Source organism: Desmodus rotundus, chromosome 7 (genome assembly GCF_022682495.2).
Source record: "Desmodus rotundus isolate HL8 chromosome 7, HLdesRot8A.1, whole genome shotgun sequence".
Lineage (NCBI taxonomy): Eukaryota > Metazoa > Chordata > Mammalia > Chiroptera > Phyllostomidae > Desmodus > Desmodus rotundus.
In genome coordinates, this window is record NC_071393.1 from 15,947,121 (window position 1) to 16,195,724 (window position 248,604).

The following is a 248,604-nucleotide window of genomic DNA, read 5'->3' on the forward strand; positions in this document are numbered from 1 at the left end:
GGTGCTGGTGTCCAAGACATCCAGACAGAGGCATCCCTCGAGAACAGTGGAAAGGTGGCAGCAGCCTTGCCTGTCAACGCATCCTTCGTCGTCGTAATTTCCCGAAGACACTGGCAGCACTCAGAGGGGAAGGGGTCTTTCCTGGGGGACCACGCACAAGTGAGGACACCAATGTACCAAACCCTGTGTCTGTGTCCATGCATATGTGCAACCGAGGGCCGCTTCCCCTGCCCCAGACCTCAGTGTCTGCCCCTGTAAAATGGGCACTCGTCCAGCACAGTCCCGCAACTGCAAAAGTTAGGATTTTGCTGGCATTTTCAGAAATTCCGTTCCCCAAGCAGACACTGAGAAATCAGAGCTATTCTGTCCCTTGCTGCATTGGCACTTCCGAGACTGGAGAGTCCTGGAGGTTGGGGACCAGCCCCTTCCTGGTGAACCAGGTGCCTTACAGCCTGTGATGGGGACAGATAAGAGACGTGGCCACAGAAGTAACAGGTGACAGTAGTAGCTAAGATTTACTGAGCACTTGCTATGTACCTGGCTTTGCACGAAGCCCATCACATGTGTTACTTCCACTTCACCCCAGGTAGGTACTACTCTTGCATCCCCTTTACTGAGCAGGCATCGGAGGCTCAGAGTCACAGAGCAGTTACCAATCCAAGGTCACCCAGCAACCAAGTGGCCAAAGCTGTGGTTCGCAATCTTACCCACACGTCCGTATTGAGAAACGTTTGACCTGGAAGGCGGATGGCAGAGAGGAAAAGGGACAAGGGTCTACCGGCATTTACCATATAGACCGTGAATTCAGCGCTCAGTATGTGTTGGGTGCTGACTTAAGGGCCCTGCTTCATTTATACTCTTGACAGTGACCCTATGCTTTAGGTTTTGTTATTTCCACTTCACAGATGAGGCTCAGAGGTCACCTCGTATGTCCCAGGACACACTCCAGCTAACAGCAAGCTGGAACTTTGGGGTCCATGGAGGGTGCACTCTGCCTGCCTGTATTCCACTCTTAGGAAAACGCCACTCTTCGTGAATCTCAGCTTCCCCTTCTGTAAAAGGAGAGGCTTGAGCTGGGAGGCCCTGCACATTGTTTCCTAAGCTCACATTCTTTGACTTTGGGGAATATTGACATAATGTCCTGAGTCCTGGGTTTGTTCTTAATCATCTGTGACTTGGGCACATCTTGACCAAACGCCCTGCATCTCTGGGACTAAGCCCCGCCCCCCAGTAAGATGTGGAGATTAGACAATATCAATCGCCAGGGCACCTTCCAACTTTAATATTTTATGACCACAGACAAAGAAACAAGCTGAGGTTCAGCAAAATGTGCATCCCTGAGAATTTGGCATGACTGTGATTCTCCCGTCTCACTCAGAATGTCCCCAATATGAGGCTTCCAAGGAGCAGCCACCTTCAAATAGTAGGCAGTAACTACCGGGGTAGGCTACTCTCCTACTGGTTCAGAGCCCACCTCTGAGGTCAAACTGACCCAAGGCCGAATGCTAGCGTGCCAGCAGGGCACCTCGGGCAAGGGGCCTTTCCTTTTTGTGCCCCAGTTTCTCCATCTGTAAATGGGGTGCTGTGGTACCAACTTCATTTGAGATTTGTTGGGAAAACTTAGGCAAGAAATCTAAAGTTATTTTTGGTCTAGAAAACCCTCAGTAACCCAGCTGTTGGCAGTTGTGTCTGTGGCACCATCCTGAGTGCTAGGAGAGTCCCTGAGCCTTGGATGCTGCCAACCTTCTGCCCCCTGGGATCAAGATGGCTTCAGGGGTGGGGAGGAGAGGAAGGCTCCTGCTGAGTCAGCAGCAAGAGCCAGATGTGGGATGCATCACCCACCCCTGAGGGTACTGGCAGAGACTGCCGGACTGGATGGCATTAACAGGCATTCCAGCACACCCCTGTCTGGTGTCAGCCGCCAGAGAGGGGCAGCAGCCATGTGAGGACGGAGGAGGCAGAGGACTGGCATCTGGACTGCAGTGTTAGGTGCCAAGGGCCATAGCTTGGTGTGGCCTCGTGATTCGGGATGAGACAACTGAGGTGCGCGCTGGGCTTCAGTCTTTCACGAAGTGCGTTTACATCAGCTGTGTCCCTGGGACAGGGCTGTGCGGCTCTGTACTTACTCCCCGGGGCCTGTGGCTGAGCTGCAAGGGGGCCAGGAGCCCCCAGAACTGTGTGCAGGATCGGGTGGGTAATTCTCCAAGAGGCATAAGAACCCAAAATGTCAAAAGAGCTCTAGATTTAGGAGTCGGAAGCACTGGTACAAGGCCCTGCAATGCTATCGGGTGGCAGTGCAGGATGCTGGGCAGGTGGTTGAACTTCCCACCCCGCCCAGCCCTCATTTCTCTCTGCCCTCCCTTCTTTCACCATCCATTCAGCAAACACTTCCTGGGACCTGTTCTAGGCCCGGGCCTGCAGTGGAAATACAGTGATGGAGAAGATAGGGTCCCCTGCTGTCCTCGTCACCAATAAGTAAGGAGCCAACTTTATAAGGGCTGATTGAGGGACAAGTCCAGGGGCTGTGGGAGCTGCAAATTGGAGGGAAAGCTGGGGAGTCAGCAAGTCAGTCCTGGCTCATTGTGCCTGGCCTTGGAAAGATCACTGGCCTTGCCGAGCCTCAGTTTCCCTTTTTTCCCCATAGGCCTAATGGCACCACTTTCAGGATGGGATGGGATGGAGGCAATGAGGGCTTCCTTTTTGGAATAAGCCAGGGGCACTCATGTGACAGTCAGGTATCTGGCCCTACTCCCCACTCTGCTTGGTCTTAACTCGGTGACTCCAGACACCTCCCCAGGGCCTCAGTTTCCCACCCGTACAGAGAGGGCGCCAGGCTGCCTGGGCCCCGATGGGCAAATGCTCATGGGCAGTGGAAGTGCCAAGACAGGTGAGCAATCAAGGAGAGCTTCCCAAAGAAGGTCGCAGAGCTGAGGCCTGAAGGATTGAGAACAGAGAACTGGGTGGGGCCCTCAGCCTGCGGTTTCCTTGGTAGGACCCCTAGGTGTGATGGAGGAATTTGGGGGTGGGGCCCTGGGTTCAGGTAAAAGGGATGGGGTGGGGTGGGGTAGTTACTGAGTTCCGAGGCCCACCAACTTATGGAATTAACAACAAAGAGCAGAGCTTCTGCGGTTAGGCAGGCCTGGGTTTCAATCCTACCCATCCCTGCCTCATAGAGGGCCCTTGCTGAGGTTTTTACCTGTGTAAGCCTCAGTTACTTCTATCTGGGAAGTGGAAGTAATAGTGACACCCTATTCAAAAGGTTGTTGGATAGTAAATAGATGACTCCATTTATGTGACATACCCAGAATAGCAGAATCTATAGAGAAGGTCAATCAGTCGTTGCCTAGAGGCAGAGAGAGGAGCGGACTAAGGGAGGAGAGTTATGGAGTACAGATTTCTTTTGGAGGGGGCATGAAAATGTTCCAAAATTGATTGTGGTGATGGTTGCACAACTGCGGATACACTAAAACAACCATTGAATCATACGCTTTAAATGGTTGAATTGTGTGGTGTGCGAATTTACCTTAATGAACTGTTAAGAAAAAGGGTTGTTGGGAGAATTGGATGGGATGCTGCATGCTGGGCACATTGTAAGTGCTCCTGAAATATTAGCTATCACAGGCACTGTCTATTCCTGACAGTGAGCCCAGCCCAGCCTGCCCCCGGAGAGGGCCAGTAGGCTCTGGGAGGACGGGAAGAGGCCTGGCCCATCACTGGCTGTGGGGCCCCAAACAAGGGACATAACCTCCCTGAGCCTCAGTTTCCTCATCTGTGAAATGGGATCATTTTCCAGGCCTTGGCCACCTCTTGGGACACCCTGAGGCTCAGATCACACCATGGGTTTTGCCAGATACAGACACAGGTTGGATGTCTGTCTCCACTTATGTGGTGAAGGGTGAGGGATTGAGTGTTCCCCACTCTCTGTCCCCAGGGGGCTGGCCTCACACATTCCCTCATCATGTGTACTGAGTGCGCAGGTTTCCGAGCAGAGGACAGAGCAGGGGGTACTGTCCAGAGGGCAGAGCCCCGCCCACCTGGAGCTCAGAGTCCACAGGAGGGGCACCCAGGGTTTCCAGGGCTAGTCTGGAGCAAGCCAGCTGTGCGGGCTGTCACGCTGTCACTCTGGGCTCTAGTTACCTTGTCTGTACAATAGGGGGAGCAGTGCCTCCCTTGTTGGGCTGAGCTGAGCCCCACAGTGAGCGGCCAGTGTCGACATGTTGGCCTTGTTGTCGTTATTGCTCTCATTAATATCACGAGTATCATGCGTCACGTGACTCCTCAGCTGCCTTGTCACATGGTGAATTGGGTCCATGCTCCATCTCTCCTATCCCTACCCCAGATCATCGACTCCCCCAGGGCTGGATGCCTCCTCCTGGCACTGACCTTTTCAGGCCCAGCCCCAGGGCCTGACAAAATTTCTCCTCCAGGGAGTCAGGCCCCCTTCTGCCCCTTTCTCCAGGCCCAGCCACTCAAAGCATGACCCCCACCCTGGGCCTGTAGGCCTGACCAGGCAGGGAACTGAAGGAAGCCTCCTCCTGCCCTCTCCTTCCACCCAGCTGCAGGGTAAGGCCACCAGGCCACCCCCAGCAGGCCTTTCTGGGCTTTCTGCTCTCACTGCGGCTGGAGCTGGAGCACTCTGAGCCCAGCTCAGCATTTCCTCCCGCGTTCCTCCCCCTGCAGAGCTGCAAGCCCGGCCAGGGCCTCCGCCAGGGCAGCAGCAGCCTCTGTAGTATGCCCTGTCGCTGTGGTGGGCCCACTGTGGGGGGTGCTTCTCCTGTTGAGCGCTAGTCCCTGCTCCTCCGTTCCTGCAGCTGCAGTGCCTGTGTTGTGGCTCCCTCAGGTCTCTCCAGCAAAACTGCCTGCAAACCACTCCCTCTTGCTCCCTTTTTCCCAGTTTCCATTTGCAGACAGGTTGTCTCAGACCAGCCCGGCTGGGCACCCGAGATAATGGGACAAGATCCCATCCCAGGGGTGGACTGGGCAGCCTGGAGGGGCATATGGAATCTCTTTGGGCCTCAGTTTCCCCATTTGTGATTGATCCTGAAGGTATCATCACTGAATTCCATGCTTCTGATTTCCCTTACCACCCCCACCTTGACCCTGAATCTTTCACATCGGAGCTGAGTCTCCCTGGAGGTGGTGGAGAAGCCAGCTTTGCAGCTCTGCGGCATTGGGCAGGATTCTCCACTCTAGCCTGCCCTACCCCCAACCCCCGCCAGTCCGCACCTCCCCGAGCCTCAGTCTCCTCCTCTATAAAATTGGGAGAATCGGACCTGAGTTATTGGAAGTAGATCTGAATGCCACACTAGCAGGTGACAATAAACAGGAGCTTCCTTCCCCTTCAAAGCCCAGTCCAGCTGTCAAGTCCAGGCCCCTGCAGAAAGTGTCCAATGGGGGTGGCTCTGCAATGGGCGTTTTGTGGTCGGGCTGGTTTGTGGGGTGGGGGTGGGGAATCACTGTGTCTCCAGCTAATTAATCTTTGGGATCCCAGCTCAGTGGTGAGCAGGAAGTGGGGAGGCCAGAGCAGGCCCTAGCCCTGCGGGTCAGCAAGGGGGCACGGGATTGTCCAAGATTTGGTGGCACATGTGCTCCTCTATTCATCCACTCGGCAAATACTTAGTTGGCATTATCTCCTGAACGGCCGCTGCACGCATGGGCCTGCGGACGGCAGCACAGAGCAGGGCTGTGTGACAGCCCCTGTTCTAAGTGCCTCACCTGCGTTAACTCTCTTTTATTCTAACAACAGTATGGGGTAAGCACTATTGGCCTCACTTGGCACAGAGAAGCTAAGTAACTTGCCAGAGGTCACACAGCTGAGAAGTGGTAGAGCTGGAGTTTGAAACCAGGCAGTCTTCTAAGGTCCATGATGAAAACATTTTCTCAGCTTCCCACCGCCCTCAGCACCGAGCCTCCTTCCTGCTTATCCTGGAAGAACCCAGGGGGTCTTACACCTGCAGCCTTTGCTCTTACTGCCTCCCCTGCCTGCGGCACCTCTTCTGACTCCCATTCCCCTCCGGGATTGACCAATCCCTTGTTATCTTGCAATGCTCAGCTGTGGCAACACCTCCTCCAGGAAGGTCTGTTTGCTGCCCTCCCCATCTCAGGCTGGGCGAGGCTTCTCTGCTGGCCTCTCTTAGCTCGTCTCCTCCATCCACCTCTTATTGCTTGTTGCAAGCATCTGCTAATGTGTCTGCTTCCCCCAGACTTCGAGCCCTGGCCCTCACCTGGGCATTCCTTATACTGGGCACCATATGTGGTTGGTACAGAGATCACTGGGAAATGTTTAGAGACTAAATCTTGATTGTGAGTAATCTTGTAGAGAACGGGCAAGTCTTAGTGTCACTGTTTCACAGGAGAGGAACCCAAGGCACGGTGAGATGTCATCATCCCCCAGAGTCACAGAGCTAGTGGTAACAGCTGGCATTTGATGGAATGGCCTCCATCTCAAGGATAAGATGATCCTGGAAGGTGACAGAGGGCTGTGACCTCTGTCAGGCAAATGGCTAATAATAATAATAATAGCAATCTCATTTTAGGAACTCTTGCCATGTCAGACCCTGTGCTAAACACTTCCCATGCATGCTTTCATTTATGCCTCACCCCTTCACTGTGAAGTAAGTGCTATGATTAGCCCTATTTGGCAGCTGGGGAAAAAGAGGCTCAGAGAGGTTAAGTGACTTGTTCAAGGTCACACAGCAATGATTTACCAAATCAGAGTTTTTAATTTTTTAATTATTTACTGATGGTTCAAAAGTCCAAAGGCCCAAAGGGTAGACAGTGGAGTCTCCCTGCCCCTCCTTGTCCCCAGTCACCCAGGCTCTACCTTGGAAGTAACGAGGGTGATTCTTTTTTATTTTTTTAGTTTTAATTTTTTTTAGTTTCTCAATCACAGTTGACATTAAATATTATTATATTAGTTTCAATAGGTGCATAGCATAGGTTAGACATTTACATGACTCAGGAAGTGATCCCTCCGATAAGTCTAGTGCCCACCTGACACCACACATAGTCATTACGATATTATTGACTCCATACCCAGGGATGTTCTTAAGCATCCTTCGGAGCAGGTTTGAGTGTTCACAGACAAACGTGGTGTGTGTTATTCACATCCAGGTTTAAACCCAGGCCTGTGAGATGCTCTGTCACCCATGGAGGCTCAGAGCTTGACACCGAGTACCCACCGTGCCCTGGCAGAGATGCAGAACCGACAAAAGCCTTCATACTCCCACCCTAGGTCCCCTTTCCACCGCCATTGTGCCACCTCAGCAGTTGGCGGAGCTGCCTGTCTGGCTGCAGCAGAGCCTGGGCTCTGGTCCAGGGCCCTGCCTTGTGATAGGGAAGTGCTGCGGCAGGCTGTAGGGGACCCCTTCAGCTCAGGCTAACGCCCACTTTATTACCCCTCAAAGAGGCAGCCCAGTGCGGGGGAACAGCCCGTGCAAAGGCAGGAGGCTGGAGTGAGCACAGAGGGCATGTGGGTGCAGGTCAGGGCGACTGTGGTCTCTGGGGCCAAGAGACCGGTGTGTAAGTCCTGGCTCCACCCCTTCCTGCTGTAACACCAGGTGAGTCACCTTCCTAAGGAGCCTCCCTTTTTCTCAGGATGATCGTGAGGACTGAGACCAAGTTCCTGAACTGCTTGGGGAACGTAGTAGGCCCCAGGTGAGTGGTAGTTTGACTGTTGTAATTAGAGAGGCTCCTGCTCTGGGCTTTTCCAAGCTTCCTTCTGACCCCTAAGAAGCAGGGCAAAAAGCCCCCCCAGCTCTGACTTCCCCTCCGCATGGGAAAGGAGTTGAGTGTTAACAAACATTGGGTGGTAGTGTTATTGCTGCTGTTACCATTATCGCTCTTATTTGGTGCCCTGTTCTGTGGTGTTCTTGGGATCTTTCCACCCCCACTCCACTCCCAGGGGAGACACTCCCTGGGGAAGCCCAGCTGCAGGAGTTTACCCATAGTGGGGGGCAGGACAACAGGGGATGTGTGCACAGGTTTGAAGAGTGGGGGAGGGGGACCAACGGGAAGCTGGGTGGGGTACCAGACAGGGCACAGGGCTGGGAATCAGGTGTCTTCATCAGTAGCCTTGGCCTGCCTGAGCCCCAGTTTCCTCCTCTGTGAAAAGGAGTCATCTTCCCTCTCCCATTAACCTCCTGGGATTTGAGGTGCTCGGGTTGGGGGTACATGAAAGCGCTTGCTGCCTGCAAAGCCAAAGTCACAGGCAGGCAGCCCGCAGGCCAGGCGGACGTGGCCAGCATCCCAGCTGGGCGCCGCCCCTCAGGGGTTGTAACAGCGTCTCATGTAGAAATGGGTGGTGGCCGTGGCTGCACAGCATTGTGGATGTAACTAATGCACTGAATGGCACGCTAGAAAATGCTTATGTTACATATATGTTTACCACAATAAACAAATATGGGGGAAAAAGAGGATTTGAATTCGTTGCTATATCAGTCACAAAAACAGAGCCTAGTTTTAAGGGGATCAATAGGGGCAATTTTGAAAGGCTGAACAGGAAGTAGTAGGGGAGTGGTTACCCAAACTCATGACCTGGAACCACGGAGGGGGCTGCCTGGAGGGCACTGGTCTTCATAGGAAGGGGAGAAATACCGGGCCTCTTCCCATGCCAGTCTTCATTGCCTCCCATTGGCTGAACTGCCAGTTGGCAAAGAGCTTGGGAAGCGTAGTTGATAGCAGTCAGCCCCCCTCCCTCCCGTCCAGCACCCCCCACCCCCCAATGCCAAGCAGAACAGAATGGCAGAGAATGGGTCTGAAATTACACAGCGAATGACCAGTACAGCTGTCAACATTTAACAACTGGGTGATTTAGCATAAAACTCTGGATTCATAGCTTTTTCTGAAATGCCCTTGGGCCTGCTGTCCTGGCCCTGAACCTGAAGACTGGGAAAGGAAAGCAAGACCAAGGCTCTGGGGTGGAGGGGCCCACCTCTGCCTGGTCATGTTGGGACACTGGCCTTGAGGGGCCCTGCTAAGGAGTCCTGATAGGCCGACAGGACCCCCAGCATTCTGACCTGCCCTGGGCAAGGCGTGAGGGGACCCAAGGTCCTCCTGAGCAGGGATCAGAGGAGGAGAAGCCATGGAAACCCCGAGCCAGGCAGACTGAGCAGGCAGGGCCAGGGGAGCTGGGGGCCGGGGTTAGCCCCTAGAAGGAACGCACTGGGCACACAGGACTGAGAGAACCTTCCTGACACGGCTCCTGGAGACTGTCTGGTCCCATGGGACAGGCTGTTTGTTTGTTCTTTTGTTTTGTTTTAATTTTCTTTCTGAGGCCGACAGGACTGTGTTCAGACCGAGTCTTTCAGGAAAGCCCCACACATACACTCACGGAAGAGCTATCCTGGAGCAGGAGGTTGGGTGGTCTGGAGTTTTCCTCTACAAATCTCTGGGGCCGGGGGCACTGAAGCACCCAGGAGGGGTCTCAGACACACCCGAGGCTGCACACAGTGATTGAGGGGAGCTATGCTTAGGCCACGGGCCCCCTGGCTCCCTGGAAGCCGAGGACACCAGCTCTGTAGTCCATCAGAGTGGGGACAAATCCTCGAGTCAGCTCTCGTTAGGAGATGTCAGTGCCTCCCTCACAGGGTGTGAGGAGGGGTTGAGGGGCTTGCTTGTCAGGTGCCCACATAATAATGGCCTGGAGTGCGGCTGTCGTGGTTACCAAGGTGACAGTCCCAGGGCTGTTGTGATAAACTGGGCTGCCTGCCCTCTGATCCCCAAGATTGGGAGAACTCCCCATATTCCCTTCTCTGCTCTTCCTGCTCCTCCCTGGGCCACACAGCCCGTAGGAGTCTGCCCTCTGCAGGAGTGTGCAGGGAGAAGGTCTCCCTTTCTGATGAGACAGCAGTGAGGTGATGTCTGGGTTTTTTATATCCCCACTGCTGAACGGGTGCCAGACACAGAGTCCAGACTGGATCCCATTAGCTACCTTCGTCCTTTGGGCTCCCGGGCCTTCCAGGGGTCCAGCTGGAGCCCAGTAACTGGGAAGAAGTTGTCCAGGGCTAATGAGAGCAGCTCTGAGGCCTAGCACTTCCATGGGGTCCCCAAGAACCTATCTCATTCAAGAATCTTTTCTTTAAAAAAACAAATTAAAAAAAACCCTCATATTATTGTCATTGTTTTCTTCTTATCAAAGTAAGGAATGCTTTGAGGAATTACCACTCACCCCCTTTTGGAGGGGAAACTGGGGCCGACCCGGGTCGCTGACCTTGCCCACAGGAAACAGTCACATCAAGTCATGGTCTTAATCCTGTTAATTCATTGTTGAGTGCCCTTCGGAAGCCCGAGTCCTCATTACCATTCTGACCAATGGTCTGGAGACAGTGGTTAGTGGTAATATTATGGGATAATATTTTAAATTGGAAAAGAATCCCTAAAAGCACACGCTTATTGCAAAAATATTTGGTCGCAAAAATGTCTGAGGTTCACATGGCAGCCCCTGAAACCTTGCTCCACAGAGATAGGCTCTAAAACCAGCAGAATTCCTCCTGATTTTTTTTTTTTATCGTTCTATTACAGTTGTCCCAATTTTCCCATTGCTCTCCCCTGCTCCGCCCACCCCCACCTACCCACAGTCAAGCCCCACCCTGTTGTCCATGTCCTCGAATCATTTATACTTGTTCTTTAACCTCCTGATTTTTCTATATATTTAAAAGTAAATGTTAATATTTATATTTTAATAAGACTATCCTATATGTTCTGGAATAACAGAACATGAATATGTTCTGCAATGTTTTGCAACTTGCTTTTTGCAAATAACAGTAGCTCTTCAAATGCAGAGGCTACTAACCAGGCAGATTCACGGCAGATCTGGTAGGGGAAGCAGCTGGTAAAGTTTTGTGCAAACTCCTGTTGGGGGTGTGTGTTGAGGGATAATGAGGAGGAATGTTATCAGACTCTGTAAAAAGATTCAGATGCCAGCCTCTTGTTTTTCAGATGGAGAAAGTGAGGCTGAGAAGGGAAGGGCCAGGTGAGTGCGGAGCCCCGCCCCTCAGGATGGCCTTGAAGGATGAGGGCAAGAATGCTGCAGTCGCCTGGCCCTGGGCCTCCAGCCCTGGACCCGAAGAGGAGCGGCACCCTGCAGAGCCAGAAGGAGGGTGAGGGAGCCAGCCCCACCCAAGCTACCAGGAGGGGCCTCTGCAGCTCCTGCAGGGAGAAGATTTACAGCCACCAGGAGACTGGGGAGGTTACAGAGAAAAAGTCCAATGCAGCACTTGGAGACGACAGTGCCTGCAGCACCCACTATGGGCTGGCTCCTGGTCAGGCCCGGCTCCTTCAGGTTCAGAAAAGCCTTCCAAGGGACAGGCTTAGAGTATGGGGGTGGGCAGGGGTCAGAGGAGCCTCTGAGGATCAGGACCCTCATGGTCCCCTAGAGCTAAGTCCCAGACCCTGGGGAGAGTGCTGAGCACAGAACCTGCCCAGGCTCTTGTTACTGCGCTGGGAGTATTAGCGCAGCCAGCAGGCTTCCCGGAGCCTAGACTGCTCAGGACTTTTCCAGCTGCAGCAGGAGGGTCTGATATCACTAACAATGGCCATCACGCCTCAAGCACATCTCCTGGGCCGGCCCTGTGCCAAACTTTGTGCAGGCACACACATCAGCCTGCAGCCTACCTGACGACCCCTGGGGGTGGTGGGGGGGGAGCCCTCTATTCTCTCCATTTACAGTGACTCACCAACACCAAGGCCACTGGGGTCAGCAGTGGCACCGTGCGGTTTGGAGCCTGGTGCTGGAGCCCCATCTTCCACTGCAGCCACTCCCCACTGTCCTCCCAGGGAGGGGCCGCACCCTGGTGCAGGACCAACCCAGTGAGGTGAGGATGGAGGCGTTTTTGTTCTGTTTGAACTCTTTTACCACAAGCATGTGTCACTTTTATAGTTAAGGGGAAACATTTTTTTAAAAAGGATCTTACTTATTTTTAGAGAGAGGGGAAGGGAAGGAGAAAGAGAAGGAGAGAAACATCAATGTGTGAAAGAAACATTGATTGGTTGCCTCTCGAATTGGCCCCAACCAGGGACCCGGTCGCAACCCAGGCATGTGCCCTGACTGGGAATTGAACCAGTGACCTTTCACTTTGCAGATGATACTTAACCAACTGAGCCATGCTGGTCAGGGCAGGGGGAACATTTTTTAAGAATCTGTGTTTCCAATATGATTAGCAAACAGCCCAGCTTAGTGCCTTACGAGTAGGGACTGATAAAGGCCCACTGAGGCTGGGATGCTGCAGTCATCTGTTCTTGGGCACCCCTCCCCGGCAACATCTTCCTGAGACCCAGCCTCGGGGCTGGGAGAAGCTCCTTCCACAACATTCCTGGCCTCAAAGCAGCGTGGGCTTCCCAGATGAGGAGGCTCGTGGGCTGGTGGAAGTAGAGTGGAGTGAAGGGTGGCAGGAAGGCGTTCCAGACCGGGTATATATCTTAGACAAAGGCTCAGAAGTGTTAATGAGTACAGGCTGTTCTTGGAATAAGAAGATTGGCCCAGGAGGACTTCTGGAAGACTACCAAGAGCAGAAAGTGCTATGTTTTAGCCTGGAGGGCCACATGGCCTACTTACTCTTGGTGAAACAGCCAGGGGCAGAGGGCCAGGGTGGCACAGGAGACAAGGTGTCCAGACCATTCTAAGCTGCTGCTTATGTCGTTTCCTTCTTCGGCCCATCAGTCTTTATTTATTGAGCCCTACTCAGCACTAGACCCTGAGCTTCCAGCTGCTCAGGCAGGAGCATGCAGTGACTGGGGAGGGAAAGCACGCAGCTCAGGGGAGTGATTAAAGGGCAGGCTCTGCAAAGAGCATGACAGCTGAGAGTTCAAGATTCCCTACTCCACTCCTTACTAACGCTGTCATCTAAATGTTTACTGAGCCCTGACTGGTGTGGCTCCGTGGGTTGGATGTCATCCTGCAAACCAAAAGGTCACTGGTTCGACGCCTGGGTTGTGGGCCAGGGTAGGGGGTGTGCAAGAGGCAATTGATCTCACACATGGATGTTTTTCTCCCTCTCTGTCTCCCTCCCTTCCTCTCTCTAAAAATAAATAAATAAAATATTTTTAAAAATGTTTATTGAGCCCTGGCTGGTGTGGCTTAGTGGATTGAGAGCCTGACTGTTAAGCAAAGGGTCACTGGTTCTATTCCCAGTCAGGGCATGTGCCTGGGTTGCAGGCCAGGTCCCCAGTAGGAGGCATGCTAGAGGCAACCACACATTGATGTTTCTCTCCCTTTCTTTCTCCCTCCCTTCCCCTCTCTCTAAAAATGACTAAATAAAAAAATTTTTTAAATGTTTATTGTGAGCTCTGGCTGTAGCTCAGTTGGTGGAGTGCCATCCCAATATGCCAAGGTTGTGGGTTCGATCCCCTGTTGGGGTGCCTACTGGGGACAGCTGATCAATGTTTCTCGCTCACCCTGATGTCTGTGTGTGTGTGTGTGTGTGTCTCTCTCTCTCTCTCTCACACACACACACACAATACCCTTGGGTAAAGGTTAAAATAAAAAGTCCTGGCTGGTGTGACTCGGTTGGAGCATTGTCTCATAACCAAAAGATTGCGGGTTCAATTCTGGTCAGGGCACATACCTAAGCTGAGGGTTCAAAACCTGGTCTGGGTGCATATGATCCCTGGTCCAGGTGCCTATAGGAGGGAACCAATCGATTCTTCTCTCTCGTCGATGTTTCTCTATCTCCCTTCCTCTCTCTCTAAAAGCAATGGGGAAAAAATGCCCTGGGGTGAGGATTATAAAAAAAGAAAAAGAAAAGAATCAACCAATGAATGCATAAATAAGTGGAACAACAAATCAATGTTTCTCTCTCTCGTTTCCTCTCTCTAAAATTAATAAATAATTTTTTTTACAAATGTTTACTGAGAAACTGTTATACACCAGGCCCTGGTGGGACAGTTAGGAGCACATAGACACACGCTCTGCCACACAAAGGTCAAAGCCCAAGGGTCTCTCTGAGCCTCAGTTTCCTCATTTATACAATAGAGATCATAGTAGTGCCCCTCACCCTGGGTCTGCGCATGTATGCAGACTGAGTCAATGCCAGGCGCCCTGCATAGTCAGTGTTAAATCTACAGGGCTATTATAATGGGTGAATTTAGGTAGTGCAGGCCTTCCTGGGTGAATCCTGCCTCAGCTCTCTGCTTCAGCCAGCCTTTACTGAGCACTTACTATGTACCAGGTACTAAGCCAAGCAGTTTGACCCCCATCACCTCGTTTCATCTTCTGGCAACTTTATGAGATGGATACAGCTCCCCCTGTTTGACAGCTGAGGAAACTGAGGCTCAGGGAGATAAGTCAACCAGTCCAAGGTCACACCCAGAATTCTTGCAGCCAAAAATCTACTGCACTTACCAGGACACAGCCTAGGGACCTATTGGGATTGTTCCATAAAACAAGAGGTTTGATGTCCTCTGTTGACACTGGGTCCTTTTCCCTGTGAAGTGGGAATAACAAACCTCTTCTACTACTAGGTCAGCTGGACTTGGTAGCTATGCATGTGGGCTCTGGAGTCAGAGCCTGGATTCGAGTCCCAGCTCAGTCACTGCTTTGCTGTGTGACTTGGGTTGATTACTCAACTTCTCTGAGCTATGATTTTCTCACCTGTGAAATGGGCTGATAATATTGACCCTGCAGAGCAGTTGTAAGGTTAAACATGTGATGATTGATCACGTACATTTAGCACAGTGCCTGTCACTTGGAAGAGCACAGTAAATATATGGGGTGGTCCCATTGTCATTGTCATTGTTTTGGGCCCCAGCTGCCCCTTCCTGTGTCATGTTTTAACCTCAGCTTCCCCACCAGACATTAATATAACTGGGGCCCAGCCCCAGGCCTGTGGGGACCTGGAAGCCACTCCTGCCATCCACATGGCCAGTGGGCCCTGGCTGACCCACACTGCCCTGGCCTCTGAGTCACCCCCATGGCCAGAGACAGCGAGAGCTTTGCTGGGCAGACTCCCAAGGTGTGTTCCCGGTGACCTGATGAGGCCTCCTCACATTCTTGCCCTCAATATCCAAGCCTTCATTCTCTAGAAGGGCCCAGGTCCTCTGCAAGGTGCTGGGGAGCGTGGAGAACGAGACAGACATGGGGCCTGCACTCTGTCCGTTTCTGGCCCAAGAGTGAAACGGACACCCACACAAACCAGAAGTGTGCTGTCTCACGAACATATCTAACAACAGAGTTCAGCCCAGAGTTGAAGGTCAGGGTGGACACAGCCCCACTGGAGCCAGGTGGGGTCAGCGGCTTTACTTCCCAAGGCTTCTTGTCATACCTGCTTAGCTGCCATCTCCTCTTAGCCAGTCTTGGGTGTGTCCAGGCTGATTCCTGAGAAAGCGTTGCAGATGGGTCTGCCCGACCGGGTGTCCCTTTGGGAGGCTCCATCAGGATTCTGGGCCATGGCTGAGGCTGAGAGAGTAGGCATATTCCATGACATTGACCCTCTCGTGTCAGAATTTCCTCTCTGACCTCGCCTTCCCTACCTCCCACCTCCTCAGCTACCAAAGTTGCCCCCCACCACCACTACCACCGACCTTGTACATCTCATCTTCTCTCCTGCACCCACCTGTCACCTTCCTGCTCCTTAGTCCTGGCCTTTGGGAAGTTTCAGGTTGGCCTTTCCATCAGGGATACCCACAACGCTGCTGCTGAGGGGCCCATCACAGACTCCATGAATGTCCTCCTCAAAAACAGTGTCTGCGTGGTGCCAAGGCGAGCCAGGTTGGGGGCAAAGGGATCATCTGGCTTAGGGCTTCCTGGGTGAAGGATCAAGTAGAAGGCCAGGGTTGGGGGGACACCCGTGGGAGGTTACGAGGGGTTCCATTATCTAATGGATTTGGGAAGCTGGAAACAAGTCCCAGCAGGTAAGTGCCTTCCCACCTGAGATACCCAAGTGGTACTGTGGGTACTCCCACCCTGACCCAAGTTCAGGTTACTCCGTCGCCCCGGTGAGGCCTGGAATGTGGCTTCCACCCTGCCCTCCAGGCCTCTGGAGCATCTGCAGTATGTCCCTCGTGCTTCACATCCACATGCCATCCCCCCACCTGGACCCCGTGGCCTGGAGCTCTGCCCGCAGAACCAGCGCCTATGGGTGGGGAAGAACGAAGCTGAGGTTGGGCAGGTAAGCATATGATAGGGGGAGTGGGCTCCAGATACGGGGTCACCCCATGCGGGTGGAAGCCTATTTTTCCCCTCTTGGAGTTCACAGTCACAGCCACAACTATTTTCAGCATAGACATCCATGAATCACTTGACATTTTCACACTTTGGTTTTTGTCCACTTCTTCCAATGTGGCAGGTCAGGGGCAGGGGACTACTAGTACCTTCCCCTGTGTGCAGATGAGCAGAGGCTCAGGGAAGGCAAGCGGCCTGCCTGAAATCACACAGCCAGGCCGGGTCTTCTAGCTTCCGGGCCCAGCGGCAGTGAGCTGTAAGGCGTTCTCCTCCCACACCCCGGTGGCTTGGCTGGTGCCAGGGCGGGCAGCATCCTGGGGCTTTACCACCACCACGATGGCCCCGTCGGTTACTGGGGGCCCACCGCTAGGGAGGCACTGTGCCAATCACTCCACATTTGTCTACACAATAAATTCCTCCCAGCAACCGCCAAAGGGAGACGCTGCTCCCCTTTTACAGGAGGTGGAAAGGAGGCACCAGTAGGTGAGGACACTTGCCCAAGGTCACACAGCTAGAGCCAGCACGGCACCCCAAGTCCGCTTTCTCTTTTTAAAATTGAGCTGTAATTCATATGCCATAACATGCGCCAATGTAAAATGTAAAATTCAGCGGTTGGACTCAAGGTGGAAGAATAAGGAGGCTCCTCAGAGATGGCCCACTCGTCTCCTCCTTAGTGGTAGTGATGGTGTAGCTTTAACAGGAATGACAGCGGTGGTACTATCAATTGTGAAAGCTGAGAACAGGGCCAGTGGGGGGGGGGGAGGGCTTCACACACCAGGTAGGTGACTCACTCTTGCCAGCATCTACAGTAAACCTGTCCCTCCCTGTGAGGGAGGACCCTCTGTGAGGGTGGGGAGGAGGGGGCTGGGCAGGGGGTCAGCTTACATAATAAGAATCACACCTCGTTCACATTTGATAGTTATCTCATAGCAGCCTCAAAATAGCACCTTCCATGTAGCTCTCCTGTTTATTGTACAAATGAATAAAAGGAGGCCCAGAGAAGTGAAGTGACTTGCTCAGGGTCACGTAGCTACTAACTGAAACCTGGGTCTGCCCAGGGAGCCCTCTCTGCCTTCTTCAGGGAGCCTCCCCTGCCCCTGCTCCAGGCCCTCATCCCTGCCCTGTGCTTGGAGCTCCCAGATGGGGACTGGCATTCTCCCAGGAGGGCAGGTCTGGCACAGGGCCTGGCGTAGAGTCCACAAATGTTTGTCCAAAATAATGAGCAAATGAATGAAAAGTCCCCGGTTTGTTTTAAGCAGAGAGCACTGAGGCACCTCGTCTCCTCCTACGTCCTCTGATCCTCACACAAGATGCAGCAGATCACAGATCTTGTACATCCAGCTCCTTCGCTCGCTCATTCGTTCATCCAGCAGCCAGCATGTGAATGGGGCGATAGAGCCCTAATATGAATGCGGTTCCAGTTCGAGATGTGGGGGAGACTCGGAGCGGACCAGGCTGGCACAGGCCAGCTCAGGCCCTTCCTTGGAGGAAGTCAGAGGACGGAGGGGTGTTCCCTGGGGGCGAGCAAGGGGAGCTAAAGGCTGGTTAAGCGTGGACCTGGGGCTAGACAGTCCTGGGTTCAATCCTGCCTCTGTCACCTACCAGCTGAGAGGCTCCAGGGAGATGGTGTGTGGGAATCATGTGGCATGCATGGGGCATGGGGCACCCTCCTGTGGCTGAGGGCAAAGGAAGGAGGGCCACCATGGCTGATTCCAGAACAGCAAACACGGAGGGAAGTTGGTGACAAGGGCTCGGTCCTGTGGGGAACTCAGGGAAGATGGCAGCTCTGGAAGCCCTGAGGATAGGGCTGCCACTGGGGAGCTGGTCGTAGGGCTCTCCCTGGATTTAATGGAGAAGTGGGGTGTGAGCTGGGCCTTGCAGAGGGGCCTGAGGGAGTTTAGTGAGGAGCGAACAGGAAGCTCCTAGGGGCAGAGGCTGTCTGTGGGCCCACCAGGCAGGTCGCAGGGCAGGCATGGCAGAGGTTACTGGGCAGGTGAGGCTAGAATGTCTGTGAAGCCCCCCACCCCACCCCACATCCGCCCTGGCTGGGGGGCTGGGCAGGTACACGGCAGGTCCAATTGGGCAGCTGTGATGACCTGGCTCCTCTAGGGGAAACCTGAGCTGGTTGTGAAATTGGAGTTTTACACCCAAACAGCATTTCACTTCCGCTTCAGCAGGGATTTACCCGGAGGGTGGATAGCCGGGACTAGAGTTCAAATCCCAGCCACAGATAATAACACATTTAGTCTGGAACAAGGATTGATGTCTGCAGCGTGCTCCCTGCACACCAGGCATTGGGCACGACATCCCTTGGTCCTTGTGGCTGCCCTGTGGAGTAGACATCAGAGGAAACAGGCACAGAGAGGGCAAGTGACTCACTCAGAGTCACATAGAAGAAACGGCAAAACCTGAGTTCAAGCCCAGGGACCTGTGATTCTGGACTGTGCTCTTCCCAGCTGAACTAGCTCCCCCCAGCTCAGCTCTTTTCCAGCTGAATGAGCCTCTATAGCCTCACCTATGAAATGAGGATGACAACTGTACCACCCCCATGGGGATATCATGCAGATTAAGAGAGACAGTCCAATTAATTAAATGATTTGTGTGTGGAGACTGTCCCATGATGACTTTTTGGCAAATGGCACTGCCCTCCTCATTGCCACGCCGTCATCACCATTATTACTGGGAGGCAGCAAAGCCAGAGGGAGGCGGCAGAATTTTGTTCCAGTAAGACTGGTAATGGGTCCGTGAGAGCATTTGCAGCAGGGGGACATGGGGGCAGAGGAGGGGTCCCAGGCAGCCTCTAGGCCCCTCTGCCCTGGGGGCTGTGCCAGGCCGACCCTGGGTGGAAGGACTTGGAGCTGCCCAACCTCAGCAGGTGGGGAGCTGGTGTTGTTAGTGAGGCTGCCGAGAAAAGCAAACAAACATGGAGGGAAGTTGGTGACAATAGCTCAGTCCTGCCTCCTTCCAAAAAGGATCTGAGGCAACTTTTATGCAACATTTGTAACATCAAAACAACAAAAACGGCAAGCAAACAGAAACTGAAGGCGAGGAATAGAAATCACAGAAAAAGAAAAGTCACATAGAAGGGAGGTCGGGATGCTGTGGGGCTGCCGGTGTGACATTACATGCAAAGGGCAGAGTAGCAGTTAACGTCTCCAGTGGGCCCTCTAGTGGGCTGAGATGGAAAGAATTCTCATTTCAACATACATTTATTAAGCACCAGTGTGGACGGAGGGTGAGGATGGGCTCTGAGATTCTGTGTGTCAGAAAGAAAGCTGGCTTCCTGAAGGTTGCACAGTGCCAGCAGTAAGTTCTGGGTCCTTTCGTGACATCACAAATACTCCCAACAGTCCTCTGATTGCATGAAACCTCGTGAGGCAGGTCAGGGAGTGCAGGAAAAGCATGAGCCCTGCAGTTTCAGCCCTGGTCGTGACTCCCAGCTTGGCCCCTCGTCACCTTGTGAAGGTGGGAAAGTTCCTCAGCTTCTCAGAACCTCAGTGTGAGCATCTGTAAAGTATGGGTTATCGTAGTGCCCACCTTCTTGAGAATAGTGATAGATGTCAGGGGCATGCAATGGTGCTTGGTCCATGATGGGTTCAGAGTTCTTAGAAAGGAGAAACTGAAGCCTAAAGAGGTGGATGGGCCTGTCCAACATCAGCCAGCTCAATAGGGCAGGGTAGAAAATGAATAGGACTTGGGGGAAAGTTTGAAAACTTCCTCCTCCAACCAGGAGGTGAAATTATTCTTAGCAATGATAGGTTTGTTGGGAGAGAGGACTCTCCAGGTGGGTGTGGCCATCACTGGCTCTGTTCCACCCATCCTGGAGCAAGGTGCTCCTCCTGATTGTACCGCACACGCCCCAGGTATGACGGTTCTAGACACAGCTCTCAGGATTTAATGGTGACAGTGACTCAGGCAGTGCAGCCAACTAGGTTTGGTAGTGGGAATGGAGAGGAAAGTCCCCAAGAAGCCCCACTTCCCCTCTTCTGTCTCCTACTTTTGCAAGCTATAATTATCCAGCCTTTGGCAACTGTGCCTCCTCTTATTAGCATGATATTTTTAGCTTTCCTACCAGGCTGAGCTGTGAGAGAGGAGGCCCAGACCCACAGGGAAATCGGGGAGAAATCAGCTCTGCCCACTGGCCTAAGTTTTTTTTTTTATTTTTTTATCTTTACTTGGGGTCAGTTGTGGAATCAAATTGTTGGGAGACTTCAGTAAGCTAATATGTAGACAAGCCTAGCACAGTGCCTGGTTCAAAACTATTAGTAATAGTAACGTCATCCTTGACAGTTCAGGCTGAATGGCATCTCCTCCAGGAAGCCATCCCTGACTTTCCCAGGCTGCATTTGGTACCCAAGTCTCCTATGCATTCCTGGTCCTTCTGAGCTGTGTTATAATTGTCTCTTTATTGTCTCTCTCCCACACTCAACAGTGGCCTCAAGGAGAGATTGTACTACATCTTGATCCCTGCTGTACCCCCAATATGACTGGCTCAGGTAGGAGTGACAAATATGTATTTTAGGTGAATGAGTAGGACTTATGACAGTGTGTATCTTGGAGCTTGGAAACAGTCCCTCAGCTCTGCCACTCAGACACTCATTGACTTAAGCTCCTGGGGTTGCAGTTCGCCCCTACCCAGATAACATGGGGATGATGGGAAGAAGAAATGAGACCCCTCTACACACTGCCAGGCACACCCTGGGTGCTCCAGAAACATCCACTATTGTTCTGCAATTTCAGATTAAATGACCCCCACCCCCATACTTGTCCAGGCCTCCCCTGCTCCCTCCAACCCTGGGGGAGCTTTCGTTCCTTCTCTGGACTCCCATATCCTCAGTGCGTCCCCTATTACAGCAGCAATCCCATTTGTGTCTGCCGCTCTAGACGAACTATAGGTTCAGCAAGGGAAGGGTCTTTGCCTCACACAATACCCAGCCCAGGGCCTGGTTCAGAGTAGGGACTTAGGAAATGCTTTCTGAAGGACCCCGATGCCTGCTCCCTTGCCTTCCTGTCTCTGCAGTGTTGTCCCTGGACTACCTTTTCCTTTTGTCTCAGCCTATACAACTCTGTTCTCGTTGGGCAAGGCCTAGCACAAATGCCACCTTCCCCAGGATGTCCTTCCTGAGCAAACTGACACTGTGACTTCCGTCTTCCTGGCAGTCTTAAAGCCCTGACCTCTTCACTGGGCTTGCACCTTCAGGTTTGTTGATTTGTGTTGTTGAGTAATTCTTCTCTTTGCGTATTACATTCCCAGTGAAATTTTATTTTCCAGTGAAGCTGACGGTATTTGCCAACATTTATCATTAGAGAAACGTAGTTCCTCCAGAGAGCTGTGTTTAGCACATACATATAATGTTGATTTGTTTCTTGCCTACTTCAGAAAAGGATTTTAAAATGGAATAAAGCCTGTTAATTTAGTTAATAGTGTTGGACCAGTGGTAACTTCCTGTGTTTTTTTTTTTAAGAAAGGTTTTATTTATTTATTTTTAGAGAATGGGGAAAGGAGAGAGGAGAACACCAATGACTTTGAACCTGTAACCCAGGCCTGTGTCCTGACTTGGAATCAACTGGTGACCTTTTGCTTTGCAGGAGGACGCTCAACCAACTGAGCCACGCCAGTCAGGGCCCCAGTAAAACATTTTTAAAGAGTAGCAATGAAATAATGTTTTAAAGGGGATGATCGGAAATTATCTATAAGGAGAAAGTTAATAGTCCCAGAGTCAGGAGTGAGGTAACTTTAGGAATTGAGGTCCTGGCAGACCCAATCAAAGGGGAAATGGGACATTATGAAGTTCTCCTTAGATAAAAGTTACTCGGGAGGTCCGATATTAGCTCCTACTACGTGGAATTCCCAAAGGTCTGCAGTTCAAGGCAGTGAGCACTGGACTAGACTTGCAGCTCTAGTTTTGACTTTCATTCATAAGGTAAGTGGTCTTGAGAAAACCCTGACCCTCTCAGAGACTCAGTTTTTCCGTCTGTAAAAGAGAAGGAAGAGATGGACCTCAAAGCATCCACGACCTTTTCCACCCACGTTAATTACTTAGCGGCTAGCTGGTTAATTTTTCTAAACACTCTACGGGACACAGCGGCGAAGCAGAGCTGCGGCTTAGAAGGAGTTAATCCCCGCTGGCCCCGCCCTCCTGGCTCTGCCCTCTCTTAGCCCCGCCCCGCGGGCACCACCGCCCTCCCGGGTTGCACCTTTGACCCCGCCCCCAGGCCGTGCGTCCACCGGAAGTGCCCACGCGCAGGCAGCTCACTTCCGCCTGGCAGGTGACAGCCGCGGGTCTCCGAGCTAGCCGGCGGCACTGTCGCACCGGGAGAGCGGGAGGACGAGGCGGACATTTTGGTGCCCAGCCGAGCCGCGCCGTGGCGCCAGGAGCCGTTCGGACCTACGGGTGAGGAAGCAGGGAGTCCGGCGAGGCTGGAGAAGACGTAGGGCAGGGAGCGGGGGTCTGTCTGAGATGAGGGGTTTGCAGGGTCAAAGGTCATGGAGAGGACGGGGCGCGAGAGGGCGGAGAGTGTCTTCCCGGACCCCGAAGAGGCGGCGGGACCACACGTTCATTCATTCACGCCCACTTGCCCGCGGGCTTACGCCCCGGCTTCCCCAGTCCTGCAGCCCCTCCTGGGGCGCCCTCTGGGACAGACTCCTAGCCTTAGGCCTCGAGGAGCTTGCGCTTGGCCAAAGGGGAGACTCCTCTTCGCATGGTTTTCCCCCTCAGACTCACCCCTGCGGACATCCTGGGGCCTCCTGGTCGTTCAGGACCTTATCTCTTTGCCAAGGTTGGAAAGAATTTTTAAAAAATTCAAGAAACGGCCACCTGCTCCGAGGTAGATTTGGATTCTGTCTATCCCTTGTGTGCATCAGGACCAAGTTAACTGGGGACACCTGTAATAATGCTGAAACTACTGATACAAATACTCAGTCGTGGTTATTGAGCCCCTGCTGTGTACCAGGTACAGTGCTAAACGCTTTACTTACAGTGCTGCATTGAAACTTCACAACAACCCTGTGAGGTAGCTCCTGCTGTTATCCCCGTTTTGTCAGTGAGTAAACTGAGGCACAGAGAGGTTGAATCACAACGTGTAAGGGCAATCGGGTAGTATAGACAGAGCCAGGGCTCCTGCCCCGGCTTTCAGGGACCTGCAGAGTGCAGAGACACAAGAGAAGCTGGAGGAAGGTTGGCGTGTAGGTGCTATGTCATATCTTTAGCTGCCGTTACGTTTATTTGCATCTAGGCAAACATGTAGCCCTGTTGCTTCTCATCTAACCTTCTCAAGGGGCGTTTGATTCACTTTCATTAGGACGAAACAATTTTGCAGGCTATTCCTGTAAGCGATTACCTTTCGGGGCAGAGGGGAAGTTTTTCCTGACTGTTGGGAAGTGTGAGACACACAACAGGCCATCCATGAAACTAATTTAAGGCTACTCAGAACCTTTCTTGAGATTGATTGTGCTGCATTCCTTTTGGAATAAAGAGGAAGGACATGACCCTTGGGGATCCTTTGGCCCTCGTTCTGGAAGAGCATTCGCAAAGGAAGGGTCTGCGTCTCTCTGAGAAAAGTGCGGGCCCTGTGACTTCCTGGCTGGGAGAGCACGTCTTGCCTGGGAGCGGTGAGGTGGCCCAGAACTAGGGTTCGCGAGCCTGAGCCTTATTCCTGTGCAGGCATTCGCTTGCTGCAGTTCTACCTCAGTTTCCCTGAGCAGCACGAGAATGACCTGCGGCTTTCCTACCCACTCCCCGGGGGGTTACGAGACTTAATGAACCCATGAAGGTTTCCACATGCTTCTGAAGTAAGTTGTGATATAGGTATTAATGGAGTACCTTTTTTTTAACTCTGTGATCTGTTTTCCTAGTTCCACTGAATTCACGGAAACTTAATGTTGTCATCTTTAAAATTTTTTTTTTATTTATCGATTGATTGTAGACCGAGAGGAAAGGAGAAAGAGAGAGAAACATCGACCTGCCGTTCCCCCCATTCATGCATTCAGTGGTTGATTCTTTTATGTGCCCTGGCCAGGGATCGAACCCCCAACCTTGGCGTATCGGGACAACGCTCCGACCAGTGAGCTATCCTGCCAGGGCTTAATATTGTCACCTTAGCCCCTTCCTTGCAAGAGAGGATTTGAGAAGAAGTGACTTGTCACAGATGGTAGGAACATGAGCAGAGTTCAGAGTATCTGACTCCCTGTCCTGAGTTGAGCCCACTGGGCTCCTCTTACCTCTTAAAAACTGTCGTGAAGAGCAGCTTCACTAGTTCTCAAAGAATCAAATCCCTTAGAGGTTACGCAGAGATTATCTGTTGAGTGTGGGTTGAGCAGAGGCTTCATCGTGAGAGGCTTGAAAGGCTCATGGGTATAATGGAAAAAGCACTCCTGACTCCCCATCAGTCAGCCCTGGACAACTCATTTAGGCTGGGCCTCCTTTACCTGAGCCCTAAAATAATACCGGTCACTACCCTTCTTCCCTGCCCCCAGCACTGGTGTGCGCCGGGGGTTAGAGGAGGCAGTGCGTCCAGAGCCTGTTATTATTGTGGTGGGTGCCTTCGCCCTAGGCAGTTGGTGCCAGCTGGGAGCCTGTGTCTGAGGAAAGCTGTCACCCCTGGTTTGTGGGGTATCGCTTCCTTCTGCAAACAGACCTCTCTATACACAGGACTTCTCCCACCCTTCTGGTTTCACTTCCTAAAAGTGTTCCAGAACAAGCTCAGTTCATTGGTCCAGCTGCCTTTGGGCTTGGACTTCCATCTTTTTCTAGTCATCTTCTGAAACCGTTGGATGTCTTGACCTCTCACATCCTGGAAAATGCCCTGCCTGGCACCAGAGAGGGTAATCCAGGCAGATGATCAGCAAGCGCAGAGGCGGGGAAGAGCTTGGCAGTTAGAGGAACAGAGAAGAAGGCCTGCGGGCCAGGAGGGGTATAGGCAAGGGAAGGGCCTAACCGTGCTCACATCACACCCTGTGTCAGAGACCCCTCCGCAGACCTCCCGCAGCACCTGTCGCCCCACCTCCCTTAGCTCCGGTCACTCTGAGCTGGTGCTGTGGGAGCAACGGATGGGAGTCTGGCCTCACGGAAGGAGGTGGCCTAAGCATTTCTCCCACTGGAAATGTTGCCACCTCATCATCTACACTTTGCCCTCTCTTTTCTCTCTTATCATTTATGTACTTATCTTACATTTATTGGCTGTAAATGTAAGACGGAGTCTGGCATTTTCAATTTTGATTTTGTCAAAATAGCTTGATAGCCAGAGCAGAGGTAGCTCTGACCCCAGCAGACACTGTGGAGGGACACTGGGAAGCTGCTCCCTAACTCAGGCCAGTTTACAAAGCATGAAATGTCCCCAACAGGGGAGTTGCGCCCCAGTCATGCAAATATTTATTGAGTACCTACTCTTTGCCAGGTACCAATCTAGGAGCTAGGAATGCAGTCGTAAACAAAATGGACAAAATCCTTGTCCTCGTGGAATTTATATTATGGAGGGAGAAAAAAATAGACAATGTAAGTACATTTTATCGTATGTTAGTGATACAGACTTTGAAGAAAAGCAAAAGGAGGAAAAAGGATAGGAAAGTGGGGTGGATTGGCAGGGAATGTGTACAATTTTATTTTTTAATTATATTTTATTGACTATGCTATTATAATTGTCCCAATTTTTCCCCCTTGGCCCTCCTTCCCCCAGCACCCCCCACTCCTTCAGGCCATCCCCACGTCATTGTTCATGTCCATGGGTCCTGCATAAAGTTCTCCGGCTGCTCCATTTCCTGTACTGTACTGTACATCCTGGCAATTCTGTAACTACCTGTTTGCACTACTTAATCCCCTCACCTCTTCACCCATTTCCCTACACTCCCCTCCCATCTGGCAACCACCAAAACACTCTCTGTATCCATGATTCTGTCTCTCTTCCTATTTGCTTAGTTCGTTTTTTAGATTCAATTGTTGGGAATGTGTATAATTTTAAATGAAGTGGTCAGAGAGGCCTCAGTGGAAAGATGACATTTGAGCCAAGACTTAAAAGAAGTGAGGGACTAAGCCATGAGGCTATTTGGAGAAAGAGTCTCCCTCCTAACCTGAACCATGCACGCAAAGGCCCTGAGGTAGAAACATGCCTGTTTTGTACAAGGGTCAGCAAAGGGGCCAGTGTGGCTGGAACTGAGGGAGTGATGGGGAGGACAGGGGAGAAGAGTTCAAAGATGGGAGGGTGTGTGTGAGAGAGACAGAAGGGGGTGTACGTCTCATACAGGGCCTTATAAGCCGTGAGGCCATGTAGGGACTTTGGCTCTTACTCGGAGTGAGATGGGGAGGGTTTCTAGCAGAGGGGTGCCACTGTCTGACTTAGACTATAACAGGGTCGTTCTGCCTGTCGCTGAGGTGGGTTGTAGGGGGCAGTGCACAGGCAGCTTTGTAGCAGTGCCAATGGGAGATGGTAGTGACCTGTGGCCTGGTGGGAGTGAGGGAGCTGGCGAGAAGCTGTTTCATGGATTCTGGACTCATTCTGAAAGTACCTGATAGGATTTGCTGATAGACTAGATATGGGATGTGAAAGAGAGGGAGTGTGTTGTCGAGGGCCACTGAGGTTTTTGGCCTGAGAACCTGTTAAAGATGATGTTGGCAGTGACTAGGTAATGCAGACTGCAGGATGAGCCCTGTGCGGGGAGGGAGGAAGCGGGAGGTCACTTTCTATCATGTTAAGTTTGAGCTGCCTATCAGCCATGTAGACATTCAGGTTCAAATATTAATTAGGCAGTCTGGCTGTGTGAGCTGCTAGCTCAGGGAGAGGTTGGGCCTGGGGATGTAAAGCTGTGAATGTCAGCACGTAGAAGATACGCACAGCCCTGCCACTGGCTGAGTCACCAAAGAGGTGGTGTAGACGGAGAAGGGAAGAGGTGCCAGGCCAGAGCCCTGGAGTACTCCAAAGTTGAAGGAGACAGAGAGGAGGAGGAGCAGACATTGGGGTAGGAGGTAAAGCAGAGAGCATGGGGTCTGAGAGCAGAAAGTTTATCAAGGAGGAGGGAGCTATCTGCAGTGTCAAACGCTAGTCACTGTGAGACTTACTAAACAGGACCGCTGCATCTGCTGCTGGCAGGTCCGACGAAGTCTGGCATCAAAGACCATCGTTGAATCTCATCCTTCCTTGCCTTCAGCCAAGCGGGGGCTTTCACAGACCCCTGAACCTGCGTGCTTGTTTTGGCCTTGGATAAGGCACTCCTCTCTGTCTCTCTAATTCCTCCTTTTTAAATGGGCTCTCTTTTAAAGGAAGGAGCTATAAATCGCTTAGCACAGAGCCTGCACCCCAGCCAGTGTTGCTGGTGGTTTAGTTTTTCTCCCCGTTAGGCTGGCATCTTGTGGGTCTTCTCCATGTCAGCCTCACCCCCCTCTTTCCAAATCTGACCCATCTTTTCATATTTAGGCAAGCCCTTCATCTAAGGTGGCTTCTGTTGATGCTGCACCAGCTTCAGACACCTCCTCCTCTGAGCATTGGTGACAAATACCAGGGAGGCATGAACACTGTGCTCTTCACCTGCATTTTTTTGCCTGGCCTCTGGATCTCAGAACTAGGCTGAAAGGACTGTTCTCTGTCTGCTGTGTGCATTCGCCTGTGTGGAGCACAGCTTCCATCTCAGAGCTGATGGTGCTCCCTATACACCATTACACATGCTGGACGGATGGCTGCAGACCCTGGCAGGTCTTCAGAAAGCGTTTCTGTGTATAGGTGGGAACTGAGATGTTCAGCTCTGTTCTGTCGTCTTTGGCCTCCTTGTCTTGATTAGCTTTGTTGTTCAGAAGAAGCCCTTGTTACTTTTTTTCTCAAGTCCAGAGGAACTTTTCTTTTTCCTTTTTTTTTTCCCCTTCAAATTATAAGAGAAAGTTTACTTAGAAAGCTACAGAGGTAGTGGAAGTGAGCCAGCTGCTGCGTAGGCTCAGGAAACAAGGTACAGAGGCAAAAGAAGGGCCCTTGGAGTTTAGGAGAGAGAAGGGTGAAGGTGATGCGCCTGGGGGCAAGAAGAGGGGATGGAGAAGGGGCGGGCGTGCTCCAGAGAGGGAGAGGACCGGCTTCTCCTTTTCTTGACAGCAGATCTTTCCACCATTACTGCTCGTGGATAGTTGAGAACTGGCGCCGATTCTAAAATTAGGTTCTAGAGACTCAGCGCTGATACAGAAACATTTACATGTGGCATTTGTCTGCCTCCAGTTCCCTTATCATTTGAGGCTTTAATTGCCAGCGGGTCTCAGGAGACTGATTTTGACCAGTCAATTTTCATCCAAATCCCAGGAGGCCCATGCCTTGGCAAGCTCATCCAGACAGACTTTCTCTAGGCACGTTACCAAACTTGACGTTTCTACTGGCCAAACTGGACGGACTGGTCCTAAAATAACCTGTCATTCAACATTTAAGGGACTCTGCAGGGATGTGTGGCAACATATTTTACATACCTTATAGCCTGGAGTGTGTGAGTTTCTGCCAGGGCTTCATTCAGAGAGGAGGAATGGGCCATGTGGGACCTCATTATGGGGAAAGGGTAGAGAGTGTTGGCACTACCATTTTCTAGCTGTGTGACTCCAGAAGGATGCCATGACCTCTCTGGGCTTCAGTTTCCTCATCTGTAAACTTGTGGTTTTATCAATACTCTTTACATAGCGTCCAGCCCATGATGCTCGTCTGTTTGCCGTTACTACTACCACTGCACCTTTGCTCTGAGTTTTATGCCACGCCTGAAGAAGAACAGCTTATGTTCTCATAGTTATTGAGCCAACTTGAAAGAGCCTGTCTGTCTGAGTTTGGTGACTACATTGTCTCCGAGAATAAGCCTGAAATCTGGTTTCTTTACTGCTGGCTCACCTTTTAATTTTCAAGGTGGCCTTACCTGTTTTCCCGTCCGTAAAGTGACCTTGAGTACTTACCTGTGAGGACCTTTTTCTGTTTAAAAGGGAACTATCAAACCAGCGGGAAGTGGTGAGTAGAATCATCTTCTCTATTGAAATCGCAGCTTCACAGGGGCCGGGGCAGAATCCAGAGCATGACACAGAACAGGGAAGTATTTGTGGAGTCAGTCAACCTCTGCACTTGAAACAGAACTGAAATGGCCAAACATGGGGCATAATCAAAGTTTGCCTTTTCTGTTCCAAATGAGGAAACAGTGGCCACACCCTAGCCCATTTTATTCTCTCTTCCTAGTTTAGTCTCGACTGTCTTTGAGCTAACACGTGCCTTGGAACAGGTTTCTGAACAGGTATTCATCAGGCAAGGGTTTAACTGTGACAGTCGTCAACACTGAAGTTGGAAGCCACCAACACAGACTTTCAGGGATCTGTTTTCCCTGCCTGAATATCCTTGAATTCAAAGATGGTCTTGGCCGCTGGATCAGACCTTGCCAAATACCTCTTTCCCCTTTCCCTTTCCTAACAATCTCCCGCTGATCTCACGGTACCAGGTGTCTCCCTTGTGAATTTGCTGCCCACTCCCCGAGCATGCAGTGTGCCATGCTCCTGCTGCCAGCCTCACGGCTCTCGTCCGATCGCAGAGCATGGACTGTCCCACCGTGAATCCCTGCTGGGAGACTGGGCTAGCCCTTGTCCTAGTCGCTGGTTGGCCATTTGGGGAATTGCTTGGCTTGTTACTGTTTTCCTTCCTGCTGGAGACCTAGTAAGGTTTGCTGGCCCTGGCTGCATTCTGAAATTTTCTCTTTTGTCCTCTTGGAAACCTCTTTTGTCATGCTTCGAACATGATCATGCTTCATTTCCGGGAGGAACACTCATCGGTGAGGAAGTGGGTTTGTCATAGACTGTGAGGTGTGGAAGGAACTTTATCTGTCATGGAACTGACTGGATTTCAAACTCTGTCCCATGGAACCATGGTTTGTCTGAAGGGTCCCCAGTGAGGAAGGGGAGAGTGGAATGAGCCAGGCTAACAGTTTAAAAGTGAGGAGGGGCTTGACAAACCATTAGTCTTGTTGAATTCTCTTGCTTGATAATTGGTAGAGGTAAGGCCCAGGATGGAGGGATTTGCCCAGGATCACACAGCTATTGGTAGCAAAGCCAGATTTCCTGGCAGCCATGTTAGCCCTGGGCCAGCCTTGCCATGTTTGTTGAAAGTCAACTGCAAAACCTTATGCTCCTGGTCTGCCCAGTCATCGCTGTCTGACGCTCATCAGGGAGTCCTCTTGTCTTGATCTATTGTGGGCCCTTCGTTTTACATCTTCTCTGAGAACCTGTGTTTTCATTCATTTTGGTGAGCTCCTGGAATGTGCCAGCATAGTGCCAGTCCCTGGGTTGACAGCATTAGACAGGACAGACCTCAAGTTAGAGTCACAGGGGGAGGGCTGTGGAGAAGTCCACAGTGATTGAGTCGAGTGCTGGGGAGGAGGCCTCTGCCCTCTGGGTCCAGAGAAGGCTCCTCTGGTGCAGCAGCGTTTGAGCTGAGACTGCAGGGGGAGCACAGGGAGCAGTGTTGTGGGTAGACGTACCCTTGTTTTCTAAACTGGATTGTGCTTAGGAGAGGTGATACAGGCACAGGATCTAAAACTCCCAAGATAGAAAAAAGTGAATGTGGAATGGTCAGTCTCTCAGCCATCCCTTGGTAATCCAGCTTCCTTTCTGGAGGAAACCACTGTTAACTTTTTTTTGTTTAGCCTTTTAAGGAAGCCGATGCATTTGCAAACACAGTATTTATGTTTTACTAATATTCATATTTTTCTTTTTTTAATAGAAATGGTAGTATCTACCTATACTTTTGCATCTTGCTTTTTTCCACTTACTATCTGGGAGAGTGCTGTATGCAACCACAAGCAGAACTGCCTTGTTCTTTTTGTTGGTTGCATAGTATTCCATATGTGTATAGGCTGTGCCATAATTTTTAAACCCGTCCTCTATGGAAGGATATTTAAGGTGTTTACAAGATTTTGCTCTTACAAAGGACAGTACACAAATGACTGTGTCTGCATAGTTTTGTACCTATAGCATAAATTGCTAGAAGCAGAATTGCGGGGTCAAAGGCTTTGCAATGGTGATAGCTATTGCCAAATTGCGCTAGGGATTGTAGCAATTTAGACTCTCACTAGCATCATAGGAAGGTTTCTATTTCCCCACATCATCACCAACATGGAGTGTTATCAGGCTTTTGGGTCTTTACCCATCCCGTAGCAGAAGGATGGTATTTCATTATAGTTTCCATGTCCATTTCTCTTATTATAAGTAAGCATAATTGTACTTCATTTCTGTGAACAAGCCACATTCTTTGCCATTCTTCTGTTTGTAGTCACTTTATGTACATTAAGGAAAATAGACTTTTGTCTGTGATGTGATGCAATTTTTGTGTGTGTTTATCATGTCTTTTTTTTAATTATGTTTTTGGCCATGCAGGAAAGCGTGATTTTTTATGTAATTGAATTCATAGATCTTTTAAGACTTCTTGATTTTATGTCATACTCAGAAAGCCTTTACTTCCTCTGGGTTTTACAGTGTTTTGCTTTTCTTCTCCAGCATTGGGTTTTTTTGTGGGGTTTTTTTTTTTTAATTAAAAAACAATTAATGTCTGGCCCTGGCTGGTGTGGCTCAGTGGATTGAGTGCTGGCCCGTGACCCAAAGGGTCTCCAGTTCAATTCCCAGTCAGGGCACATGCCTGGGTTGCAGGCCAGGTCCCCAGTGGGGGGCGTATGAGAGGCAACCAATCAATGTCTCTCACATGTTGATGTTTCTCTCCCTCTCTTTGCTTTCCCTTCCTCTCTCTAAAAATGAATAAATAAAATCACTAAAAAAATTAATGTCTGTATAATTTACATTAAGTGAAATGTTCATCTCTTAAGTGTACAGTTTGGTCAGTATCTGCGTCCAGATACACACAGTGTCTGTCACCCCTAGAGTTTGTTAAAATTAATTAATGTATTTTTAATCCTCACCTGAGGACATTTTTTCATTACTTATTTTTAGAGAGAGAGGAAGGGAGAAAGGAAAGGAGAGAGAGAAACATTGATATGAGAGAGAAGCCTCGGTTGGTTGCCTTCCATACGTGCCTATGTATGTGCCCTAACTGGGAGTTGAACCTGTGACCTTTTGGTTATGGGATGACACTCCTACTAACTGAGCCACACTGGCCAGGGCACCACTAGAATCCTTTAGGGCCCCCTTCAAGTCAGTCTTTTCCGTCTAGAAGCATCCACCGATCCAACTTCTACCACCGAAGATTAGTTTTGCCTCTACTTCGTATTTGAGAATTTCATGTAAATGGAACCCCACAGTATTTACAGTGTTTGTGATTAGATTCTTTATGTTCCTATGCTTTCATTCTCACGGTACCCCACCAGGAGAGCAGCAGGTGGTGATGTCCGTATTTTCCAGAGGGGAAGTTGAATTATGGAAAAGTCAGTTGTAACTTAAGTTCGGTACTCTCTTTAAAAATTATTAATTGTTATTATTAGCAATTTTGAGACCTGGAGAAAAGTTGAAATATATTTAGTACTCATTTTCTTAATGCACTTTTTATAGATTTAAATTCATTTCATTAGCTTCAAACACAGAAAAGATATTCTTTATCTCTGGCTCATAAACTTACATTTAGATATGCAAAAACTTCCTTTTTTATTAAATTTAACCCTAACTCCAGTGACTGAAATCCAAAAACAATCCAAAGTCTTTAACTGGGAATGTTTTTATGAGTTTTCCCCCCTCTCCTTTTCTTCCTTAGGACCTCATCTTTTACACTCAGATCCCATTACATGGGTCCGTGACTGCTGTGTCAGTGATTCTCAGCAAGGCCTTCTTTATAACTCCAGAAAACATAAAACTCCTCTATTTCAGATTTATTTCTCATTTCCTGTTTTTTTAAGCCTAGTGGCAGGAGGAAGCAGGCATGTCAAAATGATTATTTTTCAAAAGTGAGATTAACGGGAACTGGTCCGCAACTGTAGCATCAAAGTCGCCTTCCAAGGATGGCTGTGGGAAGGCAGACTTAAGGCCAGGGCAGCAGCAGTGGCTCCTGAGAGGCAAAACCAGGCCTTCCAGGTGTGCTCCTCTTTTAATTTGGACCGTGCCATCCCTTGAGCCATTCCTTGGCCTGTGCGTGCAGCAGAGAGGGGTATTCCGTCCCAGAATGCTGTCTTCTTAGCCAAAGTGATACATTACACTGGCCAGAGCAGTTTCCCAACCAAATATTCCTTCCAGTCACTGTTTTTGAATGCACCCTGCCAGTTTCAAAGATGGAATCCAAACCCTCAGCTTTTTCTTGCCCCAGTGGTCTGCCTACTCTCAACTGTGGCTCAAGTACCCAGTCACATTCATCCAAGAACAAGGTCTTAGCCCCTTTGGCCTCCATTGGTAGGGGTGTGCTGTATGGCCACAGCTGAGCAGTGCCCGCACAGTCCTTCCTGTGGCATCTGCAAGTCTGAGCTCCTGTGGACTGAATCGTAGGGTTTTCCGTGTTCCTGCAGAGAGAATGAAATTCTCTCTTGCACTGACATCCAGGAGGCAACTGCGGGGACAGGACACAAGGAGACGGTCACCCTGGGTAGATGGACAGCGGCAGGTGATCTTTTCCAGTGAGGTGAGGGTTTGAAGTCTGTGTGGAGTGGCTTTGCAGAAGCGTTTCCCTTCTCCCCACCTCCTCATTCTCCTCTACTTTAATTTCCTGTATATAACACAAATTCAGAGGGATACAGTTTCTGCATCACCAGTCCCACTGGGCCCTCTGCAGAGGGATATGCGAAATAGATGCTGCAGAGAAGAGGCAGCCAGCGCACTGCGTGGCAGTTTAGGCTCGTGCGGACATAGTTGCTCCGCGCTCGTGCCAGGAAGAGCATCATCAAAGGCTCAACATATAGGGGTATCAGCAGCTGTGGTGGTTTGACTTGACAGACCACAGTTCTTTTGCTTTTTTTTAATCCCTCAATTTCTCACTCTTTTCCGCACCTGGGTGGTGACCTACAACGTAGATTCGGCACCAGCAGGTTATGTTCTGGGAACTTAGTACCCCCGGGTTTTGTGTTGTGCCTGCAGGTCAGGGGCAGGTCCCCAGCAGCCTCCTCTGCTGGAGAAGGAAGAATTTCTGGGCAGTGCCGAAATAAACATCTGAGGTAGTTTTTGCTTTGTTCACTTTGATTTCCTTCTAGATTTAATGTTTGGAGGGGTTTGTATGTTACTTTCTGTGATTTCTTTGGCCTGTGGTTTTTAGCCCCTTTTGCCTGCATTGGTTCCTCTTTTTAAACTAAAGTGAACCCTGAGAAACAGGGTATGCTTCTGTTTTGGATGCCTCTGCTGGTTCTGCTCGCAAGTCTGGGACTTCTGAAGCCACGCAGCCCTTTAGTTGAAGATAATCTCATTATCTTGTTTACCTGCTCATTCTCAGAGCTCCAGAAGGAATCTCTAGGTTGATGAGGTTTCTCTGAGAAAATGACTTTAGGGGTGCTCAAAAGAAAGTTGTTTTTAATGTAAGTAAACTCCTGTAAGAAACAAATGCCAAATAGTTGCATAACAGAGCTGTCAGAAGCAGTCTGAGGCTTTCTGGGGTTCCCAGTGGTCCTTTTCACTTCTTTCAACAGCTGTCAACTGAACACTGGCCACATGCAGAGCCCTGGGCCAGGCCGAAGGAGGAGGATGAGTGCAGCTGGGGACCAGATCAGTGTGTGTCCTCCCTTTGTGCATCTGCCTACAGCCCCGCCTCTTGCTGCCAGGACTGGCGGTTAGAGTCCCGCTGCGGGACTGGCAGCCTCAGACGCAGTGGTCTTTTCTCTTACCCGCAGCTCCCATGGAAAAGTGCTGTCATCCTTTTTCAGCCTTGCAAAGCAAAAGGAAAGAGAATTCTGTCTTTTTCTATATATCATGTTGTCAGCCAAGCCTCTATTTCTTTATCTTAATGGGATCCACAAAGGATTTAAGGCAGCCCCAAGGCAGTACATATTTGTTTCCCACTGATTACTGAGACAGAACTCTAGGGGGCTTCATTCGGGGAGCAGCCCTGTTGCCACCCTGCCGTAAGAATAAGCTTAGCCTGGAAAAATACAGTTGGGCTGAAAAGGAGCTTCGTTGGCCTTGTTTCCAGAGACTTTGAAGCAATCCTTGACCCCTCACACCCATCTGACCAGTGACTCTCTCTCCCCCACATAGTAATGAAAGATGTTAATGGGTTACATATTTGAGCCTCTTCCCTGGAGGCAACAGAAGGGACAAAGTGAGTGAGGTTCCTGCGTTCAAACATCTGTTTTGGGAGGGGAGGTTGTGTGGGGTTTTGCCATGTGAAACGACAGGTGGGACCGGAAGGCTGCACTCGGAAGTCCCGTGGTGTTGTGAGCTAAGGCCTCAGCCACTCTCAGGGCTCTGGCCTCCCGCTCAGGTCGGGGAAGCAGAGTTCATCAGTAGAGCACAGGTGTGGAGCTCAGATGGACCTCATGTGGCCTTCTAGTCCAGCCGCTTACCAGCCATGTGATCTTGGGCAAGGTTTTAACATCTCCGAGCCTCGGTTTCCTCATCTGTAAAAATGAGGTTAAAGGCAGTTACCTTTTGGGTAGGATTAAATGAGATAATGTGTGTAAAGCCCCGAGCTTTCACAGGGCCTCAGTTAATGAGAGCTTCTTAATACATGTTAGAACAATCTCGGAAGCCTCTGCCATATGTCCAGTTCACCTGGGTCCTTCCCATGTAGCTTCTTTCATCCGTTGACCAAGAGGAACTAGGGAGGTTAGGTGCCCGGTAAATGTTTGCTGAGTGAAGGACTGGGTACTTTCTTTGTCCTATTGCCTTTGAACAGCACTCTACACCGTAAGTTTTACAGTAGGAGACACCCCGAGAGATGCTTTGAGAAAACGCCATCCTCACTGGACAATGCTATAGAGCCTGCAGTGCATAGATTCTAACCCTCTCCACAGGCGAATAATGCATATCACTGTTAGAGAAACTTGGAAAAGTTGGGGAGAGAGTAAATCTCCTTAGCTTTTTAAATGTGGTATGTTCCAAGCTCATTGACTTGATAGGGCAATGATAGTGCTTCTGTGAGGCTTGGTGAGGCTTTAATGAGTTAACACAGGCGGAGCACTGAGAACCCTGCTGGGCAGAGTGAGCACCCAAGGGGCTGCTAAGCCATAATTGTTAGGTGCTTTTGTAATCTGTGGACTCTTTCAGAGCCTTTACCCGGTCCCTTAGTGATGGGCATTTAAGTTGCTTCCAGCAGTGAATTATTATGGACAGTGCTGCAGTAAAACCCGTACACCCTGTGCAGATACTTCCGTGGGAGAGATTCCCAGTAGGAGAATAGGGTCAAAGGATGTGCACGTTCCGAAATGTGATGGAGGATGTGAGGGCGATCTGGCTGTGACATCTGTCACCCCGTTGATCTCCAGGGTTCATTCAGCTGATCTGGCTGGCTAGGCGGGTGTCCCCTTCCTCCCTCACTGATCCATGTGCATCCCTCCTGAAGCTGTGCACTCAGTCCAAGAGCACGACCTTCCCAACTAGAGGAGGGGACTGGTCTTTGGGCAGAGGTATACGGATAGCTGAGCTCCCCTGTGAGAACCTCCAAACAAGCTCTCAAAAATGTGATGGATCTGCCCTGGCTGGTGTGGCTCAGTGGATTGACCGCCAGCCTGCAAACCAAAGGGTCACCAGTTCAATTCCCAGTCGGGGCACATGCCTGGATTGCAGGCCAGGTCCCCAGTAGGAGGCGTGTGAGAGGCAACCACACAATGATGTTTCTCTCCCTCTCTTTCTCCCTCCCTCCCCCTCTCTAAAAATAAATTTAAAAGAATTTTTTTAATGTGATAGATCCTTCAGAATAACCCTCCAAAATCTGATCAGCCATTATCTAACCGTTCATTTGCCCAGTAAAGAGATAAGAAGCTGTATTCAGGGGGGTAAGGGGAGGTAGAAGACATTCTAAGGGGATAAATAATCGTGGAAGGAGACCTGACTTGGGTGGTGCACCCACAGTACAACATACAGATGATGTATTGTAGCATTATACACCTGAAACCTACATAATTTTATTAACCAGTGTCACCCCAGTAAGTTCCATTAAAAAACAGGAACTATCTTCCCACACCACATGTTTGTCGGATCCTCCTCTCCTCTTCCTCCTGTGCTCTGCAGTTGAAAATGGAATGGAACACAATGGAAAGTCACCCCTCTCTCCTGTCTTGCAGAGTCTGGCCACAGATAAGGGACCAAGATGACGGACTCAAAATATTTCACCACAACCAAGAAAGGTACAGTTTGTTTCATTGTGGGGTCTTGTCCTACTCTTTCCCTGCCCAGCCCTTCTGCTTGCTCCCTGCAGGGATGGGGAGTGGTGGAGGTGGTGTGCAGGCCTGGAATCAAGTGGTGGGAACTACCCAGAGCATCTTTTAACCCTGTGAATCCAGAAGATTAAACTGTTGATGGTGTAAGAAATTAACCACTTCTTTTAGAATTTAAGAAGGGAAAACCATTAGCTCAAAGTATAGAAAAAAAGCCCTGTTTTGTTCCCCATGGCTTAAAATGGTTAAATGTGATATTTTTTTTCCTGGAAGAAAGAAGGCACAGAGTGCTATCAGTAGCCCCATAACAGTATGTGTGTGTCTGGTCCTTATCCTTAGGCACATGTTTTATGTGGTTGAAGTCACAGTTTATATCCTGTTTTTCATTCTGCATCATCGTAAGCACTTCCCCACAATTCTGACGACTCTGACTTAGCCTGTTGAGTTGCTGCGCTGGAATTTGCCCAGCTTGTCTTACTTACATTGTTGCACATCGTGGTGGTTTCTGCTTTTCGGGAAGTGGAGGGGATATAGCAGCTGACAAATATGCTTTGACCCTGTAAGCATCCACAGACTGGCCCTTCCTTCCAAGTGCTGACCAGATGAAAAGAGCTGAGCCAGGACATGAAGGCCGCCGCTCCTCGGGCATTTCATTTATGGGCTCAGCTAGTTTTTATTAAACACCCTCCATGTGCGTTAGAGGAGACAGACAGACTGAACTGGCTTTGCCAGTGGTTGAGCAGAGAGGACAGTTTGTTAAGTAGTAATGACTCTAAAGGACTGGGGATGCTCTGATAAGGGAAGTGTTGGAGGCTGTGGGAGGGCCCTGAGTGGACCTAGCTAGATAAAGGGGGTGTGGGGAAGGGGAGCGGAGCTGATCAAGTGCTCTGCCCATGGCGCACTCAGGGAGAGGAAGCAGCCGGGCACAAGTCACTGACAAGTGCGATGAAAGGCTGGAAGGGTGTGCAGGGTTCAGTGCTGCAGGGCCTGCTGAGCCAGGCCCGAGGGGGTGGCCTCAGTGCCGAGTGTGTTGGGGTGTCAGTGATGGGGTTTTTTGTGGGTTTTCTTTTGAGGACAATGTCTATAGAGAGATATCTGGATCCAGATTTGACATTAGTGATGGTTTTAAGCAAGGGAAGGTCCAAGCCAGATTCTAATACAGGATTGAAGAGAGTGAAGCTGGGAGGAGGCAGGGAGACCAGTACCACAGCTCTAACAAGAGATGGGGATGATGGTGCCTGAGCTGGGGGGTGGCAATGGGCTAGAGGGAATCAGATGCCTCAAATGTGATTGAGGAGGAAAGCCTGGTGACTGAGGAAGGAGACATTCAGGTCTCAAGTTCACCTCATCAGCCTTCTTAGGGCCGAGGTGACTCGGGCCTAGACCCATCAATTGATGGCCAGTTGTACTGTAACTGGACAAAGGTTTCAAGCAAAACAGGGTCAGCCATGCAGCAGGGCCCAGGGTCAAAGTCATCACAGTGTGTTGGATTCCACAGCTTGGAGACAGGGCCCCCACAGTCTCTCGGAGGAGGGTTCCTTCAGCCCTGCAGAGCCATGAATTTGAACTGCAAGGTCTGCAGATTCTTCCTGACTCTGTTGAGCAATATCCTCAGTGTTGGCCTTGCCCTTGACTGTGCTGTGCGTTTGTTCTTAATTAACCTTGTTTGCGAGTTCTTTGATGAACACGACATTGTTCAGTCATGATAAAAACCTGCTAAGTTTTCTTTTTCTCACTGCAAATCCGTCTACAGCTTCCTTAGCGCTTTAGCCCCACACGATAATCTGCTTCACTCCCATCCCAAATAATTCGAGAGGGAAGCCTGGGACTCTTATTCCTTCAAAAGAAATAGCTAAGACAGAGGGTCATGTGGCAAATTAATAATAATAGTGGCCCCCCTTAATGCAGACCACTGAGTGCCAGGCATGGAAATGAGTGGTTCACATCTGAGTGTTAAATGAGAGAATTCAGTGCCCCTGTCCGGGTAGAGAGTAGAGACGAGAAAACAGGCCCAGAGAAGCAAAGTGAGTGCCCTGGGTCAGTCTGAGCATATGAGCTTTGGGGCTAGCCAAGCTGGTTTTGAATCTTGGCCCCACCTCTTACTACCTGTGTGTCCTTGGGCAAGTTACTGAACTTCCTACAGCCTCCATTTGCTCATTGGTAACATGGGGGGATACAGTTGTAGGGATGAAATGAGGGAAAGTGTGGGAAGAAGTTAGTGTGGCACTTGGCTTAGAGAAAAGCTCAGGAAATGCTGGCAGCTTCAGCGTTGAGAGCCAGAGGCCTATCACTCCGAAGTCTGCCCTTTTAACCTTTACGAGGGTTATCGGGGTCCTGACTCCCTCTCCATGGCAGGGCCCCGAACAACCCTACTTCCTCACTTGCTTTTTCCAGGTCATCAAGTTCTGAGGAACAGTTTATTGCGTGTTAGATAGAGCCCCTGCGGGGCCGCTGAATTCCTATTTTCAGAGCTGAGCAACCACTTGTGGCTCAGGAAGTGAAACTCTGAGTGAGCTGTTTTAACTGGAGGTTCTAGGAAAACAGGAAAGGCCAAGTGTGGGAATTGGGGAAATGCCTGCCCTCTCCCCTCAAACCTCAAGTCCCCAGATTCCATGGTAGACTATCTAGGTTTGGGGTAAGGGTGCTGAGGAGGACTTTGCTTCCCTCTATATGTTTTTATCCATCTGGCTGATTTGTCTACCTCGATACCCTTGTAACTTCCACATCTCCTCCCTCGATCCAGTGGGAGCTCTAAGCTCTCGTCCTGATCATTCCTAGCAGTTGTTTCTCTCTGCTGCCTTCCCCACCCGAGGCCAGGGGTCTACAACTGCCCTCGGCTAGCAGCGTGGAGTGTCTTACCCGCCTCCCCCCCATTCTTTTGGAAGTCGGGGACTGGGAATCACCCTTTGGCAGGAGGGATTGGATCGCTCAAGCCTGCCTCCTTTTTCAGGGGAGATCTTCGAGCTGAAGGCAGAGCTCAACAGCGACAAGAAGGAGAAGAAGAAGGAGGCGGTGAAGAAAGTGATTGCGTCAATGACAGTGGGCAAAGATGTCAGGTGTGTAGGAGCAGGCCGAGTGGCCGCGGAGTCCAGTTCAGATCTCTGCTTTAGGGCATCCCTAGGGACCCGTGTCTTCCCTCATCCAGCTCCCTTCACGAACCTCCTTTCCAAACAGGAGACTTTATCTTTAAAGGGGTGACGAGCTCAAATGTTGATGGGGTCAAGCAGTAATGGAATGAGTGAAGTGGACTAGGTTGAAAAGGCAACAAGTGATGAAGCGGATGCGGCCTGAGCCCTGTCAGAAACTCCAGCTGGGGGCGAGAATGAACCCAGGGTGGCCAGGTCGCCTGGTTTTCCAAAAGAATGCAAAGTTGGCATTTTCATTTTAAATCTCCCTGCTTTTGATTGCCAGGTGATAGTAAACAAAGAAATGAACACTGCCCACATAAAACACTTGCAGATTGAATTTGTCAAATTTGGTGCAGTTTGTAGCCTCTGGTTTGTATCTGATTGAGCAGAGCATGTAGACCAGCTGCTGAAGCTTTGTTCATGCTTTTCTCCTGCCTGGAAGGCCTCTTCCCCTTCTCCATGTGCCCAGCTCATCTTTCCATCTTTTGAAATCCATTCAAGGTCTCCCTGTGGCTTTCTCATCAGCCCAGCCCTCTGCCCTGCACACAGAGCATCTTCTCTATGTTCCTGTCACCATCACTAATTCTTGACTATTCTCTGTGTGAACTTGTGTTTACGTGCCCACCACACTGTAAAGTCTCCAAGGACAGGGACTGGATTTTGTGACACTTTAACACTTGCACAGCATTTGAGAGTCTGCAGAACACTTTCAGATATTTTTCCAGCAGTTCCTTACAATTCCTGTATTCTAGGTAACGATATTTTTACTGCCGAATAAAGCAGATAAAGAAGGAGTACAGTGACTGCCCAACGATCACATGGTTAATGACAGAACTAGGACTCGTGCCTAGCCCTTCTGAAATCCAAATCCAGGTGTCCTTCGCCCATTCCTTGTCCTCTGTGCCCTCATGGTGCCCAGCCCCGTGCTTCATAGGCCTGAGTGCTGACATGGAGCAGCTGCCCCCTTCGGGTCCCGCAGCAGATCACACTGCTCCAGACTTCTCCATGGTCTGCCTTACCCCACTGCCACCCTCAGCACGCCCTGCCTGACAGCGCCACAGGAGAAACAGTTCTCCTGAGGGACCTGCTGCACTGAAGACAGGGTGGCAAAGGGATCAGGCGTCTGCTGGAAAACTGGCCTCCTTCCAAATCAGATTCCTTCCAGGACAAAACCACTCTCCTTCAACTAGAACTCCACTGTCATCTCCACACAGAGGAAGCCTCTTTGTTCTGCATCTCAAGTGATCTTGTGCTGCTGTGATGGGTCCAAAAGAGCAAGTGGGCTCATCAGCTGTTCCGCCTTCCCTTCCCCCCTTTCTTCCTGGTGTGTTGTCTTCCAAGGTGATTGATCATCTTCCAAGGCAATCAGTCCGTTTCAGCACTTACTGGTCTCCTCCTGCCTATTGGGCTCAGGAAATTCATTTTGACCCCTTAAGTCTCTATGTTATACCATGTCCTTACCCATAAAAATCACAGCACTTGAGAAGGGAAGTGATGATTCCAGAAACAGAAAAATTGATCTCTAACCATATTTCACATCTCAAGGGGCCTGAGACTCTGGGCCTGTGGGTACCATGTTGGGAGGGGTTCACCCAGAATAACAGCAGTCTTACACATGAGTGTTGGAGTCCTCAGGCAAGACTTTTTTTTTTTTTTTGACACTTATGAGCTTCATGTTGTCTTCTATAAAGTGGGGGCAATCCCCTGGCTTCTCGGGGCTGTTAAATGAGATCAAGTACACATGTAAAGCTCTTAGTGGTAAGACTTGTATATAGCATATGCTCTGTACAGGCTGAGCTGGTTTTTATTTTAATTTATTTTATTTTTAAGATTTTATCTATTTATCCCCGGCTGGTGTGGCTCAGTGGACCAAGTGCCAACCAAAGGGTTGCCGGTTTGATTCCCAGTCAGGGCATGTGCCTGGGTTGTGGGCCAGGTCCCCAGTAGCGGGTGTGTGAGAGACAACCACACATCGATGTTTCCCTCTGTCTCCCACCTTTCCCCTCTCTCTAAAAACAATAAATATTTTATTTATTTATTCTTAGAGGGAAAGGGACGGAGAGAAACATCAATGTGAACGAGAAACATTGATTGGTTGCCTCTCGCATGCCCTCAACCAGGGACCTGGGCTGCAACCCAGACACGTGTCCTGAACAGGAATCAAACTGGTGACCTTTTAGTTTGTGAGACGACACGCAACCCACGGAGCCACACCAGTCAGGGCCTGAGCTGGTTTTTAGTGGGCACCTGAGCTGGCACCTTGTGGTGAAAACAACCTGGCCCATCTCTGCTTCCCTACGACCCTCTGAACCGGTAGCCCGCCGGAGGGGCCATGTTAAGTGTCAGAGGAAGGAAAGACAGTCATTTTCATTTATTTAGCACCAGCCAGATGTCAAGGAGCAGATGGGTACCTTAAGTATGTTGTCTTCTGTCATTATCACAAGGGCCCTGTGAAACAGGGTTTTGTTGAACCTTTCTTGCAAATGAGGAAACTGAGACTCAGGGTCAGCACAGGGGATGAAGGAGTTTTCCCAACTTCAGACAGCGAACAAGAGGCAGAGCTGGGTTTTAGCCAGGTCCGATGGACTCCAGAGCTCTTGTTCAAACCCTGGGAAGAGAACAGAGGACAGGACATTTTTTGCTTTTAAAATCTCCCTTTGAAATTCCGATTCTACCAATAGGTGTTCATGGTAACAAAGCATAGTTGATGTTCTGTCTCCCTTTTCCTAGGAGGTTCTATTATCTTTCTCCTTCCCTCCTATTCACTGTTTCCCCGCAGCCCCCTCCCCCACTAGCTGCCGAAAAATCTTCCTCTTCCTTTCTTGGCCTGCCCCACACTGACACCATTTTGATCTTCTAGTGCCCTCTTCCCCGATGTGGTGAACTGTATGCAGACGGACAACCTGGAGCTGAAGAAGCTGGTGTACTTGTACTTGATGAACTATGCCAAGAGCCAGCCTGACATGGCCATCATGGCTGTTAACACCTTTGTGAAGGTCAGTAGGAGCTTGGTGTGAGGCGGGGTATAGGTGCTCACGGCTCCATCTCCCCTCCATCTCCTGGGGTGAGGCGCTGCGGCCCCGGGTGGAAATACTCAGGCTCCTTTTCAGGCTCTCTGACTCCCAGCTGGAGGGCTTCCTCTTCCAGCAGAGGGCTCCCGCTCTCCAGAAAATCTGATGGTGCAGACCCTGCTAACACATTCCATGTGAAGTTGCACCAGGCCTGTCGCTCCCTGAGTGCCATGAGGGTGAGCCAACGTCTGCACCGTCTACCAGGGCAGGATTCACAAGTGTCGGAGAGCTCCTGTGTTTCCCTTCTAGACTTTGCTCCCTTCTGCATTTTCTGTCCTCCAGAGTGAGGAGCAAGTAGATGCTTGAATGTCAGCCTGTGCACCTTTAGAGCCTTGGCTCCCCTACCCCCATCGATGCCCAGAAGTGGTTAGATGAGGCGTTCTGTGTCCCAGGGGAAAGATCGAAGGTTGTGGTGTTGGATGCATGTGGGTTTGAATCACAGCTCCGCCCTGTGACTGGGTGAGCTCCCAACCCTCCTGCAAGCCTCAGCCCCCTCACCTGTGAAACAGGAAAAGCATTGAGTGCCTGCTCTGCAGATCAGAGCAGCACAGCGCAAAGGCCCAGCACAGTGTCTGGCATGTGCTTGGTGCCCATACGTGGCACTTTTGATGCTGTAGGCCACAGTTGGTGGGAGGTCCCATGGAAACCATCTGATGTTGCTCAGCCCACCCCTGCCCCCGGCCAATGGCTGGTTCCCCTCAGGACTGTGAGGACCCCAATCCCCTGATCCGGGCCCTGGCCGTGAGGACCATGGGCTGCATCCGCGTTGACAAGATCACAGAGTACCTATGCGAGCCACTCCGGAAGTGCCTGAAGGATGAGGACCCATACGTTCGCAAGACAGCGGCTGTATGCGTGGCCAAGCTTCATGACATCAATGCCCAGCTCGTAGAGGACCAGGGCTTCCTGGACACGCTTAAAGACCTCATCTCCGACTCTAACCCCATGGTAAGCTGCTGCCACTCACTGTGCCACCTCTACCACCTCCTGGGTTGCTTGGGAAAGCTTAGCTTGACCCTCCACCAGACAGGCCCCAGGTCCTGGAAGTCAGAGCCTTGCTGGGTGGGATCACTGTTCTTGTGCCTGCAGTGGTTTGGGCACCACCTTTGGAGACAGCTAGACCTGGACTCCCTTCTTCATGCCCTCTGTAACAAGCCGTGTGACTTTGGGCAAACTGCCTAGCCTTCTGGATCCCTCTTCATCAGTAAGACCAATATAATTCTGCATGATTAGCAGGAGCTCTGTGAGGCTTAAGCTATGAAGGTAATGTGTTTGGCACGGCCAGGCACACAGTGGGTGTGCAACCAAGACTAGTGCCCTCCTTCCAGTCACTGTCATTGTCACTGTCTTCTCACCAAGATTGTCTGTGAGCTCTGAACATGGGGTACTTTTCCCTTTACCCACATAGAGGTCACCCTGGCAGTAGGGTAGCCTGGATGACAGGCACCAGGGTGTGGCTGGGAGCAGAACTCATCGTCCCCCACAGCGTGGCAGCAGTTCGGAGGGTGGCTTGGCAGGCCCTGTTTGATATGAAATGTGCAAAGCCCTCAGCCCAGCCGACCCACTCTGTGTCCTGCAGAAACAGATTACAGCCAGGCACTGAGCGGCCAGTACAGGGGTGGCCGCTGGAACACCGTTTGTCATAGGGAAAAGTTGAAAACCATGCGAAACACATGAAAACAGCTACTCTGGTGAAAATGGGTTGAGAGTCCAGAGCCTCACCCAGCAAGCCCCTCTGTACTCTAGCCCCCAGGTGCTTGAGGCAGCCCCCAGGGCTCCGCAGGGGTCGCCTAGCTCTGAGAAGCGCTGCTGGCCTAGAGGTCACCCTGTTGGAAGCTGTTGCAGCTGGTGGATGGGGGCTGTGTGTGAGGCAGCTGGTAGTGCTTTCTCTGGCCAGGCGCCTGGAGCAATCTTTCGTTTCCCCTCTTCTCTTTTCTTGAATGGCAAGTGCACTAATTTTAGTTCCAGTTTACAGAGGAGTTGGTAGAGTGAGTGTGTAGAGTGGGTCTTTGTGCTGCGCGCCCTGCCCGTCGGGTCATTTTCCTCAGGATACTCAACCTCTGACCAGCCAGCATCACTGCCCCACAGCCCCCTAGCCTGTGAGCAGTGCCCCAGCCTCTGCCCCTCTCACCCTCTCAACCAGGTGGTGGCAAATGCAGTGGCTGCCCTCTCAGAGATTGCTGAGTCTCACCCCAGCAGCAACCTCCTTGACCTGAACCCTCAGTCCATTAACAAGCTGCTGACAGCCCTGAACGAGTGCACCGAATGGGGCCAGATCTTTATCCTGGACTGCCTGGCCAACTACACGCCCAAGGATGACCGGGAGGCCCAGAGGTGAGCAAGCTGCCCCTTGCTTGCCGGCCTAGCCAGGGCTGGTCCCCAGTGGGGCTCTAACCATGAGCTTGGCCTCAAGCCTGTCACGGGCTCCTTTCCAGGGCCTTGTCCCACAGACCATCCTCAAACACACCTCAGGGGAGTCTGGGGCCAGGCTGTCAGTGGTGTCCTTCAGGCAGTCGGCTCATGGATCATCGTGGGCAAAGACAGGAGCCAGGGAGCCTGACAGGAGCCTAACCTGGGAGCTGACAGAGACCCTGGGCACCTTGGGCTGAGTGAAGGAGGTGGATAGCATCAGAGCTACCACTCACTGAATTCTCCCTGGGTACCTGGGGCTCTGCTGGTGCTTCCTGTGCATTTGATAACCTTAAAGCAACTCTGTAAAGACCGTCCCATCACTGTCCCCTTTTTACAGGTAAGGAAACCACCCTTAGAGAGATGGAAGAAGTCATGCAGGTCACCAAGCTTGGGCTCCTCTGACCCTTAGTGCTAACCAGCATGATATTCTGCCACTGCTGCATGCCCTCACACAGGGGAAGGGAGGGAGTTGACATCTGTCAAGTATTTGCTACGTGCCGGGCACTGTGCTGGCGCTTTACGTGCGTGGTCTCACTTAAGCCCCAGCAACTCTGTGAAGTCGGCACCGTCATCTCCATTTTCTACGTGAGGAAACTGAGGCGTAGTGTTTTTCACATACTTAGGGCCAGTTTACAAGCAGCAGAATGAGCATCTAGATTTCCCACTACAAAAAACATGCTATTTTAATAACTAAAAGCAGGGTGTTCCCCCTTGTCTGTTTCTCCTCTTTATCCCCTTGGAATGGACTTCAGCATCTGTGAGCGGGTCACCCCCAGGCTCTCCCACGCCAACTCCGCTGTGGTGCTGTCCGCTGTGAAGGTGCTGATGAAGTTCATGGAGATGTTGTCCAAGGACCTGGACTACTACGGCACGCTGCTCAAGAAGCTGGCCCCGCCCCTGGTCACGCTGCTGTCGGCCGAGCCTGAGCTGCAGTACGTGGCCCTGCGCAACATCAACCTCATCGTGCAGAAAAGGTACCAGGACCGCCGCACACATGCAGTGTGTGCTCCTGGGGGTTCTGCTGCTGGGAACGGGGCTCTGAAGGGAAGCTGGCATGTCCCCATGCAGGGAGTCTCAATAGCTTACACAGGTTCTCAGCCAAGGACAACTTTGTCCTCCAGGGGACATTTGGCTGTCAGAGCTGGCGGTCCTACTGGGGTCCAGTGGGTAGAGGCCCGGGATGCCGCTTAACATCCTGCAGCACGTGGAACAGAGAACTGTTCTGTCCGTAATGGTGGTGCTGAAGCTGAGAAACCCGGGCTTAGCTTAACCAGCTAGCAGGCCAGGTAAAGGCTAACATGGATCCTCTTAACCACAGGCAACAGATGGTTCTACAGCCCACAGAGCCCTCTGGAAATGGGGGGTAAGATTTTATGTGTGGACATGCATTTTTCCTGGGGACAGGGTCTGTTGCTCTAGTCAGATTCCCTGAGGTTAGAGACTAGGTCATTTTCACCAGGGGCCACACCAGCCTCACGGTTGCCTCCAAAGGGCCGAAGTAATTTTAGGACTGTATAGATGTAACTACTCCCTAACTGTTAAAGAGTTGAAATTACATTCGGTCCTTTGAAGGCAACGGCAAGGCTAAGGTGGCCCCCAGTGAAAATGAGTTTGACACCCCTGCTCTAGGTGGCGAGGTGCTATGGGCCAGGGGAGGGGTGTGTCACAGTCACTCAGAATGCCATGCAATGTGGTTCATCCTCCCTGTGGAAACGATTGCGGCAGGAAGTTCCTAAGGGAAGGCACCTGATGCCGATGGTGGGTGGGGCTGAAGGGCAATTAGGAGTGCCAGTTCAAGGGGCCCAAAGCAGAAGGGGCTTTCTGGAAATGTCCATCGAGGGAGCCTAGCAGCTCTGTAGAGTAGAGCTCTGCTCTGGAGTTCTACCAGCCTTTTCAGTCAAACAGCTTCCTGAGCTGTGTGGGACAGCCGCCCCGTTGGTGAGAGTGCAGCTACGTGGAGAACAGGGGCCTCGCAGGCGTTCCCTCTTGGAAGACAGCATGAGCTCCTTGTCATCGTAGCATCAGTCTGGCTCTTAGGGCACTCTTGGGGGCCCAGAGATATCAGTGGAATTGGGAAACGGGTGCAGGGTTGGGAGTTAAATACATGACAGCTCTCAGAGTGCCTAGACAAAGGGCGAGACAGGGAGTCGCAGCCGCAGGGTGGGATTAACAAGGCGTAGTGACCACTGGATCCTGATCAGCACGGAGAACCCACTGGCTATATTTAACGTGGCAAATCTCTTAAGAAGTTGACTGTGTTGCCAAGACACCACCTGGCTTGGTTCTGACAAGCAGTTGGGCAGCTTTGCGGAGTCCTGACTGCAGAAATCACTTCTTCTGCTGCCCCCCAGCTCAGGATCCTGCCTCCCCACGGGCACAATGGAGGCTCTTTGCTTTGCCAGGACCTCCCTGCAGCTTGCACAGCAGCATGGAGTGCCCAGGGTCCCTCCTTTCTCCTGTGCTGTGTCTTCTCCCTCCTTCACTGTCTGTCCTCACCCCTTTGCCTTTCTCCTTCCTGTTCTGGAAAGGGCGTAGGAGTGGGAGTAGGGGGTGGTGACTCTCATCTTGCTCCCATCCTTCACTAAGGATGTCACCTTAGTGAAGTGTCACCTGGCACAAGTCTCTCCACCTCAGTGACCTCTCAACTTTCCGCATCTAAGAAAAATGTGGATGGTTCCAGAGGAGCAGTGACACTTGCTGGTGATAGCAGTGACACCGGTGGTAGCCAGTGCCTTCTCTGAGGCAGGCATCGATCAGGCCAGCTGCTTCACAGCAGCCCTGGTATGTGGAGGTCTGTGTCAAGGTCCCAGGATCACCCCATGTTCAGAGATTCACTTGGGACTCATGGGAGTCAGTGTGTAGTTGTGTTTACGGCTAAGATTTATTATCAATGTAGTGAGGATGCATAGCTGGGTCCTAAGGGAGAAAGACACAGATGGAGTCTGCAGGAATCCTTCCTTCCACAGGGGCGGGGTCACACAGAGCACACTCCCCCCTGAGCTACAGAAAGCAGCCACGTGGGTGTAGTGTTTCTGCCTGGGGGCACCCTTTCGAGACTTGTAGGTAGCCTTTGCCTGGCACCTCCTAAAATTCCAGACTCCCAGAAGGAAAGCAGGTGTTCAGCATAGACCGTATTGTTTATACAAACAGCCTAGGCACAGTGAATCACCTGTATCGGAACGGTAAGAACACTCCCAAAGGCCGAGTTCCAGGACTCCAGGTCTTTCTAAAACTAGAGACTCATGTCTGCAGTGGTAACACTTTCCGGCACAGTGTCATGCCCGTTTCATGGCGAGGAAGCAGGGCCTGAGTTACAAGCTGGGATTGGAACCAGGCCTGATCCCCGAGCCCATCACCAGATGCCTGCTGCCTCTCAAATACGAACTGCCTCTTGCTTGTATTCCTTCCTCCCTCCCTGGGATGTGGTTTGACACACGATGGCCAGTCAGGACTTTGCTCGAGCCAGTCAGCGGGCCCTCTGCTCAGGAGCGTGCAGCCCCGATGGTGACCGCCTTCCTAGATGGCAGGCTCCACCTCACACCCCAGAAATGGCCCAGCAAATGGGGAAGAGGTTTTCTCACAGGGCTCATGACTTGCTTTTCGCTCTTTGGGCACCCCTGCCCCCCACCAGGCCTGAGATCCTGAAGCACGAGATGAAAGTCTTCTTCGTGAAATACAATGACCCCATCTATGTGAAGCTGGAGAAGCTGGACATCATGATCCGCCTGGCCTCCCAGGCCAACATCGCCCAGGTCAGCAAAGGGTGGGGGCTTGGGGTGGGGGCTCTGATGTTCGACAGCAACACCACCAATGAGTTATGGTCCCTGGACAAGCTGCCTGGTCTCACTGTTAACAGTTCATCCGCGAAGAGTGCTTGGCACAGGACATGGGGCTCTGTCAGCAAGCACACACCAAACATTAAGTGATAAAGAATCTGTTCTCCCTGTTACCACTTACCCGTCCATTGAAAAGTGGCAGTCAGGTGGATATGTCAGCTAACCTAAACAAGGGCTGCCCCGCCCTGCCAGTTAGTCCTTCCCTGCTTTCCTCTTGGGGCCCTGACAGTTTTCTCTCTCCTTTGGGCCTCTCACCTCTAGCAAGAGGCAGAACCTCATCCTTCTAGGGGTCTGTGCATCCCCACTGCCCAGCGGTATTCCAGTGGTTGCCCCGCTAGATCCCCTCCAATCCCACCTTCTCTTTTTGGGCCACAGGTCTTGGCAGAACTTAAAGAGTATGCCACAGAGGTGGATGTAGACTTTGTGCGGAAGGCTGTACGAGCTATTGGCCGCTGTGCCATCAAAGTGGAGGTAAGGCTGGGACTCTGCCCTCAGCTGGGGGAGGGGCAGGGGGAGAGGAAGGCAGCTGAAACCAGAAGAAAACCAGTCTGATTCTAGCAGAATCTGCCAGCTTCTCATGGTCCAGGAAGGCCTGAGGGTCACTGCTAGAGTCCCCAAGGCACTCATTGTGTAGATTAGGTTGGGCTGATTCTCCCTCTGTGATCTCCCTTAGGCCTTTGAGTTGTTGCAGATGAAATGAACCCGTTATAATCATGGGTTCTCCTGCAGCGTTAGTTAAGGGAATGGGGCACCCCCAGCTGTGGTGGCCCTGGTAGACTTAGCTTTCAGTTAATGGAGCTTTGGGTCCAGACCTGTGCCTGTCAAAGGTTTTGGCAAGTGTCATGATTCAGCTGTCCACGTGTCCCTTTTTCCAAGCTTCCGAGGGCTCTACAGAATATGTCCTGACATTTCATCTGTCCCATTCTCTGCCTATGGAGATGCGCCTTAACCACTGAGCTGACTTTCCTTAAATGGGCCCACTGGAGGCTAGGAGATCCTGGGACAGCTGGTCACCCCAACCCATTACGGCGTTCTTCCCTTGGCGCCTGTGATGGCATCCTGAGAAATCCCTCCCGTGAGGGGGCGGCGGGGTAGGTCCAGCCAGGCTTTCCTAAGCATTTTGGTCACAGGAGACCTTTGGGAGCCAAGTAGAAGTGAGGCAAGGTCAGGCTGGAGCATGGTCACTCTGGCCTCGGGGCTTGGCCTGGAGGAGCTGTAAGGACTCTTCCCCATTCTCAGAAGCTCTACTGGCCTTCTCCTCAGTCTAATTCTGTCTCCCTGTGTCCCTGCTGTCCTGAGGCCATCATTGTGTACTCATTCTTTGTACCTCTTGTCTGGGGTCAGTGTTCTGTTCTCCCACTGTGACAAGGAAGGTAGGCAAGGTGTGACTGAGCCCTTGGCCAAGGCACAGTTACTAGAAGTTCTTTCAGAAATGGGCACAGGGGCCTTGCCCACACTCTCCTCTTCCCACATAGCAATCTGCAGAGCGCTGTGTGAGCACGCTGCTCGACCTCATCCAGACCAAGGTGAACTACGTGGTCCAGGAAGCCATCGTGGTCATTAAGGACATCTTCCGCAAGTACCCCAACAAGTACGTGCCCGTCTCTCCCAGTGAGGCTGATGTGACTCTCTGGGGACAGGGCTGGTGGGAGGTAAAAGCAAAGAGGAGCCTCTCCTCTCTTCCTTTCTTCTCTGCCACAAATAGCATTCTCAAAAGAAACCCTTGGTTTTTTCTTACTTCTCCTGAGCTGTCCCTCCTCTGCTCGCAGACCAAAATAAGTAACAGATAAACCTCAAATCCCTTTACTTACCACCCTCATGGGGTCTCCAGAGGCATCTGCTTGTCTCTTTTGGCCCCCACTGGCCTCCCTGAGCTGCCGGGGCTCCTTCAGTGCTCACTGGCTGGCTCCGTGCTGGTCTCCAGGTACGAGAGCGTGATCGCCACGCTGTGTGAGAACCTGGACTCCTTGGATGAACCCGAGGCCCGGGCTGCCATGATCTGGATTGTGGGCGAGTATGCCGAGCGGATCGACAATGCGGACGAGCTGCTGGAGAGTTTCCTTGAGGGCTTCCACGACGAGAGCACGCAGGTGAGCCGTCAGGCCAGGGTGCGGGCCCTGGCCAGCAGCTCGGCACCACTGCGGCCCATCCTGCTCTCAAACCCTCCCCAGCCAGCAGGCTCAGGGCCGTGCCCCTGCTAAGACCGCACTGATGGCGTGACAGACGAGTGCCGTGTGGGTGACAGGTGTGGCCCTTTCCTCCCCCACTGTGGTCCCTCGGGGCGCGGGGGGGGGGGGGGGGGCGTGAGGGTGGCCTGTGATGGTGAGCGCTGAAAGCAGGCAAAGCTTTCTCGTTTTGTTTTTGTATTTCTCTTCAGATAGATAATACATTGACTTGGTTCCAAATTTAACGGAGATGAAAGAATTTATATAGTGAAAATTCTCTTTCCCACCACTTTCCTGGCCACCAGTTCTCCCAGAAATCACTCATGTTATTTATTGGTTTCCTGGGGATATTTCCAGAGAGAGTTTAGGAGCACACCAACAGGTATACATGCACCTCTGTACATGTAAACATACATACATACAATCAGTTTCTCTTATTCGTGGTTCTCATGTTCTGTGAAGTCACCACAAACTCCGAACAAACCAGAACTAAACCATTGCTCCTGGAAGAAACACAGAGTTGGGTTTCTATGTACCTCTGGTCCTAGCACTTCCATCTACTGGTCAATGCATAACCTGTTCTACTTGTATTTCTGTTTAAAGCACCTTATTTAATACACATTGTTGACTCATTCACATTGAAATCATGGCCAACAGCACTATAACTCACGCCTCAACAAAGCTCATCTAACATATGTATTTTCTCCAGAAGACACATCACCACCTTCTTGCACGTAGGAACACCAGACAGCCCATCAGCACTACCTATGGGGGTCATTTTTAAACAGAGAAAATACCCACAAAAAGCACCGAAATGTGGAAGACATGGCACCGAATAGACCGCGAAAAGGACACCTGTTTGCAGTGTAAGAACTCAGGCAGAAGGCAGAGCGTTGCCTCGTTGGACCACAGCTGGGGGCGCGTATGTCAGACAGCTCGGGGTTTGTGCTGCTTTGCACGTGTCTGCGAGTGACCGCGACAGTGCCGTGAGCGTTGGTTTGGGCGTTACAGGTATATTTTAGCAAGTAGGCAAGTTTGCAAATATGGACTCTGAATGAGCATCAACTGAATATTTATATTTCTTTCTCATTTATTTTTAAACACTAATGGTAACATATTATACAAATTCAAATTGTTCAGCACCTGGCCTTTTTCCCGTAAAAATACATGTGTAGGCCCTGCCATTAATTTACGAGAACCTTTTACAGCTGCCTAGGGGTCCTTCATGCAGAACTCCTACGTTTATTTAACCAGCATCCTCTGATGAATATGTGTCAGTCTTCTGCTATTTTAATCAGTCACGCTGTGAATAACCTGTGTGAGGCACATCTGCAAGTATAGCTGGGGTATAATAAATTCTTAGAAGCAGAATGCCTGGTCGAAGGGCCTGTGCATTGGAGATTTCCCTTAGTGCAGAGACTGTTCTGGTTTACGCTCCTAGCTCAGAGGTGGGTGGCCCTCTCCTTACCTCCTTCCCAGTCTAGGGCACCCTCAAACTGTCCTCGCCAGTTTGATGACAAATGGTACGGTGATGTAGCTTTGTTTGCATTTCTGTTCTGAATAGGGTTGAGCATATTTTAATTTGTACTCCCTTTTCTGGGAACTCTCTGGTCACGCATGGGGGCCTTTAAAACATCTGTTTGTACGCACAGAAAATCTTCGCTGTCCCAGCTGGGGCAGTGTAACCCAGTGGGTCAGGGCACGGGACTCGGGATTGGAGATCCCAGTGTCCAAACCCCTCTTCTGCCCCTTCCTGACCCCTTGGCTTTACCCCAGTTCTTCACCTCTCTGAGCATGTTTCCTGTTTATAAAATGGGGATCATAAGACTGTCCCTCATCCCGTTGCCGTGGAAGTTGAATGGGATGCTTTGTGTAAAGTCCTTACCACATGCTCAGCCCATGGTAAGTGTTCATTAATGGTAGTATTGGTGTTGGCAGGTCCAGGCAGGAAAGGGGACCAACTGACTTCTGTAGCTGGTAATTCCAGGAATGTGCCCTCCAGCACCTATGGGTGAGGGTACTCAGATGGTGGCATCGTGGCTGTCTCTGCCTTTCAGGGGTGGCTTCTCCCTTGGGCAGGCCCCCATGGTGGAGCCCACAAGGAATCACCACTTTCAGGCTCTAGCTTAGAGACTCCTGTAGTTACTTTCGCCTCAATAGTTCCAGCAACAGTCCAGGCCCATTCACATTGTCCTGAGCTAGTCGCTGACTCTGGCCAGGTCTGTCAGACGCATGTCCCTGGATTGCAAGAAGCAAGGAGGAGCACAGGTTTTTTTTTTTTTTTTTTTTAAGGAAAGCCAGTGTTTCTATTACTAGAAGACAGAGTAGATGCTGGGCAGGCAAAAACAACAGATGCCCATGACAAAATAATAGCAGTAATTACCACCGACACCCACTGCCACCTGCCAAGTCCGGCTGCCAGCATGCCCCAAGGCTACCTTCGCTTCCACCACATGACACGCTTCCTCGTCTCCAAGAAGCAAAGCCTGGCCCGGGATGGTTTCTGCCCCTACAGGCAAGTTCTGCCCTGTGAGGGGCATTTCTACCCGCATGTAAGAGTAAATCTTTCGCAGCCTCTTCCCCCTTAGGGAAGCCCACTACAGAGACAGGATTAGGGAAGTCAGACAGGGTACTTGGGTAATGTGTGTGAACGGCCCACTCCGGTGCTCTGCAAATAGTAGCCATGTGGTGGTGGTGTTTTATTTAACTGGCTTGTACCCTCTGCCTTCTGGGTTCATGACAGAGTTCAAAGCTTTTATAAGAATACTTGTTTAACCCTGGCTGGTATGGCTCAGTCGTTGAGTACCAGCCTGTGAGTCAAAAGGTCACTGGTTCGATTCCCAGTCTAGGGCACATGCTTGGGTCGTGGGCCAGGTCCCCAGTAGGGGGCGCATGCGAGGCAACCACACATTGATGTTTCCCTGTCTTTCTCCCTCCCTTCCTCTCTGTCTAAAAATAAATAAATAAATCTTTTTTAAAAAAGAATACTTGTTAACTGCTTTGCAGTTTGGAAACTTATTTTAGGTTATCTCTTTGAGCCTCCTTGCCCTAGGCTCCTTGGCCTCTCCAGCCATGGATGAGAGGCTCAGGAAGTGTTGGCCATGGTGTTACGTCAGTCCAGCCTGCCTTTGGCCCCAGTCTGGATGGCAGGGGCAGCGGCATCATTGCTGGAGGGTTGCTGGTCGGGGGTAGGAGGAGTTGGGCTTGTGGCCAGATCTGCCAGGCAGCGTGGCACACTAGGCAGTGAAGAATGATTCCAGGCAGGCAACTGACCTGGGTTGGGGAGAACTTGGTAAAGAGTCCCTGTGTGGTGGCCATGCTGATACTGATGATGATGGAGACACCTGTTATGTATTAAACAGAAGACACAATTTGTTGTCTTCACATCTGTTGTCTTATTGCCTCTTCCATTAACCCTGTGAGGTATTACACCCATTTTATAGATAAGGAAACACACTAAGAGAAGTTAAATGACTTGTGCAGGGTCATCCAGCTGGGAAGTGATAGACCCAGAGTTCAAATTGAGGTGTGATCTAACTCGCTCCAAGTCAGCTGCCATAAGTTGCTATGTGCAAAGCTCACAAGAACCCCCTGAAGTAGCCACGTCTCCCTCATTGACTGAGGGTAAGTGGCTTTCGCTGCACTGCCTAGCCGGGAAGCATTTCCAGGACTTTGGGACGGTGCAGATGAGCGGGTGCAGGAGGCTGCAGCACCATAGGGTTGGGGGCTGGGGTAAGCATGAGATCAAGGGAGTGAGGAGGTGCCGGCCAGGCTGAGGGCGGAAAGTTCAGAGGGCGGCAGCAGCCAGGTAAGAGGCAGAGGCTGAGAGAGGGCTGGGTAGGGAAGGTTCCCACCCTCTGGTAGAAGCACAGCTCCTCAACGAAAGACCGGCTCTGTGCGCCCTACTGGCCCAGTCCTCCGGGCCTCACTGGCACCATCTCTGCTTAGTCCCTTTGACAGATAGTCCCTTTAAGAAGCATACCGGCTACACATGTTGCCTTTTTAAGCTGTGAGCTCCTTGAGGAACTATGAGGCCTGGAGCCCTGATAGGTTTCTGAGACCCTAGGTCAGGGCAGCATCCCCTGGCCGCACATGGTCACCAAATAGTACAGTGGCCAGCTCCTTCCTAAGTGGCCTAGGCTACTCAGCACTACCAACACCCCTGCTGGCCTTAGTCTGTGTTCTCTGGCCATCCCAAACCTAGGAAAGCTGTTCTCACCTTCCAGGACGTCTGAACACCCTTTTCCCTCTTCAAGGCCCTCGATTGCTGTCCTGCTGCTCCCACATGAAGCCCATACTTCTTCGTTGTCTCTCTGTCTTCCTGCAGGTCCAGCTACAGCTGCTGACAGCCATAGTGAAACTCTTTCTGAAGAAGCCAACGGAGACCCAGGAGCTGGTGCAGCAGGTCCTCAGCTTGGCCACTCAGGTGGGTGCCCAGCCTCCCTGCTGTGCCCAGCACAATTCTCACTCCATAAGGGGGCATTTTGGTCCAAGAGCCAGACCTGGGTGGTTCTGCTCCTAAGACTGGCACCATTGTGGGTTTGGCCCCAGAGTAATCCGGGATCCCTGCTCACAGCGCTCAGTCACTAACAAATCAAGATGGAATGGGGTCAGGTGGTAAAGTTGGGACAGACTGAGCAAGGAGAGGAAAACCATGAGAACCAGAGGGCAGACTGTCCATGGAGATTGGAATGGGCATGGCCCACTGGAGTAGGCTGGAGTGGGAAATTGTCAGGGGAGGGGTGCTGGGTCATGTGTGTTTAAACCTCCCATCCCCCTCACCCAATTGCTCTGCTCTGAGTTTCATGAGCTTCTCATTACTCCCCAAGGACTCAGACAACCCGGACCTGCGGGACCGTGGCTACATCTACTGGCGCCTGCTCTCCACGGACCCAGTGGCTGCCAAGGAGGTGGTCTTGGCTGAGAAGCCACTCATCTCAGAAGAAACAGACCTCATTGAGCCGACACTGCTGGATGAGCTCATCTGCTACATCGGCACGCTGGCCTCCGTCTACCACAAGCCACCCAGTGCCTTCGTGGAGGGAGGCCGGGGCGTGGTGCATAAGAGCCTGCCGCCCCGCACGGCCTCGTGAGTGAAGTGGGCCAGCTGCCGGGCTGAGCCTTACCGCCGGGTCTCTCAGTTCAGTAGCACGGGTGCCCAGGCTCTGTGCGATTTCCCCTGGCAGGGCCTGAGTCTGAGGGCATTATAATTCTGGCAACCTTTACTGAATGCTTACTGCTCCCCAGTCATTGGCTGGGTGATCTCATTTGATCCTGACAACAAATCTGAGAGGTGTCCCAACCTAACAGATGAGGACAGTAGGCACAGAGAGTCGAGTGCCTGGTGCAGCATCCCACAGCCGGCAGAATCGGGCTCCGACCCAATTCTGGCTGATTCCAGAGCACTTTTCTCACCTTCCTCCTCTACCACTCCCAGGTGGCTGCTTTGGCCTGGTTGCCCAGCCCTCTGGGCACTGGCGTCCAGTCTTCTCTGAAGAGTGGACCAAGTAGTGGAAATACAGACGTCCTCTTCCTTAATTCATCCCTGTGAAGCTGTATCTTCTGAAGGGCAGAAAAATGCATGAGGCAGGGGGATGGGGAGGAAGGGGAGGCATGTAGACAGTCCCTGTGAGACAGTGAGGAAGCCCAGTGCCTGTCCTGAGAAGGTCCTGGACACTGGGGAATCAGACCTCCCTGAGACAGTCTGCCCCCAGCCCTTCTGATCCTCTCTCTCCCTCCTTTGTCCTCAAAGGAACGAGAGCACAGAGAGCCCTGAGACTGCCCCTGCTGGGCCACCCTCTGGTGAGCAGCCAGATGTCATTCCTGCCCAGGGTGACCTGCTGGGTGACCTCCTCAACCTGGACCTTGGCCCCCCAGTGAGTGGCCCAACCCTGGCTACCTCCTCGGTGCAGATGGGAGCTGTGGACCTTCTTGGCGGTGGCCTTGACAGCCTGGTATGTCCTGGGAGCCCCTCTGGATGACATTGGCAATGATCTTCAGAGAAGCAATCATTGAACGCCCTCTCTGTGCCAGGCACCAATCAGGTACCTTTGCCTGTGAAGGTGATCCTGTAGCTCTCTGCTTGTAGGTGAGCAAACTGACGCTTACAGAGGTCAGGAGACTTTCCCTCCAAGAGAGCATAGTTTTTAAATGGCAGGCACAGAACTTAGCCCTTTGTCAGGCTGCTGAGCCCCAAGAGACCTCAGGCAGCATAGGGCCAGTCCTAGCCCCTTCCCCTGAGTCCGACCCTGCAGGTGCCTTGGCCCCGTGGGGCTGGAGGAGCCAGACCTGTGTCCATTAATCTCCCAACCCTGCAGCAGTTGGGGACAGCAGCCTGGCAGGCCTGAGAGAGGCCGTTATAGGGCAGGGACAGTGCCCCCCTATAGAAATGGGGTGGTGAGACTGTCCTCGGTATCTCCCAGGAACTTTGTCAGGCAGCTGGGACAACCAGGTAGAGGGGGCAGCAGAGCCCCTGTCACGTAGCCATGCCCAGCTCAGGTCCCCAAGCCTGTGGCACAGGGGACTAAGGGGACGGACGGGCTGTGGCCTAGGATGTGGGCGGCGGGATAACCACGGGGGTGGTGCTCATTATAGAAACAGTCTGGGCCCCTTCTAGGCCCAGCACAGCCTTGCACCAGACTCATCTCGGATGGGGCAGCAGTAACTAATCTTTTCTCTTTCCCTCTCCCCCTTCCCCCCATCTCTCTCTGTGTCTTCCCTCTTGGCTTTTCTCTCTGCATGTGGCTGCCTCTTCTCTTCACCCTGCCTGCTTCTGCTTGGAGATGGGGGATGAGCCTGAAGGGGTACGGTTCAACCCTCGCGTCACCAAGCCTTCGTCCCTGCTCCTCCTGAGAGCACTGGTCTAACATCCCAAGGGTCAGATGATGTCAAAGCAGTCCCTCCCTGCTGAGCCCTGGCCTTCATTCCAGTGTCCTGGCAGCCTCTGCTTTGACCGCCTGGCATCCAGCTGCCACCAGGCCCCCCAGTCCATGAATTCCTCATCCCGTTCTCACTACTGTATGACAAAGTTGCCTTGTCATCCTGAGGATCGCTGGCCCTCTCTGTCCCCATGGCCACTCGCCAATATCCTGGAGGGCACACTCCTATCTCCTTAGCACAACCCCCTCACAAAAGTGTGCCTCTGGTACCCCTTTTATCCATGGACTGAGTGTTAGTTTGCAGATGTCCCCAGCTTTCCCAGAGGTCACCTCCAAGGCTCGAGATTTGCAGGGCATAGGATGGCTCAGACTCTCTTCACCCACCTCACTCTGTCTTATTCCTGCAACTTAAGAGTTGGTTGACAGCAGCCTTGTGGGATCCCCTCCTGTCCCGCCCCCTTGTTTTCTAAAGAGCCAGGTGGCTACACTCATCCCAGGCCCCTGATGACCCCGTCTGCCTCTGACGCCTTCCATTGCCTTTCCAGATCGGGGGCCCCAACTTCGTGACACCCCCAGCAGCAGCAGTACCAGCCAACCTAGGTGCGCCCATGGGCAGTGGCCTGAGCGACCTCTTTGACCTGACCAGTGGCGTGGGCACCCTGTCAGGATCATATGTGGCCCCCAAAGCAGTGAGTACCATGCCCCTTCTTGTGGCAAGAGCAGAGAGAAGGTGGAGACTGGTGCGCGGGCTCCTTACATGGCCCATTCCCCAGACTCTGCTCAGGCCAGCAGGGATGGCTCCAGGAGCAGCGGTTTCCCAGCACAATGCCAAGGGCCGCTGGGGGCTGTGGGAGCACAGGGAAGAGATTCTAGGTCAGGGAAAGGCATCCCAGCAGGGAGCTGGAGCTTAGGCCTGCAGATCCAGACAGAATTAGCCAGGCCGAAGTGGGCAGAGCCTGTGGGAAAGCCTGGAGGTGAGGGAGAGCCTAGCACCTTCCAGGGAACTGGCAAAAGTCCTGTCTGGTTGGAGGGTGCTTCTCAGTGCTGTCTGACCCAAGGCCTCTCATTGATAATAGACATTTTATAACGCCCCTTCCTCTCCTACCCTTAAATGAGATCTGTGGGCTGGGCACCTACCTACACATAGAACTTTTAAAGTAATAAGATGCTACCACTGCGTGGAGAAAAGTGGAGAAAATAAAGTAGTGTAATTCAATGTCAGAAGAGCTTGCGGTGCCCACCCCAGAAGACCCGGCGAAGTGTGGGGTGCTGGCAGCAGTGCAGATTCACCGTGAGGCCGCACGGTGCCGTGAGTGGTGCAGCTGCAGTGGTGGCTGACTCCCAGTCAAGTTCCAGCAAAACAAAGAACAGGCTCCCCTTGATTTTTACCATAGTTCAGTTCTGGCAATTTTAGGGCATGTTGAACCCACACAGAACAATTGCTCATTGTGGGAACTGCTGACCCCTGGCAGCATGTCCAGCATCCCCGACCCCGGCCCACTGAAAATAGTGCCTCCCTGCCATTGTGCTACCTAAAGATCCCCCACAAATGCTGCCTGTGCTGCCAAGGGGCAGTACCCTCCGGAGACTCCTGGCTAGACAGAGATGGGGAGATTAGGGAGGGAGGAAGCTGGTGAGGTTGGCATCGCCAGACTCTGAGGGGTTGCTCTTGATCCTGGTGCAACGGGAGCCATCGGAAGATTGGCACTTGAGAGAGGGCTCTGGCTGCAGCATGGAGGCCAGGTTGGCAGGGGAAAGCAGCAACAAGAAGCCCGGTGAGGACACTGGCAGGAGGTGATGCGCGCTGATGGCAGCCTGGACAAGGAAGGCATCTCTGGGGGTGGAGGCAAGAGGCTGGACTGGAGAGCTCCCTGAGAAGTAGGGCTGGCAGGATGTGGGGGCCGCTGAGGAGGGCTGATTCTGGCTCAGGCAGGAGGGTGAATGGAGGTGTTACTTTCTGAGATGGGGAGGGCAAGGGAAGGAGAGTTGAGCTTAGGACATACAAATATGCCGGCCAGACACTAAGGAAGGCACGGTGTGGGTCGCACCCTGGCCAACTAGGAAGCTTCCAGTGGAGACAGACCTGACCTGATGCCCTCATAACACTCAAGTTAGACACTGTGTCTGCCACTTTGTTCCCAGCTAGGGCCCCTCGTTCTCTTCCAAGTTCCCCTCCCCAGAGTTGGTCTTCAAGGGCGCAGTAACCTCTTCATCGTGACTAGGGAGCTGCGAGGCAGCACCTGCCCTGGCCTCACCAGGTATGCCAGCCGTACCTGCAGCAATGGTGGCTGGAGCCCCCAGGCAAGATCTGGACCTGAGGGGCCACAGCAAACAGCAGGTGCAGTGCTGGTAGCTGCACACGTCTGTGCCAGGGACTGCACGAGTATGGCACAGACCCATCCCACTGGGTCCTCCCTTAGCCTTATGGTGCTGTTATTCCCATTTGCAGTTGAGAAATCTGAGTGCTTTTGCCTGAGGTCACATAGCTGGTAAGGGACTGAGTCAAACTGAATGCAGGGAGTGGGAGGTAGCACCAAAGTCTGTGCTCCTAACTCCTATGTGATCACATCCCAAGGTGTTTAAGAACCTCCTGAGTGCTCGCCTTAATGTCGTGGGTTGTCAGAATTAGTAGGAGTGACAAGAACACACATGTACATGGAACGATGTAAAAAATGTTCAGTTGACTAATTACTACACAGATTGGCCTCATTGATGCACGAGACCGACACATATGTGTCAGAAGCCCAGTAGTACAGGCAGAAGGCACACCAAGTGACAGAAGAGCAGCAAAGACTCCTGCAGCCCTGCAGGTGCCAGCCCTTACCCGGCATTGCAGAGCTGCCAGGAATGTAAAGCCTAGAGCTGGCCCTCAGGGAGCTGACCCTCAGGGAGCTCTGTGTTCACTTTATCAGATGTTATCACTGCTTTGTCTTAGTGGAGGGCCAGGTGGGTGTACCAACAATGATTCTGGAAATGAAGATGAGGGGATCATGAGGTCAGAAGGAATCAAGGCAGGCTGCCTGGAAGAGGATTCCTTACAACGTGAGTGGGACTTTCTCCACTATCTTAGGCACAGGAGGTTCTTGGATGTGGGTGCTCTTTCTTCAGAAGGAGTAGGTATGTCGTCTACATTTTCCTAACAGCGCTGTGACTACCTAGAATTGTTTGTCCCATGTGCATTTCCCCTCCCCACCTGTAGGGATAAACACATTCTCCAGCCTTCCTGGTTAAGGGGATGAGGTTCCCTGTGTACAAGAATTTGAAATTCCTCAAGCATCTGGACTAGTGGGTGGTGACAGTTCATTGGTTCCTCAAGTAAATGTCGAGGGTTAGTGCTAGACTCCATGAACCCACAGTGACCAAGAGATGAAGTCCCCACCCTCAGCAGTTAGGCACAGTGACAGAAGGGGAGCCAGTTCTGTGAGAACCTGGGAAAGGAGGCCTGGTGAAGGGCCAGGGCACTGGGAAGTCACCATACTTGAGCCCTCCGAGTGCTGTTTGCCAGGTCACAGTGGAGAACTAAAGCCACGTGATGCCACCGTCAGATTTGTCCAGGGAATGTGAAGGGTGAGCAGGATTAGCAGTACGGTGGGGGTAGGCCCTGGGAAGCACTTAGCAAACGGAATGGCGAACATGTACTCTAACGGGGCAGGTGCCAGCCGAGCCCAGGATGGCAGGCACCAGACTGTGGCAGCTGTGGACAGTGGAAGTGATTGCAGGATTGGAGGGATTTTTAAGGGTGCCACGATCAGCCTCACCTTTTGAAGGAGGACTTTAGCTGCTCTGGGAATTGGGCCGGCCACAAGGTGGCTGCCATCTTACCTGGTGAACTCTGATGGGAGCTCAGACACAGGTGATGCCTGGAGAGAGGGAAGAAGCTGGGGACCTGGCAGCAGTTTGGAGGTGGTGGCACTGAGAGGACTTGGGCTGCTCGATGGTGGCCTAGGGGTCAGGGCATGCTGAGGGCTGCTGTGCAGGTGGTTCGGAGGTCCCTGGTGCTGGCAACTTGAGAGATGGTGGCACGTTTGCTGTCGTAGGACATGCTGGGGAAGCTGTCGAGGGGGCCGGAGCCTTTCACCCTTGCTGTGAGCCACCTGAGTGAGAATAAGGACCTGAGAGGCATTTGCACGTCCACAGGATGACTCCAGCAGATATCCTTCGAGGGCAGGGCTTGAATTCAGGCTCTTTGCTCAGCAAACATGCCCTGAATACCACTAGGGAAGCAGCCTGGGGGCGGCTTCCCTGAGGAGGCAGCTCTGAAGCTGAGACTCAGATGACAAAGGCAGCCAAACTGCAGACTGCCAGGCAAGGGGCCCTCTCAGGTACTGTCCTTGGTCCGACCAGTTTCAACAGCTAAAGGCCAGCCCTGCCTTCTGCGGGAGAGGACAGGCTGTGACGGCCAGGGAAGCCTAAGTCCCTGGCCGAGGCCCAGGATGGCCTTGAGCTCTCTGCTCTCCTTGGCTCATCAGGAGGCTGGCTTGAGTCCTCACCTTCCTCAGCCCTGCTTCCTGAATGTCTCATCTTTGACCTCTGAAGACTTGGTCAGCCTTGGGCATACTAAGCACCTCCCTGCCCAGAGCGCCTCTCGTGGTGGTGGCCCTGGGTGGACCATACAGGATGGTTCTCCTGAGATACACGTGGTCTTTCCCTGGTGCTAAAGGCCAGGGTGTTCAATCTGGGAGGCACCTTCAGGGCACAGAGGAGATTGAGGAAGGACCCTCAGGTGAGCTGTTGAGTGTTGGGGGTGGCAGACCCCAGCTCCGTCCCCACCATCTTCCCTGCAGGTCTGGCTCCCAGCCATGAAAGCTAAGGGGTTGGAGATCTCGGGCACCTTCACCCGCCAGGTGGGCTCCATCTCCATGGACCTGCAGCTGACCAACAAGGCGCTGCAGGTCATGACCGACTTTGCCATCCAGTTCAACCGCAACAGGTGAGCTCCCCACAGCTGGCCTTCCAAGAGCCCACGCTGGAGACTACAGGGCAGGGCCAAAGGCTGCCAGGGGCCTGGCCCCTTTTCTCTGGTGAAGGTGGGCATTCCTTACAGCCCTACCTCAGGCCAAAATTCTCTAGTTTCTCCCCTTAATGTGGACTCCAAGGTACTGGCCAGAGGGGTAGGATTTCTCTCCTATTACTGCCTTCCTCCCCTGCCCAAAATCCTCAGCTCCAGCTGCGGAACCTGCCTTTGGCGATCACTCCACATGACAGGAGCTTGGAGCCTCCTTTCCAGGCCTGAGAAGGCTGATGGGGAGGAGGCCTGCCTACCAGCCTCCCCCATGTGGCAAAATTAAACTGTCAGGGCCTCTGGGAGCAGTGGCTGCTCCAGGTTCCTCACCCTGACCTGGTACCCCGGACTGGGAATCGTTGGGGAAGCTCTTCTGTCTGGCTCAGTCAAGGTCTTCGTGGACCAGGCCAGCTAGGCCCGAGCTCTCTGGGGAGCCCAGGCAGCCTCTCCTGATGATCCTTCTTCCTGAGCGGCTCCAGTGATGAGCAAACTGAGCCTCTAAGAAGTTGACTGAAGGGGCTGCTTCCTCAGGGAGAGCCTGCGGGCCAGTGGGTCCTGACCCTCTGTCAGACCAGAAGGGAGCGGGTGGCTGCTCTGCCACTTAGCCTCACACGACCCTAGAGGCCACGGAAACACTCCAGGCTCCAAGGGGTGGTCCCAGTGATCGCTCATAACAAACTTACTGTGTGTTGAAAACTTCCTAGGTTCTAGGCCCTGTGCCCAGGGCTTTCAGAGTATTATCTCACGTGAGCCACCTGCCAGCCCAGTGAGGTTGATGCCATTACTCCCCTCTCAGGATGTAATGACGCCTGGGCTCAGAGGTCATGTCACACAGCAGCCCTGGTGGAGCTCCCGGGAAAGCCTGGAGTGCTGGGCCACCCCAAGGGTCTGAGCGTCCCCGTGTCGTCTCCTGCTGTGTCTCAGGCAGGCCCGATTGCCGTTGTGGGCAGAACGCAGGTTGGGGTCAGACAGCTTAAGCTCTGGGTCTCCGCAGTGCCATTCACCCGAGCGGTCTGGGCATGGGCCTGCCCACCCCCCCGAGTCTCTGTCTGGAAGCTGGGGGGCTGTACACCTGTCGCTCTTTGTATGAGGATAGGAGTTGGCATAATACCAAACGCTCAGTTCACGGTCCCAGTCAACACTGGTGACACACTATCCCAGAGCCTGTGGCTGGGCACCTCTCGCACCATGGGGCTCCTGATTTGTCCCCGTACTGCTTTCCCGAGAAGCAGGGCTTTCCCGAGTGTCTCTGGCCATTGTGGGATGGTCAGCTCCCTCCTGGGAGGTGGGAATTGGCAACAGCAACTTGGGCAGTCTCAGAGTTTTCGGGTTCAAAGAAGCTTACAGGCCCCTGGTATTAGATGGCGCTCTCTGAAGGATGGGCCAAGTCCGCGCTCACCTGGGTCTGCCCAAAGCCTCGCCCACTGGAGACAGAGGCTGCAGCCAGCCTGGGACTCTGTCCTCCTGTCCACATGGCCATTGAGGGGTGGAGGGTGGGGGTAGGGGTCTGCCTTTCTGGCTTGGGCATGGGCCTGGGCTGAGGCAGGCTTACTGGAGAGGCTTCTTGCCAACCACTGCCCCAGCTCTGGGACCCAAGGGCCCTGCTCCCCTCACCGTCCCCACGGAGACTTCTCTCTCCCCAGCTTTGGCCTGGCCCCCGCAGCCCCACTCCAGGTCCACGCACCGCTCAGCCCCAACCAGACCGTGGAGATCTCCCTGCCTCTCAACACGGTGGGCTCAGTCATGAAGATGGAGCCTCTGAACAACCTCCAGGTGTGTTCTGCGCAGGACCCAGCACCTCGGTCTTTGCGCGCATGCCCACCCCAGAGGAGGAGCCCAGTGGGAGGGTCTGGGGCCTGCCCTGTGCTGGCAAAGTGCTGTCTGTGGAGTCGTGCTCTTGGCCACAAATGTGCCTGGGGGCCTGATCTGAGGGGACGAAAGGGCTTGGCCCCCAGGGAAGGTGTGTGAGGGAGTCTGCTGAGGTATGGGCACAGGGAGCCAACCCTGCCCGGGGCCTCAGAGGTGCAGCCAAGCCGCAGGGACTGACTCGCACCCCTGTTTCTAGGTGGCTGTGAAGAACAACATTGACGTCTTCTACTTCAGCACCTTGTACCCACTGCACATCCTCTTTGTGGAGGACGGGAAGATGGGTGAGTTGGGAGGTCACCCCTGGGGTCCCTGGGATGGATGGGTTGCTTGGATTGGCTTTGTCCCATAGCAAAGTCCATGAGTCAGCCGGCTTCTCTGCAGAGCCCTGAGTGAGGGCAGCTGTGGGGTCTCGTCAGGTCAGCTGTGGCCACCCAGGGGGCATGCCACGCACTCTTGGTCCTCTATCTCTGCCCCTTGGCCTCGCCTTCGTTCAGCCTCTAAACAGCTGTTCCCTGAGCCCTCTGAGGCAGGGAGCCCAGGCCATGCCTCACACCGGATGCCCAGCTCCTGTGCTCTGGCTAGAACCCCTGAGAAGACTCTCTTAGGGCCCAGAGGGCTCACTTCCAGCCTGGGGCTACATGGAGCACTTTGCTCCCTTGCTTCTCAGTCCACCCTGTAACATGGACTGACTAAGGAGCAGGCTGCTGGGGTAAGCGCAGGAGGAAAGCAGATGTGGGTGCTGGGGAGGAGAGAGTTAAGGCCCCGAGGCAGGAAGCCGGTGTCTTTCAGGTGTGGCATGGGTGGCCACCTTCCCAGAGCTGCTGTGGTGGAGCTCATGCCTGTCCTCCGCATCACAGCAGGCCCATTTCCTGCTCAGTGTTACTGAGCACACTATGAGTTTATCAGGGTCCCATCTTTTCTCTCCACCCCCATCCCTAGAGCGGCAGATGTTCCTGGCCACATGGAAGGACATTCCCAATGAGAACGAAGCCCAGTTCCAGATCAGAGACTGCCCCCTCAATGCCGGTAGGACTCCTGAGCACCCCCCCACCCCATCCACTCTGCCCTTCGCCTGTACCCAATCCCTCCCCTGTCACTAACGGAGGGGCCTTTCTACCCCAGAGGCCACAAGCAGCAGGCTGCAGAGCAGCAACATCTTCACAGTTGCCAAGAGGAACGTGGAGGGTCAGGACATGCTCTACCAGTCCCTGAAGCTGACCAATGGCATCTGGGTGCTGGCGGAGCTGCGCATCCAGCCAGGCAACCCCAACTTCATGGTGAGGCCCCCGCCACCTCCCGGCCTGGGGGCAGCTCTGATGGGGAACACTCTAGCCCAACTAGGCTGGAGTTCCTTTGAGCCTGGTGCCAACAAGCATCAGAATTCTGTCCCTATAAAGGACCTTAGAAAGCTCTCAACTCTGTCCCATCATGTTGCCCAGATAAAACACCAAACTAGGTCTCAAAACAGTAAATTGAACTAGAAGGTTCTGTAAACATGGACCCTGTGAGGCGGCACAGTTGGCCTAACTGGGAGGAAGCCCTGGCCCTCCCGCTCCTGCCTGCGTGCCACGCCCCCCCCCCCCCCCGCCCCCCGCCCATGACGGTGATTCCGAGCAGCTTGTCCTTCCGGGCCTTTGAGTCTGAGCCCAGTCAGGACATGGCTTCTGTGTGGTTTGTCATTGTCCTGGAGGCCAAGGTGCTGGGCCAGGCCCCAGAGAGCACCAGGCTTTGCTCCTTCCCCGGTGCCCGCATATCTGGCAGGCATGGCCCTCCAGTCACTGCTCCCCGGGCCCTGCTGGTGGTGTTGGCTCTGGGGGTGGGTGGGGGCTTGGCGGTGGCTGCGGTGATGGTAATTTCGGTCTCCCTGTGTTTGGTTGCTGCATGTCCACCTTCCCTGCTGGTGCCCGTGGTACAGGACTTGGAGGTTAGCGGATTGCTCTTCTCTTCCTCTTTCCCCTCCGTCCTCCCCAGCCACACCTTGCGCACCCGTCTCCTGGCTTGGCTCTGATGCACTCCTGGCTCTCCTGGCCTCTCCTCACCCTGATGCCCCCCAAACCCAGGCAGACACACATGCAGCCTGCAGGCAGGAGGGCACATTACCCTCAGCCGACACCCTGGTGCTTCCCAACCTGGTGGCCCCGGTGAGGACCTGGTACCCCAACTTCCAACACACGTGGTGTGCACAGAGCCCTTCAGAGGAGACTGGGGCCCCCAGGGCCACTGCTGCTGGTTTCTGGAGCTCCATCTGCCCCTCTCCTTCCCAAGTGCACCTTCAGAAGCAGCGATTCTGGCAGAAGGGTGGTGGCACTTGTCTCTCCTCTGCCTGTGCTCTCCAGGCTCATGTTGCAGTTAACGCTGAGACGAAGTATCTGACGTACCCGCTTCCTGTGCAGGAAAGCGGGAGGAACCCGCGGGCCCCCCCTACCTCCCAGAGCAGAAACCTGCTCCCGCCCAGGCCCCGTGCCTCCTCAGGGACCTTAGTCCCCCACAGATTGCAGGGGACCAGGCAGCTCTGCCGGGTGGGGGCCAGGCACTCCCTCACAGCTCCGCCTGCTGATTCACGTTGCTTGCCAGAGGGCTGTGGTGGCTGGCTGACAGCAGGTGTGTGGGCTGCAAGTATATTTGGTCCACACCCAGCTGGCTGTGTCGGCCGCCCCCTCTCCTTCACCACACATCTGCCCCAGCTGCGCTGCTGCCACCAGGCCACGTGTGTGCACCACACTTCCATCTGGTCTCCACCCTCTGTGTCCTCCCCACGTGTTCCTTCCTAGCCTGGTAAACGACCGCCCCAGCGAGGAGCCCCGGGAATGAGGCAGCCCTTTTCTCCCCCTACAGCTCTCCCTGAAGTGTCGAGCGCCAGAGGTGTCCCAGCACGTGTACCAGGCCTACGAGACCATCCTCAAGAACTGAGGCCCCGGCCAGAGCCCGCCCCAGCCTTCTGCCAGCCCACTGAGGAGCTCCCTGCGGGGCAACAGCACCTCCTCCTAGGAGGGGCTTGGCAAGGCTCCTAGCCACCCATGGGGCTCCCTGCTCCCAAGGGCAGGGCAGCCCCCTCCTGGAACGAAACCTCAGCGTGCTCTGCTCTCGAGCTGGGAGGCTCCCCTCTTCCGTTGCTGCTGACATTTAGGGTCAGTGAGGAGGGGACTGAAGGAAACAGAGACAGCAGTCGCAGAAGCTGGACAGGGTTACCCAGAGTTCTCTTTCTTTTTCTGATACCTGAGGGCAGGTACAAGGGTTCCCTTCTTAGGCTCCCAGCCCGGGAAGCACCCTGCCCCTCAGTCTCTCTTGGGTTGGTGTTAACAGCCCTCCCCCTCAGCCCGTCCTAATGGGATGGACCCTTCCAGGCTGTCCCAGTGCATGGGGAGGGTCCCCTTGGTACCAGGAGAGTCTGGGGTTCCCAGGACCCGCAACCCTACCCTCTCCCTGCATCCACCCAGCCTGGGCCCCAGCAGTCAGGCCAGTTGAGCCACAGCCTCCCGAGAGCCGACCTGCATGGGGAAGACCCGGCAGAAGCTCCTAGAGGCTCTGCCCAGGCTCCTGCTCCCCTGGCAGTTGCACACACACCCCCACCCTCACCCACTTGCCCCTCTTGCCCCTGAGGACCGTCACTGCCTATGATACATTCCTCGGTGTCCCCTGGGCTCCCAGCAGAGACAGGGCTGAGGGATGGGGAATGCAGGCAAGCGGGGTGCACCCTGTCCAGGGTTTCTTTGGGATTTCTCCTTAGTGTCTGCTACCCTCCTCCTGGCCTTCCAGATGTCAGTGCTGGCTGACAGAGCATTAGGTTCTCCTGTTACCGCTGTTTAATAATAAAGATTCTGCTTTTGGCAATCATGGCCACTTTTTTCCCTTTCCACCAGATGTCAGAATTGAAAGCTGCCTCCAAGTGGTCGAGGTTGGTTTTCTGAGTCCTGCTATCTAATATATATATATATATATATATATATAAATAGAGATTATATATTGTATGTTTACTCTTATTTTCAAAAAGAGAAAGTGAATAAAAATGATGACATTAAGCCTGTCCCTGGCCAGTGTGTCAGGTCCTGCCTGAGGCTCTTCTGGTGGGGTCTGGGGTCCCCTGGAGTCCAGGGTCAAGCCCTTGAGCTATGTGCCCAGCCCCTCCCCTGGCACTCTGAGGACAGCGTGTTTCCCTCTACCCTGCCCTTAAATACTGGTCTCCCTGGCACCTCTCCCACCCTTGATCCCAGCTCTACCAAGCAGACGCTGTCTGGCCTTTTGATGTTCCTTTTGGTTTTCCTCAGCTCCCTGCCATCAGGGAGACTGCTGGGAGTGGCTTTGGGGGAGAGGGCCCTGGCAGGCAGGCTGCGCACCAGGCCTGTCTGGGCAGGCAGCTCCCCACCCTGCAATTGCAGCTGGCTGAGTGTGGCACTAAGCTGACAGCCACCCAGCTGCCACCAAGAACTCCCCATGTGGCCCTAGTCCTGGCATTGGCCTGGCTGTCAGGGGAGGGCAGCCAGCCCTGGGCAGGGCTTCAGTGGCAGAGCTGCCCATGGGTTCTCAGTGCCTCATGGCTGGTAGGCCTTCAGCCTGCTTCTGAGAAAGGAGCAGCCCAGGTGCCTCTAACCTGTTTCAGCCCCAGCCACTCCCTGCACCCTGCCCACCCTGCCCACCCTGACGCGGGGCTGCCTTCCCTGCTGCCTGGGGACCAGGCGTTGGCAGGGGCACCTGGCCCTCCACTGTCCTGCCCCTGACCCCTGAGTATTGCCATGCCATCCTGGGGACCACAGAGCCTAAGCCCTTGATTGCAGAGCCCTAGTTCCCATATCACCTGAAAGCCCCAGGCTCCGAAGGCCCTGCACAAATGCAGCTGGGGTTCCCTCCGGCTGTGGGCTAGAGGAGCAGCGTTTTGAGCCCTTGAGGAGAGAGACTCTTACCCTGGCCTGCCGCGTGGCCTGCTGCCTCAGACACGCGGGAGGTCCGCTTCCACCCAGACACCCTGTGAGCGCACTGCTGGCTCAGCCACCCAGGGACTGCACCCTCCTGCACTGAGGGCAGAGGGGTGGAGTTACAAGATAGCTGTTCCTAGTGGGTTGATGATGGGCGACTTCAGGCCCCGGAAGAAGCCCCTGAGGTGAGGTGAAAAGCTGGTGAGAAAGGCTGGCTTGGTCGGACAGAGCACCTGGGACAATCACCGAACATCTTGGGTTTACCCTCCTAATTCAAGCTGAGGCTGGGCCTGGGCAGTATTGGGCAGGACCGTACCACGATTTTGCCCTCTCCCATCCACGCAGTGCCCAGCACGATGGGACCCAGCAGTCAATATACTTGGGGAGAAGCCGAGGCAGAAAGAGCATGCTCACTGCCAGGACCTGAAGCCTGGGCTTTACCACTTCACCGCATCAGGAAAACATGCACCCAGGGCCGCCATTGGAGGCCCAGGGCTGTAGAAGTGCTTCAGGGAGTCTCCAGTCTGTGTCCTTCAGCTTCCTGCCCCTCACCTCAGTGAGAATCCATCACTCTTCCTCCTCCCCTCTCCTGGCTCAACCTGGTCCTGATGTGCTCAGGCCTCCGCACACTCAGGGCCTGACACTTCTCAGGGGCCTTGGCATCTGCAGATTCTCCAGCATTATGGACCTTCCCAGCCACGTGCGGAATGCAACAGCAGCCAGTTACTTCTGGAACGTCCAACATAAACCCAGGGGCCTGATGGGGTACCCCTGTGTGCCAGCCACAGTACTAAGTGGCTTCCTTTGCTTACTTTTTTTTTACATGGCTTCACTTCACATTTTTTAAATCTTTAGTTAGTGGTTTGCTGTTTTTGTTATCTTAAAGGAGTGATTCTGGGCCATGGTTAAGGTGAGCCACACAAAGGATTGAGTTCTCTCTCCCACCCTTCCCTAGTTCTTTTATTTATTTTATTTCTTATTTATTGATTTTAGAGAGAGAGAGAGAAATATCGATTTGTTGTTTTGCTTATTTAGACATCCATTGGTTGATTCTGGTATGTGCCCTGACTGGGGATGGAACTGGCAGCCTTGGCGTATAGGGACGACCCTTGAACGAAATGAGCTCCCTGGCCAGAGCCCACCCTTCTCTACTTCATAGTTCCCCTCCCTAGAGACAAACTTTGTTGCTAGATTTTGGTTCTCTTCCGGGAATATTTTGTACATGTATGTAAGCAAATCCACAGAGATACTTACTAAACAAGTGGTAGCACACTCGAGACACGACCAGCTTTGCTTTTCTCACCTCTCTGTACAAATAGGCCCACTTCCGCCCTCCTCGTCCTTCAGCCAGTGCCGGCTGGATGGAGACACTTGGGGCTGTTTCCATCTGCTGCCATTCTACGAACCGGTGCAATAAATACCTTCCCACACACGTCCTTGTTCGAGGGCACAAATGTAGCTGTAGGATCTAGCCCCAGAGTTACCAGAGTGTGTACACATTTTACATTTTATATTTTAATTCCTGTTTTGAAAAGGAAGTGCATTCACACCATTCAAAACCCAAAAGGATAGAAGTGAGAGCTTTTTTCTCACCCCAAAGGGAACCAATGTTACCTCCTAAAGAGACTCAATGAGGTCTAACATGTTTTTTTTTTCTTTTTATATGCAAATGGTAGTGTGGAATACACACCATTCTGCACCTTACATCTTGGAGACTTTTCCATTATCAGTGGCTTTTCATGGCAGCTGTATGGTTTTCCAGTGAATGGAGACACCACCCTGAACCAGGACCCCCGAGATGTCCCTTGAGTGGTGTCTAGTGTTGCTGGTACAAGTGATACTGCAAAGAACATTCATTTTCATAGATCAATAAGTTCCTGAGATGGAAATTGCTGGGTCAGCCCTGACTGGTGTAGCTCAATGGATTGAGCACGGGCTGCAAACCAAAGGGTCGCTGGTTCAATTCCCAGTCAGGGCACATGCCTGGGTTGCAGGCCAATCCCCAGTGGGGGCCGCGTGAGAGGCAACCACACATTGATGTTTCTTTCCCTCTCTCTCTCCCTCCCTTCCCCTCTCTAAAAATAAATTAAATCTTTAAAAAAGGAAAGAAAGAAATTGCTGGGTCAAAGGTAGGCTCATCCGTTATTTTAATAGCTGTTGCTAAAACTTCTCCATCCGACATGCCCACCAGCCAGGACTGAGATTCTTCGCCTGTGCCTGCACAGACTCAGCGTACGGATGTGCGCCAAGCGGGCGGGCGAGGCGCTGTATCTTACCGTGTTTTGAGCATGCCTCTGTTCATGTGTTTCTGAGCCATTTATATATCCTTTTCCACAAGCTGTCTTCATCCTTTTTGCCCACTTTTCTTCATCGTTATTGGTCCCTTTCTATTTCTCCCCATTTTGTTACTGCTGTTTACTTTTCCTTGCTGAAGTTGTTTTTTATGTAGTCTTCTTTCAATCTCTTCTTCCTAGTACTTACCTGATCCGAGTGTTTGCGTTTCGATCCTGTTCCATCTGGGCTTTATGTTGGAGACAAGGTCGGGATCCGACTTCCTCTTTTCCCAGATGGTTACCCAGTTGTCTCCACACCCTGTACTGAATAATTCATCTTCTCCCACAGATCGAAATGTCATTTCATCATACACTAAATATATATGAGTGCTTTGGTGGATCTGCTGTGCCCAGAGAGTTTGTCTATTCATGAGCCACTGCATTTTTTGGAAATGTATTGCATCTTTATATTTTCATAATTTATGGTACCCTCTTATTTGCCTTCTTTGTTCCATTTGTACCTTAAAACTAGTTTGTTTAAAAAAACGGATGGTAATATTTTTTATTTAGATTACATCAAATATTTATGTTACCTGATGGAGAATTGACATCCTTATAATGATGTCAATAATAATACTAACTTCATATCCAAATACAGGTGTAGATGCCTTTTCCATTGGTTCATGCTTCCTTTGATGTCTCTTTGTCATATTTTAAGTTTTCTTCATTAAGTTCTTGCATGCATATTTATTTTTTAATTTTTTTTGTTATAGTTGGCACACGACATGGTGTTAGTTTCAGGTGTATAGCGTAGTGACTCAGCATTTGTCTACTTTACGATGTGATCATCACACTAATTCTAGTAACCATCTGTCACTGAGCAAAGTTGTCACAATATTGTTGACTCCACTGATTTATTCTTGCATTGATTCGAGTGTTGTCTCACATTTTTTAAATGTTTCAATTACAGCTGACATAATTTTATTAGTTTCAGGTGTACTCCGCAGTGATTGGACATCACATAGTTTATTAAGTGATCATCCCAGTAAATCTCACAGCCATCTGACACCATCCACAGCTGTTGTAACATTACTGACTCTGCTCCCTATGCCGTGCTTTCCGTCCCCGCGACTACTCTGTAACTGCCCATTTGTACTTCCTGATCCCCTAACCCCTCCCACCTGGGAAACATCAAAATGTTCCAATATCTCATCAGTTTCTGTTCTACTTTTTTGTTTATTTTTTAGACTCAATAGTTGGTAGATATGTATTTATTGCCATTTTATTGTTCATATTTTTTATCTTTCTTCTTCTTCTTCTTCTTCTTCAAGAAGACCCTTTAGCATTTTATATAATACTGGTTTAGTAGTGATGATCTCCGTTAGCTTTTTCTTGTCTGGGAAGCTCTTTATCTGTCCTTCGATTCTAAATGATAGCTTTGCTGGGTAGAATTGGCTGTTTTTTGCTTCTTTTTATAAATGGCTTTGTTTCATTCTTTTCCATATATAATATATTTGTGATCTATTTTATATGTTTACAAATATCTAAAATATAAACATAGGAATAATATAAAATAACACAAATTATATAATACATAATTTTTCTTTTTTAAATTGATTTGAGAGAGAGAGAAGATCGATTTGTTGTTTCACTCATTTATGCGTTCATTGGTTGCTTCCTGTGTGTGCCCAGATCAGGGGTCAACCCACAACCTTGGCGTATCAGGACCAACTGAGTTACCCAGCCAGGGCCTACAATACGTCATTTTTCAACAAAACTGCAGACTTTATTCAGATTTCACTCATTTTCCCATCCGTGTCCTCGTTCTGTCCCTGGATCCCACATTCCTCGTGGTTGTCATGTCTCCGGAGTCTCCTCTGCTCTGTGACAGGTTCCCAGACTGTCTTCGTTTTTCCTGACCATAACAGTTTCGAGGGGTACTGGTTGGATATTTTGTAGACTACCCCTCAGTTCAGATGTTTTTCTCAGGGTGAGATGGGAGTTTTTAAGAAGAAGACCAGCCCTGGGTGTTGTGGCTCAGTGGATTGACCACCAGCCTGTGAACCAAAGGGTCGCCGGTTCGATTCCCAGTCAGGGCACATGCCTGGGTTGTGGGCTGGGTCCCCAGTTAAGGGTGTGCAAGAGGCAACCAACTGATGTATCCCTTGCACTTCGATGTTTCTCTCCCTCTCTTTTCCCCCCCTTCCCTTCTCTCTAGAAATAAATAAATAAAAGCTTTATAAAGAAGACCAAAGTGGTGCCCTTCTCATCACATCACCTCGGGGTACCTCTCATCAACATGACTTATCACCGTCACATTAGCCTGAGTCACTTGGCTAAAGTGGTGTTTACGGCTTCTCTGCTGTGAAGGTACTTTCTCCCGTCTGTACTCTGTTCTTTGCAAGCAAGTCACTAAGTGCAGCCTACACCCGGGAAAGAGCGCGGGGGCGGGGAGTAGCTGCATAAATTATTCGGTATTTTTTTGTAAGGAAGATTTGTTTCTTCTCCCACACTTATTTATGAAACGATTTATATTAGTTTGGAGTCTATTTATTTTATAATTTTGGTTTCAGGCAAAACCACATTCCTTTTTTCTTAAACTGTTTCAGCTTCGGCCACTGGGAGCTCTTGCAGGTAGATTCCGTGTCCCTTTGACATGCCACCTTCCTTGTGTTCCTTTTGCAACTTCCCTACTTTCTGGCACTGCAAGATGCTCCAGGCTCATCTTGTACTGTCCTGCCCCAACCCTGGAATCAGCCATTTTTCTCCAAGGAGTCTGGTTTATTTATCAGCGAGCAGCATTAGATGTGGGTGCTGGGTGTCCTTGTTGCCCCCGGGGTGGCACTGCTAGGCTCTCTGAGCTGGTGTACTTGAAATGTTTGTGTGCATACTCACCCAAGTGTACAGACATACCCCTCCATTATGTTTTATGATTTGCATATAAAAATGAAACTGTTGCCCTGGCTGGTGTGGCTCAGTGGATTAAGTGCCGACCTGCAAACCAAAAGGTTGCTGGTCTGATTCCCAGTCAGGGCACATGCCTGGGTTGCAGGCCTTGTCCCCAGTAGCGGGTGTGTGAGAGGCAACCCATCGATCCATGTGTCTCTCACACATCGATGTTTCTCTCCCTCTCTTCCCCTCTCTCTAAAAATAAATAAAATCTTAAATTAAAAAAAAATTGTTTTATAAGTACAAATTCTGTCCCCTCCAGCCTTACTAAACTGTAGTTTTTCTCTTTGTGTCCTCTCATTCCGTCCCACAATGATGCTATGAAGCTAAGACCATTATCATCCCTTTAAGGAGAAGGACTCGGAGAGTTTAAGTAACTCGCCCAGATGATACCCCCAGGGAGGAGCTTCCACTTCAGAGGCGGGAAGCCCTGCCTCCGCCGCCTCCTAGTGTCCTGATGGCCATAGCCCCTGCAGGCCTTCAGGGGGCTGACCAGTTACACTCACCGAGCAGCGGCGTTGTGATGGTGACCAAGGAACCACTATACGCCAGGCATCTGTGTGTCAGGGTAATCCCCATTCAGGGCCCGGGACGAGGGGCACGGAGCTGTAATTCACGGTCAGGATAGACCCTGATTAATGGTCAGCGAGTGGCCCAGATGGCTGGAACAGAGGAGTCCAGAGCAAATGCCGCTGGAAGCTGGACACAATCCAGGGAAGGGCTGGAGTTAGGCCAGTTAGGAAGAAGCTGTGTAGCAGAGGCCAGGACATGGGGTGGTGGGCACCGAGCTGGCCTAAAGGTGGCTGTCAGCAATGAACTGGGGGACGCAAAATCCCCACACAGTGCCTGTCCCTGGCTAGGCCCTCTCAACTGCCCCTCAGTCCACCCCACTTCCTGTGGCTAATCCTCAAGGGCTCTGCTTAGGCGAGTCATCAGGTCCTTCCTGAACCCCCATCCTTGGGCAGGCTGGTGCCCTCCTGGGTCTTATTAGCCCCCCAGGCCTGAACCAGCCCAGTGCTCCTGTTTCCATCTGTCTGTGCCTGGCTGTATGTCTGTCACCCTCAGCAGCCACAGAGGGTGGGCCTGGTGCCCAGCGCCAGGTTCCTAGTGCTGAAGGAACACATCATGGATGCCTGGTGGGCGCTCCCTGGAGCGCTGCAGGGGAGGACACGAGTGAGGGGCACAGGAGTGGTGTTGTGGCAGACAGCCGCCGGGCTGCCTCTCCTTAGGGAATGAGGGAGGGATCGATGAGAGAAAATCTGAAGTTTACATCCCAGGCAGACAGGCAGCCCAAGGTCTCTGGCTTGCTAGTCCTTGCGAAGGGGGCAGCAGTTGCTCACTCCTGTCGCTTAGCTCAACCCCCCTGCTGAAAGGATCTTCCTCGAAGTCCCTCCCCACAGGGCCAGAGATGACCGCCCCACTAGCCCCTGGGCCCAGATGAAGTTGGGCTCCTCAGGAAGCCAGGCTTGGTGACCCCAGGTCCTGGGTTCTGGTGCCCGTGCCACCGCTTTCCTTCTGGACAACGTTGGGCAAATCATTGCATCCCTCCGAGCCTCACTGAGCACGCAGCTATGGGTCAGGGCGTACCACTGGTCCTTCAGAAACAGCAGCTGCTGCTAGTGATGCCGATGGAAGGGTTTCCTAGGGAATGTGTCACCCCTGCAGAATCTATGGGACTTCGTGGGAACTTTAGGACATTCCCTGTTCAGAGTATGCTCCATCATTCCAAAACCACACACTGAGAAACCACACTGGGACCTGGAGATGCCCCCCACCCCACCAACCCCGTTGACTGCTCCTGAAGAAGCCGTGCCCAAGAAGGCACTCTGTCGGAAAGTGCACCTGGCTCCCAAGGGTGGGCAGGAGTGAGAAGAGAGGGTGGTCCAGGCAGGGGAGAGGGCCCCACTGAGGGCCTTAAGGACGACTAGCCTGTTGTCAACCCCACACCCTGCTGAGCACCAAAAGGGAAGGGAGCCTTAGTCTATTTACTCCCTGCCTTGTTCCCCAAGGCAACGAGGTGGCTCACAAAACCCAGCAGCCTGAAAAGTTCCAGAGTGAGAGGGGAAATGGGGTGATGGGAAAAAATCATGGCAGGAAAGGAAGATGAAGCCAGGAGTCCCCACTCACTGGGCCTGAAGACCCGAAACAGCTGCCATAGGTAGTCACAAATCTGACTCTGAGCTCCCTACTGGCTGAGGAGAAAAGGGAAAACAGGCCCAGGTCCCTGATCCGACGTGGGAGGATATAAACACACCCAATGCTCTGAAGAAACACCCTCTGGTTGCCATCGTCCGCTCCCTGGAGGCTGCACCCCTCCCCACTTCAGGGTTTAGTTCCTGGTCCTGCCTCCACTTCCCCCAAGCTGAGGTGTGCATGTTTGTGTGCTTACAGTTCCTAGATCCCATGTATTCTAGAACCTTCTCTCCCACAATAGGACTTTTTCCCCTTTCTTTTTAAAATCCGTCTCAGCATCCTGGCAAGCAGTAAGCAAAACCCTCGGTCAGGGCGGAAACAGGAAAGTGTGCCTTTTACCCAGTACCTGCGCATCTGGTCAGAGAAGTGAGAGCCCCCTCTGCAGGGAGGAAGCAGGCAGAGGAGAGGGCAGCTGGGCAAACCCAGACTTTCCAAGCCTGATGGGGAAGGAACTTCCACCAGCTCCGGGGAGGGAGGATTTGGGCTTCGAGGGAGCTACAGGTGGCAGCTCAGGCAGAAAATTTGGCTTTAGCAGTGGCGGAGGTGGTGCCAACCAATTTCTAAATCTTTCAGCCTTGTTTGGGCAGGGATTTGCGACTGAGCTGATGCATGACCTGGTACGTGCTGGGCTCAGCACCCACCCTCTGTCCCGCCCTTCCTTGATGATGGCCGTTTGACATATTCTGCAGTGCTGGCCATTTACTTCGTGGGCAGAGGAAGGTGGGAGGGCTCCTCAGAGGAGACCACATGGCTGCTAGTCTAGGGTCACCCGATGCCCCTCAACTTTGGAGAGTACTCTTAATTAAACGGAGATGCCGGGCTGAGGCTGCAGATTCACGGATCACTTACCTAACAGCTTAGTAAAGGGCCCAGCCCTATAGTAGGTTCTCAAGGAATGATGTCTGCTTTTGATGGATGCGGAGCAGTGAGCCAGCGCAGTGCGGAGACTCGTCCAAGGTCACACAGCAGGGGCCGTATCCGACCCAGGGTGGCCCGAGTCCAGCGGGCCGGGGTTTGTCTGAAACCAGCTTCGGGGAGCGGTGTACGGAGGAGCGGACGTGGGCGAGAAGGGCTTCTATTTTGGAGCGGATGAGAGGAGCGTGGTGCGCGGAGGGGGCTGGGTAACCGGGCTCCCAGCGCCCCAGTCACCTTCCCGCGACCCTTCCCGGGAGGGGCGTCCCGGGCGAGTAGGGGGAGGTGGGAGGGGCAGCAGGCGGTTACCTCATCGGCTCGCTCGCGCCGCTGGCTGGGGCGGCGACTCCCGGCGCCGGAGCGAGAGAAGGACGGAGGGATCGTGGCGCCGAGAGGCAGCACCGGCCCCCGCGTCCCGCTCCACTGCGGGACCCTCGCGGCGAGGAGGTCGGATCTCAGTGCCGCGCGCTGCCGGCGGCGCCTCCAGCCGCGCTGCGGGGCGGGGGCCGTGTCTGCGCGCGGCGCGTCGGGTCTGTCCTCTCCGAGCTTCGGCACCCGCCGGAGCTGCTCGTGCGCCCGTCGTCGGCCTGCTCGGCTGTCTGTCTGACCTCCCGCCGCCAGCTCAGTCCTCTGGCCTGGTCTCTCCCGGCCGCGGCTGCTCCAGCGGGCGATGAGGAGCGCCATGGGGCCGGGGCACACCGGGCAGGGCGCGCGGGGCGCACGGAGCGGCGCCGGCCCATGAGGCTTCCCAGCACAGGGCGCGGCAGCGCGCGCTGGCCATGGGGGGCAGCCTGCGGGTGGCCGTACTGGGAGCCCCGGGAGTGGGCAAGACGGCCATCATCCGCCAGTTCCTGTTCGGCGACTACCCCGAGCGCCACCAGCCTACGGATGGGCCGCGCCTCTACCGGCCCGCGGTGCTGCTCGACGGCGCCGTCTACGACCTGAGCATCCGCGACGGTGATGGCGCTGGACCCGGTCAGAGCCCCAGGGGTCTAGAGGTAGCGGCTCGAGGGTCGAAGAGGGGTGTGTCAATGTGTGTGTGTGTGTGGGGGGTCGGTGTACACCAGTGTGTCCGCGTGGGCAGCCGCAGGGTGCCCAACTGTGTCCACGGATTGAAGAATGAATGCGTGTCCTGGCGTTTGTGTGTCTCATCTTCTCGCTGGCCTGGAGGTGCGCAAGGCCAGGCCCAAGGCTGGGCGATTTTGCAAAGTGTTTTTTTCTCCGTTAAGTGCCTCTGTATTTGCCTGCCTCCGCTGGTGGGTCTGGATTAGTGCGTGGTGGAGCATAGTCGTACCTCCCCCAGGGGTGAGCGTTGTGAATTTGGGGCCTTGAACAGAACCATATTGGGAAAGTTGGGGCCAGGCACAGGGGTGTACTTTCTTTGGACGGGGGTGTCATTCTCTGCTCCCTCATTTCTGTGACCTGGAGCAAAGACTCGTGCAGAAATTCGTGTAAACTTGTGCAGGACAGACATTGAATCCTTGGAGCTGGGTGCCTTGGAGAGGCGAAGAGGCAAGAGCAGGCAGGATTAAGCAGGGTTTCTAGGAGAGGTGGCATTTGGGCTGAACCTGTACAGATGAGTGAAGCTTTGATTAAAAGAAGTGGCAAAAACATCCCAGGTGGAAATAAAAGCGTGTGTTTAGACTTGGAGACCTAAAAGTTTACAGCTGCCCACAATAGGCCCCGTGCTTTGGAATTAGTATAAGGGGTGGTAGTGACCAGCCAGATCGTGCAGGGGGTGGGGGAGGGGCCAGATGGAGTTGAAAGCTGGAAAGAGAAGGAGGAAACTAGAGGGTAGGCAGAGAGGAGGCCTAGAGTGAAGTAATTATACTAGTGGCTGACCAACTTCAGGCACGGTTTGGAAATTTTTACCCTGGTGGCCATGAGGACGGTCGGGCCCAGGGAACTCGGGGGAACAGGTCTCACAGAGGAGGATGGGGACACCGAGGTCTGAGGATGAACTGTGGGTTTAGCGTCAAGACCCCCGCAGAGGTCGGGGAGCAGAAGATTGGGGAAAGGGCGCCGGCAAACCCCAGCTTCCCGCCCCCAGGAGTGGCCAGACACTAAGGACTGGAGCCTGCAGGACACAGACGCCTTCGTGCTTGTCTACGACATCTGCAGCCCGGACAGCTTCGACTACGTGAAGGCGCTGCGGCAGCGAATTGCAGAGACCAGGTGAGGATGACAGGATGCGGCTGGATTGAGGGGTGGGGGGTGGCGAGGAGAAGGGGAGCTTTTGCCAATTTGGCCAGGCCTTTGCCCGAAGGGAGTGAGTGGCTTCTTTCGCCATTGTGGGCCTGGTCTCAGGCTTGCTGAGCCAGGCCTTTGTCTGTCGGAAGGTCTTTGGCTCACACGGCTCTGGTGTTTGCTGGGGGGTGTCTGGCCGCAGGAGAGGATGCTCTTGAGTGTATAAGCCCACAGGGGGAATTACCACGGGGTCCTTAGCACCAGTGGCCCTCATTCCCATCTGGTCCCCAGGCCGGCAGGCGCACCTGAGGCACCCATCCTCGTGGTAGGCAACAAGCGGGACCGGCAACGGCAACGTTTTGGGCCTCGGCGTGCACTGGCCGCCCTGGTTCGCAGGGGCTGGCGCTGCGGCTACCTCGAGTGCTCAGCTAAGTACAATTGGCACGTGCTGCGTCTCTTCCGCGAGCTGCTACGCTGCGCTCTGGTGCGCGCGCGGCCTGCACACCCAGCCCTGCGCCTACAGGGGGCGTTGCATCCCGCACGCTGCAGCCTCATGTGACCAAAGTGGACGGGGCATTTTGACTGGAACAACCGGGGACCTGGACTGGACGAATTTGCCAACTATTTTCGGATTGGACAGGACAATCTCCTCCCTGATTGGATGAGGAAAGCTCCCGCCCAGTCTCCTGGAGGACGACAGGCCTCTCTTTGAATCTCATTGGATCCAGCCAGGCCCCTTCGGACAAGATCAGTTTTTTCTGGGATATGGAGTCACGATCTCACTGGATGGAAGGGACTTGACTATGAATCTGATTGGAAGCTCTCAGACTGCTCCTGGAGCCTTATCGGACAAAATCATAAGTCATATATCTCAGGAGATAATAAAGGGGGAAACAATTCAAGTGCACCTGGCATTTCTGGGATGGACAGGGTAGTCATAAGCCTAGAAACGAGCTGCCAGGCTTTGCCCCCAACAGCCAACTCCAGAATCTCAACACGTAACAAGGCCCCTGAAAGGGTGTGATGGCCCCAAGGATGAGTCCCCAAGAAGCAGACACAAGTGGCTGGAACAAAACTTTACTGTCAGGCTCTGCAGGGCCACAGGACCTCAGGAAGGTCCTCACTGGGCTGGCCCAGCGTCCTCTAAGGCATTCAATAATATTAGTAATTAAATAGCAACACTGATCCCCCAATCGGAATGTACAAGAGGTCCCATTGTGCCATGTGGTCCTACGGGGTCTGGTCCCATGAGGTCTGGTACCCGAGAGGTGCAAGGGTAGGGGTGTTCCCTGATGCAGAGGGGTTAAGGCCACAAAGGAAAAGGAGGGAGAAGTGGTGGGGTCTGGGGGCAGCTGGGCTGGTCCATCACATCCAGGAATCTGGCTCAGCCCTTGGGCTGACCGAATGCAAGGCATGCCAGGCCCCAGGCACTGTGGGTCCAGGTGGGCGGCGGGGGCCCCTAGGTGTGGGGATTCGTGAGGGTTTTCGGTCTGGCTGTGAGTCCATCCGGCCCCGTGCCCAGGTCCTTGGGGGCTCAGGGCCAGCCAGATGGCTCCCAGATGCATCTGGAAGCCCCCCCACAGCAGGGCAGGGGCTACCTTCATCGGAAGAGCTAGACAGAGCTGGACCTCGGCACCCAGGCAGCCCATTGGCCATCCGGCCAGAGTCCCCCGGTTGGCCGCACTTGCCACCCAGGATGCTGAGGGATGAAGAGGAGGAGCTGGTGGAACAGTAGGCTGAGTCAGGGGCCGGAGGGTCTGGGGCCCGAGCCATGTCAGGGGCTGGTCCAGGGGGGATCCCCCCAGCAGCAGCCTCAAGGGCTCGGGCGTTGGCCAGGAACTCCTCTTCCAGGCGCCTGAACAGCTGCTGCTCGTGCTGTGGATCGAGCTGCAGGGGGGTGCGGAAGACACTGGCCGGTGTGCTGCCCAGCTCTGGACTGGGGCTGGGGGCCCGGGGAGGCCGGGGGGCTGCAGGGCTGCAGGCACGGGGAGTGCGGGGACTGCTCCTGCCGGAGCCCCCACCAACCCTACTCCGTGGCACCCACGAGTGCTGCCCATCCCGGTCCCTACGCACAAGCAGCACAGCGTGCTCCTCGCGGCACTGGCTCCGGGCCCTTCGGGCAGGACTAGGGGTTGACAGCTGGGCTCTCCTGCCTCCTGGGACTTCCCGGGGCCGCCCCCGATCTAGCTGATCTAGCTGGTCTCGGGACTGGCTTCGAGGGGCAGGTGGCCGTCTTGGGGAGGCTGGGGTGCCTGTGGTCAGCCGCCGGCTGGGCCGTTCCCTCCGGGGGCCAGTGCTTGAGTCATCACTTCGGGCACCAAGTGGGCCGCTCTGGGCTGAGGAGGCTGAAGAGTCGCTGTCCCCAGAGTAGCGTCGGGAGCGGGGATGAGGGGGAAGCAGATCCCGGGCCCTGGGGCAGGGGAACAAAAAGAGAGATGAGGCATCTTGGAAGGAGGACCTCAGTGCAGAAAGGGTAGGGAGAGGAAGAAGCAGGTTTGTGGTTAGTGGGGGTGGGGAAGACACCTGTGGTGCTGGGGGGTTTTGGTGGGGATTGTCAAGGGCTTATGTCTGTCCTGGGGACTTTCAGGGAGAAGTGAGACTCTGCAGCAGCTTCCCACAGCCAGGGTCCCTACCCCCACAGCTACCCCAAGGCAGCGGAAGAAGCAAGGCCTCTGGGGCCCTAAGCTCCCCCTCCCGAGCCCTTCTGTTTCCTGGGCAGGCCAGAGGGAAGCAGGGTTTGACTGGCTGCCACCCAGCCCCAGGGCCCGCCCCAGCTGTGTTGTTAGTTTGGTTGGGTTGCCATGGAGATGGGAAGCTAGGCCTGCCCCCACCCACGGGAACTATTCCCAGGGTGTGAGTCACTGTGGAGCACAAGCTCCTCCATCCAGGCCAGGATGGATGCCCCCACCCCCACCCTCTAGACCCCTCACCTCCATGCCATCCTGCCTCTCACCTGAGTGAGGTCTCAGGCCCCTCCTTTGAACTTCGTAAGATGGTGGGTGTCACCTCTGGCCGGGAGCCTCGCCGCTCACCCCCTGGGGTTGGGCTACCAGCTCGGGGGCTGGGGGTGGGTGACCCCCTCTGAGGGGAGAACGTTCCAGTCCTCGGCTGGGGTGGGCGGTGTGCTGCAGGTAGAGGACAGGTGGCATGTGAGGGATGGAATCACAGAGATGAGCCCCTTGCCCGCCTCCCCTTGCCCAGGGCACTAACCTGTGGAGGAACAGCGGCAGGGGTCATGCTTGTCTAGGTAGTGCTCCAGTGTGTCCCAGCCGCCACCCACTCGAACCATCACATGGCTCCTCAGCACCTGTGGGAGCCGGCAACGGCAGGTGACAGCCTGTCCCATCGGTTTGGCAGCCCACCCCATAGGCTGCCGCCTGCAGGTAGTCCCCCACTCTTACCCGTACAAAGATAAGCAGGCTGGAGTCTCCCACGCGGTACTTCCCCTCTGAGACCTTGATCATGGGAAATTGGTCTGGGCAGGTGCAGCGGCCCAAGATCTCCCTCACCTGAGGCCAGAGAGGAAAGGCTGGAGGTGAGGGGTTAAGTCCCTCCTCCTGGAGCCTGATGTCAGCCACTCTAGGGTCAGGAGGGAGGAAGTCCTTCCGGGGAATGGGGGCATGACTATGTTGCCTCAGACTTGGTTCAACCTTTACACTTGACCTTTCACCAGCTCTCTTTCCCCTTTCATTGTGAAGGCAGGGAGAGAACCAGAGGGTAGGGTGGTGGTCAGGACCCCAACGAGGCACATTCCCAAAGCCTCTGAGCCTGGGGGCACCCCGGAGCCATGCTCACTCTCCCTTCACCCACTTCTCAGATATGAAGACTGAGGCCCAGAGGGAGGCCAGGTCCTGGGAGGAGGCAGGTCCTAGGGGCTCACAACACACTGAAGCAGGGGTGCCGCAGGCACACCAACATGCACATTCAGGCCACCTGCCTGTTGAGCATATATGTGCCCACATGTCCCTTCACGCCTGAGCTGCCAGGCTGGCTATGCGGGCGGCCCCGCCTACCTCTCTGCCCACCCACAGCAGAGCTGGAGGAAATGAGCAGGTGGAGCCTCGGGTGACCCTGGCCCAGGACAGGGATAGGTGGGGTGGCAGCTTCTGCTCATGCCATCTGGCTACCCCCCTCCAGGATAGGCACATCATGGCCCTAACCCCTTGATAAAAAGGAAACTCTAGGCCTGGCTGCGGGGGTGTCAGGGACACATAGGTCCCGGGAGAAGGAGGAGGGAGCTGGGCGCTTGGTCTGGCACCTCCTGTGCTCAGAGTAGAACTAATGCCATAGCTCCCAGCAGCGACAATAGCTCTGGGCTTGGCTTCCCAGATACATGATGTGCGCAGGGCCCTGGGAGCTTCCCTAGGCACCACTGAGTACCTACTGTGTGCCAGGCACCTTGCTCAGGGCCAAGCATCACAGGGACCCACTTAACCTCAGGCAACATGGATGAAACTGTCTAGCACTCGAATAAGGGCACCCAGGAGGAGCTCAAATCACGTGGCCCTGGTTGAAGGCAGACACAGCACTTAGCTGGTGCCTGCTTTGCGCTCAAGGGAAGGGGGTCAGTCATGCAACGGAGCTCATGTTTTGTACCAAGCCAGCTGGGCCATGTGACCTCACCCAATACCTCTCCCCCTCTGCAGGCCTGCGTATCTCCTCAGAAGCCAGGTGTACACTTGGTGCTCAACATACTCATCCTTTCCACGGGGCAGGTTGTCTTGCAAAGAGGTTCAGGGACCTGCTGTGGGCACTAGCTCTGCTGTCTGGTTCCTGGTAAAAAAGTGCAGGGGCAGAGCACATCAGGGGCCACTGAACTCACCAGTTCGTCGAGGTTGCGGAGGTCCATGGGCGTCATGCGGGGCCCGCGGGCGGGAACCCCTGGTGCAGCAGCAGTTTCGGTGGTGTCCTCCTCAGCAGTGGGGGCGTGGGGGGCACTGGGGGCCGAGGGAGCAGCACGCAGCTCCTGCTCAATCTCCTGCTCAAACTGCACGAGACGAGGAGCGAGCAAGCCGAGGCGGGCCCCACGCCGAGCCACCTCCAGCAGGCAGAGCACCACGCTTTTCTCGTTCTTCCGCAGCACCAAGTCCTCGGTCTCAAACATGAGTACTTCGGGCACTCCCAGCTCTGCTCGGCACCAGCCAATGAAGGTGGCCACGTTGTCTCGGGCCATGAAGGAGCCGGGTACCACGCTGTGAGCCTGGAAAGCCACACCTCGAGCTGGGCGGGCAGCAGCCAAAGCACGGGCAGCCTCGGTGACAGCGTTGGCATGCTGGCACAGAGTGGTGCCGGTGGCCAGGCCCATCAGGAAGCCATCACCACCACTGGGCAGCCCCAGTCCGTACAAGGCGTTGAGCCACTCAGCCAGGTCCTCCTTCATGGCCTCCACATAGGCCTCACTTGAGCGGAACGGCCTCACACTCTTGGCTGCCGAGCTTGCAATGCCTGCCACTGGGTCCGCCATGCCCAGGCCAGCCGCCAGTCACTGTGGGCAGGGATACAAAGGAGGATGGCTGTGAGGACCCAGCAAACACTCAATACAGATTAAAACACTGACCACCTATACCCACCTGTCATTTCAGGCCAAATGCCTGGGTGGACCCCTGGCTGTGAGAAATTTCTCTGTGCCTCAGTTTCCTCATCAGTGAAATGGGCACAATAACATTACCTTCCTCTTCAGACCTAAAGGGATAATTTTTATAAATGATTTAGTGTCCATAAGTGTTTGCTGTTTGGCTATTTTGTGGGAACCTGGCTGAGTCCTCCTTATTGCCCACTGTGACAGGGTAGAGCTTAGAGCTGAGCCCTGAAGAGATGAAGCCCGCAGCCCCAGACTCACAGTGGAGGGGAGGAGCCCAGGTCCTAACTCAGGCAGGGGTTAGCTCCATTGCTCCGGGGTGCTGTGGATCCTGGAAGGTCCGAGGTCCTCCCTCAGCATCCCTCCCTAAGGACTGTGTCATAACAACGACATAGCAGCTACAGTAACAGAACCGCAGGGACATGCACCGACATTGGCCAAGGCCGTGATAATTATCTCCATTTTACAGATAAGGAAACTGAGACGAAGAGAGGGTAGGAACTCCATCAAGGTCGCAGACCCGGTAGGTGGTGGAGCCTGGGCCCAGCTGATCCCAAGCCGTGATTAGGCAGCCGCTGCCCGTGGCCAGGCCCCGCCTCCGAGGAGCCTCCCCAGCGCCCAGGCTGGTGCGTGCCGGGACTCTGAATGGTCGTCTCCGGCTGGCCTGCCCTTCCGGACTTGGGCCCAGAGAGGGTGCGGGGCTGCCCAAGGTCACACAGCCCGGGGGAACTGAGGCCGCCGCCGCCGCCACCCGGTTCCCCATCAGTGCGCACCCGCGGGGCAGGGGTTGCTGGGGTTCCTCGCGCTCACCTGGCTCATCCCGCGGCCTCGGGGAGCATCGCCCCGGCAGGGCCAGGGGCCGGAGCTGGGCCGGACACCGCCGCCCGAGCCACAGCGATCCGGTCCCGCCACTGCAGCCACTGTGCGCGTCTCCGCCCCGCCTCCCTGGAATTCGGATCCGGCCTGGAGGGGGCGGGTGGGGCCGCGCTCTTAAAGGGGCAGTGCAGTTCCCGTCCCGGCTGGGCGTGCTCGGGGAGGAGCTGGAGTCTCCTGACTTGGGGGCCGGGCCAGGAACCTTATGTGTGGCAGAGGGCCTGGTCCTCCTGCGGCAGGCAGAGGTGGGACCAGAGCCCCCAGACGACCCTACCACCCTAGATGTCCCATCCTCATCCAGGCTAGTCCCCACAGTCCCTTCTACCCTCTTTGATCTCCTGGGAAGTGGTTTGGGCGCTTCTAATCACACCCCTCCCGCTATAGTGGCCTCCCTGGAGAAGGCCACAGGGCCCTTTCCCAAGAGGAACTCCGGAAGCGATAGAGGCGGGGGGCTGCAAAGTCACCTCCGGCTGGAATCGACTTCCCTAGGTCAGATAAATGAGGCCACCCCACCCGCCCGGGGTTTAGAGCTTTCTATTTGCAGTGCCAACCTCAGGACAGGGAGTGGGAGGATGGCCCGGTTGTGCCCACTCAGTGTCCTGTTCCACACTGAATGTTCATTTTTAACCCTGAGGTTAGGGGACCTCCTTTCTTGGATGGGGACACTGAAGCTCAGAGGGTAGGTGGGGGGCTAAGGCCTGCGGGTCTGACCCTGTGACCCCTTGCTCTATGAGCTGGGGAGAGGCCAGTCCTGACCACTTTGGCCACTTCTGGCCGCCTAAGTCAGAGCACTAAGGGGAGAGGAGGGTATTAAGGCAGCAGCTGGATCAGCCTGGCCCCGGAGGGTTAACCACCCCCTCCACCCCCCACTGTTATTTATTTATTTTTTTTCAAACTGTAGAGGAGGGACCTGGCTAGGATCAGCGGGAAATCCTGCCCCCTGCTGCTGCTGGCTGGGCGGGGACTCCAGGCCTGGCTGGGCAGCAGCCTTGCTGGCCAGGCGGGGCCAGCTTGGGGTGGGGGTGGGGGAGCACTGCCAACAATAGCCAAGACTCAGAGCTTTAATAAAGCGCCTACAGTGTGCCAGACCTGTTTTGTGCCCTTGACCTGAGGTCACCTCTATGAGGGACACTAATGCCCAAACTAGAGCCCAGGCAGGAGAGCAGCCAGAGCTGGGGAACACTCTCATTCTAGGACCAGGGGCGTTTGCTGAGAACCACTGCGTGCCAGACCTCCTGCAGCTGGCCACTCACACGCACCGCCTCATCAAGTCCTCACGACCTTTAAAAAAGTGGGCGCTCACCCCCCATGCCCTAGATACCTAGGTGGTGCGGGTCCCACTCCACCTTCCCCCCTAGCCCCTGTCCCCCGACCACAGAGTGAGAAAGGCCCACAACCAGCGATAGTGATGACTGATGCTGAGGAGGCACCGATGGTGTGCTGAGTGCTGTGGCACTGGGAACCGAGAGCAAAAAGCAGGGAACAAAACAGCCAGTTCTCGGGTCTTGGAGGCCGGCCTGGGGAGAAGGGAGAGGTGGAGCCAGGTGAAGGGGAGCAGGGCTCCAGGGTGGATTGGGAGTGGGATGGGCCTGCAATTCTGAATCAATGAAGGAGGTTTGGAGAAAGGGAGCTGGGCGCGTGGATATCTGGACAAAGGGCTTTTCAGAAAGAGGGGATAGACAGTGCAAAGACCTTGAGGTGGGCTGTGCCTGGTATGTTGAAAAAGTGAAGAGGCCTATGTCACTGGTAAGACACATTTAACCCTGCAGAGAATGTTTTATGAGTTTATTTGAGCCAAATTTACCCCAATAGCCAAGAAGCAAAATCTCAACAGATTGAGAAATGCTCCGAGAATGGCAGTTTAACAACTTATTTCATATATTCCAGTCAAAGAGGAAAATATTAGGGGGTTACATGAAACCCACTGGTGATAGATTAGGGAGGTGGGAGAAAGCAACGCCGGGGAATCTCTGGAAATGGATAAAGAGTACAATGGAGAGACACAGAAGTCTCTACGCTGATGGGTACAGGATGGTTAACAGTGACATTTACGGCACACGGCACACACACAGACGGCACACACAGAGACGGTATGCGGGAGAACAAGATAACAGAGAAGGACTCCACTGGGAGACTGTGCCCTGAGGGGTCCAGTAAAAATGAAATTATCTTGACATTCCAAGATAACAACAGACAAGCTCAGTTAAGATACAGACTGACCTTTGTTAGGGGAAGATCATTCCCTACTCGCCATGAACTGTTTTTAGTTAGAAAGTTTTAATTTCAGACCGTTCTTTGTGGCTACTTTAGATCTGAGTTTGTAAGGCTGCCACGCAGGCCTCCCCTGAGCTTGTCGGGTTTTGTATGTCTTCCACACTCGTGAGACAGGAGTAAAGGGAGATGGAGGGAGGGAGGAGGATAGAGAAATTGGAGGATCAAGTAGGCTTTGAGGGACAGGGAGCCAGGAGAGATTTAGAGCAGGGGAGACGTGTGACCTGACTTTGTTCTTAACGGTTTCCCAGTGGCTGCTGTGGTGGGTGGGGCGGGGCCCCAGGGTAGGGCTGGGTTCTGGCTGTGTTTTCAGGGAAGAGCTGGGTGCATTGGATTTGAATGTGAGGACAGAATGTAGAATACCTTCCATGTTCGGGGCTGTTGATACCTGAAGAAGAGAGAGCTGCTGGAGGTGGGGCAGGGGCCACAGGTTCCCTGGCAGAAGATCAGGGTGTGGGTACTAAGTAATTTAATAATTTCTAAATAATCCTATGAGTTCTCATTTATAACTTAAGGCAACTGAGGCCCAGAGGGGGCAAGAGATGTGTGTGGTCAGCATCTGGGCAGGAATTTGACTTCTGCTTTTAGTTACCCACCACCCTGCTGGGCTCGGGACATCGAAGGGGTCATGCGCCCCCAGGCCCTGCTATTGGTCACTGGGTGAGGTGGTTCAGCTCCATCTGTAAAATGGGACAATAATAGTAGTCACGTCATAGAGCTGTGAAACCCCATACCCTTACTCAGCTTAGCGCAGCCGGACATGGGTTCAATACTGCTCTGAGCAGGAGGGGACAAAGTGGGGACTCGCTCCTCCCTAACTCCAGGCCCTGAGTTGAGGCCTGAGATCACAGAGACCGACTCCAGACTTCAACATTCTGACTCTAGGACATGTGGCAGGTGTGATGCTGACTGGTGTGGCCAGACCCCTGGTCCAGGCTGTGGAGTTCTTGAGTTTCACCCCTTGTTTTGTGACAACCTCGCCTGTTCCTTGCAGGACTGAGGGAAGCCACAGAAACTGCTGGAAGGATAGAGGTTTGGGCAAAGGCTGTCCTGAGCATGTCCCCACAGATCCCAGAGGCTGCCTTGTTGTGCAGTATTCCGTGGTCCCAACACAGGGTGGGCCTGGTACTTGGCCAGTGGGCAGATGGCCGAATTTCTTGCCCCCACTGCTGGGTGCGAGGGAGCAGCCTGCTCAGGCTGGGTTGCAGCTGGAGGTCAGACGATGGCCATGTGGTGTTAGAGCAAAGCCCTCACTGGCAGGCCCCAGGCCTGGTGCTGGGCAGCTCTGGTGCTGGTTGGGTCCTCTGATGTTCTCAGGGCTAGACTGAGCTTGTGAGCACAGCCCAGTGTGGGTGAGCAGGGGCTTTAGGCTGCTCTGTCCAGATGTGGGTCCAGCCATGAGCACTGCTTCTGCCTTGGCTGTGGGACAAGTCCCCCAAGCTTCCCTGAGGTGCCTCTTGTGCCCTGCATGAGACAGAAGCAAAACCAGAAAGCCCTAGAGGACCTGCTTCCCAACCAGCTCCCAACCTGCCTCCATCACACTCTGCTCAGCGCTCACCCCGTACCCAGCAGCTCCGTAAGGAGTCGGGTAAGATTGGGGCAGCTTGAGAGCCAATTGTTGGCCTGGTGTCCTGGTGTCTGGGGCCTTGGTTCCCAGCTGTGTCAGCCACTGACCCTGGTCACTGCTCTGTCCTTGGCCCCACAGCCGCTGCAGCCCTGAAGCCCCAAGTGCCTTTTGTGGAGCAAGTGAACCACTCCCTGTGGGCCTTTGTTCATATGTGGGGCATAGATTAGTCACCCCATTGACTCCATAACCTTTGCCCAATCCCTCTGGGTGTGGCTTAGTGGGGCCAGGAGGCTGTGTTGGAAATTTTTACTCCAAGTGTGGCTGACCAGGAGCTGAGAGTTTGGAGCAGCGTGTGGAAACTAGGCAGGAGTTTTCCTCTGACTTCCCCTCTCACTTCCTCTGCTCTCTCGTGCTCCTGCCCATTCCCCTCCACCCTCCTCCCCAGGCTGGGGTGCTGCCACCTCAGGGCACCTGAAGCCAGGGCGGCCCAGGCTTTCTTTTGGCTGAGGCCTGGCCTGAACACCTCCCCCCAGGCTCAGGCACCTAGGACATAAACACCTCTCTCACAGGGCCATTTAGTACTAGCGATGGAACCCCTCTCTAGGCAGGGACATGAGGCTACTGGGACAGTCTCAAGCTCTAGGCAGGAGAAGGTAATGACTGTCACATTCGATGGATGTCTGTGCAGAGCCTCCAGTAAGGGCTGCTTGTCATCTCAGCACTGGCTGCAGGCCAGGAGGTGGCTGATCCATACCCATTGCTGCCAGAGCACCCGGCCTTCCTTTCAGAACAAGAAGCCTGTGCATGGGAAGGCAAGAGGGTGAGAGAGCAGGCCCTGGAGGGAGGCAGCCCTCAACTCTCTGGCTCTTCGAAGGCAAGCCCCGTTCCTCATCTGAGAAACAGGAACAGCATACTTCCTATCTCCAGGGTTATTAGGAATTAAAGGTGCTGAGGGCTGGGCACGATGCAGGGGTAAAGGTTGGGCCTGAAGGGTGTGCACCTGGCTCTAACACTTAACACCTGCCACAGCTGGGGTGGGAGTGTCCTGGGCTTCTTGGACTAACAGCACTGGCCCATGTGGCTGGACTGCAGTGGGCAAGGAAGGGTAGGGCAGCTGTCATGGAGGCCTGCGGGGGCCAGATCTCAGAGGGCCTGTGGGTCACGCATGGCAAGGGTGGTGGGAGCCCCCTGAGAGTTTAGACAATTGTGATGACTTATGGTGTCAAGACATCACTCTGGCCTCTGTGGGGAAAGGGATAGATGGGAGGGAAGCAGGGGACCCATCAAGGTGTGTGGCCTGGACTGTGTGGTGGGAGGTGTGGGTAATTGGCGCTGTACTGTACTTTGAAGAGGGCATGATGGATTGGGAGGGGCCTAGGGTGGGTACGAGAGAACAAGGAATCAAAGATGCTGAGGTTCCAGGCAAGGGGCCAAGGGCTTGTCTGCTGAGATGGGGTAGGGGGAGGAGCAAGACAGGGTCCAGTCCTGCTTTAAGCCCAGCAGACACCCAGGGGCTGGCACTTGGGAGAAGGGTGCACCATCAGTGTAGGTGGTGGGTCAGCCAGGCAGTGAGGGAGTGAGAGGAGCCCTGACAGAAGTCTCGGAGCCCCTCCTTCATTCAGAGATCAGGAAGAGGGGAGGCAGCAGTGACGTGAGAGCTGGGAAGGAGCAATCACCGATTTGGCGACGTGGAGGTTGTTGGTGACTTTGAGAACTGCTGTTTCTGTAGAGGCAAGACTGATTAGAAGAGGGTTCTGGAAAGGAACAGAAAAAGTTTGGCAGCTGGAGGGGGATAATGAAGGGCTGAAGGAGGGTTTTCCAAAGGTGGGAGAGCACTGCATACTCAGCAGGGTAATGACCTGGTGGCTATGGAACTGCAGAATGCACATCAAATGTGTTACGTCCAGGAGGCCTGGGGTCAAGGGCAGAGGGCTCTGTCCACCTGAGCACAGGTGAGTGGTGCACCGGCTGCTCAGATGCTTCCCAAAGCCCTGCTCCCAGCTGGGGCAGGGATGGAAGGGAAGTACTTTGTTCCAAAATTTCCCTCTTCCTTCCTCTGGCTAAAGGTCATAATCCCCCCCCGCTGAACCTTTGGACAGGAGTTTGTCTTTTTGACTGGAGCATGTTAAAGCCTGTTGGTTTCTTAACATCTGCCTGGTGGTGAACTTTATGACAGACTTGGAAAACCTTTTCCCAGGTGGGCATGTCAGGGCCTCAGTCGGTGAGTGACTGAAGTCGTACATGCACAGGCAGGCAAGGCTTCAATCTACTGGCCTGGACTGCATGGGAGTCCAAACCAGACTAATTAAAAAGGCCAACGTGTGAAGGGTCTGGGGCTCTTCTCACCTTGTGCTGAATTCAGGAACATGCTCACTGGACAAAGCCTTGACCTTTGCACACAAGGCCACTGGGGATTAGATCTTAAAAAAGTGGCCTCTATTTTAGTATTAGGCTGTTGACCAAATTTTAAAACTTCAACTCCGAAACATTGAGAAAGTGCCAATATCACTGAGCAGGAGGAATAAAAAGGACTCTCCTTTTTGAGCTTTTGCCCAGCAGGCCTTTCTCAAGTGCACGGAGCCTCAGAGTGCCCACCAGGCTGCACCACTGCCCAAGCGCTGCACTGGTAGAGGTCCACGTGAAGTGAAGGGGCTCTGGAGGGCTTCCACCACGACGACAGGCTGCAAACCACAGAGCTGGGCTGCCACGTCCCCCCCAAGGTTTAGGATCAGAGTGACACGCAACCCCTTTCCATGCCAGCAACAACGGGACCGACCGTTTTCACATCATGACCGTTTCAGGTTTCCCTCAGGTGACCCCAAAGCAAGGCTTCACCTGCACGGCACCCCGCTCCCCCATGGGGCAGAGGCCTGCTCCAAGTGGACAACGTGACAACTGCGGAACAGAGGCCGAGAAGGATGACCGTTTATAAACATTTGGAATTTTATTTAAAAAAAAAAAAAACAAAACAAAAACATCACAACCATGAACATTGTTACAGTTAGTTAGAGGCCCTCTTGGTTCTCCACAATGATACTGAGCATGCTCACAAGGGGTTCCCATTGTTTAGTCTTAGTTATAACAACCATCTTTAGAAGGAAAAAAAAGAACTCAGCACACTACCATTTAACTTGTTTTAATGTTTCTTCACAAATGGTGAAAAATACTAAAGTACAGACAAGGAATAATCATAATGTTGTGGTCAACATTATAAATATGGAATTATAAATTTAAAACATTTTCTGGTTTAAAAAATAAATCTGGTAGTCAATGCAGCTCTGCGGCGTCTCTGCATCTAGTAGGGCCGGTCTCTGCGCTCCTGACGGTGTTCACCTCTGCAAAGCAAAACAGAGAGGGGCCCCGGGGAAGGGGTCAGGGTTAAAGCCAAAAGTGTAAAGGGGCTGCACCCTGTGCCCAGTAGCCCACAGCTGGTTTTCGCCATCACGTACTTATCCATTTTTCCAGGTCCTCCACGCCCTCCTCTTCTTCCTCCCATCTGTTCCATCAAAGGTCCAGGAGGACCTCCAGGGCCACCTCGTCTTCCTCCACCAAAGCCACCTCGGTCCATGCCCCGGCCACCACGGAAGCCACCTCTGTCTCCACCACGGCCACCTCTGAACATGCCACCAGGACCACCACGGTCCATGAGGCCACCTCTTCCTCCCCGCATGCCACCAGGGCCACCTCTGCCACGGTCACCACCTAAGGTAAGGGAAAGGACAGGTGAGAACAGATCAGTGGTTCGACAGAGTGGGTGGATGCAAAGGTTCTGTGGACATGCCCCAGAGGCAACTTAGGGTCTGCTCTCTTCTCTAGGAGCAGAAACAAAGCAGATCCTTTACTTGATCTGAACCTCTGGGTTGGGCACTATTTCAGCGATGACAGAATTTAAAGAGCCCAGGGCTGCACTCACTGAAACCACTGACCTGGTTTTTAGTAGTGAGCAGCTGCAGTCTACCACACCCACCAAGTTAACAAGAGGTTTAGTACTACCAAGAAGTGGAGGGAGCGCTCCCCAAACCTATACCTACCCGGAGGTGGGAAGGGCGGTGGGAGGAAGCCTTCAGGCTTCGGGGCCTTACACTGGTTGCATTCTGTTCTCCAGGCAAAGTTCTGGTTTCCACACCCCCTGCATATAATTGTATCACAATAGAAATCACCAGTTAATTGAACTAAGAGGTGTAACAAGCACAGGCGACAGGCAGCAGGCACACACTGCACTACACCACCATAAACAGCGGGTCCTGGTCAGACACCATTAAGAGGGCCTGTGCACAGAAACTGGCTTTAGAACCACAGCCTCGGGCAACAATGTGCCCACGGGACTGGTGTTTGATCCGGCAGGATGTCTGTACAACCACGTGCACGTGGATAATAGAGTCCAGTGGAACTATGACCTTTAGAAGGTTCTGAAGAAGCTGGAAAATGACTGATCAGGCCACCCCCCACCCAACAGATTAATGGGTCATCATTTCACTCCTCCAGACAGAGAGGACCCAACACTCCTCCTCTTCCGAATGGGAATGGGGCAAGATGTAGAGACACTCACTCTCAGGCCATCAATTTGCCAAGAGAAGTACATACGGATTGGGGCACTGCCAGTCTCCCGCTCGGTGCTGGACGTTTCCTCCTCCAGATGGGTTCCCTCGGGAACCCCGGGGTCCTCTCGGGGGAAAGCCTCCTCTGTCTCCACCACGGCCTCCCATGCGACCCATGGGTCCCCCAGGACCTCCTGGGCCCCCTGGACCTGCAGTAAGAAAGAACCACCACCTCTTTATAGCACCAGATTTGCTATAGGGACACGTATCACTGAGGGAATTCAGAGACCACAGCTGTCATCACCCCCTCACCTGCCCCACACTTTCCCACAGGCCCAAGCACCTACCTCTGCAATCTGCAGCTGCCCCTTGAACAACATGGGTTTGAACTACATGGCTGGGAACGCACAGATCCCTGACAGCGAGGTGGGTCCAACCCCATGTTGTCCAAGGGTCAGCCCCCATAGCAGTTGTGTGAGGGCAAGTGTTTCACATGGGCAGAAGGACCAAAGCAGCATATATGCAACAGCCCCAGGGCTGACACCCAGACAGAGTGTTCTACCAGGAGCTCAGTCTCCCTGACCAATCAGGCCATGTTCTGCACTTCCTTTTACTCCCACAAACTTTTACTGTCCGCGTTTAGCACTCTAGTATTGATTCTGCATCCCTTCTCAGTATTTCTAATTGGCCGTCTTCACTCTGGACATCAAGTTTCTCACAGACAAGTGCACTGAAAGGTTTTCAAAACAGTACAAGAGAGCTCAGAGCAGGTGCCCAGCAAATACCTCCACGGAGTGGTGGCGGCATCCCCCTGCCCTCTCGGGGCGGCATACCCCCCCGCATGCTGTTCATTGGAGGCTTCTTCCGAGCAAGAGAAACTTTAAGTTTGCTTCCTTGAAAATCTTTCCCTGGAACAAGATGAAAGAATATCAATTACTCCCAACCACCAATTCTTCCCTCCCTGAGGGGCTCAGCAAAGCTAGGGCACCCCTTTTCACCAACCCCACTGCCCTGCTGCACCAGAGCGCCCTGCCCATAGTCTCTCAGCGCTTTCCTGGAAAGGCCACATAAAGCCTTTTGAACATACTTAAAATCTCTCTACCCTAAAGAGGAAAGTAAGCTGGGGGTGGGGCGTGAAGTGTGCACCGGCACCTTTGTCCAGAACAGGGTAGTAAGAAGCTGGGATGGGGAGAACATGTGGAGAAGAGAGGAGAGCTGGGACCTGTCCTTTGGCACTTTCCTGCTGGTTTTGTCTGTGGTGAAACTCCAGGATCAATGTTGGGGCCATTCATAGGTATTTAACTTAAATGTATGGAGGCTAAAATGTCTGTGTGGGGTTTTCTGTACCATCTCATATTCTTGCTTAGAAAGCACTTCAGAGAACAATGCCCTAATAGCGTTAAATGTTAGTAAAACCCTCTTTACCTGCAAGCTGACACATGTGACATTTGCTACGAGGCCCTCCATGTACCCCAGAGTAGGCAGGTAAGGATGCCAGCGCCCACCCTTGATGACACTAGGGCTCCTACCATCAAACCACTCCACAGCGGCCTTGGCAGTTGACGGATCTTCATAGGACACTGTAGCATCACCTTTGGGCTTTCCTGTTTCCTTGTCCAAGTAGATATGGATCATGGGTTGCCCGGTTCTTTTGTTCATCTAAGGCATAAAATTGCACAGTTAAGCTGTGATCAGAATATACTAGATTTTTTGGGGAAAAAAGTCCACATGAAATTCAGAGAAATCTCTCAAACTGTCAAAAAAGCAACAACTTTAAACAGACACACACTCAGTGAGATGCTAATTTATCTGAGTGGTGGAATCACGAGTGACACACTACAGGCACCCAGTGAGGGCGGCCGCCACTTAGGGACCCCCCCCTTAGGCACTAGGTGGTTAGGCACTGATATCATTACACAAGACACAGTCTGCGTAAGTAAAAGTAACCCCTAGATCACTAAGTACAGCGCATAGGGCTGCGCGTGCGGCTAAAAGCGTTCTTGAGGAAGTCCAACACAGCTAGTTTTTTCCTTCAAAGCTGGGACAGATCGCCAGTTCTTCAGCCGACCGCCAGATGTAGCTGGCTTGAAGTCAGGAGCCACATCACTCAAGTATATGGCTTCGTGTGTGTATTTTGCATTAAATGCACATTTGATCAAAGTCCCATCTATACATTTGTTTATGTATCTAGTGATACTTCACAGCCTGATTATAGGGCATAAAAAGGGGGGGACAATGGCTATATATATATATATATATGTAACTGACACCTGTTTTCCTAAGGGACACACACATGAAGACTGAAAGAGTGGTATGAATGATGAGCTATTTTTTAATCTCCTTTATGAGACAAATAGGAACATACAATGTTCTTGAGAAAAAAAGACCACTCAGTATTACAAAAATGTCAATTCTCAAATCGTCTTACAGATTCAATAATACCCAATTGGGATATTTAAGGAACTTTATAAACTGATTCCAAAATGCACAGAGAAGAGCAATGAATAAGTAACAAAACATTCCTGAAGAAAAAGAGCAAATCAGAGTATTTGCTTTACTAGATCATCAAGATGTAGCATAAAGACATAGTAATTATAATAATATATAATAATAATTATAATAAGTTATTATTAACATACAAGACAGACGAGAATTTCTGTTCGTCAGAAGAAAATTAATAAAAAGGTGAGACAAACTGGGAGAACCTATCTGCACCCCGGACCGGGACCAGCAGTCAGACGGCACCAACAGAAGCGATTGGCCAAACACCCACTATGTCTTTTTCTAAACAAAATAAAGGACATTTTTTCCCCCCATCAATAACCTTATTGATTTGGATATTTTGAGTATGTCCACTATCTCCTGCTATTGGCTTCTACTGGTAGGAGCCAGGGATGCCGCCACACATCTCCCAGTGCATATCAAAGAGTAATTTGGCCAAAATGTCAACAGTACCAAGAAACTTCACAAACCACTTCTGACACATTCAATCAGTCACAGCACCTTCTCCATTCAGTGCACAAATTTTTTTTTTCTGAGTTTCAGTTGCGTTTTTACGTTTCTCAAAACAATAAAGCACAATATGCCAAAAATGTTGTGCATCTTCTTCCATCTTCAATATCAATATGGCTGCACAAAAATTCACCAATTTTGTTTTTTTTTTTTTTTTAAAAATGCATGTTGATATGGCAGCTGTCACAATACAGTGTAACAAAATTATTTCAAATGGGTTAAAGATGGCATGCACTACTAGAGCCATCATATGGAAAAAAACGTAACGGACTTGTTGGCCAACCCAACACGAGGAAGGACGCCCAAAAAACTAGAATTTGCTTATTAAAAAATCTTGTATTTATTCTTACACGTTTAAACTTCTGTCTCCTCCAAAATACTCTCCATTTGATGCAATACATCTATCGAGACATTTCCCCACTGCTCAAAAGTTTTTGAACTCGTAGGTTTTGAGAGCTTCTGCCATTTTGTTTCACCTCTTCAACTTGGGCAAAACGTTCTCCTTTGGGGACCTTTTTCATCCAGGGAAACAAGAAAGTTGCTTGGGGTGAGATCTGGTAAATAGGGGGTCATGCCATTTTTGGTCAAAAACTGTCAAACACTCGATATGCTGTGGGCAGGTATGCTTGTAAATTACCCATCATGAAAGGGGCAAATGCGTTAAAAGTCTTAAAGAAAACAAAAATTCACTGAGGTGGATTGCAGCTTCTCAAAACCCCAGCTGGCATACTGACACAGATGGGTTCCTAGAACACTCACCTAGCTGGGGGAAGCCTGTACTACAAGGGGCCCACCCTCGTAAATCAACACATGACAAATAACCCAATGAAAAATGAGTGTAATACGCAAACAGGCATTTCAAAGACGATGGTATGCAGTTATAACACAATAAGCAATCAGGGAAAAAGCAAAATGAAAAACCCCATTTCCATTTTCTTCTGCCAAATTAGCAAAAGTTGAAAGACATGATTCCTAGTACTGGCGAGGATGTGGAGAATGTGGCATCGTAACACGTGCTCACCCAGCTGAGCATGAGGTCAACAAAAGACAACACTGCGCCCCCTCATTCATCCTCTCTCTACAGAGGACCAGAGAATCAACTGTGAACAAGAACGGACTGTACGCACAACAGAGGAACCAGTGCCCCGTGCCCCAGGGGGTACGCAGAGAACCTCACTGCAGCATGGCTCATACACTACAAACCTAGAAACCACCCAACTGTCTTTAAAGGAATGTATGAATGAGTTACGATGTGTTTATAAACGAAATACAAGATTCCCAAACTTTTGAGCTTCTGATCTAGGAACCCTACCTTCCTGTCTCAAAACCCCAGTTTCTTAGTCTTCCCCATCTAACCACCCCAACTCCATTCCAGTAGCTGAAACCCAAACTTTACAGTCACACCAGCCTCCCCGAGTTCACGAGGCAAGCTCCTGCCCAAGGACCTCTGCGCCTTGCTATTCTGTTATTCTGAAATGCTGTCTCCACTATGAGCTTTATGGATGGATATTCCTTTTTAACTATCTTCCCTGCTATATGCACACTCTAAGGGTTATTTTCTGGTTTTCCTGGTGTATTCTCAGAATAGTACTGCCTTATAACTGAGTTATCAAATATGCTTAAACCATGTTTAGCATTTGTTTAAAAAAAAAACTGCCTTTTGTCCTGACTGGTGTGGCTCAGTGGGTTGGGCATCAACCCGCAAACCAAAAGGTTGCCAGTTCAATTACCAGTGAGGACACATGCCTGGTTGCAGGTGTGTTGAGAGGCAACTGATCAAGTTCTCTCCCTCCCCTCCCCCTCTCTAAAAACAAATAAAATCCTTTAAAAAATGGCTTTTTGGGGGTATGTTAAGGAGCAAACTACAATACATCCAGAAAGAAAGGTCAGGCAACTTCAGAAACTACTCTTAACATCAATTCAGTATCTTTGAAATGTTCTGTGGTTTGAGGATCTGCCAGATTGCATGGTTATACTGTAACTTACCTTAACCACTCCGCACTGCTTGAAGAAGTCTGCCAGATCATCTAGAGTCACACTGTCATTTAACCCTTGTACATAAATTGCACTGTTGTCAGAATCTTCATCTGGATCAACAGGCGGGCCTTCCAGAGAAAAGAAGCAGAAGGCAGGTTACTGTCTTGTATGTATAGGGGCTTATTAGCCAACTGGTCCCTACTACCCACTGGTATTCACCATAAACTATGAGAACTACCAACCACATTAACAAGAAAGCCACGGAACTCCTGGTTTACTTTATTTAAGGCTTTTTTTGGGTATGTGAAGGAACATAGTATGAGTAGATGCTTTTGATAAAGAAAACTCCAAACTGCCCGTGACAGCAAGAATCTATCAGGCTGCTGAACTCTCTCTCTCCCTCTCCCACACAAACACACACAGTATTCATCTTAATTTTTTAAAAAAGACTTTATTTACTTAACTTTACTAGAGAGAGAGAGAGAAAAAGAGGGAGAGAAACAGCAATGTGTGAGAGATACATGGATCAGCTGCCTTTCACCCCCCCCCCCCCAAAGCAGGGACCTTGGCCCACAACCCAGGCACATGCCCTGATTGGGAACCGAACCACTGACCATTAGGTTCACAGGCCAGCACTCAATCCACTGAGCCACGCCAGCCAGGGCAGTGCGCTATATTCATTTATAAAGTACGACGTAAAATACACGAATTCAAAATTACCTAGATCAAGATCCGGTCCTTCGTCCATGGGTCCTGCCAACCAGGAAAGATCATAGGAAATATTATTAGTGCACGTCTTGCAAGCTACAAACCTTACAAACACACATAACTATCTACTACACCACCATTTGATGGGGCTTCATTAAATTCAAAATGACCCGCACTGCTAAAATGGAGCAGTGCCCCTTTAACATTTGTGAAAGGTTTGCTAGGGTTTGTTTTTTCTTTGCTGGTTTGCTTTTAAACCATTAACCAAATACACTCTCAATGCTTATGTGCCAAATTAGTGTTAAATTTAAGACAAATTTCTTCCTCCAAATAAACCAAATTTTAAAAGTGTATTCTCCCCCATATTACAGAAGCAGTTGCTCAATACTTCAAGTTACCCTTTGTTTTGTAACCATAGGTTAACCGTATTACCCCTAAGACAATGCCGGCAGTACCCATTAGTCTCTTGTATAGGTCATCTTTAAACCGCTTATGAAACTAATAAAAAATTATAGTTTTCTAAAAACTGACTGTATTTTTTTTAAAACACTATCCATGGTAATACTCAAAAACTTACCACCAGGCTTATTGAAGCCACCTCGCTCTCCAGCGCTGCTGGGGGGATAAACGAAGAAATGAAGGCCTTTCCCTTTAAAAGCCAGTACCGCTCTGAGCCTTGGGGGGGCTCGTGGGGAAGAAGGGCACTGGCTAAACACATCTCCAAACAATGCATCTCTCTCATCTTGTCACTATGCCTTTCTTCAGGGCAGCTTGCTCAAATTTCCTTTATATACAACCTTGCTTGTCTGATTGTACACACCAGTGTGGTTGGTTCCTTTCATTTCGGGGGGCTGGTATTAATAGTGCAATACTTGGCAAATGAGGGGGAAAAATAGATCCCAAACACCCACCCCATCAGCTGAAAAACAGAGAGAGCTTAGTGAAGAGAGGAACAGGAAGCTGGGGCAACTGCTGTAATGAACCTTTCAATGTTCATAAAGGTGCACCCTCAACCTCTCCCAGGGGAGAGCCAACTGAGGCCCTGGCTTCCTAACAAGTCACAGTATAGTAAAAGCAGGAGACAACAACATTGAATGCCAACAACACACACCAGAGGACGCATCCAGCCAATCTTCAGCATAAAGCCACACATTTCAGGCCACGAATGAATTTAACAATCGCTGTGAAAGGAGAATTTACAACCAATACCAAGCTCACTGGGCTGGGGGTGCAACTTTACAGACATATCAGTTGAGAATAGTAACAGTGGCAGGATAGAGTTACTGCCTTATGTACTTTAAAGGGGAAGGGGATACAAATTGGGCCTTTTTTCTTTTTAAAGTTAAATAAAGGCAGCTCCTCAGTGGGAGGCCCTGAGCTTCTTCTAACCAGTATTGCACCTTTAATACCTGAATATACAATTTCAAGCTGTTGCATGCAGCTTTGTCTCCTTTTTTTTAAAAGTACACACCATAAAATGTTTTCTCTCTTTAAACACAAAAGTTTACACTTTAATGTTACACAATTCTAGAGTATTATTATACCTCCTCTGGTTCATTACCAAACAACAAGTATGCAGTTACCAAAGTTACAGAAGGATTCCATTTATACAATGAATACATTTTGTTAAAAATATTCTATGTATATTTTTCCTCTCCATATGGACACCGTGTCTAGTCCCACTTTTCATTATGCTGCCGGCTGAGTACTGAGTACGGGTACTTTTTAAGTATTGGTGTATACAAGGCTCTCACTTTGTAACCTGTAGCATATAAATGCGACAAAGCATGTTAAAAAGTTTTCCACGTTTAACAGCCAATGAAAATATCAAAATACTGAGGCAATGAAAAAGGGCATGTTAACAACATTGAGCGCCTTACCTGCAGAAGACACTGAAAACCATCACCACACCACAACAAAAAAGAGGGGAGGGGAAATGCCCCTGTCCTGTCCCCAGAGGATCCAACTGACTGCTTCGCAGTCTGTTGAAAAACCTGAGGGGAAGCCATGGTTTTTTCTATGGCTCCAGGAGAGACTTCTCATCCAGAGAGAGGACCCCTCTGCTAGCAATGTCTAGCAAAATTAGAATGATTACTTCTTAAGTATTAAAATGAATAAATTTGAAATTGGTTTCACGATGGAAAAATACTAAGACTTCTAGGTGATTAGAATCGTGATGATAGTAATTTCAAGTGTCTATGTCTATTTTAAAACATCCATAAAGAAGTGAAACCTTTATAATGGAATGACATTTTCCAAATCAGAAGACTGATTTTACTTTATACCAAATTATTCATATTTTTTTTCATGTTGTAAAATGATTGTTTCTTCCAATAAAGATTTCACCAGACTTTTTAAAGTTATGCAGAATATGCAAAACAGTATTTTCAATCAGTATCTTTCAACAGTAACCAGATTTGCTAATACAAAGTTAAAGATCAATTGTTTAATCTATTTAATTTTGAAGTCCACTTCTATAAAAAAGGGATCTTAATTAAAATTTTTTCTTGCATCAACAGTGACACCAAACCCAATTTATACTTAATATAACATTCTGCATAACTTTTTTTTACCAGTTTATATCGGGACAGAACACACACAGAACTAAGCCTTCTGGATTATGTTAACCACCAACAGTATACCTCACCTTCATCAAAGTACAGATATCAGAAAGGGAAGAGGGGGTGGGAAAAGGGAGGGGAAGGGCAGGCACAGATAGCAGGGTTATGATACTGATCTAAACCAAGTTTTCTAAACCAGATTGTGCCATCAACCAAAATGGCCAAACCGATTTAGACTTCTTAAAATCTCCAATAAGGAGTAATCCTGTAACTAATTATATACATTACTCTGCAAAAAGCTAATGAATTTTTCTGTGTAGCAAGTGCACCTCAGGCCATAGAGTTCAAGGGCTATGGGACCAAGATCTTCAGCATTAAGTTCAACAGTTCCAAGTACAAACAAAGTTGGGGACAAACATTGTGGAAAACAGCTGCATTCCTTTTCTGCAGTATATACACCAGGTATTTCAAGACAACCATTCAGAGACAATTAGTTAAAAACCTAGATTGTTAGAAGGGTTGTGTGTGTTCCATCCCAAGTTTATTACCCATAGAGGCTTTTGACCTCTGGAAACCATGAAGGGAACTGAAAGCTCTAATGTCGAAACCATTCTTTGTTCTCCCCAACCCAACCAAGTCGCTCGGCAGGGAAAAAAAGCAAACTGCCACTTAATCTGTGCCATAAAGATGACATTTCCATGTTTTAGAAGATGACTTGGGCTCAACAGATTGTCCATGGAAATGTAGAAATAAATTTCTTATGTCTTTCAGTCCCTTCTTTCCATTGAAAATCCTATGGATGAAACAAAATTAGGTAAAAGGAGAAAAGGTTTGCTCTTACCCCATTCCACCGCGTCCTCCTCCCCGCCCACCTCTGCTCATGCCTCCACGATCAAATCCCCCTCTTCCCCTGCCCCGGTTATCAGGGCCACTCATGCTCCGGTTCTCTCCTGGTCCGGAAAATCCTCCAGACTCCTGCCCATAAACACCCATGCTACTGGGGTGGTCCTGTCGGAATGAACCTGAGGAAAGAGTCACATCTGTAAGCCATGGACCAGCATTTATACCACTGCCTGTTGTACGCTCTCCTGGAATCACAGAATTCTCAATTGCAAGGCACTAACCAAGGCACCATCCTCTTTACACTCGGTAACGCACCCCTAATCATAGGCTCTTTTAAGTTTAACAAAAACTGCTGGTTCATCAAGGCTGAAGTAATCTTAATACAGTTAGCCTAGAATAAAGCACTCCCAAACAAACAAAAGAAGCCCTCTGGCCAACAGTTTACAGGGCTCTATATTCTAAGATGTCTCTGGAAGCTGTTTTTAAAACTACACTCAACAAACAAAAACAGAGCCAGGATTTTTAGGGCTTTAGCACACTGCTAGGAGTTGGGCTCCACCAAGTAGCACAACTCATTTCAGAGTCATAACAAGACATGCTCATGAGTGGAATTTAATTAAAAACCAACAGCAATCCGGGTAGCGATTAAACTGTGAAGACAGTTTGAGTTTTTGATGGCTTTTCCACATAAATGAAACTATTCCATGAGGAGGACTTTTTTGCTTTATGGATGTAAACAAAACAAAATCAAAACATAGCATTTATATGACTATCAAAACTGCGGTAGTTTTCAACAATTACCTGCTCGCTGTCAGTGAGTTGGGGTGGGCAGGCCACAAGAAATACTAGCTTCACTCACTGCATATAACTTCCCCAAAGAAAGCAGGGATGGAAGTGCAAACCGTTTTTTTTCTAGTCAGTTACAAACTCTTTTTATTTTTTTTGCAAGGCATACTAGTAACAATTAAATTGAAGAAAGTCTTTTTGGGACATTGAAGCTATTACCCAGGATGTTGCGTCCTAAAGATGCACCCTGGAGTCCAAAAATCAACAGTGGTAAAGAACATCTCCCCGTTCAGAAACTCCAAACATAATCACTCTTATTTGGTTTTCTCTCTTAGTAACTCACTCTGCTGCCCGTAGCTGCTGCTCTGTTGGCTATATTGACTTGGAGCCTGGCTGTAGGATCCAGTTTGGGGGGGGTAACTAGTGGGCGGCTGCTGCCCATAGCTGCTTTGTTGACCATAGCTACTCTGCTGTCCATAGCTGCTCGGCTGCCCATAGGTGTTCTGCTGAGAGTAACTGCTCTGATCATAACTAGTCGGCTGTGTAGAGGAATAGCTGAAAGAAAAAAAAAAGTTTTTTAGGAAGAAGAGGCTTATTTCTTCAAGTCCCCTAAACACAAAAGACATTCATGTCATGTGACATAGAAATCCTTAAAAATATGAAGTTACTTTCTACACATCAAAAACTTTAAATGTAAAACCAGCAAATATATTTTTAAATTTATTTATCGATTTGAGAGAGAAAGACAAAGGGAGGGGGAGAGACAGAGACAAACACAAATTAAGTGCGGCACTGGGTTCTCGAAGTCTGTCTTGAATGATAACAATGATTTTTCTGAAGGTACCAGGCCGGTTGGTGCATGTGTCCACATAAAAATGGTAATTTTCTCTTGAAAATATATCTAAGTTTTAAACTGCTTTGCTATATATATAGTTTCAGACTTTTAGGCATGCTGACCATCTATAAAATCTGGGCACTGGCCACTGTATGAGAGATGGACATTCATCTTTTTGGCACGGAGAGGAAACTAACCAAAGGTACGGTCTTACACAGAAATGAAGGTTTAAAAAACTGGTATTAAGTTCTAGATGAACTATGATAATGAAAAATAAAAGATAAAAAGTTTTAAAAATACAATTAAACTAAGCCTTTATTATCACATCCCTCACGAGTATATGGATTCGACTCTCCAGATTAACTGCTTTCAGCGTTAATAGGTACGTTGGGCTCAGTGGAAAAGCCACTGCATGTCCTGCCCACTGTTACTCCAAACTGTACAGACACCCAGTCAACTGTGTTTGCTGCCAAACCTGCTTGTGCCTGCTGTACTTCAATGTACAAACCAATAAAATGAGTGCAAGAAAGGGAGCTGTTTCTTCTAGCAATGTTGAGTTAATACTTTAGCACACAATTCTGGAAATTCACTTGAAAACTTACTTCAAATTACATGTGAAACAATTCACAGTTCTTCCTACACTTTAAAGAAACTAAACCTTTACATTGTAGATGCTGCTGTGGTTAACATTAAAACAAAAGAATGCAGAACAAATAAATCTGTAATCAAAAGAAAAGGCCTTGGCTCAACCACTAAAAGGCTAGTGCATGCATGGACCTCTATGTTAAATAGAAAATGCTTAAGGTAAAGTGTCACTTCTTTTCTTTTCCTCCCCTTCCTTATCTCTCAATCATGCCCTGCATTTTACCTGCTTTCAAATACTGTTTCACAGCCATTTGAATTAATGGAGAAAGCAAAATTAAAAGAATCTAGAGTGGTAAAAATACTTAGCCAGGTACTGTTATGGGAAACCGGGACTGAGGTTTTGGGATTAAAAAAAAAACAAAACAAAAAACCTCACCCAAGGATATGTTTATTGATTTTATGGGGAAGGGAGGATGTGCGAGAGAGAGAAATATCGATGTGAAAGAGAAACACTGACTGGTTGCCTCCCATATGCACCCCAACAGGGGATCAAAACCTTTTGGCACATGGGACTGTGCTCCAACCAACTGAGCCACCAGCCAGGCCAGGAGTGAGGTTTTAAAGTGACAATATGTGGTCAGGCTCATCACTGGGAGTCAGATAATATACATCACCTTAGGAAGCAGAAGCAAGCGGGTCCATGGCCTGAAAAAACTGTTTTGTCATTTTATTAGCTCACCTACTGCAAGAACAACAAGACTGACCTGGTAGGAGGATAGGATGGCGGTGCTGTGACTGGCTGCATTGGGTAGCTCCCGGGTACCTGGGGATAACTGTAGTTACTCTGTCCGTATCCCAGGTTGGGCTGGTTGTAACCCCCTGTGCTAGACTGAGGCTGACTAGTCTCAGCAGGTTTGTTACCATCCTGTGGTCTAAAAGGAGAAATAAAAAAGTGAGACTTTTTATTCTCAACCACAAACTCTTGGGTAAGAACTCTACAAATTTAAGAGTAACATGCCATGTTAGGATTGAGTGTGGAAATAAATACAAGTGTAAAGTGAATGACATCACGCCCCACGTTGGTCCAACTGTATCTGCTGGAAGAGAACACTAGGAAGGGGCTGAATTAATCACATACACGTGAGAGACATCAACCTGCTCCGTTCATTCCAACGGCTGTGAAAGGCAGTTACAGTATTTTGTGTTGCCAATTTAAGCCATCTGAGAGGTAGTTTGTTAGGAAAGAAAATGCTATTTCTCAAAAAAGCCTGTTGAAGACAAACAAGAAACTTTAACAACAATAATCCAAATTTTACATTTATATAAACCCATGGCATTTATAGATTTGGACTACCTGTAGATTTATGTTTCTCATTCATTAAGAACAGACCCGAAAAAACATTTCCTTCTTTCCTTCTTTTTTTAATCCTCACCCAAGAATATGTTCACTTATTTGAGGGGAAGGAGGGTAGAGGGAGAGAGGGAGAGAGGAACCCCCCCCCCCCCAAAAAACAAAACCCCCAACAAACATCAATGTGAGAGACATGGACCAGTTGCTTCCTGTATGCACCCCGACCAGGAAGCAAACCCGCAACCTAGGTATGTGCCCTGACTGGGAATTGAACCTGCACTTCCAGTGTACAGGACAGTGCTCCCGTTGACTGAGCTGCCTGACCAGGGTGAAAAAAATTTCTTAACTTTGGACTGTTACAACTTGCCTCCAAGTCTCTACAATGTAAATAAATACCACAGTAGTGTAGATAGCCCCCAACCCTCTCCTGGCTCAGATGAACTGGGAAATGTCCTTATGTGAGGAAAACCAATCCCAATCCCAAGGTGGTCTCTACTGCCTCTTTGCCCTAACATTTTGCAACTGGACTGCCGCAAAGTGAGCCTGAGCTATTTTAAGCAAAGCCCCAAGAACCAGTAGACAGGCCAGAGAGGATGGGGAAGTACTGGTTTCTCCAAAGAGCTCATGGGTCACAAGTACCCATCTTCTTTCCAGTGGAAAAGGGAATAGCTGTCACTGATCACAAGACAGCTGTTTTAAAATGGTAAGGGTTGAAAGCAACAACAAAATGTAAAACATCAAAAAGAATGACTTGTAATAAAAAACAACATACGAAACCCTCCAGCTACAGCTTGGACATCCTATGGCAATGGAGCATCAAATGGGGCTTCAAATATCTGACACCACTCCGAGAGGCCGGGGTCAGCCGAAACAGGGTCCTGTAGGAGTCTGTTCACCTGACTGCTGCAAGGGTACTCACTGGGCATTTTAGGAGTAACTTCATGAGTGTTTGCCACAGCTAATTCCTTAACCTCCACACGAGACTAAAAGTCTAGGTTACAACTTGATCTCTTGTTTATTCCCTAAAAAATCTTTCACATCAGAATTCAGTGTTCCTTCAAGACTGTATGCAGAAGTCACCTAAGTGCACTGCCTAAAGCGAAGACCTGAAATCTTCTGTTAATAATTAATGTTTACCTGCTAACCAGTCAGAGTATGAACTTTGCCCGAATATTCATCCCACAGCAAGGTACCCAATTAAGAATTCACACTTGTCTGTGATAGTTCGATTGCCAAGCCACTACATAATGCAGAGAAAACCAACGCCAAGTCCTCAAGCTGACTTCTAGATACGGACACATCCTTTATTTACTGACAACTGGATCACACAACTGCTCCTTAAACCATATGATGCCACACCCCCACCCCAACTAGCACACCATGTTTTCCTCAGAGAGAAAGCTGTTACCCGTTTACAGGGCCAATAAACCTAAAGTACAATTCTGTCAGTTGTGTTGTTGTGAGGGAAACCACTCAATTTTCTCCTGGGTTTAGTAAAGTTAATACAATAGCTCCTCTTACCCTAAAAAGTCTCTTTTCTGAAACTCAACAACCCACTTATCTACAAGCCTTATTTTGGCCCCTGGATGGCACCATTCTCTACTAAATGGAGAATAATACGTGGTGTGTTCTGGTGTGTTACTGTAACGACTATAGGAACACAGTCAGCACCTAAGAGTATGTGAGAGCAACCATTAAAAAGAAACTAAGTTACGGAGAGTGCATATAGTTGCTCTCTCCCGAAAACCCATGGCTAAAGCCCTGAAGAGTTAAAAGGTGAACGTGGCCTTACCTTGTAGGTGCCGTGGCTGCTGGCTGTTGCCCATAGGCTGGGTAAGCAGGCTGAGTGCCATACGCAGACTGAGCTGCATAGGAGGCTTGGGTGGTAGTGACCGTAGCAGTGGTGGTATCGTAAGCACCAGTGCCATACCCCTGGACAGGCTGACTGTATGCCTGGGGGGCAGTTGGAGCAGAATAACCTGGAAGAAAAGAGAGCTATGTCAGGTATGTGGCTCCTCAAAGATCTGCCTGGACACTCATTATCAGAACAGTTTGTAAACCACCTACTTTTAACCATCACAATATTTAACCCCATTAAATATTTCCCTGTCAGTTGAGTAGCAACAAACCAGTATGTAAAACCTAAATTCTCTGAAAGTACCCAGTCTTCAGTAAAGCACTGTCTTCTTTTGCTCCAAAACCACACCTAAAGGAAAGGAGACAGAGTATGCCACAGAAAGTGTTGGTGTAGAAACCAGGGTTCCTCTGCCTGCCTCCTTCCCCAAGAATTCAATAGAAGACAGATTTTCTTTTGCTAATTCTACACTGGTTTGTGCTAGCAGGCCTCTTAAGTTTCTCAACTAAGGACCCGAACAACCTCTAAAGCAGGAATAAAATGTCCCACAAAGGGAAGTAAAAGGCAAAGATGTAGCACCTTAAAATAGCTACAAATAAGGATCCAGACACTAGTTTTAACACTAAAACCTGTAATCTGAAATTGCTTGCTTTCAGCCTCAAGTGCTCCATCATGAGCAGTTCATGTTGAATTTAAGGAGGCTGGAAATTCCAGAGAATGTGCATAATTTTTGGTGGGAGGTGTTAACAATTGATTGAACACTTCTAAGAACTGCTCATTTTGTTTCAGGTAACAAACTACTAAAAGAATGCTTGCTACATTAAGATCTGAAATGGCACATGAGTTATAGATATACTACAAATTATATTTAAGTATAACCAACAAAGGTAATCTTACATTTAACTTTTTTGGTAAATTGCTTAAAAGTAAATGTTTTCAGATAATAAAACCATCTGAGATTTTCAGATGGTCATCAAATGACCCATATCCATTCCTCTCTTACCTACCACAAGCAAAAAGGTCTTCTTCCTGCTCGCCAATACTGGAGGTAGACCTTAGAGCTCTCTGTTTCCCTATCCAAATGTCACAGAGACCAGCTCTCACACACTAAGACAGGTCCCGTGTGCCGTTTCACCTGAACTTGGGCTTGAAGTCTGACACCCCCCCTACCCCCACAAAACCTGCAGCTCCTAACTTGAGTCCCTTTCCTGTGAGAGGTGTTACACTCTTTCCTGGCGCTGGGGTCTCTTCCCAGTCAATAAGCACAAGCCGGCCATGCAATAAGAAATTAGCCCTATTATTCTATGGCTTACTTCTTCTACCCCTGTGACTCTAAATAAACCCTTTCTTATAACTTGGGGGGGAGGGGGAAGTTAGGTCTAGTTGTCAGCACTTATACCCACCAAAAAAAAAAAAAAAAAAAAAAAAAAAAAAAGTGCAAATCTCACTGAGGTAAAAAGTTCCAGTGCTAAAAACAAATCCTGAATTAAAAAGACCATTGATTTTAGCTAAGCTTTAGGACCTCAGACTTCACAGGGTACTGTAACTTTGTTCTACATCCCAACATTTTTTGGAAATCCTGAAATTAATTATATATAAAGATAGTAATTTTCTTCTCAAAACAGGAAAATAAGAAAACAAAACAGGAAGGATAGGAAGTCTCAAACAATGTAAGTTTTTTGAGTTGGCATGTTGTCCACCTAAACGTTTATCAGTAGTTCAGGTCAGAGTCCTAATGATGTCAATCATGTATAGCACTCATTTATTTCAATTTAACTGGAATCTAATTCCACCTACCCTCTTACTCCTAACAGATTTTTTTTTCCCTACATGACAGGCCATCTATAAGATTTACAAGAAGAGCAGTTAAAAACAAAAACAACAAAATAAACTGATCAGGGAAATGTATCACAAACTATGCAGCAACAGAGCCTTGTAGAGCTAAAGATTACAGTAATAGACACTGGGTTAATTAATAATCTTTTAATTAATCTGCGGTACCAACACAAGCAGCCAAGCAGAATGAGCAAAAATTAAGAGCAAAATGACTTAATGACAATAAAAAAGAGCAAAAGCAAAAAGACAACACGTCTACTATGTGCTGACAACTTTAAAGAAAAAGGTACTAAAAAGTGTTATACAAAGTGACCAAAATTTTGAAACAAAAATTTAGTATTTCTATTTCAATTAATGAGTTAAGATTTACATAGCTCCCTTTCTCATAATTTTTAGAACTTCTAGAAGAGAAAAATGTCTTTTCATACATTCCTTCCAATAATTATCGATGACTTTCACAAGTAAAGGCAGCATGAGATAGGAAAAAAGGCAGTAAGTTGTGCTTAATCCACTTACTACCTGTCAGGGTTCTACTCAGTTTGGGTTGGCTTCAGTTTGCTCACGGGGTTTAAATTTAGTTCCTACATGCCAGGGGTTCGTGGGAGGATTAAGGGAGATATGAAGGGTCCTCCATATACTGTGAAGTCTATACAAATAATTCCTCATTATTTTTTTTGAAAGATTTTAAAGGATGGAGAAAGAGAGGGAAAGAAACATCAATGTGTGGTTGCTTCTCTCGCGTCCCCCACTGGGGACCTGGCCTGCAACTCAGGCATGTGCCCTGACTGGGAATTGAACCAGCAACTCTTTAGTTCACAGGTTGGTGATCAATCCACTGAGCCACACCTGTCAGGGCTAATTCCTCATTATTATTATTATCAAGTGCAATCTCTTGCTCATCAAAGCTACTGGTTTCTATATTAGAATGCCCTCTACTTTTTGTGCCCACAGGCTCTAAGAATGAGAAATTTTCAATCAATGTCAATGTAAATACATGGCTTTGGAGAGCCTATAGACAGCCACTGCATTTCCTATAAATGATTTTATCATGTCTCTGTAAAATGATTTAGGGATTCCAAAGGCTGTATCTAAGAGTATTATTTATTTTTAAATGATACTTGTTTTTAAAAATGGCTGAAGGTGGTCAAAAACTTCCAGTTATAAAATAAATCATGGCGAAATACAGCATGGTACTTAATAACACTGTATCGTATACAGTTGTGTCTTGGTATCTGCCTGGGATTGGTTTCAGATCCCGTTATTTGAGGATGCTCGGGTCCCTAACATAAAATGGCGCAGAACAATGCATACATATCTGAACGCTGCTAAGAGCGTAGATCTTAAAAGTTCTCATCACAAGGAAAAAAAATAAAACACAACCACGTGTGGTAATGGATGTAACTACACTTACTGTGGTGATCTTTCACAATACAGTATATACAAATATAAAACCATTATGTTGTACACCTGAAATTGTTATGTCAGTTATAACCCAATAAAAAATGTAACAGCTTGAATACATAAAGTTCATCTCACAACTTCAAAATTCTCTGCTAAAAACCCAACCACAGTCTTAGTTTCAACTTTCCCTAAAGTTGTAACTATTGCCAATGGAAAGTTTAAACATTTCGCAACCTATTCAAGATTGTATTAGACAGATTGGGAGGTACTTCCCGTTAAATCCAGGACACTGTTACTCAGTAAGATAAATTATGAATAGGTTTCCCCCTACTGAAGATTCTGATAAGTTATATATAAACTTAGGAAACTGAAGATAGTCTGAAAAAAAGTTTTTACACCTGTAAGACTTTTACATTAAATGTTCTCAAATAATAATAGTAATAATAATAAAGATGGGAGTGAATAGGGAGAAGGTAGGGATCCTAAAACATTTACACAGCACTAAACATAAAACTACGTGATATTTTTCACATACTCTACTCTCAATTCCAGTATCAGAATACAGTTTATTCTAATTCTTAGAATAGTTTATTCTTTAGCTACCTGGAATGCTGTTTTACATATACATATATATATTTTAGACATACTATGGATTAAAATAATTAACACTTAAATAGAAAATAAAATGTGTCTGGACTAAAAACCAACAGACAGACAAACATAATTAACATGCAGGGTGGCAGTCTTCACCTCTAAATAAATCTAATCATGCAGCTATCCTTCAGGAAGTATGGGGATATCAGCTGGGGAATTGTCATCTAAAATACCTTTGGGAAGGTGAACTATTATTAAGGCTTGACACAAAAAATGTGTAAAATAAAACAAAAGCAGAATTTTTTCCAAAAATCACAAAAAGAAAAAGACATGGATCTGCAAATGGCACCTGAAGCAGTTTCCCATTAGCACCTGGTTGTGTGTGATGTTAGAAAGTTTGAGGGTTAAACGAATGAAACACCTAAAGGGTTAACATTACAGGGTTAAACAAGATGGAAAGCATTTCCCATGCAAGAATGAGCAGGATAGTCAAACCTGTACTGGTCCCTTCTACTGTGGAAAGCACAAAACAAAAAGTAGAGGGTACACTATCAGATGAAGTAAACAGATGTGAAAATTAGTTTGATTTTTTTTAGCAGCTCAGTTTACGAAGGCTCCTTCTTACCCAGTTAGCATTAGCACAATCGTTTATATATTCTCCATTTTGTTGAGATTATTCAACACACCTAATAAAAAGTTAAAAGGAAAAGCTCTTTTCTCCCTTGGAATTTATTCCACCCACATTCTATTAGCAATCCCTCAAGAAGACTATAAGGGAAAAGGAAAAAAGAAAAAAAAAAAAGCTGCTTCTAATAAAGGATCCCCAGATACCAAGATATGGACCAGAATATACACCACAGAACACAAGTAACAAGCTTCTTAGCAAACACCCTAGCTGATGTGACCCCAAAGTATCTCCAAGGCAGGCTTTACCTGTGGGAGGCTGTCCGTAAGAAGTTGCATAGGCTGTCTGCCCATAGGTAGCAGTGGTCTGAGCCTGGGTATAGCTTACATCAGTGGGCTGTCCATAGGTTCCATAACTTTGTTGCCCATATGCCTGCTCAAAGAAAATGAATGCAAAAACTTCATATACATAAACCTTGTATTTTTTTTGGTGGGGGGGTGGGGGGGAGAAGGACAGGTGATCACAGTATTATGAATGCTTGTTTCCCCCGTATCTGTTTCACCTATATTTTCATAAATTTAACTACAAAGAAGTTCCTGGGATAATTAGGCAACACCACTGTTAACTATATAAGCGATTAACAAGACACTCTCAAGGGATGAGCAATAAGGGAACAGGTGTATAATTGCCAGCACTAAATGTAGCAGTTCAAGCAACTGGAAACAAATGTTAGGAAGACAATATGAAAAAAAGAGGAAAAAATGAAAACGGGACTAAAATCTGCAGACAGTTTTGAAAAACACATTTTCGGCAGGACAGATTTCACTTCCAAGAAAACGAACTAGAACACTGCATGTCTCCTTAAGGTTTGCACATCAACAGCATTAGCTTTTGAACTTGGACATCAGTAATACAGAAAACCTGGCAAGGAACGAGGCATTCTTTCAGATATTAGCATGATCATATTCTAGACCTGAATGACCGTTTACATAATATCTGCCAGAGACACAACATTCTGCCTGTTCTAGAATGTTTCCATGAAAGTTATTAGTACCCATTTTATGCCCTACATACTATTTCAGAATTTGAGGTGATTTTGCGAACCCTAGGAGGAAGCTAATTTTATTCAAATCTGCTGGCCTAGGGTTTTAAACAGACTCATAGAGCCACAGGAGTTGACCCCAACACTTACTGTGTGACCACTAGCAACTGCCTTAATATTTATGCACTCCAATTTTTTCATTTGTGAAATGTCGTTATCTCCTTCTAACTGTTGTATGATTAAGTTAAATAATTTTAAGCATAATAAAATACATAGAAGAACCAAGCACAGAGCAGGGTACCTAACTTGAGAAATGATACTAGAAAGGTATGAAGAGCTAGCAACTCCAAGTTGGGGGACAATTTCATTTATAATGGCATTCCCACTATGACAATTTAAATTAATTTATTTTAATCCACTGTGAAAGTTTAAAACATATGGTTATTTTATGATTACAAGCATATCACACTTTTCTATTTCCTAATTTCTGAGAAAGAGCTGTTCTAACGATTTGTTTTAGTGGCTGACAGAAACATTGTACTTGGGGATGCAGCTATGTGTATTTATCTTAAAGATTACCTGGGTGGTCTGTGCATATCCTTGAGTGGGCTGGGCGGTGTAAGCACTGTAGCTGTAAGAGAAATTAAATGCAAGAACTAAATATAGAGCATTCAGATTCCCTTACTAAATTCTCCACAACTAGAGCAGGCTCAGTACTTTACAAAGATTACTCAGTCACACACAACACACTGTTGTAGAAGACTGACTTACCCCTGCTGGGCTGCAGCTTGGCTGTAGGTACTGTAATCTAGAGGAAACAAAAGAAAGAAAAAAGTGTGAGGTCAGCAAAGACAGGGAAAATAGGGGGGAAGGAACTCGGGTGGCAAAAAAACTTTAGAGAGGACCTACAGGTAAGCAGAGAGTTCCAAATGAGTACCTCTTATTTCTTAACACCAACCCAAAAAATAAGTCTAAGCCATTTAAACTCAGTTTGAATACAGTGCCTGCTAATGAGGTCAAGTTCAGCTGATTTGGCAGAGATACTTTGCATGTTCCCATGGCCACAAACCCCCTTTAACCACAAGCTGTCATTTCTAATACGTGATCATCACCCTAAGACTAACAGAAGACAAACCAATAGGATGAGAAGTTTTAGCTTCATGTAAAAAGGAGGCAAGCAACATTACAATGCACAACACCAGACTGATTACATTAGTAGCTACATCTCCTCAAAAACTATTTTTTCTATTGCTCCCTCACTTTTGCAGATCAGACCAACCTTGACTCCCTAGCAGGGCTATGAAATGGAATGGCAGAAAACAGAAGTCATCTCATTCCAGTGTTTTAAAGGGTTTGCCGACTGCATCAGGGCTGCAATTGTACAATAACTCAAAAGCTAGATTAGAAATCCCACCAAAGAAAAGATAAGGTAGAATCCTGGTAACTGGCAGAGAATGCATGTACTCTTTTCGGGAAGAATTTGGTCTTAGGTAGAACCATCTTTTTTAAAATTCAAAATGATTTCGCCCTGGCTGGTGTGGTTCAGTGGACTGAGGAACCAAAAGGTCACAGGTTCGATTCCCAGTCATGGCACACGCCTGGGTTGCAGGCCAGGTTCCCAGTTGGGGATGTGTGAGAGGCAACCGGTGGGTGTTTCTCTCCCTCTTTAGGGGAGGGGAGGGGAGAGATTTCAACTTTTTAAAAAGTGCCACAATTTTTCTTCCCCTCTCCTTTCTTTAAGTAAAACTTCCTGTAATTTTCCTTTTTAAAAAAATTCTGCCCAATTCTCTGCTCCACAAGAAATACCTATCTTATTCTATGTTAGTAGACAGCACTGCCATTAGGGCCAAACAAAAGGGCCCTTTCTATTCCATTCAGGAAACAGCCTCTCATCTGAAAGCAACAGTTTGATGTGGCAGCTCTTCATGGAGCGGCTTCCACCCCTACCCCATCCAAAGCCTGCCTCACAGTCCACGGGGCGTGAGAGCATTTTGCTGAATCCATCTTTTAAGTAGGCTCATCTTTCTACCTCTGCAATTTACTCCACTACTTACTTTCCCTTGTACTCCCTTAACTCAGAATTTGAATCAGCATTATCAAATCAACCTTTCAAAGACTATGAATTGCTTTGTTGAAGACAACGTAGGCACTTGAAGGCTAAACCTTAAGGCATTTTCAGCAGCACCACGAGGTGTGCTCTCTGTGAGGCAAATGCAAATCACTTCTTCCATGTGGTATTCACAAAATACACACACACCCCGAGGAAGCATCAAAAAACTGAGTACTTCAACCTAGTTTGCTGAGGTTGGTGTGAGAAATTGTAAGTCGCTGACATCTAAGTTCAATGTTTGCAAGAGGACTTTTATACAAGAACAGTTATATAAGACATAAAATTGGCAAAGCTGATATGTAACAACCAACGTCCTCCAATCAGTGTGAAAGCAGACGCTTTTCACAAGAACTTATCTGCCTACAGCACACAAACATATATATATATATATGGCCTCAAAACTGCTACAACCACACACCGGTCAGCTTATTTAGCAGTTACATTTTGTCTTTAACTCCCAAAGGCACAGCTGAAGACTACTAAAAACAGGCTGGGGGCGGGGGATGCGATCGAGCAGGCCTTCAGAGTGTGCAATGTTTAGTTCTTGGTCAGAGGGGCAGTCACTGGCAGTGTGCATTGTAATCCCTTGTAGAAACAGACACACACTGTACTTTAGGTGCTTTTCTAGTACACGACATAAACCAGGAGGAAAGACACCTAACATTACCTAAGGCGACAGCTTTCAGGCACTTTATGGTGATCCTTATCCAAAGGGTAGAGATTTAGAGCTTCAGACTACATAATAAAAGTCAGCAGGGGGCAATTTTGTGGGAGCCACAAAGCTTTGCCTAAACGTCCTAAGTTAAGGGCTCAAAAATCTCTTAAAAGGTCTAGCCTAACTCCTTCATTTTAAAGGAAAGAAAGCCAAAGTTATCTGAACTTAGAAGGACTCCAAAGGCCCCCCAGCCGGGCCCACTGCTGTGGTGGGTGGCAGAACACAAGAGTATGAGCAAAGACGACAAAAAAAAAATCGGCAGTATCCAGGCACACAAAAATTTCGACGTACTCATTTTGACTCCCGAAGCTTTAACAGGGGAGAGCGACACTCACCCTTACGAAACCCAAACACTGCAGGGAGAAAGAAGGTGGAAATGCCTCTTTGGAAACCATTTTCCACCAGGACGACTTCCTGGACTGCAGGGTTTCAGAGTCCTTCCTTTCCTAGGGGCACGCCGTACCCTGGCACCAACAGCCAGCATTTTTACCTGCCTGATTACTGACCACATAGTTGGGGAAAGCTCTTCAACTGTCCGTAAGGTGCTGGATTCTGAACGCTTTTCAATTACAACTCTGAAGGACCCAGGGAGCCTCCCGTCTTCCCGTTTTCTCCCAATGCTTTTAAAACCTGGAATTAGGGCACATAAGAATAACCCCCAGAAGGAAAATGCCCACCTTACCAATAACTCCAGGTTGGTTAGTGCAGGAACTGGCTGCAAACTGCAGGCCAGGTTTAGGCCACACTCTTTAAAAAACACTCCTTGCAGCAAGGACCCTCCCTAGATACCACGTTCGAGCTCCTATCCCCGGGCTGTCTTTCCCAGCCCACTAAGCGCCTCCTTCCCCGTCGGCTTAACCTAGGCACATACATGTTATGAGAAGACTGCCTAAGCATAATTCAAGTGCCGGCTCGGGCCTTTTGTTTCTCCTAGGTCAGAGGCCAGAAATTTCTTTCGGTAGGGCCCGCGATCCGGGCAGGTCTTATTGTACAACGGATCTCCCTCGGCGTTTGCTGAAAACTTGCCCTGAGAAGCTACTTAATTGCTTTCTGGGGCGGAAATGGAGATGGGAAAATGAAGAAGCCCCAGGAACCACCGACTGGGGGGACTCTCAAGGTGGGAGCTCAACCCCTTTAAAGCCCAGTCGGGCAGAAGTTCAGCTTGGGGCTGGAACTCTCCAAGGGGGCAGCTAGGCGACACGGGACACCCCCGCCAACCGAGCCGTAAGGATGACGGGGCTCTCGCTCATAGGCCGGCGCCCCTCGGCTCACTAATCCGCTACGCCTTTTTTGTTTATTTGTTTCTTGGTGGGGCAGAATCGCCCCCGGGTTTGGGCTGCCACCCTGGAAATAAGGTGCGGAAAATCACAGCATGCTCCTGGCTATTCGAGCCGTCTGGCACCCTGCACCTCCGGTTTCGGGGTGCCGAGCTCTAGGCCTGGCCAACAACCCCCCCCCCCCCCCCACCAACGCGGGGCCCGAGGCACCAGGCCCCGCCCACGTGGCGGGCGGCCCGGAGCGCGGGGCCGGACGGCCGCCACACAATGGAGGCCACTGGAGGCCCCGCGCGCCCCCGCCACCGCTTGCCCCCGCGCGGCAGGGGCGCTGGAAGGTTCCAGAACCCGCCTCCCAGGTGGGGGAGGGGAGAGAAATGCGAGTCCTCGAGCTCGTCAAGCAGCGTCGGGTATATCACACTGTTCTCAGAAACTCCACTCAGTCGTCTCGGCCGCCCCTAGATACAAGCGACCCCCGACTTGAGCGCCCTAGCCATCGCCGGCGCGGCCGCATTTTCTCTACACTCACCCGTGGACGCCATTTTCTCTCCTTCCTTCTCGTTCTCTCAACGTCCGTCTCCCTCTCGCTTTCCCTCTAGGCGCCGCACTGCGCAGGCGCGAAACCCGCAACCTCAGGCGCTACCATCCGGCCAGGCCACGGGGGGAGCGGAGAGAGGGACGAACCACAGCTTCCTAGGCCTCTCGCCCTCAACTCTTGCCCTAATCCTATCTAAAGAGTGTCGGCCGTGACGCGCGGGCCAAAGTAGACCGAAGGGACCGGAGCGGCGGATGAGTGGGTCTCGGTATCAAGGCGAAGTGATTCTCCGCACGAGGCTAAATTGTTCGAAGTGGTCACGTCCGCTGGCTCTAGGGACCGTCTCTGAAGAGTCCGCCTTGAAGCGAAACGGAGGCCGGCGGGAGGGTTGGGGGGAGGGACCTGGGCCTAGAACAACTGCTGACTAATTCGCGGGCGGCGGGGGAGGGGGTGGCGCGCCGGCGGTCGGCCTGCGGGGGGTCACGCGCCCGAGTGCAAGCAGAATGGTTTTAGGGTACTCGGGCCTCGGCGGGAAGCTACGGTCCCTATTCCCAGCCGGGAGCCCCGCCCGGCTCTTGGCGGGCGGGGGGCGCGCTCCGCAGTGAGTACCCCGGACACGTGGCCTGAGCCGGCTGGGGTGGGGCCGAAGCCGGTGGGCTGGATGGGATGTCCGGAACGTTGCACTCTGCCCCGAGAGCCCCCCAGTAACGGTCGAGGTTGAGAAGGCTCTTTAATCATTCCTCAATCCATACCCTTGTTTTTACAGAAGGGGAAACTGAGGCCCAAGGAATTTGGGTACTTTTCCTAGTCACAAAGCTGAGTCCGACCCACATCTTGGGACCCCCCACTCTCTCCATCACTCTTCTGGGTCCTTGCCTTCCCATTCTGTCCTCTGGCTTCCCAATAAGGTAGGCAGGGCCTGATGGAGCATAGCCCCATTTTATAGACTGAGACTGCGGCCTGGAGGGTTCAAAGGAAGTCCTGGAGGGGTGGGGGGTTGGTTGTGAGGGTGCAGGAGGAGGCTTGCAGTGGGTGCCTTGGTTCCGGACAAGCGTGACACCTGTCTGCCTTCCTGGACAACCTTTAACCCGGTCTCACCCAAATCCCTCAGCGAGGTGGTGCCAAGCTAGTGTGTTTCATTCAGCGAACACGTATAAAGCACCAGCTGTGTGTGAGGAGCATCCTGGGGAACTTGGGGATGAACGACGCTCCGTTCCCCCACCCTTCAGCTCAGACCAGCTGCCCGGGTGAAAGACAGGCTAAGGTGTCCTCATTAGATGAGATTCATGATGTGAGGGCCAGAGAAGGGGATGGGGACGTTTGAGCTGGGCTTCAAAGGGTGCAAAGGAGTTTGCGTGTTGAAGATCGTGGCAGAGGAGCTTTCTACATGTTTCCTGCAGGAACTGGCAGGTGGGTTTTGATGCTGAGGATGTCCTTGGCAAGGGAGCAGAGGAGGCCGGCCTCTTGTGTCTCCGGGACTTTGCTTCCGGCCCTGTGAAGTCAGTTCAGTGGGACTCCTGAGACAGACAGGCCTGGCCAAGGGTGAGGAGGTTCCAGTAGGGCCTGGAGGACAGGCAGGATGTGAGAGGAGAGAAAGGGAGAAAAAGTCTTGCTGTGAGGGCTGGGAATGGGCACGCTTGAAGGCCAGAGTCTGAACTGGTGAGGCAGGAGCAGCTGCCTGCATGTTGAGGCCTCCCCCTGCTGGGGCAGCTGGTGGCCACATCTGCCTCCCACAACTGGCTGGAATGGCTCAGTTAAATGAGCAGGAGTCAGGGGCTGCCTTGGTTGTTCCTTTCTCTAATCCTAGGAGGAAAGGATCTTCTTTTCTTCTTTCTTTTTTTTTTTAAATTATTGTTTATTCTATTGTACTTGTAGGGCAGGATTTTCTTAATCCTCATTTTACAGAAGAGGGAGGAGAGGCTCAGAGGTTGGACAGCCTGCCCAGGTATGCACCACGGGAAGAAGTGGATGCTGGAACGTCCCTGTGGAAAGGCGGCTAGGGCCAGAGGGGCTGTGCTAGGGCTCTGTGGAAGGTACTATTTCTGTTCAGTGGCACTTCATATGCACTGGGGGTGTGGGACTCCTGCTGCCCCTCCTCAAACCCTTCTGTCCCACCCCCTCCCTAATCTGCCTGCCCATTGCCTGGTCTTTACTTCTTGGTCTCAGGCAGCTGAGGCCATCTGGTGGTCCAAGGCTGGGCACATTGGAAAGGAGGAGGGAGGAAGATGGTCGGCCTATAGCACAGGGAAGCTGAGGAAAGCTGGAAAGTGCCCTGAATTTGCCCTGGAGGACTGCGTCCCTCTTTTTAGGAGTCCAGGGCCTGAGTTCAGCTTCCCTGGCCCTGTGCCTCCCATCCCATACTCTTCTTCAGGGGCCAGCAGAGCTCAGGCCCTTTTGGCCTGGCGTCTCCCCATCCTCATACACAGGCTGGTGGACTGGCAAGATAGCTAAGCACGTGGTTAGGGTCTGAGCTCCTCTAGGGCCAAGTTCCTGGGTCTGTCTCTGCAGCCTGTTCCTACTTCTGTAAAGTGGAGCTGTTAGTAGTGTAATTGAAAGGAAGTCCGATAAAAGCTGCAATAATAACTGTTACTGTTTTCCTTTGTCCATAGCACACAGCCCCAAGACTGCCCTTGACCACCTTCAGCCAAGCCATGTATGACAGAAGCCCCCCTGGCCTACTGTCCCCAGCGCTGCCTCTTGCCTCCTCAGCCCTGATGCTGCTAATGAGCTGTCTGTGGCTGGTGGGGGCCGGCCCCAGCCTTGCCCTGGTGCCGGAGCTGCTGTTGGACCCCTGGCAGGGTGAGGGTTGGCCACCTGGGCCTTAGAAGAGGCAGGAGACTTGCTGTAGGGTCTGAGACCAGTTGGCAGGAGCCTCTTGCAGTGCACAGGCCGGGATAGGACCCCGTGCCCTGGGGAGGATCAGCCCTGGGCGGGAGCATGTCCAACTCATCCACAGCCAAGGAGGGCAGAGGAGGCAGCAGAGGGGTGGGAGCCTGTGGGTAGGAGCTGTTTTCAGAAGGCTTCCTGGAACAAGAACTAGGACTTTCAGCTAAGCACGAGAATGACGGAAGAGGTGGTGCTGGGAGTTTGAGGAGTGACCTTGCTGAGTGCCTGTTTCCCAATAACAACAGCAGCTTCCATTCACATTTGAGGAACTCAAATAATGCTCACAGAGGTTAAGTGACTCTGGAAGCCCTTGGTCCCCCCCACGAGTGATCGCTGGCAGTGGGCAGGCTTTGGCTCCTGGGGAGGGCAGGCTGGCTTAGCAGGTGGCCCTGGCAGAGGGTGATTCCCAACCTGGCATATCTGGGAAAGCCTTGGAGGTTGGGGGCCACTAACCTGGCATATCAACCCCTTCTCTCCCAGCACACAGGCTGCTGACCCATGCTGTGGGCCACACGGCCCTACCCAGCCTGCTCTTGAGTCTGTTGCTCCTGCCCACGCTGGGCTGGCGGCAGGAGTGCCACCTGGGCACGCTGCGGTTCCTGCATGCCTCCACCCTGCTCGCCCTGGCTGCTGGGCTAATGGCTGTGCTGCTGGCAGGCCTCGGGGTATCCAGTGCAGCTGGTGGCTGCGGGTACATGCCTGTCCATCTGGCCATGCTGGCGGGGCAGGGTTACCACCCTAGATGGCCCCATGGGGCACTGCCGCCGTGGCTGTCGCCATGGCTATTGCTCATCCTGACACCCCTGCTCACCTCCGAGCCACCCTTCCTGCATCTCCTCTGTGGCCTCCTTGCTGGCCTGGCCTGTATCCTTTGCCTGGACCCTGGGCCTGTGTGGATGTGTGGGGATCGGGCCCCCAGGGTACCTGGGAGGGAAGTAGCACAAGCGGGTCAGGCCAACAACGCCAGAAAGCTGTGCACACATGCTTCAGGAGCATCTCTGAGTCCTCGTCTAGCCAGGCTCTGGGTTGTGGCTTGGGGGGCTTGTGGCCAGGTGGAGGTGCCAATTAAAATTAAAAGGGGAACTCAGGAGGGTTGCAGTCACCCAAGGAGGCACCTAACCAGGACCTAACCCCCAGTGGAAGTGGCATCTAAGCTGAGACATGCAGGATGCGGAGTTTAAGTAAAGAGAAGTGAAAAAGAAGAGAGTAGCCAGGCAGAGGGTGCGGAAAGTGCAAAGGCCAGGGGTGAGAGCGAGGTGGGGCACTCTGGGCACTGAACGGGAGAACCGCCTATGGCCGATGCTGCATGTACATTAAACACGGGCTTTTGCGCCAGAGATGCTTAATGCCTATTGGGGAAACAAGTGGGCATGGGCAGACCCCCGTAGTTGTTTAGGGTTAGGGACACTAGGTGCTCAGGCCTTGCTGAACCCTGGAGTGGGGGAGCATGTTGCCCTGGCTGAGAGGAATAGGGGTGTGTGTTTGGGGCCCAACGGTACGCCTCAAGTCACAGACCTGAACACGTAGATGGGGCTCTGGGAATAGAGTGGGGCAGCAGTGGCTGAAATGGGGTGAGACGTTTTTGGGGTGAGGCACATGTGGTTCCACCTCTTACTGGCTGAGTAGCTTCAGGCAGATCCCTTTTCCTCTGTGAACTTCCACTGCTGACTGGGGTGACGACACATCCCTTGCAGGGCCATAGTGAGGAGACGTGGGGATGCCCAGCATACACTTGGCACAGGGCCTGGCATGCAGTGTGGGCTCACTCCAGGCTGGCTTTGGTTTTCCTTGACCAGCCGCCCTGCCCTGGGCAGACAGACGCAGCTGGGGCCTTCCGATGGCTGGAGCTGTCTGAGCGGCGGCTGCAGGTGCTGCAGGAGGGCTTCTTGTGCAGGGTCTTGGCGGAGTGCTGGCCGCTCAGGCTCCTTCCCTCCCCAGGCAGCATGGCTGAGCTGCCTTTCAGCCTTCCTGGAGTGAGGTGAGGGTGATGCTGAGGATACCAGCCCTGGCAGTGGAAGCTGTGGCAGTGGCTGGCAGACAGGCCCTCTTCTGCTTCTGCCCCTCCAGGCTTTCCACCCCTGGACCCCCTCACATGGCTTCCTCTAGGCTTTGGTCCCACAACGAAGACTCAGCCTTATTTCCGCCAGGCCTGGGGCCTATGCAGCCGACCTGGGACGGCTCCTCAGAGGTTGGCCTGGCTTGGACTGGGCCCAGCTTCCCCCCAGGGACCCCACTGTGGGCAGCCCTAGATGAGCAGATGCTGCAGGAAGGGATCCAGGCCTCACTCCTTGAGGGGCAAGCCCAGGATCCCAAGAGCTCACTGTGGCTGCCTAAGTCTTCTGTCTCCTCTCTACGGTGAGGCAGGGTGGGCAGGGGTGGGGGCTCCTGGTGTGAGGGCTGGCGGCAGCCCTGATGCTCTCTGTCCCTTCCATCTCACAGGCTGCAGCAGCTGGAGCGCATGGGCTTCCCCATGGAGCAGGCAGTGGTGGCGCTAGCAGCCACAGGTCGCGTTGAGGGTGCCGTGTCACTGCTGGTCGGCGGGGAGGTGGGCGCTGAGGCCCTGGTGACTGAAGGGAGGGGTGGGCCTGCTCACCCTGAGGGTCCTGGGCCCCCCTAGCACAGGCTGGCCCTCAGGTGACAAGAGGCCTGCCTGGCTTACGTGTCAGTAGTCCAAGTCCCAGAGTGCCAAGTCACAGTGGGTGCAGGAGAGGCCCCTACAGCACCCTGTACTGTTGTGGCTCAGAATAAAACCAGTTCACTACTCAGTCTGGACCTCCTTGGGGGCAGCAGTTGTATCTGTCTGTTATGCGTTGGCATCAGGGGATCAATGAACGAATAGCAGATGAACAGCCAACTGCAGGCAAGCGGCGCTCTGGTGTCCAGTCGCTGTCCCTGCACCAACCATGCAGTCTCTTCCCCCAGGAAGCAATGTCCTCCCTCTCAGGCCTTTGCTGGGCTGGAACCACTGCCAAGGAGCATTCTTTAGATTTAACTTATTTTTTAGAGAGAGGGAGAGAAACATTGATGTACCAGAGAAACATCCATTGGTTCCTTCTCACATGCCCCCACCTGGGGACCTGGGCCACAACGCCCTGGCTGGGAATTGAACCAGTGACCTTTCTGTTTGCAGGCTGGCACTCAGTCCACTGAGCCACGCCAGCCAGGGCCCAAGGACCATTCTTAATCACCTGTTTCCCAGCTAATTTCTACCCATCCTCCTGTCTCAGCCTACACAGAGACTGTCCTCCAGGAAGCCTTCCCTGGTTACCCAGGAATACCATCCCTTCACTGCCCATGGCCCTCAGTGTCTGTGCTGGACAGGGGCCAGGTCAGTCAGTCTCTTAGGCCTGGCCCAGAGCAGGCTGGGAGGCTGGTAGCTGTGCACTGCTGGGCCCCTGGGCAGGAAACAATGGGTGGGGGTGCTGTGGGGGAGAAGCTTCCTTCTCTGTGAAGCAGCAGTCCCTCCCCTGGGAGGGAGGTGCAGACAGCTAAGAGGGCAGTGAATAGGGCATGCGAGTCTTTCTGATGGGCTGGGGAGAGGGGTACAGCGGGGGGCGGGGGTCATGCGGGAAGCTGGACTTTGAGGGGTGGGACAGGGGGCTATGTGTCTTGCAGCGGTCTACACTGTGGTCACCCTGCTTTTGGTCACCAGCTAGGGACCAGAAACCAACTGGGAAATCAGAGTCATGCTGTCAGTTTCATTTCAGATGAGCCTACGGGCTCAGGAGAAGCTGCCCTGAGGTTTGGCAGCCCCTTGCTCCCCTGGCCCCTCAGAAGCCACGACTGTTGCTGGATACCTGGCCAGGGGATGGGGGTGGCCCGAGCCTCTGTTCTACTCACCTGCCCCTTTGCCCCCCGCGGCCCAGGGGAGCCCTGGCCCCCTCACCCTGTGTGGCCAGCTTCAACCCCGCTTTGCAGGCCAGCAGAGAAGGCCGCAGAGAAAAGGAAGGAGGCCCCTGGCTGTGCCCTGGTGCCCCCATCGAAGCACACACAGACCAGGCTGGGTGGGGAACCAGGCTGGGGGACTTTATTGCCGGCAGACACCTATCTCCTGGTGTCTGTCAAAAGCTTTGTGGGAGCAGGTGGCTCCTTGCTTTCCATGCCCCCACCCCTCACCTGGAACATGGGAGAGGCTGGGGGCTCAGGGACAGAAGTGAGACAAGGAGTCCACAACACCCTGTCAGCTCAGGCAGCTTGACCTCAGGGTTGGGAACCCAGCACCGGAAAATGAGAGGAGGGGAGAGGGTGGGCTCCTCTGAGGTTTGATGTGGGGGAAGGGAGGTGAGGCCGCCCTCCCTCTTCATCCCTGCACATACTGAGGGCTGGGCAGAGCTCTGCCTCCCTCAGTGCCTGTCGGCCTAGACGCCTGGGCAGCTGATGGAAGACGGAAACCCCGAACCTGCCACCCCCTCCCTGCAGAGGGAAACAGGCCCTCACCTCCTGTCTGGGCCATCTCTCCCTCTCAGGCCCAAGTCCCTGCTCAGCCTCAGGTGAGGCAGGTGTGCCCGGGGTGCCGTACCCAAAGGCCTAGGAGGTGGAGGGACCCTGAGGACATTAATAAATATGGATGGGCGGACCCTGGAGGCAGTTGGCTGAGTCCAGGCTGGGAAGGGAAGCCTGGCCCGGCCCACCCCAAGGGGCCGCCTCCACCCTCAGCCTCTCTCGTTGCGGCTCCTGGGGGCCACGATCCGGTAGTTGGTTGTGTGTCCTCCCCTCTTGCCCCGAAGGAGGTTGGGGGTGCCTGTGCCGGCAGGGTCTGCCCCTGACCCCTCTGGTTCTGCCGGAGGGAAGGAGAGAGGCTGGGTTAGTGAGGTCCGTGTGAGGTACCCACCTCCCCTTGGCCCCCTGGGGGGTGGGGGACTGGCCAGGCGCACTCTGTCCTGGCATCCAGGAGGCAGAGCTGTGGGATAAGCGGGGGTCTGCACACTGGTTAGTGTCCCCCCATCAAGGAATCATCAGCCCCCAGCCCATGAGCACTCAGCCCCTCTTTGATTTCTCGTCAAGTGAGGATAAATGAACCCACCATGTTCCTGAAATGCTTGGTGTGTAGTGAGCGCTCCACAAAAAATAGAGATAGTTTTTTCTTTTCTGCATTTTGGGGTGAAGATGTGCCTTGAGTCGTCCCCACTTCACAGCTGGATAAACTAAACCAAGGCACAGACTCGCTTCGCCTCTTGGATTAGGCCGCTTTGGCGGGAAGGGTTTAGCCAGGCCAGGCTCTGCCACTGACCTGCTTACTCTGTGGCTCGGGGCGAACTGGAGCTCTGTCAGGGCCTCAGGTGTCTCTCCCCTGAAACCAGGGGAGCAGTTCCAGATACACTCTGAGGTCCTGGCCAGCCCCTGTAGTTAGGAAGCCAGTTGCGATTTGGCTGTGGCGAGTATGCCCCAGCCTAGAAATGAGCCAGACCCCAAGAGTGAAACGAATAGAGGGGTGCCTTGGCACTTGTCTCATTGTCCCAGAGCTCATGATGAGTCCCGAGCAAGTGACGAGTGACAGAACATTTTTTTTTTTCCTCATCAAAATGCAACAAGTGCAGGGTCTGACGAGTTCTGAAGCCGGCGAGTACCGAGGTCTGACTGCAATGGGTATTCTTGCTACCTAGAAGAAACCTACTCATCCTACAAAATCCAGAGCAGGTCTTGCCTCCTCCAGGAAGCCTTCTGTGACTATCACCCCAGGCCCTCTCAGAGCTAAATGAGCAGGTCAGAGGGTGGGCGGTTTTTCTCAGGGGAGAGCAAGGCCCAGGGAAGAGCCCAGGGTGGAGGGCTTGACTGAGCCTTTGAAGCCCTGTTCACAGGAGCTCTTGGCCTTGGTGAGCACCGGCTTCCTGCTGAGGGTGCTGCCAGGAGAGTGACTGTTAAGTGCCTCGACCCCGTGTGCCCCAGCCTCCCCTGCACCTCTGGGCTGAGATTTGGGGGCTGTGGGGCAAAGGAGCACATGCCATCACAGTCAAGGGACAGTTCATGCCTTAAATCGGGGCTTGGGCATCAGCGTCAGCTAGGGCCCTGTCCTGCCCTGCTGTACCCGAGTTAGTGTCCTAGGCAAGCCACAGGCCTTTGAGCCTCATCTGGAGTGTGGGCTGACATCCTTGTTGTCACACCCTTGCTGTGTTTTAACATGACCAGGAGTGGAAAAGTGGTTTCCACAGTACGTGTTGGATCACCGGTCAGTAGGATGGTGAGCTTTTGGCCCAGGTCTCCTGCAGGTCTAGTCACTGTGAGTTTGGTCATGAGATGCTGTTCTGACATCATCAAATCCAGGGCCTAGCGAAGCACAGGTGTCGGTGAACCTTTGCCGATGGAGCCGGAAGAGCCAGGACAGACCTAGGGTGGACCCCTGACCTTGCCACTGCTGTCCCTGTGACCCTGAGGGGGTCTGTCTTCACCTGTGACATAGGCATGGCATCACCCCCCTAGCAAGCTGGTTGTAAGGACTGGAAGTGGTCATTGTAAATCCCCAGCCCAGTGGGCTGGATGTGTGACAGCTGTTCCTGCTGCCACTACTGATTACGTCCTAAACCTGAGTCCCGTCTGGGTCTTTGGCACCTGCTGTGCATGATGGGGATGGTTCCATCTTTGCTCCCTCCTCCCACGCCATCCCTTTCAGGCCCACAACCAGAGCTGGCTTGTGGAATCTCTTCTAGGCTTGTGGTCACAGAGAGTGGGCATGGCCTTCCTAAGTGACCAGCACTTCCTCCATGGGCTGCTGGAGACAGCTGGCAGCAGTTGGCTGAAAGAGGGCGGTGTATTGATCCCAGGCCACAACATGGCCCTCTGGTTCCTGTGACAATGTTCCTGAGATGGGGTGAGGGACACCTGAAAAGGTGCTGAGAGCCTGGGATTGGGGCCTTGGTCCCTTCTCTGTGAGAGGGAAGGGGGTCTGGGAGATGGGCAGTTACGTTCCCAGAAGGTAGAGAAGCTGTGTGGTATGGTAAGTGGGGCTTTGGAAGCGGAGCACACACACACCCTCCAACCTCCAGGCCTTTGCCCACGTAGGAGACTCTGTGAGGGCTGCCCTTCCCGCCTCTTCCTCCCGGCACCCTTGTTGGGATCTTCTAGGACCTAACACAAGTGTCCCATCTCCCAGGAATCCTTCCCCCTACCATTCCCGGGAGAAGTGACTCTTCCTCACCCACATCCTTAGGTGCCCCTGTACCCCATGACCCTCATCTCTATAGATATTGAAGATCCCCTGCCACTTGATGGGCAGCGCCCCAAGGCAAGTACCCTTGGGATCTGCACAGTGCCTGCCCAGACCTGGCACTCGGTAGATACACCCTGCAGTTTCGCTGAATGGAGGAGGCTTGGCTTTAACTTGAGCCCTTTTTTGCTTGAAGGCCTCAGTGCCCTCATTTGTGAAAAGGATGGGAAGTTGGTCACGATGCCTGAGACCTGCGTGCACTGATGCACAAGGACTGGGTTGTGAGATGGGGCAGAAAAGGGATGCCGACGGTGCCTCTTCGCAGGTGGGAAAGGAGTGGGGCTCAGCCCTGAGGACAGCCATCCTGCCTCTCTCCAGGTTGAGTCACAGTTTAATGGGGAGAGACCTCCTTAGCCCCACCTTGATGAGCCAGGCACAGGGAGGGGAAATGCCCACTTGCTGCCTAACCTTCCATGCCTCCCTGACCTACCTTCGAGGACCTTCTCAAATTGGGCCCTGGCAGATGCCCAAGCATTCACCCGTTCTGCAATCTCATGGAACAATCCCTCTAGGCTATCTCTGGCTTGGCTTTTGCCCATGCCGTTTTGCTGCCTGTTCACTGGCCCTTGATCCCTGCTCGTCAGGGTTCCACTTCGCCAATACCTCCTCCAGGAAGCCCTCCTGGAGATACCCTCCCCAACGCACCACCCTAGCCAGGACCAGGGGCACTTCTGCGCTTTCATAGATGCCTGTACTCACTCCACCATGGTATTCCTCACCTTGGGTTTAATGGCCAGTTCCAGGGCTCCCCCTGTACCCCCACAGCCTAGGCTCCATCAGAGTAGGACTGTATCTTATCTGTTGGAGCCTGTGCGGGCAAAATACCTGGCACAGAGCAGGTGCTCATTCACTCAAGAACTAGTTACTAGAACCTTCTCTGTGCCGGGCACCATCTGCTAGCTGGATGGAAGGGCTAAAGAATGAGTGTCCACTGGCCTGGGTCCAGTATTGGGAGTCTCCTTCTGTGACCCCAGGCCCTTCCCAGGCTCTTCCTGGAAGGGGCTGCCCCTGCCTGCCCACCGTGCCGTTACCTGGCCAGATGATGGCTTCCAGCAGGGTGACCCGTCTGGCCAGGAGCTCCAGCTGAGCCTGCTGCTGCAGGAAGCTCTGTAAGCTAGGAGCCTGATGGGAGATCGAGAAGAGCAGACGGTGCGAGTCCGGCCTCCGAGGGCTGGGCCGGGGAGCCGAGGGTGGGGTGTATGGGCCAAGAGCCTGGGTGTGAGTCTCTTGATCTCCCCTTCTAAGTGGGGACAGGGCTTGCCTGGCTCCTCAAGTAACCAGATGGGTGATGGGTAGAGAACTGGTGGGTGAATTCCTAGGGTGAGGGTCTAGCTTTCTCAGGCCCCTAAGTGGACCCTCAGGGCCAGTCAGGAGGACCAGAGGGGAAACTGAAACTGTCAAGGGATAGTTGAGGCCAGGAAGGCCTGCCCTGGAAGCCTCTGGGGGCTTATGGGTGAGGGAGGATCAGAACTGGTGGGTAGTACATTACCCAGAATCCCCTGGGGCCTGAGCCTGACTGTGTCACTCACAGTCCCCTGCATTTCTGGAGTCCAGCTCCATGACCTATGTCCCTGTGGGCCTGGAGACTGGCTTGGTTACCCACGATTTCTCTAGAGCTGAAGCCTGATTGAAGTCTGGATCCATTACCCATAATCCTCCTGTGGACCTGGGCTCTGCTTTTATTACCCACAATCCCCTACAACATTTAATTCTGGCTCTGTTACCCACAATCCCCTGCTGGTCTGGAGTTTGGCTTCATTGCGCATAACTTCTTCCAAACTCGAAATCTGTCACCTCTGGTTTCCCCTGCAGGCCTGGAAACCACATTACCCACAATGCCTGGAGGCCCTGGTCCGACCACAGAGGTGGGGGCCCTGGTTTCTAAGGCCCCCCTTCACATGTGGGGTAGGGACCCAGTCACTGAGGGGTAGGTGGTCTTAGCTTCTCCAGCTTCATGACTGGGCCCAGGCAGCTCCACCCTGGAGGTCCTGGGGGAGGCTGGTGGGCAGGGGCTGGGCTGTCTGTCCGTCTGTCTCTACTCACCATAGAGCCCAATCATTGTTTCCAAGATTAAAACCCTTTCAGCTAAAATCTTCAAAGCCTCGCGTAGTTGGTGCAACCCCTCCCCCTGCGGAGGAAAGAGACAGATGCAGCCGTGAAGGGGACAGGGGAGGGGGCCCTGCAAAGCCTGTCGGTGGCCCATGCCCCACCCTGGTCATGCACCCACAGCCTGCACCCCCTGCCACAGCCCAGGGCCCATGGACAGCTGGGGCAAGACCAGGAAAGGACAGGAGTGGGACAAAGCAGGCAGAAGCGGCCCCTTCAGTGAGTCCTGACGGATCCCAGCTGGCTGCTTCCTCCCCACACCCTTGCTGCACTGGGGGGGAAGGCAGCCGTGCTGTCTCAGGGCCTGCGTGGAACCTGCCAGAGAATGTGCCCTGGAGGCTGCCGTGAAGCCTCGCTGCCCCATCTCTAGTGTTCTTTAAACTGACACACTTTTTGCCTACCTGCATCAGTGGGATCAGGCTACTTACCAATGCTTTTCATTCACATCAAAAGGAATATATACAAATAAAATGAGAGCATATTTGAGTGGCCCTGCTGTTGGGAAGCTGTGTCTAAAATGCTGGCAAAGCTGGCCCTGGCGCCCCCTCCCTAGCCCTTCTCCCAGGCTCTGCAGGTCCTGGAGCCGGGCTCCCAGCCCCACCCTATCTTCTAAGCAGTGTCCCTAGCACCCAGGCCCAGAGATGTGGCAGCAGGTCACAAAGCCACCATCCTCCCAGGCCTCCCTGATCTGCGGCTCCCCACTCCTAAGCAAGTGCCAGCTGCTGCTCGGGGCTCATGCCAGAGACCACCAGCTGGCACTCACTTTCTCTTGCTCCCAATCTTTCTGTCCTTTCCTGCCTCCGGATGGGGTCCATGGTCTTGCCTAAACTCACACTCCCTCACTCCTCCTTTCCTAGTCCAGACTTCAGCTAGTTCTGTGTTGTAGATAAGCTCAACCCCAACAGAGCACTAGCACAGCAAACAGCTACTCCAGCCCTGTCGCAACTGGAAGTCTCTCTCAAGGTCCTTTACTCGGTGCAGAGTAAGTGAAGGGATGACGTGTAACATGCATGTTGCTATAAGGACAATCCAGCCCTTTAAAGTAGCTGCTCCCTCTAACACACGTCTAACAACTGCAAGGTTTGCCAACACATGCGTGAGCCTGCCGTGGCCTTACTGTGATTATCTCGTATGATCCCGGTGTCCTGTTCACATCACATGGATTGAGCTACCCTTAGGCCACGCCTGGTCATTGCAGCCTGGGGGACGGTCGCAGGGTCACCACAGTCTGTACACCAAAGTAACCCCTCTTCAAGCACTACAGGTGGAGGAGCTAACAATGAATGAGTTTCAGAAATTATGTTAAACCACTTCCGGCTTGGACAGCGGGACAAGCTGACATCATGAGCCTCCTGCAGAGATGCAGTAAAAGGGCACCACATCTCCCTAAGTGCTCCTGCCAAGAAGACTTAATTTGCGTCTCATCAGCAGGAAACAGTCAGACAAATCTCGGTGGTGAGACAGTCCCAAAGAGACAGAGAAAAAAACAGGGTAGGAGGCCTGTGCTAGGTGAAAAGAGACGAGACGGGACAGCCATGTGCGTAAAACTTGATTAGAAGTTTTAAAAAAGCCTTAAAAGGCACTTTGGGACCACTGACAAAACTTGTATATGTTGTGTATTAAATGGCATCATCTCACTGAATCGGTGTCAGCCTTCTTAGGTGTGACGGTGGCATTGTGGCTCTTTGGGAGAATGTCCATCGTCTTTCTGCATACATGCTGATGTGCTAGGGGAGATGTGGATGAAGTGTGAAACTTATCTTCAAATGGATTAGGAAAAAGAGTCTGTAAATATATAAAGAGATAGAGCAAATGTGGTAAAATAGTAATCGACCAGTCTAGAGGAAGGGGAGAATAATATTCACTGTGCCAACATTTCTGCACATTTGAAAAATTTCAAAATAAAAATCTTGAAGAAAAATGTGAAAAAAAAAGATCCTGTTATTTGGATCCCTCCCCAGATGGGGGGTGGGCTGCTGTTGGCACTGATGACACCCCAGCACCTCCCTCCTGGCCAGGCCCGAGCGTCCAGGGCCTGATGGACACCCCCACTGGGCCATTGTCCAGACATCTCCCCGTTTTTCATGGACAAAACTCAGTGGGCCTGCTTCTCCTGACTCTCCTTTACTATGTGTCTCTCTTAACTTCTTGCTGCGCCCCCTCCCCCCGTCCCCACCGCCATAGCCAAACTAGCACCCACGTGTCTCTTAGCTCCACGGACATCTTCCCCTCTTCACTGCCCCCAATCCCAGCCCCCACAGTCTCTCGCCACGGTGACCATGACAGCCTTTTGCCTATTCTCATTCTGGTTTTCCCATCCACTCCCCACACCGCAACAGGGGCGTCTTCGGCAAACAAACATCTGACCACGTCCCTTCCCTGCTCAGAACTATTACAATGGCTCCCCACTGCCCATTAGAACAAAGTTCGAATTCCTCAGTATGGCCTCCTTAGTCATGAAAGCCTTTGACCTCTGTCTCACCCCTTGCCTTTGACCTCTGCCACTCCAAGTACTTGCACACGATGCTCCTGCTCCTCCGCCTGACACCCTTTGCCTGGTTAATGCATCTTTCAGGCCTCAGCACGGGTCTCCATGAGGCGGATGCTAAATCCTCCCCCATCACAGCTGAGCTCCCCCTGTCCTGTCGCTGCTGGTTACTAGTCTGTCTCCCCCACCCCCCTGACTGTGACCACCTGGAGGTCACATCTATGTTCACAGTGCCTAGCCTGGGGCCTGGCACCCACCCAGGAGGTGTTTGGGGGAATGTTATCTGGTGTCCCCAGCGCCTGGGCTTCAGTTTCAGCTCTGCTAACAGTTCGCTCTGCAGACCTGGGCCCCATTTTTCCTGTCTGAATAAGGGGTATGAGCTTTGTTCTAGATGAGCTGGTTCAGCTCAGTCACTCCCTAACAGTGCCTGCAGTGCATACCCCTGGCCACTGGGTGTCACTGCTAAGCCACAGCAGAGTCAGTGGCTCAAAAAGCTTGGCTAAGTGGGGTTGGTAGGTAGAGTGTGTATAGGTGTCTTCCGAGGCCCTCCCCACACAGCACTTCATTCCCATCTACTCCCAACAGAACTACTCCCCCAGCCTACAAAGCCTCATGCAGCCCCCAACCCAGCAGGCTCCCTCCCAGGCAGGCAGCAAGCAGGGGCAGAAGTGCAGGTGGGTGAAGGGGAGGCAGGTGGATGGGCAGGGGCCCTGCTACCTCTTGGGGGCCCCTCTCACTGGTGGTCCTGACTTTGAGGCCTGACCTGGGGTAGTTCAGGCATCTGTTCTCCTGCTGGGATCCCCATGCAGGGATGGGGCTGCTTAGCCTAATTCAGACTTCACCTCACTCTCCTACCTTTCCTGGGCTGGGTGGAAAATGTGCTGGGAGAGGCCAGGGAAGCAGCTGAGGGGAGGCAGAGGGCTGGGCTCATACAGGTCTACCTGACCCCCACCCCAGCTCAAGCCAATGCTGGCAGTATGCTTAAGAGGCTCTGGAGCCACCCAGGGGGCGGGCAGGGCGAGAGGTGGCATGGCAGGGAGGAGCTGGGAGGGGCTTGCCAGAAAGGTAGCAGGGCCCCAGAAGTCACGGAAAGACACGGGGTTGGACTCGTGCAGGGTGGGGGACTCCCACGGCTGTATCCATCGCTGACCCCACAATCAGGAGCAGAGAGGGCAGGGCAGGCGCTGGGTATCCTCACTAACTAGTGCCTGCCAGTAAGTAGGACGGCCCAGCCAGACTGCACCAGGGAGAGGGGCCGAGGTGGAGGAGGGAGGCACAATATCAGCCTCCAAAAGAGCTTCCCAGTTGTCTCTCCTGTAGAAGTGTTCGCCCCAATCCCATCCATGTTCCAAATGTCTCCTATGTCAGTGATGGTTCCCGGTCCCTGAATTTTGGGGGTTTTGGCCCTCCCCCAGTGTGTCTTTTGGGTGGGTAGATTTCTAAGCCCTGAAAGTCATTCACTGCAACTGTCTCCAATGACTGTGAAGGTTTCTAGGGCCCCACGTGTGGTTTCTAGGTCCCCTTTCCCATTTACTCTATGCTTCCTGTGTATGTGACAGTTCCTAGGCCTCCCTTCCTCGCCTTCATGGGCTTCCTTTGTGTGTGGTGCCTTCTTGTTCTCCTTGTCTCACTTCTCAGGACTCTCCTGTGACTGTAACAGTGTCTGGACGTCTCCTTCCACTCCTCCTCGGTCTCCAATGGATGCGATGGTGTCTAGGACCTCATGTTAATTATAGGTCTTCTGGGCATAGTGGAGTCTTGGTCTCCTGAACTCATTTACCATGTGCATATGTACAGGACAGTTTCTAGGCCTCCCTTTCCATGCTTCATGGATTTCCTATGTGTATGATGATGTCTAGGTCCCCTGGACCTTTGCCATGGGCTCCTGTGTACCTGAGCATTTCTATGCCTCCCTTCCAATGTTTCATGGCTTTCCTAAGGCCCCCTGCCCTGTTCTTCTGTGTGGATATTGTTTTCATGCATCCCTTTCTGCTATAGCAGGAGCAGAAGCCAAAGCCCTTGCTTGGAGAGGCCTGTGGAGGCAGGGGATGCAGTCTGGACTGGGTCAGCCCAAACCACCCAGGAGGGGCAGGCAGGATCACCCTGGCCTGGAAAGGCCGCAGAGGGAAGGCGGAGACAGGGACATGAAGACAAGAGAGAGAACGTGGGGTCTGCTGATAAGGCTGGCCCTGTCCAATTGGGAAGGACAGGACAAGGGAGGGCACTCGGGCTGACAACTGTCCAGCCTCCTCCCTGGAAAAGCAGCTTGCAATGGGGATTTGGCTGGGGTGCCCCCACTCCAAAATAATCCCCTGAGTGCCCAAGGCAAGAGGGGGTAGGGGAAGATTAATGCTGGGCTGGAGCTTACCCAGTGGCTCTTCTCACCAGGATCTCCTTTGGGGCCAGGTTCTCCCTGCAAGGAGAAATAGAGGTAGAGGCAATGGAGAGGGAGGGAGGGAGGGTAGGAGGAAAGGAGGGAAAGAGAGGAACATAACGAGAGAGGATGAGAGACGGAGAGAGGCAGAGACAGAGAGTAGCTTATACTGGACTAACACTAGATAAAATGCAAAAAATAACTGCTTGAAGGCCACAGAAAGTGATAAAGAACAGCCAGAAACTGGAGGATATTTGGCCTTTGAAAGAAGGAAACTGCACTGGGTAAAATCCACATAGCTTTTCCTCTGAAGGGCATATACCCCAGCCCCCTCTGTCTAGAAAACAGCTCAAGCAGAAAGCTCTAGGTTCTTTGGACTGAGGGGTCAGAGAATGGAGACTGCCAAAGAAGGAGGAAATTGAGAGGAAATAATGGAAAGCAGGGGGCTACCACAGGGAATGACATCTGCATAAATACTCCCCTTTAATCCTTGGATAGTCCGTGAACTGTCCAACCTCAAGTCCCAAAGCTGAGTCCAACCCACACCCCAGGCCAAAAGTCAACACTCTTCAGAGGAAGATAACAGAATCCTTCACCACATAACAGAGTCCCTTCTCCATATTATCTAGATTGTCTAGTATGCAATAAAAATTATTAGACAAGTGAAGAAACCAGAAAATGTGGCCTGTACTCAACAGAAAAATCAGCCAGCAGAAACAGATCCACAGCCAACCCAGATGCAGAGCTTAGCAGACACAAACTAAATTATCTATGTTAAAGAATCTAGCCCTGGTTGGTGTGGCTCAGTGGATTGAGTGCCAGCCTGTGAACCAAAGGGTCGCCAGTTCGATTCCCAGTCAGGGCCCATGCCTGGGCTGTAGGCTGGATGTGAAATACACATTGATGTTTCTCTCTTTCTCCCTCCCTTCACCCCTAAAAGAAAAGAAAAGAAAAAAGAATCTAGTGGAAGTAACACAATGGGTGATGAGATGGGCAATTTCAGGTGAGATGTGAAAATTGTAAAAAATAATCAAATGGAAATCCTGGTAACAAGAATGATTATACTTGAAATAAAAAGTCCATTAACTGGGATTAACAGAAGAGAGAATCAGTGAACTTGAACACAGGTCAATGAAAGAATTCCAACTAAACCACAGAAAGTAGAAAGATATTTAAAAAAACTTGACAGAACCTCAAAAACTCGTGGCAGAATGTTAAGTGGACCTGGAATCCCAGGAGAGAAAAAAAAGCACAGGAACAGAAAAAAATGTTGGAATAAATATTAATCGGTTTTCTTTCCAAATCTGATTTAAAACCAAAACAAAACAAATGTTCAGTTTCTGGTCCAGCATAAAAAGAGCTCAGAAGTCACCATTCTGCCCTAACAAGCAAAGTGCTGAACAACCTGGAAACTCGACAACTCTTTTTGTAGAGCCATCGAAGAAGTGAGCACAGGGCAAGCCTCTGCCTCCCAACGTGCAGACAGATGGGCAGAATTTACTGGAGAACCAGTGCCAGGATAAGAAAACCTAAACGTGATCGATCAATTGCTGGGGGTCAGCGTGGACAATTCGGAGAGTTAAAAATTCCAGGGGGGCCCTGTCTTCGGAAGCCCTCCACACTTTTGTGAGTTTTCCCTCCAGGACCTCTTCTAGGTCCATTCAGGGAGAGTTGAAAAAAAAAATCCCCTCATGCTTTTAACAAGGAGAGAGGAAAAGGAACCACCTTGAAATGCATCAGCGCATTCTGGTCTTAACAAGGCTTGCCCTCCGGAGAAACTATTTTATCACAGCCTAACCTGCTGGGGTCTTAATCAGAGCCTAATGGCCCTGGGGGTAGTGAAATACCCAGCTCTAGCTGGTTCCATCTTTCCACAAAGGGGCAGGAACAGACCCCCACTCCAGCGCCCTCTAGCCACCTTGCCCCACTTCAGGCAGAAAAAGCGGAACAGCACTGAGAAGCGCGGGAGAAGTTCACAGCCGAGGGGCCCAGGCTCCCCGAAACACTGACACCTCATCGTGGGACTGCAGAGTGCCCCCTGCTCCAGCGCCTTCCTGCCACGCTGCTGAGGGCCTACTGCCCGCAGTTCCCTTCACCCGGGACGTCGTGTCTTTCAGCAAAAATTGTAAGGCAGACTAAAAGGCAAAAACCACAGTTCTTTTTCAATCCTCACCCAAGGATACGTTTTTATTGACTTTCAAGAGAGAGTAAGGGAGAGAGAGAGAGAAACGTTGACATGAGGGAGAGACACCAATTTTTAGGGAATTTATTCAGTGTGATACTAGAGGGGTGCACGCATGTCGCTGTACATGTGTCAACAGGCACAGAACATACAACACCAAGGGTGAACCCTCGTGTAAACTTCGGACTTCGGGTGATAACAACACGCCGAGGTGGGTTCGCCCACTGAACCAAATGTACCGCCGTGGTGCGAGATGTCAGCAGCCGTGTGGAGAATGGGCGTGGGGGGTGCAGGGAGTATGTGGGAATTCTCTCTACTTCGTGCTTAACTTTGCTGTGAACCCAAAATAATGCTCTAAAAAAAGAACTTAATGAAACAAAACAACCAGCAAAACCAAAAAGCCTAGCAACCTAACAGATCCAGGAATCTAAGTGAACACAAAGAAAACCACACCCAACTACGCGTTGTGACCAATCTGTTGAAACCAAGGGTGAAGAGAAAATCTTTAAAGCCAAAGAAAACATAGGCAGGAGAACAACGATAAGAACGGCAGCCACTTGCTCCTGAGACGTTTTGATGGTCCGTGTAAGCCAGGAGACCACGGGACAACATCTGCAAAGTGCTAAAAGGGGAGAAAAAGGCCAAGCTATCATTTTATACCCAGTGGAAATATCTTTCAAAAGTCAAGGTAAATTAGAGACAGCTTTGAGAAACCAAAGCAGCGAGGACTGGTTGTCTGCAGACCCGCACGGCAAGAAAGGTTAAAGGACGTTCCTTAGACTGAAGAAAAATGATGGCAGGTGGGAATCTGGACCCATAGGAGGGTAAAGAGAGTATTAGAAATGATAAATAGCCAGGGTTCGACTGGGAATTGAACTGGTGAACCAAAGGGTCCCCGGTTCGATTCCCAATCGGGGCACGTGTCTGGGTTGTGGGCCACGTCCCCAGTAGGGGGCACATGGGAGGCGACCACACATTGATATTTATCTCCCTCTCCTTCTCTTTCCCTTGCCCTCTCTCTAAAAATAAATAAATAAAATCTTTTAAAAAAAAGAAATGATAAATACATCAGTAGATGTAAAAGACTTTTTTCTTCTTTAAAAATCAACTGAGTGTTTAAAGCAAAACAACAATATATTTTGGGGTTTATAGCAAGTGCAGAAGTAAAAAAGTCACAAGGACAGAGGGGACGTAATTCACAGAGCTGTCATGTCCCTACTTCCATAGACATGAACTGGGAGAACATTAATTCAAGTAAACGGCGATCAGTCACGGGTGCAAGTTGTTATTCTTAGAGCAGCCATGAAAAAAATAACACTGAGAGGTATTCAAAAAGCTATTAGTAGAAGGGGATAAAGAAATAAAGAGATTGGGGTAAACATAACAAATAGCAACATGGTTGACTTACCCCCAACCATATCAATCAACTATGCATATCATTACATGTAGATAAACTCAACAGTAAGACTGTTAAAAAAAAAAAAAAAAAAGCAAGACTCAAGTACGTGTTGTTTACAAGAGATCCACTTTAAATAGAAAGACAGGTTGGAAGTTAAAAGGACTGGAAAAGATGCACCATGTAAACACCAAGCATAAGAAAGCTGATGTGGCTATTTTTAAAAACCAAAGTAGAACTCTAGACAGAGTATTACCAGAGAGTAAGATAATCATTTCATAAGATAAAAGGGCCAAGGCGGCAATAAAATCCTGAATGGGTATGCACCTACCAACAAAGCTTAGAAAGAGATGAAGCAAAAACGGACCAAACTAAAGGAAGAAACACACAAATCTACAACTACAGTTGGAGAGAGAGAGGAACAGAGAAATGCAGGAGAAGGAGAGAGAGAGAGACAGGAAAAGAGAAGCAGGTACAGATCCTGCGAGATGCAGGTGGCTTGGCCCTGAGAGGCTGCTGAGACCCTGAGACAGGGAGGGAGAGAGGAGATGAGCACACAGCCCTGGACCAGACAGACAGGGAGGGTCAGGGGCTCTGGCCACAGGGGATGCAGGGACTGTGCCTGGGGGATCCTAGAGGGGGCGCTGCAGGGTGGGCAGCATCACTCACCCGCTGTCCCATGGAACCTTGGGGCCCTGGCTCTCCACGCAGTCCCTGTGTGGGAGGGGGGAGAGGTATGGAGTCGGTTGTTGGGGTGTCCGACCCAGGGCCCCCAAGCCTCCCCAGATCCCTCTACCCAGGGGCCAATTCAGTACTCACTCTCTCGCCCTTTTCTCCTGGGTATCCAGAGACTCCTTTGGGTCCAGTGGGGCCTGGGGGTCCCTGAGTAACAAGTCAGGGCCTCAGCCTTGTGCTGAGGCAGAGCAGAGTGGACAGGGACTTGGGGGCAGAGGGGTCGGGGAGGGAGCTCCAGCTTGGCCTGGGCCTCTGGGCCCTTCACACATCCAATGCTGGGCGTGGAGTAAGAAGTCCACACAGCTCGGTGTTCACAGCTGTGGCCCTGGAATCGGACAGTCCCCAACTTGCTCTGGAGGTTGCCATGTGCTGGCCACAGCCCTAGGGCAAGTGTCTCTACCTTCCTTGGCCTTAGGTGATAACAACAGGGCTTCTTGTTACATGGACTGAATGAGAAGCTTTACGAAGTAGTTTGTGTATTCAGCGCTCTCTAAATGCTTGAAGGAATGAAGGAACGTATAGATGGATGGAGAGATGATGGATGGGTGAAAGGATGGGTGGACAGATGAGTGGGAGTACTTGGAGAAATACTCACCGTATGTCCAGGACTCCCAGGGACGCCCATGGGGCCAGGAGGTCCGGGGGGACCTGGAATAAGACAGGATATCCTAGGGGACTTGACTTGAGGCGGGGAATACACAGTACAATACACAGATGGTATATTGTAGAACTGTACACCTGAAACCTGTATAATTTTATTAACCAATGTCACCCCAATAAATTCAATTAAAAAAAAAGACAGGATATCCTCAGCACTGAAACAGGGTCTGCCATCAGCTCCCTCCTAGCAGTCACAGCTCTTGTCCCTCTGCTGTCCCTCAACCCCACCCCCCTCACCCCAGGCCTGGACTCAACTTACCCATGGGCCCTGGAGGGCCGGGGGGCCCAGCTGGTCCCTGGGGCCAGTGGCTGCTGGCCTCTGTGAAGGTGTTAGACAGAAACGGGTCCCCTGCAGGAGAAAAGGTGATGAGTGGGCAGGGCTGGGTGGGGTGGGGCACCTGCCACCTGTGCCAAGCCAGGTGTGACTGCCCTGTGGGACAGCCTGCAGCGTGGCTAGGGCCACCCGTTATCTGCTCTGAGGGCGGGGAGCGGGGAGAGTGTTGGCCGCACAGGCCGGGAGGCAGGGAGGCGCCGGTTCTGGCCTCGCCACAGTCTGGCTGGTGGCCCCAGGAAGACTCTGTCCCTTGCTGGGCTGCCTGTCACAGGTCAAATAGGAATAAACAGTAACAGCTGCCGTCTTTGCATGAGTGTCACAGAGCTCTGCCGTTGTCCCCACTGTACAGATGAAGACACTGAGGCTCGGAGAGGGAGAACGAATGGTGGGACGGCACAAACGGGAGAGTGGACGGCCGGGCACCGCCGTTGACACAGGCAGGCTTGGGAGCCCAGCACCCCAAGCTCTGACCTCTGGAGTCGCATGTGTAGGTGAGGCTGGGGAGGTGGTGAAGGGTGTATGTCGGGGTCTCGCTGGGTGGAGGGGGCTGGGGCCTCTCTGAGCACAGGGCAGGGTTGTGGCCTTGGGTGCTCAGGGCTCACTTCCTGCTACGAGGCCTTGAGCTTCCCTGAGCCCTGAGGGCTGGATCCTGGCCAGCTCCAAGGCCCGGTGGTTCCAACAACAGGCTCAAAGGCCTAGGCCTGCAGCCAGCCCCTGTGCCCCAGCTGTGTGGTCCCCCCTCTGAGGCCCTCAGGTTTCCTCATCAGTGAACAGAGGAGGGCAATAGCACCCATCAGAGGATTGAGTGACTGGCCAAGGGCCGCAGCACATGCCTGGCAGACCATAGTAACTTTGTGGTTACTCAATGCTAGCCTTACCCTACCCCCACCCACACCTGCTGTGACCCTGAGGGACTCACCATGCTCAGAGATCCGGGCGTGGGGTGGTCCAACAGGGGCTGGGGGGCCAGGGGGGCCAGGAGGCCCCGGTGGGCCTGGAGGTCCCCTCTCTCCAGGGGCGCCCATAGCTCCGTCCTGGCCAGGGCTCCCTGGGGGTCCCTGCGGCCCTGCAACAGAACCAGGGGGATGGGTGGGTATTCAGGAGGCAGGGAGCCCAGGGCGGCTGCCAGGGGGCAGGACAAGGCAGCCTGGGACATTGGGTAGGAGAGGGCTCCGGGGGCCACAGCGAAGGGCAATTCCTGGCTGACTTTCCTGGCTGTCCATAGGGCCAAAAGCACAGCCTCCCTAGGGCCTTTAGGACAGTGGACACTTGGTGCTTAGTAGATGCTGACTTCCAGAATGTTCTCCGTGGTCCCTTCCAGGCTTTTGCATGAGTTGTTCCCTCTAGCAGTCCTCCCTTTGCTAGGCCTGGGGGACACTCTGGGTCATCCTTTAGGCCTTACCTAAGATGTCGCCCCTACTGGGAAGCCCTCCCCACCCCCACCCGATCCAGGCTGGGTCTGAGATTCCTTCTTTGGGGCTCCCGCACCTGCAACGCACCCCTAAGAGCCCTGGTCACATGGGTGGGCACTGCTGTTTCTCCTCTGCCTAGGCCCACACTTCTACCCACCTGGGAGCTCCAGGAGAGCAGGGACTGGCCTGGCCCACCCCAGTGCCTAGCTCAGAGCCTGCTGGGAGTAGCTTCCCAGAGAACATGGGCTGAGTGAATGCAAAAGAGGGTTTTGGGGAGCCCAGCATGAGTGGGGCACCCTTGGAGGGGTGGTGAGCTGAGAGACAAGTGGGGGCAAGGGGCCCAGGCCACCTCTAGCTGTCAGGGTCGGGGAAGGAAGATCCCAGCCCGGTCCCCCTGGTGGGGGGGCTGGCCAGAAAAGTCTGGGGGTGGGGTAGTGCTGTGGACACTCACCTGGTGGGCCTCTGACTCCTGTTGGGCCCCGGCTGCCAGTGTCTCCCTTGGGGCCGATGGGCCCAGGAAGCCCCCGGGCACCCACTCGGTCTGGGGGAGAAATCTCATTAGCTCTGGCCTTGCTCCCGCCCCGCCCTGGCCCCCTGCCAGCACCTACCATCTCGAGGGAGAATTGGGGCCCTCACGGTTTCTCTGGCTCCCGGTAGCCCTGGAGTTGGGGGGAGAGGCAGGGGTCTATGTCATCCTGAGTGCCTGCCCCCCATTCTACCAGAGAAGATGGGGCAGGATCTGCGGGGCCTCCCCAGAATCCAGTGCTCAGGGGCCCCTGGAGATCTGGGAAGACCCAGGCCCGCAAGGGGGTCGATCTGGGAGTCAGCAGCAGAGTGGAGACTGGTATCTCATTCCCCCGAATCACTCCCACAGGGAAGGGTGACCAACTCACCTAGGAGGCCTCCATCCCCAGGGCTGCCCTGGGCAGCTGGGGACCCCCAGAGTGGGGCAGGGTCCTCAGGGGCAGCCGGGGTTGGGAACACTGCCTGCTCGGTAACAGTCAGCACCGCCACCTGTGGGGGAAGAGGAAGAGAGATGGGGGTGGGTACCAGGGCCTTATCAGGGATAGGCCAGCCGAGGGGCCCCGGTGTGGGGGGCAGGAGGCCCCAGGAGCCAGCAGAGCCCGGCTTGGTCTAGAACGTCGTCAGAAGTGACTGTAGTTTTCAAACTGCACAAATCATCACATTTGTTGCACACAAGTCATTGCACACCACCACCGCCACCCAAGGCGAGTCCTGTGACCGCCGCCATATCTGCTGGGCTGTGCGGGGTTTTGCTTATGCCCACCCACATAAGTCCTGTGAAACTTCTCTTGGTCTGTTAAAGCACCACAGGCTGGAAGGATTCTTACTGAATTTGAAGGGATGTCTGGGAGCGTCTGACATGAAATACCATGAGGTGTTTACAAAACCACTTTGGATGTGGTGGGGGTGGGGGAGGGGGACTCTCAAAGGTCGGCAGTGACCGAGCCACTGACTGAGGATTAAAGAGAGGCCAGAATGTCCGCTCACGGTGGGTAGGGGATTGTGTGGTCTGGCCCAGAGAAAAGCTGACGCTCTGGGGCAGACCTGAGAACCACATCCCAGATCTGGGACTGAGCCGCCCTCCTCCTGGCTTGTCCTGGGAGGGAGCTTGGGCAGCTGTGGGGTTCTGGGGGCTCCCACGTCTCACAACTGGGGTTCTAGTACATGGTGTTTCAGAAGACTGGCTTTTCCACTTGCTATATCACAGGCATCTTTTCATGTTAGATAATGGAGGTGGTGTTCGTGGCTCCCTAATTAGGCAACCACTCCTTCTGTTCTCTGGTTTTCAAATTTCCCTATGAATAGTTAACACTCTAGTCAACATCTTCACGTCTCCTCTCCTTCCCAGAGGAAGAATGACGGAGGCAGGGATATGCAGGCAAAGTGTGTCTGCCTCTGCGTGCATTTAGACAGTCTGGAAGACAAGACACGCAAGTGTGAACAGCCGCTCTCTGGGGGCACAGGTGAGCGCTGTGAACCGTTCTCTGGTAGGTGTTTCCCGGTTCTGAGTTTTTCATGTTTCGGAAAACATAAGTGTTTTACTTTTCATTGTTAAAACCTTGTTGTCTTGAAATCATTTGAGACACGCAATACATGGTTTGCTTTGGAAACTGGGAAGACAGCAACCGGTACATAAAGGAAGAGCTTTACGGGGGACGGGGGATAAAGGATGAGGGTAATGGAGCAAGGAAGGGCCCAGCCAAGAGTTCTGGGGTCTCTACAAATATCTGGCTGTGGTGGGAATGGGGGTACAAGCAGGGGGAGCTTCATGGGATCCCGGAGGAAGAGCAGGCTTCTCAGGGCGGGGCACTGGGTGGGAGGCCAGGAAGGCTGGATGGGAACCGGCGGGAGGGTGGCATGTGCCTGGGGCGGCAGCTGCCTGCCCATGGGTGTGGTGGGAACACTGAGTGGGCTGGGCAGGGGGTGAAGGGAGGGGTCGGGGGGCTGCAGGTGAGGGGGTGGCTGCTCACCCACCTTGGCCTCCAGCACCTTCAGCCGCTCTGTCAGCTCCAACACTTTGCTGCAGTTGGCACAACCTGTGGGAGGGAGGGGGCTGGGGCTGGGGCTGGGACTAGGGGTTCCAGGTTTCCCTTGGAGCCTCACAGCCCCTAGAGGCAGGATGGAGGATGTGAACAGACATCTGATGACCCCAACCAATGAGATACCCCCGCACAGGGAAGGGGCTGCAGAGAACAGCCTGTCCGAGGTGGATCATGCCCCACAGGTTTCTCCCAGAGCAGGACCAGGGAACTGACTGGACTCCTGCAGCCTGCGCATCCACATGACTCTTTTCCGGGAAGCCAGGGCAGGAAATCCTGTGGCTTCCCACCCGGGCGGGGCTCCCTGGGCTTGCTGGCCTTGGGGACTGACCCATTATAGTCTGGCATGGGCTGGCCTCAGAGGGGTCAGCCACTGACCCTCCCTTCAGACCTGTCATCCAGCGCCTCTGGCCTCACCAGTGATACCCCTTGGTTATTCATAACAATTCTGGCTGATTACGGAGTCTCCTGGCTGTCAGGCACCACTGAACGCTTTGCAAGCCTGTCTCTCCAGTCCTCGCCAGGACCCTGCATTTCAGGACGAGTGTCATCACCTGAGGATACGGACCTCAGAGCAAGGGTGGGCAAGCACACTATAGACATAGAGCCTGGGGTAGAGTCCCCATGCAGCTCCTTCCTGGCCGTGGGGCCGCAGGCAAGGCACATCCTGTCTCTGACCCTCAGCTTCCTCCTCTTTAAAATGGGGACAGTGGTGCTGTCCTGGGGGACAGGGACACAGCTGTGAGGTTTAAACAAGCCGATGATGGAAAGCACCTGGCATGGTGTCTCGCACATTGCAGATGCTCAGAGAAGTGCAGTTTAAACGAAAAGAGGAAACTGGGGGCTTGGAATCCTGCGTCTGCAAGAGTCTGGGGGTCACCGTGTCTGCGCCCAGGTCAAACTCTCCTCTGGGGCCCTTCCTCTCCCCCTCAAAGTTTTCTTACCAGCCTGGAGCAAGCAAAGGCAGGGCACCCTTCCTGACCCTCCACTGAGGGACCCAGATGGCTTTTAGGGAAGTCACCTCATTGCCTGTCCCCCCTCCAGGTCTCCCCTAGCCCAGGGACACCCCGAGCAGCTGCCGCAGGACTCACCTGAGAAGGCCGTGGGCCGAAGTGTCATCCGCCGCATGGCGTTGCCTGGCCACCCGGGCTCCACGAAGCCAGAGGAGCCTGCAACTGAGGGATGGTGGGGGTGAGAGCCCTGCTGGCCTGCCCCACCCTCGTTCGATCTGATTCCCCTGCCCCACCCACCATTCCAGCCCCAGCAAGGATCTCTACCCCTCTTAGTGCAGAGGGAGACAGAGGCCCAGAGAGGTGGGGCAGTTTACCTGGGTCACACAGCATGAAGGCTGCCAGCCTGATGGGGCTGGGGAGAGGGGGCTGGCAATGGGTAGGAGCCATGGGTGAGGCTGGGGGCTTCCCGAATGACCCCAGCAAGCTGCATGTATTAAAAGCTTAGAGGTAACAGATGTGCGGTTGGGCCCCAGCCCTGTCACTTGCTGACCTGTGTGACTTGTCCTCTCTGGACCTATTTTCCCATCTGTAAAATGGGTTCATAAGGCCACTGTATCTCCCAGGCTGGTGTGAGGGCTGAGGACAGCAGCGTGTGCACAGGGCCCACTGTGTACACACACACACAGGACCTGGCGCACAGTAGACACTAAGTGGCAGCTGTGACACTGCTGTCCACCCTCTCCCTGCCCTACTTGGTAAGAAGACACTGAAGTGGATCGAGACCTGGTTTTAAATGAAAACCAGAGGGAGGCTGGCTGCCTGGGAGGGCCAGGGGGGCCCGCTCTAGGAGCCCACCCCTGTCACCACCCCTACGAGGAGCAGGCTGCCTGGCTGGTCTGGTTTCGGGGGCCTGGTTTTCTCCACAGCTGGAGGGATGGCTGGCCAAGCCAGCAGCGGGGGGTGCAGCTGGAGGGGCTCCGAAGCCAGCAGGGCAACAGCTCCCCTCTGCCCCCCTAGGCCTGCCTTTTAAGGCCAGGAAGTGTTGTCTGGGGGGAGACAAGACCCAAATAAGGCGCAGGCCTGGCAGCTGGGAGCCAGGCTGTGGGTTGGTGCAGGGAGTGAGAGGCGCCAGGAGCTCAAACCAGACTGGTCCCTCTGGCCAGCCCCCAGCAGGGAGGCTGCCAGACCCTCTCTGGGTCCCACCACGGGCCTGGGCTCAGGCTGGGCCTGCATCGCCAGCATCCCCTCCCCAGGGACCTGTGACTTGCGTGGCGCAGGGTAAATTTCGCCTGGGAGGGAGGAAGGTGGGCGGGCTGCCCAGGACTGGGGCAGGGGTTAGGGGCCCTGTGGGCAGGAGGGGCAGATGCCACTGCAAGCCCTGCCCAGGGTGAAGTCTTTTACAGAGCCCAACTCGATCCTGTGAGACAGGTAATAATAATAACAGCTCACACTTGCTTTGCATGCCCTCTGGGCCTGGCCCACGCGAAGCACGTCACACGTACAGTCAAAGCCCTGTGAGTGGGTGCCAGCATCGCCTCCACTTTACAGATGGGGAAACCGAGGCGCAGAGCAGCTTGGATGGCCACTGCTCTGTCCCCCATGCTGGGATGAATGCATGAGTGAGTACGGATATTTCCCCTGGGGAAAGGGAGGCAGTGCAGCGAAGTGACGGTCCACCTGAAGGCTAGAGCCTGGATCTGAACCCAGGTTGCTCTAACCCCAGGGCCCAGCCTCCACTCTCCTGGGCCACCTGGCAGCCCCGGAGTCCCACTGGGCAGAAGCTGGGCGGGGGGTGGGGTGGGCAGGGGCTCGGCGCCAGCAGAAATGCTGGTCTCTGGGGAGAACGGCCCTGCCAAGCCCTCCTCATTCTCTGCTCCCAGTGAAGGGGTAAAAGGCCATTTCTTACTCTTTTCAGGAAGTCAAAGAAAAGAGCGGCCAACCCTCCAAGCCCGTGGAAGTTCGCACTTTCTCTGGAGGAAGCTTTGACGTGCCTGCCCCCCGCGCTGCCCCGTATGGTTTTCCTTTTCTCTCTGTGGCACTTCCCACTCTCTAACATGTCATTTACTGCGGCAGTTCTCCAGCCCCTGCCCTCGTCTGCCCGCCGGGCTGGAGCCTGCAGCCCCCCCAGGGCGGGGGCCTCCTCTGTCTTGTGCCTGGCCTGGAAAAGGGCCCGGCGCACAGTAGGGCCTCGGCAGCCTGAATAAACCTGCTGTTGATGAATGCATGAATGACCGGCTGAAATCGAATTTAGAGGAAGCAAACAAAATAAAAGGCAAAATAATGAGACAGCGCACATAGCTGTCCTGGAAATGAGCACAAATGTTCTCATGTCACAGCAGGATGTCCCTGAGTTATAAATTCGTGAACTTGTGGCTGAAAATTCTTTTTCAACCCATCTGCTTTCAGACATTTCACCGGGAGCCAGAGAGAACCAGAAACACTGATGGAAACCTGGCCTGGCCGGCAGCGCAGACGTAACTGGCTCAAATTAATCGTGAGTTAAAGTTAGAAAGAAGAAAATTCAAAGAAATAACAAAGTTGTCAAAAAAAAAAAGCCCCTAGAAAATGTTGGCTTTGGATTTAAAATTCATAAAACACTACCCTCCAACTCCCCCAAATTCTGATAAAAGGGCAGAAACACTTTAAGGGACAAATCAGGTTGTAAAACGGTCCTATAGCTGCCGGGCTGAGGGAGAAGTCTCCTGTAGGACAAAAATATCACATCCCTCCCACTGGTGTTGGGTGAGGACCCCTGGAGCAGGACCCCCGCAACCGAGCCTGGTGGTCCATCCTGAAGAGCCTCTTCCCAGCCCCAACCTCACCCTCCCAGGAGCTCCAAGCTGGTCCCAGGACCACAAACCCCAGCTCCATTCTGGGAGCCTGACTTCCTGCCATTTCCCACCACTGGGAGGTTCCTACCACCTGGGAAGTCCTCACCACACACACACACACACACACACACACACACACACACACACACAGCCTCCCCACCTTCAGCCCCACAGCTGCTGCTCCCATGCCATCACCTCCAGGAAGCCTTCCTGGACAGACCATGGCACCCACCAATACCTCCTCCCAGCCAAAGCTATTATCACTCCCTGCCTTGACCTCTACAAGGCCAGTGCCATCTGCAGTTTCTAGCCCTGTGCCCCCATAGACAGCTGCCCGTCTGCCCTGGCTGGGTATCTCAGTTGGTTAGAGCGTCTTCCCCATACGCCAAGGTTGTGAGTTGATCTCTGTTCGGGGCACATACAGGAGTCAACCAATGAATGCATGGATAGGTGGAATGACGGATCAGTATTTCTCTCTCTCCCTTGCCCTCCTTCTAAAATCAGTAGATAAAAAATTTTAAAAACAGAGAAGCAAAAAAAAAAAAAAAACAAAACCCCAAACCTGCTGCTGCCCTTCCCTCTGCCCAGTGCTGGGCCGAGCTCAGCCTCTGCGCCCCTTCCCATGGGGTCCTCATGAGAACACCGAGGCCCAGAGAGGCTGCAGTCCACCTAGCAGGACGAGGGAGCTGGGATTAAACCCTGCCCTCAGCTGTCCGGAATGGGGTGTGAGAAGTTGGGGAGTGCCTGTGGGCTCCACCTTTGACTTTCTCTCCCAGAAGAGGAGCCAAGAGAGGGGCTTCCTTGTTCACAAGCCACCCCCCAGGTCAGCGGGGTCCATAACCATAGGCCACAGGGGCACAGCCTCCCAGGCCCAGCCCAGGTCTCCTCTAGGGAATTTACTTTGCAAATGTAAATATTTGCTGCTGTTGGCTTGAGCGAGGGGTTGGGGTCAGGGCCTGGGCCGGGAGCTCCAAGAATCCTCCAGCAGGCTGCTGGGAAGCTTCAGCCGGTGACTAGCCTGGCCTCTTCTTTGGGGTAAAATGAGGTTCCCATTTATTTCCTGTGCACTCACTCTATGCCAGGCCCATGCCAGGCACAGGAGACACAAGAGTAGTGATGGCAGGGTGGGGCCACCAGAGCCAGGCAGGAGCTCCAAGGTCACAGGCAGAGGGGACAGCCACTGCCTAGGACATGGAGTGGGAGAAAAGGCCAGTGGGGGCTGGGGGCACAATGGAGAGGGGGCAAGGCTAGGGTGGCTGGGAGGGCAGAGAGGGGAGCTGCCCAGCTAGGGGTGGAGGGCGCCCTGGCCAGGAGCTGGGAGCGGGGCTGCCAGGCCTCCAGGTGGCAGCAGGGTGAACGGTAGCAGAGGCAGTTTAGTCCGGGGGCTCCGAACCCCCAGAGTAAAGCACAGGTGTGGCTCCTGGTTAGTGTGTGAAAGATGGTGCAGAGCCTGGGGCTCGAGAAGAGCCCAGCCTGGAAACTCCAATCTGCTCTTAAGATATAAAAAACGTTTTTTGTTTGAGAGAGGGGAAGGCAGGGAGGGAGAGAGGGAGAGAAACATCAGTGTGAGAGAGAAACGTTGATCAACTGCCTCTCACACGCATCCCAACCGGGTCTGAACCCACAACTCAGGCGTGTGCCCCAGCCGGGAAGCAACCTGTGATGATCTGCTTTGCGGAATGACACCCAACCAGCTGAGCCAACAGGTCAGTGCTGCGCTCAGGCGTTTTTGCTGTGTGACCTTGGGCAAACTTCTTCCCTCTCTGGTTTCCCATCGTGGAAGACAAGGGCTGTGGGGCTCCAGGGACAGGGAAGGTATGTGTTCGGCGAGCACAGTGGGACAGAGGGGGAAACTGAGGCGGCCTGGCTCCAGGGGGCCCACAGGAGAGGAGGGCAAGGGAGCCCCCAGTCCCTCTGTCCTTCTGTCTGGGAGGGCCGGGGCTGAGACTGGCTTCTGGCAGCCCCGTGGTGCCCCAAATGTCGGGGCGCACTCCTCCTCCTCAGAGGCCTCAGCCCACGCTGCTGCAGAAGAAAGATCTTGGCTCTGGGTCAGACTGATGGACACCGAATCCCATGGGGGCCCGGAGCAGGGCATTCCCCTCTCCCAGCCTCAGTTTCCACATCTGGGCTCTCTGCACTGTGGCATGATGGCACGATGCAGGTGGGTACAAGTCACACTCCTCGGCACGGAGGATGGTGGCAACCTTCTTTCCCCTCGTCATTATTACTGTAAGGGTGTCTGAGGCTGGGGGATGCTGCAGACCACAGGTCAGAGCCCTGCGGAGAATCCTGGCCACGATGCTTACTTGCTGTGTGACCTTGTGTGAGACCCACACCCTCTCTGAGCCTCACTTTCCTTGTCTGAACAATGGGGCTGACGGGTGAGAGATCTGTCTGCAGAGAGCCCCTAGAGGCACGGTGACATGGCGGCCACAGCAGAGCTCACCAGCCCAGGCCACTCAGCAGGTCAGGACCAGCCCACATAGAACATTTTGGCCTTGGTTTTCCTTGCCTGTCATTTCTAGAGGAGTGGGCAGCCAGGGGAGAGCCTCACCTCCAGGCTCCCTCACTGCCATCCAGCCTCACCTCCAAGGCCTGGAGGCACTGACTGATGCTTGGTCAGGCAGGTCCCAGTCCCGGCTTTCCCGGGCTGAGGAGCCCCAGGCCAGCCCCTTCACCTCTCTGAGCTTCAGTTTCCCCAACTGTAAAATGAGGCCCATTCTTGTCCTTTCCTCATGGGCTGCCACGAACATCAAAGTGACCACCCTCCCACACCACGGGGAACATCCCCATTATGCAGATGGGAAAACCAGGGCTGAGAGCCATGAGGTCCACGGCCTCACGGTCAAGTCTGGAGACTCGAGGCCTGTTTGCTGAGCAGCCCACTGAGAAGTGGAGTCTCAGAGCTGGGAGGCAGGGCAGGGCCTGAGAGCCACCACAGAACCCCCGGCACAGGGGCTGAAGAGGAGAGGATGACATTTATGGAGCATCCACTATGGGCAAGGCATGAGCCTCTGGTCCTCTTAATGAGGTATGGGATGGGTACTTTTCAGTCTCAGGTGATTTCCAGATAGTGATGAAGCTCAGAGGTGAAGTGACTTGTCCCAGGCTACACAGCAGAGTGCAACTGACCCAGGGCCAGATTTTGCAATGGTGGGTGTTCCCCTCTCCTTCAGCTCATCACGGGCTGCTCTGAGCCCTGTCACCCCTGGTGACGCAGCTTCATGGCCTCAAGGTCATGTCACAGCACTGTGCAGACCACGAGGGCAGTGACCCGCAGGGGAAACAGCTGGGGGACCCGAGCCCGGACCTGGTGGTCAGAGGAAGGGCAGGGCCCGGGATGAGCCAGCAATGCCCCCATGCCTCCTCTCCCCCAGTCTCAGGGCGCCAGCAGGGCAGTTTTCCAGAATATCCAGTCCGGGGCATCCCTTTACTCAGCTCCCGCCCTGTGGGTGGGGCAAAGCCGGTCTTTCTTGTCCAGTCGGACACCACTAGTGCCCACCAGGGGCCTCCAGGCCATCTGCAGGGTCTTTACTGCCCAGCCCCCAGGCAGACCATTAGCCGGGCTATTTCACCAGCGAGGACGCTGAGGCTCAGTGCAGGACACCAGACGCTGCGAGAGCAGCTTGGTGCCCTTCAGAGAAGGCGCCCCTCCCTCTCTGTGGACAGGAGCCCAGTGCTGCTTCAACTGCAGCCTCCTGCTCCCCACGGGCCCCTGACAGCGACTTGCACAATGCACAGGGAGTCCCCAGCCCAAGGCCACACAGCTGGTGTGTGGTACAGAGGGCCTGGCCCATGAGGCCTGGGATAACCCCGTCCCCAGCTGGGGCCCGAAAGCCCTACAGAAGGATCTGGCAGGCATCAGAGTTGGCCTGGCTTGTCTGGTGTGGTACTGCTGCCTCACCATCGGCAGAGAGCTCCCAGCCCTGAGCCTGGTGCTTGGACGCATGGCCTCCAGCTGCCGGACTCAAGGGCGAGGGTGCTACCCCTACCTGTCCTCTGTCCTCACCCCCTCTGCGATGGCTCCCCACATCTGGGAAGGTCTGCCCTTGGGAGGGGAGCCAGGGACAGAGTGGTCTGCCCGGGCAGGCCCTGCCTGGGCTCAGGCCCTTTAGGCCCAGGTGGTCACCCTGGGGACTTGCTCCCTTCCCACCAGCTCCTCTGTGGCCTCCTTGGCAGCAGCCCCTCCTGGCAGGCTCTCCTTCTGGCCCCCAGGGTCCTGCCTTCCCCTCTTCCCTCCACCAGGGAGGGGAGGGTGCTGTTCCTGGCTCCCCTTCAGGCCTGCCCCCACCCCCAGCCTCCCACACTGGCCTCGGGACTGTCTCTGTGCACTGGTCCCCTGCCGGGCTTTGGGGTCCTCCACAGTGCCACCGAGGACTCCCCCACCCCCATCACATCCATCAGGTCCCTCCCTGCTCCACCGGGTGGTAGGCTCTGCTTTCGACCCCTCGTGACTGTGAGCATTCCATCCACTCCACGTCTCTGGGCCTCTGCCGCCCGCTCTGGGAACCGGGTCTGCGGTAGGGTCCCAGGGAGGTGAAGCATGCAAATCTTCCCAGAAGCACCCATGAACGGTGACTTCTGTTAGCACCACGTTCCCTTGATTTGGAGGCCGCGTTACCCACGTTTGTGTTTCCGGCATCAGAACACGTCTTGCAGCTGACGTCCACATTGACAGGCTGCTCCGGGGCCCTGAACGGTCTTTCTATTGAGGTGCCTACAAGCCTGGTTCTCAGGCGGGTTCTAGGCCAGTCCATCCTCTTTAGAGCCATTCTCCTAACACAGCCTTTGGTGCCTAAAACCTCCCTCTCACTGGGCTAGCCAAGCAGCAGGGGTGGGAGAGGCCTGGACCACTTAGCAGGAGAGGTCTTGCCAGGTGACCATGTGGCCAGGCTCCTGGGAAGCCCAGGCTGCCTCCTCTGTGACTCTGCTGGGCGCTCAGTCCTGAGCCACTGTGGGGGCACGCAGAGAAGTGGGGTGGGCTGGGCAGGGTCCCCCTGCCTGGGGTACATGCCCCACACGGGAGCTCATCGGAGCCCTCCCATCGCTGAGGCCCTCTGGGGAGCCAGGCAGACCAAGGTTCCAATGCGGATGCCACTTAGGAGCCCTGTGCCCATCGCCTGCCTGAGCCTCTGTCTCCTCCCCTGCAGGGGGGGTGGCCTTGCTGACCCACTGGCCTAAGTGCCGCTTTGCTTCCATGAGCTGTTACTGCGGCCCAAGGAAAGGCTGGGTTTCCCTGTGTTTGGAGGAGAGGCTTGGGATGGTGTGACTTAAGACGCGAGCCACAGAGCTTGTGTCAAATTTCTCCAGGGGTCCTGAGAGTCTCCCACGAGGTAGGCCCACACCTGGGGGACAGCAGGCACCAACTGTGTCTGAGCCATGCCTCGCTGGCAGCTCCATGCAGGGGGCCACCGTGTGCAAGGATTGCACACTCCAGTGTCTACCAGCTTAGCAGCAGTTTGCTGCTCCCTCCCACATACCCTCGGGGTAGCGTGTGGCCCGAACCTGGGACAGTCCTACCTTCCTCGCAGCTAGCCCCTGAGTGCCCGGGGCAGCACCTCCACTCCCGGGCGGTCACTGTCTTGTACATCACCTTGTATGTGGGTCTCACCACGGTTCTGTAGCTGAAAGAGTGACCAGGTGGCCCAGCTCAGACAGGGTCCTCTGCTGTTTCTCCCACTCTTCTGTGGGGACAAACCCAGAGACCCCAGGGTCTTCTGCCCCCTCCAGGCCCCTTTGGAGCCTCTCCTCCTGCATTCTAGGATTCAGCCCTTCTATTCCTTCCCAGCCTTGCAGCCTTGGGGATCCAGGCACCAACTGGACAGGAAGTCCCTGCAAGCTGAGTCAGCCTGTCCCTAGCAGTGAATGCTCACTGAGTAAAGGCATGTGGGTGAGTGATGGAACCCCTCCCCCAGGAAGCCCTCCAGGGTGCCCCGAGGCACAAGAGGAGGTGCTGAGAGTGGGCAAAAGGACAATGCTTCCTTTTCTCCACCGCCCAGGGGTCCCAGCCTTCCCCTGCACACCCAGGGCACTCCTACCACCAGGCCTTTGCCCATGCTGTGCCTCCACCTGCGAGGCCATCAGCTCCTTCTCTGCCACGGGCTCACTCACCTGTTCCCTGGGCAGCTCATAGGCCAGGGGCAATTCTGCAGCACCCGCTGAAGGTACGTGCCGTTCTGTACATGGCATGAGATGGTGCGGGTCACCACGTATGAGCACCAGTTCCTGAAACAGACCCGCGGGGAGGAGCTCAGGTGCCGTGCACAGCCCCCCATCCTGCACCCCCGGCCCGGGACCCCGGCAGGACAAGTGCGGAGGGCTGGCTTCTCTCCAGGGTCCCTGAGGCTCCAGGCAGAGAGACCCCTGAGCTCTCAGTGGGAGTCTCCGTGCTGCTGTGGCTGAGGGCTGAATTCCACAGCCCTAGAGTGGGTGGCTGTGCAGGGGGGCTCTCAGGAGGTCTTGTGGAATGAGCTTTGGGCGACAAGATGGGAGCAGGGCACCTTTGAAGGGCCTCTCCGTTCTCAACATCTTTCCTCTCGACCCTGACCCATCCCGACCACCCTTGCCTCCCGCCTCCCGCGGGGACGCCGGCAGGGGCCCCTCCATCTTGCCTCCGGTCTCTCTCCAGACGGAGTGTAGTGAACTGGAAACCTGGCCTCGCCTCCTCCACCCTCAGCCCTTTAGAGATCTTGTGCCCCTGTCTGCCTTAGACCCCTCACAGCCAGGCCTTTGCTCAGGCTGGGAGGAGCGCCCTTCCGCCACTGCTCCAGGGGCACCTCCTCCCTTCAAAGCTATGCTGCACCTCCACCTCCGCTTCTGCCTCTGCAGGACCCCCGGCTCCCTGCCCTGGACCCTGCAGCACCTGGTATACCTGTCATGGGGATTCCTGCCCACCCCTCCCCCACCCCGCCCAGGCCCTGTCTACTTGTCATCCTCGAGTCCCCTCTGTGTGACAGCTGTGGTGTCCCAGGCACGGAGGACTGACTTCTCCAAATGCTCATAATTGTAATGCACTGCATATATGGAGCGCCTACTATATGCTAAGCATATTTACATCATCTTCCCACAGTGACTCAGGAAGGCAACCCCGTTTTACGGATGGGTAAACCGAGACTCTGGGAGGGGGAACGCTCACGTCACAGAGCTGGTGCGCGGTGGAGTGGATCTGAACCCAGTTACATGGATGGCCTGGCTTGGCCCCTAACTCCATCTCCAAGGCCTCCTCTCTGTCTCCCCTCCACCTCCTGAGTCACGGCCCGTAGCTCTGTGAAGGCCCCAGCCTGGGAACTTGCTGACCTCGGGCTCCGGGCCACAGAGGAAAGCCACAGAGGTCTCAGGCTGAGAAGGGTCACCTGAAATGGTCCCTCATTTCCCAGCCCCGGCAAAAACCGCAGGGCTGTGACCCCATGCTGGGCCGAGGGCCACTGAGCACCTGGAATGTCCTAGCTGTGACAGAGGTGCCTGCCGCCACTGAAATCCAGCCCCCGGACGGCTGCCCCGCCCCTTCCCAGGCCCACCTGAAGGAGAAAGGCCTTGGCTGGGACCAGTCTACTAACTCGGTGTGCCACCCTGGGGAAGCCCCTTCGCTGTTCTGTGTCATGCTGGAACAGGTCCAGGAGGAGGGAACAGCTTAGCCAAAGGCATGGAGGCAGGGAGAAGGGACGGCTGATGTGGCGGAAGCTTAACAGAGCCCTGGGCCTGCCGCCCCATGGGGGAGGTGGCAGGAGTCGGGGCAGCGCCTCCGGAATGGTGCAACCTGGGAACAGCCTAAACGGGATCACTGGACATGGATGCTGGGAAAGAGCCCAAGGTCTCCCTGGGACGACCGCTATGCCCGGTTAAGAGGGAAAAGCCCGTGCAGAGCACTGGAGAAAGACTGCATTCCTATTACACTAAGACAGAAAGCTGAAGACCACGCACACACGTGTGTGCATACATAGCCACGTGTGCATGAAGTTAGGGAAACCTCATGCTCATATCAAATTTCCACCCCTGGGGACACGGGGGGCTTTCCGTAGGCCCCACCTCCTGTGCTCACAGCGGCCTCTGGTCGTGCTTGCCCTACGCCGAGAGCTGGGCCCTGGGTCCTCCACCGCCTGGCTGTAAGCGCCACTGACAGAGGGGAGGGCTGAGGCCCTGGGGTCCGGGTTGGACCCTACACGCTCTTGGGGAGTGACCCGGTCATGGGGGAACTCAGGTGTGTCTGACCCCCGAGCTGGTGTTCTTAACCTTATGCTGGAAACGATTTTCCTGACGAGCAGGTGGGGATTTTTACAGGTTTAATAAGATGCCTTAGGGTCCCTGGAGCTGTGGTTTTCAACCTGCTGGGGTTTCTGTTTGGGAAAGTGATGTGAGTTGTGGCTCCGCCCCAGAAAAATGCACAAAATTTGGGGTACAAGTTCTAGGGGGCTCAGGGGTCCCTGCAGTCTGTGAAGACCCCCGGCTGGCCGAGGGGTGTTGCAAGGGGAGGAAGGTGGGAGGGAGGGAGCAACCTGGGCAGCAACAGAAGCTCCAGATGCAGGAGGGGCCCTGGGCACAGAATGAAGACCACATGCACGGCACACACATGCAGGCACGCACATCAATGTGCACACAGTGAGCACAAGGCACGCAGACACACTCGCACGTGCATATGTGCACACAACTCCCACACACGCAGGCCCCTCCCAGGGCATGCGCACGCTCGAGCACACGACTGGACCAAAGCAAATCCTACAGAAATGACTGTCCTCTTTGCACCAGGCTGCACACCTGCACACACAGGCTGGGCACCCTTGCACATGCGCCTGGACTGTGCTGGGGGACACGGGCCTGCAAGTGCCCACAGCTACCCAGGCCGCCCCTCTTTGGGGAGCCAGAGAAAACAATTTTTTCCCCTCTTCCTTAATTAAAATCTCCCCCTTGTGGGTTGCTGCATGGCTCCTGGGTTCATTTCCCACAAGTTGGAGTTTGCTTGAATCCTGTGCTTAAGAGACAGGGAGGCGGTGGCCAGCTGGCCAGACATTTTAGACGGGAGGGAGCACTCAGGCCAGGTGGAAAGCAAGGTTAGCCCTTGGTCCCCTCCCCTGGGGGGTCACCAATAACCATACCTCACCCTTCCCTGGCCTTGAAGACCCCAAATCTGTTACCCCCAGGGTGAACCCAAGCTCCCCCACAGGGTCCCTGCCTGGCCCCGGGTCCACTTTCCAGAAGCAGCAGGGGCTCTTTGCAGAGCACAGACGTAACGGTGCCACTGCCCTCGGTGGAGTCTGCCGCCACGGCTGCACATCGCCGCCCTGTGAGCCCTGACCGCTCTGCCCCACGTGCTGCCCCCTGCCCTTCCTGCCCTCCCTCCCACCTGCTGCATTCTCCCACACCTCAGGCCTTTGCATACTAGATTCTTTCTGCCTGGAAAGCCCTCCCCCTGCTCCCGCAGACTCCAATTCATCACTGGGGTCTCAGTCCTGAGGACCGCAGCAGAACTGGGCACCTGCAGGGGCTGCAGCAGCCCTGAGTGTTTGGGGGAAGGACATTGTACCAAGCCAGGATGGGGTTCGGCCTGAGGGTGCGCAGAGAGGTTTGCTGAATGACTGAGAGCCATGGCCCTGGGCAGAGGGGCCAGGACCCAGGTTCCCAGAGCCTGGAAACCCCACCTCAATCCTGCTGTCCCCGGGGGCTTCCTTTCCTGGGCTGTGGTAGGTGATAAGCTGCCCAAGAACCTGGTGAGGCTGGGCCACCTCTGGTGGGATGGGGCAAAGCCAGGGGCTTGGATGAGGCAGCCCGTCTCTCCTGGGCCCGCCACTTCTGCCCACTCAGCACCTTCTGGGCTCCCAGAGGCCACTGAGGAAAGGAAAACAGGCCAGACCAGCTCAGCCTGGCATCAGCCGTCCCACTGGTCTCCCCTAGCCCACCCCCAACTTGTCCTCCACCTCCTGCTGGGAGGGGCCCAGGGGACTTTGTCTCTGAGGGGCCCTGGGCTGTGATCCGGAACAGTGATAGGGGCTAATTGCAGGAGGCAGCCAAGCGGGCTGGGGGCCAAGGGCCATTATGAAAAGGAGAGGAAAGAAAGGGGACCTACCGGGTGGGGGTGGGGTGACTACAGCCAGAACCCCACACTGGAAGCGAAGTTCTAGTCCTAGCTCTGCTGCTTCCTAACTCTGTGACCTTGGACAAGGCCCTGACCCTCTCTGGGCCTCACTCTGTCCGTCTGCAAATGGGGACAGCAGATTCTCCTCTGGGGAGGTTTCACACAAAGCGCTTAGCACGCTGCTGACAGCTATCGGTGATTCTTGTTCCTGCACTAAGACACGGGCCCCACAGCCCACAGCTGTGGTCCAGGGCCTTCCCTGGGGCTTGGGGACACCAGCACAGCATCTTCCACATAAAATCCTTCCCACGACTGCAGGGTAGGGACTGTCAGGCTCTGCCTTTCATGGAGGGGGAAACTGAGGCTCCGAGACGGGTCACCTCCCCAGGACACCCATGTGGGTGTGGAGCTGGGTCTGAGTGCCCTGAAGAGGGGCTGGGAAGGGAGTTCCCTACTCTCCTTGCTCCCAGCACTTGCCCCCAGGAAGCGGGTACTGCAGGGGGAGGAGGCCCGGGCCAGGACACTGGTGACAGCTTTAACCCTAGAGGAGGGTTCAGGCTGGAAGGGACCTCCAAGGGGCAGGAAGCAGTCCCAGCAGGGATGGGGGGACAGACAGGGGTAGAGGTGAGCCAGGCAGCTCTGCACGGCCCAGAGGCACCCTGGTTCCGGGGGGGTCTTGAAGTCTCACCACATTCCTGGGGCTGGGGGCAGCCCCTTGGATGCGTTCCCGGGCCTCCCCCCCCCCCCAGACACAAAGCCTCTTTTCTGCCTCTTGTCCCTTGGCTGCCAAGGGGCGCCTGGGGTGCCGGGCTGGGGGTGGAGGGAGGCGGATGGGGCGAGACATCCCTGTGCTGTCTCCAACGATGCTGGGAGAGGCCACAGGGGGAAGTTCTGGCAGCCACGGACTACAGATCCCCCTGGCTCAGGGTCCCTCCCCCACCCAGTGTTGGTGGTGGCAGGAACCTCTACTCTATGGCAGGGCCCGAGCTGGTCCTTCCCATGGGGACTGTCCATTTCGAGAACAGGCCTGTGAGCAGGGGATGAGAGCAGGAGAGGGAAACAATGAGGAAGCTGAGAAGGAAAGCGAGACCCAGGGCTGCAAAGTGACCTACCTGTCACCCACTCAGTGGGTGGGAGAGCCAGGGCCAGAACCCGTAGCGCCTAACCACAACCCGCAAAGCGTTACCAAACCTGGAAGCTGATGACTCTGCTGGGCTGGGAAGGACACTGGGTTTGGGAGCTGGCCAGCCTGGGCCAAGCACCCTCTGGTCCTTTCAGGCCTCAGCCTGTATCTGGGGAACAAGGGCAGCGCCCCCAGGGCGTTTGTGATGCTCAGGCCACTGTGAGCTGTGTGAACACACAGGGTGACAGTCCCCAGTGACCACTAGTCACCTACCCACAGCCACCATCCTGCTGCCATCCAGGAAGCCCTGGGGGCAAGGAACCCAGGCAGGCAGGCCCTGTCCTGGGCTGGCTGGGTGGTGGGAGGGCAGGCTGGGCCTTAAGTCCTCTCAGCCAGTCACCCTGATCGCGACAAGAATGCCCAGTTCAGAGTCTCGGTTGTCTTAGCATCTGGCATCCTGGGGGTTCACATCCGTGTCCTGGGCAGGTCGCATCCCCCCTCTGAGCCTCAGCTTCCTCCTCTGTGAAAAGGGGACCATAGAAACGCATGCCTCCTGAGGCAGTCGGAAAGATTTGGGAGGCGCTGGACGCAGGTGAAACACCCAGCCCAGGCCAGCGGTGGTCGGCATGCAGTAGGTGGTGGCTGTGACGTCTGCCACCCACCAGTCCCCGTCTCAGACGACTGGTCTGGCCGGAGCCTCAGCCACCTCTCCCCTCCAGCCCTGCCTGTGTCGCCTGCTCTTGCCAGCCCCGTGGGGGCATGCTAGCCCCCTGACCACGGAGCGAGGAGAATTTCTGAAAGAATTAGAGAAGCGAGGCCATAGCAGGTAGGGCTGCGCAGGCGTTCCAATGTGAAGAAAAGGCCAGGAGAGGCCTCGCTGCTCTTTGTCGCTTGCCCGGCTGCCCCTCTGCGGAGACCCCAGCAGACCAGTGGCTGCAGCCAGGACAGCGCCAGGCAGGCTCACAGTGTCTTCAAGGCCAGAAAGACTCAGATTTAAACCCAAGCTCTTCTAGTAATGACCCACAAGCCTAGAAGATTATGTCAACTTTCTGGGGCCTCAGTTTGCTGATCTGCTAAGTGGGAACAAGTGCTCCCAAACCCCTTTCAGTCCTTGAAGGGTTAACGAGGACACTGCCTATAAAGGGCCCTCACTGGTACTGGAAGATGCTCCACAAACGCCAGCAGAGAGAAGAGAGGGCTCCCGGCTCCGGAGAGAGTGGCAGGAGAGCACTCCCTCCTATCTCTGTCCCAAAATGCCAGGTCCCTGGGGGCCCACACCAACTCAGGGGCATGGAACTCCACCCCTGTCTTTTTCCTCCCAGTGAAATAAATAGCCGGTACTAAAAAAAGCCAGGAGCAAGGAAAAGGGAGGAGGGTCCTTGAAGTGTCAGCTAGGGGATGTCCTGGGCTTTCCTAATGTGGGGCAAGTTGGGGGTGGGGGCTTAGGTTAAGGGGACCAAAATCCTGGGGGGGCTTCTCCCCGTTGTTCCCCATCCCCCCCTCTAGGGCTCTGGGGGTGAAATGGTGGGGGGATGGAGGAAGCTGTGTGCGTGTGTGTGTGGGGGGGGTGCTGCCGGCTCCAGACACACGGAGTAGGAGACCTCAGCACTTCTGGGAGCCTCTGCCAGACAGTGGGGCGAGCCAGGGTCCCTGCCCCCACCCGGGTTGGCACTGCGGTGGGGGACCAGGTTCCTTTCCCAATTCCAGGCTTGCACGAAGGTTGCGGGGGGCGGAGGGAGGCAGGGAGTGCCTGGAGTCCTGGCCCCCGACCCGGGGCTGGCAGGGCACAAAAGTAAGTGGCGGTGGGGGCCAGCCCTTACCTGCGTCCGGAGAACGGGGCTCCCCCGACGCTCCACGCAGCGCTGCCTCCCGGGAGCAGGAGCCCGAGGCAGAACAGAGCCCAGGCCCGCGGGCTGCCCATGCTGAGCCCGGCGCTCTCCGCGCGCGGCCCCTCGCCGTCGCCGCCCCCAGCCTGCCGTCCACGCCCGCCCGCGCCGCCAGCCGCCCAGGACGCGCGGATCCCGGTTCCCAGCGCAGCGGCAGGAGGGCGGGAGGGAGGCGGGCGCGGGGCGGGGGCGCGCATCCCGGCCTCGCCCGGCCCCTCGGCGCGGCCCCCCGCCCCCTGCGCCGCCCCTGCCAACCCGGAAGGAGCCCCGGGGGGCCGGGCGTCCCCGCCAGGAGGCCGGTCAGGTGCCCACCTGATCCTGGCACTCTGCGCCGCGTGGTCCTTTGGGTGCGGGGTGCCAGTTCGGAGATGCCCTCCCACGTGTTGCAGACAGAGGGGCTGAGTCCCGGGCCGCGGTCTCAGAGCCGTCCTAGTCACATCCAGGACCCGAGGCAGCCAAACCTGAGCTAATGATGGGGGAGCCTCATCCCCGTTTTTTAAAGGGATCTAGTTCCTGAGGCACGTGGAATCTAGTTCCTGAGGCACGTGGGATCTGCCCATCCGTGCAACAAAGGCTTCCTGAGCGGTGAGCGCCGCTGTGTGCAGGACACCTCACCTCGCCTAACATCCTGTTTCAGTTTAATCTGCCAACCCCTCTGGGAGAGATGGGCACAGTTACCTCCATTTCCCAGAACAGAAAACTGAGGCCCAGGCACCCAGAGTCTCCCTGGGAGGAGCAGTCCTGGGTTAATCCCATAAGGTCAGTGTCCACTCCTCTCTGTTTTACAGATGGAGAAACCGAGGCACAGGGAGAAACCATCATTTGCCTAAAGCCGCCCCCCAGTGGTTGGAAGAGCTAGGTTTTGAACAGAAATCTCCTGACTTCAGAGGGGGTCCGCACTTAAGCACAATTCCAGAAGAGTGTAGACAGTACATTGGTCTGGGGTTCGCTTTTCCCATCTGTTTCAAGGTGCAGGCTGGCTTAGAGTGGAGTTTCTTCATCTGGGGTACCTGGGTGAGCCAGCCTCTGGGGAGGGGGCTGTGAACACCAGCAAGCTGCAAGCAAACATGTGTTTGTGGTGCGTGTGTGTGCAGGTATGATGGGTGTGTGTGTTCACGGGGCAAGACCACTGCTCTCGTCGGAGGGGGCCCAGAACCCTGCAAAACTCCAGGACAGCCTCTAACCCCCTTCTGCCCGGAGTGCCGTGCAGCGGGCAGTCCTGGGCTGGGGAGCCCCTGTCCAGTTTGGTGGTGCAATGGGGGCCTGTCCCTCAGAATCCTGCCATGGGTTTGTCCAGATTCGAGGTCTCTGCTAGGAACGTGCCGGTGGGAAGGGCCTACCAGTCCCATCTCTGAGTTTTGAGGACTGCCTCTCCCAGACGCACCAGGGCTGGCGGCACCTGCTCCCGGGGCCTGAGTCAGCACCAGCCAGGGTGTGCTGATACTGAGGGAGCTGACCCCTGCCCCGCCGAGGGGGCAGGTTGGCGGTGAGAGCTGGGTTCCAACCCAGCCTCTGCCACCTCTGCTGAGTCAGCTTTGGCAAGCCCCACCCTTCTTCTCTGAGCCTCAGTTTCTCTTTGTAAGGAGGACAGTCGCACATTCCCTATGGGAGCGTGGGCAGGAATGAGATGTCACAGCTATGCCCTGATACCCACTTTCCCCTGCTTCACATGGTCCCCCAAGGGCAGCCCACATGCTCCAATGACATCATCATGGTGCCAACTTTGCCTCTTTGAGAAGCTCCCTCCCTCCCTTCCACGTGTGATTTCGGGGCACCTACTATGTGCCACCTATCTGACCTCCCCCCAAGAAATGCAGCTGTGTGCCACTCTGGTTAGCCCTTGTTTTTACAACAACTGTATCAGTGACTTAATCCCCTGGGTGACTTGTCATTCTCAAGGGGCCATCTCCTGAGAGGTTTCCAAGCCCATCCTCAGCCTGGTCAAGTGGCTGGGATCAAAAACCATCTTTCCAAAGGACACTCTGAGGGGCATGCAGGTCTTTAGGAAGGAGAAGAGCTGGGCAGTGGATCCTGTCCTGGGGAGGGCCTTGGAGGGCTTGTGAGGTGACTGGGACCCCTGAAGTGTACCACAGAGTGAGGAGACACCGCCAGGTCTGTGTGCAACATGCCTGAGATGCTCCTGTGACTAATGGCATCTCATCCCTTTCCCACCAAACTCACGGGAGCTTCAGGCCACTGCGGAATTTCTCCACCAAGGGACCCTCTCAGTGAAAGCTGTTACCAACATTCTGACATCAGAGGGGATGCTCTCCTTGCTGAGGCAGGGACCCCTTTGGCCAGAGTATTTGTTTATGGCTACAGTCACACCCCATGACGGTGTAGCCTGGTGGTTACTGCATAGGCTCAACACCACGTAGGCCTTGATGTCCATTCCTGTGTGACTTGGGACAAGATATCTCCCTCTCTGAGCCTCATTTCCTTGCCTGAAAAATTAAGTCCTAAGACCTTTTTAAGATTCCTCTGGCTCAAGAGTTCATGCTTCTGGGAAAATGTGAGGGCTTTGGGTCTCCATACAGGCACAGCCTAAAGCCCCCCTTTTTATAGTATATGTTTTCCATGACCATTACCCTTACAGCCCACTCCTGCCTCCCCCGAGCTCCCTTTTAAGGGCACACTTTCCTGGTGACTGTCAGCCTGTTTTCTGGTCTTCTTCCCTCCCTGAGCAAGAAGGGCAGGAAATGCTGCGGGACCTGGGTCTTGGTCATTTGAGGTTTCAGTATTTGCTGAGGCGGGAGGAAAGGGGCCGCTGACTTGAGGTCTCAGGCCTGTCCCCGTGGGCGGGGCCTCCTCCCTGGGGGCTGGTCTTCTCTGCTGCCAAGACCAGACCACAACCGCTAGTAAGGACAGCAGCTTCCGGTCGGTCGGAGCTCTGACCGTGCCAGGTGCTGCGCTAAGCATTTTGCTTGCATTGTCCCCTGCCCTGATCTCCACCACCCGTGGGGGCGGGGTTGGCCTCATTACCCCCAGGCGTGGGGCTTGCCCCAGGTGCCCAGCTGGTGAGTGATGGTTACCCACTAAGCCACACTGCCGCCCTCTGGCTGAGCCCTTGAGTGGGACGTCTTTGGGGGAGAAAATGAAAACTCATCTCAGATTTAGACTCCCGTCTGGGACCTGATGAGGTGAGAGAGAATACAGGGACCACACAGGGACATGGACTTGGACGGGCGCACCGCCCCCCCCCCCGCCCCCCCCGCAGCAGGTCTTCTGGTTGGATTCACTGGCACATCCACCCTGGCCTAGTCCAAACAGGAAATGCTGTTCTCCCATAGCAAACAAACCTGGGTCACAGCCTCCTTTCCCTGTCACCTCCCCCTGGGCTCCTGTGCCTGTCTCCAACAGGACTGCCTCCCCAGCTCAGGGCATCCCATATCAGTCCTGTTCACCCACTGGTTTGTGTGAGCTCAGGCCTTTCACCGGATCTGTACCCGGTTCATGCCCATTCTTTTGGTGAGGGAGCAGCCCACAGGGGCTGAGCCTTACCCAGAGTGCATGGTGGCAGCCCCCAACAACCCAGAGCCTGTGGAAGCAGCCCTGGATGTCGTGAAAGGGAAGGGGCCATGTAAACCCAGGGGCCTTCAAAGCCTTTGCCCAGACAAAGGGCCAGGCCAGAGGGCGGGGCCTTCCCCGTGCTTCCAGGTTGGGGAACAATGCCCGCTTTCTGTGCCTTTGATCTGGAGGCCTGGCCCCACTGCCCCTCCATCCCAGTGTCTTGGGCCAGAGTGGGGTTCCTGGGGGACCCAGAGAGCCTGCAGCTGCCTGGCCAAGTTATTTATGCTTCATGGAGCTGCCCTTCTCACCCAGCTCATTCCTTTGCCACAGAACTGGGACTAGGGCTGGAGGGGAGTGAAGGGAGGAAGGAAGCTGCCGGAAAATCATAAATTAGGACTCTGAGAGGGCCTTCCTGCCCTCCTCAGGAATCCTCAGGAGGAGAAGCCTGCACCTTTGGGTGGGGGGAGGACTACAGAATGACAGAGCAGGGACGAGCGAGCGTGGCAGGCAGGCTGCCTGCCTTTGGGGTTGGGAGACCCAGCTGTTCAGGATGACCTAGAGTGAGTCCCTTCTTCCAGGCCTCAGTCCCCCCTCTGGAAAATGGGGTGTTATAAGACTTAGGGACTTTCCTGTGACCATGAAGGAATGGAGAAATGAGAGGCCTTCTCCTTAAGGTTTGTCCCATTTCCCTTCCTCTGGTCCCTTCCCCCAAATCCCCTCCTTTCTGCCCCACTTACCTTTGTGGGTATCCCTTACTCTGCTTCTCTTTCCACACCTCTCCTCCTACAAAAATGGACTAATGAAATCTCCTTAGGCAGCATCTACCTAGCTGGAGATAGAGGGAGGAGCTGTTGGCTCATTCATACTAGAGTGTTCATGATTGATGTGGTTAATGTGGTTAAATGTTGGGAGACAGTTAACAGGGATTCTTCTTCATTTAAGGCCTAAATCACTGATAATGAAACTTCCAGGCTAGTAAGGGGGGTGCTTCTTGAGCAAGAGTCTAGGAACCAGATTTGCCAAAGGAGATGACCTTCTATATGGGAAGGTGTCCAGCTCTGTGCCCCAGTGAGGTGAAACCCACCCTTTGCTGGATGCATCTGAAGTGGTGCCCCAAAGTTGCTGTGGGTTAGATGGGTCTGGCAGGTGTGAAGGGCAGGCAAGAGGGGCTACTCAGAGCAGAGACCTTGGAGCAGCCCACCTGCCCTGCACACATCAGGAGGTGCCTGCTGAGCCAGGAGCACCTGGGCCTCCCCCACCTGACACCCCCGATGTGAGTGGTTGCGTCCTCTGAGGAGGTGGTTCTGAGGGGGAGGAGGGGAAGGAGAGGAGTAGAGGATGGAGCCAGGGAGAGACGTAGACATACTCAGAAAGAGAAAGAGGGCCAGCAAGCCAGAGATAGAGTGATACAAGTGGGCCAGAGAGATGCAGAAAGAGATGGGGAAAGACACACAGACAGACAGAAAAAGAGACAGGCAGACAGACACCGAGAGAAAGGCGCTTTGGGAAGACGACCCCAGGTTGTGGGTCTTTGCTTCTGTGGGAGCTGGGCAGAGGGGCAGCGCCAGGGCACCCGCCCAGCACCACCCCAGGGCCTCAGCTGTCCCTCTGCACCCCGTGGGCTCTGGCCTCCCTCAGACCTGCACCCCCACAGTCCCGAGGATGGGGATCAGCCCTTCCTCCATCTGCCACTGGCTGACCGATGGGCTCAGGACTGCCTGCAGCTGATATAAATTAGGAACAGGCAGCCCTGTTAGGCAGATGGAACCACTGGAGCCTGGAGCTTGGCCCGGGCTCTCTTAAGCAGATGGATAGCCTTATGGGGGATGTGCATTCCCCAAGCACCTGGACTCCAGGCTTTCCCTGCCCCACCCTCCCGTCCAGCCCTGCAGGGCCCAGTCCGGATCCCTTCCATCTGCCCATTCCTTGGCTTCATCCCATCGGGCCTCCACCCTCTTGTGGGATGTGGCCTTGGTCTCCTTGGTGGCCTCTCACCTCCTCTCTGACTGTTCCAGGCCTTCAGGATCTTCCCAAAGGCAAATAGAGCCAAGTAAGCCTGCGAGTCTCCCTGCTGCTCTCAGGCTGAGACCTGAACCTGGCCTGGCCTGCTCACCCTCCCTCTGTCCCAGACCCTGGACGCCAAACATGTCCCAGCCCAACTGCAGGCCTTCCCATCCTGTCCCCTCTGCCTTCCAGTGCCCACTCACCCTTCCGTCTCAGCTCAGACATCACCCCCTCCCTGCCTCTCGGAAGGTGCCCCACACCCTCAAGACTAGGTCACGTGTCTACTGGGCTTCCCCACTCACTGCATTCTATGCTGGAGCCATCTGTCAATTTCTCTGGTTCCCCTGATGGATCATAAGTAGGTGTAGATGCTGGGCCCTTTTGGAATTTTCCTAAGAGCTCTAGGAAAGATATATACACCAGAAGCCATAAAATATACATTTGGGTACATAAAAATTTCTTCACAGAGAAAAACTAATTGGAAAATTTTGCAACTTATCGATCAGACAAAAAGGCTAATCTCCTCCAAATGGAAAGAACTCTTACAAATCAATAACATCCATTGATGGCCAAGTAGAGAAATAGACAACAGTGATAATCAAACAATGTGGGATGAAAAAGCATTCAACTTCATTCGAAAGAAAAGTAACGCAAATGAAAACCACAATGAGGTGGCATCACCTTCCAAAGGTGATGGTAAGGACTTAAATTTTTGATAAAATGGGTTGGCAAGTGTCACTTCACATGTGGAGTCTTAGGAGCACAATTGGTAATATGTAATAAAAGTTAAAATGTATACTCCTTTGACTGAGCGATTGTACATATATGCACAGAGAACACGAGAAAATTAACTGCAATATTATTTGTAGAAGCAGAGGCTGGGACAAACCCATATGCCCACTGCCAGAGACTGATATGTTAGGGTACATCCATCAGTGGAGCTATGGACCAATGAGAGGCCTCCTCCTTCAGGTTTGTCCCACTTCCCTTCCTCTGGTCTCTTCCCCCAAACCCCCTTTATACCGCCATTAAAAAAAAAAAAAAAAAAACAAGGGGATAAACAAATGGTGGTATAACCACAAAGTGGAATATTAGTTAGCCATGAAAAGGAACAAAGTATTGATACATGCTACAGCATGGATGAACCTTGGAAACATTATGTCGGGTGAAAAAAGCCAGACACAAAAGGCCACATATTGTATTTATATGAAATGTCCAGAGTAGGCAAATCCACAGAGACAGAAAGTATATTAGTGGTGGCCAGAGGCCGGGGAGGCAGTGGGGAGTGGCTGCTAAGGGGTAAGGGATTTATTTTTAGGGGGATGAAAATGTTTAAAGTTAGCTAGTGGTGATGGTTGTGCAGCTCTGAGTATACTAAAGCCCACGGAAGTGACGTGTTCAAGGGTGCATCCTGTGGTATGTGAAACATACACAGATCTAAATATTTTGTTATGGAGCAATTCCCAAGATCAGTTGTTAAGTGAAGGACTAAGTGCAGCTGTGTGTAAAGGATGCTGCCGTTTGTGGGAAATTGTAGGAATATATACCCACAAATACTAGAAGCACGCACTCACTGTCTCTAAAGAATTCTCGAGAAACTGGTGACTGGCTGCCTTTGGGAAGATGAGCTGTGGCACTGCCGGTGTTAGTTTTCATGTGCATTTAGTTCTTCGCCCTAAGAATTAAATAACGTGGGTGCACACATGGAATGGCAGCTCTTACCATCCCATAGCCGTTTGCCTGCAGCCTAGGAGGGCCCCGGGGTGCTGGGGTGAGGTCTCTACATAGATTCCCACCTCTGGGCAGGCAGAGGACCCATAAGTACCAGGGCTGGATCAGAAGCTGCACCTCTGAACAGCTGTACCCTGGGAAGGACCCTGTGTCCCTGTCCCCAGCAGAACTGTCCCAGGGCTCCTGGTTGCTCGTGACACAACTGATTGGAGGCTGTTCAGGGAGGGGATGGGGAGGTAGGGACCCCGGCCAGTGGGAAGGGCCTGCACCAGGAGCTGGGCGGGCAGGCAGCCAGGACTGCCTCCCCACCCCCAGGTCTGCAGGCTGAAGCCACAAGAAGCTGAGATTGGCTGTGTCCTCCCTTCATCCCACGGAGGGAGGAAGAGGAAGAGATGGGGAGGAAAGATAGAGACAGAGAAGAGGAGGGTGAAAAAGGCAGAGAGAGAGGGAAACCGAATGTCAGAGACAGAGAGATAAACCCAGAGGGAGACAGGGAGAGACTGAGCCCTAACAGCCCAGACAAGCTTGAGCCTGAGTTGGGGAGAGCTGTTCAGAGTTGAGCTACACAGGCAGAGAGATGCCGAGAGAACAGTGGCTGAAGGAAGACAGAGCGTGGAGAGGGGTGCGGGGTGGTGGGGAGAAGGGGCCAGCGTTGACCTGCTTCCTACTGGGACAGCCCTGAGCCTTTAACTGTGTGACTGCAGGCTGAGTGCTTTGTCACAGCCACCCACGCAGGTGTGTTTGCTCAGGAAAGAGAGGCCAGGGAGATGGATAAATTGCACAGCCAGCAATAGCAGAGTGGGACCCAGAGTCTGGCTGCAGCAACCTGGAGCAGGTGGCCAGGATAGTCCAGGCCGAGAATTGGTCCTGGGACTCTGCACTGTGCCCACTTCCCTCCTGACAGGCCCCGTTGGCCCCTGGGCTGCAGCTAGACTCCTCCAGCAAGAAAAAAGGGGCCTAACATAGGGCTAGCATTGTGGGGCCTGTAGCCCCAGCGTGGCCAGGAGGAGGTTTCAATCCTACCTATGTCTTCCTCACTGTGTGCCTTGGCCAGGTTGCTTCCCCTTGCCGAGCCTGTGTTCTCGCCTGGACAGCGGGGATAGCAGCACTTGTCTCAGGGCGGGTTGCTGTGAGGAACATTTAAATAAGCTCCTTGCCTTGCGCCTGAGACACCCTGCTCAGAAAAAGAGTAGTTATATTGAATCCAAAGAATGTTACAGATAGTTGCCAGAATGAGAAATCTCCGCGGCCTGGGACAGACAAAACGTTTGGTCTTCGGTGAGCAGAATAATGGTAAGGATCTGGTGGTCCCCAAAGGCCCTTTGCTCCTACTAATTGTTGCTTGAAATGTTTCTGTTGGCCAATATCTTGGGATAAAGAAATCCATGTTGAAATTCAAAACTCTTCTCTAGGAGGGCTATTGTGTTTATGGAAGACTAGGAAGAATTGTTCATTGTCATTTTTGTCTTGGCTGGCCCAGGAACCAGTCTTTCTAGATACTCTGCCTGCAATTAGGAAGATATGCCACTAGGTGGCGCCTTGGATTTCTCCTGGCAAAAAAAATGAGGATTTTCTTTTGTTCCCTCTGATCCACTCCTAGAAGCTGCCTTTTTAAAAAAAAGATTTTACTTATTTTTAGACAGGGGAAGAGAGGGGGAAAGAGAGGGAGAGAAACACCAATGTGTGGCTGCCTTTCGTGTGTCCCCAACTGGGGACCTGGCCCAAAACCCAAGCATGTGCCCCAGGTGGGAATTGAACTGGCAACCCTTTGGTTTGCAGGCCGGCGCTCAACCACTGAGCCACACCAGCCTGGGCAAGTAGGATTCTTTTTAAAACAATTGAGCATAAATATTAGAATTACTAATTACTGTTTAAGAATGGATGGTTATGAGAACCATCTTTTGTAATAAAGAACATATAATTCAGGAATGGAGAGGCAGCAAGATTCTTAAGAAAGTGAACTGCCTTTCTCACTAGTCATGAATGGTTAAGAATTTCTATTTTTTTCCACGATAGGTTTAAAAAGAGAAACATGTAATATCTTTTTCCCCCCTTAGCAGTGGCTTTTTCCTGTGTGTTCGTAAACAGCTCACATTCTTGCAGTCGAGATGTTTGCAGCTTCGCTCAGGTCGATAGCTGTCTGCTCACTTGGCCTCTGTCTCGGAGTCTGTTCTTGGAAGAAATGATAAAGGAGCAAGAGAGCCTTTTGGCTGCATTCTTCTTATGAATTGCTGAGTTTAATAAAATCATTATTTTGCATCAGCAATCCCTAGACTTTTTAGTGGTGAAACATTATAATAACATAATATTGTTAAACATTTTTTTAAAAGTAAAGAAATCAGGTAAATTGTTTTCTGAGCCCACACAGCCCAGCTGGCTCACTTCTTCCACGGCTTACTTATTTTATCTCTGTGACATTCTAAATAAACTTTTGCCCAGATTTTTTTGAGGCATTTGCTTCCTTTCTTTTTAATGCCTTTTTTTTTTTTGACCAAAAAAGAGAGGTTCCACCCCACTTGGAAATCTTTTCCCCTACCTCCAGGAACCTGAAAGTCTTCCTCCTTTCTCTTACTCTTAGCTGTTTGTCCTTTGAAGTCAAAGCCGGTTTCATTTCTAATCTGCACCAAATGGTTCTTTATTGAGAGTTGCACGAGGGGTCGAGGGAGCCAGACACAGGGTAGGGAGTTGTCCCGGTTCCCCCATACACTGCTGTCTGTCCACGCTCCACGCAAGTAAATGTGTGCGAAGGGACGTCTGCAGGGCCAGACGCCAGATATCTTTGGTGGGAATTATGGGTGTGTCTATATTTTCTCGTTTTTAACTTGTCATTTGGTGATCCCTAATGTGTCACGTTTGAAACTTAAAATATAGCTTATTTGTAATTTAGAAAACACATCCACCACTCCGAGGTCTATACCCAGGAGAAGTAAAATCATAGATTCACGCAAAAACTTGTACGTGACTGTTCATAGAAGCATTATTCATCACAGCCAAAAGGTGGAAACATCCAAATGTCTCTCAACTGATCGATGGATGAATACAATGGGGTCTATCCGCCCAGTGGAATATTATTCGGCCGTGAAAAGGAGTGAAGTACCACTGCATGCTACAGTGTGGACGAATCTCAAAAACCTTATGCTAAGTGAAAGGAGCTGACCCCAAAAGGCCACGTACTACGTGAAGTTGTTATAGAAAACACCCACACATTCAAACAGAATCTAAGATTTTAAAGGGGAGAAAAAGTGTCCCCACGACTCTGAGGAAGGAAGATGGGCAGCAGTGGGAAGGTTCAGCCATATCTGACCTTCATGCACCGACCCCTCCCCACAAAACGCACTGCAAGACACCAACTGTGCCCTGTAGTGGGTGGTGGCCATTCTGTGGTGACCAAGGTGGATGTGGAGACATGGACCCCGCCCTGGCTGAGATTCCAGTTCAGAGAGCAAAGACAGGTGAACCCACGTTGTGCTCCGCTTCCATAGCTTATGACAGTGACCACTGTCCAGGGCCTGCGGGAGCCCAGGCCCCTCACGAAGCCTGGGTTGTTGAGGAATGGGGAGGAATCTAAACTGTGGCTCGGCAGGTGAGCAAGTCATCCAGGTGAAGCCCAGGGGCAGGTCCCAGGAGAGGGAAGAGCAGGAACAGCATGCAAGGGGAAGGTCTTAAGACAAGAGGTGGGGGAGAACAGAGAAACCAGCAGAGCAGGCCATAGAGGCTTTGGGGGCCAAGTCTGGGCTGCTCCCTAAGCCCCTAGCAACCACAGTGAGACTTTAAGGAGAGAGGGACGTGGGTCTGGTCTCTGCTTGTGAGAGATCCCTCTTTCACAAAGAGACGGGGCTACTTGCAGCGGCCCAGCTCAGACTATGGGGGCTGGGGACATAAGGAGGGGTTGAATGACGGTCCCTGAAAGACATGTCCATGCCCTGGCATCTAGGAATGTGTCCTTATCTGGAAAAAGCCTTTGCAGCTGTAAGGAAGGGTCTTGAGATGAGATCATCCTGGATCACCTGGATGGGGCATCAATCCAATGACAAACGTCTCTATAAAAGGCACCCAGAGGAGAGACAGAGCGAGGTCAGAGGCAGAGTCTGGGGGGAGGCAGCCACACAGCAAGGACCACCTGGAGCCACCAGAAGCCTTCAGAGGGAGCTCAGTCCTGCCGACGTCTTGACTTCGGATTCTGGCCTCCAGAAGCATGGGAGAAGAAGTTTCTGTTGTGTTAAGTCACCAGGTTGGTGGTGATTTGGTATGCCAGCCCCGGCACACTAATACAGGAAGTCACCAACGGGATGGAGAGAAGTCACCCTATTCCAGCGATTTGTAGGCGGGAAAAATGAACCTCCTCCCACACATCTCCCCTCCCACTGGAGTTCCCAGGCACTGTCATTTACTTCAACGGCAAGAATTTGAGCCTCCTCCCTCCAACTGAGAACTGTGGCAGTCGCCTGTAGAATGGGATGTTGATAGCTGCCCTGCCGCTGAGGGCTGGGGAGAGTGTATGCCTAGTGCCTGCACACAGTGAGAATTCAGTCCAGGATGGCGGCCGTTTAAATTCATAAAGCCTTAGAGTATGTGAAATGCCACTGCTCTTTGCAAACATCCCTGATACTCAGGGCCTTCCCTGCCGGCCTCGAGGGAGGCTGAGAGGAGCAGCAGCAGCATGGAATGGGAGTTACGGGTTGAACTGTGTCCCCCAAAAGGTTGAAGTCCTAATCCTGGGTGCTCTTATTTAAAAATAGTCTTTACAGGTGACCAAGTTAAGATGAGGTCACGAGGTCATGTGGGCCCTAATGCAACACACTGTGTCTTTATAGGAGGGGTTGTTATGGCAACCCCACAGCACTCCTGTGGGCGGGAATGAGATGGTCTCACCATGGGAGGAAACTGGGCATTCCAGGGCTTGGCCGCCTCTCTGCCCCCCACTGCTCTGGCAGGAGGGCACCAGATACTTCCAGGACAGAAGTCTGGGATGCATTAGGAGATCCTGGCAGAAGGGTTTCAAGTTCAGCTCCATCTTGGTCAGCGGGGGAACCTCCATCTGGATCCTGTTTGCTGTCCCTTGGCAGGGAAGTCTGAGCAGAACTGCGGACGGAAAATGGTCAGGGAGGGGACGGCTCCCCTTGAGGCCTGGGCCCCAAGCGGGGAGACGGCAGGCCCCACAGTCGGGCCCCGGGTGGGGCCCTGGCCTCCCGCTTATGCGCTGGGTGACATCAAGGCTGCCCTGTCACTGCCCTCATCTGGGTTTCCTCACCTAGAACATGAAGACAGTCAATAGTAGAATTATCTCCAGACGCTGCTGCCAGGAGTCAATGAGATGGTGCGAACGGGAGGGCACTTGGTGAAGGGAGACCTTACATGGCTTGTATTATTTTTTTAAAAATTATGGTAAAATATACATAACATTAAACCGACCATTTAAACCATTTTAAAGTGTGCAGTTCAATGGCATTAAGTGAATTCATGTTGTTGTGAAATATCACCACCCCCCAGAGCTCCTCTCCTCTTGCACAACTGGAACTGTCCCCATTTAGCACCAACTCCCTGTTCCCTCCCCCACAACCTGGCGACCACCTTCCCACCGTCGGTCTCTATGAATCCGGCCACTCCGGTTGCCTCACAGAAGTGCAGTCACGCAGTATTTGTCCTTTCATTTCACCGAGCGTAACATCCTCAAGGTTCATCCATGTGGTAGCATGTGTTGGAACTTCCTTTAGATTGTTTTTTAATGAGAACTATACCGTTAGCTGCTTTGTGCTGTGCATGGCTCCCAGTCTCCTTGGGCGGAGGCGCTGAGCAGCCCCTCTGTCTGTGCGGCGGAGGGACAAGCGGGCGATGGGGACCTGTCACATGGGCTACTCTGGGGCCGCCTGCCTCCCTGTCTGGGGAGACGGAGGGAACATGGTATTAGAGGTGCTGGGGCTCCTGACCAACTTCCTTTTAAGTTTCTAAAGTTTCTAGAAGGAGATCCCAGGATTCTAGGAATCCACATTGGGCTGGGGAGGGGTGGGAATGGCTGTGTGCACCAATGTTACAAGTATAAGCCACTACGGGTATAAACCTGTGTGAACGAAACAGGGGGAATGGCTAAGATGCCGAGGGCCGGGACCCAGGCTAATTTGGGGTGAGAGGGGTCCCGGAAATCTCTCCTCCTGGGTTAACCTGAGTCAGCGTTGGCCCTAAGGGTGGCCAGGCTAGAACCTGCCTGAGAAAACCCTGAGGTTCCCAGATACAGGACGGAGCCCCTGGCCCCTGCGTCACCCTCTGCCTCACATGTGGCTGGGCTTCCATGGCTTCCTCCGACCTCCGACCTCCAGCAGAGCCTTGTTCCATGGATACCGCCCCAAGCTGGAATGGTTCTTGGATGGACAGTGGACTCAAAGACCTTGGGGTCCTTCTGCACGGTGGTCTTTGTTGTCCAGGGAGAAGGGGGTGCAGTGGAAGGTGGGGCCAAGCATGGGGCCTGGGGGTCAGTAGATGCGAGCTGCCCCCTGGCCTGAGCAAGGGGATTCATGTCCCTTCAGCAGCTGCAGTGATCTCACCTGCCAGCTAGAGGAAATGGTAACTGTGGCTGCCTGATGGGGTGGGCGGGCAAGGATTCAGGGGGGGGGACGTACAAGGTCCAGCCTGCGCCCGGTGGGTTAGGAGTAAACGGTTCTGTTACCAGGAGGAGGGGGGACAGCTGCCCTGACTGAATGGGCATCAGGATGCCCCCTGGATTTTTTTTTTTTTTGGATGCGTCAGCTCACTTTCTAGCCGAGGGCCTCTTCTAGAAGTTGCACACAAATAAAAGATCCCAGTTAATGAGGACCTGGTTAAAGTTTTAAAATTCACAGCAAGCCCACTCTGCATAATAATGTATCAGAAACACAACAATCCTTTAATCTAGAAGGAATTAATTGCTAGGCCCAGAAATTCAGGGCACGCTGACAGAATCCTTAATTTCTTGAGCTGATGGTTTCTAAAAGCGACTGATTTTAGACTGGCTTTCCTCTCCGCATAAGTAACACTCCCACAGTTCTGACAAAGGCGGGGATTGTCTTGATGCCTCGCTCAGTCAGATTCATGTGAATTAAAGAATTAATGTCAGCTCTGAATTTTGCCTGCTGGGTGGAACGCGGCAGACTTGAATCCCCAAGAGATTCAATGCCAGTTCTGAAGCCCGAGCATACCGGGGACTGTACAGAGAATGTCGTCACCCATCCCACATACGTTTGCTGAGCCCCCCTGGAGCCCAAGCTCAGGTTTGGTGCTGGTGCTGCAGAAATGGTCATGGCCAAGTGCGAAGACAGAGCACAGAGAAACTCATAGCCAGATAACTGTAATTGCACTTCGTGATAAGGAGATGATGGGAAAGGGTGAGGCAGGGTATATGAAAGAGAATAACATGGACCTGACTGAGATATCAGGGCTTGGCCGGGGCTGGGGGGTGCAGGCCCAAGAAAATCTTTGTGGGCGGGAAGCTGGAGGATGAGGGGAATGGACCGGCGAAGAGGGAAGAAGACAATGAGGAAACACCCTGTGCAAAGGCCGCGCCTGCTGGTGTGGAGTTAGGAGCTGCCCATCCTCAAGGAGCTTGCAGTGATGAAGGCCCATGGTGCAAAAGGAGAAAAGCGTCTTTCTCAGAATAGTCAGATGAAGGGGAAGTACCCGGAAGGCTGCACACGGGCTCGGGTGCCCTGGATGCCGGGCTACGCCTCGGGAATCTGAGCTCTGCTAAGACCCCAGAAGGACCGTCTTTGGTGCACGTTGGAGGTGGGAGACAGTGGAGGGCACCGGCCCTGCCTCGGATGGTCTGGCCCTACCTCCCGTCTCCCCTTTCAGGAAGGGAGAGAGGCCTCCGACCCTGAGCACGGATTTATTTCAGAGTTCGTTTTATGTTATGTCATACATCACATGCTATTATTTATTTTGAACAGTTTTAATGAGGTGTGATTGACGTACAATAAACTGTGCACACTTAGAGTGTCCAATCTGATCATGTGTGATCTGTGTCTACACCTGGGAAACCATCTTCACAATCAGAATAATGAATCTGTCCACCTCCCCAGCCCCCAAGCTTCCTCTTGCCCTTCATAACCCCTTCCTCCCACCCCTCCCACACTCCCAGGCAACTGCTGATCTGCTTCCTGTCACTACACACTATTTGCATTTTCTGGAATTTTATGTAGATGAAATCGTATCATCTGTACTCTTCTTTGGTCTGGCTTCCTTCACTGTACATAAAATTGTTTTTAAGATTCACCCATTGTTGTGTATATCCATAGTTCATCACCTTCAAAAAAAAAATAAAAAAGAACCCAGATCTTTCTTTTCTTTTCTTGAAAATAATTAACTAATTGTAAAATTTCACTCATTCTCCCACAACCCTCCCCGCTTGGCAACCATCAGCTTGCTGTCTATACCCACGGGTCTGTTTCTATTTTGTTTTGTTTATTCATTTGTTCTGTGTTTTTAGATTCCACATATAAGCGAAACCATGCGGTATCCGTATTCCTCTGACTTATTTCACTTAACATCATGCCCTCTACGTCCATCCGTGTTGTCGCAGATGGCAAGATTTCATTCTTTTCTCATTGCTGAGTGGTACTCCGCTGCGTGTACATGTACCGCATCTTCTGTACCCGCTCATCTGTCAGTGGGCGCCCAGGTTGCTTCCATAGCTTGGCTGTTGTACATGATGCTGCAGCGAGCGGAGGGGCGCACGTATCTTTTCGAATTAGTGGTTTGGATTTCTTTGAATAACTCCCCGGAAGTGGAAGTTCTGGATGGTATGGCAGCTCTGTTTTTAATTTTTTGATACTCTCCACACTGTTTTCCATAGTGGCTGTGCCAATTTACACTTCCTCCCTCTCTCTCTCTCTCTCTCTCTGTCTCTCAGATCAGTAAACATATGCTCAGGTGAGGATTAAAAAACAAAAAAGAATTTCTGTTGCTGGGTGAAAAGATGAAGGGATTAAGAAGTTCAAATCAGTAGTTACAAAATAGTCACGAGGATATAAAGTACAGCATAGGGAATAATATTGTAATAACCATGTATGATGCCAGGTGGGTACTTGAAATTTTCAGGGGATCACTTGTAAGTTATATAAATGTCTAACCACTGTGCTGTACACCTGAAACTAATACAAAATAATATTGAATGTCAACTGTAATTGAAGAATAAAATTCAAAGAATAGAACTCCAAAAAAAAAAAGAAAAGAATTTTTGCTTCTGTGTTATTGAGTGATACTGAATTATAGATTTTTTATTCTTAGAGTACTTATCTAGTTTTGGTATCAATGAAATAATGGCTTCGCAGAATGAACTGGGATCTATTTTTTCCTGTTCAATTTTCTGGAAGTTTGTGTAGAATTGGTATTATTTCTTCCTTTAATGTTTGATAGAACTCCCAGGCCCAGGGAAGCCATTTAGGCCTGCAGTTTTGTTTGTAGGAAAGTTTTTAACGACAGATTCAAAGCCTTTAACAGACAGAGAGCTCTCCAGGTTATCTCTTGGTTCTTGAATGAGCTTTAGTAAATTACGTTTTTCAAGGAATTTGCCCATTTCATCTAATTGCTAGTTTTATTACCAAAAGTTATTCAAAATATTCCCTTTTTGTCTTTTAACTCTTTGTAGAATCTATAGTGATGGCACCTCTGTCCTATGTCTTTTTCTACTGGCCAATCTGCCTAGAGGTGAATCAATTTTATTGATCTTCTCAGAGAACCAGCTTTGGTTTCAGTGATTTTTTCTCTATTTTTCGTTTTTGATTTATTTGACTCCCACTCTGGTTTTTATGTCTTTCTTTGACTTACTTTTTGTCTAATTTCTTCCTCCTCCTCCTCCTAGTTTCTTAAGGTGGAAACACACTTCAATCCTTTTAAATTAACTGCGTTTCTTTCATGGCCCAGCATAAGGTCTATCTCAATAAACGTTGCATGTGCGTTTGAAAATAATATGCCTTCTTCTGCTGTTGGGTAGGGACTTGTATGGACGTCAGCGAGGTTGGAAAGTGTGGAGAAGCCAGGAGCCAGTCCCGGTAGTGAAGTGTGGGGGTTGTTGAAGAAGCTGCAGGAATATTCCCCCTCCCTCCCCCCAAGCCCTGGACATCAATGACCCTTTTGCTGTCTCCACAACTTTGCCTTTTCCAGAATGTCATACATTTTGAGCCATACAGTATGGAGCCTTTCTGGGTTGGCTTCTTTCACTTAGTAATATGCATTTTTTTCCCCATGTCTTTGTGTGGTTGGTAGCTCATTTCTTTTTTGTGCTGAATGATATTCCGTTGTCCAGATGCACCACAGTTTATCCAGCGACCCATTGAAGAGCATCCTGCTTGCTTCCCAGTCCCGGCATTTAGGAATAAAGCTGCTACGTAGATCGGTATGCAGGCTTTTGTGTGCATGAGGTTTCAGCCTCTTTTGGTCAACACCAAGGAGCATGACCACTGGGTCATGTAGTAAGAGTATGTTTAGTTTTGTAAGAAATCACCAAACTACCTTCCTCTGAGCTTGGCATTGCTTCCGGAAGTCTGAAAGGTGATGATTGTCATTTGTGTTTGTCAACACAAATGGAATGGGACAGCTGGATGTGACTCTGGAGGCATAAAGCCCTGGGTTTCAGTCCTAGCTTCGCCACCACTCACCAGCTTGATGACTTTGGGCAAGGGACACATTCTCTTTGAAGAGTAGAATCTACCAAGCAGGGATTAAATGATGTCAGCAGCAGACTTCATTTCTCTGAGACTCAATTTTCTCATCTGTGAAGTGTGAATATAACCATTCCCACCCATGGGGTTGCTTGAAGTTCCAAATGGAATAGCACAGAGTGTAGGGTTTATCAGAGAGCCTGGTCCTCAGGCTTCCATAGATGTCCATCATTAGTCTGACCACATACCTGCTCTCCAGCACATGTTAGTCTGTGGCAGGGGCAGCTCCTCCTGGCTCTGTATGCACACCCATCCCCGGGGTCTCGCCTGGAGTGGTTTGAATGCTGTGGTCACTCACAACCCTTCATCTGTAGTGAGCGCTGGGGAGTCAGAGGCTTTCTGGGGGTGGGTCCCTAGTACCTATTCGGAGTTTTGAAGATGTAGCAGGTGTCCTTTACAGAGAGCATCCCAAGGCCTCAAAGGCCCATCGAATGCACAGTTACAGCGTACCCCCACATCAGCCACCCCGCCAACCTGCTGCGGGCCTGTTGGTGGAAGATCAGACACGCAGTTGCTGAGGGCTCATTACTGACTTCGCACCCATCTGCCCAGGGAGAACTTGCGAGAGTCTTTTTCCAAAGGCATAAACATTTGTACAGCAAGTAGCCCAGGGAACTTGGAAAGGCTTATTTGGTAGTTAACAAAGAGAAGGGCCTTTTTGTTTGGGGAGCAAGCATCCCGCTGGGCAGGGGAGAAGCCTTTGGGAGACACCCCCTGCATTAGCAGGTGTCTCTGGAGGTGATTCAAGGTGGGGTGGGGCAGCTTCATTCACCGCTGGTGGAATAAGTTCCTTCTGTCAGAAGAAAAATCTTCCTGTTGCCTGGTCCCACGGGGCCAGAGCCCAGCGGACTCACCTTACGGCAGAGCTAGCAAATCGGAGAGCTTCTGGGTGCCGTGGTGAGTGAGAGTCCTGGGTTCAACACCAGGCTTTTTAGGGCCTGGGAGTCAGTGATTCAGGGCCAACCTTCTTCCACATCTCTCTGTTCTTACCACTGGGCGGCGCTAGCGAGCCAGGCTGCACGGGGATGGCTCCTGCAGCGAAAGCAAGGGTGCAAAGAGGCAGGGTCTGGAGTCTGTGCGGAGGGGCAATCCAGCTGTCAGACATCTCCTGGGTGCCTTCCCTGTGCGAGCTAGGCCTGGGGGCTTAACTGCCTGTTTGCCCACCTGGGGCCAGTAGGGCAAGATGAGAACATCCAAATTCTATACTGGTTCCTGACTTGAAGCACCAAATAAAGAAACCCACTGCAGGATGGAAGCCAGCAAAGAAGAATATTTTCACCCAATAGATATGTCTCTGAGATGGTGAAGGTCATTAAGTACTTTCATAAAATAGGGCCACATAATGGATGCACCGGGACAGGGACAGTAGCTACTTAAAGGAATTGAGTCGGGAGCCTTTGTTCGCTGTGTGCTCAGAGCTGGGCGAGTGGGCTCTCAAGTCCAAACGCAGAACGCAGCTGAGGTCCCCGTGCTTTCGGTGGTCCCTGTGGGTCTGCCGAGAGCCGTGTGACTCAGCTCGCGCTACAAGGTCGGGTCTGTGGGCCAGGCCCTTGACACACCACTCCTCTCCAGGCCTCTGCGGTCAGGAGCATCGCCACCCTTCGTTTACTAACAAAAGTCATTAAAGTGCTGGTGACAGAGCTAACCCTTTACCTTTATTATATTATTTAACCTTCACGACAGCTCTGTTACACCTATTTTATGGATGAGTAAACTGAGGTTAGAGAGGTAAAGTAACTTGCCTGAGGTCCAGGAACTAGTGATGGGAGAACCTACATTGACCTCAGGTCCCTGAGCCCAGAGCTCATAGTCTCAAGGCTCCTCTGATGAGGAGTCGAGGTTTCCTAAGTGAAGCCACGCTGCTTGGCCATGGTCACCTGCACAGGGTGTGACATTGAACCTGCTGCCTTCCTGGCCCTTCAGGCTCCCACCTTCCTCGGCCCAGCTTCCAGGCCCTCTCACCCCAAAGAGTACACAGGTACAGCCTGGAGTGTGTTTCTGACGTAGAGAGTTCATTCCAAAGCCTTGGTCCCAAGCTGCGAATAACTAAGGTGGGAATGGCGAGACCGTGAAGTGCACCAAGAAGAGAGACCACCCATGGCCGTCTTCCCGAGTCTGAGAGTCAGCCAGGAAGGCAAGGAGTTGGGGAAAGCTAAACAGATTGTCTCCCCCTTTGCTAGGAGGTTTGGATGGCAAATCTCAGCCAAGCAAGGCAGTGCACAGAAGGGCGGGCCTAACCTGCCCCACTGACCGAGAAGAAAGGCAAGTTTTTGAGGCTGGGCTCCCTGCATGGGAGAGGGAAGTGATTTTAGGGAAATGTTTGGCTGGGAGTCTGCTCATGGTTCCAACTCGTGGATGTCAGCAAAGAAGACCAAGGAATTGCTGAGGATGGCAAACTGGTTATAATTAAGAGAACCTGGGAGACGCAAAACAATGTCTGGCCCACCAGCTGTCCTGGATCTGGGTCTCCGCCTGGAGGAACAGCTTGGAAAACAAGCCGCCCTCCCCCGCAGTGCAGGCCATTCAGGCAAAGAGGCTCCCCCCTCCTCTCCCTTTTGCTCCCAGGGCCCCAGAGTGCTGCCCTGCGTTAGGGTCCCCCTTTCTGCTCCACCAGCACCTCCTCTCTTCCTTTCTCCACAATTTCAAGTTGCTGGGCCTTGTCTCTCAGGAATGTAAGCAGCCTCTGGGGTGGGTTCAGTCTTGACTCCTGTGCCTCTTCAGCCCCAGTGTCCTCACCTGACAAAGGGGGTACGAGCAAGCTTGATGCACAGAGCTGCTGTGAGCGTTGGGCCTGCAGGGGTGGGTCCTGGAGGGCCCCAGTGGATGGGCACTGGTTCTAGGGGTTGGCCCCCAACAACCGGTGTGGGCGGAGCTGAGTAGTTGTGAAAGAGATCACACGCTATATGGTTCACAAAGGGTAAAATAGTTACTACCTAGCCCTTTGCAGAAAAAACTTACCAACTCCTGCAGTAAGTGCCTGCCACTTAATAAGTGATCGGTTAAATGTATTATTATATTAATACTTTCATTGTTGTCCTCTTTGGGTCTAGTTTTAACTTGTAGGTACAGATGCCTAATGAAGAGCTTCTAAACCTGAAGTCTATGGGAGGGTTTTAGGTCTTTAAATCTGCAGAATTTCTATGCAGATTTTTGTAGGTGGTATCTTTTTGAGGGAGGGGCGTGATAACATTCACCTGATTCTCAAAGGCGTTTGTTTTCAAATTAAGAAGTGTAGGTTCCACACCTTCCTTGCCCCAGACAAGCTGATCTATAGTTTTCCTGGGCTGACTAGAGGCAACATGTGTGAGGGTGAGATACCTGGGGGCTTTGGGCGCCCCCCTCAGAGCTCACCTGCTGCCCTGAGGGGCCTGAAGTGCCACAGGAATAAGGAGCCCTGGCTTTGAAGCAGGCTGACCCCTGCCCTTGTCTTCCACCCGCTGGGCCCCTTCTCTGAGCCTCTGTTCCCAGGCTGGGTCGTCACAAGGCTGAATTCAGTAATGTCTGTTGGGTGCTCAACACAGTGTCTCGCACACAGAAGTATTGCCGAAGTGTTAGCTGCTGTTATCATCATTATCATCATCACCCTTGCATGTTCAAAACCCCTTTGCTCAGTTCACCCCGGGGCCCATAAAAAGCTGTGCCAGATTTGATTAAATGTGAGGTTTGCATACCCCTCAAGTGCTCTTGATCCGATTCATCTGTGGTACTCAGGCAAGTCCATTAAACATACTGACGTGGTCAGTGTGCAAAATACCAGTACCCCCCCCCCCCCCAATTAAGTTTTTGAAAGTTCAGTGGCCTCATTTGAACAGGAACAATGGTAAACGTTCCTAAGAGTGAAATAAGTGAAATCTGAAACTTCTCTATTGCAAAAGCCTTGGCTGTTTCAGACCTTTCTGTCCCACCCCTCCCACCCCCCCAGGAGTTAGCCTGGACCTCAAACTTGGATCTCTTCTTCTCCTAAAATGCTTTTCTGTGGAGCCTGGCTCACAAGCCCAGTCATCCTCAGCTAGCAGGTTCATTCCAGAGCCCAGTGACCACCAGCAGGAGGGCCGTGGGTGTCCTTGCCACCAGGCTGTCCTGGAGATGGGCCCCCTCGACAGACTGGTCCACGGCCAGCCCAGCCTGGTGCTGCTGCCCCCGGTTGCCGGTTGTAGTCCCATTCAGCAGGGGCCTGGTGGCTGCAGACGACAGCTGGAGACCAGAAGCAAAGACTTCCAGCTACAATCAAATGTTGCTGCTTCTTGAGGTTGAAATGTTCTATCCCCCAAGGCCCCTTTCAGCCAAGCAAAAATGATCCCCCACAGGGACCCGGCCCATCGCAGAGGAACAAAAGCCTCCAGTTCTCGGAGTCCCAGAGACTGTCTGCAGTTTCAGGCATGCAAGGCCCAGTGAGGCGAGGAGATGGTCATGTGATTTCCAAGCTGGCAACAAGATCCATCCCTTTGCATCCCCACAGGGTCTGCAGGAAGAAGAGCCTTTGATTGCCTGACAAAGGATGAGGCTGACGCTGACCTGGTGTTGGCTCCCTGATGGGCGGGCCTTACAATGTCTGAATTGCTCAGGTTTGGGAAAAAGAGAAGATGAGGTCAAGGTCAGCGGTCCCCCAAGTCCACCCAGATGGGGTCGGAAGCCTCTCCCCGGTCCTGCTTTAGGCAGGACAGTTCCATTTATTTATTTTTCTGCCCCAGGCTAATCTGTCTCTAAGAAATTCACCAGTGAGGCCACCCCATTTGTTTTCCACCAGCCATTAAAAATATTTTCCCTCAGCTTATATTTGCAAATGACACATCTGATAAGGGGTTGATAGACAAAATAATAAGGAACTCGTACCACTCATTAACAAAAATATAAACAATCCAATCAAAAAATGGCTGGAGGACATGCAGAGACATCTCTCCAAAGAGGACAAGCAGAGGCCAAGAGACGTATGGAAAGATGCTCAGCCTTGCTAATCACCAGGGAAATGCAAATCAAAGCTACAACGAGATATTGCCGCACACCTGTGCGAATGGCTATTACCAAAAAGTCACACGCTGGCAAACATGTGGAGAAAAGGGAACCCTTATGCACTGTTAGTGGGACTGGATTTGGTGTGGTCACTATGAAAAACAGTATGGAGATTCCTGAAAAAACTAAAAAATAGATCTACCACGTGACCCAGCAACTCCACTTCCGGGTATTTACCAAAAACGAACACACTAATTTGAAAAGATATACGCACTCCTATTTTCATTGCAGAATTATTTATGATAGGCCAGGATATGGAAGCAACCCAGTTGTCCGTGAACAGATAAATGGATAAAGATGTGAGATTATATGTATATAAAATAGACTATTACTCACCAATAAAAAAAAGAATGAAATCTTGCCATTTGGGACAATGTGGTAGACCTAGAGAGCATTATGCTAAGTGAAATAAGTCAAAGAAAGACAAATACCATATGGTTTCATTTATATGTGGAATCTCAAAAAAAATCACACATAAATGAACAAACAAAACAAAAATAGACTCATAGAAACAGATCAAACTGATGGTTGCCAGAAGGGAGGAGGGCGGGGGGAACGGGTGGAAAAGGTGAAGGGGGTGGAGTTAATACTAACTACTGTGGTGACTGCGGATGGAGACAGACGATGAATATACTTAGTGTGGAGATCACGTGGTAAGACACAGGAATGTTGAATCACTGTACTGTAAGCCTGAAACTGATACAATATTGTATACCCACTATACAATATTTTAGAGTTATTTTAAAAAGTCAAAAACTCTTTTTCCTTCAGGGAAGGAAAGAGCTTCTGGGAAAGAGAGAAGGAAAGCTCAGAGAAGAGAAACACTCGAGCGAAGCCAGCCTTCCAGGTGCCGCTGCCTTGCAGCAGCCACGGCAGCGTGAGGCCGGTGGCTGGGCGTGCAGGCCACGGCCAGCTGGAGAGAGGCCTGAGGGAGAGAGAGGGACACAAACTCCTCGTCCAGGTGATGTGCCTGCCAGAGAACCACAGTCAGTCCTCACATCGTCGTTAACAGGTTCTTGGAAACTGCAACTTTACATGAAACGAAGTATAATGAAGCCAATTTTACCATAGGGTGATTGATGGAAACAAGAGTTAAGTTACTACGACCCATTTCTAGTCACAAAAAAACATCACCAAACTTCTAAATAAAGACCTTTCAGCCCTGGCTGGTGTGAACCATGGGGTCATCGGTTCGACTCCTAGTCAGGGCACATGCCTGGGTTGCTGGCGAGGTTCCTGGTGGGGGGCGTGCGAGAGGCAGCCGCACATTGATGTCTCTCTCCCTTCCCCCATTCTCTAAAAATAAATAAAATCTTTTTAAAAAGACTTTTCAAAACACTTCTAATATTGAACATTGAGATAAATGTGAGCGATATCCTAGACACTTCCTTGTTCTTAAACCCCCACCTCTACTCTACAATAACAAAGAACAGCTACATTTATGGAAACCATACTACAGGTAATAACCCATCCCAGCTCTATGGGCAGGAACTCTAATTGCCCCCATCTGACAGGTGAGAAAGCAGGCACCCAGGGCTGGGTCTCTTGCGCAAGATCACGTGGTAAGTGGTGTGAGCCCGAGCAGTCAGTCCCAAGCACCTGCCCCTGGCATATGGGTGTGGCCGGCTTTCTCTCACCTAGGTCCTCCCCTCCCTCCACAGTGCTGGTCTGGGGTCCCAGTCAGGCCCTCTGAAGCTCTCCTTTGGACCGGTATGTCTACGAGCTTTCTGAGTAGCCCCCTCGCCCTTGGTCTGATACCACTCCAATTGGTTTTTCCTAACGTGAGTAGAAAATCCTTCTAAACTAGGAATCTGGTGTCACTCTTCCACCAGAGCCCTTCGAAGTCTTCCTTGTACGCTCCCTGGCCTCTCAGCAAACAAATGGTGGGGGGCGATCCTGTCGGCTGACTGCAGGGCTGTGCTCTCTCTCGGCTATTACCCCAATGCTGCTCTCTGAGCCTCAGTTTCCTCATTGGCAAAATGGGGGCGACAGCCCCTGCTGAAGGGGCTGTTAGGGTGTCCACAGCGCCTGACAGCAGAGTGCCCAGGGCAGAGCAGGCAACTCACGTGGAGCTTCCATCACTGTTCTTAAAAAGGACAGGGCAGCGAGAGGAAGAAGTGGTTGCTCTGAAAGGCAAGATGAATCCCACGTTGGATAATAATGACATCAGTGTGTCAGACCCATTTTCTCACTTAGTCTTCATCACCCTCTGAGGCACAGGTACTGTGACATTTTACAGGGAGTAGAAACTGCAGCTGACTGGTGGACTGGCCAGCCCAAGGCCAGCTCAGACCTAGGTCTCGCTGAGTGCAGAGACGCGCTGGCTTCCGCCTCCACTGTGTGGTGTGCTCGTTTGGAATGCCAACTCTCTCCGGTCTCACCGGCTGAAGATCAACGGTGCGTCAAAGCTGCAGTGAGACCCGAGGGAGCCTGGAGACGCTTGGGAGAAGCCAAGCAGACGGAGAGGCCCGGCATGGGCAGAGTTAAGAAGAGAAGGTGGTCTCCCGGCACGCGATACCCTCCTGTGAGCGCTCCCATAAACACGACAAGCCAGGGCCCATCACCCTGTTTCTACAACGATGAGAATATTTATTTTCTCCAGGCAGTAAAAATAACATTTTTCTCTCTTTTGCAAAAGTTAAGTACCATTACATTCCATTTTCTTAAATAACAAAATCCTAAAAATATATATTAAATTGTATACAGTGCGTCACACTTCATCTCATATTTTAAAACACACGATGTTTCTATTTTATTCTCAAAGTTGCATATTAAGAGCATATTTACAAATAAAGCCTTGTCATCCAAAGTCAAGATCCCCACGGGACGGTGAGTCTGGATGTGGGCCGGTCTGGGGGCGGCGTGAGCCCGGCGGCGGCTGCTCCCCACTCTGCTCCCTCTGCTCTCTGAAGCAGCAGACTTGCCTTGGACCCTCCTCCACGCCCCATTTCTGTCTTGTTGAGTTGGCTGCACTCAGCGAGACAGACGTCCATGCAAAGCACACACCCCTGGGGTCTGCAGGCAGAGGGGGAGGCCCCGTCACCCCGGAGCCGGCCAGCCTGAGGGGAGGCAGCTGCGGCCGGAAGGTTTGAGAAACACCCCACGCCAGGGCAGCTAAGCTGAGAGACCTGGCCAGGAGGTAGAGAGTGAGGAAGGTAAACAGACACCGGAGGAAATAATCAAAAGGTTAAAAATCCCCAAGGTAGTAGCAAAAGCAGACATGAAACAGCAAATAGGAGATTTGAAACCCAAGAGGGTGCCAGCTGACTGGGCTATGGAGAGGGGAGCTGGCCTGGCTCCGTGGGAGACTTGGGGTGGCCTCATCAGGCAGGGCAGACGGGATCTGGGAGGCCGTCCACTAAGTGCTCGTGAGGATTAAGTGCCCAGGAGGACGCACAGAGGCTTGGCAATGGCCCCTGCCTTGGGCTGACAATGGGGCATGTGGGCGAGGCCTCTCCCCACAGCTCTGGCCTCGGGTCCAGGACAGTTGTGCTCACTAGTGCTTTGATCTCTGTGGGTTTCTGGCTGATTGGAGTCTTGAGCCAGAGCCCACACTTCAAAAGTTACAGTAGGCAACCGGGTTACCTTACTTCCACCCAGGGAGGCCTCACCCTGCCCTGACGGGGGGCGTGGGGGAGGTACCGGGGTTCATTCCTACTCCTTCTCGGCTCTGGAAGCACTGGCTGGTGGGGAAGAACACGGGGCACTGAGCACCTTCTAGAGGGGCCAAGGCCACTGGGAAGCATGGCTAAGAAAAGGTGCAACCACCACGGGAGGCAACAGGAGCAGCTGCTTGAGGGCCCTCACTCAAGTTGGGACACACCACACACAGAGAAGGCAGGGCCTGGGAGCTGGCAGTGGACGGGGTGAGGAGGGCCCAGTGGTCCTGAGTGAGGTGCAAGCTTGCGGCGCCCTCCACGCTGCACCTCAGGGCAGACACCCTCCACGGTGGTCCCCAGAGGCCCCCCCTTTCATAATCTTCTGCTGTGTAATCTATAATGAACTTTCTCAGGGCCACCTTTCCAATCACCTCCAACCCCCACTTGCTCTTTTCTAAGGTAATTTCTTAAAAGACCAAGTGCTCCCTCCTTCGATGCCCCTGGAAGCACCCCCCACCTCTTCTGGGACAAATTATTTCTCAGGTGTTTACTTAGCTGCAAGGGACCCTCTGTGGGTGTTGCCAACAGGGTCCAACCAGGACCATGACCAGACTGGGCCAGACTGTGGCCAAGGGACTTATGGCAGTTTGGCCTGGGACAATTTACGGCGACCTCCCCCTACATTGTCCTGAGGCTGGTTTGGGTTGCTTGTGGTCCCTCCCTGGGCTGTAAAGTGACCCTGGTGGCACTGGGCTGCTCTAGGACCAGCCGGAAGGAGAGTCCTGGGGCTGGGGCGTCCCCAGCCCTTCCAGGATCTCTGAGAAAGGGCAGAGCCAGCTGCAGGCCCAGACAACCCACTGGCTTGGCCCCTGTGACCAGAGGTACAAGGTGAGCAGGGTAGGAGGGGGGGCCCCAAGGTCAGCGGTCAGAGAAAGCCTCAGGCAGCTGAACAATGGCATCTTGGCTGGGCGAGCCCTTTAGCACATTCCACACTCCCTTTGTGCTGGGACTGGATCTATTCGCAGCACAGGGCCCTTTGTGCCTGCACACCTGACACTTGGGTTTGAGAGGAGATGCCACAAAAGCCAGGAATAGCTTGGAACGGAGACTGCACATGTCAGTGTGTTTCCAGTGGTCCTTGTATGGGACAGACCTCTGTCTCCAGACCCAGGGGCCTGTGGACAGCTGCTCCAGGGCAACCGCCCTGCCCAGATCAAAGCGTGAAGACAGCACCCGGCAGACCCACGCTTGGGCCAGGCCTCACATGGTGCCTGGGGCGGGCAGTACCCCTGCCCTCCTGTGGACACACTGCACCCTTTCCCTCCTCTGAATGCACCTCTGCCTGCCAGCTCCTAGTGTCTTTCCTGGTTGCCAGGTGTCACCTCTCCCTGCAGACACCTCCCAGCTAGCCCCACATGGCCCTCTGTTTTTCTAGCAGCAGCCAGTTTCAGACAGGTTGCCAATATGGCAAAACCCCAGGCAGGGCCGTGGTAGGGAGTGGCTTAGGGACTTAGGGAAGGTGGCCAAAGTGCTCTGAAGGGGGAACCTGTGAGGCTAGAGGCACAGCATGACCCAGGCCTGAGTGCCTTTGGGAGTCATGTTCTGACAAAGGCTCAGGCCTGACCTTTAGAGGCACAGGCGGCTCTGACCAGCTGCTGTGGGCACAGCCTGCTTTGGCTGCTGGGGGCTTCTGAATGGGAGATGGCACGGACTCTGCATCTGGAGCCACTGCATCTGTAGCTCTCAGTCTTGGAGGCCCGTTCTCAGAAGGTCTCCAGTTCCCACACCCTCCCTCTCCCTCCTCAGGCCATCTCTGTGATTCACCTGCCCGCCTGGGGGCAGGGTAGTATGGGACCAGGGTTAAGAGACCCCTCCTTCTCTACCAAGCCATTCCAAACCCCACTCTGTCCCCATAAGAAGGAGCAGAGAGGGCTGCAGAGAGAACAGCAGCTGTGGGTGTTTGTCATTTTTTAAAATGAGGGACAGCTAAAGGAGGGACTGCTGGCCACCCTGTCTCACACAATGCCGCCGAAATGCCAAACCATGACCTCTACACTCTCTGTTCTGAACTGAGAGTCAGCTTAGAGCATCACGGAGAGATGAGGGCCTGGCTCAGGTTCCACAGGACCACAGGCTGTTTGGGGGCGAGGCCAGGCAAGTCCAATCCAACAAGGAGTTACTGAGCACCTATAAAAGCTTCCAGTAAAGTCTGTTGTGTGAGGAAGTCAATGGGTGTTTTATGCGGCCCCTCTACAAGCTTGTTCTGTTGGTCACCAAGCTATGGGAGGAAGCCCAAGTGTGGAAGGTTTCAGATTTAACATGAATGGGGTCAGCAGCCAGGCTGTCCCAGGTGGGAGGAGGCCTGTCCTCATCCAGTGCCCAGAGAACAAAGCCCCAGAGTCAGCACAGAGCGTGGGCCCTCTTTAGGGCTTTGGGACGTAGGAATACCGGACCAGACCAACCCTCAAGAAAACCTCGGAATTCTCTGCCGGCCCTCTTCCAGACCCCAAAGACCAGGAGAAAGTGGTCTGTGTGTGGACAACATAAAGAAGAAGCAAGGAAGACTCAATGTACACTACCCTTACCCACCACCTGACAGTCATCTAGAATGTACTTGAACCCAGTGCTGGACACAACCATCTTTGTCCTCTCAGCCCCAGTGTCCTGACACCCCTACTCCTAGATCGGAGAGACACACACGCACAGGAGGCCCTGGACCCTGGGACCTTGAGTGTCTCTCTCTGAAGTGCAGCTGATGAAGCAGGAGGAACCCAGGCTACGCCTGCTCCTGCAGCAGGCGCCCCTTCCCAGTCCATTGGCAGGCGCCTTGGAAGAGGTGGAGGACAGGCAGGGAAGAGTTCGTGGGAAGAAGCCACAGGAGAGGCAGTCCCCTGTGGCCCTGCACTCAGAGGAGCCTCGCGCCCCAGGGAGGGACGGGTGCGTTAGTCACTCACAAGAGGATTGCGGTCATCTTGTTGACTCTGACCCTTGAGCTTCTTCTTAAAGATGGAAATCGAAGTGGAAGGCTTATAAAAAATGCTCCAGATTTCCCCTGATGTCCCTGGTTGATGACAATCCCTAAGGTCCCCTGAAGCAGGAACACGATGCGATCTGTCAAACAAAAATAACGTAAGAGTTCGTCATGTACAGCACCCCAAACAGCCTACCATCTCATGAGATACCTGTACCTCGGAACTGGGGTGCTCAGCGAGGTGAGGTCACGGGACAGACCTCAAAGCTGCCTTTAGGGACCTAAGGACCTCTGGGCCGATGTGATGTGTCCTGAGGGAGTGCAGCGGGGCAGATTCCAGCTCAGTGTAACAAAGAAATTTCTAATCCGTAGAGTTACTCAAATCTGGAAAGGGCTGTCCTGAGAGATTATGAGTTTTCAAATTCTTCTTTTTTTTTAATAGAAGAACTCTTTCTTCAAAGGACATTTACCTAGACACCAACCTAATTAAAATGGGATAAAGGTAAAATGACTCTGCTTGAAGCGGGTCCTGCTTCCCACCAACACGGCTTGGCAGGGGAGCTGCAGAGGGACTCCGGTGTCAGATGGGAGCCAGACATGCGTTAGGACCTCAGTGTGTTGTGAGCTGCTGGGCCCTAGAGGAGGCCTCCTGCTTTCCTGCTGCTATAGGAGACACATGGTCAGGACTGTGCCCGAGAGGCTTCCGGAACATGTGAATCGTGCCTAAAAAGTATATGTGTGGCATGTGAGTGGAATCAGTAAACAATAAGGACATTGTTTTCACTGAGAAATGTAACGCGCAGGGTGGAGAGGCAGGGGCTGGTTCCCGTGTGGCCAAGGGCGGCTTTCGCAGGGCAGTGAAGGAGCCGTCACTCAATGCACTAAAAGTCTGTGGCAGACGGCTTGTGAGAAGGTCAGGGAAAAGCGGCTTTCACGGGACACCGATGCTCAGGAAGGCCTTGAAATGGAGATAACTTGTATACGAATTATATCTCAATAAAACTGGGGAGAAAAAGAAAAGAAATAGAGAGAGCCTGGGCTGGGAACCACAGGAAAGAGAGTCAAAATCTAGAAATAAAGAGAAAGGATTCCCCTCTGTAAATACACAAACTTCAGTAGCCCCTTTCCTGGAAGAACTGTTAAACCAGAGCAGCAAAATATAGGAAAAGTTTTTTTCCAAATGGTCAGAATTGAAGGATGAAGCTTCTATACTCTTCTTAAATAATTGCCTTAAGCCCTGGCTGCTGTGGCTCAGTGGATTGAGTGCAGCCTTGCGAACCAAATGGTCACTGGTTCATTTCCCAGTCAGGGCACATGCCTGGGTTGTGGGCCAGGTTCCCAGTAGGAGGCATGTGAGAGGCAACCACACACTGATGTTTCTCTCCCTTTCTTCCTCCCTCCTGTCTCTAAAAATAAATAAATAAAATCTTTTAAAAAAAGTAAAAAAGTAATAATTGCCTTAAAATGACTATTAAGCTCTTGTTAATGTTAGTATGCTCTTCCTAAGGATGTTTCCCAATGTCTAGAAGGCATCAGGAATATACACACGGTATTGTCCCAGCAATTCTTTGCTCTTGAATCAAGATCTCTTTTAGGGTCCAGAACAAGGCAAAAAATGGAAATTGTTACTTTTTATGCCTAGACTGTTTCAATCCTTGAAATTGTATCCTTTGGACACAGGAGCAAACACAATTCCTCAGACCTTAGTGAAATTTGTCCAGGTGTCCATTTCACCCTCCAAAGAATGAGGAATGTCTACTGTCCTACTTTCCCTAGGACTAAGGGCTTTGGAATCACGTTCTGATGTTACACTTTTACCCAGACAAATAAAGCGTGGCAGAAAAGGAGTTCTGAGCCTTCTGTTCGGGAAATAGGCAGCTCTGTCGTACTCACTTGAACGTGACGTGCAGCAGTATCTTTGCTACAATGGCTGTGACCGTGAGGATGAGGAGAGTCGCCAGGCCATACACAGTCCATCCTGCAGGTGCAAAAGACAGGCTTTATCAGACCGGTTTGACCTCAGGTTTTAGAAGGAAGCCCTTGGTGAACACTGGCAGCTTAGAGATGAAGGCCTGGCTAAGGAGCTGCCTGCAGGTGGGAAGAGCCACCAAATGCAGCCTAGAGCTAGGCTGGCATGGAGTCCCAGCCTTCGCAGCACCTCACCTGGCTTTAGAGAGGCAGCTGGTATGGTCCAAAATGCACTGGACTCAGAGCCAAAAGGGGTGGTGCACATGCTGTGTCTACTATGCAACCACAGATGAGTTACATAAACTCTGCGGGCCTCGGTTTCCTCCTCTGAGGAAGGAGATGTGACACCTGTGAAACCCTATCGGCGTACACTAACAAACGATGCAGGACAAGCGCTGGGGAGGCTCTCATCCCTGGGCTCCTGTGGAGGGTCCTTCAGGGGACCTGGAAAATAGCCTGAAGACCTCTAGGCCCAGTCACTGCTAACAGTACACTGAAGCTCTATCAGCTCACAGAGACCCCAGTTTCCTTGGTGGGAAAAAGAGAACGGAAGTCTGTGCCCAACTAAATTAGCCAGCTTGAACCACAAGACCACCACCCACTCCCAGTCCTCCTCCTGCATGACTTTCCTTCAGAGCTCTTACCGCTATCTGGCCTTTTATTTTGCTTCTTGTCTCTCTCCCCACTTATAGGCCACTGGAGGGCACATTTTTCTGGTTTGTTGCATATGTAGTCCTACAACAGCGCCTGGCATCATTAAAGCACTTACGTATCTTTTGAATGAATGAATGAACGGAGCTCTTAAAATTGCCAAAGAATTTAGGGGGCTACAACGTGTGGCTCTAGAAAGACATTCTAATGTGAGAAAACACTGGATTAGCCGATCGGTCACAAGGTATGGAAGGCGCCCATGTTGGGTCTGTGTTGGTGAGCACTCTTTCCCGAAGGACTAAGGAGTCAAGCTAATGATAAAATGTCCCTCAAAGGCCAGGACAAACACAGTGACAGAGCCAGGACCCTCGACGTGCCTTGGAATGAGAAACACCCAGGAGCACTCTGGTTCTGTAACAGCCAAGAGCGATGCCTTCAAGCTCTGTGGCTTCCAACCCCTTTGAAGGTGTCTGGGAACTGCTACCTGGGACGGTCTGTGGTGGGTGGCTGGGGCTGGTGGTGATGACATAGAGGACTTTGGAGGACCGGGCAGCGCTGAGGCTGAGGTTGGCCTGCTCTGTGATGACCTCCGCCAGTGTCTGGTTGGCAGTGGGCCTCTCCTGTGGCAGTTCTTCCTTGACGGCTGGAAGAGCAGAAGGAACAAACTGGAGAAAAGCTGGTAAAGACAATGAAGAGCTAGAGGGGGAGGCACTCGTTATGTAGAAAGACTGTTTCCCCTGATCTAGTTCTGGGTGCGATGCTCTCCACTGGCCCCCCTGGCGCCCAGGCAGAACCTGCCAGGCCTCGGTCCTGAAGGAGGCAGAAGAAATGATCTGTCAACTTCCAGCCATGTGACTGGTCTCTTGGCAGACACCTGAGCATACTTTATCATTTTCCTACCCTTGTGCCTTTGTAGCTATGGCTCCTTCGGCCTGGAAGGCCTTCTTCCTTCCTGTCTATTGACCCAGATCCTGCCTGTTCTTCAAGACTCTCCCGTCTGCGGGGAGGCCTCCTCCCTCTGACTCCCCTGGAGCACACACTGACCGAACTCTTCTTGACACCCTTGACATCTAGGACAAAGACCACGCCTCAGACACCCGCAATATTTCTCGTGTGCCAGCAAAGAGATGCGCCTGGAACACGTGTCCACATTAGAGGGGCACAGAGTGGGCTCCATCTCAGGGGGATTTTAGGATTGGCTGGGATCCTGAGAGGCAGGAGGGTGGACCAAATGACCTCCTCAGAGCCTTCCAGTTCTACCAACCTCAGCTTTTTCTTTCAGTTGTTCTTTTAACCTCCCATTAAAACTACTAACATGGCAAAACTGAGAGGTTTTACCTCTTTTCTGTACCGTGAAATGTATACAAGTTAGGAAATGGGAGGTGGGAGGATCCGGAGGTTGAGCCAGTAGCTCCTGACTCAGACCACCTGGCAAGAACTGCCCAAGGTCCACAGGTCACGAGGTGTGCCGGAGACGCCCAGGGCACACAGGAAGTCTTACCTTGGTACAAGACAGCAAATCCCTGGGCCTGATTGATGCGGTCAGAGAAGAAATACAGAATGACGAAATCCCGGGAGACATTGAAGGACAAAGGTGGGCGGCTCCTTCCACTGAAACGGACCAGGACTCGGTGGGTGTAGCCGTCCAGCAGCTCCACCATGTCTGCGGAATCCCTGATGTCGAATAAGGTGAAACTGAAGTGGATGTGGGAGGCTCCCGGAACCCGGATGGTCCAGTAGCAGACCCTCCCTGTGGCGTAGGTGTCAGGAAAGTCAGGGGAGTAGATGACGGAAGTCATGGCCGAGTAATTCCCACCGCAGGCACCAACAAGAGCTGGGAAGACAAAAGGACACAGGCCCTCAGCCGGGGCTCAGCCATGGGGCTCACTTTCCAACCAGTTACAAACAAAACTCTTCTTAACTAATGTGATACTAATGTGATACGGTTTAGGATTTTTTTTTTTTTTTTGTCTATAAAACCAGACTGTCTTCTATTTCAGGATCGAATCACAAAATGAATCACTTCAACCCTGAACTGTGGAGGCTCTTTTATTTTTTGCCCAGGAGACCTTACAATGAGCACACAGCACAGTGGTGTGGCCCAGGTGGGGGCCAGGCTGGAGTCAGAGAGTCTGGGTTTGGGACCAGCTGGGCCATGCGATCCTTCACTTCCAGGCCTCTCGCCTCTCTCAGCTGAGGATGGAGAGACCACCATCTGCTCCCGTATCACATGAACGTGTGAGGACGGATGAGATAAAGCACATGAAACCTCTTTGCAGGGGGGGCTCTCCTCAAGGCGCAGGCGTAAAAAGAGAAGGGCAATGCACCCATGAGGGTCCACGCTTCTTTTTCAAGTGGGAGACGGCACGAGACATGACCTCCTGCATGCAGGGGGCTCACTCGATTGTGATCGCTCTGTTAGCACATTTGATTTTGCTGGACTCCCGTTTTTGATCTGCAGGTTCTAGGAAGGGGATACAACCACCCGACCATATCTTACGTGGTGAAGTATGAACTAGACCCTGGAAATGAAAGTCCTTGAGAGGGAGCAGAGGGCTGGGATTTAAAAAGCTTTTGGGGAAGTTCCACTTCCCTTTAGGATGTAGAAAGCAGTAAGAGAATCCTGCTTCCATCCAAATGAGAAGAAGCTCAAAACTTCTATCAATCTGTCAGGAAGCTGAGGTCTGAAGACAAATGGAATTTAATTCTATAGAGTAAGAAGCTCCTTCAAGGAGAGCCAGACCACACAAAAGTGTTTCATCTGTGACAGAGCACAGAGGAAGAGGTAGCTGCCATGAAAGCCAGTAAGAAGGAAGCAGCTAAAACTTTAACAAGTCCGTGAAGGCTGAGTGCAGGCTAGCCCCTCAGTCTGGGACAACCAGCAGCCCCTGACACAACAGGAGTCTGCACTCACTCGCAAGCAGGTCTGGGCAGGCCTCCACCCAGTGCCCACCAGAGTGACTGGGGTAGGACAGCACCGCTCGGTGGCCCGGGTGTGGTGGTGTGATAGCTGCCGCTGGTGGACAGGTGTGAAAAACCCTGCTGCTTCCCAGACCCTCCTCCCAAAGGAAGCAAAGCCTTCCTTCAGCTGTGGGGAGAGGGGCACCAAACCCTCCTGCTCCCAGAGCCGGGGTAGAAACAGAACCTGTTTGCCCTTGCGGAGGGGGAGTAAAGGACTCTCCCCTACCTGCCAAGGTAACCAGGCAAAGATCCTCTGCTTCTGGGGGAAGAGCAGAGGCAAAGGCCAGCAGCCCCTAGTTGCCCTGAGCCGCAGGACCCTGAACCAGTAAAAGCAGGGGCAGGACATCGCTCCTTTCCAAGAGCCACCAGAGCTGCAAGGCAGTGTTTGGCTGCCAGGGAGAGGGTGGGGTGCAGGAATGCTGAAAAGGTCCCGCCCCTGAAGCCCAGTAACATATTCTGTTTAAGAGTGAGGATGGACAGGAGAACCAAGACACTCCCCCACCGCACCCCCCGACCTCACAGAGCACCACCGCACCAAGGAGCAAGCAGCAGCAGTCTCCCACTGAGGGAGGGAAAAGACGCCCTTGGGGGCGTGGGCTTGTAGGAGTTGCTGGAAGCTGAGGGTGTGACAGGAGCACTGACAAAACCCACTGGTACTCGCAGCTGCACAGGAAGCACAAGGGACAGTAGCAGGACTGTGGAGCCCGATGTGCACCAGTGACAGCGACGGGAACGAGAGAACCCAGACCCAGCTCACTGCTGACAGAGGGGCTCTGTACCCACGCTGGGCAGGCCTGCCCTTTTCCAGGTGCAAGGTTTTTTACCTCAGCCCCTACTGTTCTCCTCTATATTGTGTATGGTATTCAGTAAAATATTACAGTGTACGTAAAAGCAGGAAAGTAAGCAAGACAGAAAGAGGGGAAAAAAGACTCATTGTTAGGAGATAAAACATCTGGTAAAAAATATATACATAATCTCAAATCATTATGTGGTAAACCTAAAAAAAATACAATGTTACCTGTCAATTATATCTCAATTTAAGAAAAGGAGAGACGAAACGATCCAGAGAACAAGACTCACTAACGACCCAGATGGCAGAACTACCAGAGACTACATGACTGATACAGAAAGTACCACGTGGAAGGGATGGACCACGTGCTCGAGCAGACTGGAAATTTCAGCAGAGACGTGAAAACTATAAAAAGAGTCCAGTGTATGTGCTAGAAATACAGCAAACAATGATCAGAGATAAAGAATTTCTTTGATGGGCTTACACACCGACTACATAGAGCCGAGGAAGGAATAAAAACACTTGAAGGTAGGTCAATAGAAATTATTCAAAACGAAACGCAGAGAAAAAAAGAAGTGAAAAAAATGAAACAGCATCCAACACCTGTGGAACTGTATCACATGGTCTAACAATATGTAATTGGACTCCCAGAAAGAGAAGAAAAAGAGAACAGGGCAGAAGAAATATTTGAAGAGAAAATGGCTAAGAACGTTCCAAAGTCAATGAAAAGTAATCTAAGAATCTCAGCAAACTCCAAGCAAATAAATTTTAAAAATAAACATTAAACAAAAAAGCAAAGAAAACACACCTAGACACATTGTAGTTAAATGTTGAAAACCAAAAACAAAGATAAAATCCTGAAAGCAGGCAGAAGATGAGAAAGGATTACATACAGGGGAGCAGAGACAGAGCAGACATCTCTAGAAGCTATGCAAGCCACAAGACAAAGAAGAAATATTTCTTGAAGTACTAAAAGAAGAAAAAACTTCAGTGTAGAATTCAATATCCAGCAAAGAGATTTTTCAAAAATGAAGGTCAGCTAAGGCTTTCTCAAACAAAAGCTGAGATATGCCCTTGACAACAGACCTGCATTAGAGAAAATGCTAAAGAAACTTCTTGAGGCCAAAAGAATATGATACCACACCTGGCAAGTGTAGCTCAGTGGATTGAGCGCCAGCCTGCGAACCAAAGGGCTGCTGGTTCACTTCCCAGTCAGGGCACATGCCTGGGTTGCAGGCCAGATCAGGCCCCCAGTAGGGGGCACACCAGAGGCAACCACACATTGATGCTTCCCTCTCTTTCTCCCTCCCTTCCCATCTATTATAAAAAAAACAAAAAGAATATGATACCAGATGGCAAATAAGAACAAAAAAAGATGTTCAACACGATAAGCAATTATTAAAATGCAAATTAAAACCACCACACACTTGGTAGAATAGCTAAAATTAAAAAAACAGACAATAGCCCTGGCTGGTGTGGCTCAGTGGATTGGGTGCTGTCCTGTGAACCGAAAGGTCGCTGGCTTGATTCCCAGTTGGGGCACATGCCTGGGCTGCAGGCCAGGTCCCCACCTGGGGGCGTGAGAGAGGCAAGTGATCGATGTATCTCTTGTACATTGAGGTTTCTCTTCCTCTTTCTCCCTCCCGTCCCCTCTCTCTAAAAATAAATAAATAAATAAAAATAAAAAAAATAAATAAATAAAATATTTAAAAACATGAAAACCCCCCCAGATAATACAGAAGTTCATGTGAGAATGTGAAGCAAAGCAACTGGAAGTCTCATATATTGATTGTTGGTCAGAATGCAAAGCGGTAGCTATAGCCACTTTGGAAACCAGTTGGCAGTGTCTTATAACTGTTCACCACTCACGTAGCACACGACCCAGAAATCCGGGACTACTAGGTATTTACTCAAAATAAGTGAAAACATGTGCTCACATAAACACTTGCACATCTCGGTTTTAGCAGCTTTACAGCACCTCTGTCATAAACAGACCACTGCTTATCAACTCTAAATGGATGAGCAAACTGGGGTCTGTTTGTGCAAAGGTGCGCCTTTTAGAATAAAAAGGAACTGCTGAAACAACACAGGTGAATCCTAAAGTCATTGTTCTAAGTGAAAGAAGCCAGACACACGTGGGTAAGTAATGTATGATTTCATTTACGTGACAGTTTCAAAAGACAGAACCGGACAAGGTCAGTGGTTGCTGAGGGCTGGGGGTGGGGGGAGGACAAAGGGCCATGACAGATCTTCTTCCTTCCTCCTTCCTTCCCTCCCCCCCTTTCTTTTTAGAGAGAGGAGAGGGAAAGAGAAACAGAGGGAGAGAAACATCAGTGTGTGAGAGGAACATTGATCGGTTGCTTCCCGTACGCACTCCAGCTGGGGACCAAACCTGCAACCCGGGCATGGGCTCTGACCAGGAGCCAAACCGTTGACCTTCCACTTTGCGGAGGATGCCCAACCAACTGAGCCGCACCATTCAGGGCACGAGAAAACTTCTAAAGTGATGAAAATGTTCTATATCTGGGTTGTGTATATTTACTAAATATCACCAACTAAAAGGGTGATATTTACTGTGTGTAAATTATACCCCCAAAACCTAAGGTAAAAACACCAACAGGGAATTCCTAGGCTCTAATCCTGACCACTTTACCACATAGTAACTGTGAATTTGAGCAAGATTCTTACTTCTGTGTGCCTTTGTTTCCCCATCTATAAAATGAAAACAACAAGTTTCTCCCTCATGGGGCTATAAGAATTAAAATGAGTTGATACATGTCGAGTGTTTGGGTATAGGATCTGGCAGGTAATACAAGCTCCGTAAGTATTAGCTATTCTATTATTATTATTATTATTATTATTATTACAATAAAAGAATCAAACACCCATGTCCAACTGCTGTTTCAACAGCAAAGGCAGACCTTAAACTCGGACTCTTGATTCCCAGATGTGTGCCATGCCGACAGCACATCCTGTTCAGTTTTGAGAAAACACACATGGCATCTAGGACGGATTATGAAAATTCAGTGATAATCCAGCCAGAAACTTGAAACTTAGGAACACACTCAAGACCTTCCTTTTTGCAGGGGAGAGCAGCCTGACCCGCGCAGCCTGGGGTGTGTCTTCCGGTCAAAGACACACCCCAGGTGTGCACGCCTGTTTAACGGAAGCACTTCCCCCTCACTGGCGTGCGAAATAGTGTTGCGACTGACAGCCGATGGCACCTTGGAGTCTCTGCGGTGCGACGGCTACCGCGGCCCCCCGGCCCCCGCAGTCAGGTGCTGCCCGGCCCTGGGCCCTCAGTCGCTTTCACCGTGAGTCTCTGCCCTTCCCACTAAAACACAAGTTCCACACGGGCAGGACTACTATCTGTGGGGCTTTGGCAAGTGACTTTATGAACCTCAATTTTCTTGTCTGGCAAATAAGGATGACGACACCTGCATCACAGTACTGAGAATTAAGGGAAAGAACGCGGGGAAAGTGAATAGCGCAGTGCCCTGTCAAGGTAGGTACCCAACCAATGTTACCAAGTGAGACCCAATCTATAGGATTCATTCATCCCTCCAGTGCCTAGAGGCTGAGGAAGGCTTAAGAGGACAGCTTGGACAGTCCCTGTAACCCCCTGCCTATCTGACTGTCTTTTTGGTTCTGTTAGTCCAGTACATGAAGTTCCGGGGGCAGCAGAGGCTCTGAAGCCTCCGTCAGCGCTGCATTCACGCACAGTACACGGCCTGACTTCCCTACGCTTGTGAGAGCTTGCTGAACAGTCAGCCCTGGAGTCTAGGACAATGTCAGTATCGACATCAAATTGGACAGGTCATCTTTTCTAGGTTATCTCAATAGGCCATGGCTCTTCCAGCATAGGACACGCTGTAATTAATTACTTGTTAAATGAGTAGCCCCCTTCTAGAGGGCAGGGGCTGAGGTTTCAGCACTGTATCGCAGGGTCTGGTCAGTGCCTGGCCTGCAGAAGGCGCCTAATAGGTATTGGCAAGTGAATGAGAAAATAAACGGAAGGAAGGGCGGGAGAGCAGGCATAGTCCCCGGCCCAAGGGTTCCCATGTCTTCAACAGCAATGGGCACAGAAGATACTCACTGTCGAAGAGGATGATCCGGCCATCGCCGCCACAGAGCTGGGCGTGATCCCCGAAGCAGACGCTGTTGCACTCGGTACTGGCTGCCTCCCCATACTTCCAGTAATCGGGGTTGTTTCCACAGAAGCAAGCGTAGCCTGACTCCATCCCGGCAAACTGCCACAACAGAGAAGCAGCACTCGGTGTCAGGCAGGGAGGTCACGTGACCTGAAGGAGCCTGGTAGAGTTGGCCCCAGCAAGCAACCAGCCTCTTCTTCCCAGCCCACCTTTCCCTGGGACCTCTCCCTTGTCCCAGTCTTGTAACACTTCACTATACTCCGATCAGTAATTGTATTACCACCGTGTGTCCCCTTCAGTGAGTATGCCTTTTAAATGTTTACAGTTCTACTGAATTCACCTAAGTTTTAAGAGGGGAATCCCAAAAGCTTGAAACAGTAATAATAATACCAGTTAAGCATTTTACTGAATTTTTACTATGTGCCAGATAGTAAGTTCCTTAGAGCCAGTCCTCCAACAAACTCATTATAGGCCCCATTTAAATTTTTATCTTATTTTTTCTATTACCATTCAGTAAACTACATGGTGGAGAGTTCTATGAATTTTGACCCACGCACAGATTTGTGTGACCACTCCTACAACCAGGATATGGGACAGGTGCATCACCCTGGTAACCTTCGTCATGCTATCACTTTACAGTTTCCCCTCCCACAACTCCTGGCAACCGCTGATGACTTCTCTATTCCTAAAGTTTTTTCTTTTCAAAACTGTCATATGCTATAGACTGAAGGTCTGTGTTCTTCTCCCCTACCAGATTCCTATGCTGAAAGCTGATTCCAGAAGTGATAGTGTTTGGAAGCGAGGCCTTTGGGAGGCGATTGGGTCATGAAGGCAAAGCCCTTGCGAATGGATCAGTGCCTTTATAAAAGAGACCCCAGAGGCCTCCCCTGCTGCCCCTTCCGTCACGTGAGGACACAGTGAGAATATGGCCATCTGTGAACCAGGAAACAAGTTCTCATCAGACACCAAATCTGCCAATGCCCTGATCTTGGACTTCTCAGCCTACAGACAACAGAGTATCTTCTCATGTTACTTACTGGTCACTTGAATATCTTCTATGGAGAAATGTCTATTCAAATCCTTTGCTCATTTTCTTAGTTAGGTTGTTTGTTTTCTTATTATCACATTGTAAGAATTCTTTACATACTCTAGGCATTAGATCCTTTTTCAGATATATGACTTGCAAATATTTCCTCCCATTCTCTGAGTTGTTTTTCACTTCCTTAATACTGTTCCTGACACAAAAAGGTTTTAAATTTTGATGAAGTCCAATTTATTTCTTCTTTGATTGCTGCTGCTTTTGGTATCATAACCATAAAACCATTGCTTAATTCAAGGCCATGCATATTTGTACCTATGCTTCTTTCTAAGGGCTTTATGGTTTTAGCTATTACATTTAGATCTTTGATCTGTTTTTAGGTAATTCTTGTATATGATGTGAAGTAGGGGGCCCAAAGTCATTCTTTTGCATGTGTGTACCCACTTGTCCCAGCATCATTTGTTGAAAAAACTATCCTTTCCCCATTAAAAGATACGGCACCCTTGTCAAAAACCAGCCGACCTTAAATAAATGTGTGTATGAATGTCTGGACTCTAAACGCTATTCTGTTGATCTGTATGTCCATCTTTATGCCAGTCCCATAGTTCTTTTTCCAGCACAACTAAAAGTTAACTTTGTCTATGGTGTGTTATAAGGATAGAGGTTCCTTTTTTTCCTTTTCCATAAAGAGCTCCAGTTTTTCTCCAAAATCATTGCTGAAAGACTATCCTTTCTCCCCCTGAATTATCTTGGCCTCTTTGTTGAACACCAATTGTCCATAAAAGTGCAGGTCTATTTCTGGACTCAATTCAGTTTCATTGATCTATAGCAGAGATTGGAAGTTTTTCTATGAAAGATCAGATATAGTACAGCAAATATTTTCAGCTTTCGGGCCATATGGTCTCTTCTCAACTACTTAACTTTGCTGCAGCAGAATGAAAGCAGGCACAGACAGTATGTAGATTAACGAGTGTGACTATGTTTCAATAAAACTTTATATATAGAAATAGGTGGGCGGTAAGATTTGGCCCATATATCATTGTTTGGTGACTCCTGACTGACCTGTGGAACTATTGTTATGCCAATACCACTCTCTTGATTACTATATGGGTTTTTTTTTTTAAGATTTTATTTATTCATTTTTAGAGAGAGGGGAAGGGAGAGAGAAAGAGAAGGAGGGAAACATCAATGTGTGGTTGCTTCTTACACCCCTACTGGGGACCTGGCCTGCAACCCAGGCATGTGCCCTGACTGGGAATCAAACTGGAGACCTTTTGCTTCACAGGCTGGCACTCAATCCACTGAGCCACTCATTTTTATATTTATTTCTATATATCAAAAACTATGCACTATGCTAATAACTTCAGTCCCTCTCTAACATCACACGCTTCATTCCAGCTTTCCCCGGCTCCCTTCTTCAACAGTGAGGAACACGGCTCCTGTTATACTCAACACATTTACTCAGAAGATCAATCCTTTGCAAGCAGCTAATCACTTGACCATGCTGGGCCACTTGTTTTGCTCAGTCACCTTTCTGGCACAGGCCCTGAACTCTGCCAGGTTATTCTCCTTGCTTGGGCCTGATTAATGGACTTTTGACTGAATTAGTAAGGAGGGAAGGAAGAAAAGAAGGGAGGGAGAGAAGGAAAGAGGGAGGGAGGGAGGGAGAGGCAGAGGGTGGAATGAAGGAAGGAAAGAAAGAAGGAAGGAAGCAAGCAAGGAAGGAAAGGAAACAAGTTAGTTTACTTCTTTTTTGATATAATGAACAGTAGCATTATTGAATTTTAATGGCCAAAGAATGGATTTCAGATAGAGGAATGGATAGGGAGAAAAGAAAACATTTTGAACTGGTGCCCAGGCTGGGTCCCTGAATGTGTCGAGGAAGCAATAACCTTCTTGGCTTATTCCCAGGTCTCCCATAGAGCCAGGGTGTCCCCGCTCATAACGTACAAGGGCACAAGGAAGTATGCGACTCTGTCAGAGGTCACATAGCGACGCAGATATTGGGGATGTTCCCCAAGGTCCTTGTCTTTCAGTCTCCTGAATCCTAAGCCCCACCCTTACTCCAGCCTCTCCTTGGCAGAAAACTAAAGTTGTACGGCTTCACGGATTGTGTTTCACAAACTCGCATATATTGTTAAGTTATCTCAGCAGAATGCATTTACATCTTTATCTATTTCTATAGATATACAGCCCCAGGGCAATTACCTTGAACCTCTGACTCCGACAGAAACTGATGCAGGTTTGTATGGTAAGTTTGTTGGATGTTTTACTGGCGCCAGTTAGAGGAGGTGGGTTTCCATGATCCTTGTAGCAGCCAAGGTTTCCGGGCACTGGAGGAAAAAGAAAAACAAAAGAATTTCACAACATCTGGCTGTGAGACACCAAGGAGGAAAAGCATGTTGTGCCAGGTCCTGTCATCTCAGTCAATCTTTCCACTCCTCAGGCACAAATAAATAACAAACAACAAGCTTTAAAGAGGGAAGCCTTGGTGTCCTCTGCTAGATGCCACGTTTTGTTTTACTTTGAAGAGTAGGTGAGGCCCATATTACTAACACTAAGACATTTTTTCCCTGTTCACTGTTGATAGAATTTTTGTATTGAAGAGAACCAGGGACACCTTCCTAAAAATAGAAGCTACGATGTGTACATTGTTTCGGAGTCACTAGAGGGCAGGGGAATCTCTCGGAAGCCCGTCATTCTACCCTTTGTGCCTCCCCGTGTTCCTTAAAAAGCTCCGCAGTGGGTTTCCACAAGGCCCTTTGGTAAGTGTACTAGTTTCCTACTGCAACTAGAACAAATTACTAGAGGCAAAGACAGCGTAAATTCACTATCTTACAGTGCAGGAGGTCAGGGGTAATAAATGGGTCTTCTGGAACTAAAATTAAGGTGACAGCTATTTATCCTTCTGAAGGCTCAAAGGGAGAGCCTCTATTCCTTGCCTCTTCCACCTCCTAGACGCTGCCCCTATTCCTTGGCTTGTGGCTGCACCATTCTAGCCTCTGCCTCGGTCACATCACCCTCTCTTACTCTGATCCTCCGCCTCTCTGTTATAAGGACCTGTGTAACTACATTGGGCCTTACCTGCATAATTCAGGATAATCTCTCCATCTCAAAATCCTTAACTTAATTACACCTCCAAAGTCCCTGTAAGGGATTACACACACGTTGTTTTCGGTGTGTGTGGGGGGGAACATTTTTTGGCCTACCACAGTAAACACACTAGTGCTTCACAACCGCACAGTCAGATGTTTCGGTCTAGCGTAAAAGGCTGTATCTGAGAATACAGAACCCTGAACACAGGTACCGACTGCGGTAGACAGCTTTCAAAGACGGCCCTCAATGATCCCCCCCTCCTGGCGGTCATGCCCTTGCGTGATCCCCTCCCCTTGAGTGTGGGCTGGAGTAGTAACTTGCTTTTGACCGACAGAATGTGGCAAAGTTAATGGAATGCCACTTCTGTGATTAGGTTACAAGAGACTGTGACTTCTGCTTTGCTACTAGCAGACCCTCTCTGTTGCCTTCTTGCCTTATACAGTTTGATGAAGCAATATGCCCTGTGAGAGAGGAGCTGAGGATGGCCTTCAGCCAATAGCCAGCAAGAAACCGAGACTTTAAGCTTCTGCAAGACTGAGTCCTACCAGTAATTATGTACACTTGAAGTAGATCCTTCCCTAGTGGAGCCTTCGGATGTGACCCCAGACCTGGCAGACTCCTTGACTGCAGCCTTACAAGAGACCTTGAAACAGAGGACCCAGATAAGCCACATGCAGATTTCCTGACCCACAGAAAGTGTGAGACAATAAATGCATGTTGTTTTAAGTCCCTACATTTTAGGGTAATGTGTTATACAGAAAGAGCTAACTAATACACCTATATAACACATACTAAATATAAGCTTATTGAATGAAGGAATGAATTTATTGTGGCCCATGGACAAATGAACCTCTCTGGACCTTAGTTTCCCATCTGTGTTGTTAATTTATGAATTACTCTACTAGCAGATGAAGCCCTTTCCCTCTTTCCTCCCTGTGGCTCCTCACAGTTTATATAACTGAAGGCATAATGAGACGTGAATGAGGCACGGTCCTAGAGGCACTTCTAGGTCAGTTAAGAGTTACATGTTATTCAACTCCAAAGTAAGCCACGTAGACTCTTACGCTTAAGGCTGGGAAACAGCACAGTCCAATTTAATACAAAAGCTTTACATCCACATTAGTCTGTTGACATATACAGATATACACATGTACATGTGTGTATGTACACACCCACACTTTTAATTTCCGCCACCATCTGCATCTAACCAGCTCATTTTAAATTGGCAGGAAGTGCCTCTCTGCTAACCCAGAGTCACCCTTCCCCCTCTAAGCCAAGTGGTTACCCTTCTCCCTTACGTCACACGTGGTTCAAATATAACAAATGTGGCTCACCACACAAATGCTAAAATGCATTTTTCGGAAACAAACCAAGTCTCTATAGTAGCAAATGTAAACAGAAAACTCTAGGCAGTAGGAGCCTAGTGTTCAGCGGGCCTGGCTTGGGAATGGCTGGGTTTCAGAATTTAAACAAACGCAGTGAGTTAAGCATCTCTAGTCGGGAGCAGAGCACACAAGCCAAGTTTGTTGAAGGAACCTTGCATGTGGAAATGCAAACCATGCACTTAAAAGTTTTTATAACGAGAACTACTTGATCATGAGCATCGTGGTCATTCACTTTGACTTTTGTCTCATTTATTCCTTCATGCTCACTGGTAAGCATGTTATTGGGTATTAGTTTATAGAGAGCCTAGGGCACAGAATCATAAATGTTAAGATTAGACATACACAAGGCCGTGGGTTGCATTAATGCAGCTGGAATCTATCAGCTTTATTCACGACAATTCAGGGAGCAAATCCAGGCAGCTCGTGTTCTGCTGGGGCAGCGAAGTCCCAAAACACATCGTGAGGCAGATCGATCACTGGAAACCCAATCACACTATGTTGCTGCTGCTCTACCCATTGAGTATCGATGGCCTGAGTATCATCCTTGCCATCCGACTTAATCACCTGCCAGACACTGTCAATTGTACCTCCTACAATATTGCGGACATCTGTCCTTGTCTCTCTTTGCACACTGCCACTTCCCCAGTTTGGAACACCGTCTCCTCCCTCTTTGATGTGCTGCCTTGGCCTCCTATCCCATCCCATTTCCAGGGTCACCTTACTCTAATCGAACTGGCACACCGCAACCAGGATAGTCTTTACAGCACATTCCAGGCAGAAGTAAGGGCAAGGGCAGAGGCCTAAGGCAAGAATGAATGACCTTGGCCTTTACAGCAACAAAGAATCCAGTACAACCGGTGATACAGAGACTGGAAAGCAACAGGAGCTGGAGAAGTATGCAGGGGCCCTGTTCAAAACCCTCAAAGATCCCTGGCTGCTGCTCAGGGTGAAGTCCAAACTCTCTCACAGGTAACACTGGCCTTGCCCTACCTTGTGCTGCTCCCCTTCCCCCGTCCCATCAGGATGACCCCTCTATCCCTGGGCTCACACTCTAGACATAGGTCATGATAAATCTTAGTGTATCTGCAAGTTTCCCAATTGCACATTGTTCTCGGGCCTCTGGACTTTCTCACATGTTATTCCCTCTGCTTGGAATATTCTTCCCTACTTCAGATGGCAGCCTGTCATCTCTTCCCCTGGGAAGTCCCATGGTCCCCCCCATCATACTCCCCCCACCCCACCACCCCCCAAAACATTATCTGCTCCTGCTGTGCAGTCCTACACAGACTATGCTGAACTTGATTCTCAACACCCGTTTCTGTGTCTCTCTCCCCAATTACCCACAAACCACTTCAGGGTAGGACTGCGTCTTTCAGACGCCATGGTATTCCTGGGGCCTGGCATGGCCCCGGTCGCCCAGTAGGTGCTCTGATGAACGACTGATCTGTGTGCCAGCTAAAACCCCGGGGTGAGCGGGTGAAGGTGCTTCCTAGGCAGCAGGAAATGAAGAGAGCAGAGTAGAGGGGAAACCGGAGATGACCTGCAACAGCGTTCACTTAAAGCAACTGACCGTGGGTTTGAGACCTGCCTGCTCATCGTCCTCGCTGGCTACCCAGAAACACCACGTTGGGTCACTGAGTTTTCCAGAAAGGTTAATTTTAACACTTAAAATGTTATCTTTATTACTTTGGATGAAACTTTTCTAAAATGCGTTAGCTATTTTCTTAAAACAACAGCAATAAAACTTCACTTAGTTTAACCTACTTGAAATGTTTCTTTGTGGCTTGAGGTTATCAAATAGTACTTCACCAAATGACCCCAGACTGGGGTGCTATTTTAATGTTCTTGTGTCTGACTTTTATATTTAATCTGTCACCCTGGCTGGTGTGGCTCAGTGGATTGAGCACTGGCCTGTGAATCCAAGGGTCGCCGGTTCGATTCCCAGTTGGGGCACATGCCTGGGTTGTGGGCCAGGTCCCCAGTTGGAGGTGCGCGAGAGGCAACCACACATTGATGTTTCTCTCCCTCCCTTTCTCTGGAAATAAATGGGTAAAATCTTTTAAAAAAATGTAATCTGTCTCCTTGGTTACTGTCACAGCAGCTGAACATTTGAACTGGAAGGGGTCTTAGCACCTACGTCTTTCTCCCGTCAGTGCCTGCGGTCTGTGCTTACCCTCTTCTTCATTTGCTGCTTCTGAGGCTTAGAACAAAGCTATTGAGCTTGTTAGAATTGTGTGAAAAATAAGAATAAAGAGTTTCTAAAAGAAGGAGGACCTTTACGCCCCCTCCTTCTGCCATCCCTATTATGGCTCAGGAGCTGGTTTTCCTTGCTCACTTCCCAGTACGTGGCACTGCTTTGAAGGGCACTGGTGCTCCCTTCGGCTGTCCAGGAGCGGTCAGCAGTGGTCACGAACGTGGGCTTTGGAGTCGGAGGAACCTGGGGTTTCTAGGTGAACTGTGGCCCCTCTGCCACAGCTTTTCCAAGGTCAGTTTTATCAACAGTGGAATGAAGAACAATACAGCCTCGAAGGAGAATTAAAAGAAGATAATGTAAATAAAGTAAACCCCACAACACCTAGCAAGATAGCATGGGCTGCATAGACAGTGTTTATTGTCATTATTTGGAATAAGGCTTTTACCATTCACCACACAAACAGGAACATCATGCTTACTAACAGAAACATAAAATAGTATTGAATTAAAGGACAAAAGTCAAAGGCAGCCACCTCAGAAAACTGGTTTTGATTCCAGACAGTCAAATGTTAATCTCTTCCATCTATCTGGCTAGCATTCAACACACTTTCACGTAAGCATCTTGCATGAAACTCACAGCCCGTTTGGGAAGGCAGGACAGGCAATGTTATTGCTATGTGACAAAGAAGAAATCAGTTTAACGGGGTTAAGGGCCTTGTGTGGGGGAACACAAGATGAAAACGGGGAGCAGAGCGGAGCTCTAGGGGTGCAGATTTCCATGCCACGGCTTTTTTCCTTGGTGTCCCTGGCCCCTTTTCCTGATAGGGCCAGTCTGGGAAGCTAAATGAAAATGACTCTGAGATTAAAGACAGAATTCTCAAACGCGTTAGTCCCTTGACGCCCGGCGCACCACAGAGCTGGCCTCTGAAGCAGCGGCCAGCCTCTGAGGGGCTCCACTGCCCTCTGAGTCGCACTGGAAAGTGTGGCTGGAAGTCCCGCCAGAGGAGACACTAGTCATGTAGTTTTCAAAAGCATGACTGGTCAATTGAGTGGATTTCCAGGCCGTAACCCACCCGCGGCTCTTCCCAGAAGCAGGGAGGAAAACTCAGTTTGAAAAAGGATTTTTGTTCTCAAATTCCTTTTCACTTTCAATGCTATTTTAAAGTCCTGTGGCTTGGTCATGCATTTTTCGTCTCACCAAAGAGGCTTCATCATTTTCAATTTTTAAAAAATCATCTTGAATTACTAATGACCCCTTGTTTATCATAGTTGATGTTTTAAAACCCATGACTGTTAATTACCAACATTCTCTTCAGATGTTCAGAGTTCTTGACAGAGGTAAGTTTTAGTGATGGCTGAGGGGACACGGCCCTCTATTCCGATTAACCCAGGCGCTACTGTTCTTCTACTATCATAAGGAATGGTTGGGAAGCAATCGGGCAGGCTGATTTAACACCTGTAACATTCGGATATAACTGTGGCTTCACCATGAAGGTGCTACACGCGTCTCGGGGGGGGGGGGCGTCCACAGCTGAGGACCACCTACTGCCCACGGCACCTTCTCAGAGGGTCTGCTCCCACAACTGCTGCTCCTCTGGCCACGGCTGACTCCCGCTGGGGCCACCAGATTCTCCCTCCCAGGAGGGTGGAATTGGGATTCCAGTTAGTGAGTTACGGGCACTGGGCGGGTAAGGTTCTGTCAAGTAGGCATGAAGGCAACCAGCCATGTCTGGGCCATGTGAGTTGAGGAGTGAGCTGATTCTGCCAGTCCACAGACAGGAGGCAGAACGAACCCCATGCTGAGAGGGGCAGAGGTGGGGTGGCCTCAGAGAGGGTTGGCAAGAGTAGAAACTTTCTTCCCAGGTTCTTGGGACACTGGGCTTGGATTTTGTGATCTACTCCCAAAGTCCCCTTTGCTCAAGTCAGCTTGAGTGAGTTCTATTCCCGGCAATAAAACAATTCCTAACAAAGACGGAAAGTGTGCCTACTGTGGTAAAAGCTCAATTTGAATGTGCATCTTCAGATGGGAATTTGCATAGAAAAAAGTCCTGTTGCTGTGTTTTCTACTCCAGTGCTCGGGCGAGATCTGGGATTTGTTTAAGAAAGTAAAAGCAAAGTTCTTGCCCTGTATTTTACAAAACTTTTCCCTGGGTCTACGAACATCTTTTATTTTTTCTTATAAGTAAAATCTGCTTCTTTAGAAACGATGCAATGACTCTGCTTATTTTAAATGTCATGTAACCGTGTGTGGCAGAGACCCTCTTCTGCCCCAGGCACTCAGCACTGGTGCCTCGGCAGCTGATTTCTCCTTTCTGCGGTAGGCAGTTAGACAGAGGTGAGCAGGGCAAGGAAGAAGGGCCAGGCACAGAAGGTCACCAGGGCGGAAAGCCCTGGGTGCTAGGCAACAGGCAAAACTGGGAAAACAAGGACCTCGCCCCCAGGGTGACCCTTCCCCCCCCAGCACACCACTGGCCATGCAGTTCAGACCCTCTCCTGAACTTCCCTCCCCTGGCATGTTGCTAGTCATGTGGAAACCCCCCTGGAGGAGGAACAAGGGGCCCCGAAGGGTGGCCTCATGGGACTCCCATGTGGGCCCTTGAATAACCACTCCCTTAGCATTAAACCCGAGAGATAACATCTAGGCCTCAGTTGCATTTCAGCTCCAGGCCCAGGGAAGCAGCAAAACCAGACAAGTGATGCCATGGCAGACATCAGAGCAGCCACACTGAGTAATGACCCCTGCCCTGGAGCCGACCCATCCGCAGAGACCTCCATCCTGAACGGACGGACGCACTGGGAAAGCTGATGAATATTCTATTGGGATCCTCACCCTCAAAATCCCTGAGGACAGAGGACCCAGGGCACTCTCCCTCCCAGGAGCGCACCCACCTAAACCTTTCCCCTCCCCCCAAGGCCCGGTACCTTTACTCTTCTCTTTCCTAAGCTCCGAGGGCACTTTTTTTGCCTCTGTAACTTGTTTCCTGAGCCCATCTCTTCTACCACTCACTTCTTCTGCCTCTGTGACTTTCTAAATAGACTTTATTTTACAGTTTGAGTCTTGGCTCTGAAACCTTTCCTAGCCAGAACTCAAGTACCAGCGTTGCTGAAGCAAGGTCAGGTCTCACACCACCAGTCCAACCAGGTGCCCTCTCGCTACCACCACGTCCATGAGAACGAGGACCAAGTACACATGAGATTTTGCCACTGGAGTCCTATCAGAGGACCTATCGTCTAGAATACTTCCATCAGAGAACCAATGAGGTAAATGTAGACCCATCTACGCTCTCAGCCTGTAACCATAAGCACACTGTACCCCATCCCGCCCATCTAAAACACTTTCAGCCCTGGCTGGTGTAGCTCAGTGGATTGAGCATGGGCACGTGAACCAAATGGTCACCGGTTCGATTCCTAGTCAGGGCACCTGCCTGGGTTGCAGGCCAGGTCCCCAGTGCAGGGAGCACGAGAGGCAACCACACATTGAAGTTTCTCTCCCTTTATTTTCCCTCCCCGTCCCCTCTTTCTAAAAATAAATAAATAAAATATTTTTAAAGTTTCAAATCTGACAGCTGTCATCTTGGTCGAAGTCCTATCATAATATGGCCCCACCTTACCTCCATAAATTTATTTCTAGATACCAACTCTCCTTTTCCGTCACTCTGAGTCTTCAAGCAGCCCCATGTGTGTCTCTGAATCTGTAACAACTCACCCAAATAAATAAGTAAACAGCCTTTTCTCCCCTATGAAACTTGACCTTCAGGGGAAGGTAGCAAGAGTCCCTGAGGACCCTGACCCCCATACGGCCCTGCTATATTACAGCAGTAGTTCTAGTGGGAGTTCCCGCTCTGAAATGTAATTTCTGGTTATTTCATGTGGTAGGCAGTCTCCAGAGGAGACTGTAATAATTTCTCTCCTCCTCCCTCCACGTGTGTGTTGCTCCCTACTTTAATAGTTGGAATCAATTTCATCTACACTTGAATCTCAGCTGGGTTTTTTTTGACTTGCTTTGATCAACGGAATGTGGTGGACTTCTGAGTTGGTGCCTTACTTAAGAGGACTGGCAGCTTCTGCTTCCTCTTCTTTGGGGGCCAGCCAGCCGCTGTGGAAGAGGTCTGAATATGCTGCGGGGAAGAACAGTCACCCAGGCAGAGCCCTAAAGCCGTTCTGAGTGTCCTGCCCCAGCAGAGCCCCCAGCTGACTGCAGCCGCCTGGTTGAGCCCACGGAGAGTAGCGGAACAGGCTGGCGGAAACTCGGCCAGCCCACAGAATTGGGAGAAACGATAATCTGTTGTTGTTTTAAGCTACTAGGGTTTGGGGTGGCTTGTTAGGCAGTAACAGACAACTGAAACACCTTACTTGACAAAAGGTCAGTCCAAGTTCAAGAGGAATGATACAGCTGTGGCTCTGGGAAGAAGAGCTATTTGTTGACTTGAACTATTTTTTTCAGGGACACCACAAATGCCCCAGGCAAGGAACCACAGAGTCATCTTTTACTTTTTCTGCTGTTTCATCCCTTATACATTACACTTGTCATCAAGTTCAGTCTTCCTCCTAAACGTCTTGGGTTTAACCCTTCCTGACTTATCTCACTGCTGCCCTCATAGCCCAGGCCCTTACCCCCTGGATTTAGAAGTCTATACCCATTCGCTCCTCCCCATCCTCCCTTCCTCTGATCCATCCTACAAACGGACACCGGGATCACCTTCCTAAGCTAAGGCTTTCAGCATGTCAGGTCCCCATCTAATTGACTCTGGCTTCCAGGGGCCAATCTGGTTCTTCTCTGTCCAGTCTTCTACTCCGGCGGCTTGGTCCCCAACCCGCAGGCACAACTGTGCCCTTCCTCCAACTCGGTCAGACTGTTCCCTGACCCATCCAGCTCCATCCGCCTTTCTCTGTGATGATGTCTCCAATTTCAGCAGCCCATCCCAAGCCCTTTTGTCTTCAAAAACTCAATTCAATCTTATTTATGTAACTGATGGGCTGCTCTCCAATTTCCTCCCATGTTTACAACTCAGATTCCCTATTACATCATAAGATTGACGGTAAGAACTATTTCTTATGTTTATATATATATTCCTTATGGTGTGTATCTGTCACCGAGGAAAATGTCTATTTGGTTCAGAAAGTCTAGATTTTTAATGGGAAATTAAATAACACCCACTGCCCAAAACAAAGACTAATCGAGTAGATTCCAGATCTGAAACCACGGAGCTGCCCTGTAAGAACAAACGCAGGGATTCCGTGTTCCCTGAGGGCAGGGCCACGTCAGCCCCCAGAGCAATGGCCACCACAGACGCTGAGGCACGCCACTCAGCCCCACGGTCAGTCAGGTAAGAAGGGAATGGACAGAAATGACACGCAGGTTAGGAATGACCTCCTGAGGAATTAGATGGCAGGAACACGCCAATGGTAGTCTGTTTCCTGGGGGAAAGCATCGGCCACCGCAATGCCAGCCGGTACTTTTGTGCCTACCACGTGCTAGGTCCTGGATCGAGGATCACGTATATTTTACCCATTAATCTTCAAAATAACCCTGGAAGGCACAGATGAAGAAACCAAGGCCCAGGGGAGAGTCATGTTGCTGTAAGCTATCAAGTGAATAATAATTCAAACCTAAGTTGGTGTGACTCTCAAATCCACATTCTTTTCATTAGTTTGTGTTTTTTCTCTTATTGGAAGACACACAATTTCATGTCATCAAGAATACTGATAAGCACCTACTCTGGCCTCCACTATGCTAGGTGTTGTGGAAAATTATTAAGAATATGGCTTGATTGGGAAAAGCCCCCATAATTTCCATCAGCACCCATCTGTAAATAATATACAATCTAAGCAAAATGAGGATTTGCCTGCTATGCAAATACAGCTTTAAAATAAACCCTTGAGTCCCCCTTTCTACCTTAAGCCTCTCCTTCATGAAATTCCAGAGCTACCCCTGCTCCTATCTTTGAAAAGCTTAGTCTAGTTGGGAAAACAAAACCACTCACATAAAGCAAGAATAAACAATAAAAGACAGGACTCTGACAATGCTAATTTGGACAGTCTAAAGAGTTGGATTAAAAACATCATGTAACTGTAACGGAAAGACAGAAGAGGTGAAAAAAATTAGTGCGCGTAATTTGTATTGTTAATGTTCACTTCAATACTGCTCTGGCTACGGCCTGCGTTTGAGGTTTTGTTTTAGCTGTGTAGGGTTAAGGATGCAGAGTTGTTGCGTGGTTTTCAAGGCGAACTTCAGCTCCCGCAGTGGAGACACAGAGAAACCCTGAGGCCTGGGCGAGGCTGCTCGATGCAGTGTTTCACGCAAAGGTCCGACTCTGGGGAGCCCCTTCCCAGCTGAGAACAGCTGGGCTGGGAACACCCGCGGAGACAGTCCAGCATTCTACAGAGCCACTCTGCTGTGCAACAAATGCTTCCTGGATACCATTGCAGCCTGCTTTACTCCTGGGACCCGGGATTTCCCAAACCCCAAAGAAGAAAAGAAAATGACTTAGAGCTAACAGCTTGAACTGCAGACCCTCTGTCGCCACTGAGCTAATCCTTGGGTTTCCACAATGTCAGAAAGGCAATCTTAATACTTCGGCATACTATCAGAATTCCAAACTCTAATTCCCAAACAATCCACAAAGAAAATTCTCAAGAATGACCTCAACAGTAGCCTGGATCCATCCCAGGGCCCATTTTCACGGAAATAAAAGAAACGGGGCTGTTCTCAAGGACTGGAAGGAAAAGGCACCGGTCTTGCCATTAGGAGTCCTAGATTCAAATCCTGTTGGCACAGAGGATAATCCTCATCAAATCACTTAACCGCACCAGCCTCGTTTTCGCTTTTAAACAGTGGGTGACGGGTTGTTAGAAGAGGACAGACCACTGGCTTCACAGGACTGTCAAAAAAGGTAAATACGATAATGTGAATATAAGTGCTTTGTATCCAGTAGGTACTGGGTACATAGCTCAGTAGCAGCTCAAATAAAATCTAAGACATACTAAACAGCCATGCTGACATTAAAATTCAGAAAATGCTAACAGAAATGAAACACTTTCTATTATGGAGAGACTGTCTTGGCCACCACTGCCAAGTGCCCTTGGCTCTTTACTCACGCTCTGAACATGCTTTAAAAACTCTTATTGGGGATCACCACTAGAAGTTTTCAAATCCTGTGTTTTGGGCTGCATGTTTGTAAGGAAGAGCAAACCTGTTTTAACAAGGTGGAGGAGTTATTTAATTAAGAGAAACCTGAGGCAGTGAGGTCACTGGCTGAAACTGACCAGAGGTATCGCTCAGGTGCCATCCCCGGCATCCTCGGAGGGGCTGTGTGCGATGCGATCGCTAGAGGACCTCTCACAGACTGAGAGGGAGAAGGCTCTCCCTGAACCTCTAACACAGAGACTTAAGAAACTGTGGATAAACGTCTCCTTCTGACACTTCACACTCTCCTCAGCCTCATCCCCATCTTTCTGAGTCAAGTCCAAGCTCCAGACCCAGACCATAAAACCTCCCATTATCTGGCCCTACCTAACTGTTCTCAGACCTCATCTCCTGCCTTCCTTCTTAAAATGTCTGTCTCAGCCACACTGATTCTGCCTGGGAATGTGTGTGTGTGTGTGCGCGCACCGTTCCCTCTGCCTCCAGTGTCCTCCTCCCTGTCCCAGCTAGCGCTAACATCTAGAACCTGGCTACTAAAAAGTGTGGCCCCACAGCTCCAGCACTTCATGGGCTTGTTGGACATAGTCTCAAGTGTATCCCAGGCCGACTGAGTCAGAATCTGCACTGGAGTAAGATCCCTGGTGATTGTACGATAACTATATTTTTATAAGGAAACTTGAAGTTGAGAAGCCCCTCACCAAGACCCCACTTCTTCCAGAAGCCCTCTTTGAGAAACAGTGGCCCCTGCCTCCCACCGTGCCAGGGCAGCTACCTGTCTTCAGGGCTCACCTCGCAAAGTATAGAGTATCTTGCACGTGCCTGTCTGTTTCTGTGTCTGTCTTCAGTTGTAGACGAGCCCCCCCCCCACTCCGCCCCGGGCTGCAGACCATGCCATCCTTGTGTTCCCCATGCTGCGTAATTCTGGCCTATGTTCGGAGCTTAAAAAATTTTTTTTGTCACAGCTCGTAATCTCTAAAGTCCTCGTGATTTTAAACTTTAACAACTAACTTTAACAATAACTATCTTTAATAATTAGCTTTAACTTTAATAATAACTAACTTAAATAACAGTTTTAATAACTTTAAATACCTAATAGTTTTACTAACTTCAATAACAAAAAGTATAATCACTAATTTTAATAACTAACCCAGATACCTGTGAGCTACATGTAAAAACATTACAATTTAGGTTACTCTTGTTACACATTTGAATCCAGACACTTTGAATTGTTGTATGTATGCATTTAATTTTTGTCATATTTAAAATATTATAAAATTTATATTTCTCAATGGAAACTTTCAAATGTATACAAAAGTAGGAAAGAATAATGAGCTCATCACCCTGCATCAACAAATGTTCTTTTTTTTTTTTTTTTTTTAATTCTCATTTCATCTATTTCCCTCACCCCCACCTACTCACTTTTTGGAAGACTGGACCATTTTAAAACAAATCCCAAATATAATATTATTTCAACCACAGATATTTCAGTATGCATCTATAATCTAAGAGAATGTTATTGTACCTAATAAAACTAATAGTGATTCCTTAATATAATCTTATAGTCTGTATTCAAACTTTGCTAATTATTTCAAAGATGAATTTTTAGAGTTGAGTTTGTAGAAATCAAGTGAATGTTTTATATATAGCAAACAAAAAAGAGCTCCCTGGAACAAGAAGATTTCTCTTGCCTGTGGCCCAGATTAGCTGTGTGTGAAAAAAATATATTAGCCTTTAATGCCATTTGCAGGTTTCTCTCCTCTCTCACAACTTGATTATCTACTTTAAAAAAAAAACTGTTATAAAGAATCCATAGGTAAAATAGAGCAAAGAAAAAGCAGTACTGAGGTCCATACAAGCATGTCCCTCAAAAGCAGTGAAACAAATAGGAATTGGAATAGTGAGGATGGTTTTTTCACAAAAGAGAGATATACAAAAAATAGATTTTAAGCCAAATGACTTCCCCTTCAATAGCCAAACCAGCAGGCCTTACAGATTTAGAGAGTGGAATCTAGAGGGATGAAAAATTTGCTGGTGCTATTTGCTTTTAAAATCTGTATTATTTTTGCCTGCACTAAAAACTCAGGGTTTCTGAGAAACACATTGGTAGAAGTGGCTTGAAGAGCAAATCCAATTATCTCGGAGTTGTTCTCTTTTTAACAGTGAGTTCTGATCCATGCTCCATAGGTCAAGAGCACCGCTGCAATTTCTCTTAGCCCCCGTTTTGAGTCCTGCTTCATCTAGGCCTCCCTGCTTGTTTTAGCTCTCGGCGCAACACGCGGAGGGGCAGAGATTCCGGCCATCACACAATGGCCTACCATTCAACCACATTCTGCTTTGTTCCTATACATTCATCCTCTGGCTCCTGCTGGGTCTGTTATATTCAGATATAAACTTTCCAAGAATCTGATCATGTCACAGGCCTTTTCCTGTATGACAAGTTCAATGCTCATCATGAATAGCGGGCTTCACACAGAGAGTTAGTATTATTCATGAAAATTATGACTCCACATCCAAAAATAGGGCAAGACTAAAATAGGCAGGCTGCATCTCAGTTGAGTCCACTAGTCAATTACCAAGGTCTTTCGCTGCAAACATCCGGGGGGTTTTCTCAACTATGTTGATCAGATATACTAGACACAGTGCTGGGCCTGACTCAGGGTTTGAGGCTCGGCTTGATGGGGCATCCTGGTGCCCACAGGGTGAGTGTGAGGCTTTTTCAAAGAACCAAAGCCAGTCACTCCCTACCCCCTCAAACTAGGTGCTCCCCAGTTCTTACTCCCAATTTCTGTAAGTCTCCCTACCCCGATCATTTCAAGGCCAGCATTAGAAGCTTTGAGAGGGTTACCAAAGGGCCATAAAAAAAGAAAATAATATTAAATTTTCCTTTTTTTGGAACAGCAAAGCACATCCAACAAATATTATGAATTAGAAGTGCACTGGGTAGCTTGTACCATTTCTGCTCCAATTCTGTCTTCTGAAACTTAGTTTCCGGTGACCACATGACTCAGCTCCCATTGGCCCAAATTATATTTTATAAATGCAAGTTGAGGATTATCTTTCCAAATAAAAGCGACCAGATTGAAATCCCTTCTCTGCCATTCCTGAGAGAATGACACAGGCTGGGACTAAAAGACTATCTTTGTGTAGAACAAATGGACCGAGGAAAATCTGCTTTCCTTTCCCCCTGCCCCTTTCTTCTTTACATAACCAGAGCCAAATGAGATGTTTTTCGTTTTAAAAATCTGATTAAGCAGACTGAGCAGAAGCCCTTCCTTCTGGTCTTTACTGTTTTCTCAATTCTGGGACTGAATCAAGACACACTCAGGTTGGAAGGACAGTGAAGCCAGGGCCTAACTGGCAAGCAGTGCTGACACTTGGACGTACAACTTATGACAGGTGAGGACTGGGCCTGCAGCCCCAGTTTAGAAGGGGCCCTTTCCCCTTGAGGCATAAGAATCTGGACTGCTGGAGTGGGTGCGAGTGAGGGGCCCCAGCCACTCTGTATGTGCTGTATGTACAGGCTCCTGACCCGAGGAATGAGAAGCATGGCAGGGCAAGGAGTAGGTTTAAATAACAATGAAAAATAGCCCAGGCAGAATTACTATGAATGAGCTGTCCTGCCCTTCAACTCTGGGAACCGAGAAACCCTGCTCCTTTGGCATGTTTAAAAAGGTGTTTCAAACACTATCTTAGTAAGCTCCTTAGTACCGTATTTACTTTTGGCTTCTGTACTTTAAATCTTCCTAAATAAATAAATACGTACATAAATAAATCCTCCTACAATATTGTTTTAAAGTACCTCTCTAAGATCCCCTGTCACATCGTATATTTCCTGAGGGTCAGGGCATCTTTCTACGTTTGTATCTTGCATACCATAAACACCGAATATAGGAGTAAATGAGGGAATGGTTAGAAAACAGGCCTCACAGTAAAAGACTGAGGAAGGTTTTTTTTGGTAGCAGAAAGGGACAAGTCGTAAGTTTTCATAAAAAAACAACAGAACCTCTTTACGCTAATGTGAGGAAAAGAGCTATGACCTTAGCTCTGGAGGGTATTTAATTAGATATTTACTGAAAATCATTTTTCAGGGGACATAGCACATTAAATCCAAATAATAAGTAATGTCATAGCTTAGTTTTACTGTCTTCATTCATTCTAAAAAAAATATCATTCACAAAAGTACACGGTGTTTTTCCTGGCCTGCTATGGAGCTACTGTTGCCATCTATTGATGAAGGAAGAAGCATGAGGAAATTGAGTAGAAGTAGAAATTCTGCTTGAGCCTATCCACCAAGGGAATGGGATCCTGAGGGAGCCAGGCATCCCCATTTCTGAAAAGCTTCCACAAGAAAAGTGAAAATCCTCAGGCCAGGATGGCTTCTCCTTTCACCTGCCTCGCGAAATCCTCCTGCCTGAACTACCGGCCCTCTGGCCCTCTGGCAGCAGCCTTCCCACTCTGCACTCCTAGTGCTCAGGGCCCTGAAGACTGCAGGTGGTGCATTAGAGCCTTACTCTGGCAGGCAGGGATCTCGCAGTACTTCCAGTAGACGCCGTCCTCGTGCTCTGCCACGTAGCACCAGGGGCTCACATCTCCATCTGGGTTTCTGTTGGGGAAAAGGAGACACTGGTAACGTTTCCATCATGTTAAGTCAGCTGGCTGATTGCTTTTCAGTTTTACCAAAAAGGAACGCTTCAGCTTCTGTGATTTTTCATAACTGGTATATACCTCCATGCCACCTCTTATGATAGGAAAAATTTGCAACACCTTTCTCCTCCAACATGTACTTCAGAGTTTGGAGGCAGGAAGGGGTAGATGGGGAGTAAGCAAAGGTGATGTATGTTTATACAAATTCGCTACAGTGTAACCGGGACAAAGGACCACTGAACAAATCATGACAAACAGCGCTGGCGCCTGAAGTGGGGATGTGGCGATTTCCACGGCTGAGGGAGCGCAGGTACGTTCTCTGCTGCGGATAAGAACGTGATGACGCAAATGGTCAGGGTGGCAATTTGGTAATTCAAGTCGAAGCCCCTTTACTCGGCAATTTCTCCTTTAGTACTTTATTCTAAGGAAATCTTTACTTCCAAAGGTGTTCATTGCAGCATTTTTACAATACAAAAAAGTTAGAAACAACAACTAAGGATTGGTTAAATAAATATGTTATAGCCATATAAAGGAATGCTAGGCAGCTAGCTAAAATGTGGTGTAGAGACACATTTTATTAACATGGAAAATTTACATAATATAGTCTCCATTGACAAGATTTCACCAGGGTCAGGCTGGTCAACTTGTTTCATAGAAATGGGTCTTATTCCTATGTCAAAACCCTAACTTCTCAGAGAATTCTGAAGAAAACGAGGCCAAAGAGTTTCAGTCAGAACCTACGGTCCTGTAATCCTGGTACCAACTTCTGATACAGCAATAATATTTTTAAAAGATTAATTTTAGGCCCTGGCTGGTGTGGCTCAATGGACTGAGCGACGGCCTGCAAACCAATGGGTCGCTGGTTCGATTCCCAGTCAGAGCACATGCCGGGGTTGTGGGCCAGATCCCCAGTAGGAGGCATGCGAGAGGCAACCACGCATCGATGTTTCTCTCCCTTTCTTTCTCTCTCCCTTTCCCTCTGTCTAAAAATAAATAAAATCTTTTTTAAAAAAGAGATTAATTTCACATCTCTAAAAGAGTAGCTTGGCACAGATGCCCTTTAAGGACTTTTCAGCTCAGCGAGGCCATGACAACAGTGGGCAGCACTGCGGAGAGGGACAAAAACGGCAGGGTCACTGGGCACACAGAAAAGTCTCGCCTCTCTCCACGGCTCCCCGAGCTCCTTCATTTAGACTCAGGACACGGGAAACCTGACGCTCCAGTTAGGCCGGAAGTGGGCACGAGGACCCAGCTGCCGGAGCTTTGGAGCAACCCCTATCGGGCCTGAGAGGGGTAAGCCTATTGTGTGGCCCAGAAGATAAGACACTCCAAAGCACAAAGGATCCTTTTATTTGTGGTGCACAAAGGCAGGTGCCAGCGCCAACCCTGCTCCTCCGGTCTCCCTGTCTTCCCCTCCGATCCAGGTATGCCGAGCCCGGGAAAGTGTGTTCCCATCACTCGCCATCTCGCAGACATCTCAGCTGTGATAGATCTGGAAACATCTCACGAGACAAACACAGTGTCGGATGTCGGCTGAGAAATCAAAGTAGGAGAACTTGTACAAAGCCCTTCTTTAAACAGTATTTCACTGTCACTTTCCTCCGTCTATTCAGTGTTCAGCTTTGATGTAGTATTTGGTAAAGACCTTAGAAAACAACTGTTTGTTATCAATGTCAAAGCCATTCTGAAAAGCATCAGAACAGCCTAGTAAAGAACGATCAAGTTCATCTTTGACTTCACTGCCGTGCTAAAAACAAAAGGCCCAGACTCTCTGATGTGTTAACAATCAACAATTTCAGCTTCTCTTTTGGCAGGAGAAGCTGGTAGTTCAGGTCTGGAACATTCCATCAAATCAATGCAGGGGAGGGCTGCAGCCGACCAGGGCTAGGGAGGAAGGTGGTCATCCCAGGCTCTCACTGTGCACTTAATTTACTAGTGCATTTCTTGGAGTCTGTGGCGAGAACAGGGTGATGACCTATGAGAAAATATTTTTTTCATATACATGAAACCTCATTGGAAATTTCAAATTTACCTTAAAGTCAGACTTATAAACAGGAACTCTTCTGAGAAGACTTGTTTGATAGAAAGCAAGAGACACTTTAGAACAAGAATGTAAATAACTATGTAAAAAGAAAAAACAAACACTGGTTTTTCTTCCTAAATACTCTTCCCAGCCTAACTATTTCTATGAATAGAAACACTAGGGGGAGGAAATAGATGAGAAATGAAGTGGGCTTCAATTTTTCATTATGCAAAAAATTTTAATGAACATGTATAGTCTTGAAAATAAATTGTAAAAGAATTAATGAGCGTGTGTTACTTGCACAATAAAATACAGAAAACAGCAAAAAGTGAAGTAGCATATATATATAAATTGTCACCTCTGGGAAGTGGGGCTTGCTGGGGGGGATTTGCAGGGAAAGAAGTAAAATATGGGACTATAAACAATGTATGTCTGTAGTTTTTGAGAATTCTTTGGAAAAGCTTTTAATACTTTTATTGTAACAAACTAAAAAATAATGCCACAGGAGAAAAAAAAAACCAAACCAACAGAGGCACAAGCTGAATGCACAGGGATCATACACACAGACTACAGGCCTGGTGACTTCGAGACAACCACAGGGTCCTTGAGTGTTACCGAAAGTACTAGAGAGGGCAAGAGGCCAACGGTGTAGCCTATGCAATGCTGGCACCAATACGCTGGCTCAGCTGGGTCAACATGCCATGGTTGAATCTCCAACATATTGGGAGAACCGGGGACACCATGTGTGACTCAAAGCGCAGCTCAGGAACCGTCCTTCCCTGCCCCAGTGGCTCAGGAGGCTGTCCTTGCACCTGTCTTAATGACAGTTAAATGCAACACACTGCTGAGCCACGGGTCACATGGCCAGGGCCTTGGGTATAAACAGCTAAAACAAAGCTGTAACCAAAAGTGCTTAGAATTTTTGCTCTGCTCACTACAGACCAGTACTTTTTTTTTTCACTTGTTTTGGATCACTAATAGCTGAGAATCTGATCAAGGTCATGGCTAGTCTCCCTAGAAAATTGCAAGTTCACATCAAAGCACCGTAGGTCTCAGATTAGCAGCCCCTGCTAGAGTCAGACGAGTGAAGAGCAAAGCAACACCCCAGTCTATCGAAAGGAGTGAGGCTCACAAACTGGATGGCTCCCGCTGCTACCACAGAAAGGTTATCACGGGCTGGCAGAAAGTGGGTTAGTGCAGGCCAGCTTTTTATTTTGCTCAGAAGCCGAGGGATATTTGGGCCACAGATGGTGCTTTTGCTTGACTGCTACATTCACAGCAGCTTACGAAGCTTTGCTGTCTGTGATTGTCCACCGGTGGAAGGGCCAACTGAGAAACTCCCCCTCGAAGAGAAATGGAAGTGATCAGACAGGAAAGCAGAGTCCGGAACACCAGTATCAAAGCAACCCAAGGGGAAAAGAGTGGTGGCTTGCATGTGTGGCTGTGCACACGAGGTGTGAGAGAGAGATTTTAAAAAATAGTAACAAGAAAGGCCTTCTGAGTTGGCCAAAAGGGGACAAGAATGTGTTCCCTAGTTGTGAGCAAGGTTGGGAAAGATTGAAAAAGGAGACCAGAGATTTACTTTTCAAAGCACTCTGCGGCCCCATCTTACCTGCAATAGTTATGCTCGCCCAGGCCCCCCTCCCCGTTGGGGTATTTCAGAGTGTTGTACGGATGCTGGAAAGTCTCGTTCCAGAACAGACATGGCTTCCCGCCTTGTGGTGCTGTCCAGTTCTGCGTTCCCCTATAATCTGCACCATTGGCTGTGAAACACTCTAGGAGAAAGAAAAGACAGCGCAAACTAATTTTCTGGCAACATCTGTGGTCTCCTCCCTCTCTGGTTGATGTTTGTTTTGTTTGGACCCAGCTGGAAACGGATAGTGTCTTGCTAGATCCTGGACACAGGAAAATTAACCCTGCGAGGGCTGAGTAAATCCGAAGCGAGGCGCCCTCCAAGTGCTGGGCTAATCTTGGCACTAGTTTGTCTACATACACTAGGACGTTTTCCCTTAAAGTACACCGATCCCAACTAAGACACAAACAGGGCGCTGAAATGTACTGAAGCCCACGAAGTGCACCCCCAAATCCGGGAACAGTTGGTAAGAGCCATCCATGCGGAGTTCTGGGTGCTCGGAGGGGGTCACTGCTCTCGCCAGTGTCTCTGCGTGGTAACTAGAACCAGGGCACCAGCTGTAACTGAGCTCTCCCCTACAGTCTGAAAGACTGCAGTGACACTTGGATTTAATAAGACCATCGGACACAGCAATGCTTTGGAATCCCAATCACACGAGTCTGGGAATGACTCACATTCCCTGGTAATGAAGAACAGTTCTCCCCATGCCGTTCGAGATAGAGGGGCAACCAAACAGTCAACAGCAGGGAGGAAAGGCCGAGCTGGCATTTTCTCTCACCTGTTTCTGAAATTCCTGCCTACAAGACACACTGAACATGGCCTCAGATACATTTTGTAAAATGAAATAATACTCATAGGTGCAACGATGAGCTTCTAAAATCTTCTTCTCCGAGTCCGGGGGGATGGGAGCTGAGGCTGATAGGATTTCCCCCACATATTGCATGCATTAAGTCCACAGAGGTTCACGAGAAAGGCACAGTACAAAGAGCAATTTTTAAACATTAGCTTAGTTGAAACTGACAGATAGGAGCACTTCAAACACTTCTTTAAGATGCACCACTAGGAACGTGACAATCTGGGGGAGTTACACTAACATTTAGTTTAGAGCTTTCCTTATTCCCCTCTCTGGGCGTGCACTGACCTACGGCTTCCCGCACGAAGGGTCCCGTGGCGGCACACGTGCCTGCTCCGGCCTAGGCGTGAGCTCACTGTGAGCACATCTCTGTTCTACGAGATGCTTCTTTTAATACTTAGAAATCTATCCACAGGCCATCTCCCTCCCTGTACCCCCTTTCTCCCACTAGCTGGGCCCTGTGTTTTGTCTGGAATAGCATGGTTTTATGGACAGCCAAAGTAATCTGGAATTCCAGGCTGCACAGAACACTCTAGTACTTGATGGGACAGTCATATGTTATGATGTGTGACACTTCGTGTACCATGGCAACCAAACCCTCTACCAAGAGTCTGTGAATATAAAAAAGTTCAAAGGTAATTGAAGGAGGCAGCTCAGTGTAGCATGAAATACACTGAACCAAGAAACTAAGCCCTGGCTTTTCATCCTGGCCCTGCTGCTGACCAGCTGCGTGACCTTGAATGAATCACCACCATCCACATCACCACTAATGCTAACAGAGTGTTTTACCGTGTGCCAAGCTCTGTTCTAAGTGCTTTACAAACATCAACTCACCACCAAGCCAGTGAGGAGGTCCCTTGATACTGCCATTTTACAGATGAGGCAACGGGGGGTGCTCAACCACACCCTGTACTGCCTCTAGTAGAGCCCCCTCGCATCGTCCTTGTTTTCCCCTCTTCTCCCTTACCCCGCTTCCCGCTCATCAACAAATCCTGGTGACTTTCTTAAAATATACACCCTGAAGCCAGCCTCTCCTCTCTGTCCTGGGTGCCACCACTTCAGTCCCCTTCACCATCCGAGGACAGTACAGCCAGCCTTGTTCAGGCCTCGCAGCTTCCACTTTTCCACTTCTGTGATCCGTTCTCCGGAAGACATGAGTACTGGGAACAAAACTCAAACCCTTCCACCTTGTCTGCAAAGCTCCCGTGATGTGGCCCCGACCCTCCCTCCCACCACCCCAAGCTCGTCCCCCAGTCGCTTGCTGTCCTCCAGCCACACTGTCTGCTTTAACTCTGTCAGCACCCCACATATGTCCTGCCCGAAATGTCGCTCCCCCAATACTTGCCATGTGCACTACACATCACCTCCTCAGAAAAACCTTCCCCAACACCTCCACTCCTACTTTCTGCCCATAGTCTGTCTGCTTCGTAGGGTTGTGTATTACTTGCTGGAGAGCGAAAGAGAGGGGGGAGTGATACTGAGTGTACGACTGTGTATACCACCCTAGAGCCCTTTCCCAATGGCAGGGTTAGAGAGGGGCCCGGGAACCTGTATTTCTATAAAGCTGCCCATGTGATTCTGTCAACTAATCAGGTTTGAGAACCAGTAGATTAGATAATTCTAAGACCATCAAGCCAATCATTACCAATTACTAGAATTTTAATTGCTATGTGTAATTACATCTTTTCTCTCCTATGAGTGGCTGAGGAGTGGCCCAGAAGCCAGAAATGCAGGTCTTTGCAACAGACAGCAACCTGTAGGGTGGTGGGGTCAATGTTCCCAGAGGCTCAGGTAACTGGATTTGTAACACAAAAGAAGGTGGCGGCCGTCCACACCTGTGTCAGTCCTCATGCGTGGGGGCAAGGTGGCATCTGAGAGAGGGAATGGGGAGGCACAGGCTCGTTTGCTTTACTGTTGCTCCCAGACTCGATCTTGTTCTCATTACGTTACACTAGGGAAACTGAGGAAATGTGCGAGATTTTATGATTATTTTTTGAACAGACTTGCCCAAGGCATGTCAGTTGTGAAAAAGAGCAAGAAAAACAAACTTGAGTCCTCTAGATGAAAGTTATGCGTGCATCCTGATTTCATCAGGACACGAGGGTGTGGTACTAGGTAATGAGAACCCCGACTTCCTTATTTTCTGCTGCTATGAAACTGACATAAGCTTTGGCTAGATAGGCAAGGAGTGGCTTAAACCAATGAAAAATAAAATGCCACACGGCCAGCTGTATATTTATGCATTCAGTGGAAGCAAACGAGCAAGGGCAATAGATAGAATCTCTAGGGCGTTATTCATTAATCCATCCAACAAACATACAGTCCACACTTACTGGGCGCTGTTCAGAGCACGGTGTCTGCAGTGGCGGACACCACATTCATGGGGCTTATGTGCTAGTGGCGGACATGCTCACAATAAACCAACCAAAATTGACATCACATAGTGAGAAGGGTTATAAGGAAAAATGAAGGGGATGGAGATCAATTGGTGGGGGGTTTTCTTTTAGATGGGATGGATCAGGAAATTCCTGGAGAAGAGGAGATGTTCGAGCGGAGATATGGATGAAGGGAGGAAGCAAACCACGTAAGTGATGTGGGAAGTGTTAACAGCAGAGGGCAAAGCAGATGGAAACCCCCTGCAAGCAGGAATGTGCCTGGCAGGCTTGGAGAACTATGAGACACCTCCTCCAGTGTGACTGAAGTAGGGCAGGTGGTGGGGAAGGGAGGGTGGGAAATGAGGAGGAGGAGGCAAGCAAGGCCAGGACAAGTAAGATCTTGAGGGTTGTTATGTAAATTAGACTTTGGCTTTTGTTCTAAATGTGAGGGGAAGCCATTGGAGGGTTTTAAGCAGAGAAATGGCATGATCTGACTTACTTTTTAATAGAACCGTCTAGCTGCTGGGTGGATGAAGAATAGTAGAGAGGCAAGAAGTCAGCAGGGAGACCAGGTAGGGTCAATGGTTTCTGCAGAAGACGGGCTAGAAAGAAGAATCTGGACCATGGTGGTAGCTGGAGCAGTGAGAAGTGCCTGGATTCTGGTTGTATCTTGAAGCTCGGGGTTTGAATACAGGGTCTCGGAGAAAGAGGAGTCAGGTGCAACCGCAGAGGTTTGGGCCTAAGCAACTAGGTGAGTGGTGGTGACACCATTTACTACAGTGGGGAGGACACGAGAGGGGCAGAATAATATCTTGGGTTAGAACCAAGGGTTTGGTTTGTATCAGTTAAGTTTGAGACACCTTTCTGAAAATTGGATGGAGATATGGAGCAAGCAGAACACTATATAAGCCTGCAGTTGAGGCACGAGGCTGAGGTTAGGGCTAGAAATGTGCTGGCAGCAGCACCTCTGTGTAGAGAGAGCAGGGTTACTGCATGTGGAGAGAGGAGACATCCGGGCCTGAGCCCGGGGCCCTCCGACATTCCAGGCTCGGAAAGAGGAGGGCCTGGGATGATCACAGGAAGAGCACTGGGGAGGTAGGAGAAAAGGTGAGAGAGCCCGTGGGTCTTGAAAGTCAAGGGGGAAGGTGTTTTGAAAAGGAAGGAATACTAAACTGTGAAAACAGAGGAGCTTTTATTTCTTCCCTGTCTTCTCTAGCTAGATCCCAATTACTTCACAGAATTCATTGCTGTTCGACCTCACCTTTCCACCAAAAAACTCCAAATCTTTTGTTTTGGGGATTGAATGAAAACAGTTCAATGTAAGCCTGGCAGAAACTTAGTAATACAGCAGAAAACTTCCCTGATAAAAACTTCCAAGGCTGGTATCAAAACACTCAGAAGATTAATTCTACCTTTCCAAGTTGGAAATTCTTCTTTTCCCCCATCGCCAAAATCTTCCAAAGTATGGCAGATGGCATTTATTTTAAAAATTGGGGATGATAATTTTATTAAAATTCCGAGGTATGTAGAATCATAGCAGGGGGTACAAACCCTCAGTTGAGAATCGTAAGCAAGTGGTTTTGTGCAATGTTTTCCGTACATCCTGCTACTGTGTGAAGGCCTGAACTCCCCTGGTAGGGAGGTCTGAGGGCAGAGACTCTGGGTGAACGCTCCAACTCCTTCACGGCTAATAAAACTAGCTGGAGTTTTGTTTTGTTTTGTTCGTTTTGTTTTATCATAAAACTATTATTGTTTATTCTGCTTGGAATTTAGAAGGGCTGGGTATAAAGAAAAGACCGATTGACTAATGGCATATATTTATATATTCTAAACTTTAATATCTATACTTCAAATCCCATAGGATCTCACACACATGCTGTATGTAAAATTATTTGAAGATTTCAATTAATTTACAGGCTCAGCATGCAGAAGACCTACAAATATGTCCAAACATATTTTCCACATTACAGTTCTCAAAGTCAGTCTGTCTAATGATTTAATGGGAAATCGCTTAATGTGAATAAATTGCACATACTGAACTAGAGGGTTGCAGCTAGTTCCACGTAAAGGGACAAAGGTTATTAAGCAGCGAAGGGGGCCCGGACTCTCACTACTATGGCTGTCTGACTGCAGAGCTGAGCATCGCCTTTCTCCGGGTAGGAGGAGCACTCAGGGTCAGCGAAGAGCACTGATGAGCGAGAGCGAGAGCTCTGGCTCCGGCTTGGCCACTCTCTGCTGCCTTGGTGCACAGCACACCCTTCCTGCAACTTGTGTTTTTTTATCTCTGAAATAAAGGGGGTTGACTAGATCAGGAGACCTAATTATTTTAGGAAGGTTATCAGGTCTAGACTAGAGAGAGGACCATTTCGAGATGGGGGGGCGTGGTTCTACACACATAATACACTGAGAATCACTGGAATAAAGAGGAAATGACACCAGTTAAGTAGTTTACACTGTGCGGTTTCAGGAAATCACCTGGACACTTTGGGCCTCAGTTTCTTCACCTGTGAAATGAGGGGATTTGAACCACATGGCCTCAATGTCTCTTCGCTCAAATGTCAAGATTCTAATGAAACAGAACTGAGGTTCAGAAGTCTGAGGTGATGTGACTATAAAGGATTGACAGCTCAAAAGCCCATTCAGGCTTAAAATTCTCTAATTCTACATGTTTCTCTAGTGGAAGTGAGATTCTACAGTAAAAAAGTAACTCACCACTCATGTGGACCCTCCCTCTGAAAAGGCACTTAAGCACTCTTTTTGCTTAGAAGAAACTACATCTTTAACAAATAAATTCAAAAGAAAAAAGAAAAAGAGGGGAAACCTATAGGGTAATAGGGACTCAGGAGACACATCCTGGCTTAGGGCCTGATTTAAACTGGAGAACACCCCGATGAGAACCACAGAAATCTGAACACTGATTGACTGGATATTTGATGATATTAAAGTATTATTGCTAATTTTTCTAAAGTTAATAAGAGTAATAGTACTATTACTATGTTTTTAAAAAGTTTTTATCATTTAGGGATACATACTAAAATATTTATAGATGAAATGATACAACATATGACATTTGTTACAAAATATTCTAGTTGAGGGAATGAAGGGGGTATAAATAAAATAATATTGGCCACGGTTGATCATCGTTGAAGCTGAGAGATGGAGACATAAGATTTCCTTATACTCTTCTATTTTTGTGCATGTTCTAAATTTCCCATAATAAAAGTGTTGTAAAGGACACCTTGAAAATGGTTATTAACATGTTGTTTTACAATTAATCTACCTTAGTTTCTTTTCACGAACTATAAACAAGCCCTGGTTGTTGTGGCTCAGTGGATTGAGTGCTGGCCTGCGAACCGAAGAGTCACCGGTTTGATTCCCAGTCAGGGCACATGCCTGGATTGTGGGCTGGGTCCCTGGTGGGGAGCACTTGAGAGACAACCACACATTGATTATTCTCTCCCTCTCTCTCCCTCCCTTCCCTTCTCTCTAAAAATAAGTAAAGTCTTTTAAAAAAGGAACTACAAACAAAATCAGCCATAAATCCAGTCATCTAAAATCAAGGTAGACATTCACATGTCACGTTCTTGGACTACATATTAACAGTTCAGATGACCATGGAACAAGCTATGCTTTTGCCCAAAGTAGAACTGCCACAAAATAATCACTGTAACTTTTAAATTACAAGGAGTTTTTTCCATTAAAACATCTTTTGGATATTCTTTTTCATTCAAGAAAACAGTGTCCTTAAAACCAGTAAAAGAAAAAAAGGCCAAGCTTTTCAAAGTTATTTTAACTAAAAAATCTATACTTTGGGATGGGAACTTGAGGTTTATCTCTTCGAATTTCCAGTTTATTCATCTCTATTAACAGATGGAAAATTTAATTATTTAAAAGGCTATTCCAAAAGTAAGCATAAAACCAGAGGTTTAAAATCAGAAGACCTGTGAAAACACTTCAGGGAGAGGTACTTATTATATATTATATAAAAATTTGAAAAAACACATAATTATCGAGACAAAGAAGCCCAGAATGCAGTGCTGCTTGGGTGTCACTATTTTGCCGTCTGGCTCACATGTTAAATACACTTTACTCCTACCCGGGCAGGACCCACTGCACATGGTGAAGCACGAGTGTTTTTGCCAGGAATAGTCACCATGCATATGCAGTAGTGCTTAAGGAATTTATATTTACCATTTAGGATATTACAAACACATAAAATCATCAAATTGAAAACTAAAAGGCAGTTTTTTAAGAAAGAATCTAGCTCTGTAACATAAGCAGATAGAGTAGGCCAAGCCTCAGTTAAAGAATGGACTCACCAGAACTCTTGATTAACCCTGGATTTTACTGCCAATCCCACCAGAACATTTTCTATCACATTTTGGGGATGGTACCTCTCCTGATATAATAATATATGAGAACAAATTGATCTGCTTCAATCTCAAAAAAAAAATTCACACTAGAAATAGTCTTCACATAAAGAAGTTTTAAAGCTCAAAGTCCAGTTCTCTGATGGACAATAACTTCATGCACACAAACAAACAAAAAACTAGACAACGATTTGAAAGCACAAGATCTAGAATAGTTAGCACTATACTCCTATAGAAACCAGGGGCTCGAAAACCAGCCCCAAGTGCCCGCTGCCACAGCTCTTACAAGACTTGATGACCTTGAACTGTAATGGCTGAAGAAGAACCTGGCCCTGCTTCCACTAGCCTGTGACTTTCTTGAGCCACTCTCTCATCTTCGTGCCCTTAACAACTACAGACCACACAGAACACGCCTGGCAAACGTTTGCTTAATGAGGGAAGCAGGTGCATGGGGAGCTGGAGGGTGGAAAAAAACCCATTTACAGACATATTCAGAGTGCCCCATTTCCTACCAAATTGTGTCTCTAGGCTAGTAATCATGACTTACCTAGGGAAGTTTATGCAAATCAAGTATTTGAAAAGTAAAATACTTGCTATTTAAACCAGGGGAATCTTCTATTTAAAAAAAAAAAAAAGCCTATGGTGAAGCCACTTGTAGTAGGGAACAATCAACACCTTTGAAATGAGTACACATTTTTACATTCTGAGTTTGCTTAAGCAGGAGATGCGTGGCTCAGATCTACACTTTGCTTCGCCATCTCCAGAGCAACCCTATTTCACACCATCTGAAACTCTCCATCAGTCCAAAAGGAGATCAAATAAACTGACATAATCCAGCTTCTGGGCAAGTTCTATCACTATTGTCTGTGCTCTATTTTTAAATTCAGATGGCTAGAAATTTCTCCAATAATGGTGTCCTGGAGGGCAGCCAATGTTCCATGGAAGCCAGCCTCTGGGCTACTCAGCTTCCCTCAGTTGGGATGAGATGGCCAAATAATACAAGAGTTCTTGGGTGGGGAGCTGACTGCCAGGTACATAGCATATCTTCATGTCTTTAAAGCAAAACCTGAAGCAACAGAGTTGTAGTCTTCTATGAAATGGCACAGGGATGAGTCCTAATCAGAGATGTTGGGCAGGTAGTAGGCAATTGATAAGCACTTATTAGTTGGTCTCAAGATAAAAATGACTTAAGTGGCACGTTTCCAAGTGCTGACCAGGGAGTCGGTTTGGAGCAGAAGGAAAGACTCAGTGGTAGCAATGACCTGTAAGCAAGAACAAGCAGTGCGGTCATCTCTAGCCACCCAGAGTAATAAGGGCAGCGGTGGCCAGCAGTGTGATTTGACAGTCAAAAGTTTAAAGTTTCGTGTAATGTTTCATGGATGTAGACTAGGGTTGCCGGATTTTGCAAATGAAAATACAGGATGCCCGGTTAAATTTGAATTTCAGATAAACAAAGAATTGCTTTTTAAGATATTGAAGTATTCATTGTATGAGACAGACTTTTACAAAAAAATGATTCACTGTTTATCTGGAATTCAAATTTAACTAAGTGTCCTGTATTTAATCTGGCAATCTTAGTCTAGCAGTAGAAACAGAGAGTGAATCACAGATCTCCTAATTCCATCAAGATTTCCGAAACACTGTTTACAAAAATGCTTAGTGAGCTTTAATACAGATAATGAAGAATCACTTTCTTGAATAAAAATACGATATTGAACAGAGTTGCCTACTCTTGGGACAAAGGGAAGGGAAGGACAAAAGAACAATACAGTTGGGACAGGGTTTCTCGACCTCAGCACTACTGACATTTTGAGCAGGATAATTCTTTGCTGTGGGGCTGTCCTGTGCATTCCAGGATGTTTAGCGCTATCCCTGGCCTCTACCGGCTAGACGCCAGTAACACATCCCACCCTACCCTGAGCTGTGACCACCAAAAATGTCTCCAGATATTGCCAAATGTCCCCATGGAACAAAACCTCCACTAGTTGAAACCACTTAATTAGAAGAAATGGTCAAGTAAACAGAAAGCGTCATATCCATTTACCAGCGGTCAGATAACAAACGATTCTTCTCAAGGGAGAGATTTTCAACTCGCCCCAGGTCCCTTCAAGCCCCTAACAAGGATGAGAAGGCCTAGTCACTGCAGCGAAGACCATCAGAAACCCTTCAGCTGCCAGAAGTGCTTAAGAAGAATCTTCGGTGAGCCAAGCCAATGAAGCTCCGCATGGCAGTGCACGCATCACACAGCAAGCAGGGCGTCGCACCCAGCCTTTGAAGACGTTCCTTTTAAGTTAACCTCCCTTCCAACTCAACTTTTTCCAAATCTCTTCCTGCCATTTGGAAGTTGAGTGATTCTCAGCTGAAAAGGCCTGTATATACGAGGTGCAGATGGCAGCAGTTACGGCCCTCACCAGATGCTGCAGTCTCTAATTTGATTGAAAGGATATAATTAGACAACAGAAACACTTTAATGAAAGAGCAAAACATGGAGGGAGGGAAGGATTGAAGGCCCTTAACTGATGCCAAAACACCCACCAGTAATAGAGGCTTTGAGTCTGGGGAAAGGGAAGGGGAAAGCCCCTTAAAAGGACAGTCCCCATCCTGTTTATTTCCCCACAGAAATAGGAATAGGGATTTTATTATTGTAGATTTCCACTGTACTTTATGTGGGAACAATCTGATTAAAACCAGAAGGGTCTTCAGAAGAACATCAAAGAGAAACAAATATGGCTTCTGTGGTCATTATTAAAAATATTTTTACCAGCCCAATAATTTTCTTTGAAGATGAATTTTTATAGATTGAGCAGCAGCAAGTAATTTACATACTGTGATGGCATTGGTTAACAAACCCTACTATTCTAGAAGAGAACTACTTAGTTGCCATATTTTCATCCAATTTTAGGACACCAAGGAACATGGAGAGCCATTTAACATATGTTTGGGAGGAAACCATGTAGAGTGAGTCCTAAATGCTGATGCAGCAACTATTTTGAATCATCGTTAAAAGTTGCCTAAGCTGTTTTTACTATTTGCTAGCTTTCAGACTTTGAGTATAATGTTCTGGTTCTAACCAAGAATCTGACCAAACTGAAAGAAATCCAGCCCTCAAAACCCTGAAGTTGCTAATGTGCTGTGACACTCGAGTTTGGAAGTGGCTGCAGCCTCAGCCCACTAGAAGCAAGGCTCCGCCCTTGTGGTAAATTGAACAATAAAAGTTTAATGCTTTGTCAGGGATTAAACCAGTGGCAAAAGAAACTAGACACTGGGCCCTGCAGAAGGGCAGCCCTGAGTGGGTCCTGTTATCACTGGGTGGGAGAGAGGTAACCTTGCCTGTGAGGTGGCCTAAAATCTTTTGTCTGCTAGATGCTTCCTAGAACCCAACTTTATTCCTCTTCAAACCGGTACAAGTTCAGGCTAGGGAGATGCTTACCTAGAAAGAAGATTAAAAGTAGTGGGGGGAACCCTGGCTGGGTAGCTCAGTTGGTTAGAGCATTGTACTGATATGCCAAGATTGTGGGTTCGATCCCCAGTCAGGGCACATACAAGAATCAACCAATGAGTGCATAAATAAGTGGAATGACAAATCAATGTCTCTCTCTTGCTCGCTCTTGCTCTCTTTCTCCCTTATTCTAAAATCAATAATTTAAAAAAAAAGCAGGGCAAGGATGGACACCTCCTTAGAGGAGGAGAAGGCAAGTTTCTCTAGAGTGGCTATCTTTGAGTAGTATAAATACTCTTATGACATTTTTCCACTGGCCTCCTTCCTTTCCCCTTTCAGTCCGAATCCAGGATAATATCTCAGAGGTGATGTCTGGAGAAGTCCTGCCATCTTGACAGGAAGACACTGAAGACGAGACAGAGAGAGAGAGAGAGAGAGAGAGAGAGAGAGAGAGAGAGAGAGTCAGAAAGAGAGAAAGAGAGAGAGAGAGAAAAACAGGCTTTTCCTCCTAGACTAATACTTCCACGTTCCAGCTGGAGTCTCAAGGTCTAACAGAATATGGAAGGAATGTCAATTATTGTTCTCAGGGACTGCAGAGTGAGCCAGCCAGGAACAGGGCCTTGAGCAAATCTCACTTCTAAACCTGTATAGGTAGTTTTCTAAGGGACACATTCACTTCCTCCTCTGCTGTCCTTATTCAGGAGGCAAAAACTCAGAAAAGAAGCTACAGACCCAAACTCCCGCCCTCTCTCAAGTGTTTTGTATTAACTGTTCCACAGCACAAACACAATCAAGTTGGTATGTTTGAATGTTTCATTTTGTTTTTTTCAAAAATGTTTTAATTAAAACAAAATAACCAGCCACGCTAAGCACATTGTTGTCTTTTAAAGGCCACTTTAAAAATGACAATAGAACCATGGAAATAAAATTCAACTGTTCAGGAAAGTCACAGAAATTTGTTTTCTTCTTCTTTCTTTTTTTTCATGGCTGTTTTCCTAAGTCTCAGGGCTGGTGCCACCTGCTCCCTGGGCTTTCTCTGAGAAACAGATCTCTCAACGGTTGGTTCCAAGCAACATCTGCATAGCTGAACAAATCGTGGGCCAGTTCCAAGGCAGGCACTATTTTCCTTATGTAGTGAACACTGAACCAGACTGAGTTTCTTTGTAAAGCATTTTTTAAAGGTCTTTTTAAAGATCCAAATACATGCGCATGAGCTTCCCCCGCCCCGCCCAACATGTATCTTTCTAAAAATTTTTTGGTAAAATGTACGTAACATAAAATTTACCATTTTAATTATTTCTCCCATATGTCTTTTAAAGTTAGTTAACAGTAAAAGGTTCATTCATTCACCAAGTCAAACCTCCTTGTCACCTTTCCAGACCAGTGAAAAAAATCAATACATAGGGACCTACCGCAGAACTTGGCAACGCACAGCCTGTGGGCCAAACCTGGCCCAGTGCCTGTTTTCGTACAGCCCCGTGAGCTAAGAATGGTTTTCAAACCTTTAAATGGTTGAAAACCATCAAAAGAACAATTTGTGTGACATAAAAATGACATGAAATTCAAATTTCAGTGTCCATAAAGTTTTATTAGAATCCAGCCGTGCCGACTCATTTACATTTTGTCTAGGGCTGTTCTGCTCTACACAGTCAGAGTTGGGTAATTGCACCAGAGGGGGTATGTGGCTCACAAAGCCCAAATTATTTAGTTTGGCCCTTTACGAAAATATTTGCTAACACCTGACCTGGTGCCTCAGACGGGACTATAGGCTCAAAAATTCGAGACTAAAGTTGGTATATTGCCCATTACCAAAAATCTCTAATCTGTATTAGGAAATTATTTAAAGCAACATATTTTATCTTCATTATTAATTGCTGTTGATCCAACTGTGCTAAATCATACATATTTAATAATATCTATATTAAGTGCACCAATTTGCTGTTTATTAGTAACGAGAATAAATGGAACTACTTTTTGTGTTAAGATCTATAAAAGGCCTCACTGTATATCTCAAAATTAAACAGCTTTGTCTAGGGGCCAAGCCAAATTTCCACAAAAAGACCAGGCTTCTTTGATACCAGGTGAGTTTTGACAGCTTTGTGTTTCTTAAAATAGTCAAAGAATAAACGTGACTGACTGGCAAGCGTGTCAGCCCACTTCACTCCTCTCAGCCCCTGTGTTGCATACAGGTAATCCGATTACCATTAATGAAGTCCCCAAGAAGGACAGGGCTCTCTATACAGTATGAAACTCTCACTGTTAACAGGACAGATAGGTTTCACGGCCAGATACACTGCTGGCTAATGGGATGAATTGTAGATGAGGAGTTAGAGGAGAATGAGCATCAGCTATAGAAGGCCGTTCACGGCCTGTGTAACCCGAGTTGGGAAACTCTGTTGCTACACACCTGAGAGTCAAATGTAGTGAAATACCCAAGCAGGTCGTTTGCCTTTGACAGAAAACTCAGATAGCCAAAGTCCGCCCAGGCTTCTCTGTTCTTCCTACCTCTTGGTTCTCCCTGCAGGTCAGTAAATTCCAGATGGGAGCTCACTTTGAGAAACCCATGAGCTCCATGGCCCTGACTTCTTTCCTGCTTCAAAGGGAGTCTAGATTCCACCATTAATCTCTATCTTCCTCCTATCAGTTGTGAAGGAAGGAGAGAATCTTAAAGGAAGAATGGAGAGGAGAAGGAAGATCATTTGGGGTTGGCTACACACCGTAATTAGAAGTAGCATTGGTGGGGAATGAGCTAACTGTTTCTATAAAGTCAGCATTCAAAAATGCAAACCACCAGTAATTTAAATATTACAAAATTGTACAGAATGTAAGTACTGAAATAATTTTTTCCATCCACAAAATTCTAGAGAAAATTACAGTATCAAAAAATATAAAATGGCAAGTTTGGCATATCATCAGAATAAAACTTTTTTTTTTTCTAATTGGAGAGGATTTTAAGAACCAGTGGGTAGACTCTAGGTAGGCTGTGATGCTTAAGACAACATGGTATCTTCTTAAAATTGCTTTCTGGAACTAAAGAGGAAAGGTCACAAAAACACTGATTTACCAGAGGAGGAAAAAAAGAGCTGATGAGGCTCAATGAACTGGGATTTTGGGCCATTTATCATACATCCTTTCACAATGGTTATTTAGCTGTCCCTACCTCAGACTCCCAGATAAAAGCAGACCAACGTCTGAGGCCCAAACTATGTAAGGGCTGCTGCATTTGGCCCTTCCTAGGAAAGCAAAGGTGCCTGGGGAAAGGACGCCACCTTCCAACAAGTGTAAGCAGAGTGTCGTCTCACTGAGCACTTTTCAGAGCGATTGCTCTGCCCCTTCCAGCAGTGAACCCGTTCATTTCCACCAGTATACGTCTCTCTCCTCCGCAGACATCAAATCCTGACCACACAGATGGCAAACTGGTGCTAAGGGGTTACTAGGTTACAGTTATGTTGACACATCTTGGCTCTCAGAAAGTTCCTCCTTCATTCCTCACATACGGCAACCAGTAGAAATGATCAAACTTGTGTAGAAGTTTGTGTAGAGGTCCCCTAGAAGGCCACCACCAATCACTCAGAAACCACTTCTTAAGCTGAAGATTTACAGTACTTAGAGACCCCCCCCCCCACAACCAACCAACCCCTTCTACTGAACTAAAGCCAAGCTTTGCCTTTTACAGGGATTAATCAGACTGGAAGCTCAGAGCATTCTCAGGGCAAATAAGGTGTCTAGCACTTGGTGAACTGTGAAGCGCTATAAAAAGTATTATTAAAATGTTTATTGACTGCCTTCTGTATGTGGGTGTGTACCTGCAGTGTATCACTTAATCGTCACAACACCCTGCAAGGGAGTTATCATTATTCCCCCTTTGCAGAGGAGGAAAGGGGGGCTCAGAGAGCTGGAGGCATGGCCCAAAGTCACCCTGTACGTGACAACACCAAGTCCTCTCTTTTTCACTGATCCCAGCCGGTAAGTAAACAACGCAACTCTGAGTTTTCTTTCAGCAGCAGCAAAATCCTGTCTTTCGAACACAGCTTGCGACTTTGGGTGGAGAACCCAGAGCTGGTCTTCATACTCGGGCAAACCCAAACCAGCAATGAACTCTTGCCTTCTTTCCCACTAAAGCCCGATTCTCGACACCCAAACGACCTGCAGAGAAATACAACTGGGCCTTCTTGCCCGGTCTTGAACTTGGAGAGTTCCTGCTACAAGGAAGGATGTGTATGGACGCTAAGCAAAGTCCCAGCTTCCATCCTGGTCCAGGGCCCCTCCTCGGGAAGACCTGGCCTTGGCCTTGGCCTGGGGAGCGGGAGACCCTATTCAAAGGGCGGGGCTACCCGGGAAACGGGGCGCTGATCGCACCCTCAGGATGAGCACCCTAAGCTCTGTAGTTCCCCATCACTCCGTCCGTCCTTCCTCCCTCCTTCCGAACAGGACCGGCACCCAGTCACCGGGCAGTTCAAAGCGGCCCCGAGGGGTAGGAGGGGCGGTCCAGCTGAGCCCAGCGGGTCGTCCCGGGACCCGGACCTGCCTCCTGCCGAGCGGGCACGTCAACTCGTTTCCTCGCCAGGCAGAAGTTACGGCCTTGGGCCAGCGGAGCCGGGCAGCCGCTCCTCTCCCGTCCGCACCCGTCCCGAGCGAGGCGCTGGGGTCCCCGCGGGTGCAGGGGGCGCGGGGGCGCCGTCGTGGGGCTGGTGGAGGGGATCCTGTCCCGGGAGGGGGTGTCGCTGAGTGGCTTGGGGAGGGGGTGCAACGTCTCGAGGCGGGGGGGGGGGGCGTCCCGGACCGAGGAGGGTCGCTGAGGGACTGAAGGACGGGATCCCAGGGCGTACAGAAGCCGAGGGGGCGTCCCTGCCCGGGGGAGGCGCTCAGGAACTTGAGCTGGGACCCCGGGTCCTGGGACAGAGACGTCCCAGCCCCGGGGGCGTCGCTGGGAAGTCTGGCGAGGGGGTCACGGGAGGATCTGAGCAGAGAGGGGCTCCCAGGTGCTGAGGCAGGTGGGCACCAACCCGGCCGCGGGCGTTGCTGAGGGGCCTGGGGGGAGTCCCGAGTCCTGAGGCGGGGTGCTGGCTTGGCCCGAGGGGCGTCGCCGAGGGGCTTGGAGAGGGAGTCCCGGAAGGTAGTGGCGAGGGGACGGGGCCCCCCAGGCGGGCCCCACGGGCGGGTCCTGCACTGGGCTGGTGTCGGGGGTCACTCACTCACCGGGTCGGGGGCCGGGACCAGGGCTGGGCGCCGGCCGGGCCGCCAGCGTGAGCGCGGCGGCGGAGAGCAGGGCGAGGCGGGCGGCGGGCGGCGCCATGGGCCGTCAGTGCGGGGCCCCGGGGCGCGGCCCGGGGGAGAGGGGGCAGCGCAGGGAGCCGGGGGCGGCCATCGGAGCGGGACGCGGGGCTGGAACGTGGCCCCGCCCCGGCCCCCGGCCGCCCCGCCCTCCCCAGCGCCGCCACCGCTCGGGCCGCCCCAGGGCCTCCCGGCTACACTGCGAGGCCCGAGAGGCGGAGCCGACTGCGCACGCCCGCTCGACCCCACCCGCAGGCCGCGCCTGCCACTCACGCGCCAGGCCCCGCCCACATCTCCTCCTCACCTGAGCCCGCCCCCGCGGAGCAGTTTATTGGTCCGATCGGGGGGCGGGGCCAGCAGGTGAGGGGCGGGGAGTTTGGGGCCCCGCCTTCGAGCCACCAGGGTATGGTTTGGCCCGGGCTGGAGCCGGCCCGGCGCCCAGTGACCTCCGTTCCACCCTCACTCGGGTCGTGACCCAAGCGCGGGCTCAACCGCAGGGGTAATAATCAGGACAGCAGTTTGAAAACCGCGTGGCTCATCGCAGTGGTTAAAGGGTGCTCTGGAGTGAGCCTGTCCTGGTTCGGTCTCACCTGTGAGACCGTGGGCACGTTCAAAGAGAAAATAGCTCCCTTATTTCGATGGCCTCGTCCTTAAATGGGGACGTTTGATAGCGACTACTCCCAAAGCGGTGGTACTAAACGAAGCAATGTATGGAAACTTTTACACACTGAGAGTAGGAGCTCGGAAAATGCTGAGTTCCTTTCACCATCCCAATCCTTACAGCCACAGAGGCAGCATAGTGAGCCTGGTTCCGAATCCTTTCGCACGTCCTTTGTCAACTGGGGCAAGTTTCCTACGTCTGCCAAACGGGAAACATAAAAGGCCTTTGCAATCTAGGCGACATGCAAGCAAGTAAAGCGCCTGACACGGAGAAAGTCCAGAAGCGGATGGGGCCGGTGACGCTTTCTTACACTATGGGGCTCAGGGAGCGCAGGCTGCCTTAAACTGTCGGCCCCCACCTGGGAGGCCTTTGCCCTTCCCACTCCCCCAGGTTTTCCCCAGCTGCACTCGGGGTCTGCGGTGGGCCTCCCTCCTCCCCCGCACTCCCCCAGGCAGAGGAGATTTTCCTTCAGCTCCCGCCTAAAGCGCCGCGGTGACGCCCCGAGAGGCAGGTCTGGGCGGCGCGCCGGGCCCTTTCAAGTCCCTGGTCCCGGACTTGCAAGTGCGGGCCTGCGCCCGGAGCGGCGGCGAGAACATCTGCCCTGGTGTGCCGACTCGCCGCGCCCAGAGTGGGTCTGGACCGGTCCCGGCCCGCCTTTGGTGCACCGGCCTCTCTGCCCCCTCGCCACCCGGGAGCCGCCCCCTCGCCCACTCCCAGGGTCCACCTCCCCGCAAGCTGTTCCCAGGGCTGGGCCTCAAAGGCGCAGCTACCTCCCACGAGGTCTCTCAATCTCTGTCCCTTTCCACCCACACGACCCAGCGCTGCGGCAAGAAGAATCTTGTCCAGTCATTGTTTTCACGGTGTCATTCCCGAATTCAAGAATCCTCTGGGCTTTTTATTGGAGCAGGGGGACACCCCCCGCCCCCCCCCCCACCCCGCGCTCCCGAGCGACACCTGGTCCCTGAAGACACACCCTCCACTTCCCACCTGGCTCTCACCCTCTCTTCTCCACCATTTCGGGGCCTTCCCACTTCCCAAACCTCCTCCTCTGGCAGGACCTGGAACTCTTTCCCTCCTGTCCTCGCAGACGGGCGCAGGCGGGGCACACAGGAGGAGCGTGGAATGAGAAGACGCAGGTGAAACCATCAGCAAAAAGTAAGCACTCCATAAAGGTGAACCTTCCTCCACCCAACAAATATTCAGTGAGAGGAAACGGGAGGAAAGCAGACTTTGGGTGGTGATCAGGCAATAGAGTATACAGATATCGAAATGTAATGTTGTACACCTGAAATGCATGTTATTAATCAATGTTACCTCAATAAATTTAATAATTAAAAAAATTCAGTGAGGAACATGCCAACAGCAGAAAGCACAACCTTACATTCTAACCTAGAGGAGAGGGCCAGCTGACCAACATGAAAATAACATGAATTTCAGAAAGCAAAAAGTACCACAAAGACAAGAAAATGATATTGGCAGAGAATGATCTGTGGACTGTTTGAAATAGGTAGCTGGGGAAAGTTTTTAGCAAAGCAGGACATGGCTCTCAACAATTTACCAGGCTCTCTTGCATCTCATCCCCGTATTTGAGGAAGGGGCAGACAGGAGGTTCCAAATAAGTTTTGTTTCCCTCAAAGTCTGGGGATTCGTGCCTCATGATAGTAGCTTTGGCCTGTCCTGCACCCCCTGCAGGAAGGCACCCCTGCTGGGTGGGTACCAGCCCCATTCCTTCACTTGGCTCTCTTGGCCTGTGTACAGCCAGAATGGGCTATGTAATTTGCAGGGCTCAGAGAGAAATGAAAATGTGGGGATCCCTTGTTTAAAATGGTTAAGAATTTTAAGATGGCGAACACAGGTCATTAAACCAAGTGTGAGGTCCTTTCAAGTTTGGACACCTGTGTCACTACACAGGTTGCACACCCATGAAGCTGGCTTGCGTAACGGAACTCAGAAATAGTGTGCGAGCCCCTGCCCCCACTGGCTGCTGTGAGAAACATCCCTCATGCCTTCCCCAGGCCTCCCTCCCCTCTTTTCCAGCTTAAAGCCCAGCACAGGTGATGGAAACAGTGCACAGAGGCTAAAAATACCGCTGAGCCAGTCTAGGTCAGGGCACTTCATGGCTCAAGGTCTTTTGCTCAGTTATGTTGTCTTGGCCCCTGGCAAGGAGCAGTCTGAGATATTCATGTCAATGCTTCACATGCCTTGGTCGGTTAGCAGCTTTATTTCATGGAAAGAGTGAGGACACTGACTGTAGCCCCTGGGCCTCCAGGAAGATGTTGGTGCTTGTCTGTTTGCCTCTTGTGTTCTGCATTCGGACCCTTTGATTCCTCCGAGGGCAGCAGGATTTGCCAAGAAGCTGGGAGTTCGCAGCTGGTGGAGTTTGGGCGATCCTGGTATCTTTGAAACTCCAGTTGGGGTCATTTCTGCTCACAGGGCAGTCATGTTGTGGCGAGCACTGGATGAGGGGCCTAATTATAATAATAACAACGATAGCAGCCCTGGCTGGTGTGGCTCGGTGGACTGAGCAGCCGGTTCGAGTCCCAGTCAGGACACATGCCTGGATTGCGGGCCAGGTCCCCAGTAGGGGGTGCATGAGTGGCAACCACACATTGATGTTTTCCTCCCTCTTGTTCTCTCTCCCTTCCCTTCTCTCTAAAAGTAAATAAATAAAATCTTAAAAAGAAAAACGATAACAAACATTTATTGAAAACACTGCTAAACTCTAGGTAGGACGCAGCGTTTGCTGTGGCATTTCACATAACCCTCCCAATAGCCCCGTGGAGGAGGCACCCTTGCCCCTCCCGTCACACAGAGAAGTGAAATGGCCCATCCACAGGTCACATAGTAGTGGAGCTGGGCTTTGAACTCAGGCAGTAGGACTCTAGGACTACACTCCTAACCACTGTGGTGAATTGCCTTCTTGTCCTTATACAGTTCTGGTGACAAATGCTCACTGAGGACTCCATGACCAAGATTAGGGTGAGGTGAGTGAGGCGTTCAACTCAGGCACAAAATTTCAGAAGGCCCCAAAATCTCAGTAATCAAGATAAAGAAATAAGTATTATTGAATAGGGTTTAAAATATATTGAATTTATTTAATAAACAGTGTTTTAATGAAATATCTTTAAAAATCTAGCCTAGCCCTGACCTGTGTGGCTCAGTTGGTTGGGCATCATTCCACAAAGTGGAGGGTCACCGATTCGATCCCTGGTCAGGGCACATGCCGGGGTTTGGTCCCCAGTCTGGGCATGTACAAGAGGCAACCAATCAATGTTTCTCTCTCATATTGATGTTTCTTTCCCTCTCTTTCTCCTTCCCTTCCCCTCTCTCAATCAATCAATCAATCAATCAATAAAACAATAAAATCTTTTTTAAAAATCTAAATGAATAACAAAGAATTCAAGATGAACAAAATATCAAAATTTTAAGTAAAAACAGGATTTAGAGTTCCGATTTTCCTTTCGCCTCGGGCTCGGCTCAGCACGATGCTGTTACTGATCCTATCTCCCAGGCTTCTGGGCCAGAAAACTAGTGATGAGTCAAGAGAAGTAGCTTGCTTGTTCTGATGGGGTGAAGGGGGAGAGAGTTTGGGTTGAGCCTAATGAGTTAGACATGTCTGCGGCACATTCAGGTGGTCATATCTGAGAACTCAGACAGGTGGAAGGGGGTGGCTGGGTGGGCAGGGCACCCTTATCTCACGTACTGGGCCCACGACAGGTGAGTGTTAGTACCTGTGGTCTAAATCACTGGTCCTCAGAGCTTGCATCATTGCTCAGGAATATCTTCAAATTCTCTCATCCAAAGTTTTTCTCTTGTTTCCTAAACCTGCTACATCACAAACCTCAAATATGTTCCCATATGGGTGTGGATGTTTACTGCTTGGGTACGAAAATAAAAACATCTTCTGAGAAGATTAACAGCAACTGAACTCCACTAGAACTTGGGAGTGGGGCAAGAAGGGAAGAGACAAGAATGAATATCAATTGACTCAATTTCCTCTTTATTGACTGATCCTCAAGAAAAAGAAGAGGAACTAAGAGAAATTAAAAAGGAGAAAGGTTGTAGGAAAGGAAAAAAGAAAGAAGAAACTTTACAGGAGCTAAAAATACAGTGAGGAGAGTTTGGCTGAGCATCAAAGAAGGGCAGATGTGTTTGCAAATAGAAGCGGTGGTTTAGCGATGTCAGGAAGCACAGCTCCCAATGATGGGTGGGAAACAAAAGTTACTTAGACTGAGCTCAGAAGAATAAAGAAGGTTCAGCGGTGAATCCAACGGAGGAACAGGCCTTTGAGTAATATGGAAGCCCTACTGCCTCAACCCCAAGTTCGTGAATCAAGTGCTGGCACCAACAGCGGAAACTCTTGCCATGGTTGCAGGATTCTGAACCAAAGAGAGTCTTTCCATCCTGCTTTGTAATTCTGAACAAATCCTTTGACGGAACAGCCTCTGTTAAAGACTAGTCACTTTCCTCAGGGTATCCTCAGGTCCTGCTTCCCTTTCTGACTAATGAAGCGTGGGATGTTCCGAACCACTCCCACACCGGGGGTCATGTACTTCCTGTAAATGTACCACTTCTGTGAAGTTGCTGGATCTGACAAAGGCTGAGTGACGATGGACCATA

General features: G+C 51.2%; 7 protein-coding genes and 1 non-coding gene across 29 annotated transcripts; 4 read left to right on the forward strand and 4 right to left on the reverse strand.

The window, feature by feature from the left end:
* Positions 1-22,408: 22,408 nt before the first annotated feature.
* Positions 22,409-69,559, forward strand: AP1B1 (adaptor related protein complex 1 subunit beta 1). Of its 2 annotated transcripts, XM_045200775.2 has the most exons (22): positions 22,409-22,551; positions 37,275-37,337; positions 40,318-40,423; positions 43,356-43,491; positions 44,269-44,514; positions 45,710-45,900; positions 46,731-46,952; positions 49,610-49,730; positions 50,190-50,285; positions 51,290-51,405; positions 51,739-51,904; positions 56,307-56,405; positions 56,809-57,068; positions 57,732-57,933; positions 58,762-58,782; positions 59,403-59,546; positions 63,642-63,787; positions 65,503-65,632; positions 65,925-66,009; positions 66,668-66,754; positions 66,851-67,005; positions 68,564-69,559. In XM_045200775.2, the coding sequence occupies exons 2-22, from the start codon at positions 37,301-37,303 to the stop codon at positions 68,636-68,638; spliced, it is 2,841 nt and encodes a 946-aa protein (XP_045056710.1). In that variant the 5' UTR covers positions 22,409-22,551; positions 37,275-37,300; the 3' UTR covers positions 68,639-69,559. The 2 variants fall into 2 exon arrangements, with proteins under 2 accessions (XP_045056710.1, XP_024422543.1); XM_024566775.3 differs by lacking the exon at positions 58,762-58,782.
* On the forward strand, positions 64,292-64,388 carry LOC112310902 (small nucleolar RNA SNORD125). Its single transcript, XR_002975412.1, has one exon. It is a non-coding gene; the product is annotated as a small nucleolar RNA SNORD125 (small nucleolar RNA).
* Positions 69,560-79,030: 9,471 nt separating the features above from the next.
* On the forward strand, positions 79,031-82,077 carry RASL10A (RAS like family 10 member A). Its single transcript, XM_024566728.4, has 3 exons — positions 79,031-79,963; positions 81,016-81,140; positions 81,444-82,077. The coding sequence occupies exons 1-3, from the start codon at positions 79,745-79,747 to the stop codon at positions 81,709-81,711; spliced, it is 612 nt and encodes a 203-aa protein (XP_024422496.2). The 5' UTR covers positions 79,031-79,744; the 3' UTR covers positions 81,712-82,077.
* A 136-nt stretch (positions 82,078-82,213) lies between these two features.
* GAS2L1 (growth arrest specific 2 like 1) lies at positions 82,214-87,691 on the reverse strand. 2 transcript variants are annotated; one of them, XM_053928823.1, is made up of 7 exons: positions 87,541-87,691; positions 86,723-86,834; positions 85,975-86,637; positions 84,554-84,661; positions 84,363-84,459; positions 84,106-84,277; positions 82,214-83,562 (listed from the first exon to the last, which is right to left on the reverse strand). In XM_053928823.1, exons 3-7 carry the CDS (start codon positions 86,614-86,616, stop codon positions 82,518-82,520), a joined length of 2,064 nt encoding a protein of 687 aa, XP_053784798.1. In that variant the 5' UTR covers positions 86,617-86,637; positions 86,723-86,834; positions 87,541-87,691; the 3' UTR covers positions 82,214-82,517. The 2 variants fall into 2 exon arrangements, with proteins under 2 accessions (XP_053784798.1, XP_053784797.1); XM_053928822.1 differs by lacking the exon at positions 86,723-86,834.
* A 6,669-nt stretch (positions 87,692-94,360) lies between these two features.
* On the reverse strand, positions 94,361-120,762 carry EWSR1 (EWS RNA binding protein 1). Of its 2 annotated transcripts, none has more exons than XM_053927783.1 (17): positions 120,619-120,762; positions 116,762-116,798; positions 116,570-116,621; positions 115,257-115,380; positions 110,430-110,616; positions 108,051-108,218; positions 106,210-106,421; positions 105,079-105,259; positions 102,254-102,288; positions 101,689-101,721; positions 100,978-101,096; positions 97,509-97,638; positions 96,765-96,887; positions 96,026-96,188; positions 95,473-95,570; positions 94,891-95,143; positions 94,361-94,776 (listed from the first exon to the last, which is right to left on the reverse strand). In XM_053927783.1, the coding sequence occupies exons 1-17, from the start codon at positions 120,629-120,631 to the stop codon at positions 94,737-94,739; spliced, it is 1,968 nt and encodes a 655-aa protein (XP_053783758.1). In that variant the 5' UTR covers positions 120,632-120,762; the 3' UTR covers positions 94,361-94,736. The 2 variants fall into 2 exon arrangements, with proteins under 2 accessions (XP_053783758.1, XP_053783757.1); XM_053927782.1 differs by having other exon boundaries at positions 102,254-102,291.
* Positions 120,750-126,275, forward strand: RHBDD3 (rhomboid domain containing 3). Of its 13 annotated transcripts, none has more exons than XM_045200503.2 (8): positions 120,750-120,882; positions 121,391-121,532; positions 122,530-122,569; positions 123,234-123,423; positions 123,991-124,374; positions 125,329-125,488; positions 125,578-125,865; positions 125,950-126,275. In XM_045200503.2, the coding sequence occupies exons 1-8, from the start codon at positions 120,879-120,881 to the stop codon at positions 126,125-126,127; spliced, it is 1,386 nt and encodes a 461-aa protein (XP_045056438.2). In that variant the 5' UTR covers positions 120,750-120,878; the 3' UTR covers positions 126,128-126,275. The 13 variants fall into 13 exon arrangements, with proteins under 13 accessions (XP_045056438.2, XP_045056442.2, XP_045056444.2 ...); XM_045200507.3 differs by having other exon boundaries at positions 120,765-120,892; positions 122,500-122,569; XM_045200509.2 differs by having other exon boundaries at positions 120,848-120,930; positions 122,500-122,569.
* A 1,758-nt stretch (positions 126,276-128,033) lies between these two features.
* Positions 128,034-163,997, reverse strand: EMID1 (EMI domain containing 1). 6 transcript variants are annotated; one of them, XR_008427259.1, is made up of 17 exons: positions 163,756-163,994; positions 156,858-156,971; positions 156,267-156,370; positions 148,054-148,137; positions 146,898-146,959; positions 145,292-145,412; positions 145,007-145,057; positions 144,850-144,939; positions 143,906-144,052; positions 142,912-143,001; positions 142,588-142,640; positions 142,077-142,139; positions 141,927-141,971; positions 137,674-137,718; positions 132,755-132,839; positions 131,743-131,833; positions 128,247-128,287 (listed from the first exon to the last, which is right to left on the reverse strand). XR_008427259.1 is itself a non-coding variant. In XM_053927792.1 (16 exons), exons 1-16 carry the CDS (start codon positions 163,854-163,856, stop codon positions 128,163-128,165), a joined length of 1,380 nt encoding a protein of 459 aa, XP_053783767.1. In that variant the 5' UTR covers positions 163,857-163,997; the 3' UTR covers positions 128,034-128,162. The 6 variants fall into 6 exon arrangements, 5 of the variants coding, with proteins under 5 accessions (XP_053783767.1, XP_045056900.2, XP_053783766.1 ...); XM_053927792.1 differs by lacking the exon at positions 132,755-132,839 and having other exon boundaries at positions 128,034-128,287; positions 156,267-156,364; positions 163,756-163,997; XM_045200965.3 differs by lacking the exon at positions 132,755-132,839 and having other exon boundaries at positions 128,034-128,287.
* Positions 163,998-189,333: 25,336 nt separating this feature from the next.
* KREMEN1 (kringle containing transmembrane protein 1) lies at positions 189,334-243,463 on the reverse strand. Of its 2 annotated transcripts, none has more exons than XM_053927795.2 (9): positions 243,249-243,463; positions 226,992-227,154; positions 223,224-223,315; positions 207,103-207,227; positions 203,801-203,954; positions 197,455-197,787; positions 196,435-196,596; positions 195,228-195,312; positions 189,334-193,474 (listed from the first exon to the last, which is right to left on the reverse strand). In XM_053927795.2, exons 1-9 carry the CDS (start codon positions 243,343-243,345, stop codon positions 193,306-193,308), a joined length of 1,380 nt encoding a protein of 459 aa, XP_053783770.1. In that variant the 5' UTR covers positions 243,346-243,463; the 3' UTR covers positions 189,334-193,305. The 2 variants fall into 2 exon arrangements, with proteins under 2 accessions (XP_053783770.1, XP_053783771.1); XM_053927796.2 differs by having other exon boundaries at positions 196,438-196,596; positions 243,249-243,462.
* Between the last annotated feature and the right edge of the window lie 5,141 nt (positions 243,464-248,604).

Coding starts and splice junctions, on each gene's coding strand:
- RASL10A (XM_024566728.4), top strand. CDS start 79,745: ATGGGGGGCAGCCTGCGGGTGGCCGTACTGGGAGCCCCGGGAGTGGGC. Junction 79,964..81,015: donor AGAGCCCCAGGGGTCTAGAG/GTAGCGGCTCGA, acceptor TCCCGCCCCCAG/GAGTGGCCAGACACTAAGGA. Junction 81,141..81,443: donor CAGCGAATTGCAGAGACCAG/GTGAGGATGACA, acceptor TCTGGTCCCCAG/GCCGGCAGGCGCACCTGAGG.
- GAS2L1 (XM_053928822.1), bottom strand. CDS start 86,616: ATGGCGGACCCAGTGGCAGGCATTGCAAGCTCGGCAGCCAAGAGTGTG. Junction 84,460..84,553: donor GCCTGCTTATCTTTGTACGG/GTAAGAGTGGGG, acceptor CGGCTCCCACAG/GTGCTGAGGAGCCATGTGAT. Junction 83,563..84,105: donor GGGCCTGAGACCTCACTCAG/GTGAGAGGCAGG, acceptor CCCCTGCCCCAG/GGCCCGGGATCTGCTTCCCC.
- EMID1 (XM_045200965.3), bottom strand. CDS start 163,856: ATGGGCAGCCCGCGGGCCTGGGCTCTGTTCTGCCTCGGGCTCCTGCTC. Junction 144,940..145,006: donor CCCAATTCTCCCTCGAGATG/GTAGGTGCTGGC, acceptor TTTCTCCCCCAG/ACCGAGTGGGTGCCCGGGGG. Junction 142,140..142,587: donor CTGGGAGTCCTGGACATACG/GTGAGTATTTCT, acceptor CTTGTTACTCAG/GGACCCCCAGGCCCCACTGG.
- KREMEN1 (XM_053927795.2), bottom strand. CDS start 243,345: ATGGCGCCGCCCGCCGCCCGCCTCGCCCTGCTCTCCGCCGCCGCGCTC. Junction 223,316..226,991: donor GGCGAGCATAACTATTGCAG/GTAAGATGGGGC, acceptor TTTCCCCAACAG/AAACCCAGATGGAGATGTGA. Junction 197,788..203,800: donor CCGGATCATCCTCTTCGACA/GTGAGTATCTTC, acceptor TTGTCTTCCCAG/CTCTTGTTGGTGCCTGCGGT.
- AP1B1 (XM_045200775.2), top strand. CDS start 37,301: ATGACGGACTCAAAATATTTCACCACAACCAAGAAAG. Junction 51,905..56,306: donor TCCACGACGAGAGCACGCAG/GTGAGCCGTCAG, acceptor GTCTTCCTGCAG/GTCCAGCTACAGCTGCTGAC. Junction 63,788..65,502: donor ATCCAGTTCAACCGCAACAG/GTGAGCTCCCCA, acceptor CTCTCTCCCCAG/CTTTGGCCTGGCCCCCGCAG.
- EWSR1 (XM_053927782.1), bottom strand. Junction 101,722..102,253: donor TGGCTTCAATAAGCCTGGTG/GTAAGTTTTTGA, acceptor CCTGGTTGGCAG/GACCCATGGACGAAGGACCG. Junction 96,888..97,508: donor CGCTGTGGAGTGGTTTGATG/GTAGGAGCCCTA, acceptor ATCTTGTTCCAG/GGAAAGATTTTCAAGGAAGC.
- RHBDD3 (XM_045200503.2), top strand. Junction 122,570..123,233: donor AGGTTGGACAGCCTGCCCAG/GTATGCACCACG, acceptor CTTTGTCCATAG/CACACAGCCCCAAGACTGCC. Junction 123,424..123,990: donor GCTGTTGGACCCCTGGCAGG/GTGAGGGTTGGC, acceptor CTTCTCTCCCAG/CACACAGGCTGCTGACCCAT.